The sequence below is a fragment of the Capra hircus genome, chromosome 4 (assembly GCF_001704415.2).
Source record: "Capra hircus breed San Clemente chromosome 4, ASM170441v1, whole genome shotgun sequence".
In the NCBI taxonomy this organism is placed as follows: domain Eukaryota; kingdom Metazoa; phylum Chordata; class Mammalia; order Artiodactyla; family Bovidae; genus Capra; species Capra hircus.
The window spans coordinates 89,414,719-89,703,076 of record NC_030811.1 but is presented as its reverse complement, the minus strand read 5'-3'; the positions used below and the strand labels follow the sequence as shown (position 1 = coordinate 89,703,076).

The window sequence follows — 288,358 nt, the reverse complement described above, 5'->3', positions numbered from 1 at the left end:
CTGGAATAATGTGTCATTTACAATAGGTATAAGGTGATGCTTGCTGCTTAGAGTACAGAATCTGAAACTTTCCACTAAGACAGTTATCTGATACATAGTAACTGCCTAAGGATGCAACTCAGACATTAAAACCCCATACAAATTAGTTTGGAAAAGACAAAAAATCCAGGGAAAAAAAAGGGGCAAGAGGAAAGGAATGGATTATTTAGAAAGAGATTACTTGAAGTACCAATAAACATCTGAGAGAAAACCCAGCCTCACTAGTAATCAGGGTAATGAAAATAAAACCACTATGATAGTAAATTTTAAAAGTTTGATTATATAAAATATGAGATGGGGCAGGGGAAAATGAAAATTGTCAGGTCCTGCATTACGCACGCATATTGTCCAGCCACGCAGGAGAGGATACAGTAATGGTCAGGGAGGCTGACGGTGTACTTGACATACAGCCCAACATTTTTTCCCTAAGTCTACATCCTTGAGAAGGTCTTGCAGATGTACACAAGACACTATTTACAAGGATGCTCATCAAACGTTGTCTGTAATGGTAGAAAGGCAAACATTCTAAATATTTATCAATAGGAAAAAGAGAAATAAACCACAGTATATACTCATGTAATGAAAGAGTCCACAGCATTTAAAATGAATGATGTACAGGTACCTGTCTCAATAAAGATAATTCCTGAAAACATAAGGAAACACAATTTATTTAGATTTTAAAAGCACACAAATAGCACGACTATGTACACTATTTCTAAACCCACGCCTATGTAGTCAAAGTATGAAAACAGAAGGAAAAATGTTGACGTTGACACGGTGGTCACCTCTGGAGACAGTAGGAGAGATGGGGAGGCTGAAGACTGCAGTGGAAGCTTCAACTGCATCCAAAAGGCTTTACGTTCAAAAATGAAACAACATAGCAAGATATCTGTGTTTATTAAATATAGGTGGGTATAGATATGGGTGCTTTTTGTGTATCTAAAATATTTCTGTTTTTAAAAATCATTATTATAAAAACTTCCATTTAAATCATTAAATTATTTCATTCCATTAAATAATTCTTCCACTTAAAGAATAAACATTTAACCTCTTGATATGGTGAATAAAGGGCTTCCCAGGTGGTGCTAATGGTAAAGAATCTGCCTGTCAATACAGCAGACACAAGAGACTTCGGTTTGATCCCTGAGTTTGGAAGATGCCCTGGAGGAGGAAATGGCAACCCATTCCAGTATTCTTTCCTGGGGAATCCCATGGACAGAGAAGCCTGGCAGGCTACGGTCCATGGGGGCACAGAGAGTCAGACACGACTGAGTGACTGAGCGCATGATGGATAACCCGAACAACTAAACTGAGTTTCTTCTTTTGGCTCTCGGGCCCCCTTCTCCAGGGCTTTTCCATGAAGCACAGGAATAGAACCCAAAGTCATACAATGGACAAGCTGCATGCAGAGGGGACTTTGGACCAGCAAACTCCTGAGGGTGAGGGCTACAAGTGCTGAGGAGCCCTTCCAGAAAGCTCTTTTTGTTTCCTTTTCCTTTAAATGCAGAAGAAACAAAAGGAGATGCCCCCCATAGCTTTAAGTCAAACCCTTAATTTTATTTGAATATAGTTTTTGTCATTTAATTACTGCCATTTTTCTTTTTTTTTTTTTAAGCTTCTAGATTGCTGTGTAATTTTTGTATCGATGCCGATTAGACCGAGAGTCCAGGAAGACCCAGCCACATAATTAGGGCCAGAACAGAATCTTCCACTTTACATCCATCTTCCTCAATTTAAAAAATGACATTTTCCGTTCTCTAATCACGCACTGTTGGCTTCCAGTTTTTCACTGTAGACAAATATTTTCTGCTCAAGCCTGCTGTAATAAATTTGCAGCCTCTCAAGTAAACATGAATTTGCATTGACAGATCTCAAGAATTCACCAGTATTTTTGTTTGGGGTCCAATTCTAGGAAGTAACAATGGGACCACATGAGAAATTTCTCCCTCAGTCAGAGTCCTTCCTTGAGAACCTTTGTAGACCCTCAAATTAGAACTTGTCATAGATTTGGAAAGATGTCCTTGCTACACCTGGAGAAGGAAATGCCAAACTCCAGTATTCTTGCCTGGAAAATCCCATGGACAGGGGAGCCTAGCGGGCTACACACAGTCCATGTGGTTGCAAAGAGTCGGAAATGACCAAGCGACTTCACTTTCTTTCTTTCATGGCTATACCTGATGCCTTCTGTTGTCTCATAGGCCTTAGAGGCTAAATTACTTTTAGAGATGTAGACACAGCAACAGTGGGTTATCAGTCAATATCTAGTCAAGAGGTAGCATACCTAAATTGGGGGATTTTAGGAAAGTCTGATAGAGGGACTATTTACAAAGATGTCATCAAGGTAAAGGAGACCATAAGCCTAGTGGTCCTAGGGCTGTTACCACTCCTAGGCTTCAACACACGAGGAGGAGGGAGAGGTAGTCTACAGCCAGAGAGGTATGCAGAAAGGAAACTGCACACCCCCCGGAGCTGTGGCAAAGGCACCAGCGCAGGAAGGAGGCCAGAAAGTGATACCCCAATCGCTTCCCGCCCGCCCTCCCCGTACTCTCTCACTGGTGCTTCTCCCTGGCCAAACACGACTAGAACCAGAAGGTTAAGAAACTCGCTGATTCAGGTCAGCCTTCCTGAGCAGAGAGTAAGGCTAGCAGCTGAAGTGGGCATCTGGCACACCAGCCAATCCAGAAAAGGTCTATAAATATACCCAGGTGTCCACATGCTGAACATTCCCCACAGGCTGAAAAGCATTCGCAGTGATTCCAAGGAGAAGGTATTCTCCATTTCAGCGGTGGGGGCAGTCAAATTCCTCGGGCAATCTACACATCCTTTGGAGATGCTCTGATTTCCAAACTGCTCCACTAGTGACACTCAATAACCACCCAGCTCATTATTACGCTTTGAGTGTATAAATAAGGACGGTTCATCCCAGGAAGGGACAACACGTTTTGCACAGATCAACAACGTAATAAGAACAAATGCAAGTAGATATACTAATGGCTGATTTCTGGCATCAAGAAGAGTCCTTGTTTTGTACTTTTGTGTTTTGGAAAGCATTGACAGTGCCCTTCCTGTTGACAGAGAACATGTCTCAGTCAAAGAAAAAGTGTATCATGCTCTCTCTAATGCTAAGATTCAGTAAAACTTATATATGAGTTTTATGGGCTTCCCTGGTGGCTCAGACAGTAAAGAATCTGCCTGCAATCAGGAGACCTGGGTTCCATCCCTTGGTTGCAAAGATCTCCTAGAGAAAGGAATGGCAACCCACTCCAGTATTCTTGCCTAGAGAATTCCATGGACAGAGAAGCTTGGCAAGCTACAGTCCATAGTGTCACAAAGAGTCAGACACAACTGAGTGACTAACACACACACATACACACGGGTTTCTAATTAGATTTCAAATTATTATTTTTGAAAAAAATTGAAATCGAAAAAATAATTTAAAAAATTATTTCTATACTAGAAGTATTACTAAAATGAGGAAAGGCACAATTCCTGTGAAGACAAAAACAAATGGTCCTATTCTGCTATCTAGGAAAATAACATCCTAGACACAGGTAGAGACATAACCACAGCCATATCCTACCCCCTTGCTGACCCTGTCTGAATCCTTTGCCACTTAAACCTTCTTCTTGCTACAGTTAAATAACTTCTGTGCTTATCAGCATCTTGGCACATAGTAAGTGTTCAATAAATGCCAGTAGCAATAGCAGTAGTAAAAGTTATTTTTTAATATCAATAAAATTCATACAGCATTCAGAAGAAGGAAGCTCATTGTAGTTAGAAAATCCAAAAAATATATTAAGAAATTAAAATTTGAGATGGCCTTAAAGAATGGGTAGATTCTCATAAATGAAAAAGAGAGTAACACTGCAAAGAGTATAGGGTCATATACCTGAATAGCATTTGCAAAGGTACTAATGTTGGTCATAAATGAGATTCAGGTACATCTACCACAGTCTTGGGGAACAGATTTTGAAATTAATTACGTTAAAATTGGAGAACTATTGAAGGAATTTGGAGGGGATGGCACTAATGATAATAAAAATGACTAACACTTACTAAATAAGTACTTCCAGACCCTAAGTCCTATACATGTGTTCATTCACTCATCCTTACAAACATCCTATGAAACAGTTTGTTTTAACCACTACACTGGGTTAGGTGCTACAGGTGATTTTAAGATTACAGATGATCTCTGAATTCATTTACACACTTGCTTAGAGGGGAGGGAAGAGGGAGTGTTTTCACAGAATTTTAGAATGTTAGTTTGGGAATTGCCTTAAAGTTATCAGTTCACTTACTCTTTAAAAAATCTTTATTGAATGTTACAATATCGCCTCTATTTTATGTCTTGGTATTCTGGCCCCAAGACATGTGGGATCTCAGCTCCCTGACCAGGGACCAAACCCACACCCGCTGCATTGGAAGGCCAAGTCCTAACCACTAGACCACCAGGGAAGTCCCAATTCACTTACTCTTCACAACAGTCCCATGAGGTAGATCTTACTCTATCAATTTACAGACAGAAAACTGTGGCAGAGGTTCAAGTAACTTGCCTGGATTCACACAACCAGCAAGTAGTACTGAAGTATTTGATTTCAGGTAGATTAGCTCCAGAGTCCATACTCGTGACCCCCACTCTATGGTACTCTCTCACACTTAAACACCTGGTTACACTTTATACAGCTGTCAGCTATCCATAGGAAGTGGCTCTTGTGATCAAGGAATTTGGCATTTCATGGAAAGGAGTCATAGCCACAGACAATTACAGTGATCAGAACCAAAGCCATGGTGGAGGCCCTCACCAGGGGACAGAGGAACTCAGAATTGGGAGCTCACTCTCTAGAAGGTTAAAGGAGGCTTCCCATGGAAGGTGAACAATAGCTAGGTCAGGAAGACTGTGCAATGCTCTGACAAGAATCAGAACTCATCTGGCAGAGAGGCAACATTTGCAAACACAGAGAGACATGGGAGGACACGGGGGGAGTCACAAAAAGGTGGGGTTGATTATGGAGACGAGGAACAGCTCAGAGAGGAGATTCAGAAGGTCTCAGAACTGGGCTGGTTGGAGGGGTGAGTAAGCAGCAGGATGGCAGGATTCTGGTCTGATGCAGTGGGGGAGAAAGTTGGGTGAGCCAGAGGGATAAGGATGGGAAACATAAAGGTTTAGAAGGAAATTCAGAGGGAAAGCCAGTGAGGAGAGTTTCAGACAGGTTTATCTGAGTAGGCGTGGAGGAGGTGCAGGCAGTAGACAACTGGAACTAAGGATCAAAAGGTAAGAAAACTGACACCTATCATGATTTCCGGGGTCTGTAATAGTCACCTGGAAGATATCATAGAATATAATCATCATGAAAAGTAAATAGTTCCACACCGAGAAGATGGTTTGGGATGTCAAAGTGGAAAAAAAAAAAAAAAAGCCTCTAGAACTCCATGATGGTGTTTTCTCAGAAACAGAACAAGAATTTTTAAACTCAAGGAGGAACTTGCATTAGGGAATGGGGGAAGCAAATTACTCAGGATAAAATAATTTTTTTTTAAGCAACTGTACCTCTAAAGGGAAGAAAATAGTTTAATTATGGCTTGGTGCTGGCTCTGAAGGCAGTTTAGAAAGACAACTCTTATTTCCTTAAAGTGGTATTCACTAAACAGGATTCCCAAAAGGGGGCAATGACAGGGAGGCTTAGATGGAGAAGAGAAAATACGTCAATGGTTTCATATCCAGGGCAATCAAACGCAAGTTTCTGTTAAGAGCAAACGATCTCAGGCCCAGGATGAGGGTGAGGCAAGAAAGGCACGAAGGACCTGTGCTCCAGAGGCCTCACTCCCACCGACCTGGTCCCGCCCCTGGTAACATGGTTGAATCATCCAGAGGCCAGTGAAGCAGTGGGTAGCATCGAGTTCAACCTGGGGGTGGGGAAGAGAGAGGGCAGACCAAGCCGGCCCCCACACAGGTACTCCTAAGCCCCGGGGTCACAGGACGAGGACCGTGCCAGTGGTTCTCAACACTGCCTGAACGCTGGAGAACTCATGAAGAGACCAGTGCCTGTTGTCCCCTCCACAGGTTCTGATTTCACTAGAGTGGGACTCAGACACTGGGTATTTTTCAACTCTTCCAGAAGATTTTAATGTTCAGATAGGGTTGTGACAGGCTTACCTAGAAACGATGACAACTACAGGCAGGGGGCTAAAGGAAAACATCAGCTCCAGAAAAATGCCAAGTATACGGCTGGAACCATCCAAATCTTTAGTTACTGGCAGTCACTGTAACATATCAGTAACATCCCAGTAATCCCCTCATAAGGCAATAATACCTGCCTTGTCCACCAACATAACTATCCGGGATCGGGGGGCTTGGCTTAAATACAAAAGTTATGTGCATGAAAAACACAAAGCTATAAATTGCCCCTTAAGAAAGATAGAGAGGGCTGGATTAAATAAAACCAATTTCACAAAACTGAAGAATCTTGGTGAAGACTCTTGAATATGCATTCTGTCAGCAGTGGCTTGGACAGGAAGGGATTAACACCACTGAAATGTAGATAAAAGTAGATTGGAAAATGCTTATTAGGAACATGTGGGCAACCTTCAAAAAAATCATCCAGCTATTTCCATGAATCCAGCTCTTGGCTGTAAATTACAGAACCAGGGAGTTCAAAAGCAGAGAATTCCTACCCAAAACAAAAAGGAGAAACCCACCCTTCCTTTACTTTCCATCTTCACGGAAAGTTTTGTTCTGTGGGGATTTTTGCCCCGTTCCTTCTCTGCTTGTCTCTTGACACCCTGTAATTAGCGCTCTCATCTCTGCCTCTGGCACCCAGGCTTGCTGTAGGTGGCTGGCATGACATCGGATGCCTGCCCCTGCAGTGCGATTAGGCACCCTGCGGTGCACAAACAAAAACCCCCAGAAAGCCTGACCCAACCATTTTCCTATGAATAGAACGTGCTTTCTTTATGGAGATAAAAGGTGTTTGTGTGTGTCTGTTTGTATAGAGATGTGCTACACATATAAGCATAAATACAGGGGCCTCTGTGCATGTATATTGCATGTGAGTTACTTAATCTATTTAAAAGGTTCAGGGTCAGAAATATTTTGGTGTGTCCTCAAATAGGACTGGAAATTCCTGAAAGGCTAAACATTTGTCCTTCATGTAGGAAAAATGAAGAGAAACAGAGTCAGTTTCTAAGAAGCAAGCCAGAGTTGAAACTTTTTATTTATTTTTAAATTGAAGGATAATTGTTTTACAGAATTTTGTTGTTTTCTGTCAAACCTCAACATGATTCAGCCATAGGTATACATATGCCCCCTCCCCTTTGAAACTCCCTCCCATCTCCCTCTCCATCCCACCCCTCTAGGTTGATACAGAGCCCCTGCTAGTTTCCTGAGCCAAAGAGCGAATTCCCATTGGCTATCTATTTCACATATGGAAATGTAAGTTTTCATGTTACTCTCAACCTGCATCTTACCCTCTCCTCCCCTCTCCCCACGTCCATAAGCCTATTCTCTATGTCTGTTTCTCCATTGCTGCCCTAATAAATAAATTCTTCAGAACCATTTTTCTAGATTCCGTATATACATGTTAGTATACAATACTTATCCTTCTCTTTCTGACTTACTTCACTCTGTATAATAGGCTCTCGGTGACTCAAATGTGTTCCTTTTTATGGCTGACTAATATTCCATTGTGTATATGTACCACAGCTTTCTTACCCATTCGTCTGCTGATGGACATCTAGGTTGCTTCCACGTTCTAGCTATTGTAAATAGTGCTGTAGTGAACAACGGGATACATGTGTCTTTTTCAATTTTGGTTTCCTCAGGGTACATGCCTAGGAGTGGGATTGCTGGGTCATTTGGTGGTTTTATTCCTAGTTTTTTAAGGAATCCATACCGTCTTTCATAGTGGCTGTATCCATTTACATTCCCGCCAACAGTGCAGGGGTGTTCCCTTTTCTCCACACCCTCTCCAGCATTTACTGTTTGTGGACTTTTTGATGATGGCCATTCTGACTGGTGTGATGATATCTCATTGTAGTTTTGATTTACATTTCTCTAATAACGAGCGATGTTGAGCATCTTTTCATGTGTTTTTAGCCATCTGTATGTCTTCTTTGGAGAAATGTCTGTTTAGGTCTTTTCCCCTCTTTTTGATTGGGTTGTTTGTTTTCCTGGTATTGAGTTCTATGAGCTGCTCGTATATTTTGGAAGTTAATCCTTTGTCAGTTGTTTCATTTGCTATTATTTTCTCCCATTCTGAGGGTTGTCTTTTCACCTTGCTTATAGTTTCCTTGCTGTGCAAAACTTTTAAGTTTAATCAGGTCCCACTTGTTTGTTTTTATTTCCATTACTCTAGGAGGAGGGTCATAGAGGATCTTGCTTTGATTTATATCATCAAGTGCTCTGCTTATGTTTTCCTCTAAGAGTTTTATAGTTTCAGGCCTTACATTTAGGCCTTTAATCCATTCTGAGTTTATCTTTGTGTATGGTGTTAGGAAGTGTTCTAATTTCATTCTTTTACATGCAGCTGTCCAGTTTTCCCAGCACCATTTATTGAAGAGGCTGGTCTTTGCCCCCTTTGTATATTCTTGCCTCCTTTGTCAAAAATAAGGTACCTATAGGTGCATGGGTTTATTTCTGGGCTTTCTACCTTGTTCCATTGGTCTATATTTCTGTTTTTGTGCCAGTACCACACTATCTTGATGACTGTACCTTTGTAGCATAATCTGAAGTCAGGAAGGTTGATTCCTCCACAGCTCCATTCTTATTTCTCAAGACCGCTTTGGCTATTTGTAGTCTTTTGTGTTTCCATATGAATTGTGAAGTTTTTTGTTCCAGTTCTGTGAAAAATGCCATTGGTAATTTGATAGGGATTACATTGAATCTGTAGATTGCATTTGGTAGTATAGTCATTTTCACAATATTGATTCTTTCTAGCCAGGAACATGGAATATCTCTCCATCTGTTTATGTCATTTTTTATTTCTTTCCTCAGTGTCTTATAGTTTTCTGTGTACAGTTCTTTTTTCTCTTTCAGTTCAGCTCAGTCGCTCAGTCGTGTCCGACTCTTTGTGACCCCATGAATCGCAGCACACCAGGCCTCCCTGTCCATCACCAACTCCCAGAGTTTTCTCCTTAGGTAAGTTTATTCCTAGACATTTATTTTTTGTTGCAATGGTAAATGGGATTGATTCCTTAATTTCTTTCTGATTTTTCATTGTTAGTATACAGAAATGCAACTGATATCTGTTTTCTAGGTACAATATTATGTCATCTGCAAACAATAAGAGCTTTACTTCTTTTCCAATCTAGATTCCTTTTATTTCTTTTTCTTCTCTGATTGCCATAGCTAGGACTTCCAAAACTATGCTGAATAACAGTGGCGAAAGTGGACACCCTTGTCTTGTTCCTGATCTTAGGCTTTCAGTTTTTCACCATTGAGAATAATGTTTGCAGTAGGTTTATCATACATGGCCTTTACTATGTTGAGGTAAGTTCCTTCTATGCCCATTTTTTGAAGAGTTTTAATCATAAATGGGTGCTGAATTTGTCAAAGGCTTTTTCTGCATCTATTGAGATGATCATATGGCTTTTATCTTTTAACTTGTTAATATGGTGTATCACACTGATTGACTTGTGTATATTGAAGAATCCTTGCATCCCTGGAATAAACCCAATTTGATCATGGTGTATGAGCTTTCTAATGTGTTGCTGAATTCTGTTTCCTAAAATTTTGCTGAGAATTTTTGCATCTATGTTCATCAGTGATATTGGCCTGTAGTTTTCTTTTTGTGTGTTGTCTTTGTCTGGTTTTGGTATCAGGGTGATGGTGGCCGTGTAGAATGGGTTTGAAGTGTCCCTTCCTCTGCAATTTTCTGAAAGAGTTTCAGAAGGATAGGCATTAGTTCTCCTCTGAATGTCTGATAGAATTCTCCTGTGAAGCCATCTGGTCCTGGGCTTTTGTTTTTTTGGGAAATTTTTGATCACAGCTTCAATTTCAGTGCTTGTAATTGGGTTGTTCATAATTTCTATTTCTTCCTGGTTCAGTCTTGGAAGATTGAACTTTTCTAAGAATCTGCTCATTTCTTCCAGGTTATCCATTTTATTGCCATATAGTTGTTCATAACAGTCTCTTATAATCCTTTGTATTTCTGCACTGTCTGTTGTAACTGCTCCTTTTTCATTTCTAATTTTGTTGATTCTTCTCTTTTTTTCTTGATGAGTCTGGCTAAAGGTTTGTCAATTTTGTTTATCTCAAAGAAACAACTGTTAGTTTTATTCATCTTTACTACTGGTTCTTTCATTTCTTGTTTCTTTGTTTCTGCTTGGATATTTATGATTGCTTTCCTTCCGTTAATTTGGGGGTTTTTTGTTCTTTTTCCAGTTATTTTAGGTATAAAGTTAGGTTGTCTATTCTATGTTTTTCTTGTTTCTTGAGGTAAGACTGTATTGTTGTAAAATTCCCTCTTAGAACTGCTTTTGCTGCATCCCATAGGTTTCGAGTTGTCGTGTTTTCATTGTCATTTGTTTCTGGAAACTTTTTTTCATTCGCTTTTGATTTCTTCAGTAACCCGTTGGTTATTTAGAAACATATTGTTTAATTTCCATGTATTTGCGTTTCTTATAGTTTATTTCTTGTAACTGATATCTAGTCTCACAGCATTGTTTGTGGTCAGAAAAGATGCTTAATAAGATTTCAATTTTTTAAAACTTACTGAGGTTTGATTTGTGACCCAAGATGTGGTCTATCCTGGAGAATGTTCCATGTGCATTTGAGAAGGTGTATTCTTCTGCATTTGGATGGAAAGTCCTGCAGATATCAATGAGATCCATCTCATCTAATGCATCATTTAAGACTTGTGTTTCCTTATAATTTTCTGTTTTGATGCTCTGTCCATTGCTGTGAGTGGGGTGTTAAAGTCTCCTACTATTATTGTGTTACTGTCAATTTCTCCTTTTATGTCTGTTAGTGTTTGTCTTATGTAATGAGGTGCTATGTTCGGTGCACAGATGTTTACAATTGCTATGTCTTCCTCTTGGATTGATCCCTTGATCATTATGTAGTGTCCTCCCTTATCTCTTGTAATAACATTCAGTTCTTTATTTTAATGTTTATATACTATTTTCTACTGGTCAGGTACTCCTGTCCACGCTCAGCTGGTGTTCTGCATGCACTTCTGTGTCTGAAGGTGAATTCTTGATCTATCTATGGAGAGAGATGTACTCCACGTCCACCTACTCCTCTTCCATCTTGTTCTCCAGTAAGTGAAACTTTCTTGATCGTGAGATTAAAGAAGGTCCCAAGAAACAGTTAACTCTCTACTTCTCCCAACTTCTTTAATGACATCTTAAGGTGGAACAACTTCCTCTGCCTTGGGAGACAGAAATCTGTGTCCCTACACTCCAGTCCTCTCCCACCTCCAGGGTAAGATGGAAAGAAATAATTTTCCACAGCCAGGTAGTCAATTAGTATTTATCAAGTGATCACCAAGGGCTGAACATTCCGCTTCTTTGATCAAAGGGCACTTGAGATCTCCCTGAGGTTTATCTTCTAGAGAGCTGTAAGACCACCCCACTGTGAGTGCTGTGACACTGAAAGGTGATGAAGACAGATGGTAATAATCAATGATGAAAATAGTGCTTCAGAGGAGGATCAGCAAGGGGACAGCCTTCACTGGATGTGGTGACGTATTTTGGAAATTTCCAAGACTAATGCTAAAGGAATAGTGTGAGGGCCAGGGTAGTCAAAACATGGTGACTAGTTAGACCACTCAACTTTCTCAGCTTTAATGATGGGCACACTCTGCTACAGTCCTTACTGATGACCCAAACCTGGAGGTAGGTTGTCCCCGTACACCCAGGGTCTGTCAGACACTAGAGCTGGGGACTCTTTCATAAGGGCACTAATTTCTATCATGACGGCTCCACTTCCATGAACCAATGACCTCCCAAAGGCCCCATCTCCTAATACCACACCTTTAGGGTTAGGATTTCAACAAATGAATTTTGAGGGGACACAAACATTCAGACTATAGCAGAAGGTATCAGCTCTAGTGACTGGAGCAGAGAAGAGCAGTCAATTAATAAATGCTGCGCAAGTAAATGAGTGGGTGTATCAACTACCCTAAGTGTGTTGTGAGTTCAGAGGAGGAGAAATTGACAAGAATTAGAATAGAATAAATTGCTTTAAGGTGGAGATGGAAACCCTCATGGAAGAATGAGTTGGACTGACTAGACAGAGGATTTACAGGGTGGGGCTGGGGAGAAGCATTCCGTTTGAAAAGGACACCATGAGGGTAGTAGTCCAAATAGTGCCACAAGCTGACAGTTGTAAGAATAAGAGCTTACTAAAAAGCAGATGCACAGACTCATTTCCCCTGTAACCACCATATATAATTTTGCCAACAGAAAGAAGACCAACTTTACTTTCCAATGTAAGGGAATGGAGTGGCACAGTGAGTTTTAGGAACATCTCAGCTATTGTTAGCCATGTAAGCCACTGCCATTTTGAACTCACAATCTCATGTGAGCTGACTTCCCACGAAAGGCCTGACATTTTCGTTAGAGTTCTGAACACATACAAAGCATCCGAATTCTTTCAGGTAAGAGAAGAGAGTTTATTCTGACAATTCTAGATGAATAAGAGGTACCAATGCCAAGCACAGACATGCTAAAAGCCGGGGCACACAAACTCCAATGCCTTCTGGGGCCAGGCAGGGAAGGTGTGAGAGCAGCTGATGAAGTGGGAACAGTAAGAAATGGTACAGGCATGTGTCTTTTGGAGGGTACACAGCTTTTAAAGTACTCAAACTAACTTAAAAAAAATCCACTTAGCTAACCTCAGAAATCATCTGTGAGCTGAACAGAATCTCTGGTTACCAGTTTGCAAATCACAGACCAACAAAATACCTATATGGTATTGATACATCCAAACAGCCTAGCATGCTTGAAAGTTTAACAGAATAAAAAGATCTGTGAGACAAGGGATCTCTGTTCCCTGATGTATCCCAACTGCCTGGACCAGATGCTGGTATATGACACATATTGAATAAATGTTTGTTGAGTGAATGATGAGTCAATGTCCCAGAGACATTTCATGTCTATCAACAGAAAATCATTCAGTGACCATTAAGTTAGGTGTCTGGATAGATAAAAGGAATGTTGTTTCGTTTTTCTCATGCTTCAGTTTTAGCTGGGGCATTATTGGTTGAGAACCTTAGAAACTTTGGTTATTAAACAGATTCCAGGCTTCTGTTTCGGTGGGGGGAAACTGCCGGGACCTGTGCATTTGGACAGCCTCCCTTTGTGCTACGCTCATAGTGTGTGCATGCTAAGGTGCTTTAGTTGTGTCCAACCCTGTGATGCAATGACTAGTCAGCAAGGCTCCTCTGTCAATGGGATTCTCCAGGCAAGAATACTGGAGTGGATTGCCATGCCCTTCTCCAGCGGATCTTCCTGACACGGGGATTAAACCTGTGTCTTGTATGTTTCCCGAATTGGCAGATGAGTTCTTTACCACTAGCGCCATCTGGGAAGCCCAGTGGTGTCTGACTCTTTGTGACCCCATGGACTATTCAGTCCATGGAATTCTCTAGGCCAGAATACTAGAGTGGGTGGCCTTTCCCTTCTCCAGGGGATCTTCCCAACCCAGGGATTGAACCCAGGACTCCTCCATTGCAGGTGGATTCTTTACCAGCTGAGCCACAAGGGAAGCCCACATTCACAGCAGATGTTCTCAAAACAAGTAAGACTCTGCAGGGAGATATAAAGAGCCTTTAAAACCACACCAACTCAAAAATCTATGCTTTTATAACCCAAAAGGTGAGATCAAATACTTAAAACCAAGGCTTACTAAACCTTTTAAATATAATTTCTACATAAGAATTATTGTGGTTCACAGGAAACTGGTATATGGCAATTGTTTCCATATATTCTTAAATGCACTGACATCACAGTAAGAATGGCGGGTGGCAGCTATATCTCAGACTTAAGTCATGTTGTTTGCATGTGATTAAAAGACTGAACAATCAACTAAGGATTCTAATCCTAAGTCCACTACCAATTCTATGTCCAAAACTTGAGCAAATTGGTTTATCTTCAAAAAAAGTAAAGACCATACCCTGAGACTGATCTCTGAAACACAGCTTACATATAAGAATGAATCAATTTGCAAATTACTCCACCTTAGATGTAAAAAATGCTAAGACTTCTAACAACAGAAATCAGTACAGTTACACTGTTTCATTAATGAAATGAACAAGGAAAAACATGTATATTGAGGCATTTACTGGGCATACTATCAACATCACAAAAAGAATCTGTTAAGACTCTGCATGAAAAGACAGACTACTAGCTCCCCTATCAAAACTGCATTCCACTCCAGTCTTCTGTGTTTAACAATGTCCTTTCTATCATTTTCAGTGTTACTTCTGGGCTATGTATTTGATAATTTTTTAGTCTAATGCAACTCAACTTTATGGACCTCATCAAAAGAAAGAAAATGAAGTAAAGAAAGTGAGGTGTGCTCTAATAAAAACTATTTATTTACTAATTTTTAAAAGAAACATTTCTCCTGAAGCTAAAAAGTTCTCAATAAACTTGTGTGTGATTCTGGATAATATAGGGAAGCACCAATCCCTGTACCTGGAATATGAAAGTAATCTCATGGTAGCCATGGGACACTATCATATTATAAAATAAGTATTGTGTATGGCTTTGTGTTTTTTTTTTTTCAAGACAGGCCAAATATACTGCACTGGACAGTTATCAAATGCAACTAGGCATGAAAAGGATCTGGTGAGCATGTTTAAAATACAGATCCTCATGTCCCACTAAGCCAGATTATCCAGGGGAACTACAACCCCTGAATCTGTATTTTTAAAAAATCTTCCCAGGTTATTCTTAGGCAGATGGTCCACGGACTCACACAAGGGAAGTGCTGCTCTAGATTCTTACTAAAGATTTGAAATTTTAAGAATCCATTACATTTTATCAGAAAGAAAAAATATATATAAGTACGTATACATACATATACCTGTGTGTATTTGTGTATAGATACATATGCGTGTGTATGTATTAACAAAGATGCTTTTGCTTGACCAAACTTTAGTCAGGCTCCTGAATCTCCTAGGCTCATCTATGAACTTCCTTATAAAATCTAATTCCAAGAAAAATGAAGTCAATTCAGTGAGTCTTTCCTCCTCCATATCTGAGCAGGTTCCTCAGCTCCCACCATCTCCCAGGTGACATCTGATCCTCCTGGACTGTCTTCAGCAAGAATCTTGTTTGGCCAAAAATCCCCATTCCCCTGATATTTTCTCTTAGTAATTTCCATCCACTGACCCCCATCCTGCTCCTTGGCTATAAATCTCCACTTGCCCACACTATATTTGAATTGAGCTTTGGTTCTATACTGAGGTCTCTTTCCTCCTCTTACAATAGCCCTGAATAAAATCTGTTTTTTCCTCTTCAACTACTGTCCAGCTTGGTTGTTCTTTGGCATGTACTTGTGTGTATGTGTTTACGCATGTATGCCCATAGAGCCACACTTAATTTCTAATGACTGTTTCTCAGGGAAAAAGACCTTTGCCTTATGAGCATTTAATAATCACCATCCTGAACTAAAATGAGTGACGGAAGCCAATAAACCTCTCAAAAACTTTAGCAGGAATCATCTAAACATGGGCAATTTTAATCTCAACACTTAAATGCATTCACTGACTTCTGTTATGAAAAATATCTAACTCATTTTTGAAAAACCAATCTGAAAATGTCCCTTTGTGCTTAAAGAAAGAGAGAGAAAAACTTAGAAAATATTGCTGAGAAGTGAGAAAGTTTTTGAAATTTCCCAGGATGAATCACAAAGTCTTTATATGCCTCCTACTTTCTTCCTTTTGAGCCTTCCCCGCTGGGAACATAGTAGGTACTCAGAGCTTGACTGTATACAAATGCTTAGACCATTTCATTAAGGGTTGGAGAGAAGCCTGGGCACAAAGAGAAACAGGGAGATCCCCTCTGTGGCTGGGGCGGCCACATGAGTCAGTGGGAAGTTGACTGAGGCTGGGGGACTTGCTACATCGTGGGAGAGACATTTCTATTGATGCTGCAGTTTGATCTGTACCACTATTCTTAAATTTAAATAATTGAGAGGAAAAATACTTCTCTTTCATTCTCTCCTCTGAGTCCCCATCTGCAGCGATGTTCTAGTAGGAAAGCTGAGACTTTTGGTGCTGAGCAGATGCTGAAACAATTCCAGTCCATGTGAGCAAGGATAAAAATGGTGACATTCATTCATTCTCTCTCTCTTTTAACCATAAAAAGAGATGAACCAGCTGGGCCTGCTAACATTTTCCTGGACTCATAGCTTTAAAGGGCAAGCCCCAAAGTCTATTCCTAAGTTTATGACAGAATCAAGGGATACTTGCTTCTTTCTAAAATCTGATAGGTGAAGGCGATGGTAATTTTCAGAATTCATGGGTGTCTCCCTGGTGGCTCAGATGGTAAAGCATCTGCCTACAATGCAGGAGATTCAGGTTCAATCCCTGGGTTGGGAAGATCCTCTGGAGAAGGAAATGGCACCCCACTCCAGTACTCTTGCCTGGAAAATCCCATGGACGGAGGAGCCTGGTAGGCTACAGTCCATGGGGTAGCAAAGAGTCGGACATGACTGAGCGACTTCACTCACTTTCCACCACGGATGAGCTACATAAGGATGATTGTAGTTTTATTGTTAAGTAGCAAATGGACAGTGATTCTTATCTGACTTAGAGAATAACATGATTGTTATTAACAATCCACATCAGAAGACAACTGAACACAATTTTACAGACAAGATGGGTAAAGAAAACATCTTGGAGGAGTTTTGTGACTAGTGAAGCAAGCAGATATAAAATTGGGTAAGACTATATCTTCCCTGGTGGCTCAGATGGTAAAGCGTCTGCCTACAATGTGGGAGACCTGGGTTCAATTCCTGTGTCAGGAAGATCTCCTAGAGAAGGAAATGGCACCCCACTCCAGTACTCTTGCCTGGAAAAACCATGGACGGAGGAGCCTGGTAGGCTACAGTCCATGGGGTCGCAAAGAGTCGGACACAACTGAGTGACTTCACTATCCTGTTCCAAGAAAGTGCCTGCCCCAGCATGGTGGCCTGGCATATAGGTGCCATAAAAATTGACCAAACAAATGATGTGAGAGACAGAAAATGCACTGGGGAAAAAATACTGGAAGGAACGCGCCTGTGTGTTAGGTGTTTGCCTCTCTCTTTTGACTTTCTATATTCTTTGTATACTTTTTTACAATAAGCATGGATTACTTACATAATTGGAAAAAACAAATGCAGAAACGAGGTTTTTTTGTTCACTAATTCCTCAGTTTCTCCCATTTGAAAGCTCTGAGGTCTGTTTTCCTACTGTTGGCAATTACTTTTTTATTGATCCCCAAAAGTAATACTTTTTCCAATATTGAAAATACAATTCTAAGGGGGAAAAGATGCCCTTTTGCTAGGAAAGCTTAAGACCAACTAAACAAATTAAGATAGAATGTAACAGAAAACTACAACTGGGCTTGATAACAACCTAATAGGAAGAAGTAAGTAGCTCAGGAAAAATCTATCCACAGGGTAGGAAATGACAATATTTCACCAGGTTAGTGCACTCCTCTGCTATTTACTTCATTAGCACTGCAGAGTGAAAGCTGAGAGAACTGATGAAAACTTCACAGGCTGGCTGAGGCTTTCTGAGCGTTACCTCCATCACTCCTGTTATACCACATGCTTGTCAACCACAGTGCCTTTGTATGAGCTGGTTGAGGTTCAGGTCAATCCTGTGACAAACAGAAGACTCCTGATGTTCTTTCCGTCTTAAAAGACTTTGCAAATTTGACTTTTACTTATGTGAAAGAATCTCCTCAATGACAAAACCTAAGGCATTCAACACCAGGGCTCAGGATGAGCTGAAATGCCCATGGGGAGACCACAAATGGCAGCTTCAGTGGGGTCTGGGGACAGAGATCCCAGTAACGAGAGGTGCTGGGGGAGAGAATCATTCATTTGTATAATATGCTCTATTTACATTTGTACAGGAAATTTCAAAATCCTTTCACAGCATTAATCATAATCTCTGTAACTACCCTTTCAAGTAAATACAGCAGGTGCATCCTCCTCCTTTCACTGGCAGGTGGATTGAGGATCCCAGGGAGGGAGTCGCTTAAGACTGTTTGCTGGGAGGCTACTGAAGCAGGCCTGGAACTGGGTTCAACTCCCCTTCAACACGCCTCACTGCCTTTATATGCCCTGCAGGAACTGAAAGAGTGGAAATGCTCACACCTATGGCACTGAGATACTCTCAATGTCATTGGCATCAGGCGAGTAGTCTCCAGTAACCGATCCAATTTGATGTGTACATGGGCAAGTAATTTTCTGTTAGACATCATCATCATTAGCATTCAACAATTAAAATCCTCATCCCTTCAGCCTAGAAAAGCCGGCAGAGAAGCTGTTCAGGTAGTTCTGATCCAAATTTCCCAGGTCCGAGAGGCTTGGTTTTTCCCCATCTCAGGTTCAGTAAGGCATGCAAGTAATTGGCCGTGGAGTGGCACTGGACGGCTGACCCTTCTGAGGCTTGCCGGCCACTACGAGCTGTTCTGTTCCGACTGTCATCTGGCGGCCGCAGCTTTCAAGCAATTACCCGTGGCCACTTAGTGACGGTATTAGGAAAGTTAAGTTGGGACTGTTCCCAGCTCCTAATTTACCACTCGGTAAAAATGGAAAGTTAAAAAGAAAACTAGCTTGGCGGCAGCCTCTAAGTGTTTCTGAAAGACCTGGCTGGGGCAGAGGGTTGTGAAGGAAGGCAACTGACGGAGAACTTGGCTTAGCTGGAGATGCTGGGGGAGGACTTGGAGAGTCCCAGGAGCCTTTTTCAGGGGGCAAAGGAGCTGGGAGTTTTGCGAGGAGGAAGAGGACAATTTGTGCTTATCTGGCAGGCGCTTCTCTTTTATGGATGCTCAGACAAGACCCTATGATCTCTGCCCTTTTCAAGCCTGTTTTCTTTCTTCTTCTTTGATAGTGCATCTTAGACCTGCTGCCATCAATGTAAACACGTAGGACTCTAGTCTGTAATGTTAAGGAATTCTTACTGTTATATATAACCATTTCAGACCCCTAACTATAAGAAAGTCAACTTTATCTTAATTTTGAATCCTGTAAGTTTCTTTTTTGTTTGAAAAATTATCTTGACTCCAAGAACTATAATCAAAAGGAAGTGGGGGGAGAAACCACCCAGTGGGCTACCACCCCACTGTTCACTTTTCCTCTAATACATTCATTTCAGGGAATTTTTTAAAAGAAGTTTCCCACTACAGACACTGCACATTTCATGGGGCCTGGGCTTCAGCACTACCACTGGGATAGAGTGCGGGCTTTGGGAGGGTGACTATCGTTTTAAACAGGGGTGAATCCCAGGAGGATCTGGAAGTCCTCAGCTGGCACACGTGTAGCCACGTCCCCACCCGACAGCACTGTTATGTTCTTCCACCTCCCATGGCTCTGTTCCAAGAAATCTTGACACTGGAAATTAGCTTAGCTCCTTATAATTTAAGCAAGACTTAATTTAAACAAATGGTTCAGTAACCATCTGGGAAAGGCCTGGCAAAGAGCTGGGAAAAAAACTTGTGAAATGTTTAGTCTGCTTTACTCTACATTCTCCTAATATTTTGCTTTATGTATCTCTTTCTAGTTAGCAGCTATTGCTGGGTCTTCATCTTTCTCCTTCCCACTCTCAGCTGTTTGGCTTGAATTTCTGTACACCTTCCTTCTCTCTCCAGTTTCGCCTGTTTTGATTTTTTCTTCCCTCCCTTTCTGATGGGTGGCGAGTGGAGCATACAGCAGCGGCACATCCTCACAGGCTTATAGAAAGATTCCTGCAGGAGGTGTTCCTTCTGTTTCTGTCCATCCCGGACAGCAGCACCCTAACCGGTAGGCAGGAGGGGGACACAAGCGATGGCTTTGGTTGTGATTTCATTTCCCATCCTATTTCTAATTTTTAAAAGCTGAGAGACGCCAAAAGCAATAGTAAAAGAAGCGAAAAATTAACAACTGAGAGTACTACAAACTAAAAAGCTCTGCACAACAAAGACAATCATCAACAAAATGAAAAGGCAACCTACCATGTGGGAGAAAATACTTGGAAATCATATATCTGATAAGGGGTTAGTAGTCAAAATATATGAATAACTCATACAACTCAACAGCCAAAAAAAAAAAAAAACCCCACCACACGATTTGATCAAAAACCCGGCAGAGGATGTGAGTAGACATTTTTCCAAAGAAGACATGCAGATGGCCGGTAGGTATGTGAAAACGTACTCACCGCCACTCACCTCCAGTGACATGCAAATCTAAACCACAGTGAGGCGTCACTTCACATCTGTCAGAATGGTTTTCATCAAAGAGACAGAAACAGTAAATGCTGGGGAGAATAGAGAGAAAAGGGAACCCTTGTGTTCTGTTGGTGGGAACATAAATTGGTACAGCCACTGAGGAAAAGCATAAAGAGGTTCCTCAAAAAATTAAAAATGAAACTATTATAGGATCCGGCAATCCGGCAAATTCTGGGTATTTTTTTCTTAAAGAAAATTAAAAAACTAACGGAAAAAGATACCTGCATTCACACGTTCACCACAGCATTACTGACGAGAGCCAAGACAGAGAAACAAGCTAAGTGTCCACTGATGGATGAATGGATAAAGAAACAGATGCATACAGTGGAATACTATTCAGCCATAAAAAGGGGAACCTTGCCATTTGATACATCACAGATGGACCTTGAGGGCACTATGCTAAGTGAAATAAGTCAGAGGAAAACAATACCATATGATCTCACTCAGAGCTAGAATCTAATAGAGAACAAACTCACAGGTACAAAGAAGAGATTGACGGCTGCCAGAAGGAGGGCTTGGGGACAGGTGAAACAGGTAAAGGGGGTCAAAAGGCACAAAATTCCAGTTATAAGACAAACAGGTCCAGGCATGAAATGTATAGCATGTGACTGTAGTTAACAATACTGTATGGTTTATTTGAAAGTAGCTGAGAGAGTAGATCCTAAAAGTTCTCATCACAAGGAAATGTGTAATTATGTGATGAATGTTAACTAGGTGTGTTGAGATCATCTCACAATATATACAAATATCAAATCATTATGTTGTAAACTTGAAACCAATATAATGTTATTTGTCAACTATATCTCAATAAAAACCAAAAGCTCACAAATATCACAAAATTCAGACAGAGCATTAAAGAATGCTTTACATTATGTAAATAATGTAATTTATGATATATAATTATAATATAAATAATATGTTTATATAAATATTTATATATATAATAAATAATAAATATTAGTTGACTCATTATTTTTCCTATATTTTTGGTGGTGCACTTTTTACATAAAAATGATTCTTGTAGTATCAAATAGAAGAAAGCAACTCGCTAGTAGTAATGCCATAAGTTCAGGATTATTGTTAAATTTAGGGAAACTTCTATTAAGTTTTTGTCTCAGAAGTAATTCGAGATTTTAAGGTAATGCTGCTGCTGCTGCTAAGTCACTTTAGTCGTGTCCAACTCTGTGCAACCCCATAGATGGCAGCCCACCAGGCTCCCCCGTCCCTGGGATTCTCCAGGCAAGAACACTGGAGTGGGGTGCCATTGACTTCTCCTTTTAAGGTAATAATTACTTTAAATACTGTAAACTGAAGTAAGTTACCTATCTATCTATCTGTCATAGATGTCATAGACATAGATATCATAAACATCTATCCATCATAGATTGTCCCTGTTGTGGTGGCCCATTATGAGTTTTAATTCATCTCTGACGGGATGAACCTCCACTCTGGCCCAGCAGCAATAAGAACTAAACTTTCTCATGCTCGTGCTTGGTTGCTCAGCTGTGCCTGACTCTTTGCAACCCCGTGGACTGTAGCCCACCAGGCTCCTCTGTCCACGGGATTCTCCAGGCAAGAATCCTGCAGTGGGTTGCCATTTCCTCCTCCAGGTGATCTTCCTGATCCAGGAATCAAACCTTAGTCTCCTGCGTCTCCTTCATTGGCAGGCAGATTCTTTACCACTGCACCACCGGTGACTCCTCCTAAATCTTCTACTTACAATATTAAAGATCTGATCATTGTACAAATTGTACACAGACTAGCTTCTGGGTGTGTACATTTCAAACCTGTTTCTCCTCCTTTACAGATTTTGGTTTTAGGCCCTTCTGTTTTACAATGTCAGGTGAAGAAGCATGGTAGACCATAGGGATATTCATAAAAGCCACACTGGACAACGTAACTTAGCATGACTTATTTCTACAGGAAAAGACTGGAATCCCACGTATGTGCAATCCAACTCTCCCTCTGTTGGACCCCAAAGTGATGGCTGCCACCTCTAACGCCACCAGGTGCAAGAAGTCGACAGACGGCAAGCTGAAGCAGAAAAAGCGTTTTTGATGGATTTCTTCCCTGGTGGCTCAGATGCTAAAGAATCTGCCTGCAATGCAGGAGACCCAGGTTCGATCCCTGAGTCAGGAAGATCCCCTGGAGAAGGGAATGGCAACCCACTCCAGCATTCTTGCCTGACTAATTCCATGGACAAAGGAGCCTGGTGGGCTATAGTCCTTGGGGTCACAGAGAGTTGCACACAACTGAGCCACTAACACTTTCACTTTCACGTTGACAGTTAATATAGCTTATTTTCTCCAATGTTACAAGAACATGTGACATGTGAACACATTCCTAGTCACGCCCAGGACATTGGAAGAAGCCAGACAAAGACATAACTGAATCTGCAGCTTTACAGGCTGACCATGAATCTGCCTCCATGACAGAAAAAGTTCAACTTAGGCTTTTTTAAAGATAGAAAGTAGCTCTAAGGACAACGGAAAACTTTTTCTCTAATGAGAACTAAATTCAGCTGCTTTTATATATTTCAACAGATAAAAATCATAACTTTTGTACAGAGGCAGTCTGTACAGATGCAGCCACTGAGTAAAATTTCAGATCCACAGACTATGAGAGGCACACGGTGACAGGGAAGGGAAGGGTGGCTTGCTGGATCAAGGAGGGCATGAGGCGGAGCAGAGCAAGTGGGAGTCACTTCAATCCAGACTCCAGGCAATTCCGGCCTTGCTTCAGAGTCCCCAAATTACCCAACATGTTGAGATGATCACCGGCGCATCTTTGGCAAGCAACCTCTTTCGAAACCAAAGCAAACCACAATGAAAACATCAATCTTTCTCCCTGTTCTGCCTCACCCCAAAACCTTATCCTTTCCTTGCCAAATCCTTAACCCAGCGGACAGGAGAAGAGTTATTTTTGTTGCTGTTTGCTGGATGGGAAAGCACCTTAACTTCTGCTTTGGGACTCACTTTTGTGAGACACTTCCCTCTACAGTGGGCTCTGATGTCCATCTTCTGAGTTTCCACACTAAGAAACCAGTGAAAACTCTTCCCCAGCAGGTTGGGGACCCTAGGCTAATCCAAGATGGATATGAACAGTGGTAGAGGGGATCTGCGTTCCTTTCCTCAATGGGTATGCACTTTCCTTTTAGAAACTGTGCTCTTTGTATGTCCCTAGAGCGAAGAAGGAAGAACCTCAAACCCTAGTGATGTGGAGGAGTGAAATACAACATCACCGAGCTGTTTTCCCACAGCTACCTCCCACTCTAATTTCTCTAATGAAACAATGTCCGTGAATTAAAAAACCACAATTCACTAACAAAAATTCATTCAGTTATTTGTCGAATGCCAGCATTGAAGATATAACAGCTGACAGGGCAAAGTTGTTGTCCTCATGGTCATGACATTCCAATGAGTGAGGCCCTAAGCTGGGAACAAGAGAAGAGATAGCTAAGCGGGCAGTGTGTGTGTGTTGGGGGGCTGTTGCAAGATGAGGAGGGAGAGGTACCCTGGGTCACAGCCACCGGAGCTTCAAGGGCCACAGTTAGGGCTTTGGGTTTTATTCTAATCTATTGGAAGGTTTGTGACACCATCTGGTTATTTTAAAAAGGCCTACTTTGGCTGCTGTGTTGAGAACAGACTGTAGGGGTGCACTGAGGCAGGAAGCTCTGTATACAGGTGGTTGGAATAAATCCAAGTGACCACTGAAGGGGGCTTGGTCTAGCAAAGTCACCATGAATTTGCTTTTGTGCACTGGACGAATAACTGAGCGCTCATTAGTACACAGCAATGACCAATGTTTGACCAAATCTGGACCCAAAACCCATGCTGTATTTGTAAAGGTCTCCAAGTTAAATCTCCCACACATTTTCTGCACCTAATTCTGATCTGCAGTCTGCAGAACTTGCATATCATCATCTTAAGGGTCAGACTGACAGACCAAGTACCCACAGTTTCCTTATTCACTTGTACAAACTGCACAGAAGATGACAAAGCTTTTGGGAAAAGACAGACCTGGGGTGGAGTCCATACTCCGTGGAAAGCAGAGCCAACTCTGGGCAAGTTCTTAACCTCAGAGCCTCCGTTTACCAGTGGGTAGAAATGGAGAGTCTCCCATCAAGTCGTGGGAGAACAAATTAGAATTATGTAAGTAAGGGTTTAGCAGATCACAGGCATTTGGTAGAAATCAGATCCAAAATACAGCCGCATCAGTGTGAAAACGGCCACTTTCTGCCCTTTGGAAGTAAAATTACTTCTGCAATTTTCTAATTACCCGGTATAACAGCTTTTGAAATAGTACCCAGATTCCTGGCAAGAAATTGATTTAATCTGATTCTCTTAACTATCGTATTTCCAAGTAGGGACTGCACTAATTATGACACCAGAGATGCTTGTAAAGAAGTGCAGATTCCTGGGCAGCATCCCATCAGTTCCAAACAAAAAACTCCAGGGTAGGGGCCAGGAGTGCACTGAAATATCCTCAACAGTCAACGAAACGAAGAGTTGGAGACAGGTCTTAGGCCTGCTTTGCAAAAAAGAAAAAAAGCCCCTCTGTCTCCTCTGTGGCGGCTGCAGGAGGCGCAGCCGCTAACGGGAACACTTTTTCATACTGAGGAACATTTCAGTCCCTTTTGGAGGCGGTAATTTACCTCTCGTTTTAGTGTCCCGCTCCGCAACACCCCACCTCCTATCAAACCGGGCAGCGCACAGCCTTCACGTCTCCTGCAAGATTTCTTTCCTGACCACAGCGACACCCGCGGAGGAAACGCGGTATGTGCACGTGCGACGCGGCGACAGTGCCGCCGGCGAAGCATCTCGGCGGCCACACGGGGCAGGGAGACCACGCCGGGCGAGGGACGCAGGCCAGTCGCCTGGCTGAGGATAGGCCCAGCTGCTGCCCAAGAGGGCCCTGGCGGAATTTCGGAGTGGCACCCCGCTAGCCCAGGTGATCTTTTTGGAGGACCAGCTGTCTCTTAGCAAATAGAGGAACCGGCGCCCTCCAGTGCCTGCGAGGGAATTAGCACTTCAGTTAGTTATTAACGAGCCTCCCAGAAAGAGAAACATAGGCGCCTATGATCCAAGAAGGAAAAAAGAAAAACGCTGCAATCCTCTTGCCAGCCAGGCCCTGAGGCCACGGCTCCTGCTACCCCTCGGCCTTGTTCACGTGTGACTTTGTGCCCAGCTCATCACCATTCCCCAAGCCGTAACTCCACAGCAGAACGTAAAAATTTAGAGTGGGAAGTTTCCCAGGGAACAACTGCAGGGAGGCAGAAAAAGAGGGGACAGAGAAAAAAGGGAGAGAAATGAAGAGAGCTTTCTTAGAAAGATGTAATCAGACAGGAGGAAGGCAGCAGCAGTGTGTGGGATCTTAGCAACCCCTCTTCCTCCGAACCTGCCACAGCCACTTCATCCTTCTCTCCTTATTCCTAAGGGGTGGCCCGTGAGCCACTGTCCGCACAGGACTTGATTTTGAAGTTTCCCTCGTTCGGCTATCTTAGCTTGGGCTGCTGTATTACAACAGTCACTGGGTGACTGAGACATGTATCTCACAGTTCTGGGGCTGAGAGGTCAGAGATGAAGGTGCCCATGTGATCAGGTTCTGGTTCAGACCCTCTTCCTGGTTTGCAGACTGAGGTCTTCTTGCAGGGTCCTCACATGGTGGACAGCAGAGGGAAGAAGCAAGCTCTCACTGTTTTAAAAAAGATTTTTTTTGGATGCAGACCATTTCTACAGTCTTTCCTGAACTTGTTACAATATTGCTTCTGTTTTAGGTTTTGGTTTTCTGGCCATTAGACATGTAGGATCTCAGCACCCTCTGCACTGGAAGGCAAAGTCTTAATCACTGGACCACCAGGGAGTCCCTCTTATCTCTTCTTATGAAAAGACCTAATCTCATTCACAGGACTTCACCCTCATGATCTAACTGCCTTCCAAAGGCCAAATACTATCACTTTGGGGATTAGGACTTCTGGAATTTGGTGGTGGGAAAAAGCAGTTCATTAAGAAGGGTCCCTGAGGACATCTTGGGGATTCGACAACAGTGATTTAGTACTGTCACATTAGATATTATCAGCTTCTGCTCCTTCCATTATCAGCTCTGAGATACAGGACTTTGTGGACCTTGTTGTACCCCTGTGCCTGGCATATGGTAGCTGCTTAATACATCCCTGTTCAGTGAAAAATTCTAAAACACTAATTTGGAATTTACTCTGTGCCAGGCAGTGTTATAAGATCGTCACCCACAGTAACCCTTTACTCCCCACTACAACTGTAGGAAGTAAGGTTTTCAGATAAGGAAAGCCGGTCACCCCATAAATAATATATACAGGTTCACACTTTCAGCAAGTGCAGAAGCTGGAATCAGGCCTGGGCTTCCTGGCCTTCTCACAGCTCCCCAGGGCACCACACCACCTCTTATGAATGAATGCAGAGAGAACAATGTTGGTTCTTTGGGAAAAGATACAGGCTTTCTGGCTGCAAAAGGCGTGAGTAATGAGGAAGACCCTTCTGACTTAATGCTGAGGGAGAATGGAGCCCCCAGGTCCCTAGGCTCTTAGATAAATGTCTGGAACCTCAGTCATAGTAACCAACCCCTAGGGGATCTTTTCCAGCTTTCGGCTGTGGTTCTCAACCTGGACTGTGCTATTAGAGTCACCTGCAAGACAATTTTTAAAAACCCTGAATTTTAAAAAACCCTGAATTTTAAAAAATTTAGGCCTTCCCCCAATACTAACTGCATCAGAATCTTTAAGGGTGAGTCCCAGCCACGGATTCAGCGCTTCTGAAAGTTTCCCACGCGACTGCAATGTGCAGGCGAAGTGGAAGGACCCTGGCAGTCAACCGGGAAACAGGAAGCTGGTGCTTTCTCAAAGGGGGCCACTGAGCACCGATTCAGAGTCACTGGGTTTACCTGTCACCAGTACAGATGTCTGGGCCCCATCCAGGTTTATCCCATCAGAATCTCCTGGAGTGGGTCACAGGAACTGCTCAGAAGAAGAAACAGACGCTCCCAGTGATGTGAATGCAAAAGGGGGTCTGAGCGCCGCCGCCAGGGCAGCTGTTTTTAAAGATGGTCCCAGGCAAGCGGCGGCGCACCTGGCACCCGTCAGAAACGCAAGGCAGCAGCCCCGCGCGAGGCCTCCCGCACCACAGACTGTGCGGTGGGGCCCAGCCGTCCGGCCCAGTGAGGCTCCGGGTGGCCTTGGTGCCGCCAGCCTGCAAACCATGTCTCTGAATAAAGGGCTTCCAGGTCAAATCCCAGCTCGGTCATTCACTAGCCAGGTGACCTTGAGGTGGTGGTGGCGGTTTAGTCGCCCAGTTGTGTCTGACTCTTGCAACGCCATGAACTGTAGCCCGCCAGGCTCCTCTGTCCATGGGATTCTCCAGGCAAGAATACTGGAGTGGGCTGCCGTTTCCTTCTTCATGTGACCCTGAGAAGCTTATTTAACTCCTCTATGCTTCAGTTTCTTCATTTGTCAGTTGGGTAGGTGGGGGGAGGGGTGGTGTTATTGGTTGAATTACGTCCCTCCAAATGTATATGTTGAAGCCCTCACTCTCAACACCTCAAAATGTGACCTTTTTCAGATAAAGGGTCATTGCCAATGGAATTAAGATGAGGTCTTACCGGAGAAGGGTGAGCCCTGATCTGACTGGTCCCCTTATGAAATGAGGAAATGTGGAGACAGGCCCACAGGGAGAATGGCCTGTGGAGAATGGGTCATGCCCACAAGTCAAGGAGCTACCAGAAGCTAGAGAGACGTGGAGCAAATCTTTACCTAGCGCTGTAGAGGGAGCAGGGCTCTGCCTACCCCTAGACTTGGGACTCCTGGGAAGTGACACACTTCTGTGTAAGCTACTGTCTGTGGTGCTGCGTGATGGCAGCGCCTGCAAACTAACCTGGGGACGGTCGGTATGAGACGCAGCACAACACGTGCTAACAGTGGCTTCCCAATAAATGTTCAGTTCAGTTGCTCAGTCGTGTCCGACTCTTTGCGACCCCATGAATCGCAGCACACCAGGCCTCCCTGTCCATCACCATCTCCCGGAGTTCACTCAGACTCACGTCCATCGAGTCAGTGATGCCATCCAGCCATCTCATCCTGGGTCGTCCCCTTCTCCTCCTGCCCCCAATCCCTCCCAGCATCAGAGTCTTTTCCAATGAGTCAACTCTTCACATGAGGTGGCCAAAGTACTGGAGCTTCAGCTTTAGCATCATTCCTTCCAAAGAAATCCCAGGGTTGATCTCCTTGACTTTGTTATTTAAAAAGGGAGGAAAAGTGACCCTCTACACTGTCTTCTTAAGTAGGCATTAAACCTGAGAAGGAGGAAAAGGAACCAAGCAGGAAATTCCATCCAGTGGACGGAGGCTGGAGTGGACGGTGGCCACGGTGTGTGCCAAGCCGCCCTGGCTGGAGGCTAAGAAACAGTGGACAGATGGTCACCATTTTTGGTCACTTCTGACCTGGAAAAGAGCCAAATGAGGGATCCAGAGGCAATGGTGTGTTCAGCTCTGATTTAGCTCTCATCTCCAAGTTCTCTGGGGAGGCCTCAGACCTTCCATGAACTGTCCCAGCCCTTCCTGGTCAAAAGCGTCTCTGCCCGGGGACCAGAATCTATAACCAGCTCCTGTTCTATTCAGACCCTCCAGAAGTGTATGTGGGGGGAGGTGGGGGGAGAGCGAGAGAGGGGTTCACAGAATCACCTGAAATGAGTATTAATGGAGCAGGATACAAGTTCCCTTCATCACCCTCAACAGCACAGTGACCTGGCTGCTCGTTAGACAGTGCCCACCCCCTCTATAACAGTTTCCCAGGTGGCTCAGTGGTGAAGAACCTGCCTGCAATGCAGGGGACACAGGAGACGAGGGTTCGATCCCTGGGTCGGGAAGATCCCCTGGAGGAGGAAATGGCAGCCCACTACAATGTTCCTGCCTGGAAAATCCCATGGACAGAGGAGCCTGGTGGGCTACAGTCCATGGGGTCACAAAGAATCGGACACGACTGAGCGACTAACACTTTCATTTCTTTCCCCGGACATCCCACCCAGTTCTGGAATACCCTCCTCTTCCCCCAGGCAGTAAAGGAAGTAAGGGGGCACTAGTTTGTGAGGAAAAGACTCTGCTGTGTGAGCCTGTGCAACTATGCAACCCCTCTGAATTTCAGGGGTTTGGTTTTCTCCTTTAAAATGGAGTTATTAATATATCTTTGGCTTTTCTCATTTGGTTGTTAAAAGTCAAGGAGATTGCATGTGTTCAGCATAAAGAGTGATACAGGTGTAAGCACTGCACAGTAGGGAAACTGACCATGATGTTGTAAACACATCCTGCTTGTAGGTGGGGGTCACTGACCTGGATATGAGGGTTTTGCATATGTCCTTAATGAATGCAGGTGAAATTCAACAGAAAAGGAGCACACTAAATAAGGGCAAAGTGAAGAGAACTAACATCTATGGGCATTATCTCATTTAATTCATTCAAAAATCTAGTGAAAGAGCAGTTGTAACTGAGTAGCACCCTTTGGGGCCTTTCCAGGACAGATGCCCACATGTCCTCCGCTTGCCTCTTGTTTGTAGAAAAACTTGAGCCTCCTAGGCATTCCCCAAGCTCTAAAGAGTAAATTTAATCAGAGAACTGAGAAAATGCAGAAAGAAAAGAAATCAGTCAAGCAAAATAGTAGTTTCGCCATTAAACAAAGTCAAGGACCTTTAGTTCCTCTTCAAGGGCCACAGGTAATATTCTGAGCCACATCCTTTGAGCCGTTTTGCAGATACCGAAACCTCCACCAGGTGGAAGAAGGTAACTGCATGCTGCCCACAAGCACGTAGCGCCCAGACCGGTTGGAACCAGAAGGTTGATTAACTTCCAATTACTTCGCCAGGAGACAATCAGGCACTCCACAACCCTCCTCCCTCGTCATGTCTTTAAAAACTTTCCCTGAGAGCCAGTGGGGAGTTTGCGTCTTTTAAGCACTAGCTGCCTGGACTCTTTGCTTGGTGCCCTGAGATAAACCTGCACTTACCTTCGGTGCAACCCAGTGCCAGAAGACTGGCTTTACTTTGCACGGGGTGACCGGACCTGTTTGGTTTGGTTACAAAGCAATTAACCAAATGGTAAACCAGAGGTTCCCAAACTTCCTCAGTTCGTGGTCCTCCTAGTGTGTCAGCACCCCAGGAAAGGAAATAGCTAACAGTTCAAACAATTTCATCCACACTGACAGCCTCAGGTTCAAACAATTTAATCCACACTGACAGTCTAACAGTTTAGCACCTGTTGGGCTCTATACGCTTCTCAGATTTTGCATTCAGACACAACTGCCAACTCATTTCTCATTCCCCATTGCCTTTCACACAGCTGTAGTACCTGATCACAGCTGAAGTTTTCCCTAGTCATCCATAAGACAGCAACAGAAGGAACACAGTGGTCCAAGGTGGGAAACAGACTAAAGCTAGAGGCACACGTGACAGCGGACAAAGGTTCGTGTTTCCCAAGATGTGTGTTAAATGAAGGTGTCCCAGAGAGCTCCCTGTGAGTTCACTGTGGTACCGCCGGGTGCCTCAGTCAACAGTTTGGGAACGAAGGTAACAAACTCATGTTCGAAAGTGTGTCGTAACTCATAGTCAGAACTTTGCAAACGCTAACCTGCACAGGGATCCCCTGGGGGGTCTCCTTACATTGTGGGTCTGGAATGGGGCCCCCGAGAGGCTGCTTTTCTACAAGCTCTGAGTTCAGGGTACACAGCCAGTTCGCAGACAGCGCTCAGGTAGTGAGGCTTCCAGTGAAGCAGCCAGGAGAGGTGGGGCGGCTGGTGCCCAGTCCAGGCCTCAAAGCCTCCCCGCTTCTTTCCCACAACCTTACTGCCGGCCACAGCATTACAACGGTAGGAGCATTTAACAGTACTTGAGTTCGAGTTTCTAGCTCTGCCCGTAAGGAAGTTTAGAAGTTCTCTCTCCCACCCACACAGAGACCAAAAGAAAGCTGAACAAACCAAAAAATCAACAACTCTCTCAGATCCATCAGAGACCTGCAGCCATAGGACAAGCCACTGCCCCACAGACTGCAGAGACCTCCAGGCAGATGCAGTCACAGCTCACCAGGGCCGAGTCACAGCTCACCCGGGCAGAGTCACAGCTCACCAGATGCAGAGTCACAGCTCACCAGGGCAGAGTCACAGCTCACCCGGGCAGAGTCACAGCTCACCAGATGCAGAGTCACAGCTCACCAGGGCCGAGTCACAGCTCACCCGGGCAGAGTCACAGCTCACCAGGGCCGAGTCACAGCTCACCAGGGCCGAGTCACAGCTCACCAGAGCAGTCACAGCTCACCAGGGCAGAGTCACAGCTCACCCGGGCAGAGTCACAGCTCACCAGATGCAGAGTCACAGCTCACCCGGGCCGAGTCACAGCTCACCCGGGCAGAGTCACAGCTCACCCGGGCAGAGTCACAGCTCACCCGGGCAGAGTCACAGCTCACCAGATGCAGAGTCACAGCTCACCCGGGCAGAGTCACAGCTCACCAGGGCCGAGTCACAGCTCACCAGAGCAGTCACAGCTCACCAGGGCAGAGTCACAGCTCACCAGATGCAGAGTCACAGCTCACCCGGGCCGAGTCACAGCTCACCCGGGCAGAGTCACAGCTCACCACGGCAGAGTCACAGCTCACCAGATGCAGAGTCACAGCTCACCAGGGCAGAGTCACAGCTCACCAGGGCAGAGTCACAGCTCACCAGGGCCGAGTCACATCTCACCCGGGCAGAGTCACAGCTCACCAGGGCCGAGTCACAGCTCACCAGAGCAGTCACAGCTCACCAGGGCAGAGTCACAGCTCACCAAGGCAGAGTCACAGCTCACCAGAGCAGAAGCCAGTCCGTGGGAACCGGCGCCTGTGCGGGGAGAGCTGAAGTGTGATGGGTGAGGTGCGGGAGGCCAGGTGGGCTAAGCTCCAGGGAGGCTCCCACACTTCTGGGAGTGCAGCCTGCTGAGTCCTGCAGGTTCTCACAGGAAAGATGGAGAAGCAGCCCTTCCTATGTCTGTGCGGGGGAGGGGAAAACGGCCTTTCTTAAATACACCCAGACATTTCCATTCTTCCTAACAAGGCCTGCCCTCAAGAGAAAGTAATTTACTGAGTAATTTACTAACCTGCTGAGGTTTTATCAGACCCTAACCAGGACGTGAGTCTGAGTGAACTCCGGGAGTTGGTGATGGACAGGGAGGCCTGGTGTGCTGCGATTCATGGGGTCACAAAGAGTCGGACATGACTGAGCGACTGAACTGAACTGAACCAACCTGGGGGAATGGATATAGCCATCTCGACCTTCCCCAGCCTCCCTGTCTCACCAGTGAGGGACAAACAAAACAAAGGAAATGGAGAAGCTCTTATGAAGGTCAGCTCACTAAACGCCTGTCAGTTGTAGGACCACAGATGCTCTCCCTCCACATCACCTTCCAGAGCCCCCCTGGGCTCTGGTATGACAGCTGCGGAATACACCCCCGAGAACTGTGCCTCTCGGAAGATTCAAGAAGCCTCTGGGGAAATCCAAGGACCACAGGGGAGGCAAAAACAGGGACACGGAGCAAGTTTAGCCTCTAACACCTGATAGCTACAGCAAACAGAAAACACAGCCCAAGCCGGAGCCAGATAAACACAGAACCTTTCACTAATGGCCTGTTTCCCTCAGTTCCTTGTACTCTATTCCACATCTGTCTCGAACAAAAAAGCATAAGACACGCTAAGACACTTTGAAGAGCCTCCAAATACCTGGCCCATGCTTCACTGTCCCAGCAGACTTCACTAACAAAACACAAATTCAAAACTCAAATTATTCAGAATTTCAGGACAGAAGCCACAGAGCGTTACAGGCCAAGCAGACCACGCATCTGTGAAGCTGCATGTCAGCCACGGTCTGGCCAGCATGCGTGACTCTGGTCATTAACAGCTGAGCTCTCTGTGCTTCAGATGCGTCCAGGAACTAAGTTCTGGAAAGGATGGAGTTCTGAGCAGTTGGTTTTAGTCTGGCAGCTCTGTTTTCCTTCAAATGACAGTACATGCAGACCTCAGAGAAACTAGGTTCAGTTTCAGACCACCCCACAGAGTGAATGTCATAACAAAGCAAGTCACAAATCTTCTGGTTTCCCAGTGCACATAAAAGTTATGTTTCCACTACGCTGGACTGGTTCAAAATTGCGAAAGGAGTACGACAAGGCTAGGCTGCATATTATCACACTGCGTATTTAACTTAGACGTAGACTGCGTGTTTGCTAAGTTTCTTCAGTCACGTCTGACTCTTTGTGACCTGATGGACCATAGCCTGCCAGGCTCCTATGTCCATGGGATTCTCCAGGCAAGAATACCAGAGTGGGTTGCCATTTCCTCCTCCAGGGGATCTTCCCGATCCAGGGATTGAACCCATGTCTCTTATGTCTTCTGACTGGGAGGCAGATTCCTTACCACTAGGCCCACCTGGAAAGCCCAGGTATGTAGAGTACATCATGTGAGATTCTGGGCTGGATGGATCATAAGCTGGAAAGACGATTTCTGGGAGAAATATCAACAACCTCAGATATGCACATGATACCACTCTAATGGCAAAAAGTGAACAGGAACTAAAAGAGCCTCCTGATAAGGGTGAAAGAGAAGAGCGAAAAAGCTGGCTTAAAACTCAACGTTCAAAAACATTCATGGCATCCAGTCCCATCACTTCATGGCAAATAGATGAGGAAAAAGTGGAAACAGTGACAGATTTTATTTTCTTGCACTCCAAAATCACTGCGGACAGTGACTGCAGCCATGAAATTAAGAGACGCTTGCTCTTTGGAAAGAAAGCTAAGACTTACCTAGACAGCATATTAAAAAGCAGAGACATCATTCTGCCAACAAAGGTCCATATGGTCAAAGCTATGGTTCTTCCAATAGTCATGTATGGATGTGAGAGCTAGACCATAAAGAAGGTTGAGCACCAAAGAATTGATGCTTTTGAATTGTGCTGTTGGAGAAGACTCTTGAGAGTCCCTTGGACTGCAAGGAGATCAAACCAGTCAATCCTAAAGGAAATCAACCCTGAATATTCATTGGAAAGATGGACGCTGGAGCTTAAGCTCCAATACTTTGGCCACCTGATGTGAAGAGCCAACTCACTGGAAAAGACCCGATGCTCAGAAAGATTGAGAGTAGGAGGAGAAGAGGGCAACAGAGGAAGAAACGTCTGGATGGCATCATCGACACAATGGACATGAATTTGAGAAAATGCCAGGAGATAGTGAAGGACAGGGAAGCCTGGCATGCTGCAGTCCATGGGGTTGCAAAGTCAGACAGGACTGAGTGACTGAACAAGTGGGAGATGCTGGAAAAAAGGTTCATATTGATGCCATACCATTGAGATGCCTTAGTGAAGCTAGCCTTCACACAAATGTTCTTTCTGCAAAGGACAGTCATTTTCAACCCAGACTGCACTTTAGAATCACCTAAGGCACATGGGCCTTATCTCCAGGGATTCTGTTTTAATTAGGGTGGTCTAGAGGCTTGACATTACTATTAAAAAAAAAACAAAAACAATTAGCCCTATTGAGAAATAGTTTACAAATAATAAAATTACCAATTTTAAATGTACAATTTGTTGAGCTTTAAGAAATATATATATTAAAAACTCTGTCCTAATTATGATGTAGAATATTTCAATCTCCCCAAAATGTATCTTTTTTTGTCCACTTACGCTGCTGTAACAAAATACCACAGGTTGGGTAGCTTTTAAAGGACATATGTTAAGTTCCCCCAGTTCTGGAGGCTGGCAAGTCGAAGATCAAAGTGCCAGTATGGTCAAGTTCTGACGAAGGCCTGTGTCCAGGTCCACAGTTGGCACCTTCCCTCTGTAAACTTGCAGAGACGAAGGGACTAGGGATCTCTCTAGAGCTCCTTTTCCCACTCCCAAGGGCTCTGCCCTCATGACCTAATCACCTCCCAAAGGCCCTGTCTCCTATGACCATCAATTTTGGGGGTTAGGATTCAACCTATTCAAGACCTGTTCTAATGTATGTAGACACTGTAACGTGTTTATCCATTTACCAGTTGGTAAATGGTGGGTGGTTTCAGTTTGGGGCTCTTATGACTAAGTCAGTTATAAACTTTTAAGGACACGTCTTTGTCTCGACACATCTTTTCACTTCTCGTAAGTAAATATCTATGAGCGGCAGTGCTGAATTGAATGGTAAGGATCCGTGACAGTTTACAGGAAACTACCAAACTGTTTTCCAAACTGGCTATACCGTGTTGAATTCCCACCAACAATGTATGGAGTTCCAGTTACTCCACATCCTTGCCAGCACTGGTTTTATCTTGTATCAACAGGTCCTATTTTATCAGAGTTTGATGATTCTTCATTGTAAACTTTCCCTGTTTACCTCCTGTGTGGCCTAAGCTCCAGACTGGATGCAGGCAAATTGATATAGACTTTAAACTATGAATTCAGTTGCTTCCTTTGATATACAAGTATTGGGCTACTGGTAAAGAATCCGCTCACAATGCAGAGACCCTGGTTTGATTCCTGGGTTGGGAAGATCTGCTGGAGAAGGGATAGGCTACCTATTCCAGTATTCTTGGGTTTCCCTTGTGGCTCAGCTAGTAAAGAATCCACCTGCAATGTGGGAGACCTGGGTTTGATCCCTGGGTTGGGAAGATCCCCTGGAGAAGGAAAAGGGTACTCACTCCAGTTTTCTGGCCTGGAGAATCCCATGGACTGTAGAGTCCACAAGGTCACAAAGAGTCAGACATGACTGAGCGACTTTCACACTATTGGGCTATTTATTTCTTGAGTAAACTTTATGAGTTTATATCTTTAAAGATATCTGTTGGAAAGTGACATCATCAAAATGGCAAAAATAGAAGCTTTCTATCATCTTCTCCTACAAGAATCACCAATTAGACAATCACCCACAGATCAGAGAGACTGTAAAAGTCCGAGTCCAGCAGAGGTTCCAGCACGTGACTGGGGCAACAAGGACAAAAATCTGCAAATGAACACATCAGAGAGGGTAAGAGGAACATCTGACTTTACCTACACCATGTCTCTCCTGGGTAGCTCAGCTGAAGGGACAAGAGAACCTTTCTCAGCCTGTGATGTCTCCTGCACGGGAAGGTGAGAGTGTGAGAGGAAGTGCCTGGACTCTCCAGCTGTGTGAACACTGCCGAAGAGGCTTGTTTCTCTCTTGCCCCATCCAGAGTTCTAAGTCAGGAGCCGCACACATGGGCAAGCCTTTGGCTGGCTAACTAAGGGAAAAAAGAGAAGACTCAAATAAAATCAGAAACGAAAGAGGAGATAGTACAATTTGCCACAGAAATACAAAAGATCATGAGATAGCAGTGAATAATTATATGCCAACAAGTTTGATAACCTAGAAGAAATGAGTCAATTCCTAGAAATTTACAACCTACGCAGACTGAATTACGAAGTAGAAGATATGAACAGACCAATAATGAGTAAGGAGACTGAATCAGTAATCAAAAACTTCCAAACAAAGAAAAGTTTAGGACAAGGTGATTTCACTAGTGAACTCTACCAAATGTTTAAAGAAGAATTAACAGTACTCAAACTCTTTCAAAAAACTGAAAAAGAGGGAACATTTCCAGGTTCATTTTACAAGGCCAGTAATACTCTGGGAAGATAAGGACACTACAATTTAAGAAAATTATAGGCCAATATCCCTGATGAATATAGATGCAAAATTTTCACTAAGAGAAACCCAATAAGATATTAGCAAGCCTAATTCAAAAGCAAATTAAAAAGATCATATAGGAATTTCCCTGGTGGTTCAGTGGTGAAGACTCCAGGTTTTCACTGCCATGGGCCTGGGTTCAATGCTTGGTCAGGGAATCTAAGATACTTCAAGGAATGTAACATGGCCAAGAAAAAGAAAAAAAAAAAAAAAGTCTGGCCTCTTATCAAATACTGGATAACTGCCTTGCAGACACAGAAGGAATCCGAGTGGAGAAGAAAATAAGAAATACTGAGAGAATACTGCAAAACTGATTTTTTTTATTTTTTAAAACTTGCTTTCCTAAACTGGTGTCCACTTATACCCCCAATTCAGTGTATTGCCTCAAGCCCCAAAATGCTGAAAACCACTGCATTAAATAACCTGTTAGATGAAAAGATTAATCTTCGGCTCTTAGCTGATCTGGGGGCTCTACTGTGCCCTTCTTGCACTCTTGAGGCTTCATTTTGTCTGCCTGCCAATCAGTCTCAAAACCCAGCATCCAGGGCAGTCTGGAGATGAGTCAAGCAGCCATAAGACAGACTGGGTCTGATCCAGGATGCTGAGTCAAAGTTTTACAGATAAGCAGATCGGCTGCGTTGCAGACATGTGAGCCACTAGATGGTGCTCCATGCTCATGCATAACCTGCCAGAATGCCACACCCCCGGAGTCTGACAGGCTTCCAGGACTGACTTATCCTTTGGGCATCACAGGCACGGTGCCTAAGGTGCGCCATACCTTTAGAAACCCATGCGAGGATTTTACTTTCTTCTAAAATCAAGAGAAAAACGGAATATAATATTAATACTACTTTATTATATTCCTCTCTATACAGTTCATTCAGATGCTTTCCTATATATATATACTTACTTACAAATATGTATTTTTATTATTATTTTTAATGGAGAAAGGGGCTCATTGAAGGCAAAGTGTCTAAGGCCCATGAAACTCATAATACAGCTCTGACTTCCCTTGCATCACATCTGGAGTGTGGATCAAAAATGTCACTGAAATTGAGTGTAGCTCCAGGGCGTACCTCTATGTGAGGGCATCTTTCAAGAGGCATGCATGCATGCACTTATTTAACTCGACAGATCCATCCTTAGTCAAGTGTCCTCCTGCTTTTACCTCCTAAATCCCTCCCCAATCTGTTGTCTTCCCTGTACACCTATGCTGCCACCTGAGTGTGGGCCACTGATAGCTCCTCTTGGACTCTGACAACAGTCTCCTACTGGCTTCTTTGCCTCCGTGCCCTTCTTTAAGCACCCAGGGTCACCTGCTGAAAATCAAACCTGATCAGGTGAAGTTTTTTTGCTTTCATCTAAAGCCTGCCATGATTCTCCACCACCAAGAGAAGTGATCTCTCAAATGGGGCGTGTATACTTGAGGAAGCAGACAAAATAAATCACTGGAGAACAGAAAGGAAACGGAACTTCTACTTATATTTGCCTTTCATCTGCTTCTTTAAACATTTCTGGGGTTTTCTGTATGCTTTATTTCCTTACACATTACATATGCATTATTTATACATAAATAAGGAAATGGCAACCCACTCCAGTATTCTTGCCTGGAGAATCACATGGACAGAGCAGCCCGGTGGGCTACATACAGTCCACGGGGTCGCAAAGAGTCGGACACGACTGAGCGACTTCACTCACTCACTCACTCATACATGTATCTGGAAGGGTGTCAGTTTTCACCTTTTTTTCACCAGAAGGATGCATCATCAAAAGTGTTTGGACACTTTCAAAATGACAGCCAAATCTTTTAGAATCATACATAGGGCCTTTACAATATGAATCAAACCTACCTTTAGGATCTTCCCTGCTTGTTCTAACCACACCGAACACCCCTTAAGAGCCCGAAGCTGTTAAACTTTCAAGCATTTACAAGTATTTCAGGCACAGGCTGCATCTCCCTAGGCAGGACCCTCGCTTAACCCGCCCACCCAGGCACCGCCCCCTGCAGCCTCTCCTGGCTTCTCTCGGCAGTCCTTCTCTCCCAGAGCTGCCTCAGCTATGGCAGATTTATTTGCTTACATTTTTTCTCCCCTTTATCCTGTAATGAGGTGCGTGGGTGGGGGTGTCTGGCTGTGTGGGCATATACCCAAAGAAGAGCTGTATTGATAAAGCAGCTAGCAGATGCTGGGCACTGGGCTTGAAAATTGAAAGTGAAAGTGAAGTTGCTCAGTCGTGTCCGTCTCTTTGCGACCCCATGGACTGCAGCCTACCAGGTTCCACCGTCCATGGGATTTTCCAGGCAAGGATACTGGAGCGGGTTGCCATTCCCTTCTCCAGGAGATCTTCCCAACCCAGGGATTGAACCCAGGTCTCCCGCATCGTAGGCAGACGCTTTAGCGTCTGAGCCACCAGGGAAGGCCCTGGGCTTAGGTCCTATCTATGTGTCATTTCAATTCATCTCTCACACAGGTGACCAACTCCTACCAGTTTGTCTGGAACCTTTTAGGTTTTAGTTCCAAGAGTCCTGTGTCCTAAGAAACTCTTCAGTCTCAGACAAATCAGATGGTTGGTCACCCTATGCAATAACCCCATTACACTAGTAAGCAGATTAGAGCTCAGAGAAGTCATCACAACTTAGCTGAGCTCTCACAGCTAATCAGCAGTGGGACCTGGCTGCGTCCCTCAGAAAATCAGCACTCTCCACCATGCCTGTTCATCAGTGGGGAACCACGTCTTCGTCAACTCTGCATCCTCATGTCTGTCATGATCTCGACATATATTAAATAGTTGATGAACAAATGAGTGAATGAATGAACTCTCCAAGAGAGAATCAAAACAGCCGTTACATGGTGACATAGTGAACTAACCAAGCCCTCCTCCCTCCCTGTGATTCTACATCATCTCAGAATGTAAGACAACGGTCTCAGTGAGGATAAATGACTTGCCCAAGGCCACAGTTCCTAGAAGAACGTGGGGCAGGCACCAGAATTCACGTTTCCCTGATTCATACTCCAAGAATCTTTCTACTGGAACACTGAGTGAAATAAACCAAAGGGCAAAGAAAATAGTGGGAGAAAACCCAGCTGTCCTTTAACACCTATCCAAAGACACTAAGCAACTCTGAACTGCCAGAATTTGAATAATTTTAAAAACCCTAAGATTGGGAACTTTTCTTAAAGGAAAAGTAACTCTGTCAAAAAACAGTGTTTCCAGGGACTCCCCTCGTGGTAGAGGGGATAAGAATCCACCTGCTATTGAAGGGAACATGGGTTCAATCCCTGGTCCTGAAAGAGTCCACCTGCCACACAGCAACTAAGCCCGTGTGCCACAACTACTGAGTCTGCGCTCTAGAGTCTGAAAAACGTAACCACTGAAGCCTGGGTACCTGGAGCCCGTAGTTTGCAACACGACAAGCCACCATGAAGAGTAGTAGCAGCCCTGGCTCCCACAATTAGGGAGAAAGACCACGAGCAGCAACTAAGATCCGGCATAGTCAAGGTAAATAAATTTTTTTTTTTTAAAGATTAAATGGTAAATGAAAAGACTGCTTCCAAAAGAACATATCTATGAAACAGAAACAGACTCAGACATAGACTTGTGGTTGCCAAGGGGTGGTGGGTGGGGAAGGGATGGACTGGGAGTTTGGGATTAGCATATGCAAACTATTATATAGAGAAGGGAGAAACAACAGGTCTTACTGTAGAGCATAGGGAACTATATTCAATGCCCTGTGATAAACCATAACGGAAAAGAATATGAGAAAGAATCTGTATATGTTTGTGCGTGTGTGCGTGTGTGTATATATATATAAAACACTGAAAATCACATTGCTGTATAGCAGAAATTAACACAAGATTGTAAATCAACTCTACTTCAGTAAAATAAACTTAAACAAAAAGAGTGTCTCCCCATGGGGAGGGCTGAGTACCAGAATATGAAACATACAAACTGCCGTATTTATCATCCAGAGGCCGTTTGTGATCCAGTCAATCCTCCCCACTCCGACCCCAAAACAGTCAAGCCTTGGGTCCAAAACAAGCTGGCATCTCCAAAACGGAAGGACTGTTTGGAGACCCAGTGGCCAGGCACTGCCAGTCAGAGAAGAGGCAGCGTCCCACGCCCTGCCCTGTGCTGCTCTGAAATGCCTGTTTATCTCCGTCTGTACCGTGTCTTCTGGCTTCCAGCCTGAGTCTGTGCTTTGTCCCCTGCCTTTACTGACCTCTTTGATTCTGCAGGGTAAGCTCAGCCCCAGGCCAATGGGAATTTCAATGCATAATGTGAAACACAGGTTCCAGGAGGGCCGCTGGCTGCTCCCCACATCTTGACTCTGGACTCTCCAGAGAATCTGTGGCCCCAACCCCGTTGGTGTCGAAGAACAAAAGGAGCCCAGCGGTGACCACTGGGGCCACTGCGTGTGACTGAGGGGACCTGTCCTTCTTTTCCATCTGAATCTGCCGTCAAGGCTCTTTCATGGGAAAGAAGAGGAAGGAAGGAAACCGAGCTTTATACCTTCATTCCATCCCCCTCCACCCCAATTTGGGGCACCAGGCTAGTCACACCTGGGAATGTTCAGCAGCTTACACATGGCTGGGGCAACAAGGGCGCTCAGCCATTGTGAGAGTCAGGCCAATTCTTAGCCCTCGTGGGATCTGGGAGTGGCCAAAGTTTAGCCCTGGCAGGACTGTTGGGGAGACGAGGTGGGGTGGAGCGGAGGACAAGGGTTCTCTGCGCCCCTAGCAGTGAGAGGGTCATTTCTGAGCAGGCCTCAGCTAATGCCTCCGGAGGTCTCCTCTGAACTGCGGACAGCGTTCAGGGCCTCGAGGAAGAACGTGAGCGTGGTGGCCCTGGGACCTCTGGACTGCTGGCACAGGCCTCAGGTGTGGCCTAGCTGGTACCTGCTCTGGGAAAGGGGACTTGGATTCACCCCGGCTATACGCATTCAGGAATGTGCTGGAATCGCTTCCAGCTCCTCGGACATCACAACACTGGGAAGGGGCTGAAGCGACCTCTAATCCACAGCCCCCGGAGCTCTTCAGCCACCTCCCGTCACCCGCGGGGTCCTGGAGCGGGCAGCGCTGGCCCCGCAAGGCTGCGAATCCCGCCGACGCTGCAGCATCGCTGGGCCGTGAACTGTGCCCTTCACTTGCGCCTGGGACACCTACCTGAGGGCTAAACCTGGGCCGGCTGAGACAGCCAGTGGGGAGGAAATCCACGCAGGCCTGAGGGCCCGGGCCAGCCTCCCCCGCGGCGCTGAGGCTGGAGCGTCCCTTAGAGGGGCGGCGAGTAGCTGCCCTGCCAGCAGCGGCCTCACCCGGGGCAGGTGCGCGCGTGCAGGGCGGATCGTGCGTCTCGTTCACGTTCACGGCCGTAGCCCCGCGAGAGCACAGCACCGCCTAATGCCGGAGTGCCGGCTGGGTAATGGGGATGGTGGAATGGAGAGTCCTCTGGCTTGCGGGCTTGCCTGAAAGGTTGAGCTTGGCTGAAGTGAAGCGAGGAGAAGGTAATGGCACCCCACTCCAATACTCTTGCCTGGAGAATCCCATGGACGGAGGAGCCTGGTGGGCTGCGGTCCATGGGGTCGCTGAGAGTCGGACACGACTGAGCGACTTCACTTTCACTTTTCACGTTCATGCATTGGAGAAGGAAACGGCAACCCACTCCAGTGTTCTTGCCTTGAGAGACCCAGAGATGGGGGAGCCTGGTGGGCTGCCGTCTATGGGGTCGCACAGAGTCGGACAGGACTGAAGCGACTTAGCAGCAGCAGCAGCAGCAGTGAAGCGAACGTGTGTCTCTTGGGGAGTGTGGTGGGGTGGGGAGCAGTACCCAGAGGACAGGCTGGGGAACCAAGCAGGGCTCAGATCAGGTGCTTTGTAGGTTTGGGACTTTTCACTTGATGGTCAAAAGGAGGGAGTGTGGAGGAACTTGCCTGATCCATTCCAGCCTGGCTCTCACTCTCATCCCCTTGAAAGAAAGTTCATTCAGTCACGTCCAACACTTTGTGACCCCATGAACTGTAGCCCACCAGGCTCCTCTGTCCGTGGAATTCCCCAGGCAAGAATACTGGAGCGGGCAGTCATGCACTCCTCCAGAGGATGTTCTTGACCCAGGGATCAAACCTGGGTCTCCTGCATTGCAGGCACATTCTGTATCAGCTGATCCACCAGGGAAGCCTCATCCCCTTCGGGGACAGCAGATGACAGACAGTGCCTGCCTGACCCTTTCAAGTGTCAATGTTCTCCAGCTTGGCTCCTTTCTCATTCCCTTGATTTCTGTATTTTTTTTTTTTAAGACTCTGCATTGTGTTGCAAAAACAAAACAAGAACCCACTGGACCGTGGCCCAGTAAAGCAGAGCAGCCAAGCCTCTCACTCACAACAGTGCCTCATTGTGTCCTTTGATTTAACCAGGACCTCAAGAACAGGAATCTACAACTGCGACCTAAACGCTGAGCAGGATCAGCACATGCCCACCAGATGGCCTGAATGTCTCACATTTTGGTCCCCACAGCAGTGGAGGCCCTTAGTCCACAAACTGTCATTAAGTATCAAATGTGATTCCCAGGTGGCTCAGTAGTAAAGAATCCACCTGCCAAGCAGGAGATGCAGGTTTGATTCCTGGGTTGGGAAGTTCTCCTGAAGGAACTGGCAGCCCACTCCAGTATTCTTGCCTGGAGAATTCCACGGACAGAGGAGCCTGGCAGGCTACAGTCCATGGTGTTGCAAAAGAGTTGGATACGACTGAGCGACTAACACTTTCACTTCTCATAAGAATGTGGGTCCTACTAGACGGCTTATACCATAAGGACTTCAAATTAACTTCATAATGTTCGTAAAGGCCCTGTCTCCCGATAAAGTCACATTCTGAGATCCTAGGGGTTAGGACCGTAACACATGAGTTTTGAGGGGCCCTGATTCAACTCATATAACAAAGGCCTGTCCTGGCACTTTGACCCTCTCCCTGGCACTCTCCAATCCCCTTCCCTGCTTTAGCGTTTTTTTCTTTAGGAACCTCGTTTCATCTGATGTACTACTATATATTTTCATCTTATTTCTCATACCACTTTGTGAGGGAGAAGGCATATGAACTCCCATTTTCTGAGGTGCAGAAACAGCAGCTAAGATGGCGGTGGAAACTTTTGCTGGTTCTCCCAACTCTTCAATGCCTGAGTCTGATTCGACCTGGCAGTCTAACCTGTGAGGTTGGTCCTTTTCCTCACCTTCGAGGCAGCCCACACAAGATGGGTGGTGAGACCATGAAGGGTGGTTCCCCAAAGAGTTGTGGGTGGGACCTGCTCTAGGAACTGAGACAGTGATAAGGGGGTTCAGTGCAGGATGGGTCACCCAAGAGGATCTGGGAGTGGACGAGCCTTACTTGGGGGGAGTGGGGCTAGGTGCAGAAGGGTCCCGGGCACAGCATGTTGGGGTGGGGAGGAGAAGAGTCCAGCCAGACTTGCGTGCTGGCTCCAGTCGGGGTCTGGGCAAGAAGGCAGAGTGAGGCCAGGTGGCAGCAGCCAGGAATATAATGACAGCCGAAAGGACGAGCTTCACCCTCACTGTGGACCCTCCTTACCCCTGGGGAGGCAGCAGCTGGCTCTGTGCTGGAAGCAGACCCTGCTGTGTTGATTCCAGGGCTTTATTCATCTGTTTATTGCAGGCCTTCATGTCTGCTAGGACTGTACTGTGGAGTCAGCAGGGGCACCGGGCCGGGAAGGGTGAGGCGCCCTTCCGCTCTTGGCCCACTGCCATTCCCTCCCAGCTGAGGCCCAGCCCAGGTCAACGGGACACAAAGGACCATGAACAGTTCTTGTTTCCCACATCAGCCTAGTCACTTCCTGAAACAAAACAAAACCAATTATCTCTAGCAATTGCAGATCTGCACCAATTCTCTTAACAGCCAGGGGCTGAAAGTGATCTTAGAGATCTTCTCCCAGATCGCTCATCTGATGACTGAATTGCTGGCTGGTTTTAGGTCTGTTGGAACTTCTCTGGTAGGGAAGAGCTCATCTCTGATAGCGAAGGCCATTCTGCCCGCCTGGGCAAATCCTAGTAGAGCCCCCGCCCCCCTCCCTCCAACCCTAGCGAGCTCTGTACCCTCAGTGTGGCTTCAAGATTCCACACCTTTGAAAGAAGCAAGTCTCACATTACTTATTTAGCAAATGTCTGTTGCATATTATTTTCATCTGGCATTCTTATTAGTAAGAATCAATGAATCTCCCTATGTAGAATAGCAGTTTAAAGGGGGATACCAAATTATTTATCTTTTCAAAACCCCTAGATGGATAAGTAAGAGGCCAGAATGTGAAGAACTTGTATGCTATTGAGGTTTACTTCTATAGCTTGGGAGGTACTGCTGAAGGATTTTGAGCTAGGATCTATATTTTAGCAAAAAGAAAAAAAAGAGAGAGAGAAGAGCAAAAAAAATCAGTTTTGAAAGGGAATATTTAGATGAGAGAGAGATAAGAGAAAAAAATCAGTTTTGAAAGGGAATATTTAGATGAAAGAGAGGAAGCCTAAATAGGTCACTGTAATGGCTGAAGTAATGGGTAGTGAGGGCCTGGCCTCATGCAGGAACGTGGGGGCACAGCAGCTGGTGGGGAGCTAGATGAGCAAGGGCTGTTGCATGTGAGCAATCAAGATAGCTCCCGTAGTTTGAACCTGGCCGTCCATCCCCATACACGGTTCTCTAGGAGAAACAGACTTACCAGATACGAGACACCACAGAGCCACGGCAGCTGTAGAACCTGGGAAAGGCCTTGCCGCTGCCTTAACTCTCCCCTGTGTCCTAGAGACTGTATTAGCCAGCTGTGGTGAAGTGCTGCCCAGGTAATACCAGGCCGCCCACCCCACCCCTCCATTCAGTCTCAGTAGCTTCTAATGAGGGTGTTTTCTCTCTTCCTCAGGTGACACATCCTCCACAAGCTGGAGAGTCCAGTGGATGGAGACACCTCTACCTGGGCACTGCGGGTCTCACAGCAGAGGAGACATGGTGGCCACAGGCTACCTCAAAGCTTCCGTCTCCAGGCCACACAGGTCACTCCTTGCCTTTTTCACTGCACAGAGGATGACATTTGGCCAGTACTCAATTCAACATAACCCTCCTGCAGGGAAGGATCAGCACACGCCAGAGGCCAAGCTTGACACCAATGGGCAGGGTCCTCTCAGAGGAAGGGCTAGAGAAGAGTTGGTGTGACAGTCTAATGTCTTTCCGGCCTGTGGAGCATCATCGCCACCCCTCTGCTTCAGCAACGCACCCTGGCTCTTGTGCTGCCGCTGGCCCAGGCCTCGAGCATCCCCACAAGGGCCTGGGGCTTCCCTCCATGTCTGGGCTAGGGAGAGTACCCCATTCCACTTGAGTGTGGTAAGGTGCTGGTGAGGGTTGTCGGACTCTGCACATGCCATCATGTTGGACGTGATTTCCAGCACAGCATGTTTAGGTTCTGCAATAACTGCATAAATGATTTTGGCTTCCACAGGCCACCTAAGAATCTCTTCACCTACCTGTAGCGCACTCTGGGTAAACGATTCCTGAGTTTCAATCTGAGCGTAATACGGTACCAGAACACTGGCTATTGAGTCCCCAAACAGCACAAAGCAAGACGTTCTGAGGCGTGAATAGTGTATCTTTAACATAATCTTGTATTTGGAAAAGCAGTTTTTAAAAAAAACACTTGAAAATACAAGGTAACAGTAACTTATGTAAGTTTTCACCTTATATTGCTTGGCCATTTTTACATATAAATTATTGCTTACTAGCTTTGATAAATACACAGCACAGTCATATGTACAGAAGCAGAAAGCATGAGATATGAGAAAGAAAATACTGTTAATGGCAATTCTGGTAACTCCACAAGTGTTTCATATTTACCAGCTCTTCTAATGGTGGAAAACTACGAAGTGTAGTCCCTGAGAAGTTAGGTAGGCGCCCTGATTGCAGGTTTTCTATCTTCTAACTGTTAATGCAAGCTGACAAGGTCACAGCAGTCAAGAGTCCTTGCTTCTGGTTGACTTCATCCCAGTCTTTAATAACAGTGTAATACGAATACAATAAATAGGCTATGCAAATAAATAGTACTCTGCTAAAAAATGTTTAGTATATATACAGCTTTGCTTTATATAGTACATTTTCATTTAACTTTTTGGCAATTTTAAAAAACATTTTTCCAGCACTGGTTCTAAGCACAATGGCTCACTGGTTAATAAGCAGGCTGAAATTTTAAGGACACGTCTTTGAAGCATTTAAAAGAAACTCCGCATTAGACCGCATATAAAAGAAACTCCACGTTAGACCACCACAGTGGATCTGATCTGCCCCTAGTTTCTGAGAAGTTCGGAGTCCCTGTGCCACCCAGGGACACTTGGGATCTGTGGTGAGTGATGCCCACAACAAAACCGCAGGGCGGGGATCAGGGCAGGCGTCAAGGCCAAGCTCCAGGGATTGAAAGCCACCAACACCTTCTCTTTCACACTACTGTTTCTCCCTACGTAAAGGTGAGTACACCTCTCCCCACAAATTGAGAGGGGTGGGCTTTTACTTTGTCCTCATGCCTCGGAATTTCAGGTATGCTCTACCCAACTTGCTTGTGGATAGGGATCTAAGACAATAAATTTATTCTGAAATATCAGGATAAAGTAAATGCAGGTGATAATAAGTATCACTACAACCATTCAGCAATGGTACAGATTGTAACAGAGTGAATTTTAAAAACTGGTCTTTAGAGCATCTGCAAATGTGTATGAAAAAATTTCATATTTTTGGAATGGTTATGATTTTGCCTATTGGGAACTGTTGCTGGGGCTTCCCTGGTGGCTCAGATGGTAAAGAATCTGCCTGCAATGCACAAGACCTGGGTTCAGCCCCTGGTTTGGGAAGATCCCCTAGAGAAGGGAATGGCGCTACCCAGTCCAGTATTCTTGCCTGGAGAATCGCATGGTCAGAGGAGCCTGGTGGGCTACAGTTCATGGAGCCACAAAGAATCAGACACAACTGATCAACGAGCACACTGTCCTATGCTAACTTCTAAAGAGGGCTGGTTTGCTGGAATGCTGACAAATCCAAAGACACACAGGACTGTCTGAAAGTTGTGCTGTAGCAAAAAGAACCCTTTTAGAAGGGCCCACGCACTCCTCGCTGGTGAAGGTTGCAGATACGTGAGATGTTTCAGAGTGAACGGAGATTTTGTGCAACTGTGAAAATCTAATATAGTTGGAAAGGAGCTTATACATCTTCCCGGTGCGGGAATATGACCTACCCCTGTTAACAGGGACCCGGCTTCAATTCCGAGCAGCCTGTCCACTGGGACAACTCCAGCCTTGTTAGAAAGAGTCTCATGTTAAGCTTGATCTGGTCCCCATGATCCTGCCTTGAATCCTTCAGTTCCAGATTCAGGCCTTCTCAGTGCTTCTGAAATTTCTGAGACCTGCTGCCAGAGAAACCTCTAGAGACTGTTGTTAAATTTCAGGAAGATTTGGAGATTATGACTTTCAGAAGATGGGGATGGAAAAGCACATCTAAACAGAACAAAATCCTCCTTTCCTTTTGCTGCCCCGAGAGCCACGTGCGCGCCATGACTGGGGGAGACCCCGAGAGCCAGTGAGCCCCATGACTGGGGGAAACAGCAGGCAAGCGCCGTTCTCTCCCCAGTCTGTTTCCACTCATACCACATGGGGGTAAACTGAATACACCCTCAGAATCTGTTTGGGCCTGACGTACACGTGGATTTGTTTGGCCAGGCACATATCTGAGCTGAGGTCCAAGCAGCAGGTGCCGCGCTGAAATAGTTCTCCACTGGGGCAACTGCAGCAGTCCTAGACAGAGCAGTATAAATCTAATGCAAATAATCACTCAAACTCTAAAACACAGAGATGATGCCAAAACAGCCTCACAGGATCAGAATGGCTAAATGCTACTCCCTAAGAACAGAGAAAAGACCAAAACACGCACTGGTGCTGACAGCCCACACCGTCACCAGTAATCGCCAAGGGGAGCACCTCACTGTTTGATCAGCCTCGAGAGAAATTGCTTTTCCCTGGTTCTGATCTCTTCCAGTGAGTCTCATTCCATTCCCAGCTGCCTGGGGCATTTCTCTGAGTGGACCAACCCAGGATGGTGCCTTTCTGTCAAGCCCTGTTCATTGTCAGGACTGAAGGACGCAATGGGACAGACTCGCTCTCAAAGTCCTCCCCAAATTTGCTCCATGTGGTTCTTTCGAGTGATCTCTCCAGGTCAGCGTGGTTGCCAAGCCCAGGGAACAGCGCTGCTACGAAGGTGTCAGAAAGCCCTGGACGCATCTCAGTGCTGAAGTGCTGATGAGAGGCGAGGAAGCAGTTCTGTACAGGCACCGAGGAGAGGAGCTGCCAGGGCTGGCGAGAGGGGCGCCAGGGTCACACGTGTGGAAATGAATGGACCTAATATGGGAAGCAGGAACTTTGTATTTAAGCAGAGTGACAAGGATCTGGCTGACAGGAATGGATTTCAATATTGTTTCCCACAGGTTTTTTTTGTTCATTTGAAGGTTGCAGCAAACCAGTTCGTGAGAACAGCCAGAGGTCTTATTTATCGTAGGAGCCCCAATCTCTAAAAATGGAAATAAAAAGAGATCTAAAAGACTCTGAGGCTTTGAGAAGAAAAAAGAGGCAAATTATAGAAAGGCCCCCTGCCTTGGTTGGGAGGTGGGCTACAGGACTTCTAAGTGTCCAACATAAATCAGATATTTGGATCTCTGGGGGCTCTTTTCATCTGCTGAAAGACAGGCCATTGCCACTGTTTTATATCCCTTCTTCTGCTCCAGGGAGCACTAAGCGCTCCACACATCAAATCCCACGTAGACCCCCTGTACTGGCGGTCCTCATTCCAGAGTGTAGGCACGAGGTGGCCGTAGCGTGAGAACACGAGGGCACTGCCAGGAGCAAGAAGATGGACTTTTGTGACTGTCACCCCCAGAAACAGTTACAGAGTGCCTGCGACGTGGCAGGCACTGTGCTTTTGTCAAAAATTGTACTGTATTTGAGGAGAGATGAGAGCCTGTCTGCACAGGTAAAGAAAATCCCCAGAAAGTAAACAGTGAGTCAGTTTCTTAAAGATGACTATTTTTCGGTATTGGCAAAGCAACTTAGTCTAACTCACTTACAGTTGTAAATCAAGTTGTGCAGAGATGAATTTTACCCACAAGCATACAGCACTAAGTGACTGAGCTGCTAAGAAATGCATGCCTCGACATTTCTCTTCTGGAGATTAGAGCAGGGGTGGCAGCTGCCAGTGCTCACTGCCTCCTTAGACACAAGTAGCTTTTGGTGATGTCCTAGTTTGTAACGATGGAAACCAGTCCATCTCCATAGAAACCAAGAGATGCCATCACTGCCTTTGAGTGTTCAAACGAGCTCCTACTTTGACAGCCTATAAACAGCCATCTACTGCCAGGCCAAGTAAAGCTCCCCGCTGTGCACTCTAACCGAGCTGTCTGGTCACCGTAGGACAAGGGGCAGCCTCCTGCCTTGACGCTGGCACATCGCAAAGTGAACAATGGATTGGCTCGACATGGTGATCCTAAAAAGCCAGACTTCTCATTTCGGGAAAGTTTCTGCCTCCTCTTCTGCCGTCTCCTTTCGATAGCAGCCTCTCCCCAACTCAGGTGGCTGACATCACTTCCTGAGTACGCTCTGGCTGGCTTTGCTGTGTGCATCTTATTGTGATACGCTGATAAAACTCAGCAACTTTTCTTGCAGGAACATAACACGCTTGGCGCTGCGGTTCCGGGGGAGGCGAGGCAGTGTGTGGTGGGGCTCATACCCGCGGCTCAATCCTGTGCGAGAGCTCGAACAGGGCTTGCTGGCTGTCAATGACGTACAGGTGATGCACGTAGGACTTTAACTCCGGGTGCTCTTTTGGAGACATGTCGCCTCCTGTGTTGGGCAAGGGGGAGAAGGTCAATCTTACGAGAGCAGTAAGCTATTTTTAAATACCAGTAAAACCCTGCATGGAGATACAGTGTAACTCCAGAAGGCTGACCCTCATTTGTCATAAGCCCACAAGAGATGTCTGTTTGCTATTCACGCAGATGCTTTCTGGGTCAGACTAGATTCCTCAGGTGAGGTGATTAGACTGGCAAGATATATGTTTTACCAACACTGAGAGAGCGATGTCTCCTCACGTGGTCTGGTGTTTAGTGGTTGTTATGACCCCCAAACAGGAAACTGCAGACGCGGCAGGTGAGTGGCCGAGCAGGACTGGAGCCCAGGCCACGAGGCCCCAGGTCCACGGCCTTGGCCCCCACTAAATGGCCTTCACAGGCTCTTGTATCGTAGGCTGGAACTGTCAGAATCACTGCTAATCTGGTGACTGCATGGACACAGTAGTTCTTTTCTTTTTTAAGTATTTCATACAATTGTTTGGTGTCCTTTTTTTTGGGGGGGGGGGCGCGTGCAGGATGTAAGGGAGCAACTGAGTGAACAAACATTGCTGAAGTGAACTGAAAGTCTGGTTATCAGGCAAAGCAGGTTCAGGAAGTGTGTGGATGGGGTGACACTCGCCCAGCAAAAGACAAGGCAAGGGGGTTCCTACTCCCAAATGCCCCGCAGACCAAGGGCCGCAAGAGGCTCTGGCGCCCTGTGAACCCTGCGGGCCATGCTGCTGGCAGCTGTGACGAGGAGCCAGAGATAAAGTAGCCTGGACAGCGGGCCAGGCCCACTTCCCGTAGTCAAAAACGAGCAAACAGAAAGCCCCCTCATGCCCTGTGGAGATGGGCTGAGCTACATTCCAGAGACACAAGTAACTGTGAGCCTCCACGATCCATGGGGTTTCAGATGGAGAAACAAGGGGTGAGTTCAGCTTGAGCAGAAGGAAAAGGCCCTCAGGAAGCTGAGCATTCTAATGCAGAAATTTTTTTCTCTTGGGGAAAACCTATTTTTCCCCTCCTCTGTGACAGATATGTTTTCTAAGGAAATAACTTAAGGTGTGTATATTAGGGATGGCTTGTAGTCCTTAGGTTTAATAGAAACAAGGCTTTCTGGTTCAGCAAGTAAAAGCACCAAGAGTTAAAAGGTTTTACCATCCTCCTTGTTTGCTTTAGAAAACATGATGCTCCCAAGATAATTTTGTTGTAAACTTTCCAGTCTTAAAAAGATAGCAAGAGGAATGCTTCCAGCCATGATGCATGACCCTTGCAGGGCACTCTGTAATTCAAAGTGGCTTTCCAAGTGCTGACGTTGGTTAGCCCTGCCCATATAAACTGTCAAAATGAATTTAGGTAATTCAGTTCTAAACTTGATTTTTAAAGATAGGTAAATACAAAACACCAAATGGCCTGACGGTCTTTTAAATTTCTCCTTTGCTTTGTGCCTTGCAGACTTATCCTCTGGCGATGGGAGGTGGACTGCAAGGTCAAGGCCAGCCACACTGCTCTACCCTTCTTGCCCACACGTGCAGTGTATATAGACCAGAAGCCCTTGGCAAGTAAGACCGAGGTCCCAGAATTTGCTGAGAACCCATAAATGCGTGGGAAGCAAAGGAGGGTGAAAGAAATACAAATCCTTTACTCATCAGCAATATTATGCTTACACATTTGAATGAATCTCCATGACAATGTTCTTAACTATTTCTATTAAAACTGCATTATACTTGAGTAGTTGATGGAGAATTATAAAAGCATGTATCAAGTAGTATTTGCTGATGTGAACATTTAGAAGATTAGGTCCTGTATTTATAATTCTCTCTTTCAAGTAGAAATTTCGTAATTCACTCAGAAGTTCACTCCAACCGCTTTGTTGGAGGACAATAAAGCTACTCAAGACTGGAAACGGAAAGAAAATTCTTAAGAGTATGTAACGGAAAGAAAATTCTTAAGGAATATGTACCAAAGTGTTAGCAATATTTTCCTTAGGAAGTAGGACTTTGATCATTCTACTTTATAGTTCTGTATTGTTGAAAAACATTGGTTTACAATGAGTATGTATTACTTAAAGTTAGGTTTTACTTAGTGGTCACTTCTGATTGATTTATAATTATGAACTCTGTCTTTAAAAAAAAAAAAAAAAAACCTGCCTTTTTATCTCTAAAGTTTGTGCAAGGTGAAGGAAAGGGTACCAGCCAGGCGGTCTGAGGAACGGCCGAGTGAGTCAGCCTCTCAGAGCTGGGGTCTTCTGTTCTGCATCCACAGAGTCAATAACCTCCATTCACTAGCCCTGGGGTCAGGATTCCACTGCCCATGTGAAAGCTCCCTGAACTCAATACATTTCAATTTCCTTCCTCCCTGCAATGTCTTAACATCATTTAAACATAATGTAAATTATTCCTGAAACTTAAAAAGAAACAAATATTCTTACATACATTAGTCTTAGTGGGGAGTCTACAAAAGTGCTCAGAAAAACGCTTTTTCAGTGAAAGTAAGCTCCAGACAGGAAGTTTTCGCTGGAGAGGAGAAAAGATTCTGGAAGACTACTTTGGGCACTTTTACAAACTATATTCCTATTCCAGGAAGGCTCCAGGCAAGGAGGTGAAGGACAGGGTCACCCCTGATAAACCCACAGGCGATTCTGAGCCAGAGGACAAGCAAACAAGACTTTCGGGGGTGGGAGGTGGAGTGGGAGCTCCTGAGAGTTGTAAGTCACACTGTACAGTGAAAACCCGCTGCTGGGGCAGGGTGAAGAGCTGCCATTTCTTATCTTCCTCTCCATCCCAAACATGCAGTGATGAGACGGAGAAATACAATATATGCACATGATGTGAATATTATATTTTACCACCTGTTTAAATTTTCTATCACCAAATACTTGTGAAATGGCCATAGTCTGTACCAACGTATACTAAATGAACATGCCGTAACCAGCTTCAATGACTCACCAAACTGGTTAGTCCTGCAGTGTCTCAGGGTTCGGACAGTGTCGGCGATCATATGCTGAAAGGCAGGAGAGGAAACACATCAGTGGAAGGGTCATTTCAGGTGTCGCTGAAGTAGCAGTGCTGCAGGGCTGAATAGTCTTATCCCATTGGATGTAAACAGAAGAGCTGTATTTGGTGCTAGACCTAGCTTTAATTGAGTGTATTAAGTTTGGATTACAAAAGAATATCCAGACCTTGTGTGCAGAAATAGTGGCTCTCAATCCCAGTTGCAGAGATTCTAATCAAGACTTGTAAAAACATACTGTAAAGAACACAGCACAAAACAACCTACTTAACACGAGAAAATACCTGTAAATACTATGACTGATAAGGAGTTAATATGCCAAATATATAAAGAGCTCATATAACTCAACATCAAGAAAACAGACAACCCAATTACAAAATGAGCAGACGACCTGAACAGACAGTTTTCCAAGGATGACATACAGATGGCTGACAGCATACGAAAAGATGTTCCAACACTGTTAATCATCAGAGAAATGCAAATCAAACCCGCAAGGAGATACTGCCTCGCACCTGTCAGAATGGCCAACATAAAGGCCACACACGTTGCTGAGGACATGAAAAAAGGGGGCCCTTGCACACTGCTGGTGGGAACGTAAATTGGGGCAGCCGCTATGGAAAGCATTATGGAGGTTCCTCAAAAAACAAAACAGAACCATCATATCCAGCAGTTTCACTCCTGGGTCTGTATCTGAAGCAAATGAATACTAATTCAAAAGACATATGCACCCCATCGTTCACAGCAGCATTATTCACAGTTGCCTAGATAAGGAAACAACCTAAGTGTCCATCAGCTGGTCGGCGGATAAAGACGCCGTGACATATATACATACATACGATGGAATACGACTCAGACAGTGAAAAGAATGCAATTTTGCCATCTGCAACAGTATGGGTGGACTTGGAGGGAGAAAGACAAACACTATATGATATCACTTATACGTGGAGTCTGAAAAATAAACTAGAGAGTATAACAAAGTAGAACAGATTCACAGAAATAGAGTGGTTGGTCACCAGTTGGGAGGGGAAGGAGGGAGAGGCAAGATGGGGGAAGGGGATTGAGGAGTACAAACTATTACACATAACATAAACGAACTACAACACAGAGAACATGGCCAATATTTTATAACAGCTATAAATGGGGTAGAACCTTTAAAAATTATGAATCACAAAGTTGTACACCTATGACTTAAATACTATTGTATACCAACTATACCTCAAATAAAAGAAAAAAATGAATATTTAAAAGATAATATATTAAAAAAAATGCAGCATGTCCAACTCAACCTACCTGTCCACATTTGCTTATGCTTCACTTCAGAAGTTCACCTCCTCCCCAGGAGGTCTTTCTGAGGTCTCCCTTCTGGACTCGGGAGGCTCCATTCTCAACCTCCCCAATGGTCTGTGTACAGTGTTTACTGGGCTTGTGGTGGTGTGATCAGGGTGGGACTTTCCTCCTCCTCTAGACCAGCTACCACAAGAGGGCCTTTGCAGACCCAGCACCTACCATATAGCACGTACGTAGCCTCACACACACCTGCTGAATGGATGCAGGCATTTTGCGGAATCAAAGACTCAAGAAACTCAAATGGTGATAGGAAAGGGGATGTTTATGAAAGATGAACATCTTCTAAAACATCAGTATCTTTACAGAGACTGTTCCCTGCTTATTATTTGCATTCCCTTTCCTAGTCTTCAGTCTTCTGCTTTAATTTCTAAAGTTCTCTAAAGTTCTTTTCATCTGCAGGAAACGGTTTCTTACGCAGCTCCTTCCTGTTGACAAGACCCCTCCTCTCATACTCGTGTGCCTGCACTGTCTTCCAGCTTGCTCTACCATAGTCAATTTTCCATGGCAAAGGGAAGATGGCATTTAGCTCAAGACCAATCTCCACTACACTTCCTCCTGTGCAGCTGGCAGAATAACCTCCAAGCATCTGTCATCCTGTTCCAGCGCTCTGCGAGTCTGCAGTGACCCCAGCCTCTGTTTCATACGAAATCCAAACATCACCCTATCATTTCAGAATCAACAGTATTCCTAATCTGGTCCTCCAGACCTTCCTAAACGGGTATCATCTTTTTCTTACTGATTGAAATATAGTGATTTACAGTAGTATAATAGTTTCAGGTATGCAACACAGTGATTCAAAATTTTTATAGATTATATTCCATCTAAAGTTATTATAAAATATTGGCTATATTCATCTGTGTTGTACAATACATCTGTATATAGTATTTACTCTATACACAGCAGTTGGGACCTTGGGCCATCATTTTTCATGTCCTGCCCACACACACTGAACACAGGGTAATCTATAGGCAGCAAACCCTCAACAAATTATGGCTAACATAATAATGTCGACACTAAAACAATTACTTAAAATTCAGCAGACCTCCAGAAACATTATTTGAATATGACCCACTCATTAGATTGTTCTCATGGGCTGCATTTCTATTGTATTTATACTCAGTAGTGAAAACATTAAATGGGACAGTGATTACAGCGGCAGCCCGAGTTGCAACTGTAAAGGAAATGAGACCTGACTCACGTCTGTGAATGTATTGTTGAATTTCCTTCCCCCAATTTTCCCACTACTCCCAGGACTGCTCTTTCGCTGTTTTAAGGTATGGCGTCACCTTGATCTCTATCACGTGCCATGCGCACAGCTGATGCAAGGCTGGTACTCAGGGCAGCACTGCAACCTGAGCCCAGATCTCATCTTCAGGTTTTCCAAAGCGGGAGGGAGGAGCTACGATGAAGGATGATGTCTTAACATTGAGGGATAAAGAGAAATATAGACGAATGCATTTTTTTTTCTTTATTATTTAATGGTTTGAGGCTGATACGTTTGAAGCTGCTGAGGCACCGATGGGAACAATAGAACACTTATTACATCCAGTGAAGCACTTCTGAGCCTTCTCTGTTCTCTGACCTAATGTGTTGGCCGGGATCAGCCTGATAAAGATAATACACTGAATTATCTGCTCGCTGGCTAATATCCATCATGAGGAATTGGCTTCCCACAAGTTAATCCAGTTAGGATCTACTGGTTCATTATTGTGAAAGATGATGCTATTTTAGCTTAAGTGAAACCCTGTCTTTTGCTAAGAAACATGCTGGAACTACTGACTCTAGTAGGAAATTCAGTTGCACTCTCTGGCATCCCAGTATAACATAGGGCTTTAAACAATGTAAAATAGAGTTTTGTCCTTCCAGAAAAAAATTCTGACTTCACCCTGAATTCTCTGTGCAAGGAGGGGGTCAGCACGGGGCATGCTGTTTCTTAAGTGCCATCTGCTTTGAGGTCCAGGAACTTAGTGACGCTACAAAATCTGCTCCCTTTAGAAATGACGTGCTAGCCGAGTACGTGACGGGTGTGTACGTGGTGCTGTGTGCCAAGGGCCTGCCACACACATGTATAACTGCACTTATCTTCTAGCCATCTTTTCAGTAAGAGTTCTCTTCAAGAATTTAAAATTTAAAACGAAAGATTACCTGTTTATACCTTGTTATTTCATTAAGCTTTATTAAAATATTAAGGGTACATACAGTTACTGACCCTAAGAGAAGTCCTGTTAGTCAGACTTCATTTCAGTTCTTACGGCCAGCCTGAAGTCTTGTCTCTGTGAAAGCAAGGCCCTATGTTGGTTGGCATTAAAAGGCTTCTACTGGAAAAAGCCGGGGAATACCAGAGACGCTGGGCAGAATGAAATAGAGAGGGTGCAGGAAGCTTTCCACTGCTCTTTCCAATCTGTGCATTTTTCAAATTGCTCCCTCACTTGGATAGCTCCATCTGAGAGGAAATGACACAATGAACTTGAGTCACTGGTTCCCTTTGGGAAGAAGGTAAACCACCAGTCTACCTTTCACAACAGATGACACTCAGCGTATACCAAGCGCCTCCTGCTCTCCCGCGTTCCCTATGGGTTACTCAGGGTGAAGGGCACAGACCCTCAGAGGAAACTCCTCTTGGTGTTTCTCAGCCCGGCCCTCCTCTTCACACACGTTCACCAAAGCTTATCTGGCGTTCTTAAGCAGAGGCATTGGCCAAGATTTGAAATAAATATTGACCAGTGGCTTCATACTCCTCTGGTCATTTCGTTAATATCAAACACTGGAGACAACCTACCAACAGGCTAGCGTGTTGCTGCCTGCAGTCTAAGGCCACATATAGGCCCTGGGATCTTCAGAACATTACTGGGTGACACAGAACAAATCTCTAAAAAATAATATTTTTAATACAGAATAATATTTTTAATACAAGAAGACTCAATATTTTAAATATCTATTTCAGGCTGCGTTGGTTTGACTAAGTATCTAAAAAAACTGAGCTCAATTCCAAAGCACATAGTGCCGGGAGAGACTTGAAAAGTTATGGACGTGTCCACTTAAAAACTAACTACCCAGAAAGCGATCATCCTCAAATTATTAGAACAGAGCTGTGGCAAGATACCCTAAGAGGTCAGTCTTCCAGATCCCAGCTGCTTGGGTTTTCAGGTTGTACAAGAGCTGCCTGCATTGACACCGTGCCATCTCCTCCGGTGTGAGTGAGTTAGCCTCCCAGTTAGAGTGGGGCACCTAGGGGGCAAAGGTCAGAGGCTAAACCTTGTTGGGACTCATCAGTTGGTACTGGTCTTTGGTTATGGTCTATGGCCTCCCAACTCACTCAACCTTCTCTCAAATGCCTGACCTGGTCTCACAGGGAACCAGGGGCCGGTTCCTGAAAGAGTTCACACGAATCCATTACCATTACTAAAAAGGTCACTCAAAGGTCAGGGTCTATGGACGGGGGTCACTGATATCATCTTTAATCATGCATGGCAGGCTCATCTCTGACACGAAAGTTCATCTGTCAAACAAATCCATTCTTGTAGTCAACAGGGTCTCCTTGGAGCAGTCCTATTTCACAGTTGCTCAGCCCGTACAGGCAACGCCGCCTCTGGCCTCAGCCGAAAGGCTAGGAGGAGCCTAGTGCGAGACAGAGCGCCCAGGACTGTCCGGGAAGCGGCACTTCAGGAGTGTGTAAGAAGGGGCGGGCTGGGGGCCCCTTCTCACGGCTCACGTTCTCACTTCGCATGAGGTGGTCTCACATAGTGGTAGCACCTGCCCACAGGCTGATAAATGGGTGGTCCTTCCTCTCCCAGGCAGACCCAACCAATTCCACATTCAGATCTTCCACCTTCACACCCACGAAGGACACACCTCCCCAGGGGGAGGGGCAGTGCTTGCCAAGACACCGGGAGACGCCCTTAAAGCCACAGGGCTCAACCGCACGAGTGTGAATCCCTGCCGACAGGAACCTTACCACTTTGGTTCTAGTTCAGATACATACACTCCACCACTGATGTTAATCTAATGAAGTTCCATTTTCAAAAATAAAAAGCAGATGTCCATACTTGGCTCTCAGAACCTTGGCAGCACGCTTCACTTCTTTTTAATTGGGATGCATTCTATTGACAGTGCATAACATGCAGCAAATAAATCACCACCAGTTCAGCAGAGAATGTGGTCTCCCAGAGCAAGGAAAGTGCGCATTTCCCTTACAGCGGGTAAAAAGAGAAACAGTGAAATTTTACATACCAGTTTTTCAAAGTTGACAAGATTATCCAGAAATGTTTTATTTCCCTCATGAATAAATGTTACATCTGAAAATTAAAAACAAGAAGATGCAAGTACCATTAGGAACAGGTCATGAGTCAGGACTGGAGACATGCAGATGCAGTGCGGCTTATTAATTTTTCTTAAACATTACGGCTTATTTCACGCACTAGACCAGGCAACTTGGAGCTGGATCTGTACAGGATGCAATGTGAGAGGGCACAGCTTATGTGTGTGGGGAGGGAACATTCTAGCATTCGTACAAGTGTGTGTCTTGCTCTTACACTGCAGGCTTTGACTTCAACTCCCTTAACACGAGCTAACACTCCTCTACACCTTAACTGGCCCATTCTGTGTTTAGGCCAGAACAGTGAACAGAAAAGAACTGAATACCCAGCAACAAAAAATATTTTAATATTTATGCGTTTGCTTTTTAACAATCCCTGGTAAAGTGAACGCGGTCTGCGTTCCTTAAAACGTCAAGGTTTAGATGTGGATGTTCAAACTTAGATTTCTGGTTCTGAACCCAGGGCTGGCGTGGTTATCCAGAGTGAGTGAGGAAAGGGCCAGGTCAGAAGTGGCGAGGTTTCTGGGTCTATTCAACCATGGGAAAGCCAGCGTCACTGATGAAAACAACGTAAGGAAGGCAGGGTGAAGGTGCCTCGTCGGAGGGAGGGAGCGTGACATTCGATTTGTGCCTCGCTGCATTTGAAGTGACAGGAGACTTCCGAATAAAAATCTCCCTTTGGTTGCAAAAATCACAGGAATGCTTCTTCAAAAAGATGGAGACTAGCAACAATGACAGCAGCTAAAGCTCCAAAAGGGGGATGACTTATAAAAACCCAAACCATAGGGTGAGTGACTGAACATTAGGGAATCCTCACAGACAAGAATCAAAGTAAGAAATATACTACAATTTAAAGAATGTGCAAATAGTCCTGTTATATCACAGACATGGAGGGCAAACCAAATGAAAACCATTTTCAAAAATCTTCTTAAAATAACATGATATAAAGGAGAGAAGTGAACAGATTAAATTCCTCTAAATAGAAAGGGAAAGTATTTGCATTTAGTCAAGACTTGGATTCTGCTGGTCCCTGTGGAGGGCTTCCCTGGGGGCTCAGAGGGTAAAGCGTCTGCCTGCAATGCAGGAGACCTGGGTTCAATCCCTGGGTCAGGAAGATCCCCTGGAGAAGGAAACGGCAACCCACTCCAGTACTCTTGCCTGGAAAATCCCATGGACAGAGAAGCCTGGTAGACTACAGTCCATGGGATGGCAAAGAGTCGGATACGACTGAGCAACTTCACTTCACTATGAGGTAATTACGAGGCAGCTGCTTGGGAAATTGGCCTGCAACACACTTAGCTGCTGAGCTTTAACTGGCCACCAGAGGGCGAGACCAATCACACAACACACTGATAACCCTTTTCTCAAGGCATCCTTTATACACAGCTTCCACCCCACCGGACTGCAAGGTTTTCCTAAGCTTTTTTCTTTCTTTTTTTAAACTGATGTCTGAGCAAGAGAACAACTCACCATTACACAGTCATCTGACGAGCTCTCTGGTTATTTTATTATCTTTCACTGTTTTGCTTTCAGAATAGAATTGCAAGCTTTTTATCTCTGACACAATATTTAGAGAAAGAGCAGCCAACACAGCTAACTTGTGTTCTTTCTGTATAGCAAGCAAAGCACTGTGTGCACACTGTTAACCTTAAACACCACCTAGGAGCCTGGTATCACCTCACTCCCAGAGAATTCAGGTTACAAATGCCCTGTCCGAGTTCTTGGACCACTTCCCCGGTGTTCCAAGGCTTGTCATCCCCACCCTATGTTCCCAAAGATGAGGATCATAACACAGCTTATATTTATCATCAGGGTCAGACATGGCACTAACTTATTTAATACTCACAAAAGAGTATAAGGTAAAGTTAAGCAGGAAAGAATGTGAAGAAACAACAGTTCAAAGGCGGACGGAGCACAGCTGGCTCACGACCACAGCTCTGCGTCTCGGGGCCAGGACGCGAGCCTGGGTGGCCCGCTTCCTCTCACCACGGTGCCTCTCTGGTACCCGGAAGGAGTTAGACATTTCTTATCATCTATTCCAGTCAATTTGCTGAATTCACTGGATGTGAGGGCCTCTGCAAATTTTACTGTTTCCTTTGTCGCTCATTCTGTCTCTTTCCTCTCCTCTGCCTGGGCGGTCTTGCTTATCCCAAGCTCTCAAGGACTTGTCAAGGTCAGCACACGAGGAAGTAGGCTCTCCTGAGGGTGGGGGCTGGCAGGCTGATGCTGGCATGAGGATGAGGCAGGGAAGGTATGCCTGGCCAGGTAGGGAGAAAAGAGGGGTTGCTGCCCAGGAGAAAGGGGGTCAAAATGGCTGCAGGTTTTGATCCAGGTGACTGACAAGTGTGTGATTAGGAAGGTGTGAGAGAGATAAACCAAAAGGTGGTTGAACTCAAAAACTGGAGTCTCACAACCTAAGTCATGGGTGGGCTGTGAAGCAGTTGAGGGTACCCACCAAGTGCAGTGCCAGAAATGAGTACCTGCCAGACCTCTTTATTGGAAACACCCAGACACATTCCTAACATTTTAGAGAACAGGACTGGGGATGAAATAACTCCATCTGAAGAGATGGCAGGTGAAAAAGAAGGAATAAACATGGAAGCACCTCAGTCTTCCTTTTATTTACACAGCTCCACAAATCCGCAATAACAATCTGCCCTTGAAGATACAGATACAACCTCAGTTTAACTTCAGACACCGGTTGACTATTCACTCTACTGGAAGGATTACCATCTCCCCAAACACCATGACACAGATTACTCAACTGCTTTTGACCTTTAGCTCAGCTGGAACCTTTCTCTTCAACACTTACTCAGGGTTTCCTGTTCACTACTTTCTGAGCTGGACTCTACAGTAGGGGGAAAGTAAATCAGAAGTGAGAAATTCACAGGCAAATAGAAAGCTGATAGCTGGAAGCATTTTTAGGTTATGTGCTTACTTTGATAACCTGCATGTTATTGGGAACTGACTATCTCAAAAAATGAAATATGGGAGCCAAAATCCTTCCTAATACCCAAGGAGTTTAATCTGGTCTCTTTCTCTAAACAAAAGCAATCCAAAGCAAGAGGCACAAGAGAAGAGGGCTGGGAAATTTTCATGAAAAAGTTGCTTGTTCTAAAGTAGTTTACTGCAAATTTTAAATTTTTAATTTTGCAGTTACTAAAGCTAAGAATTAATGTTGCATATATTTTCCAAAATGTCTTACCACAGATGTGATACATGCATATTTAAAAGTGTCATCCTATTTTTCCTTTTGAAATTATTTCAGACAAAAATAGTAACTTTAAATGCCATAGAGTGCCAATATTATTTATTTTTATAATGACAAAAATAAAGATAAAGGAAAAACAAGTGAGCTTGTTTTTAAAACTCAAGAGCTTCCAGTGGAAAAAAAAGAGGGGGCAAAAGTTTAATTTGCTAGAATGAATGAGACAATGTATTTTCAGTAGAAAAAAGAGAAATTTGTTTTGCTGCCAACAAAGAGGTGTAGATAAACTCAGCAGAGCAGAAAATTGCATCCAAGCTAAGACGTAAGTGTGAGGCACCTGACTGCATTAAATATTTTGGGGGAAAACCCACTACTATATAGCAGAAGGCTCAGCTCACATCTAAATTAAAGGGACAATGTTGACTATTTTTTCATCACCTTAAAAACATCTATTGTTTCAAAATTCTGTCTTTCTAAAATCAGCTCCTTTCCCAGATCTGTCTTCCTTTCCTATTTTTCCTATTTGTGTCTACATGATTCTAAGTTTTACTTCCCACATGCCACCACTCCCACTCTCCAGCTGGTATTTTATTTTAAATAAAAATCACAAGCCTGAACAAACTTATCTTAGAAATAAAAATGAAGAATCAAACGAACTTTTTAAAGTTGTTGTTCTGGCTTTACACTCTTTCCTTGTTTCACCCATTTACAGTTCTCAGAATGCTTTGAGCTCGAGTGAAGCAGTCCCTGTGCGTCATCGTCCTGAATGTCCTAATATACTAATGCTTCACAGAAATTCTTGCTTTATACCAGATGAAGACTAGATAAACAGCTGTAAGAATGCACAGCAACTCAAAAGCTCTCCAAGTGCTGGCTGTTCTCAGGAGAAGCTGAAAAGGTGTGTTTTCAGCTTTATTGCCAGTGGGACGGGCGATGAGGACACAGCCCGGCCAGGCAGTTCCCAGGTACTTCATTTTCCAGGCAATTCCACCACACCGATGAGTGTAGGTGCTAGGGCCTGACCCGGCAGAAGGTATAAGCCTCTGAAGGGTGTAAGCAATATAAAAGAGTACTCCTATAAAAATCCCTTGAAAAGAATCAAAATAAGACCAAGAGAAAAGACCAAATCCCTTGTCCTAGAAAGCAGACAGGTGGGATGTATACTAAATGTCAGAAGCATGGGCCAGATGAAAACAAACTTCCCTTTCACTAATCCCCTTAGTTTGAAAGAGACCATCAAGATCTCATTCATAAGTTTAACTAACATGTTTCATGATGACTGATCTGCTGCTCTACAGAAGAGAAGTTAGTCGACTAACTTGCAGCTATCACATACTATCCCAACTGGATCCACTCCTGGAAAGAAGAAAGTACATTCTCTACCAAAACTTTTTACACATGACACTGTTTGTGTTGACCAAAGGTTTTTCTCACACAGCAGCAGGCCATGGGCTGAATCTCTGAAATTTAGGTTGCAAACAAAGAACATAACTGATCACCACTTGGATTCTTCATGCCAGCATTATTCTTGGTTGAGTTAAGTGGACTGTAGACTCAAATAAGACATGGCTTAGCAGCAGAATAAAGCAAAAACATAAACAGTTCCAGTGCCAAGTTTTGTGAGTCAAGTGAAAATACTCTGATGTCTGCTTAAGAACAATTAAGCATTTCAGGTGTCTCAGAAAGAAGCAAACGTGTGAAAACCAGTCACAAGCCAACAGTTAGGTTGGAATGACAAAAATACTTTAAAGAAATAAACTGAGATTCCTTTCCTTGCCTTCCGTAGTCAGAGTGATAAATTTCTGGAAGATGGAATTACACAGCATAAAAGACAGCTAATTGTTACCTTTAAGCAATAGCGGCATGAAGGGGATTTTGGGTGGCTTCATTTTCTTGAATGCGTCTCTGTAGGCTTTGTGATTCAGGGAAGGATCCTGCCGAACCAAGCAGATTACAAAGAGAGAGAAAAATCAATGTGCTATAGAAACAATTCTACATCTACTTTCGCTGTTACAATTCGAACATGCTTTAGATATAAAGCGGTTCTTCCTAAGAACAAAGTAGATAAAGGTTTCCTAGGAGAATAAACTCACTAAATTAGGGCAGGAAATCTAGGCAATGAATGAAAGTCAAGTTACTGGTTGACAATAATGGGAAATGACTGCAGAAGAGAGACACCTTTTGATTGCCCTATTATTTTCCCTCCAATAGGTTCCTTAAGTACAGTTTCCTCTCCATAATTTCTATCATGAGGTAACCCCAAAGTCCTTTGTTAGGCACACAGCAAAGAAAAACTGCCCTCATAATGCACAGATAATGCAGAGAAAACAAAAGAACGTTTTTATTGTGTCCTGAAAAGAAACTGCACCCTTTGTTATCTCAAAGATGTAAGGAATGATAAAAAGGAGAAACGGTAAAAAAGAAAAAAAGAATAATGTATAAGAACTGCACGGCAAATTTAAACTAGCTAATTTCATAGGCTTTGAAATGGACTGTACTGGAAAACATGCCTTCTGAATATCATACCAAAAGGACCATTCTCGCTACCTTTTTCCATGGAGAGGAAGAAGCAGTAACCGTTACCCTCCTTCACTCCATTAAGAAGCAAAGCTACCTGTTCATATACAGGCACACTAGTTTAAGCTGCCTGACATGGCAGAGTGGAGATACTGACCACTGAAATCTAGGAAGAAATCTGAGGCTAACCATCAGTTTGGAGAGTAAGTCCACTATGCTCAACTACTTACTGTTAAACTTTCAAGTTCAGAGAAAAGTTTCTTAAACTTCCCAGGGATTTTCTAAAAGCAAACACACAGAAAAAGAAAAGGTCAAAAGATGTCAGTTATTTTGAGAGGAATGTTCATTGAGTTGCACTATATACTCCACATTTCCAAACATACATCCCTCTATCAACTGGTTCTACCCTGATTGCTTCTCATTACGCAATTTTCATCATCCTTAATGTGACGTTCCTTGGGAATGTTGCTAGAGACAGTTTAAAATGAATAGCAGCCACAGGACTCAGGAATCCAACTGAAGGCATTCTACACACTGGTGATCTTTTAATGAAAGCTTGGATTTCAGTTCTGTATCCTACCCTTGACAAACGCTCTCACCTTCTTAAACGGTCTTGTTGAGTAGGAAGTAATAATGTTGACTGATATTTTTTGTATAAATGATATAATTATGTTTCACAGCAGAGGTTTAAATAGCGAAAGGCCATGAAAACTCTCAGTGATGAAGCCTGTACTTTAGTGGGTAGAATCACCAAACTGGAAAGATCACCCATGCGAACAGTGGCATGAAGACTGACAGGGGATGGAAACATACACCGTCCTCTCAAATAAGAATTTGGGCCTAAGGAAGAAGGGCCTGGGATCTGCCAGCCTGTCCTTACTATGGTGAAGTGGGAAAGCCAGGTGTCTCGGTAGTCAGTCAGAGTTTGAATTCTGACTCTGCCCTCTTTCTAGCTGTGTGACTGCAGCGTCTCCACGTTCTCTGATTGAAATGGAGACTACTCATAGGTAATGTACAGTCCACAGTTGGTGCTCGGCAAATTCCAGCAAGCAACACTTACGAGTGTTCTAGAAAGTGTGTGGGATTTTCTGTTCGCAAAACAAATCAAAACAATGAGGTAAACCCCTACAATAACTACACTTTTAAATATCAATTTGATAATTCTGAATATGGACTCAACAACACAGGTTATTCAACCTGTTTGGAAACTACTGTTATACACACCAACACATATGTATTAAGAAATGGATGATAAATGCGAAAAGATAAAATGCAGACACCTGCAACTATTCTTCTGAGCTGCATACCTTACCTAGTCTTTTGGATATTCCACAAAAATGTCTCAGTTGCACGTCAAATTCAACGCATCTAGGGCCAAACTGATCTACTCAAGGGGCCAGCCATGGGCCAAATCTGACCCTGTGCTTTTGTAAATAAAGTTTTATTGCAGCATGGGCGTGCTCATCATTTACAAACTAACCAGGGCTTGCACTTCAATAGGAGACTTGAGTCATGCCAATGGAAACCACATGCCAAAAAAAAAATTCACTATCTGGCCCTCTACCCAAAATGATTGCTGACCTCTCTTCTAGTTCCTCAAACCAACGTCTTTCCCTCTATTGCCTACTTAGGCCAGTGTGACCATTTTCCAGGCCTGGAAACGCTGACGTCATCAGCTCAAGTGGGCTTCTCCCTCCGAGAACCCAATGGCCTTGACCATACAACAGTGACAGGCAGAACCAGGATCTGGGAGACCTGGAACATATAACATTTTGTGGGCCCTCTTTTTCAGGAAAAAAAGAATATAAAACTACTTTTGTAAATTTTTCAAAGATATCTGCCATCCATGTGAACATACTGCCAGGAGTACTGCAAATGAGAGGCCTGGTAGCTTAAATTCATAAGCATCTCAGCAAATCTGCCTCTGGACAAATGGAGCTTTTGAAAGGACCAACATGGAACTGTAACCATGCCATCACGGGAGAAAAACAGAAAACTAATTCAAGTTAGGAAGCATTTTTCAATTTTTGTTTCTTTCATATATATTATAGAACCATTTTGAAGACCACTTGATAGTTCCTAATACCTTTTAAATATAGCAGTGTGTACATGCCTATCTCAAACTCCCAAACTATGCCCCTGCTCCACACCCCCGCAACCAACCATAAGCTAAAATGGATAACCAATAATGTATAGCAAATAGAACTCTGCTCAACTGCGGCAGCCTGGATGGGAGGGGAGTTTGGGGGAGAACGGACACATGGATATGTATAACTGAGTCCCTTTACTGCTCACCTGAAACTATCACAGCATTGTTTGTTAATCAGCTGTACCCCAATACAATATAAAAAAATTAAAAGAAAAAACAGTTCCTAAGGACTCGAGACACTAATTTATAACATTTGTTTCTAGTGGTACTTCTCTCATTTAAACCATTTAAATAAATTTACTTTAAATAAGGACTTTTCGGTGGAACATTTCCCATTCAGTGTTATTTGTCCTCTCCCCTGCACTCCATCCCTCCCGTGGACCCCAAAGGCTCACCTCCCAGGTCTGAGACAGCCGGCTCACAGAAGCAGTGTTGAGACCCATCACGATAGCAAAGAAGGAGTTCAGGTTTCTCTGGGCTTTGCAGCTATGGATTAAAGAAAGCAGAAGGCATTGTTACGCAACATCCTTTTGCCAGATGAGCACAAAAGATAAAGCTGCCAGGACTCTCCTAGGCCACAGGGTTCAACCTCTAGGGTGGGGCTGAACTCTGCTCCTTGACCCATGTGCCCCTCAGAGAGGAATGGTATCTGCTGAACAAAAACAAATTCAAATACTTCCGCTCATCATTGCCTTTAGGAAAAGATCTGTGCTTTTTAAAAAAATTAATTTATTTATTTGGAGGGCAATTACAACATTCCAATGGCCTCTGCCATACATCAACATGAAAGGGCCTTAGGCACATGTGGGTCCCCTCCCTCCTGAATCCCCCTCCCACGTCCCTCCTCACCCCATCCCTCAAGGCTGTCGCAGAGCATTGGCTTTGGGTGCCCTGCATCACACACCAAACTCCTACTGGCCGTCTATTCTATACGGTAAAGTACATGTTTCAGTGCTATTCTCTCAAATCACCTCACCCTCTCCTTCTTCCACTGTGTCCAAAAGTCTGTCCTTTATGTCTGTGTCTCCTTTGAAGCCCTGCATGTAGGAGCATCGGCACTCTCTTTCTAGATTTCATATATATGCATTAATACACAATATGTCCTTCTCTTTCTGACTTACTTCACTCTGCATAATAGGCTCCAGGCTCATCCATCTCATCAGAACTGACTCAAATGTGGTCCTTTGTATAGCTGCATAATACTCCATGGTATATATGTACCACAACTTCCTTATCCATTCATCTGCTGATGGACACCTAGGTTGCTTCCATGTCCTAGATATTGTAACTAGTGCTGCAATAAACACCAGGGTACAGGTATCTGTTTCAATTCTGGTTTCCTCAGGGTACATGTCCAGCAGTGGGGTTGCGGGATCATTTGGGGCTTCCCTCACAGCTCAGCTGGTGAAGAGTCTGCCTGCAGTGCCGGAAATGTGGGTTTCATTCCTGGGTTGGGAAGATCCCCTGGAGAAGGAAATGACAACCCATTCCAGTATTCTTGCCTGGAGAATCCCATGGACAGAGGAGCCTGGTGGGCTACAGTTTATGGGGTGGCAAGAGTCGGACAGGACTGAGTGACTAAGCATGCATGGTAGTTTTATTCTTGTTTTTTTACGGAATTTCTATACTGTTATCCATAGTGGTTGTATCAGTTTGCATTCCCACCAACAGTGTAAGAGGGTTAGCCAAAGCGATCTTGAGAAAGAAGAATAGAACTGGAGAAATCAACCTTCCTGACTTCAGACTATACTATACAGCTACAGTCATCAAGAAGTATGGTACTGGCACAAAACCAAAGCTAGACCAATGGAATAAGATGTAAAGCCCAGGGATAAATCCACACACCTATGGGGACTTTATCTTTGACAAAGGGGGCAAGATATATATAATGGAGAAAAGACAGTGTCTTCAACAAGTGGTGCTGGGAAAATTGGTCAACTATGTGTAAAAGAATGAAATTAGAACACTTCCTAATGCCATATGCAAAAATAAACTGAAAGTGGATTAAAGACTTAAAACACCAGAGCAGCAACTATAAAACTCCTAGAGGAAAACATAGGCAAAACACTCTCTGACATAAATCATAGCAAGATCCTCTATGACTCACCTCCTAAAGAAATGGAAATGAATACAAAAATAAACAAATGGGCCCTAATTAAACTTCAAAGCTTTAGTACAATGAAGAAAACTGTAAGGTGAAAAGACAACCTTCAGAATGGGAGAAAATAACAGCAAACAAGGCAACTGACAAGGAATTAATTTCCAAAATATACAAGCAGCTCAATACCAGAAAACCAAACAACCCAATCAAAAGTGGACATAAGACCTAAAGAGACATTTCTCCAAAGATGTGTGCTCTTGACACCCTCTGGACACTTCAAGATTCCTTCTTTTAAAAAATCTGTTTTGGATGCATTTACAATTTCAACTGAAAGCTCTAACGTTCTTGTTTCTTTATAGATCCCAGACTCTCATTATAACAGCTCCTGGGGTCTCTTTAATCTGTATGTTGCCGTTCTTTTTCTGACAACTCCCTTTTATCTCATACGTTTAAGCTCCCCTCCTATTACATTTAGACATTATTTCCTTTTCTCTCAACAAAATAGCTAGTATGTTATGCATATACTTATATATTTAAAGTATGGCATATATTATGTGGACACTGTCCCATATTTCTAATTTGAGGAAAAAAGGAATATGATGCAAAACAAGACCATGTCAAGCTCCAATCACTCTGGAAAGTTATCTGCTCTGTAGAATGTCAATCATGCCCTTCAACTTAGTTGGTCAAAAATCCACTTATTTTCAAAGCCAGCTGACGGGGTTTGATCCAGCAGAGGGAGGATGGGCTTCCAGGTCAGCCATCCCAAACACTCCTTAGTCTGGAATGAATTAGAAAACAACTTCTCTGAGGCAAGTTTTTAAAATTAAAAAATTATCCTAATTAAATATGAAAGAAATATGAAAGTGCTTAGCAGCAATAAAAAGTACTAAGAAATTAAAAGACGCTTGCTCCTTGGAAGAAAAGTTATGATCAACCTAGATAGCATATTCAAAAGCAGAGACATTACTTTGCCAACTAAGGTCCGTCTAGTCAAGGCTATGGTTTTTCCAGTAGTCATGTATGGATGTGAGAGTTGGACTGTGAGGAAGGCTGAGCGCTGAAGAATTGATGCGTTTGCACTGTGGTGTTGGAGAAGACTCTTGAGTCCCTTGGACTGCAAGGAGATCCAACCAGTCCATTCTGAAGGACATCAGCCCTGGGATTTCTCTGGAAGGAATGATGCTAAAGCTGAAGCTCCAGTACTGTGGCCACCTCATGCGAAGAGTTGACTCATTGGAAAAGACTCTGATGCTGGGAGGGATTGGGGGCAGGAGAAGAAGGGGACGACAGAGGATGAGATGGCTGGATGGCATCACTGACTCGATAGATGTGAGTCTGAGTGAACTCTGGGAGATGGTGATGGACAGGGAGGCCTGGCGTGCTGCGATTCATGGGGTCGCAAAGAGTCGGACATGACTGAGCGACTGAACTGAACTGAACTGAATGTGTATTGACTGAGCTGTCCTCAGATGTCATTTCTTCCATGACATCTCCACCAATGGCTCAGATGGAATTTAGCAACAGTGTATATACAACTCTGTATCCTGCTTTTTCAGGTATACACTGTTATACATTATGGGTTCTTGACCGTTATCATTAACGGCTATAGAACACTTCATCAAAAACATATTTAAATAAAATTTTAAATTTATTCCCTTATTGTTGATATTTAAATTATTTTCAATTCAACACAATTCAATACAGAACACTACAATAAATATCTTTTGCAGATTTTTTTATACTTGAAAAAATGATTGATCAAAGCAATCATGACTTTAAGATTCTTGAACATATTGATAACTTCTGTTTCCCAAAACTATACTGATTTCCAGTTGCACAGGTGTGTGTACGGGAGCAGGGTTCTGGAGTTCAGGACCAGGAAACGATTTTGGGCTCTGAAGTGGTAATACACATAGCTGGCTATGCCCTGACTGGTCCCGCCGAAACCTGTCTGCTCCTGGAGCCAGTTTTATGCTGCGCCCAGGAGAGCTGCGCCTGGGCAGCAAGGCAGTGGGGGTCACCCACTAGGAGCATTTCGGAAATTTCAGCCTCCTTGATAGGGGAAGCTGGGAAGGCACCACTGCCTGTACACCTACTGTCCAAAGTAACTGCATGAACACAGCGCTGCAAGCCCCTCGCTGCTGGGTCTGCAGTGAGCACGGTCTGTCCCTTTCATAGTCTTTCTGTCCAACTTTGGACTCTGCCTATAGTTTCCTGGTAGGCACGAGGACCTGATATTCAGTCTAACTGGCCCTTCATCTGGTTTCTGCCAGCGTTCTCCCAGGTGGAGCCTGCTTGGAATTATCCATGAATAAACAAACAGGACACTTTCCTGTCCTATGGTTTAAAAGTCCACCTGTTTCTAAGAGAAAAAGGAGCCTAAAGGTATCAATACTGCAACTCTGCTTTCCTTCTGCCCTTTCTTCCCTCATTCCACCCCTCCTGTCTCATCTCACCCTGGCAAGTTCATGCCAGCCAGGGCAGACTCGAGTCAGCTCCATCTCTTCATGTGAGGATGCTGGGTGCCTCTGCTGAGGGCCCTGTGGTCAGAACAGCCCCATCCCTGTGCCAGAAGCATCTCAACTGGATGCTCTCCCTTTCTCCCCCTCCTCCCACCGTAGTGCATGACGGGAGCCCCACTGGCTCTGTCATTTCCAACTAGACATTTTTATACTCTGTCCAACCCTCAAATGCACAGTATACAGCAAAACTTTCAGACAGCATCTGTTGGGGTTGAAAAGAAGACCCTGGGGGCAAATCATTTTATTATTATTCACTATAAATAGTATACTATCTGCTTTTATATTCGAAAATCATCTAGCTACAAAAAAATCTGTAGATGTAATTCTCATCTTTTTATCTTTTATCTCCCCATAAACAATTTTCCTGGTTCAGATTTTTCAATCATACTTAAAATTTAAAAAATCCACAAACAATAAATATCTGAATGTAAAAAAAAAAAAAAAATGAATATAGGGATGACTTACTTCTCTATAAGACAAATTGATACAGCACAAATATGGGTCACCAGTCCCATCTGGAGTCCTCTTTAGCCAAGGTTCATTCATTGCAAGGTAAGAACAGACTGACACTGAAACATTTCAGTTTAGCAAACACTCCTTTGTCTGAAGAAATAAAATCCACTCAATCCACAGAGGTGGGGGATGGGATTGGCAAGAAGGAAGGAAACATGAATATGCAAATAGGATGCCTTAGGCAGGGAAGACACTGCATGATCATGGAAATTAACTGTTTTCCCTGGGCTATCTGTACCAGTGTGATTATGAAGAATTTAACTTTATGTTTCTGTTGGAACTCTGTTCTATGGGCCAGGAATAGAGGCCAGCACAGCAAATAATTCAAGAGCATGGGGCCATATGGAGAAGATGTGAATATACATACTTCATTTCCCTGAGGACAGCTATGATCTTACACTGGGAACTAAGCTATGTGGTGTCATTTTACTCCTTGGGATATTAGTGTCCCATTTCACCAAGTAGTTGGCTTTTATAAGAATGTTCTGGACCACAAAAAGCCTCATCTTTAGGAAGTTCATAGGTATTATAGAAAATGTACTGACTGAATTTAAAAAAAAAAGAGCATTCATTATTAAAGTAGTCTAAGATTTAGGTATATAAAGAATCCTCGTGCCTTTCAATTCAGTCTAAACTCTTCAACCTGAATTCAATATCTTTTACAGTTTGGCCCCATCTTCCCTTTAAGCTTGGTCTCCCACAGCTTCCTCATAAATACCTTCCACTCAGGCCTAACTGGATGAGGTTCCTTCTCCTGACAACATGCTCTCTGCCTCCCATCAACTTCTCTGTTTCACTCTTGTGAGTTTGAACTCCATGGAGAGTGTACTCCTGAATTTTTACCTAGAATTCAAAATGCTACTTTCTTCCCAATCTTTTTCTAATCCTCCTGTCCCATTCCCTTAGCACAGAAGCTTCCCATCCTCTAAAGCCCCTGAAAGAACTTCATCTCATGGTAGGGGACCTTCGGGTTCTATTTTGCAATGAGCCATTGGAGTTATAGAAAGTATTCCCCTGCCCAGCAGATCGCAGAGTTCTCAAAGGCAGGTACTGGGTGTAGCTGCATTCTGATTCCCCCATAATACCCTGCACAGATGTGCAAACATAGAGTGATCAATACAGATTTCCTAAATATATTACACTGACATGGACCCAAAAACTGTCTGATATAAAAACTACTTTAAAAGACAAAGCAGAAAAAAAATGGAAAGATTGGAAGGTAGGAGGAACTGGGAAAGATCTGGACTCCTGTTGCCTATTTGTGTTGGAAAGCTGTCCCAAGAGTGGTCTCAGGACATTAATCTGGTATTTTAACGGAAACTCCCAGGAGGTTACTAAAATGTCATCCAACCAACTACTGAGTCACTGCTATTTACCAACTTCGGTACCAGGTACCCTAGGTCCAATGTTTGAGTAGAAATGGTCCCTGTCCTCTGGAAGCTAACATAGCCCAGCGAAGGAATTTCTATATACAAAAGTAAGTTTAATCAATGAAAGTTCATATTCTGGGTATCAAGGAGCCAGGAGCAGAACCTTGAAACACATCTGACTTTCAACAGTTCTCACCCCTTCTCATGAACTCCCCCCATGTTCCTAACCTACTGTAACTCACCTGGCCACTGTGTAATTTAGCTGCACAATGGGGCACGTGTGCACTGCCTGCTTTTTCCTTCAGCACAGAGAGCTATGGTCTGGTATTGTGACATTTGCTTTAAGATATAAATATTTCAAAGGTGAAGACAGAAATATTCAGAACAGACCTTTCCAATCATTTGGTCACTTAACCCACTATTACCCTTTTGTATCCCATCTCTTCACATCCAATCCCATCCCATTACAGCAAAAAAAACAGATTCCCTCTCAGGAAGAGGAATAGAATTGCATTTTTTACTACTAGACACTCACTGAGCAGCAATTTTGATGAATTTTTTCACCAGCTGCACTCGCTTGCCCAGTGGGCTGCAGAGCAGAATCTCCGTGGCCACCCAGAGCTGGACCTCATTGCATCTCTGGAGCAGCAGGCTGAGGTTCACTGTGTGCTCCCCGCTTCCTTGTCTGCTGAATGTGAAGTAGATCAGCTCTTGCTGAAAGACAATGCATTCATGCCAGCATTTACTGTTACAGCACAGGGTCAAGTTGATACAAAATACAATCCATTTTTTAAAATTCATTTTTAATTGGAGGATAATTGGTTTACGATGTTGTATTGTGTTTCTGCCATACAACAGTGTGAATCAGCCGTAAGCATACATATGTCCCCTCCCTCCTGAACCTCCCTCCCATCCCACCCCTCTAGGTGGTCACAGAGCACTGAGCTAAGCTTCCTGTGTCATGCAGCAACTTCCCATTAGCTAGCTGTTTTACACATGGTAATGTATGTTTCAATGCTACTCTCTTAACTCGCACCACCCCTCCTTCCCTCCCTGGGTCCACAAGTCTGTTCTCTATATGTGTCTCTATTCCTGCCCTGCAGGTAGGTTTTTAAGAACTATTTCAGATAGCCACTGTCATAATATGTTAGATATAACAAATAACAATATATTAAATTCAAGACAATTCATGTTGACTTTCAGAAGTGCCTCATGAAATGATGTTCACATAAAAGACTTACATAAATCTACTTTTTTAGAATGCAAAGATGATGCTTTTCATGAAAACCTAAGACACTCTTACATCACAGGCTGAATTAAATCCAAACTTCCCAAACTTGTTCTATAGGCAACTTCAAGCACAAATGACATCATTTGTTCAGATGTACATTAGACCCTCACAGGTAGATTCTCTAGACAAGGGTTTTCACATTTCAGGGTCAATCTGAATCAGCTGGAGGTCTGTTAAAGCACAGACTGCTGTGCCCCACCCCCTCAAATTTTCTGAGTCAGCAGGTCTGTGATCTGGCCAAAAATCTGCATTTCTACTAAATTCCTGGGTATACTAATGATGCTGGTCTGGGTACCCACTCTTTGAGAACCACTGAAATGAGACACTGTCAAATCATAGGAAGAGAGTAAGATTAGAATAAGGTACAAAACTGACACTAACTAGTGACTAGACTGATCATATGTAAGCAATGGAAGAGATTTGCTTCTAACCAGAAAGCTGTGTGTGTGTGTGTTTTACATGAGAAATTCACATCCCCCCACTGCATAAGCACATAAGCAGGGATACATCCCACTCTACCAACACTTCCAAAGTTACAAGTCATTTAGCTTGAATGAGTTCACTACTTGCTCAAATTTAGATCGTTATATTGGAATGTTTTCCGCGAGAAAATATGGGGACATTTAAAAGATGTTCCAAAATGAAAGAGAACCTTGGGGGTCCCTTGATCAGGCATGAGTTCCCTCTTCAGCAGGAGAGGCCTTTTTGTAATGAAACATTTCACTACCCGGCAAAGCAAATGCGACACAGTGTACCTCATTTTTCATCTACTGATTCCCGTGTGCCTTTCCACTGGCTACATTTATTCATCAATTGTCAGTAGCACTCTGCCCCTCATCCCATGTTTTATACACGCTTAAGCTGTCCTCAAGGGAGAGACTGATGGACATAAAAATTTGAAATATATCTCAAAATGTCCAAGAGAGTGCTTGAAGTCCTGCAGCATAGTCTAAATGTATAGAATGTTCTTAGGAAAGTGTGTGTGTGCATGTAGGAACAGATATAAATGTGATTTTTATATAAGTACTGTAAAGCCACGGAAAAATTAAACTGTCAGTATCAAAGGTATCAAACATAAAACACCTTAATCCCATTCAACCTTCATATATATATATATATATATATACACACACACACATATATGAATACATGTTTTCAAACATTAAAAATATAGCATATTTATACATTACACAAATATCCGATTGTATTAGGTGCAAATAAAGCATGACCATGTATTCTAATTTTCCTAGGTTTGGATCAGTCTTTCAATATATTTAAAAGTATCTTTGTGGGCCATGGTATCCCAAAGCATAACTATATCAACCAGAAAATGGATCATCTTAAAACCTAATCACACAGGAATACTCTTCAAGAAGAATTCCTAGTTAAAATGGCACTAGCATTTATTTGATTATTTCCCCCTTACTTACCTCATGAATTGAATTGAAAAGGCTCCAATCAAAATTCATTAATTCCAGAGCAAGATCCCAAGTGTTCATTCCCAAAATCCTGATCGACCTTTGCTGTGATTCCTCATTTTCTGCAAATGGATTCTAAAGTGACAGACAGAAGCAAAAGAATCCTCAGTAAATTCCCAGATGTTTGGCACTGAATTGGCTGGCCACAGAAAGGCACTAGAGGCCCACATTAGAAAATAATCTTGTCTGAGTGCACTTAATAGTTTCCCTGGTCTGTTCACCTTCAGTGAGTTACAGCCAATTCAGGAAACAGCCTCAGAAGCTGCAGAATGTGATCAATGATACTTCACTGAGTTGTCCCTCCCTCCCCACAGGCAAGCATGCACAAGTGCACACACGCGCGCGCACACACACACACACACGCACCCACGCACAAATCTGATTATAAAACACTGCCCCAGCAGACAGCATAATGAAAGGAAAAGCCCTGAAGTCACTTTGGTTTCTGGTAAGAATTAATGTGCCAGCAGGGTTAGGATAAAAACAAACAAAAGAAATGTCACAGTGCACTTCAATAAAGACAGACACGGCTTTTACAGGAAATATGTTTAACGAGTCTCATCCCAGACATGCATTTACAAATTTTACTAAAATACCCGCGGAAAGCAAAAAAAAAAAAAAAAACACAGGAAATAAAAAATAAAAGTTAATTCATTTATACCCCATGGTGTATCATTATTTTAAATTATCAATTGCTTTCCCTAGATAAATGGGTATGAAGAGTTTGGTAATAACAGTATTTCTTTAAAATCTGACATAAAATTATTAAATGCCACCACAATTTTAAATCTGCCATCACTGTTAAATTTATTTAAAATTATTTGGCATCTTTTCAAAACATGATATTTTTTAATTAAGGTAATAGATTTTCTCATTTGACTTGAACAGTTAATGACGTTAAAACAGTTAATGTCTTGGAGGGAAAAAAAAAAGAGGACTTTTCAAAAATAAATGCCATAGAAGAGTAGAGGGAACACTTCAGAATCCAAATATTAGTCTTTATTTTTTTTTGAACTGCAAAATAAATTATTAGCATTTTTGAATGTTTATATTTATGAAAAGGTTTCCTAACTGAAACCATGACAAAAGACCTCCACAAGCCATTCCACAGACTCGAGTCCCTTCAGAGTAGGGCTAGGTACAAACTGGCCCTGTTCCTCCAGCATGGGCACAGGGTGGGGCTCAGCAGGGGCGGGACGAATGATGTACGTGCAGACACTGAGGTGCTGAGGTGGGGAAAGCCCAGGTTTCTCAGGGCCCAGTCGGCCTAGATGGGGACACGCAGATGCCAGGCTACACTGCAGACATTCACAGAGCCACGAGGTGGGAAGAAACACAGATCTCTGCTTATGAATTGGGAGCTGTAAGGACATTGTCAATCGGCTTTTTATCCCTCCTGCTTTCTCCCTAAACGTGCCCTTACCCTGGCCCTGCCGTCTGGTTATTCAAGGTAGTCCACCACCCTCTCCAGGAAACACTTTCTATTTCTCTATTCCAATCATTCAGGGCTACGATTCCTGCTTTCCAAGAAGACTGACCCATGCCCAAGCACAGGGGATATGAGTGGTTTCCCCTGCTAGCCTTCCCTTACAATGCTCCGTTTCAACGGAGATCTTTTGGCGCCGAAATTACCAGAACTACGATTCCAATGGGGAAATTTTAGGTGGGGGAAGCATTCACATGCAGGGTGGCATCTGGCTCAACTCACAGCACCTATTTATCCCACAAGACCTGCCCCAGGCCTGCCCTCTGTTATTCTGAGCCCTGGACTGCGGCAGCAGAGCTCTGGGAACTCACATGTGAGGGAGTCACAGGAAACATCTGTGTGTGCCTAGGGGTGGAAGGGCAGGACAATGGGAGATGACTAGTGCCTCCATCACCAGAAACAGTAACCTGCATGTTAGCGCCTCCTCCTTTAAGAGGCGGGGGGTGACTAATGTTATTATGGCAATTTGAGATCTTGTAGATAATTTTACATGAGATATTTTTATTATAAGCAGTGTTGGTTAACCTACATGGTATACAGACTCGTCCATTATATACATAGAAGGAGCCTAGCTGGAAAGACCCATTCCTGTGATGACTGCATGGCACAGACCAGGACCCTGACTCGGGATGATACGATCATGATCTGGTAGAGCCCACTTTCTTTGGGTGATGGCTCTGAGGCCTGATTCTACCATCCAGAAAGCGACCACAAGACTGAGGTTTTTAGGAACAACAACAACAAATCATGTAGTTAAGTATAAAGGTTCTAAAACTTAAAACTGAAAATAACATACAGTGGGGGTTTCTCCATTTCTTCGTATGCTTACTCTTCAGTGGCATCTGATGTTGCCCGTTTACACAGGGAATGCTGACCATGTGCCTTCTCTTCAAGGGAATGGCACGCTCAAAGGGCACCCAGGGGACAGAAGAACAGAACCTCTTTCCCTTTAAATGAACACAGGATGGATTCCTCAGCCTGATCTCCATATATCCACCAGGAAAGAAGAAATGGAATTAAGGTTCTGTTGGAGAAAGTGTCCCATCTCTCAAATCCCTTGTTCCAGAGAGGCTTAGAGAGAAACAGTGCGAAGGATTTTCAGTTCCTAAAGACAGGCTTGCCTTTGATTAGCAAACGTACTGCTGTTTGACAAGTGTACTGTTGGCTACAGAAGGAAACAGCTTGATGTATTTTTCTAACGTTCATTTTAAAACACACAAATACATGTTCTCAGCCTGACATTTGTGCCCGTGTGCTTCAAGCACAAGGCTAAAGGTAACTCACCAAAGTGTCAGCCAGGTCTTTCCGGTAGACATATATCCGACCAGAGGCATCAAGGGATTTGGAGATGGCCAAGTTGTTTGGCTGAAGCTCATGCTTTTCTTTATTTACAGAAAAGAATAATTAAAAACACAAGAAGGGCTAGTATGCATTCACAGTACTGCTAAAGAATGAAATCTGCCAAAGAAAAACACTTAAAAGTAAATGGGACGTGAAGTAGATGTGATTCAGTTCTGCATATGCTATACAATGACACCAGATAATCAAAGCCCATTATCCACGAAGAGGTACCCTCTTAGGATTCATTCTTATATTTAGTCATTTTTTACACAGAACAGCTTGGGGAAGAAGGTAAAACTCACTCTTCACTTCATATCTCTAAAGTAACCATATGAAGACTTCCCTAGTGGTTGAGACTCTGTGCTTCCACTGCAGGGTGCGTTACAGGGATTCGACCCCTGGCTGGGGAACTAAGATCACACATGCCATGAGGCAGGGCCCAAAAAAAAAAAAAAAAAAAAAACAGAAAAAAAAGAAAGTAACCATACAACAGTAATACTGGTAACAGCTGGGTATATCTCTGTCCTCATATTTATGCAAATACATATGTGCACACATGTACATATAGTCACAGCTATTCATATGTATACATTAATAATCATAGATACATATATATTTGTAGTAATTCCTTATGTGGTTTTATATTCTGATTTTATTGTAAGTACTTATCCTCTTGTCAAAATTATTTATATATGCCATGTGTAATTGGTTATATAACAGTCTATTATACCATCATTTAATCTTTCCTCTATTGTTGAACATTTGATGGTTTTCAATTTTTTTGTCATATAAATTAGACAGCAAGATACGTGCTAAATACCAGCAAGGGGCCTGACATATAACAGGGATTTGATAAATGGGATCTATTATTACAGCAGCCATAATATATATTGCTGAAGTCAACATCCTTCTGCATAAATCTTTGGCTCCTTATAGATGATTTTTCTTAAGACAGATTCTCAGCAGTAGAATTACTAGGTCAAAGGGAATGAACATCTGTAAAGGTTTTGATACAAGCTGCAAACTGCTTTCCAATTCTTATGTCTACCAATACTCATCATTACTTTGAATAAGTTTATTGATTTGCTAAAATCAAAAATAGATTATTGGTATATTTTATATTTCTTGGCAACTAGTAAAGTGAATATCTTTCGTCTATTCTTCTTCTATTTTATTTACCTATTGTTCCTACCCTTTGGCCATTTTTCTACCATAGCTGGACTCGTGTCACAATATGCTTCTCAAAGAAAAATGTCCTCCTCTCACCTGCAAAACACAGAGGGGAACTGACCAAAGTGATATTCAAGTTTATTCCACTGTAACACAATCAGTGTCCCCTAAGGCAGCCCTTTATTTATCCAGCATGGCTGGAAAACCAATATATCGCATCTCTTTTTCTAGATAACATAATCAGTTCAAATGCCAGATTTTGTTTTGAACATTTCCACTTGATATGGAGGACAAAAATGATACTCAAATACATCCTTTACCGCCCAGCACTGCAAAGATCAGTAGTTCTGTCATGTCAGGCTGTCGACGTCTGCTGTAAATGGTCCCACACGGCTGGGCTCTGATATTCTTCTCTATCTTCCCTCCTTGTTTAAGCTACAGCTTCTTGCAACCCTCTGTATATTCATAAATACCTTAGATATGAATTTATAGGAGCCATTCTGCATTTGCTATGAAATAAAATGGCATGGTTTTCTGACAGCCATTTTTCCATTTGCTAAGAATTATTTTTCTTACTGTCAAGTTTGTCACTATGCCATAAACAATGACAAGTGAGAGAATTTTAAGCTCTGAGTAACTGGTAGGATTCTGTTACTACATACATATACTTCCCCTGGGCACAAAACAGCTTGAAGCCTACTGAAAGCTATGGGAACAATAGTATTAGTCCTTTCAGGGAAACCATCAACATGGCCAATGTGTATTTTCTTTTGAGAATGAGAAAATAACAGTAGATCTCACTATCATTTCATTTTGACACAATATTGAAAACATTATTTATTAAAAATTATGTAACTAGAGCAAGGAATACATTAGGTTCTGTGGGCTTTTTTTTTTTCCTTCATAAGAACATTATTGTTTGGGGGATATGAAACTGTAGGCAGAAAGGTTCTTAACAGACAAAACTATTAACTGATGAAAAATGATGGCATATTTCCAAATCTGTGAGGTAACTCAAGAGATAAGCTCATATTGCTAGTGATGATTAGCTATGAGTATATGCACATCAGAACTCCAGATGAATCTAATTTAATAAAGTGTAAAAATGGTATTTCACAGCCACCACAAATAGTGGGTAAAACGAGCCGTTCATTAATTCCCAGATGCGTGTGTGGCCCTGGGCCGACACTGGGTCAGCTGCCAAAGCGGGTGGGCCTCCACTGTGCCACCAGGCCCTCTCAGGGTCCTTCTTTCTCCAGCACCTTTTGTCTGCATGGGGACCCAATAATTACTTTCTGTAACAGTACTGCCTTGAGAGGTGAATGCTCATTTTGATGAAGCTTACTATTGTCTGGAATCATTTAATCTTTTTGGTCACTTAAAATTAATATACAAATATCGTATTATCTGGAGTATTTCCTAATATATTTTATCAGACATTCAACTACTCTCTGAACTCCCTTAAAATTCATGTAAGTCCATATGTTCCTGAAACATTTGCTCTTTCCCTTTAGAGAACGTTTTGCTAGGAGGCCTGACGCCCAGGGAGAGGAAGGAAAGAAGCACTGGGACTGGGGAGATGGGCTGTATTTGTTTGACTATGTAAACGATTAGCTTGTAGGGCCATTTTATCTGCCTCTGAGTAACAAAGCGGAAGAGACCATATTCCCTCACATAATGCTTTAACATCAAGTACATTCTGATCTTCTCCTGACTCTAGAGTGATAACAAAAGGTAAACAGAAATGCCCTTTATCTGCTCCCCCTCCCCCCACACATCATCTTTGGTTGATTAGGTTACGCTGTCCTCCCATTTTTCAACTACTGAGGCTCAGTCAGTTTCTTTCTGTTTTTTTTCAGGGTTAATGAGATATTAAATAAAGATCGTAAGGCAAAAATGGGAGGCCAGCGACACAGAGATCTGACAGGCTCCAGTGGTCGCGTAGGGTTCTGTTCAGGTCACAAGATCAATAGGGTCAGCTTGTAATCTGTGTGATCTTATTCAAAACACACAATAAACCATTCTCAGAGGATAAATAAGGCCCAACAGAAGACTATAACCAGAGCTCACTCCTCATGTCTACGTGAAAGAACACTGCCCGTGAGCTTTCGGCTTAATGTACAGTGTTTGTTTCCTTCAATAGGGAGGCTTTAAGTATTAACTTGTCAACCGGTAAAATGACTAGTTCAAGGCTGTCTTTTCTTTTTGCTTCCAAAAGTAATTTCATCCTTTAGCAATTTCCCAAGTTAATTTAAACATGAAAACAGAAGGCTTATCTAGAGTACAAACTATGTAAAGCTTTATAATACATTTCAAAACACTGGCATGCCTCTCTGTTTGGTTCTTGGGGAGGAAATTCAGTATCCAATAGTACCCAACTGTTGTCATGGAAACACCTCTGGTAGGCAGCTTCTCATTGTTAGGGTGATCACCCAGCTGCGGACCCAGAAGGGACGCACTGCACGTTTATTCCCTAAAATGTCAACTCTCTCCCTTTGGAGGCAAGCCAGTGAATGATTAAACATTCAAAGACAGAATATAACTTACCCCCAGAGAAGGTGACGGCTACCAGAGCCAGATCCTCTTCTGCATGTTGGATCTTTTCTGCTACAACCCTCAGGATCTCTTGGGCTGTACTGGAAACAGTGGCCTTCACGCTGACATAGGAGTGCTCCGTTATGTACACGTGGCAAAAAACTACATGAGGTGAAAGAATTGTGAGTAAACAGAGAACTGTGGCCACAAGGTACAGACCTTTCCAAATCAAGGCACCCACCACACTATGCTCTTTAGTACAGGACAGACACAGCTAGATTTACACGTGCACATGGGCGCCCGAGGGCATAAGAACGGAGCCCCGTGCTTACACACACATGAGATGGAGGCATTATAAAGCAGGTGGGCAAGCCGCAGTAGTCCTTGGGCGTCCCAGAGCGTAATGAGAGACCCGTGTCACGCCAAAGCTCGTTGTGTGTTCCTGGTAGGAGGCAGCCTACCCACAACACAGTGCAGTCTGTGCAACACGGACTGGACTTCACAGACCCTTCCGTGAGGGTCACCGAGATCTCCCAAAGCAGCCTACAAAAATGTCTAACTCATACATTTTCACTTTACACTTCTCCTCTCGACAGCCAGTGGCTCAATAAAGACCACCACGCTTTGTTATTTGAATTCGCATAAGCTGGCGTGCTGCAGTCCATGGGGTTGCAGATGGGACATGACTGAGCGACTGAACTGAACTGAACTGAAGCTTTATTTAAAAAAATCTGTCGCTTGCTATGGTTTTTGGCTTCAAGCCTTCTTGATCTTTTAAGAAAGAATCTCCGCCCCCTGCCTATATCAAGGTGGTAGTGAGCTTAATTTTCAAATGGAGGTCACATTTCCAGCCTTTTTAATTTCCTTTTTCTTGTCTGTGGTACTACTCATTATTACAAGGGCATTATCACTGTCATGGTGAACAGGCCCAGGAAAAATATTCCTTTATGATTTGACAGCAGAAGCTGCCTTAATAGCGATGGAAATAACTGACATGTTATTTGCCTCTTAGATGAGCCATTGTGAATGTATAAACCACTAGCTTCTTTAGAAAAGACAGGACAATAATATACTTAAGTATTCTTCTTTCTTAGATTGAAGAAAAGAAGTAGAGTGTAGCTCCTAGAGAAGTTTCCTATGCAATTTAAATGGCACCACAGAAATAAATGCAAATGAAGCAAAAGACAAACTATGGGTTTACTAGCATAAACCTCAAAGCAAACACACTTTGACAGAGGCACTGACAATATTTTGTTTCAGGTTTGGTAGGGTGTGTCATTAAAACTCTAGAATCCAACAAACAGCTGTTTTATGTGTTGTCAACAGACTTGTGAGAGAGGAAAAAGGCTTTTTTCCTTCCATAGAAAGATGGAGTTTTGAAGCAAGGCAAAGATGCAGTCTACAAAATGCTAAATGTGAGGAAAGTTTACACTGGGCTTAGTAAAATGATGAACAAAAACAGTCTGAGGCACCTTGAAATAACCCTCTGAAACTCGGCATGGAAAATTCAACAGCTAATTGTAAGACCAATGGGAAAGGAAGCTTAGCAACTGAGAGAGGAGGGGGTGAGGTTTTCTGTTCCTCCACTTGGTACAGATGATGTGACCCAACAAGCGCCCTCATGAGCAGCTTGTTACACACAAAGGATGGAACGGAAGAGGAATCTGTGACATTTGGGTGCTCAAGGCTTCGAGAAGTTGAGCAAATATTCAATATCTATACTTAGAATTTTGGCACTGTTGGGGCAGGCGAGTTTTAAAGTCTCCAGTCCTAATAGCATGGGCATCTGAATGGCTATCTCCCAGCTCTGCACTTGACTCAACCTTTACCCTAACAGGAGGAAACCATTTCCTGTTCTGCTATACAACAGTAAAGCAGAGAAGCGCGTCAGCGCCGTCAGCGTGCTGCAGAGGCGCTTCCCCTGCCCTGACCTAGGGGCCCTCTTCGGAAGGCGGGGGCGGGGGGGAGGGCGTGGGATGTCACGAGCCCTTTTGGCACGAACACTGAGGACGCCCTGCATGTGTGGCACTGCCCGGCATGGCCTTGCCTAGGAGGGGTTTCACATCCTTCCTTTCATTATTCCCGCCAAGATTTTCTCCTCTAAATCTCCAGGACTGACTCAGTCCAAGCCCTGAACAGTGCTTTCAGCGGACTTTCCAGTGAGTCACGGGCAACGGACCGACAACAGGGGAGAAGGCAGCTAAGGGTGCCTTTCCAGTCCTCTGCACCGCTCCCCAAGAATGCAGTGGACTCTGTGGAGTCTCCTTCCCTTACTTCCTGAAGTAAAGGTGTCCTGGCTCCGGGGACAGTATTCAATGATGAAATTGTACCATGGCAAGAGAAGAAAAACTTTCCTTGTGGATGCTAATGTGCTTGTGGTGGTGGGGGTGTGGCAGCTGGAAACAGCTACAGGCAGGCGGAGGTGTCAAAGTTGCGTTGTTGTGTTAAAGTCCTCCACCTGCCCCCAACCCCTGTTCAAATCATACTCACTTTCCTCACTTTCTGTCACAGTTCCTCTGTGCTGCAGCCAGTTCTCCTTCAGACTGAATTGGTGGAAAAGGGCTTTATTCTGCAAGAAGGGAGAACAAGAACAATGAACAAATGTATTGCTGCCCTTTGGAAAACCACAGCTGTTTGCAACATGTTCCAAAAGAGTGTGCCAATTTTTTTTTGAATATGAAATCCATCCGTCTAATCTTAGAGGAATAAACTGGGAGTTGCCTCAATTAATACAAGTGGAGGTGGAGAGTCTGAGCAACAGGATAGACCTTGGCTAAGGTCAGTGGCAGGGACAAAGCCCCAAATTGATTCTTTACAACATGCTGGAGAATACAGGTGTGATTTTTAACCTCTGGCCACTACAAAAGTCCACAGCTGCTTCTCCTGAGAAAGATATGGTTTCCCCACCCCAACATCAACCTTACATTCGGATAAGGCCACTCCGACATAGTGTCATACTTCTGCTGTAGAGCAGTGACTTGCTTAGGGGAAACAGGTACATAATTCATTATGATTATCCGTCACCTGACATATTGGCTCCTACAAAACTTGTGCCTGACATGTTATTTTGCATTTCCCCCTGATGCTGAACAGGAAACACATTTATCCCGGCTATGATCTCTCTCTCTCAGTTGGGTTGAAGAGTGCAAACCTTTTTCTTACAAGACTTTCTTACTAAATGTCTTGCATAGATGACTTTTTATTTTTACATCAACGATTAACAATCAAGTTTATGTCATTCAGGGGACATTGGGAAAACTCCAAGGTTACAAAATACACCACAAAAAATGCAGAAATGTCATAAAGTCAAGGGCACCTGGCTGAAACTGGATCCAAACCAGGACAGGGAAAGCTAAGTGAGGCAGGAGCAGGGAGGCAGCTGAAGCCCCCAGCTCCTTGCCTGAGCCCACCTGAGTGGGGGCAGCATTCATGTTAATTATGAAGAAATGCCAAGAGGGGCAAGGCAAGGTCCCTAACTCAGATCACCCAGTTTCAGAGAGCAGGGTCTGCCTCACCTTCCTTTGCGGTGAGTATTCATCCACAGTGCTGAAAGGGAAACAACAAGAGGTCAGTCTTGTCTCAAACCCAGGAAAACGTAGCCACTGTCAACAGACACTACTTTTCAGGCACAGTGCGGAGATTTCCGTGTTTCAAAACGGTAAAATGCACAGTATGCATTCATTTACTATGTAAAACACACCTGATGTTAGGATTTCAAGTGAACCAGGAAGAAAAGCTGTTTATTCAATAGGTATACTTTGCTTTCTACTCATAGAAAGTGAGCATTGGGGAAATAACTGGATTTACTCAGTCCACAGAAATTCTAAGTTTATTCACATTTCACTAAACCTTAGGTGAAATTACTGTTCTTCAGACAGCTAAATAAGCTAGCTAAGGCTGCTCTTTTCCAGGATGTTTCAACATGTGGTAGGACTTGTGGGGCCTTCAGCAGGTCAAATAGTATTCCAGCATCTAAAAGATATTTCATTATCTCGTACCAAAGAGGCAGGAATCATGACTTAGATCATGTTCTTACTTATATCTATTACTTCCCATTTTTATGTAAGTTTTCAAGTGGAATGTATTAAATTACATTAATGCAGTTAATGTACTTAAATTTGTATTAAACCAGAATTAAATTTTCCCAATTGTAAGACCTGCCTTACAGCATAGATCTATTTCCAAGTAGGGTATTACTTTGATGTAAATATTTCTTTCTTTTTCATTTTTGCTTCATTTGCTTGTTCATATTTTCATATTAGTCTTAGGCGATAGAAATTTTTTACAGTATAGAATGTGATGATAAAAGAAGACCACCAAAATTCATCACATTCATTATTAACAACCTGTAGCTCATTTCTGAACTTCTAAATGTGTGATTTTCATGACTGGAACAAAGGTTTACACATGATTTGTTTACACCCTAAAATTATTTATATAGCCTTCACTGCACAGGATCTTGCTTTACTAAATGCAAGTCAGGCTTGAAGTCTCTGACAGTGTGAAAGGCTTGAATTAACATTTTCTATGAGAAGCACCATTTGTGACTGCTGAAATCTTACTATAAGTTTGTCACAACTTGACAACAGATGTGTTTTATGGTTAAAAAGTAGAAACTACATTGCAAATCAGAGAACAATATTTCCCTTCAGATTACCTTTGCAGGTATATCTGAAAACTGAACAATGACTCAATGTTTTCATTTACCAAAATTATGAAGAAGAGTTAGTGGTAAATCAGAGTAAAATCAGCTATTAGCAATTTGAAAGACTAATGATAGACACCTCAGTGATACCTGGACATGACAAAAGTCAGAGTAAGTACTTCCCTTCAATTTTTCTAAATTGATAAAGAAACCTCAGGCAATCCATAAAATGAACTTTAAACATGTGCCATGGTTTGCTGGGACTTGTTTATAAAACGTTTTTTCCTATCCTATTAGAGAGAGCTATGAACCCTGAAATGACAAGTTAAATATTTACACTTATAAAAATAAATAATAATTCATTAAATAATTGTTCTTATGCACCCAGACTATCATGGCTCAACTGGTTCCTATCATATTGAACAGGATTTTTTAAAAAATAGCCAATAAGCTTGATTTAGTGTTCACTCATCTTGAGACATAAAAACAAAATACTTATTTACTACTAGGAAACCTAATGAATCAAGATAAATCCCAGATCTGAAATGTTCAAAAGGATCTTTCTGAGACACCTCCAATTCTGTCATATGTGTTGCTGCTTTCTCTTACTATATGTGATGAGGAAAAGGAAACACTTACTGACGACGGTGCATTCCAAGTATCTTCTGAAATTCTTTCAGCTCTTTTTCAAGGATTGGGTATTCATAGACATCATCCAGCACATTCCTGTAGATGGTCTGGGGTGGGGGTGGGGGGCAGAAAATGGCAGGTGAATTGGTCTGGTGTCTATTTTGTAAGGATTAAGACTCAAACAGTGGGTAACCTGATCAGAGAGATAACTGGAATCCAGAACAATGCAAGGGGTTAAACCAGGCACCAAAGAGCTCCTGAGTGGGGGTTCTACCTTAGGGCCCCTTGCTCAACTGTGTGGCTCTCTGGGGCCACAAAACTCTTAGGGGCTATGGGTAGGTAGGAGCTACTCAAAATTCCCAGGCCTGTTCTACAATGTATTTTTAGAAATAAAAGCCACATAATCATTTGGGTTGGAGAAGGCAATGGCACCCCACTCCAGTACTCTTGCCTGGAAAATCCCACGGATGGAGGAGCCTGGGGGCTGCAGTCCATGGGGTCACTAAGAGTCGGACATGACTGAGCGACTTCACTTTCACTTTTCATTTTCATGCACTGGAGAAGGAAATGGCAACCCACTCCAGTGTTCTTGCCTGGAGAATCCCAGGGACAGGGGAGCCTGGTGGGCTGCAGTCTATGGGGTCGCACAGAGTTGGACATGACTGAAGTGACTTAGCAGCAATCATTTGGGAAGGAAAAAGAAATCTGTTGAATTAAACTAACCAGTTGTTTTGAAAATAACAATAGTTAGTCAGAGACTTGGTTTAAACCAGTTTTTAACTGGATGTCTAAAGATATTTTAATTTTGAAATCAAAATGACTTCTTTCATGAAGACAAAGTCAGTTTAGACACTTGCCTCTTCTGAAATAGAACTCTTCCCCGCACGGATTCCACTGCACCCCTTATCTGAATTGACCTGCACAGCTAACATGCTTTTGGTGGCTAAAAGAGTCCAGCTGTCTACAAACTGTCTCCAGAGAATCATCTGTGTTGAAAAGACACTGCAGCCTACTCATGATTAGAAACACGTATCAGCTTACCTAATTTAAAATGTAAATCTAGGTTTAGCATCAATTTTATAAGTTATGATTGTTTTAAATGTCTCAAAATACACCAGGTCCTGAAAAAGTTTCATAATGTATACATTGTCAATATATATGTTCTTATATGACAAAAATGATGTTTTATCTCACTATTGTAGATATGGGACTGGTTAGTTTAAACCTATAATACATCTCAACATATTAGGCAGTATCAAATTTTAAAGTATGTTTTATTTAACCTCCCTTAATTATTTCATTTGCAATCAAAATTCTCATGACATGTAAAATAAATAACCTTAAATGACTTTAAAACTTGCCTTCTACATTTATTCACATAGAATTATTTAAAGTTAAAAATTTCTAACTATGTAAATAATATTTGGCTTCAGAAGTCAAAACAAACAAATACTTTGAATCATAACTTCAATATTACAAACAAGTTAGAGGACTGTAACATACAAATGAGATTACTGAAACGCACAACTGAAAATAAAATCAGTCATTCAGCATCAAAGAGTAACTGAATAACTGGAAGTTTTACATTACCTTTAAAAACATTTTTGAATGTTCATCTTCATGTAACCAGTCTTTGTACAGAGCAATCCACTGGGAAACAAGATGCAAGACCTTCCGTTTCCGACAAGGAACATCTGAATTTTCTCCTTTGCCTTGATACTTCTTAGCAGAATAGGTGCAAATAGTTAAGAAAGAATACTGCATTGTTGCAAGTAAAAATATGAAGAGATCCATTTATTATTTTCACAAAATATGTTAAAGCACGATTTTGAAAAAAATCTACAAGTTTCTGTATACGTAGGAAGAAAAGAACATGTGTAGGGAAAGTAACAGGTGTGCACTGAAAAAAGCAAAAGGGAACCCAGAAAAGTGATTTACATGCACTTGGTGGCAGGCCATGAGGATAAGGACTGGATGGTCAAACTGACAAATGTATCACACAGTTCCACAAGCAGTGCGGGTTAATGCCACTTTGAAGAGATACCAGATGAGCCATTAATCACAAGGGTGGCTTCAAGAAATCTGGCCTCACTACATAGGTGGACACTGTTTCCATCAAGATGACATCAGAAGTAGGCCACGTACACTTTGATCCTCAGAAATATACATTCTACTTTAGTGCCAAATGAGCATAGATTTCTGGAGCATAATTTGTGGTGTGATTCAACTGTCCACCCCCAGGAATTTACATGGAAAAAAAAAAGAAATGGATAAGTGTACAACTGTAAGTAAAAAGGGCTGCCAATTTAATTTTCCCTGAGATAAAAAAATATTAAATAGGTGTAACTTAAAGGCTTCAACCACTGAAAACAGTTAAATAAATTACTGCATATCCATTTAAAGGACTCTCTTGTAGCCATAAGGCTGATGGTCCAGCACTCTATTTGCTGACACAGGGCATCCACAATATACTGTTAATTAGGAAAGCAAGTAAGAAAAGAGTATGTGAGGATCATCCATTTCTATTAACTATGTTTATTTACATGGTCATTGCCTGGAAAGATATATACTGATAGTTAACAGTGGCTTCTTAAAGTAATGAGATTTCAGAGAACATGAATTATTTTTATTATACTTACAAGCATTCCCCAATTTGTATACAATGACAATGTGTTAACTAACTATGCTGTTAAAATTAAATAAAAATAACAACCTCAAAGGCAACATGCTTAAAACCTTAGGAATAAGACAGAAGCCTGGCACTTCCCAAAACAGCCTAGTGTTTTTGCCTCCCAACTTATCATTTCTGAGTATCTAGGACGCATTAAAAAATTAACTAGAAATAGAAAATGCTATGACACCAAAGACAGGTAGGCTTTAGGGTTAGTGGACAGGATTCTATATTCTTTAATGCCAATATATAATAGCAAAACAGGGATAATTCTATATCAGACTTTGTAACATTTTTTATAATCTGCTCATTTAAAAGAAGTATTTATTTGGGTCTTAACAGCAGGATGTAGGAACTAGTTCCCCGACTAGGGATCGAACCTGGCCCCCTGCATTGGGAAAGCAGTGTCTAAGCCACTGGATCACCAGAGAGGTCCCCTTTGTAGCTATTTTAAAACATAATTCAGCCACTGTCTCCCCAACCCACAAAAGTACATCAAGGACTGAATGGATAAAAAGATGTGGCATTTATACACAGTGGAATACTATATATAAGATCATGGCATCCGGCCCCATCACTTCATGGCAAATAGATGGGGAAACAGTGGAAACGGTGAGACTGTATTTTTTTGATCTTCAAAATCACTGCAGATGGTGACTGCAGACGTGAAATTAAAAGACACTTGCTTCTTGGAAGAAAAGTTATGACCAATCTAGACAGCTTATTAAAAAGTAGACATTACTTTGCCAATAAAGGTCTGTCTAGTCAAGGCTATGGTTTTTCCATTTGTCATGTATGGATGTGAGAGTTAGACTATAAAGAAAGCTGAACAGCAAAGAACTGATGCTTTTGAACTGTGGTGTTGGAGAAGACTCTTGAGAGTCCCTTGGACTGCAAGGAGATCCAACCAGTCCATCCTAAAGGAAATCAGTCCTGAATATTCATTGGAAGGACTGATGACGAAGTTGAAACTCTAGTACTTCGGCCATCTGATGTGAAGAACAGACTCATTGGAAAAGACCCTGATGCTGGGAAAGATTGAAGGTGAGAGGAGAAGGGGACAGAGGATGAGATGGTTGGATAGCATCACCGACGCGATGGACAGGAGTTTGAGTAGGCTCTGGGAGGTGGTGATAGATAGACAGGGAAGCCTGGCGTGCTGCAGTCCATGGGGTCGCAAAGAGTCGACATGACTGAGCGACTGAACTGAATAGTATTTATATATATATATATATACACACACATAGAATAGTATTTATATTATATTGAACAGTGTGTGTGTGTATATATATATATATAAATGGTACCACTTTACCATACAGTAGAAATTAACATATTATAAATCAAATATAATTCAATAAAAAATTTAAAAATAGAGGAGAAAAGTTATAGATAACACTGAATATTTTAGAATGGATACAGCTGGGGGGGGGGGGGCGGCGGGCAGGAAATACTTAAAATCCTTGTTATTTCACCATGAAATTAAAGCAACTAATTCAGAAAACTAACTCAGAAAAAAAAAAAAAAGTACATCAAGGACATCTGATTTCTTTGATGTCTACCTGTGAAACAAACTCAGGCAAACACAAAGAATTTGTTAAAGTATGCATTTCTTCTACTTTTTCTCTTGAAAGGCATAATATAAGGATTTATCTTGCATTATTTCTACTTATGCAAATGCTCTTTTTGTCTTTTCCTGTGACCTTCATGGCTTGACTTCTGATAAAGAAAACACTCTTTCTTAAACATTGCAAGGCAAGACACTCATTGGGAAACTGCAGGCGTTTCCATGGCATGGCTTCCTGGCCTTTGATCTGTTGCATCTCTTCTAGTCAGTGTATGCAATTCTAAAGCCTCCTTAACTGGTCATTAACCCTCTAATCACATCCATCATCCTAAGACAGCGTGCCCTGACAAAGCTCTGAAATGATGACAGCTGACTGGGGGTGGGAGTGGGGGGTCAGACCTCCCAAGTGGGAAATCCTTGTCTTCCCTAGGACACTTGCCCAGAAAAACACTATCACACGCATGCTTCCCCACCCATGTGGGCTGGCACTAACTGATTGATTGTCTTGTAAGTTCAGTTACTGCCAATCCACTCAACCTCTTGACTCTGGGGTTTACCCAGTAGGCCAAATTCATCTCTAGATTCTAAAGCCTTGTGACACAGGTTTGAAGAAAACATAGCATCAACACACCATGTACCCACGACACAGAATGTGAAAACAGCAGCTCTGCATCTCTGGTCCCCCCTGCATACTCTGTCTCATTTCATCTTTCACCTTGGCTACCATGATATTAATATTTAACACAGCCACACTCTACTGAGGGCTTGACTAAACGAAGAAAGGCAGTTAATTCCTAATGTGAGACATCTGTCTGAGAGGAAGCCGACACAGCATCCTGAAGCTAATGAAGGATATTGCCTCAACAGCGCCTGGCACAAGTCGTCAGTTGTCATGAAGACTGTGTACGTGAGAAGGAAGTCATCAAGGAGAGTCTCTGCAAAGAAAGGAAAAACAAACACAAGGTGAGCAAATCGGAGATAAGAGGGGAAAGCTGCTTGGCCAGGCTCTGGAAGAGTGTGCACAGCAGAAACATGATAAATGGCGGTGGCAGTGGGAGGGGTAAGGTTAGCAGAATTTTAGCACAAAATACATTTATTACAGTTACTTTTAAAAACTCTATACAGAATGCCTCAAGCGATGAGATTTCTTTTCTATTACAAGGCTCTCTAAACATATAATTTTGTCATCTGTTTTTTCCTTTCCTAAAACCTCATCTATATCTGTGGGTACAGATGTTATGGAAAACCAATGTATTAAAAAAATGTGCCTTAAAAAATAAATTTTATATGATTTCTGAAGTATGTACTCCAGAACTACAGGAAATGACACCAATAAGTTCTAATCCCTGGAGGCTCAGATGGTAAAGAATCTGCCTGTAATGCAGGAGACCTAGGTTTGAACCCTAGATTAGGAAGATCCTTCGGAGAGGGCATGGCATCCCACTTCAGTATTCTTGCCTAGAGAATCCTCATGGAGAGAGGAGCCTGGTGGGCTACAGTTCATGGGGTCGCAGAGTTGGACACAACTGAGCGAGTAAGCACAGCACAAAAGCCATTTACCTAAGTCTAGGGTAAGAACAATGGATAATAAAAGCCAGAGGATCCACGGCAATTTCCAAGGCCATTCACTTTTATCTCTTGAAAGCATCTGTAAGAAGTTGGGAAAGTGAAGAGTGATTTTCTTCTTGCTGTGAAGAGACAGGGCTGAGTCCAGTTAAAAATGGAGAGCAGATAAAAAGGATGATGACATACTCCTTCCTAATTCCTTTTCTACCTCTTCAATACAAACAGGTCCCATTTTTATTGCCTCTTTGGCTTAGTGCTCTTTACAAAGTCCAGCTTATGTATAATATGGAACTGCTAAACAGGCAAACTCCAATAAACTTCAAAAATGATAGAAAGACTTATGTTCAGAATGCAAAGCAGACATTTTGCCATAGTAGTCTTTATTTACTCTCCATATCTCAGAATTCATTTTACTCTATTATTTAGTTTTCATGTTGTTTACATTCTGGATACCAAAATTTTAGCTATCTGAAATACTACTAAATTCTATGAATAGTGAGCTTGTGTACTTAATAGCATTGATGCTCTTTCATACTACAAATGTGAAAGCAGAAAGAATTGTCCAGAACAGAACTCTATAGCTCCATTTAAAGACTGGAAAAATTCCATACTTTTAGAAATAACCAGCAACTCTCCTTTAAAAGTTATCAGTGCAAAACAGACTGTTTTGAAGAATATAAAATTCTGATAAAAAGAGGCTGTGAACGACACCTACAGCCCTCTATCAGCTGCAGGGGTTAACTTATTTCCATGGTTTGTTTATGCTATAAAATAGCAAGATACTCTTGATCTACATAGAGTAGTAAAGTGGTTGCAAATGGTACTGGGTTACCAAAACGTCTTGCTTTCTAGAAGCTCTTTATGAAAATGAATCAGAGGTGTTCATGAAGAGGATTAGGGACTTTTTTTTCAAAGGTATTTATTTTTTTCAGATAAGCAACAGTGAAAAAGTGAAAAAGTCAAAATGTTAGTCACTCAGTTGTGTCTGACTTTTGGCAATCCCAGGGACTATCGCCCACCAGGCTCTTCTGTCCATGGAATTCTCCAGGTAAGAATACTGGAGAAGGTTGCCATTCCCTTCTCCAGGGGATCTTCCCAACCCAGGGATCGAATCTGGTCTCCTGTGCTGCAGGCAGATTCTTTACTGTCTGAGCCACCAGGGAAGCCCAAGCAACAGGATTCCTCACTAAAAATAAAATAAAATTTGAAAAACGCCACCTAAAATGTAAAATAAGCCTAAGCTTACACATACTGCATCACATGCAGTATGTGAAGAGTCACTATTACTGTTAGTCTGTGGAAACAGCAAGTTCTCAGATGTGCCGAGGCCTTGCTGGACATATATTAAGGCCAGCACAGGAAAGCTGCGGGACTGTGGCTGGCTGCACAACCGAGTGCAAGTGGACTCATGCAGCCTAAGTTCATAGCAGAATATTAATAAGTTCTCTACTTAGGTCCTTGCTCACAAAAGTTTCCAATCCATGCACAAAAAGGCAGAAGAAATTTTATTCTAAGGTCTATCCCCAAGCTAATTAACCCACAGCGCAAGCTAGTCACTGGCCTCCTAGTGAAAACTTTGGAATGTACATTAGAAATGTTTGCATCTCTTTCATTACAGGGTTTTAAATAGATGAAGTTAAAATCCAACAATGGTGTGACGTCTGAACCCCTAGGCTATCTGGGAAACTAACTTGCAAACTATCACTCTGGGATGCTGCTGAACAATAATGTTCACAAATTAGGACATTTCTCTGTACTAAATATGGTTGATGAGAATCCTCAGCTTCTGTGGTCTGATTAGAAGTTAAGTCTTTTTTGCATTAAATATTAGATACAGGCAGTAAGGACCTCAGAGAAGCCTAGAATTACTTTAGGCTTTCTAATGGGCCCTTACAGATTGGAGCAAATAATACACAGAAGCCAGTGGGTGACATCACTGAGTACCTCATACAAGTCAGCATACAAAGTTTTTGGTGTGACACTCAGGTTCAGATGCTTTGGAATGTTCTTATGTGTGCGCTCAGTTGCTCGACTGTGTCCTTGTGATCCCAAGGACTGTAGCCTACCAGGCTCTTCTGTCCATGGAACTGTCCAGGCAAGAATACTAGAATGAATTGCCATTTCCTCCTCCAGGGTATCCTCCTGATCAAGGGATCAAACCTGCATCTCTTGCGTCTTCTGCATTGGCAGACGGGTTCTTTAACACCAAGCCACCTAGGAAGCCCCTTGGAATGTTCTTACACTTAGCTAATTTAATGGGGTTGGGAATATTCTCTAATCAAGTTTTACTCCATGAAAAAGTCACATAAAAAAGAACACCATACTGGAAATACCTATAAATAATATATACAGTATTTCATGCAATAAAGACCTGTATTAGTAAAATAAAAAGAACACCATTAACTTTGACATAAGCAGCCATTCCACTCCAAAACAGTCTTAGATGATGAACTGAGTGACTCTGAGAGTTTGGCTGGATGGTGGCAAAACCATTTGGCACTCAATTCCATTAACCAGCTCATACAAGATAATATTTTGTTGAGGGCTTTGACCCAGAAATGTTTATTTTCCTTGAAGCTACTAGCATATTTAATATTCAACAGCATTTACCTAATTATCTCCCTGCCATAGAAATAATAATTAAAGTAAAAACAATGAGGCTATATAGAAACATCTCCAGTTAAAAATCTAACAAAAAGAACAGCTAAAATTCCTTATGAATAGAACAGATTCCCAACACTCCTAATTCAAATCTTTATATAACTACCATTTTGTTCTGAAAATTTTCTACATAAAAAGAGCTTTCCTTTATTCTTTTCAGTACTGGTATTTTTTTTTTTTTTTGCCGCATATGAAAGTAATTGAGTGATTTAATCAAAAAGACACACTTGAAATAGAAGTGCATTTTAATAGCCATGCTTCAAAAAAAAGGCTGTCCCATTGGTATTTAGACATATTTTTAGAAGCACAATGGCTATATAAATGATCCCCTGAAGACTATTAGCCAACAATGGCCATTTAGAAAGACTAGCAAATCCACTGGCAACCATATTAAAACACTATAATTATATATTATATTATATACTGCTTAATTAATGGTAATTTAAGACTCTAGGTAGAAAAGCACTTTTGTGTATAAAAATATCTTTCACTTAAACACATTCATAGTTGCCACACAGACTCACATTCTGAATAAAAAGATGCATTCATTTATTTCTAGCTTAATGAATACCTAGGTATTAATATACAAAAAACCTGTCTTTGAAATTCTATCCATTAAATAAAATCACTAAATCTAATCTCAAGTTCTTGGCTCATCACTGACAAAAATACTCAGCTAACCTTTTTGGGCATACCCCCTCTTCCCACAAATAATACAAAATTTTGTAGTGGATTTTTAATTACAAGAATTACTTTTTGCAGTATAAAAGCAATATGCTAAGAACAATCAAAACTGGAAGGTAAATATTACAGTTTTAAGACTACGTAACTTGAAATAAAATATATTAATATGCTGTAAAAATCTAAAGAATAGCTCTAAAATTTGTGTCTATAATTAGCCATGATGTTAATTAATACAGAACTTTTCCCGATCATCTGCTACTTTTTAAACTTAAAGGCATAAGAAAAGAACTGTCTATTTTTATTTGATTTTACTTGAATGTATTTTTCTTTTATGCATAAATTAAAATTTTTTCTATCATTTTTAGTGTATAAAGCACTAAAACTTTCCATTTTAATTCTACAAAGCACAAAGGTTTCTAGAACATCCCCAAGTTATGTCAAGGTGAAATGGTAATTGGCTTGGTATAGATCCATTTATAGAGTTCTGATATGAAAGGAAATGGTCTAAATGCTTCCAAAAATTCTAAGCTTAATGCCTTTTTCTTTTTTCAGATATATAAAAAAAAGAAAAAACAAAACAAAACTCTGAAGTCCAGAAATCATGAGTATAGGGTGACTTAGGAGCAATTAGAAAAATCTACTTCAGTTTTATTTTCCAACACTCGCCAACAAAATGCACTGCAATAATGAAACCACTCACCAGTTAAAGTAAATTACCAAGAAAGCGAATGAACGGGATTTTGACAGACAATGGCTTATTAGAGCCATTTGATCTATGTAAGGTAATGTGAATATTCAACATTTCTGTACTAACTCATATTACCTAAAGTACTGTTGGTAGTTTTGTTTCACATGTATTTCTACGTCAGATGCAATGAAATTTAAGGTGCTCTAAAATATGCTTGACTTAACCTTTATTCCAAAGAACCAAGAAAAGCTTTGTACTTGAAAGGGCCTATTTCTGGCCCTGGAATGTAACAACTTACCATTATTTTTTAAGAAGCAGTGCCAAAATGTACCATGTCATCTGATTAAGCACAAACAAAATAATTTCATGTTCATGCTTGAATCATAGGCTCAAGTGCTAGGCCTCTGATAGGAGTTGTACCTCTTGCTCAGTGTATTTCACATTTCAAAAAGCAGTATTCGTGATGTCAAATGCAGCTGTTTACTACAGCTTTTAAATTCAGTTGATTCCTGCAGAATTTTACAATTTCACCACAGTACTGCTTAGCCATTTTAAAACTGCCAAATCCTGAGATATAGTTTTATTTTTAGATATCGATTACACAAGAAATGCTTATTCATTTAATGCTGTTTCTACATTAAACTTGAAAAGTCATCCCTTTAATGACTATAGATAGGGATGGCGTGGCACTCTTCCAATGATATAATCCGTTTTCATTTTAACTCGGAAAATTTGGTTTTAGAATCCCACCGCATTTCTTTAGGACAGAATGACTTGAGTGCCGCAGGTTTTATGCTCTTGGCTACATTTAATTCCACATGCTGCCTTTTAAAAATGTCACAAGAAGGAGCGTGGAATATTAACAGTGGTGCTTTTATCTTCTCCGCACAGAGAAAGGGTCACGTTTGCAGGTCGCTCTGTCGTCACAGAGGGGCCGGCCCGGTGAGCTCCTGCTGTCCCAGCCCCCATTAGCTGCTGCGTTCAGGCACAATTCATGGATCTGCCATGTCTGCTGGGAAGCTCAGAAGACATGTAGAGTGTGCAGAGAGAGTCAGAGAGCCTGCTTCCCACCTGGGGAGCCTTGAGCAGAGTACCTCACCCCCTGGGCCTTAGCACAATCACCTAAATCCACACCTAGCGGAGCTGTAGTTCAGTCAGATGGAACAGGATAGCTAAGGCATCTGGCAAAGAATCTGGTACACACAGATTCACAATAGATTCAAGAATCACAAGAATCACAGAATCACAACAGATTCAAGCACACAATAAATGCGTTCTGCTCTCTGCATGCATGCTAAGTCGCTTTAGTCGTGTTCAACTCTCTGTGACCCCATGACCTGTAGCTAGCCAGGCTCTTCTGTCCGTGGTGCTCTCCAGGCAAGAATATTGGAGTGAGTTGCCATGCCCTCCTTCAGGGGGATCTTCCTGACCCAGGGATTGAACCCGCATCTCCTACATTACAAGTAGATTCTTTACCACTGAGCCACGGGGGGAAGCTCATCTGTTCTTTAGTTTCCTAAACTAAAATTACTTATGTCTGTCCTTACCCGTTTCTCCAAGTGCTACCAGTCAACCAACCAAAACTGTGTACTGTGTGCAGAGGGAGGGTGAACTATACATAAGGCATTTGTTGAGGCACCAGGGGTTGATACAGGGAAGCACAGTGGCTGGTCCATGGCATGATCTAAGTTAGGTAACACTCCACCAAGCAGTACCAACATGGATGTCATAGGGGATGAAGGAGAGACTCCCGTATGCCAAGGAAGGTTTCACCAAACAGGTGGCATGTGACATGACCCCTGAACTTCTGAGAAGAACTGGAGGAGAAAGAAATTAAGTGTGTAAGCAAAGGAGTGGGTATGGGTGTGTGTCTGTGGCTGAGTCATAGGCCAGTGGTCTTTGAGACTTGATTCTTCCTAAAGATGTTTTGCGCTAGACAATATTTAAAACTCAGAAATCTGGCAACACCAGGTCCACAGTTCAGTTGGCAACCATGGTTTAGAGCTGATTGCACTTTTTATGCAGAGGGGCCTCCCAGTTTAGCACAGTTCTACTCTGCTTGGCTTCTGTTGTTCACCTGAACTGGCTGTGGACATGTGAGTTTGCCAGTCTTAGTCTATGGTATAGTTATGAAACAGTAATGGAAGGGTCATATGGTAAAACAGAAACCCTAAAAACGCACGTTGGAGCCAACTCCCAGGGTCTCTGAGCTCTAGACTAAGGTATCTGGGGCTCATTCTATATGAAAAGGAAAGTGAGTAGAGACTTTTGAGGTCAGAAGTGATGAAAGATACAGATTACACTTGCCACATCCCAAAAGTAACTGGGGATAAAGGACAAATGAGGGGAGGGAATGGCAACCCACTCCAGTGTTCTTGCCTGGAGAATCCCAGGGACAGGGGAGCCTGGTGGGCTGCTGTCTTTGGGGTTGCACAGAGTCGGACACGACTGAAGTGACTTAGCAGCAAGGGGAGGGAGGATGAGTTTATTTTTAAATGCACTGAGCCTGGATTCCCTAGGTTACTTTAAGTGAAACTACTGAGCAATATATCAAAGACCAGAGTTTGCTAACGAAGGCTAGATGAAGATGGAAGCTACTGTATAAAGAGACAGGTTGGGAACAACGTGAATTTTCAGCAACAGTCCTAAGAAGACGTAAGTAGAGGGCTGAGGGTTGAGCTGGGGTGGAAGTTCACATTCGGGTGATGGCAAGAGAAAGATGAACTAAAAAAAAAAAAAAAAAAGAGGAGAAAAAAGAAACTGGAGAACTGGGAGACAGAAATGTAATAGAAACGAACAAGAAAGGACTGGAAAAGAGAGCAGATTGAAAGTCTCCAAAGTTGCTGGAGGGAGGTCCGAGAGACAGAGCATCCAAAGGTCACTGGATGTGGCGTGTGATGGTCTCTGGTCTGAGACCAGACCAGAGATACGCCCCTTGGTAAGTCTCAGGCGCACACTCTAGTTGGACTGAAAAAAACTACAGATGTTCTGACAACCAGCTCTCACACCATCTAGCATACTGTTTCTCCCCAAAGACTCTCTTTGCAATTGTGCAGCTCATTGATCAGCAACAGCAGGTGCTCTCACGAATGAGCCAGGAGGTCAAATTTCTTCATGATCAATGCAAATATTGTTTTACTTAACAGTATATATGAGAGTATGGCAATTATCACAACTATGATGCTTAAAATACCAATCTGCCAGCATCTACCAACAAAAATTAATATCAAAGATTCGCTCAGTCTAACATAACTGAACTGAGTTGTTGAATCTTGTACAATCAACACCACACAATGATTTCTTAAGATACAAACTGTGTTCCTAAATACCTGGCAAATGTTCTAAAATTTCATGAAACAAAAGAAAGTTAATTTATACATTAAATCTTAAATCAGAAGTCTCAGGTCTGGATGTTGTGGTTCAGTCACTAAGTCATATCTGACTCTTTGCGACCACATGGATTGCAGGCCTGGTTATTTTAAGCAGTAACTCTAATCCTTGAATAAACTGCAAACAAGGTATGACATTTTTATCTCCTAAGCACTAAGCAGAATCTCTATTATCAGCTTTCTTTCAAAACTTGAAATATATCACCATTCTGAGTATTAATTATCCCCCCTTGGTCAGTGTCAATCACTAGCGCTGAATTTCAGACAAGTAAAACTTTATTTACTAACTTACTTTTGTTTCTGGTTAAAAAAATTTTTTTTAGGTACACTAGAAAAGCTACTTTAAACAAAGTTTAGCAATGGATACTCAACTGCCTATTTTAAAGTTAAGAACTGGCATGATAGCTAGATATATTAAAGATAAAAAGATATTCTACAAACTTACTCATTTAAAGTAAACACAACTAAGGCTCTTTCTAAGCAATTCTGCACAAGACCTTAGGCAAACTGAACGCTTCCAATACAAGAAAACTTACTTTAACATATTGCTTCTGTTTGAAAACATTTCTAGGATAAATATTTTAACCAGTGACTGACAGCAGACATGCCTTTGTGTCTGGTTTCCAGAACAGTCACTAGAGTTCTTTCCAATATCGCACGACTGCTTTCTTTCTTACACAGGTAAACGGAAGGCTTGCGGTTTAGAGTCACAAAGAAAGAATTGGTCACAACTGACAACTAAACTCCTATTACTTCAGGTTGAAGACAAAGTTGCAGGATAAAGTGTCAACCTTTGCAAAGATATGGAATTTGACTGGTGAGGTCACTAAAGAACTGCAAAGGGCAGTCTACAAGCTCCAGACTGATGACTATTCCGTCCATGTGAATATCTAAGCAAATCTCCACACCTACCACCACTACCCAGCACACGTATTTTAGCCTCAGTTCAGTTCAGTCCAGTCACTCAGTCGTGTCTGACTCTTTGCGAATCCATGGACTGCAGCACGCCAGGCCTCCCTCTGCATCACTAACTCCCAGAGTTTATTCAAACTCATGTCCATTGAGTCAGTGATGCCATCCAACCATCTCATCCTCTGTCATCCCCTTCTCCTCCCACCTTCCAGCTTTCCCAGCACCAGGGTCTTTTCAAATGAGTCAGTTCTTCCCATCAGGTGGCCAAAGTATTGGAGTTTCAGCTTCAACATCAGTCCTTCCAATAAATATTCAAGACTGATTTCCTTCAGGATGGACTGGTCAGATCTCCCTATAGTCCAAGGGACTCTCAAGAGTCTTCTATACCAGAGTTCAAAAGCATCAATTCTTTGGTGCTCAGCTTTCTTTATAGTCTAACTCTCACATCCATACATGACAAATGGAAAAACCATAGCCTTGACTAGACAGACCTTTGTGGACAAATAACTCTGCTTTTGAATATGCTATCTAGGTTGGTCATAACTTTTCTTCCAAGGAGTAAGCGTCTTTTAATTTCATGGTTGCAGTCACTATCTGCAGTGATTTTGGAGTTCAAAAAAAAAAAGTCTGCCACTGTTTCCCCCTCTATTTGCCATGAAGTGATGGGACCAGATGCCATGATCTTAGTTTACTGAATGTTGAGCTTTAAGCCAACTTTTTCACTGTCCTCTTTCACTTTCATCAAGAGGCTCTCTTCTTCACTTTCTGCCATAAGGGTGGTGTCATCTGCATATCTGAGGTTATTTCTCCCAGTAATCTTGATTCCAGCCTGTACTTCTTCCAGCCCAGCGTTTCTCATGATGTACTCTGCATAGAAGCTAAATAAGCAGAGTGACAACATACAGCCTTGATGTACTCCTTTTCCTATTTGGAACCAGTCTGTTTTTCCATGTCTAGTTCTAACTGTTGCTTCCTGACCTGCATACAGATTTCTCAAGAGGCAGATCAGGTGGTCTGGTAGAATTCTGAAGAATTTTCCACAAGTTGTTGTGATTCACACAGTCAAAGGCTTTGTCCTAGTTAATAAAGCAGATTATATGTTTCTCTGGAACTCTCTTGCTTTTTCTATGATCCAACCAATGTTGGCAATTTGATCTCTGGTTGCTCTGCCTTTTCTAAAACCAGCTTGAACATCTGGAAGTTCACGGTTTACGTAATGCTGAAGCCTGACTTGGAGAATTTTGAGTATTACTTTACCAGAATGTGAGATCGGAGAAGGCAATGGCACCCCACTCCAGTACTCTTGCTTGGAAAATCCCATGGACAGAAGAGCCTGGTAGGCTACAGTTCATGGGGTCGCGAAGAGTTGGACATGACTGAGTGACTTCACTTTCACTTTTCACTTTATGCACTGGAGAAGGAAATGGAAACCCACTCCAGTGTTCTTGCCTGGAGAATCCCAGGGACAGGGGAGCCTGGTGGGCTGCCATCTATAGGGTAGCACAGAGTCGGACACGACTGAAGCGACTTAGCAGCAGCAGCAGAGTGTGAGATGAGTGCAATTATGCAGTAGTTTGAGCATTCTTTGGCATTGCCTTTCTTTGGGATTGGAATGAAAACTGACCTTTTCCAGTCCTGTGGCCACTGCTGAGGTTTCCAGATTTGCTGGCATACTGAGTGCAGGAAAAAAGCTCAACTGGAATTCCATCACTTCCACTAGCTTTGTTCATAGTGATGCTTCCTAAGGCCCACTTGACTTCTCATTCCAGGACATCTGGCTCTAGGTGAGTTATCGTAATACCATCATGCATATCTGGGTCGTGAAGATCTTTTTTGTACAGTTCTTCTGTCTATTCTTCCACCTCTTCTTAATATCTTCTGCTTCTGTTAGGTCCAGACCATTTCTGTCCTTTATTGAGCCCATCTTTGCATGAAATGTTCCCTTAGTATCTCTAATTTTCTTGAAGAGATCTCTAGTCTTTTCCATTCTATTGTTTTCCTCTGTTTCTTTGCATTGATCACTGAGGAAGGCTTTCTTATCTCTTCTTGCTATTCTTTGGAATTCTGCATTCAAATGCATTTATCTTTCCTTTTCTCCTTTGCTTTTCACTTCTCTTCCTTTCACAGTTATTTGTAAGGCCTCCTCAGACAGCCATTTTGCTTTTTTGCATTTCTTTTTCTTGGGGATGGTCTTGATCCCTGTCTCCTGTACAATGTCACGAACCTCCATCCATTGTTCATCAGGCACTGATCTAATCCCTTGAATATATTTCTCACTTCTACTGTATAATCATAAGGGATTTGATTTAGGTCACACCTGAATCGTCTAGTGGTTTTCCCTACTTTCTTCAATTTAAATCTGAATTTGGCAGTAAGGAGTTCATGATGTAAGCCACAGTCAGCTCCCAGTCTTGTTTTTGCTGACCGGTCTTGTTTTTGTTTTGTTTTAGCCTGAGAGAGACTCAAATTTGCTTTGAACTACGCCTATTCCTTACCATGCCCCAGAAAGCTAGTGGTGGTTTTGGTGGGTGATAGGGAAACACTGGAAGGGAAAACAGTGCTAGTCTGTATGGGGAAAAAAAACAGCCACTCTTTATGGACCACATACTGTCAGCTGTATCGTGAGCTTCACCCAGCTGGTCTCTGCTCCTCACAGCCACCCTAGGAGGTAGGTAGGGCTTATATCTTTGCAGGATGGTGACACCAAGACTGAGATAAGTAAGGAAAACCACCACCATGTTAATGCAAGTTAATGTCAGAAGGGGCTCAGGTCCTAAGCTGGGCTGAGCCTCAGCAATGTCTCTAACTGCGTGATGCTCTCCTGAGGGTATAAAGCCAAACTGTCCATGTCACGGATAGGGGGAAAGGAAATGCAGGAAAGCCACAAAATTCTGGGTTGAGATAGGGGAAAGCACCATAGATAAAGGAACCTAGTCATTTTACGGGCCTTGAATGGCCAGAGATGCCCCTGTGAAGTTGTTTTTCATCTGTGTGCCAGCATGCTGGAGCTCCTTTACCCCTACTCAAATACTACTTTGTTTTCATTTTCTAGCAAACACCTGGCAATAGCACACAGCTATAAGAGATCAACCAATTTACTTTTCCAAAGGTAGAAATGATAATCACATAGAAGGATTAAGACAGTCCACAAATTCACAGTGCTTTAAGATATTTTAATGATCACTGCTGCTGCTGCTGCTAAGCTGCTTCAGTCACGTCCGACTCTGTGCGACCCCACAGACAGCAGCCCACCAGGCTCCCCTGTCCCTAGGATTCTCCAGGCAAGAACACTGACTGGAGTGGGTTGCCATTTCCTTCTCTAATGCCTGAAACTGAAAAGTGAAAGTGAAAGTGAAGTTGTGTCCGACTCTTAGTGACCCCATGGACTGCAGCCCACCAGGCTACTCCGCCCATGGGATTTTTCAGGGAAGCACTTATTCATATTTTTAAAAATTGAAATGTAAAGACAGAAAGGAAAACAATTTTTTTTAAAAGGTCAAATCATAAAACTCCTTTTCTTCTACATAAACTTCTCTGTATTAGACATTATAAATAGTGGAGATCATTCAGTTCAGTCCGGTCACTCAGTCGTGTCCGACTCTTTGCGACCCCATGAATCGCAGCACGCCAGGCCTCCCGGTCCATCACCATCTCCCAGAGTTCACTCAGACTCATGTCCATCGAGTCAGTGATGCCATCCAGCCATCTCATCCTCAGTCATCCCCTTCTCCTCCTGCCCCCAATCCCTCCCAGCATCAGAGTCTTTTCCAATGAGTCAACTCTTCTCATGAGGTGACCAAAGTACTGGAGCTTCAGCTTTAGCATCATTCCTTGCAAAGAAATCCCAGAGTCGATCTCTTTGCAGTCCAAGGGACTCTCAAGAGTCTTCTCCAACACCACAGTTCAAAAGCATCAATTCTTCGGTGCTCAGCCTTCTTCACAGTCCAACTCTCACATCCATACATGACCACTGGAAAAACCATAGCCTTGACTAGACGGACCTTTGTTGGCAAAGTAATGTCTCTGCTTTTGAATATGCTATCTAGGTTGGTCATAACTTTTCTTCCAAGGAGTAAGCGTCTTTTAATTTCATGGCTGCAGTCACCATCTGCCGTGATTTTGGAGCCCCCCAAAATAAAGTCTGACACTGTCTCTACTGTTTCCCCATCTATTTCCCATGAAGTGATGGGACCTGATGCCATGATCTTCGTTTTCTGACTGCAAATCATTGGTCATGTTAAATCATGTTCACTCTTTCCTAAAGCAAAAGAACTGACTTGCATGTCAATGTCTTAGCTGTCCCTCACCTCAGTTATCACCTATCAGTCCAACGTCTGGGTAAACAGGCCATTAAACATGTATCAACTGTCACTGGGCAAGGTATTTTTGTCTTTTGGCTAAAGGAACTCATACATATTCCTTGTCTCAAATGGTTCTAATAATAAGTCAGTTTTGTTTTGTTTTAAAGTAAATGTACTACTCATAAGCCTAAGAACATTCTGAAGTTTTTCTGTTAGCATGATTCACGGTGGTTTGATCCACACAGATATGCAATGGGTACATATGAGTTCTGAAATATCACCAAAAATACAATAATATATAAAATGGTATACTATAGCCTACTCTGAGAAGAATAATTTTAATTTGTGCTATTGTTTAAAAAACTTCTTCAAAGCCTTATGACATGAACTACTTCTTTGTATATGTTAAGTTTATTTACGAAAAATATTTCTCACAACTAGTAGGGAGAAAATTTTGGAGTGAAGAATTCTCAATCATAAAGTCAGTGGTTCAAATTACACAAGAGAAAGGTACTTACAGCTGAATAAGCCCTGAGAACTAAGAATATATGAGATTATGATTAATGCATAGCAGAGGAAACTATATTCAATATATGTGATAAACTACAATGGAAAAGAATGTAAAAAAATAATGTCTATGTATATAATTGAATCACTTTGCTGTATAGCAGAAATTGGCACAACATTATAACTCCACTATACTTCAATTTAAAAAAAAAAGAATACATGAGATTAGTGTAAATACTCACCTATAGAGAAAAATATAAGACTTAATCTTTATACGCTTTAAAAAAGTGTTTACATGGCACTTTAAATTATAATATGTTTATATTATTTTGACAGGACAGAAACATATAGGGACACTGGAGCAAAGAGCTGGAAGGAATCACACCTCTAGCTGATTTCAGATGGGCCTTACCAGCTCTAGAGTGCATTTCTTTATTTCTATTTTCACATGAGAGAGAAGTATATGGATATTTGTGTACATCACTGTTCGAGATTTTCTGATATATGCAGCCATGCCTAATCACAAAAAATATATACGCACAGAAAATTGTCAGGAACTCAAATATAGTATCAATAATGTGGTCTCGTTCTCAAGTTTCTCAACTATCATAAGCAGGAAAAGTACATTTAAAGAGAGATGAGTGTTGTGAATTTACCCTAATCTCACTATTGTGTATTTCTAGAATGTGCTGATAAAGAAATATTTGCCTTGCATGTTTTTTATTTCCTTTAAAAAGAACCAACAACCTCCCCCAGAATATGGTCAAATAGTGTAAACTGTCATAATAATTCTGAGATATGCACTCACAATATGCCAATCAGCAACGGCAGAATTTGAGCCTAATGAAATCTTTCTATAAAAGTCATCAGTGGTGAATGAAAATGGCTTTGCAATGCCTTCAAATTCAGACCAAACCGAACTAAGACACAGGAGGTCACATTTTACATGTTCAACTCCAGGGACAAGAGCTAAAATTAGGATGAAAATATCTCCACCCTATTCTCTCTGTTCTTTCTTTTTTTCCTTAACAAAACACGTGACACTGGATTTACAATATCCATAAGCCTGCTACACAAAAACAAAATACGTGCTATCAAGCAAAACAGAAGAAAATTCTGTGTGTGTGTTGGGAGGGGGGACTAACTTGCTCTAAGTACTATGTAAATCTTTCTTCATAACAAGACTATTTAGGGCACAGAAAGGGATGTAGAAGGAAAATACCAGATGCTTTAATATTAAAACTACTATCTATCACCAGTGCTGATATAAAGACCACTCACCTAAACTCCTGTTCATTTTTAGACTGAGCATTTGAGTAGAAACATCCTACCAGGCATGAGATGGGCAATTTTAACTTCTGCTTTTCATCTTCACACTAAGTGAAGCTCATTTATAGGATTAAAAGATTTAAAAATTAGAAGGTTCATCAAGTATCCTGTATGCTGAAAACAGACAAGAAGGATAAGTGTGAAGCAGAAAAGGGTTTAGCATTGCTCTGAAAGTAATTTTCTGCCACTATTTAGATTACAACAAGATATTCTGGGTATTACAACAAGACATTTTAGTTTTCCACACTTTCTGTTCACCCATACCTACCAATTCTGTCTCATTTCATATTTATTTCTGGGATTTGGGGGAAGGACTGACAGCCAAACAGCAGCCTTAAGTACAAGGCAAAAAAGCAGCCAACAGAATGAAAAGAATGGTTTCGATTGTCGAGCAAGAAAGCCCCAAGGGCAGAAAATGAGGATAATGGGAAATGGGAGGGGAAGGTTATAATGAGAAAGACTGCAGAGAGAAATGAGGAAAAGCTCAGTTATAGGTGTGTTAAAGACAAAAATTCTCTCACTTGAAGAGTATCCCTCTTAGACATGTGCTTGTCAATTACAACAATTCTGTGGCTTTGTACACTTTACCTAAAGCCGTAATTTGATGGAAACACACTGTGAGAGACTTTAACATGCGGTGATTATAATCAACAGACTGCCATTCACTAGCATTCCTTCTTGACACTTATAAGACTATCTGAAACACACACTCTTGTGCAGAAAAATCACTTCTTCCTCCATTTTCCGACAGGACCCTAAGATTTCTGACTGAGGACAATGTCACGGCATTTAAAAATATGGACAAGATCATTTGATGATCTCACATTAATTCCATCAAGAGTAAAGATGACACACAAGATCTCTGAGGGAGAGAAGGGAACAGAGGGAGAGAGAAGAGAGTTGTTTTTAATCCACTGAATTGCTTTAAACACAGTCTCGAGTAATTTCATTTGCTGATGTTAACATTAAAACTATGGTTCTGCTAAAATTAAACACATTTTTGAGACAGTATCACATCTCCAGAAATTTCAGAATCTGCTGCTGCAAAAATACCTGACTCATATCACACATTTAAACAAGTTTCTGGAAATACAGCTGGACGCTCACAAAATCACAAGTGTTTCTACTAAAGTACAATATTAAGTGTGCCAATATACCCCAAATTCACTGAGAAAATACGGTCATTTTTAAAACTTTAAGACTTGAGAAAAGCATTTTCTTTTTAAGGAAATAAAAATTCATTTTCCTTTTAAAAAGAACTCCCCCCCCCAAAAGTTTATTAAGAACAAAAATCAGCGCAAATTAACTGAGAAACTGTGCTACAGAGATTATAGATTATAGAACTATAAATAGAAAAACAGAAGTAGCAGCTTTTGTTTTTAAAAGATATATATTAGGGAGACAAAATATAAAGGGAAATCTAAACAAAGCTTTTCTCAAACGCATCTTTATAAGAAAAACTACAAGTAATACTGGATTTGTGTTTAAAAAGCAACTTTCACCCTATGTCAAAGAGACTATACAGATATAAGTTAATATCTTATTCACATGATAATAAAACCAAAGATATTCTATGTACTTTGTGACTTAGAGAGGGCCTTTATGCTTTATATTTTAAAATAGATGGTAATTTTATATATTTTGACTCTTTGAAATTTGGTAATTTATGCACATATGTATGGCAACTCTCAGTGTACCAGAGTATTTTATTATTTGTAATAATTTATCCACTAGCCATTCTAGGAAATTAGAATTTACTGAACTACAAAGAAGAAATACCTAAGGTTCCCCACAGCTGTCTATTGAAAGATATGAGGACCAAATTGAGCATCTGAGGCAGAGGGAAAGCAAAGAAAATGGAAATAAGGGGAATAAAACAAACAAAATGTGCAAAGGTGAATCAAGGAGGAACTCCATTCATTTCTAAGTCTTTTGCTCTGGCTACAGTCTACAAAGGGAAGCCCTGGTGGTTTGGGGGGTTGAGGACACGCCACCAGGACAGACTTCACAGAAACAAGCAGTCACATGTGTATTTAGTTTAGAACATGCAAAGGAAACTTTCAAAGACCCTCTACCTCACTTCCTGTGTCCAGGACCTAGCCTTCACGCTAACCCATCATAAAGTTATTGATATTTTCCTTAAAATATCAAAGAAGTATTCAAAGAAGAAAGTCCAAAAACTCTTATGAAGATGCCCAAGGTTTTCAAAATCCTGATAGTCAGGAGACTAAAGGTCTACTTTCTAAGGAAATTCTTGCCCCTTGTGTACTTCATTTCCCATTTCCTATCTTCAGATCCTCCTGAAATTAACTTCCCACAGCCCGACAATCATGTAGCTTGTTTCTATGTGCTCTAGACTTATACTTGTCCTGGAAGAGGTCATGTGGTACAAACACAAAAATGATGCCGTTTTTAAAAATGTATTCCACTGATCCAATGTGTTCTAAACAGGAATAGCTTCCCTGAAAAGTAGGCTGTATTTCTGCTTATATCCTTTTCCAAGAAACATCTCCTTTTCCCATTGCTCATGCTGTGGAAAACTTCCACATTTCCATTATTAATCAGCCTACATTAATGACCTTATGCTTCAGCTCTGTTTCACTTCATTTCACCTTGCTTCATTACCAACAGGAGTATTAATTAACCCACAATCTACTGGCAGTGTAAAAGCATCAATTCCCTTGTTATTATTCATAATATCACTTGTTCAAAGGTGGTGTGAATAGATGAATTCAGAAGATGAACACCTCAAACAAAATTCAGTTAAAATCTGATTTTTAACCATTTCTCATGTGAGTGGTCTCATGCAGCATCAGCTGATAATTAGGACCTCTTCCCTCACACCCTCTGTCTTGTGTTACCTTCTGGAAACAGTCAGCCAATGCGGTGGCCACTTTGCTCACAGGTGGAGACCAAGAAGCAAGTCTTTGTGTTGGAGAATAGTTCTCCCTAAAGTGACTACTAAAATGCTTGATTTGAGGTTTATAGCTAGAGGTGAATGGTAGATTTTTTTCCTTCAATTCTGCCTTTTATCCATGATCCTAGTAACTAGACAGAAAAGATGTCTGAGATAAAGCTACAAACACAGCTGGGTTCATTTCCAGATTCAAATGATCCCGCTGTCTCTGAAGCACCTTAGTCAACTTCTTCTGCCTTAGTGTCTCTGTCCATTAGCTGGAGGTAATCATCCTATACAAGCATCATTCTAGGGAGCAGACATTTGGATGAATGGAGTGGTGTCAAAACCTGGCTCTCAAAATTGGAGGGGGCCTCAGACGTCACGTGATCTAAGTTCTTTGCTTTCATAAACGAGGCAACCGAGAAAGAAATTTCTACACAATTCTAATTATCTCGTCACTTTGTCAATATTAACTTACAAAGTCTTCTAATACTTCGACTGCAATCAGCAAAAACAATACGTTCTCCATATTAGCAATGAGGAGAGAAGCGAAGGGAACTGCCAAGAAACCAAACCAAATGCACAAAGATTACAGAGCAGAACGGAAGCCAGACGCTTATATGAGCACTTTCATTCCTAGTGCTCTCTCAACGGCACTTTCGGGATTTTCACTGTCACTGTGGATTGCTGTTTCAAGCCTGCACTTTATTTGGAAAAACAAGCCTTTGCTGAACAGTGGGTCTCTCATCTGCATCTGAGGCACACCCAGGGCAGCTGGAGTCAGGGCTAATGAATTTCTTCAGTCTTTCGTTGATTTTTTTCATTAGCATGTATGCAAACAGAATTAACCTAATATTTAAAATTGACAGCTCCATAAAGCTGAAAAAGACCTCAAGTGGCAACCTAGTCCAGTTATGAGTCTCTGAGACAGTTATTTGCACAGGTCAGGAAGGTAAACGGCTGATACCAAGCAACTACAGGGATACAAAGCCTACAACTTCTAGCTGAAGCAAGTACCATCAGGGGACATCCATGCCTACTTCAAATTCCTTTTCTGTCTTGTATATATTTATTTTTTCAACTATTTCCTTCGGTTCTGAACTTTACTGAATAGGACCAGAAGCTTCATGTTAATTCTCCATACTACTTTAGATATGCTAAAATATACCTTTTTTATCTTTAATGAAATATAGATACAGTTCTCCCACACTAGTGCCTGTAATGAGATTGGTTATTTAGCACCCATTCATTTCACATCCACTGGTTCCCGCTTTGGTTTTGGCTGACTCCCCCCATTAAAATGTAAGCCCCACCGAGGAGGTGGGGTATTCTGTTTATAGCTGTGTCCCCATGGCTACAACAGTGCCTACATAATAGTAGAGGCCAAAGATAATCGTGGAAGGAAGGAATTAAAATTTTCTTTGGCATTCATCACATGTATATCGGCTTCCCTCATAGCTCAGTTGGTAAAGACTCTGCCTGCAATGCAGGAGACCCCAGTTCTATTCCTCGGTTGGGAAGATCTGCTGTAGAAGGGATAGGCTATCCACTCCAAAATTCTTGGGCTTCCCTTGTGGCTCAGCTGGTAAAGAATCTGCCTGCAATGCAGGAGACCTGGGTTCGATCCCTGGGTTGGAAAGATCCCCTGGAGAAGGGAAAGGCTACCCACTCCAGTATTCTGGCCTGGAGAACTCCATGGACTGTACAGTCCACGGGGTCACAAAGAGTCAGACACGACTGAGCGACTTTCACTTTCACATGTATATATAAACTGGACACTCAAAAAATACGCTGTTGTATTTTATTACAGGAGCAGTGTGTAAAGTTAAAAGTAGAGGGATTACAGAGGGAGTGCTAATCTGAGAGCCAGGATGCAGCACATTTCATCACTGGGGGGAAAACCCACTGCTTTTCTCTGGCAAAAGACTGTTTCTGAATAACCCAAAATGGCCTGGTAATGAAACTCTCTGCAAATGTATTTTACTAGTTGGTGATAAATCAAAGCTGTTCTTTGTAAACGTTATAACATAATTTCTGAAAGGAACTTAAGTTTCCCACTGGACCAGGTTCTACACAAATATGCTTAAATCATCACCAGATAGGGCCACCGAGCCTTAAATTCCAAGTCTGTTACCCCTCAACATTCTAACTGCTCTCTGAGTGAGGATGAAGAAATACAGCAGGAAGACAAGAGCAACAAGAAGTCAGGCCAAATGACCTAAGTCCTTGCGCACACCTAAGTGATGGTGAGGTAAGCATAAAATGACTGTGAGGTTCTGGCAGGTGTCTACATGAACACTAGGGGCTCCAAATCTAGAATTCTACGGTTCTGTGACATATTTAAAGGAAAGGGTTGATATAAATCTCTTTGGACCAAAGCATTTTAGTGATGAAAGACACTTCAGAAATCACTTCATGTATAACTAACTGCTCAAGGTCTCAGGCTGGTTTACTAATCAAGTCCAGAACCAGGAACCAACACTTCGAATCTCATCTGAGTATCCCTTCTACTCTGCTGGCTGCATATTCTTCCTCAGAACGTCGCTTCTTACAGAAGTAAATGTTCTCGGCTGTAAGACTGAAGGACCACCCAGAGATCCGTGGGGCATGACAGGACCCTGGCAAAAATCCAAATGGGTTTTGCTCCCTATACCATCACCTCCTCATTCCAAGAATTGAGAGCAAAGAGCTGTGTGACCAGCAAGCCTGTTTCCCTGGATTATCTCCTCTTTTCAAAACTGTTTTAGAGGCTGGACCAACAATGCAGGTTTGTGATTCTGAACTTCTCAGGCTGCAGAGGTTCTGGGGCAGCAAACAGTGGATATGAGACCAGATATGAACCCAGGAGAGGGAGAGGGGAGGGTGGTGGAGGAAAGTGGAAATGACCCCCTCTAGCTCCCAGGGGCAAATATACAACTATTTGATGCTTGGAATTTGTCTTTGAAGAAAGTGGGGAGACAAAGTCATCATCCTAGCTCTGTGGCTCTCAGACCTGATACGCACAGCATCACCTGTGGAGCTTTCAAAGACCATAAGGCCTAGGTCTCAACTTAGGTCAACTGAATCAGCATCTCTGGGGTGGGATTCAGATATAGGTATTTTGAAAAAATGCCCCATGTGCTGCTAATGAGGCAGCCACAGATAAGATCTATAATTGGTCTATGACGTGTCACATGATACCACAAAAATAAAAAGACAAATCCAAGATAATGTTACACACAAGTTAACTGCATAAAACCATGGGGAGCCTCCCAACCATCTAAAAGCTCTGTGCCAGCCCCCAAAGTTCTAGTCCTGCACAGCCATGCAGGCACAGGCTTAAAAAGATCTTGTCACCTGCAGAAGAAAGCCTGGAACAGAAGGACCAAACAGCTTTTCAGAAATCCTAATACATAGTGAAATTAAGGAAGAAGTTCACCTAAACTGTCTTCTGCATTTCCAATGATCAGGAAAAAAGGCATTCTTAATTTTCCTTCGAAAAAAGTATGTATCATGTATTCAGGACAGGCTTGCTGTTGGCAGGGGGAAGAAGGTAAAAAGTGAAAAACTGTCATGCCTGTTCTAGCTCCACTCAAGGTCCCATCAACGCAGTGCTCCAAAAACACTACTAAGCTGGAGATGGAGAGCAGCTGTGGCACCCCATCAATTAAGTGAGTCACTCCTGTGATATAACCCAGGTGTCAACTTTCAGAGGTGGTGGCCTCGCTACACAGGTAAGGGACTCACTTTCTCCATGACGTAAGGAGCCTCATAGATGCTACTGAAAGCACACCCACTCGCACAGACTCAACTGTGGTCAGCACACATTGAGTACATGATATCCTGAATGGTAACCTCATGAAGTAGGAACAGCCATACCTGGAAGAAAGCAGGTCAAGCCTGGTAAGCATTGGCTGATAGGCTTTACCTGTTTCCACTATCCTAGTCTCTGTTTTTCTTGAAAACCTGTTATCACAAGCATATTTGCTTTGAAAAGATGAAAAAAAAAAAAAACTTAAGACACAGAAGAAACAGGGCAGCAAATAATGTCCTTTGCTCATGTTTCCCCTAAAGTAGACTCATCATAATGCAGATGTAGGAAAAAAAGAAATCAGTAAGAAGGATTTTCTCTGTGTAATCCATCTGATACACAGCGTGTCGCCCCCATCTGCCCCACTTTGAAACAGAAATCATTATTCCTAACAGAAGCATCTTGCATGCTTTCCAGAGAGGGGAAGGGGTTAAATAGGAGCAGGCACCACTGCGGACCAGGGCAGTGGTACAGACTTAGACCTCCGTCCCCCCAGCTCCTCCACACACAACAAACTGGTTTTCTTGCTTCTTGCCTTCATGTAGTTCTCCTGGGCTAGAAATGCCCAGTGATATCTGTCCTATTTCTGGGAAGATGGAAGATAGAGCTGCTTGATTTTCCTCTAACATTCCAAATGCTTCAAGTCAGAACCTGACCCTTGAAAGAAAAGGAAATCTTTGCAAACAGCTTCAGTCTTTGCATGTTCACCAACAGATATCCAGTTACCAGACTCAAACAGTTTTTCAATTTTAAACAATGAAGGATTATGCATTCATTCATTCATTCCAGAGATAATCAAAGGATGGGTTTTTGTGCCTGGTGCTACCAGAGAGGAAAGGTAGGCACACAGAAGATTATGATACGAAAATAAGCATACTAAGTGTCGTGTGGGTCAAATCATTTAGGAAAATCATTAGTAGGTTGCTTGTAAGCATCTCCAATATTTTTGCTTTTAAAACTCAGTTTGATATGGTGATAGAATACTATATGAATTGTTGTTTTCTATTCTATTCTTAATTCAGGTAATAACAAAAATACACGATCTCATATTTCTATTCCACTCATTTAAGTAAACTTTTTTTCCTGCTTGCATTTAATATCAATTAGTAATCACTTGAACCTGTCCTTTCTGAGTACAGGTCTCTTCTATTGGGCTGTGCATCTGTACTTTAACAATGAAGTGACTTTTGTGGCAAAGAGATGGGGAATAACTTGCATCTCTTGCTTGGTTAACTTCCCCAGCCTCTGGCAGGTATAGGAATGTAAGAATCAAGATCAGCTCATCCCAACCCGAACCATTTATTTCCTCCCATGTACCTTTCTCCCTCACTGCCACTGGGGCCATGTGGATGACCACCATATGGCTCCACCCGGCTCCATATGGCTCCAGCTCCCTAAAAGGGGCGCTCAAGAGCATAAAAACGCTGCGGTATACTTTTATTGCAGCCCCTTCTCATTTTCCTCCATCTGTCTTCCATATGTTTACGAGACTCTATTAGACCCCTGAATACATAGGCCTTTTATAATGAGGGTTGCCAGCCTGAACAAGATAAAGAACTGAAATTCACCTCTATCAGTGACAAGGGGCCTCAGCTACTTTAAAATATGTGATTCATTTGGTATTCAAACTAGAACAAACTCATAATCACGTTTCTTCCATTTTTACATGAAACTGATCTTATATTTATGAGATTTCTTTTAGTTTTATCAACAAAAGCCATATACGGGTCTTTCTGTTGTATTTTCTCCAAGTGCTGTTCATGATGTTTGGAAGAACTGTGTGTGACTTCTACTTAGGTGTCTCTATGATATTACACATCCATCTCTCTCCAAAGTTGATTTTTTTCATGTTCATAGAACTATCCTTTAATCAGAAGAAGTATTGTTACCATTTTCCCCTCAGGTGTCTCTGCAAACACATGTGTTTGTGTCCCCTGCAAATGCTAAGGAAATGAGTAGGAGTGAGGAGAGGCTGACCCAGCAGGACTGAGGCCACCCCACTGAGTCCTGGTCCTCTCTGCTTTGCTCAGCACCTGGCAGGAGTGACACATGAGACCCCAGTGCTGGTATAATCTAAACAACAACCTGGGACTAACAGTCACAACACACCAGCAACAACACCATTTCCCAACAGGAGGCGACTGCTGGCATTACTAAGAGGGATCAGGGTGATTTTTCATTCCCAATATTAAGTATGGGAGCTTGTTAGTAGGCACTAGGACTTCCCCAGAGGCTCAGTGATAAAGGATCTGTCTGCCAATCCAATAGACACTGGTTCAATCCCTGCATCAGCAAGATGCCCCGCAGGAGGAAATGCAACCCACTCCAATATTCTTGCCTGGGAAATCCCATGGACAGCGGAGCCTAGCAGGCTACAGTCCATGGGTTTCCAAGAGTCAGACAAGACTGGGCAACTAAACAACAACAAGAAGGCACAAAAAACTAATGACAGTGAGAACAAAAGAAAAAAACAAACCAAGTAGGCCCAGTACTGACTTCGGTAATCTCTACTCTTATTTATACAACTTAGACATAAAGTCCTGTGCTATAGAATAGAACTGTAGTGCTATTAAGAACAAGCCACTGAATCTCCCAACCTGGTACCCATGTTCAAAGGTATCTTCAAGGCAGATAACCTGTCTGTAATCAAGTTCAAACCACCTGTGTAAAGCGGTCTGGTAATCGGTACACAGAAAATTATGGCCAGTTCCACAATGACCACCTCTGATGAAGCAGAAGTTGCAAACATTACTCAAATGTGCAAAATATTAATAGGCAGACAAGCAAAAACCACCCAGCAAATGCCACAAGAATACATTTTTCTTTTCGCCTGTCTGTGTATAAACGACTACCGCTATTTTTTTCCCCAAACATACATAAGGCAAAGTAAAGTTTTTATTTGAATTGTGAGATCAAACAATAACACTATCGGTAGGATGCGTGATGGAGTCATTTTGCCTTTTTAAAAACTCGATTGCATATTTCACATATCTTTGTTCCTCTTAATGTCCTTCATAATGCAGCATCAGTTAAGTTCAGACAAAACTGCTAGGACCCAAGGAAATCCTTGTTCTCACCTGAGCTATCCTCTCAAAATCTTTCTTGCATGAGAAAAACTTGAGGAGTTATCAGTACAAAGTATTGTACCAACACAACTGCCAAGTGCCTTTTATTGATGCAGCCCATGTATTGGAAACTGTGGTCATGACAGGCGCTATGGTGGCAGCAAAAAGTGCATTTTAGTCAGGGGATCAAGTCACAGAATTCAGGCTAAAGTCAGAGGCCTATTCATTGGGATAACTGCTCCAGGCTGAAACAAATTACAACCCTGGTTAAAAGAATCTAGCACTGCCCTGTGTGATGAAGGAAGTTTAGGTAGATCACGCAGCGATAGCATTTCCAGAAGTGCAAGGGTGAGAAAGCTAAGCAGGTATTTTGCCTGCGGATTAAATAGAAGGACAAGGAACCTGACCAAGAAGACTTCAGTGAATTATCATTTCTAGTCTGAGAAGCTATGAGTCTCATATTCTGCACAGTAGGGCTTGCTCTGAGCAGTTTGTGAAACACTTGGAAAAATGCAGAAGTTGCCGCTAAGCTTCTAGTTGCTGAATAGTTGCATTAATTGTTGACATTTTGGCAGGGAGGCTCCTCCTGCCAGCTCAGTGCTTCCAACGGGCTAGGTAAATGCTTGCTGGTAACCCCCATCTCCCTGGTAATCCTTCCCACTGAACACTGGCTACTGGATGCTGGCCTCTTGTCAACTGCCTTTAGGTGAGATTTGGTAAAAAAAAATTGCCAGGAAAACAAGAATACGTGCCTTCCTATCATTTTCTTTGTACAGACACTTACCAGGCGGCTGCTGGGATCTCCATGCGTCCATTTACTGGATTTAAACAAAACGGCAGGAGGCTAAGGGGGAGGCACACGAAGGTCTGCAGGCTCAGCACCCCCGCCTCCCCCCGCAGCCACCCCCCACCCCCGCTCTGCTGCTTTGGCTAGGGAGGGAGCCTTGCCCCTTGGGAAACTGATAACCGGCGCTGCAGCCGGGAGTCTGGAAGAAGCAGGAGACACTCCCGTGCCTTACCTGTTTCTTTGTCCTGGACTTCTTCCAGGTGCAAGTCATTCAAAAGGTGCTCCAAGATCTTCTCCGGGGTCCCGGACACGACCACGTATCTGTCAGAGAGCAGAGAGTCCACCGAGTCCTCCTCAGTGGAGGACTGTGAGCGGCTGCTCCACTCCTCGTCCTCATCCTCCTCATCAATGTATTTGAAATAAGGCACATCAAAGGTGGGCAGGGGCAGCTCTCGGTCTGCCAGTGCGGCAGCGGCGGGATCCTTTCTTTCTAAGTGAGGGTCAAAGACCCTCAGCCGGGAGCTGCCCATTGTGCACGACCACTAACAAAGGCATCCCCTAGACGCTCAGAGATCTTGCCACCTCTGTCCTTTCGCTGGGAACCGAGTCCATCTGGCTGCTAGGAGCTCTGCAGTCAGCTAGAACGCTAGCTAGCTCGCTCGAGAGAGGCGGAGAAAAAAAGGGAGGGAGGGAGGGAAGAGGAGGCAGAGAGAGCGAGTGAGATGGAGCGGGAGAAAGGGAGGCAGGCAGGGAAAGGAAACAGAAGCGAGGGGCTCGGTGAAAACTCTCACCTCCAATCGCTCTCGGCGCTCCCCGCCTGGGGGGCTGGGCCGCAGCTCTGCACTTTCTTCAGCACCAGGACATTCTGGTCCTGCTCCTTCACCTCAACCGTCCACACTTCATCATCCTGCTTTAATTGCCGACAAGAGTGATGGATGGAAGAAGGAAAAAGGGAGAGAAGATTAAAAGGCAAAAAAAGCTAACAAAAGCTGCAATCTCTCAAGTTGCTTTCCCACCTAATTTCTTTGTAGATTCAGAACAAATTAGGAATCTGGTCAAGAATCTCCGTCTAATGGTAATGGGTCCAGGATCAAGTTCTATGGACACATAAACCATTAGAAAGACATGCATACTTTAAAGGAAACGGAAAACACAGCGAGGATGGGAGTCAGAGTTCATTTTTAAAACTACTTGAATGATCTGAATAAAGAAATCCAAAGTTCAAAGTCTCAGAAACACAAAACACTAATTGCATGTGTACTATTCTTTTACCTGGTTAATGCTTCCTAAACAGTCACTATATTAAAATTGGAAAACCAGACAAAACACTGAAACAATGAGCAAGCCATATTAAGTAGATGCAATGGCTATGTACTGTCATTTACATCACGGTCTTACTTTAAAAGGTGGGCAAAAAACTACTCATTCTATTATTCAGTTCATCCCCCTGCCCATGCAAATTTGAGATGGCCTTCACATTTATCACGTACTTGTTTTGCCAGGATATGAGCAATAAATGGATCCTCTAGTTAGAATCTCATTCTAACTAGAATTCGGGTGTCATGGGTGAGTGCACTGACTTTCTTCACCTCGATCACTTTTAACGCGGACAGAAGGCCAAACAATCACTCATTTCTGCACACACAGCTTCCACAGCCAGAGCCCAGCATGGCCCGCTGACGAGGCTCTGTTGGAGTCAGGCTCACTGCTGACCCAGCAGTATGGAGCCGCCCCAGCAGTGTGGAGCCGCCCCGAGTGATGAACACTTTCAGAGTGTGGAGTGTGAAATTCTGATTGGCAACATCCAGCCAGAGGAAATTGTGGTGGGGGAGGGGGGCAAGGGGTGTGTGAGAGACACACATGAGAAAATTTAACTTCTGTATCTCCGAGGAGAGAGCAAAAGATTGATGCAAGAAGCTGAGAGCCAACAAGCAACACCTTAAAAATGGTGCTACTTCCTTACAAAGGGAAACAGGTCCTAGGTTTCCTGGCATGTTGCTATGTTCCTGGCTCCTGGCAGAAAACCTACATAAATTAGGTATAAACACATAAAAAGAACATTTTCCCCCAAGCAGATAAAAAGTACTATGTCTCCATGCCTTATTAATCACTTTTCCACTGATTAACTGAAGATGCCAATGTATTTTATTCACCTTCCATAAGAATAGGAAGGCACTATTCTTGTAATTGCCAACCAAGTCAGTGGGAATACTAAGATTTCAACTCTCATTTCTAAGAAAATGTAGCAACCTACTCATTCGAGTCCTCCAAGATCTTCTTAAAAATAAAAACTACTAGTCATTCCAAACAGCAATATAACTTTATGATCATGCCTTTTTAATCTCTTAGTAGCAAATAATTTTACTATGTAAAACTGATGTATTACATTTCAGCAAGGTCAGACACGCAGTTACTGTGGCAATTAATGCTGGATATTCATTGTTAAAGTCCCCGAGGATGGCCGTGACTCCTGTAACATGAATACCAATGTGTAATTGCTATCTTTCATTTCTCCAAGGAGGTTCTTTTGTTATCCATGTGGCTGAAGTGAAATAAGGTGGCTGGAAAGATGAGCATAATATTGACCAGAAAAAAGGTGGGGGGGGGGTGGCAAAATGGAGTCTGGGATACTGAGACACAGAAGCAGATAATTCAGTAAAGAGCAGGTCTGAAAGGACAAAAAGCTTCCTCTGGCTTTCCTCTTGTCGTAAGCCAATATTCGTTTTATATGAGCCTGCTGTCATTTTGAAGTACATTTTATATTCTACGTGCATGTGATATATGGCATTATTAACTTCCGCAGGCCATGTGCATACATATGGATGGGAAGGGCTTCTCTAATGTCTGTGTAACTAATATGTATTACAGGGCTGTGTACGGAGCAGCTACACTCTGCTGGGCAGGGGACTAGCTGAACCATATTGATGTACTATCAATAGCATCTTATGTCACAGTGGTAGTTTCCATTTTGAAAACCTGTTAAAAAATAAAGAAGTGAAAAAGCAGAAAAATCAATGTATAAAGGGAGATGGAAGTTATCTAAAATTGCCTTGAAAACAAAATAACCCTATGTATTATATCTGCTCTCAAGAAGGAAGGTGAAATTAATGCCTCGCGTCCAATCCATGCCAAACTGCTCTTCCTGAAAAAGAGCAGAAGTACCAGAGTTGAGGCTCTGGTCATGAAGCTTCATTCTGGTGCTTGCTCAGCTAAGAGTAAAGGTATTCAGTGAACTAATGACAAGAAATGCGTTCAATGACAAACAGTTTGTGAAATGCAAGTAAAGCATTAAAATGCTTAACTTACAGACAAGCCTTCCACAGACAGTGGAGGGGGGGCGGGTTTCCTGTGGGGAAGGTGTTGTGCCAGCCACTAAGGGGCAAGCAAAGGTGAGTAAGACTGGTGCCCTGCCCTTAGATGACAAGGCAATAGCTCCATAACGCAAGTCTAAAGTGGTGAGCTCCCTAAGATGGGGCCACATGCAAGAGACAAAAGCAAAGGTAGAACCCACGGGATTTGATTGTCAGAGATGACAGACTGAATCCCAGATCCGTGGGTGACAGAGAATGGAAGTGCCATTAAATGGGGCAAAAAACGGGTTCTGCTGAGACTGATGGATCTGGTTTCAGACAACTGATGTTTCAGGACTGACCATACATCATGCTGTAGACGTTCAGCAAGCAGTTAGAAATAAAGAACAAGGCCTCTGTGCGAAGGCCAAGGACAGAGACAAATCTGTGAATTATTCCAGTTAGGGAGTGGGTGAGACTGTTAAAGGGAAGAGGAGAGAAAGGGGATTATGAAGATGGATAAAGGAAGAGAAAACATAGGAAGCAGAGAGGAAAAGAGGGGATAAGAGTCATGAGGAAACCTACTAAAGAGATGATGAAGGAGTGAAACCAAGACGAGCCAGGAGCAGGCGGAGGGCTACGAAAAGCTTATCTGATGTTGTCAAGTTTACGAAGATGAAGAGCCTACGAGAAAGTGATGACAAGACCATGGTTAAGTCTAGGGAAGGGGAGTGTTGAGGTGTGAGTGGACGTGGAGGAAGTGCACAGACGCGGAAGACCACCTCAGAATTTCACTAGGAAGGGAAGGAGTCTGGCTGAAGAGGCTGCCTGGCTGGGGAAGTGGTGGCGGCGGCGGGGGGGGGGGGGGGGGGGGGGGGGAGGGGGGGGGCGGGGGTGATGGAGAAGAGGCGAGACAGGTCAGGAACAGGTGTGGAGGGGTGAGGCTACCACAGGACCAAGAGTTCCTCCTTTCAGAGAGTATCAGGGCAAGGAAGACAATGGAGGTTTGGGGAAAAAAAAAAAAAAAAGACAGGGAAAAGAAGAAAGCTGAGGTAGAACAGATGAGGTGGTTTCCATCATCTTTGCAGAGTGTGAGCTGAGACCCTCTTCTGGGAGGAGGGGATTCACTGGTGTCCCAAAGAGAAAACTGTTGGAAAAACGGCTTTAGGGGGTGCAACAGGGAATAAATTAGTTAAGGAAAAAGCAATTGCCAGACAGCTTTGTGCTGCTGAGGGCAGAGAACACGTGTATGGTTTTAGGCCTTCCTGCCATGGTGTTCAGAAACCTGAGAGGGGAACAGTGATCGATGCCCCCCACCCCCCGGGGAAGTGATCAGCAATGGAGACGGGAGGCAGGAGAGGAGCTCAGGGCCACGTCAGCACACACGCACACAGCTCATCGCCACATGGCGTCTGTCTGGTGAGTGGAAGAACAGCTGATAAACCAGGGCAGCATGGAGGGGCTGAGGACAAGCCTTCACAGGAGTGAAGGGGACAGGTAGGCACGCGAGCAGGTGGAGGCTCTGATCAAGGAGGCTGATCTCTGAAGCAGGGCAATTCAGAGCAGTGAGGACGGGAAGGAGGAGAAGCAGCCCAGACACCTGGAGCCGGCCTGGCACTCGGGCCCAGCCCCACGTTCTCCTGTTAAATGTCAAAGATTCTGCAAAAAGTCAACACTAGAGAAGGTCACTCTGTGCTGTGGTGGGACAAGACAAAAACATGGCCTCTCGGAACAAGATACAGCATAAATGTTGGCCACAGAAGAAAGTAGCAGGAAGCCCAGCTAACTAGTGATGGCTGTTTCTTTCCCAGTGACAGCCTTAGCTTTGCTGCTCCTCCTAGAGATAAGATTTAAGATATCTCACAGTTACCCAGCTGCTTGATCAAAAACAAGGTCCCGCTACTTTAAATCCTCCCCAGAGTAACCAAACACAAACCCAAGTCCTGTGAATCCTACTAACACCTTCTTGCACTGAGCTGTTGCACAGCTCCCCACAGGACAAGTGCTCCATCCCCAAGCTAAGCAGCAAACCCCACTTGCTCAACTACCACTGAGTTCCCAGTGGTCTCTGGCCAGAGGGCACTGACCATGGACGAGGGTCATTCAGATGCTGCCCTGCCATTAGCACGGTGCAGACTGGAGGTGATCACTATTGGAGTTAAGAATAAAATGCATTTATTTCCTTGCCAGCGGGATGAGAGTCACACCCAGGAATGTTCCCAAAAGTGATTACAGGCAACAGGGCTCAGAAGATGGGTGGGCTAGGAAGAACACCTGAACAAGAGGCACAGACCTCAGGAGAGAAAGGGCTCTGCAGGTGCAACACTGAAGAGGAGGGTACAGTGGGGAGCAGGGTGTATTCCCAGGAGGTGTATTCCCACCCCGTCCCCTGCTTTGGCTCGTGATGCTCAGCAAGAATCCTCTCCTCTCCCTGATACACACTTTAGCTCTCAGGCTCGCAGAAACTAGTTCTTTGCCCTACTCTCTTGAAGGGATGTTGGGAAGAACAATGAACTCCAAGGACTGGGCCACATAGATTCTTCACAGCTTTGCCCTTGGGATGTAGTCTGGGATGCAGTCTGGGATGAGCGGGTAGGTGCGGCAGGAGAGGAAGTGCGAAAATAAACAGGTATCCTCAGCTGAAAGTGGGAGGGGGGTGAGCGCGGAGGGAAAGCTGTGTGATCACAGACTCACGTGACCTTCTCAACAGAGTCCATGAGGGATACAAAAACAATGGAAGGTTTTCAGATGTTCCCTGCTCCTCATCTTTGTTCCATTCTTTGGGCAACTAGCTATGATTTCTTTTCCTTTTATGGCTACACTGCTCTCCTGCCTGTGAATTCTCAATGAATGACAGAACCCATATCTTTGACTTACTTTAGATTAAATTCCAAGACCAAGATCAGCGTTTACACTTACAAATCCAACTCTTCTTCTTTCATTTATTCACATGAAAGACATTTATTTTTAAGATGAAATACATAGAGGGTAATAAAAATATAAAGTCAAGAACTGATGTTCACAGTTTAGCCGGTCTAGGCAGTCCAAAACCAAATCTCTGACTGCATTTATATTTTCACTTATCACTGGCACTAGCAAGAAAAAGTGATTACTAAGGGATTTCTCAGGCCTGCTGAAACTGTCACAAATACTTGGTTGATATTCTCTTATCTCTGATGGGAAACGTTCTTCTCCCAAGTGCTCCCAGGAAGCAGCCACTGATACTCTCCATGGCATCGTGTCCCCGCTATTCTGTGAGCATAACCTTAGCTGGGGGCTCACGGATGGGTTTCAGGGACTCAGAGAACCCTCTGAAAGCATACAAGATTTTTTATGTGTAGGCACAGTTTTCCAGAGTCCAGAATTCTAGGTCTCACTGGAGTCTATGAACCCCAAAAGATACAAATCATTCCATGCAATGAAACTCGTATTATCACATCTAAGGAAGCTTCTTTGACAAATCTCCTGCCAGCAATACTGTCTGTCCAGATGAGATGCTCAAAGAACTCTGTCATGACCTCCATCACACTGACCTCTGATTATCGGCTCTTTCTGTGGTCTCCGTGAAATGATGACATCTTGAGGGCAGGGACTGTGACTTCTATTTCTCTTCCTAACACACAGCTCAAGGCCTGGCAAATGACATTAACTTCATAATGGTTTACTGAGCTTGCAAGTTCATGAGCAAGGGAGACAGTGAGCACGTGGATTACCTTTAAAACACAGATTCAATCTCAACAGCCACTCTCCTCCGAGGCTGCCTTGACTCTCTCTCCTCAGTTACCCTTCTATTATAACACTCATCACATGAGATAACTATGCTTTGAACTTGAGTGTTATATTTGTTCCATCTGTCAAAATTCTATTAGACTAAGCTCCCATGCAATGGACATATAAGAGACCCCGTAACTAACGCAACCCTGGGAAAGCCTGCACTACACGGTACTGTCCCCCAGTCTAGGGCACAAGGACAGTATGGTGTGGGTAGGAACAGGTCACCCTGGGGGCCCACCTGGGGAAGATGTGGATTTTGCACCCTCTCAGCTCCCCTCCGGCCCCAGGCAGGATCCTCAACACTCCTCCCGTGACCCAGGCTGGCTTCATCATCAGACCTGTGTAAAGCAGGCAGCACAGAGACTGTCCTATGAAGGATGCACAGAGCCATCCAGCTTGACGCCATGGCATCCAAGAAGTCACACGAGTAGTACAAGATGCAACACTGTTTTCCCTCAAGTCTGTGAACACAGTAGCTGACTATGCTAATTTATTCATAGGAAGGCACTTGCTATGGACCAAAGAGTCCTCTCTCCAAAAATTCTATGTTGAAACCTAATCCCCAGCGTGATGGTGTCTGGAGGCAGAGCTTTTAGGTGATTAGGTCCTGAGGGAGGAGACCTCTTGAATGGGATAAGCACCCTTATAAAAGAGGCCCCTGAAAGATCCCTTGACCCTTTGCTGCCCTGTGAGGACACAGCAAAATGAGAGCTGTCTATGAACCAGAAAGTGGACCCTCATCATACACTGAATCTTCTGGTGCCCTGATCTTGGATTTCTCAGCCTCCAGAACTGTGAGAAATAAATTTCTCCTGTTGACAAGCCACCCGGTTTGTGGTGTTTTATTACAGCCTGAAAGGACTGTGATGCATTGAGAGCCAGTAGCTTATTATGACTCCCTCCATTCCCCACCCTTCTTGGTCGGACTTTCATTCACCTTACAATGTGCACTTCAAGAATCATATCCTCCAGGTTTTCTGCCCCCTCTACCTCCAGTCTGATGTGGCGGGCCCTCTCTGGGACCCCACGGTGACACGTGAATCCTTCAGACTCAGTATTTCAAAAAGCACACACTGATGACCTTTTTTGTCTCCCTTCTAAAGCATAAGTTCATGTGTGGGCAGGCACTATATCGTCTTCAACACTGACCTCCCAACAAACAGGTCTTAGCACTTCATAGATATTCGAACATTAGTCAAATGAATCAGTGACTGAACAGGAAGAGGAAAGGATAAAAGCGCAATTTTGAGAGGAGGTTTACAGAAGGACAGCATAAGTCTCACAGGCTACATCTCAAGTAGTGGATTCTGATGGTGCTAACAGAGTGGACAGTCTGCTGAGAGGGGCTCTTCCTAAGGAAGGGTCACCCAACCACTCGGGCAGTGGATGACACTGGCCCGCCCTCTTCTGCATCCCCATCAGCAGCTGGAAGTCTGGGACACTCAAACAGATACAGGTGACCTGAAAAGAAGAGGTGCGTGCTCGTCACACTGCATAGTGATATAGACAGGCAAGAAGTTATGAGATCACAACAACTTGCTCTAATTCTGGATCTTGCTCTGAGAGTCATTAATGTGAAAATCACTAAGGCAGCCCCCAGAGTTGGCCCGTACTTAAGAGGATGGTTGATCGGTTGGTTTAGTTGGTAAGTCATGTCTGACTCTTGTGAGCCCATGGACTGTTGCCTGCCAGGGTCCTCTGCCCATGGGATTCTCCAGGCAAGAACACTGGAGTGGGTTGCCATTTCCTTCTCCAATTTAAGAGGATACATGGAAGTACACATGGTGAAGTAGAAAGCATCATGTAATCATTAGTTACCAGACCATTAAAGAGAGCTAACATAATTTTTATCTCACAATGGTAGAAGTTACAGCTGGAGAACTCAGGAGACAGCACTGCCATATGGGAGGGATCAAGTCAAGACCAGGCAGATAAATTGATGACATTTATTGAGGGCTCACCGTATACCAGCAAAGCTAGGAGATGAGCTTCCATTATCTTATCTGTTAGTTGCTCAGTCATGTCCAACTCTTTGTGATCCCATGGACTGTAGCCCACGAGGCTCCTCTGTCCATGGAATTCTCCAGGCAAGAATACTGGAGTGGGTTGCCATTTCCTTTTCTAGGGGATCTTCCCAACCCAGAGATTGAACCCAGGTCTCCCACACTGCAGGCAGATTCTTTACCGTCTGAGCCACCTTCTTACCCAACCATTACAACAATTCTGGCTTCCCTGGTGGCTCAGATGGTAAAGAATTAGCCTGCAATGCGGGAGACCTGGGTTTGATCCCTGGGTTGGGAAGATCCCCTGGAGGAGGGCATGGCAACCCACTCCAGTATTTTTGCCTGGAGAATCCCCATGGACAAAGGAGACTGGTGGGCTACAGTCCATGTGGTTGCAAAGAGTCAGACATGACCAAGCGACTAAGCACAGCACAGTCCACATGGGGTAAATACTGTTAAATCTCTCATTTTGACAAAGTAACTTGGCCAGGCAAGATCCCAGGGTTAGGGTGTGTGTGCTAAAGCTGAGATTGAGCCCAGGAAGACCCAACAACCGAGCTCTTAACCAGGACCACACACATCCCTGGAAAATGGTCACCAGTACATGTTAGAGACTACAGCTATGGCAGGGACCAGTTTACCCTGGTGCTGGCAACCAAAGCAAGCCAATCTGCTCAGTGGGTAAGGCAACAGAGGTGTCTATATCATCCTGAGTTCCAAGAGGAGAAGAGGGTTGACAAGGACTGAACGTGGTCTCAGGACTACAACTACACCAGCTCAGCAAGAGCAAAGTTCAAGACCCAGCAGAGGGGAAATGAAATGCTGGCAAGAACAGAGTTAAACATGGCAGGGATCGGTTCAATCTGATGCCCACAGAACTTGGGCATCAAAAGACCTGAAGACTAAGGTTGGCAGGGCTTCCAGCGCATAAGCTGCCTTGGGCCTGACGGGCTCAAGCACTGGGCAGACATGGAACTGTACACTTTAAAATGGTTACTTTTATGCTATGTGAATCTTATCTCTAACAAAACAAAACAGGGCTGTGAGTCTGTGGGCAGAGGAGTCTGCTGATCAAAGCACATGGGACTCTGCTCCAAGGAGCTACAAGAGGGTCTGGGAAACATGCCCTTTGAGGTAGTGTTCAGGTAGTTGGAATGTCTAAGAAAAAAAAGATGGAGACAATGAAACCACTGCAGGAGATTTTCACTTTCTGAGCTACGCTGCCTTGTAGAACAGGATTATTGGTGATGTAGAAAAGTAACCTTCCGTTAATGGATCGTGAGTTGGAGGCAGACTCAAGGTCAATTTTAGGAAATACAGAGACAAAACGACCTCTTTTTCAAACTGGAGCAGAGTCTGGCAGCAACATTATTGACAAGTGAAGGTGCTTCTTCAGTGAGTAAAGCTGGAGATGATGACCTTCACATTTTCCCCAAATCCTCAGATCCTACAAAATTCGGTTGTCTTGACTTCACTTTTTCCCCAGAAGCCCGAAGTGCTGGTTCCCTACAGAGGAAAGCTGCGTGTGATTTAGTGTTTAGGGAATCTCTCCTCATCTTGCACTATGGAAATTCACACACAGCTGAGCAAACCAAACCATCAGTGCCCGCATCTATTCTTGTACTGTAAATGTGGGTACCGCAGAACTGGAATACTTATCTGAAAAAAAAATATGTCCTCTGGCCAAAAACAATTTTGTGTAAGAACAACCTTCACAGAATTTGCTGACAATGTATCTCATGATTCTATTTTCTTACAGAAAAAAAAAAAAGGATATCGCTGGCAAGATAGACCTGATTAACAGAGCAGCTAAGGGAAAGATAAAGTAAGCAGATGTATGTCAAGGTGAGCAGTGGTTTAAATTTACCAGATTCCAAGGTTCTTGCCTAGCAAACACATCCTGGCAGAAAGAGAGTATCTGAGTTAATGATCATTAGTTCTTTTAAAAAATCCTAAGAATAATATGATTAATAATTCAAACTAAAGCCTAAATAGGACTAATAGGGCTCATCATCCCCAGACTTAGAGAATCTAGGTCAAGTCTGACTTCCATAGTGTGAAAGCAAACACAAAGTTGTTATGGAACGTGGTCAGACTCCCAGAGAAAACCAGTAAATGTGACAAGATAGAAAGTTCTGGCTGCTAGAGAAGAACCATACTTATTGAATTTTATTTCCTCTAATAATTATTATCACGTAAAGTAAGTTTTCTGAGAACCCTACAATTAGAGCAAGGCTAGGACTCTGATCTGGGCCAACTTCAATCTAATTCCTGCACATTTTATTTTCCTAACACTCTTTCTGATCTAATATCAGTTCACTACAATTCAGATCCTCTTCTTTGCTTCATACAAGACACTCCTCATGTGACCCTTGAGAGTTATTAAATCACACAGGTGTTTTTTGTTGTTCTATTTTTAACATAAAATCTTAAATTTTTTTAAATCTTTCTCAGCAAGTCCTCTAGTTCCAATACACTAGTTCTTGGTTACGGGGAAGGAGAGGAGAGAAGGGCAAGGAGAAATGACAGGACAAGTTCTACCCTGATATTTGTTTCATGAGAACACGGACTTGGTCTGTCTTACTCTCTGTGCTGCCCCTCCATCCAGAACAGCACTGCCTGTAAAACGAATGAACGGCCTGGTGAGCGACAGATGAGCAGACAGACACTAGACATCAGAGTGGCCCAAGGGCAAGGACCGAAAGGTTGGCAAAGGCCGGGAGGAGGAGGTTCAGCACAAAGAGATAGTCCAGAGAGCAGGCTAGGGTAGAAAGGAGAAATTTCAGGAGTTAGTTAAGGCCTAATGAGACCCTCGTTTGGGATGGCGTTGCTGATTACTTGCAAGGGGGCAGTCACCATCCTTTAGCATCAGCATGTCTGAAGCATAAACAAGATAAAACACCTGCAGCCACAAACAAGGCGTGATGTCAGCCACGGTCGTGGGGTGAGGCTGCTGCACTCCATCACTTCTGCAGCCTCGTAGTCCCAGATATGGTGGCTATTTCATTCCGCTAAGACTTATGAGTTACATACACTCACCCTGGTTATTGAGTCCATGGGAATGTGCAAAGGCTTGGCTGGGTTGGGAAGTCACTAAGACTTACCCTTTGGCTTCAAGAAGTTTAGGTCAAAGGGCAACTGAGGGTACTGCCTTGTGCATATATGATCTGACAGAAGCCTATTAGAAGGTAATTCAGAAGAAATGGGGATGCCTTCAAATTCTAAATTAGGTCATTAAGTATCTCCTAACATGACTGAGTTCACTGGAGAAAAACTGTATTTATCAATACTTTGGATATGAGTTCCATCAATCCACAGCATCCTTGGAGAGGGTTTGCACAATATGGTCACAACAGACTCTTACTTTGCAAAAAACTGAGATGACTTAGTGCTGGGAACGGTGCTAATTTCCACTTCTCATTATTGGTATATCTCGATGGCCCTCAAAATCCAAAACATATGTTGCCTGAGATTTAAAACAACTAAAAAATCTGAAATCTTGTTTGCTAGGCAATTTTACTGAAATGGCAAATACAAATTGTAGAAATACGTTCTTGTTCCTAAGAATTTTCATATCATTTTGTGTGTGTGACACACACAGGCAAAGTTATTCTAAAGGGAAAATATCAGTATTGACACTTTCCCCAAGCAACCTAAAGATGAGATGAAAACCTATGGTAAATTATGACTCAGACAAAATTTCTACTAGTTGCAGATATGCTTGTCACCTGGGGTTTGAATAATTCACAGTAGCAGTTTTACAGAATCTTTTGAAAATCTAAGTAAAAAGAGGATGCTGTGGATTTTTACAGCAGCACTTGATAACCCCTCTCAACTGGTTCCTATGGCACTGGTTTCTCTTCCCAAGTTCCTCTTGCAGGAAGTGTAGTTGTGTCTGGAAATGCCTCCTGAATAAGTAAAGATCTAATTTATAGATGGAAATTATTTGAGAAAGCAAGCTCTTAACTGTGACCAGACCCAGGAAAAGTATTTTTCAATTTAAAAAGCACTGGATCCATGAAATTTGCTGAGTAGATATTAAGTGTTCTCACCACACACACATATACACACAATTGAACATAATCTCGTGATGTATAGATATGTTAATTAGCTTGTGATAATCCTACAATGTATGCATACATCAAAACATTATCTTATAACCTTAAATATATACAATTTTTGTAAATTATACCTCAGTAAAGCTGGGAAAAGTTCTAAATAAAAAATAAATATAGTATAAAGTAAATACATTTAGAAAATGGGAAGGCTTCAAGTCAAGGGACTCTATAACTTTTTCCAAATGTCTGCTGTGTGTATATAAATGTGACTTTACAAGTGTATGCCCGTGAACATGCGTGTGTGTGTGTGTGTGTATGCACGTGAGTGCACGCATAACTTCAGAGAGGGCAGAGCAGTAATAAAAAGGTCAGCCTCAGTCCTTATGCAAGTTATGGAATGAAAAATTCCTAGTTACCGTGGCAACTGCAAGATCACATGGCGTGGGAGCAAGGGGATACAAAGCATCTTAAGCAAACACTCTTGTTTTTCCATGTTTTGCACATTCCTTGGTGTTTTAAGAGAGACACACCTAGGTCTCAGCAACAACCACCGCAGAAACCTTATTTCACAGCGTGAAACAAGACTATGAGACAAGCAGGACTGCATCACTCTTGGTTTATTGTGCAGTCATAGAAAAAGTTGGCATTAAAACAGGTTAAGAAAATTTAAACTGCAATGAAATACTACTACAATTGTTTGAAAGATAAAATTAGGAGAAAAAAGGAAGACAAGGTTAAAATAAGAAAGAAAGAAATTTGGTTACACAGGAGTAGGTGTTTCTCCCTTTTTCTGGAGTGAAGGATGGGTGTGGAGAAAGAGAAAAATGGATTGAAAAGAAATGGAATTTCTTGAGTGATAATACAAACCAAAAAAAATCATCTATTTTCCTGAATGTTAACGTGCACTTAGTGTACCAAACAGGACTGAAATCTTCAATATACAAACCTGCCCAGGTAAGATCCTTGCTCCATGAACTGGGACTCACTGAAACTTGAAAATTTGTTTCTACCCGTTACGAAGTATGCGTTCTCCTAAAGACATGTCTGCAGTTACCAACTGAAGATTGGTGAGGAACCTCCTTGTCCTTTCTGCCTGTCATTTCCAGGCTAATCCTCCCTGGTACAAAATCTTTAATTTAAAATTTTAAATCTCCAATGAACTGGAATCCTGGAGCAGGCATAACTTTGGATTTGCACAGATTTGGATTGAGTCCTTGAACTTCAGAAACATTTCAAATCACTCACATTTGCCTTCTCTACAGAAATCAGGTCCACAAATACCAATTGAAAGCCTCATGCTAGATGCTGGGGATAAAAGCTCAAATAAAACATAGAGCTTATCCTCAGAGAAGAAATATTCTTTTTGAGAGACAGGGGAGAGATAAAAATTTGCATTAAAAAAACAACAACAACAAACAAACAGTGGTTTGGAGCAAGGCTGTGGACAGTGGTTAATGAACTGAGCTACTATAAATAGACTAATTTCTTCTTATTTCTAGAAGTTCAAGACAGTAGGATCTAGAAGGTTTTTTTTTAGTTTGTCATTATCTGAGAGTTTTATATCTCAATCCTCCTCAGGACATTGTAGACTCAGGAAAACAATTACAAATATTTAATGACATGGCTTGAGATGTGGCTTCAACACCCTGGTAGCAGAGCTACTTCTAGCTGGATGCTAGATCACCATCTGTCCCATACCAACTGCATTTCACAAAGAGAAGATTTTTCAGAAATTCTATCCACAGGAGTATTTTCAGAACATAAAAGAACAGAACGATTTTTGGCATTGATAAGCATAGTCAATCAGAGTAAAAAATGGCTAGTCAGGGCCTCCTGAGTAATCGATTGGCATCCATTTTAAAATGGCAACATTTTCCCCCAAAGTATTTAACACTCAAAAGTATGAATGCTGCTAAACTGGGGTGGGGGATGTCATCTTCAATTTAAGACAGGAATTTCACAACCAGAAGAAATCTTACACCTCTACTCTCCTACTTTTATAGATGAGAAAACTGAAGCTCAGAGAGGTAATATTACTCACTAAGTTTATATTTGGTATATTTAATTTGGAGGAAGTCTATTAACAGTTTCAATTTCTCAAGAATACAATGGATTTTTTTTTTTTTAATGCTGGCAATCATTAAAAAAAATCTGAAAACATGAAAAATTCTGCATGTGATAGCTGATGGAGAAATCTTACTTTTATATTATAAAAATAAATTCCAGCTATATTAAATACCTGAATAAGAAGTGTAACTCTAGAATAGAAAAAAAAAAAAATTAAGTATCTAGCTACAGAAGTGGGAAGAGCTTTCTAATTCTAAAGGCAATTTTTAAAGTTCAAAAACATGAATCAATACTTTGGCTCATATGTGCATAAAAACAAAAAAGAAGAAGCCTGGAAAAACTACATGTAACAAATACGACAAAGATTTATGTCCCTAATGTATAAAGTACTTATTCAAATTAGTGAGAAAAATCACAATAGAAAAAATGGGCAAAGGAGGTGAACAGATTAATTACAGAAGAAATATGGATGGATTGATATTAACTGGAAGTATTCAACCTCACTAGAAAAGAAATGTAAATCTGAATAAGATAATACTTTTCCTTCCTATCAACCCGACAAGAAAGCTTAGCTTCTCCTTCTAAGAATCATAATAATCAATATTGGTGAAAGAAAGAAAGAAAGAGAAGTCGCCCAGTCATGTCCAACTCTTTGCAACCCCATGGACTGTAGCTGACCAGGCTCCTCCGTTCATGGGATTTTCCAGGTAAGAATACTGGAGTGGGTTGCCATTTCCTTCTTCAGGGGATCTTCCCGACCCAGGCAGGGACTGAACCCAGGTCTCCCGCACTGCAGGCAGATGCTTTACCCTCTGAGCCACCAGGGATGCTCCAATATGGGTGAGGGTGTCACAAAACAAATACTTTAATGGAGTGTTGATGTTTATGAAAACTGCAACAAGCTTTATGAAGAACAGTCGAGCATAAAGCATAAAAGATTAAGGCAGTTCATACCTGTGAGTAGTAATTACTCAGCTAGGAATTTACCCTTAAGAAATATAAACTTAGATAAAGATTTTGCTAGACATGTGCATCCCAGATTATTATAACTGGAAAAATTTGAAACCCTATTTGCCCCCAAATGGGAAGCATAGATAAGTGAAGTCTGTTATAGAAACATAAAGAAAGCCTCATAATGCATGTGCTGATATGCTGGAGACGGTGAGGAGAAATCCTGGTTAGTTCTCACTAAATTTTTCTTTCCTTCCTTGTAGCTTTCTATTATTTCTAAATTGTCTGTAAAAACGTGTGTATTACTTTACAGTTAGTAGAACAAATGTAAACAAAAAAGTCTCTAACAGAAAGAAATGTGCTATAAATTCTAGCAAGTTGCCTGATGCCTTGTTCTTGACTGTTAAACATCCATAAATCTCCAGAATAAAGCTTGTTTTCAAAAAAAAATTCAATTATTAAACAGGTCAAGAACAATATACAATATACTAATTTTAAAAATATTTTGTAGCTAGAAAATGGGGAGAGAGGAAAATGGTCAATGCCATTTTCCAACAATATCTAATTCTCCTTAGATACAAGACTTATGATGTCTGCCATTTATGATGTGTGTTCTTACCTGGTCACAATGCCAGGAAGTAAAAGAGATGATGTTTAATTTAGCAAATGCCTCACAAGAAGGTGAAGAAACAATTTTCTAGAAACAGACACCTTATTCAAAGTACACCCCTTCTTTTCTTCGGTCTGCATATTCAGTTCAGTTCAGTTCAGTTCATTTCAGTCGCTCAGTCGTGTCCGACTCTCTGCGACCCCATGAATCGCAGCACGCCAGGCCTCCCTGTCTGCATATTACCCTTCTTTAACGCCCTTGTCTTTGTTTTCAATCCTCCTCCCTCATAAGCGGTGACGAGCTTGGGGGCTCAAATCCAATCTTGCTCACTTATGTCTCTGTTCTATCCTGTGTGATGCCTGGTTCATCAGGGCTTAACAAATGCTTTTCTCAATGAATATAGGCAAGAATAAATTAATGCTGGCCAAGCATTTAAAAAATTTGCTCTATATTTGAAAAGGAGAAAGTTCTACCGAAATTAAAAATCATTTAGGCCCTCAGCAAAGTGAACTTTATGTGTCACAGCTGAATGCCCACTGTTGGTAGCAGCAAGCAAAACAGTTATCTGGCTGTCTCCAACCTAGTAGGATTTTTCCTAATCATTCCTACAAGTTCAAACAGGGGAATCTGAAATAAGCTGCTAATGGTAGAGAAGCTAAGCATCTGACTGATGTGAGATGCTAGCATCGGTCTGAAGACCTCGAGGCAGTCAAGTAAGTGGCTGAATCCCCCAGAATTGCTGGGTCATGGCATCTGGCTAAGGAGCACACACTGAATTCCCTCTGGGGCTTCTGTAGGCCTGTGCTACCCAACTCCTCCTTCTAGGGTTCCCCAGACTGGGAAGTCTGCAGCCTGCCATCCTCTACCACTTGGAAGGAAAAGACAGCATTCCTGACTTTTCTCCTGGAATGACATGATCTTAAAACTTAGGTTTGGGTCAAAATGGGCCCAACAAAACTCTCACTGCCCTCTTCTCCGAAGGTTCTGGCATGGCAAGATGTGGTACCTAAAAGCAGAAGTCAGAGCCAAGATGCCAAAATGGCAAAGCACACAGGGTAGGGCCCAGAGGGATCAGCAGCTACAGATGTTGACTCTACCTAGGGCCACCTGGATCTTCACGAGGAAGGATTTCTCCAGGGTGTGGCAGACTTGCCCCAGGTCTCTGCAGATCTCCTCCATATGCCAAAATCATGAGTAATACCAAAGGACAAGAATTTGAGATTTACTAACTTCAGATAGAAGTGGGATCTACTTAAAATTAGGATACAGGTCAGACACGATTGCTAACTTACAATGGAAACGGCACTTAACAGCTCAGCAAGTCTTGAGAGGCATCTGCCCACAAGCATCTAGCATTCAAGTATATTCCTTAAAAGACAATCAAAATAAAATTGGCTCTCTGCTTTGTTCCAAACTTTCTTCTCTCAGATTTTAAGGGTTAGTTAGAATTTGGCCTCACTGGGATATAGATGGGGAAACAGTGGAAACAGTGCCAGACTTTATATTTGGGGGGCTCCAACATCACTGCAGATGGTGACTGCAGCCAGGAAATTAAAAGACGCTTACTCCTTGGAAGGAAAGTTATGACCAACCTAAATTGCATATTCAAAAGCAGAGACATTACTTTGCCAACAAAGTTGTCTAGTCAAGGCTATGGTTTTTCCAGTGGTCATGTATGGATGTGAGGGTTGGACTGTGAAGAAAGCTAAGCGCCAAAGAATTGATGCTTTTGAACTGTGGTGTTGGAGAAGACTCTTGAGAGTAGTCCACTGTAAAGGAGATCAGTCCTGGGTGTTCACTGGAAGGACTGATGCTAAAGCTGAAGCTCCAGTACTTTGGCCACCTCATGTGGAGAGCTGACTCATTGGAAAAGACTCTGATGCTGGGAGGGATTGGGGGCAGGCGGAGAAGGGGACGACAGAGGATGAGATGGCTGGATGGCATCACTGACTCGATGGACATGAGTTTGGGTGAACTCCGGGAGTTGGTGATGGACAGGGAGGCCTGGCGTGCTACAGTTCATGGGGTCACAAAGAGTTGGACATGACTGAGCGACTGAACTGAAGTTCAAAAGCTCCCCTTCTCCACCTGGCTGGTATATCCCTTAACCTCAAACCTGTAGGTACAATCCAGCACTAACTCAGCCACGCATGCTTCTGTCTCTATCACTGTATATTCCAGTCATATGCACTGGGAGAGGAGACAGTATTATCCCCATGGCTTCAATTAACCTCTCAGTTCCCATGATTTTAGAGTTATATCAAAGTGTTGTTTTTCACAGAGGTAATTTTCAGTTCTGTGCTTCCTTCTGGATATTTAATAAGCACTGAATGGCCCGGTAACTTTTTGTTGGCAAAACTGTTTGTGCCTGCTTTTAGGACTTGCTGTGTCAGTTTTCTGATGGGGTAACTGCTTCTCTGGTGGCTCAGTGGTAAAGAAACCGCTTACCAGTGCAGGAGATGAGGGTTCACTGTCTGGGTCAGGAAGATGCCCTGGAGAAGGAAACAGCAACCCACGCCAGTATTCTTGCCTGGGAAATCCCAAGGACAGAGGAGCCTAGCAGGCTATAGCCCATGGGGTCACAGAGAGCAACAACTGCTGACAAGTAGAGGAGAAGCAGTTCAACAGGAATGCTTACTGGAGCAAGGGGCACTTCAATCAGGCTAGCCTCTGTTAGAGCCCCACAAAATATAACTCCAGAAACACAGAGCGATGAAAGCACAGAGACCAAATTACACCTTTCTCTAACAAACCTGAAGGCTTGCCGATAATGACTATTTTAATTAATGATCTTTTGCTTCTGATACCAGAGGCTAAAAAGGTATACATCTTACTAGGAGGACTATATCAGAATATTTCAACATCTTTTTGTGATTAATGAACTTTAGACAGAATTAATGGACTATGAAGTACTTACTGCCCATTTTAGAGGATACTCTTTATAATCCTATTTAGCAGTTGCCAGTTTTTGAGTGAAACTTTTTCTTATCAAGATACATCATATCAAAAAAGTTCTTATCAAAGCCTATGCTTCTCAGAGGAAAACTCCAGGATACTCAGATTGATTGCAAAAAACACCACATTATCAGAATCCCCCCAAGTTATAACAACAGTAAGGTCACTGAGCTGGGAGAAAGTGACAGCTTCTATCAACCATAAAATTCAGTTTGGGATTTTATTAGGTACTGCACCATCTGGGGATCATTAGAATTCTTTATTCACAAGAGTACCAATAGGAAGCTTGTTTTACCTCTATAAATCCTAACCAAGGCAAGATCAAGAAAGGTTTAACAAATCATCCGTATGATTTTGATTGCACAGTGTCAAAATTTTAACTGGACACCTTCTACCTCACCCCAACCTGGGAGGTCACTAAGATGTGCTTCTGGGACTCACTGAGTTTTCATGAGCTTCCTTGGAAATCCCTACCCCAGGGCCACTTCCTGCCCTCTTAATTATCTTATTATCACCATTGTTCACTCCCTCTCTGTATTTCTTGGATCTAAAAGAGCCCCTTTACTCTGACTCAGCTCACCTCGATCATGCCCAGTCATTCCTGGAACCTGAACAAAGAGGACATTTACAAAGTTTTGTTAGAATTGTTGAGCCTTGTTCACCTAATTACGGACAAATGTACAATAAATGAAGAGACATGCTATATCTTCTTCATTTTTTTCCCCTTAATACAAGGAGGGAGAGATTGGAAAAGGAAAGAAAACCCTGCAAAAACCTATTCCAGGTAGATCTAATGAGACAGCATTAACTTCAAGACATCCAAACAATTCTTTTGTTCTTCAGTAATGGAGTGGGTAATTTTTTTTAAATTAAAGACAAATTTGTATGTACTGACAAACAAGAACATGGTCATGTTTTAAGTAAAATATGGGTATTTAACATGAGTTATTAGAAAAATATGTACTGTACATTTGCCCACAGTCTGCTATGTTCTGTTATGATATTTTCAGCCATCTTCTATTTTTGCTCTCTTAAAACAACATTTAGGGCTGCAGTATGCCAGATGGAATTTTTCCTTTCCACCCACTTCCCACTGCAAAAGAAAAAAAAAAAAGGTTCTTTGCATCCCACATGAAAATCTTTTATAAATTTCTTTTCCTCATCTTTATCAACTGAAGTATCTGAATCACTCAGAAATCACCAAACTCTGGCTGAATCAATATGCAGCAAATATTATGCAGCAAAGTAAGTACATTTAACGTGAACATACGTGCCTGCCGGGTGTTAATTAACAGAAAGTATTCATATTACACGCAAGTTCAAAATTCATTCTATGAAACAGGAATGAATCAAAGTCAATTTTTTAAAGAAAAATGATGAGGTGGTACATTTTAGAGTCAAGCTATTTAGTTAAGAGCTGAGCTATAATTGGACATTCTGTCTTCACAGCAAAGCTTTGACATTTATGCTGGTTACTGTTTTACGTAAAATCAAGAGAGGTCTGTGAGGGAAGGCGAGTCAGAAAGCTTTCAAAGGAGTGAGTGTGACCCATTCTCGGCTGGCAAACCCATTCCCACACTGCAGCAGAGGAATCTCAAAAATTCAGATCTAATCATCTTCCTCTCTTGTTTAAAGTCTCCACAAGGGCTCTGTATCACTCTGAGCACCCCGTCTTTGACTCAGCCTGCGGGTAAGGCCTTGCCTCCTCTACCCCCTTGCCCTCCCCAGGCCCCAGCCGCTTGGCTCCGTCCGCAGAGCTGCAGCGCCCTCTCTGCACCAGCCCTTCCTGTCCTCACGCGGGTTTCTCCTCTGCCTGGAATGCCTGCCCTGCCTCACTTCTTCTGGAACTCTTCTGACTCTTCAGATCCTGTCTCTTCCTCGGGGACACAGGCATGTCTCCCTGGACCAGGTGAGTGCCCTGTGACAAGCTCCCATAGCATCTTGGAGCTTAGCATGCAGGTAACTGGGAACTCAGGGCTTCCCAGGTGGCTCAGTGATAAAGAATCCACTGCCTGCCAATGCAGGAGACGCAAGAGATCCCTGGATCAGGAAGATCTCCTGGAGGAGGGCATGGTAGCCCACGCCAGTATTCTTGCCTGGAGAATCCCATGGACAGAGTCTGGTGGGCTACAGTCCGTGGGGTCACAGAAGAGTTGGACAGGACTTGGCAGCTAGATAATAGTACCTGTGAACTCAGCCTCTAAATTTCTTGCAGTGTTGCCTCCCCCAAAGCACTGATGTATCAGGACAGTCTCTGGGGGAATCAAGACACCGTGTACATGAGTACCTGTGTCTCCATGTCTTATTTCTCCAGGCCTCAGTGGTACACAGTTGTCATGAAGTACAGTCCATCTCTCTATGAAGGGCTGTCCCTCTGTCCATGCATCTTTTCTTTATCCTTTCGTCTTAAACCATTCATTATACATTCAAATGAAACCAAACCACCAAAGATCTCCAGTGTTAATTCATCAGATGACAACCTACAAAGTATTAATACTGTTATATTCATGCAGATCACGCCTTGATATGGGGTAAAGAAAAAAGAATATAAGGTTGCCAGGGGTCTGGAGTGAGGTATACCACTGAGAGGACCAAAAGTTGAGAAAAATACTTTATTTTTCAGTATTTCAATGCTTCACCATATTTAGTATGATTTCTCCCCCTGGAGGAGGGCATGGCAACCCACTCCAGTATTCTTGCCTGGAGAATCCCCATGGACAGAGGAGCCTGGCGGGCTACAGTCCATGGCGTCACAGAGTCAGACACGACTGAGCGGCACAACACAGTAGTAGGATTTCTCAAACATACTAAAGATAATATGACTATTTTAATATTACAAGTAGAAGAACTTGATAACCTGGTGAGTAGCACCTGTACCATAGGGAATCCAACATCTGCTAAGAATATGAATTTGATAAACCAAACTAACTGAGCCAGGATCCATTTTCTTAACTGGGCATTTTTAAAAATAAATGAGTATCTTCAGAAAAATAAACAAATACAATAACGACAAGTTCCTCTCTGCTTAAACTGTTAAAAACTGAAGATAATATTTTTTAAATGTTGAGACTTGCAACAGGCTTCTTGTGAGACCTAAAAACCCCAGCTAGTGGGCAGATGGCTCTGACAGACAGTGGGAGCTCAACCACTGAAGTCCCTTGGCTGCCTGGCTGCCGATTTTATGACAGGAAAAAACAAACAAACAAACAAAATAAAAGCAGGATTTAAAATGAACCAAACCTCCAAACCTTGCTTTTGAAAAAGGAAAAGAGCTTCTCTATGGATTGCTGCAACTGTGAAAAAGTTTACCAGAGGGACGTCCCTCTCCCTGAACGTCTGTGAAATTATTTAAACACTTCGTTTAACAGTGTCTTGAATGGTGCACTGGTTTTCCACGTGTGAATTTTATCTCCAGCCAGACTGTAAACTTCTTGGAGGTAAGACTTATCTTCTCTATCACTTTCGTGATTACTCTGATTAAAATTAATCCTGATTAAAGATGAACTGAAACAACTCACTCGAGGAAGCCTATTTCCTCTAAAAAGGTATGTATGTAAGTGCCAAACCAACACAAAGTTGGGATTTTTCTCATTAAGAAAAACAACATGGTTTCTGCATAGAATTTCTCAGTAGTGGGCCACTTAATATGTTATGACTTGCCTATTGCATTTGAATTCTGGCTTTTGAAACTAAGCAATGATGTGATAACACTGCACTTGTCTTTAAGTAGTTCTTGGTTAAACTAAATTACTGGCAAACTTCAAATAATGCCATGATTGCTCTTTAATTTTACTCACCTCGATGTATAAAGCAAGTCTGATTTCCATAGAGCATAAGGAGGGTTTTCATTTTATATAAAGTTTTTTTTTTTTTTTAAAGTAAGAGACTAAATGAAAATTGGGGAAATGCAGAGACCAACTTTTAGAGTGTGACATAAAGAGTGGCAGGAGCCAGAATACTCCAGCCCACTTCTGCCCCAGGGACACACGGGCAGCAAGCCCTTGGACGCCCAGTTGAGCCCTTTGACGCAAGCAGGGCTCCAGGATGAGGCTGCAGGAAACAGGGGAGAGGAAATTCCGGTTTAAGTTAAGAGATAGGGACCCCAGCCTGGCAGCAGATCCTGCCAAGATTCGGTTTCAGAATGTGTAAAACCTCCTTCCCACCCATATTTCATGAGTGAATTGGAAAAGGGGAAGGAAGTAGGGTGGGTCCCAGACTCAACAAAGGGACTAAAGAAAGCGGCTTGGGGAGGGGGCGGGACACAGACAGGGCTCCTGTGGAGAGCAAGCATTGCTAGGCACGGCTTTCATGCATGTTTTATAGACTTTCTGCAGTGCGGAAATTGGGAGGTCGAGTTTAGGAGCTGCATGTTGCTACTCCTCTTCTACAAGATAATACACCATGAAGCATAAACGACATTTCAGGAAAAGCTGAGTTTCAGTCTTCCGGTAAACAGTGCAAAGATATGGCAGAACACAGCAGCCACGTCTAGAGCTGTTCTTCAATCCAGCTGCTTCATAGACACTAAATGTGAACTGTCTATACACTTTAGAAAGTTAAGCTAGAACTCAAAAGAAGCCTGTACCTAAGCATCCCTTTTCTTTCTTCCTCCCCATACTTCACCACCACCATCCTTTCGATACAGACTCATCCTGTCTTTCCCCCAGGGCTGTGGTGGCAGCTGCCCTTTCTCAGGACCGTCCTGCCATCTCGGCTTCAGGCGCCCTGCGGGGTTGATGGCTGAGCGAGCAGGTGGCCGGGGCAGTCGGACTGGAGTTCCCACCTGGCCCAGCTCTGCTTGGCCACTCACCAGCCTCAGCTTTCTGACCCATCACACTGAAATAACATCATTTCCCTCACAGAAGGGCCCCCTCATCCTTCTTTTTTATGAAAACTAACAAAACAAGTCAACGGCTCATCATTATTTGTAGAATGAAGTAAAACGTGTCAGCCCTCGAAATCCTCCACAGCCTGGCCCCGATCTCGTTCCTCACTAACTTTCCCTTCTCCTAAATCTTTGCCTCCATCTCCCTCAACCCCACTCTTGGTGCTCTGGTGACACAGAGTGGTTTCAATTTCAAGGGAAAAAAACACCTCGTGTATTTTCTAATGCTCTTCTCTCTGCCAGGAATGCTCTTCTTCAGTTTGGATTGTTTAGTTCCAACTTCAAACCTACTTCAAGGTCCACATCAAACTCTGCCTCTGCCGTGAGAAAGAATCCTGCTGGCCCAGGTGAAAATCCCTGCTGTGACTCCCACGTACCTCTCTGGGGGTTATTACCACTGTCTCCTCTTACGCATCTTACGTTAGATGCGTCTGTATCTCCTCTCCACACGTGACTACACTCCTTCAGGGAGGACCCAGCATAGTTATTCTGGATCCACTACAACATTAGCTTTGATAAAGACGCACTGAATGAATAAAAGACCAAGGATACTGTAGAATAGCAGTATAGAAACACCAGCTCAGACTAAGTGGATCAGGAGAACACCTCTAAAATCACGCTTAGTTCTGAAGGAGGTACACACACCACTGCAGCCAGTGCCAAAGCGATGGCCAAATAATTCAGCTCACTTTGAGGTTGCCAGAGATTCTCTATGCTTAAGCTGTCGTCCAAGTACCTGGGTTTCAGAAGCAGCCGTCTCCTTACTGTTAGCCAAAAACCCATCTGACGATTTGCTAATGAGATGAACACTGTGTGTTGTAGCATCTATCTCAGATACCTGGAACAACAGCAGGACTACAAGGCAAGGTAAACGGCTACAGAGCTTTTTGGGGGAAATGACCAACCATTCCGGTGATAAAAGACAACTTTCTCGTGTCTATACCAGGAAACTGTAGTACAAACCTCAAAACTGCTTAGTATAAATTAGCACACAGCCTCCCATCACCAGTCTTCAAATGCTGCCAAGTTTATCATCTAAATGACTCATCATCTGTGACCTTCTAGTTTCCCAGAGTTGCCACCCTGTTTAGACTTACACCTCTCACCTGACTCACAACAATATCTTTCTAAGGGTTCTCTCCAGCGTTTCCCTCTCCCTCACTCAATTTTTCCTCTAAACCAATGCCAGAGGGATCTTACAAAGACCACATCTGATTATGCCGCTTCCCTTCTTTGATGGCTTTCCTTGGCCAGAAAAGCAAGTCTAAACTGCTTAGAGCGGGTTGCCAGGTCTTTCACAACTGAATTCTACCCTCCCTCACAGCCCAGCCCCCACCAACTCCTTTCCCAGGAACTGCCCAGGCTCAACTCACACACCTTCTTGACGGTCCCTCTGTCTTAAATGCTCTTCCCTGCCCTGCCCTTCTATGACCTTAGTCATCCTTCCAGGTCAAGCTCAAAAGTTCCCATTTGGTAAATATGCCCCTTCCTCTATGGATATAATCATACAACTAAGACCAGAAAATTTGCCTACAAAAGAGGCAATTTCTTTAAAGAATTAATGACCAAATATTAAGCTCACTCTAATGTTTATAAGAAAGAGCCCTTTCTGTCCCCTTCTTAAAGTTCTCACATAATTTTCAACACTTAGGAATGCGTGCTGGCTAATATTGCCTACAGCCTGTTAATACAAAATAGGAAAAGTAAGTGCTTCCTGAGAAACTTGTGATAATTATACATTTAACTTTTTTTAAACTTCAGAAATATCCTGGCAAAAGCAACAGAGTGAAGCATTTCTCTAATTTCATCCATTTTTAATCATGGCATTTACCAGTTTAAGAAGATATTAGATATGCCTACTCAGAAATCTCAAAGCCCCTTCAATTTGTAACAAGATGCACCAGCAACAAAAGCCTTATTCTATCAAATTCATGTCTATCTCTGGGCTTCTGCTGCTGCTGCTAAGTCGCTTCAGTCATGTCTGACTCTGTGTGACCCCAGAGACAGCAGCCCACCAGGCTCCCCCGCCCCTGGGATTCTCCAGGCAAGAACACTGGAGTGGGTTGCCATTTCCTTCTCCAATGCATGAAAGTGAAAAGTGAAAGGGAAGTCTCTCAGTCGTGTCCGACTCTTCACGACCCCATGGACTGCAGCCTACCAGGCCCCTCTGTCCATGGGATTTTCCAGGCAAGAGTACTGGAGTGGGGTGCCATTGCCTTCTCTGCTATCTCTAGGCAGTAGTACCTTAAAGTAGCTTTCTCTTTTGAATGCTTATGTACAAAGAGGGACATGGTTTACTGGCACTGGAGAAGCAAAGTCGTTCACTAAAAAGAATGACTCAACAGGCATCAGAGATTCTAAACTCATATTTTACCACTGTCCACTTAAATAATTTTGGCTCAGGAATGGTAGATGAGGTAGTTGAAGCATTTGAGAATCACAAAAGAAAGGAAATTCGTATGTAACTCTAGGGTTTGGTCATAATTGTTATTGTTTTAAGAGTAGGAAACTGCAGAACTAGGTTTACATTAAGTAAACTGCAGTTTCCTCTGTATATTCTGTGTGTTTTCATGGACAAGAACAGATGACTGACGCTGACAAGAAAGTGAGGGCAGGAAAAATGAAAATGCTGCAACCAGCTCATGGACACTGAATTCAATGGGCAAGCAAAGGGATTGCTAATTCGAGTGCTTAAGACAAGAGTGAAATAATCCAGCAGATGGTTTTTATTCTTAACAAACAACTGTAAAAGGTGCAGGAAGCATCCAGTGTCAAAGGTTCCATCTGGTGGCGCACTGTGGGAGTCTTAGCCTTGAGAGCTGATCAGTTCAGCTGATGTCAGCTTGAAGGAGGGAGACCACAGAATGACTAAGTTCATATTTATCCTGAAGGAAGAAAGATCCTTCATATTCACCTTTCCTGACTGTCAGCTTCAGCAGGAAAAGTCTAAAGAGAAAAGGCCCTCATTCCACTGTTTATTTATACACCATCTTTCCCCTCAGAAGGACACACTCTTCAGAGCTGTTAATGCATCCTTATTACGACATTCACGCAAGAAGTAAAAAACTATAGTGTTCTTTTTTACCATCTTAAAATGAAGGTTTAAAGAGAACAGTGAGTACACAAACATAAGCAGAGTTGCAAACCTTCTACCACTAAATTTCCATCTCATGGTCAAAGTCCTTAACAGCAGCAATTTCAGATTTGTTACTGTGTATTTGGAGGGTGTTATATTCTCATTAACTGTAACTATAATATTCTGGATTAAACTAATAAGGCAAAGGCAACACCAGGTACCTTTTCATTAAGCACAAAGCTGTCTATGGCCTAAGGCTGGTGATTTCTGACCTTGGGGAAGGGGGAAGGGTTACTCCATTGGTTTGATTTTAAAAGATCTCTCCCTCCCCTCGGGTTGTCGCTGATCCACTGAGTCGAATATATAATCCATTGCATAGTGTGCTCAGTCGCTCAGTTTTGTCTGACTCTGCAACCCTATGAACTGTCCCAGGCTCCTCTGTCCATGGGATTTTCCAGGTAAGAAGACTGGAGTGGGCTGCCGTTTCCTTCTCCATTGCATAATACGTCATCCTTCTTAAGGACCACTAGGGAAGAGAAATGCTCCCAATTAACCTAGGGCATGTTTTCATAACATCAACTGTTAAGACTCATCCTGATTTCAGAAATGCTAAGATGTGTGTGGAGGGAGGGGGCGAGTGCACCCTGAAATCGATTAAATATAGCATATGAAAACGACTACTCTTCTAACTAAGATGAATCAAAAGGAACATTGTTTTGAGAAATTTAAGACATGTGCCGGGATAGTCTATGGATGCAGAAGAGGTTTAGGAGTCAGTCTTCCATATAGTTAACATTTGGAGTGTTTTTAACAACACAAGAAAGTTCCTTAAGTAGTACCCACTGAGGTGAAGGCTCCTGAGACGTCCACTCAAACTTAAAGCCAACAGTCACCTCTAAGACAACTGCGACTGCAGGCTCTGAAACTGCCTAATTATCCTCCCCCTTGAGACACTGATAGCTAATGACTCAATGCCGCCATGCTATAGGTGTGTTGTGTGATCAAATGTGACAGCCTGCCATCCTGGGACCTCTCACCTCCTCTTCCGCTCTGTCAGTCCCTGGTGTGTGTACTGATGGTCTTGGAGCGGAACGAGCATGAACCAATTCTGCTCCCTTTCAAAGGGTTGAAAACAAAATTTCAGCAAAGATTAAAAGTCAGAGAAAAGACACGTTCCTAAACTGGGGAATTTTCCTCTTCATGAGCAGTTCTGGAGGTCTCAGCATGGAGGGTGAGGCCTTACAAACAACACCACGAAGTCAACAGACAACAGTGTAGAGCAGAAGTGAGTGGTCCCATTGTCTCCCCAGCATGACCGCAGCGTTCTTGGTTCTAAGGCTCAGTCTGAATAACTGCTTTCAGGACAACGGAGCAAAGCGTCCCTTCCCTCCAGTCTAACTGCATCTAAACAATATAACTCTTGTTGGAACACAAACGTTCATGAAATACTGGGAAAACGCCCTTCTGACTCTGCCGCTTGGTCTCAGCATCTAGAATCTGTTCCTCTGTTCTCACCTATTTCTTGAGTTAGGACTTACTTGCCTGATAACTAGATCTACCCCCTGGGCTCAACATAAAAGTACATCAGAATGTTCTTTTAGAATTCATACTCCACAGAGTTTCTGATGGGGTGAAACTCCCCAAGTCAAGCCTGGAAGCTATCAAACAGACATGCATTCATGCGCTCCTCTGCATTCTTATATTTCTCCATGATCTACTTCTGTGAAGAGACTGCTTCTAAATCCAGTGTCATAAACCACTGGCCTAGAAAATTAGAGCAGTTGTCATTCTCTTTTACTAAGAAGCATGCTTTTGGAGGGAAAAAAAAAAAAAAAACCCAAGCCCAAAGAATTTAAAATAAAATATTCTTCTCTTCAAACATACAACCAGGCAGAAACACTTTCCACCCCTTCAAACCTGCATCCCCAAGAGGAAAAGTGCTTACGTGTTCAGATTTCTCCTGTTCTTTTTTGTCCGCCTGCAAAAACTGACAGCTTTCTCTTGCCAGCTTCTGGACCAGTTCAATTCTCCTGATATCATCTCTCTCCTGAAGTTTGCACATCATGCCGGCCTTAAGAGTTGGAGAAAAAGCGAAGATATACTTAAATCCACAGTCCCAGGACATGACACCGCTCACTGAATAGTTCACCTTATAATACACTCATCTTCTCGTGTCGCCTGGATTGAAGCATGGCCTTGGTAAAAATATTTTGCCTCTCCAAAACTGAAACTTAACCTAGGAATGCCGCACCGAAAGACTTAAGTTGAGATCGTTTATCAGTCTACTTTGAGAGAGGGAAAGGCAGAGCACACTGAATCACTTGCTGCTAAGGGTGCTCCTGATATGCCACTATTTGTTCCTGACAGCCTGTTTCCTGTTACATAAGCCCAGCAAGAGGTTAAAAACGCATGGGAAAGTTAGCCAGGAACTACTCCGGCCATCAGGGTGAAGTGATAGAGAACTAAAAATAACAGTACACAACCTCCTAATTCCTTAGCTCCACCAGCTCATTCCATGTACAAACACACAGTTCACAAGAAGAGCACAAGAAATTCTTTTCTTTCAAAACTGAAAAGTTACTGTGGGGCAATATGAGTAAAATAACTCCAATGTTGCATGAAATGTGGTGGAAAGTTATTAAAAATCAACTGCAAAAAGAAAGCTTCAAATTTACTCAGAGTTTAGAAATGGTCCACAAAGCACCATATTTTCATTATACCCAAGTACCAAGTAGTAATTATACCCAATTGATAATATGAAAAAGAATCTAGGATTTTGATAAGAAAAAATGTTCATTGTTAACACACACTCTAAACAGTTTCTACTCAAATTCTTTCAAAAATGGTTCACGCTGATATATGAGGAAATGACCCAAAAAGAAATCTGAAGTTATTCCTGGCAGGAACAGCCACAACTATCAAATTCTCATTTTACCCTATACAATCTACAGGATTTGAATGGACCCAGCAATGTGACCAAATATGGAGAAATGGGCAGCAAGTGATCACAACTTTAGGGTCTTAATAGTTTGTATTGAAGACACATATTTTGTTGAGTAGGCATCAGAAAAATGGAACCGTCCATGCAAAGCAGTGACTAAGTAGTTACTCCTAGGGCAAGGACAGCTCCTTATCTAGCATTTTCTCCAACAAATAGGAGAAAAAAAAAAAATCAGAAGTGGCCCAAATCAAGATTCCCCTGGAACAGCAAGTGGAATTTCTCCACCAAAGTCAGGGATTTATTTTTACAGCATGCTTCACAAGTGGTCTTCCAGTTCGTCTCCAGGGTTTCCTTAGACAAGGATCTCAGTTTATCTTAAGGTAGGCTGTGCAGTGCTGGAGAGCCAGAAGTACTGGAAAGCCCCTTATCGTGCTAGACAAAATTCTGAAACCACTAAACTTCAATCCATGAGTACTAGCACTGCCCTTTAAAGCAACTGAAAGTATGTCTACTTTTTATCCAATATGACAACCTTCTAAATATTTAAATACCAACATCTATGATGTCCTCCTTTATGCATTCCTCATGTATATTCCCCTAGTTTCCTATTTTATTCATTCATTCACTCACTCAGTCACTCACTCAACTGATTTTATTGGAACAACCATACCCCAAGATCTATTACTGGTTCTAAGAAGACAGTGGTGAATAACAATAAAGACCAAGTCACATGTCACGTAGCTTACATTAAACAGGAGATGTGGGTTACATTAAATACAGATACAGAATATCAGATGGAGGTATATGATAAGAAGGAAAATACAGTAGGGTAAGGGACAGAGGGTTTGTTGGCTGACATCTGAGAGGAGACCTGAGGGGAGTGAAGGACGTGCCAGGCAGAGGAACAGAAGTTCAAGGGCCCCGAGGTCTGGGAGTGTTCGGCGTGTTCCAGGATGAGGGAAGAGCACAGCAGGGCTGCAGCAGAGCTGGTGAGGGGAGACCTGTGGGACAGTTCAGAGAGCTGATGCTGGACCAGGACGTGTAGCTTCTGTACAGGACGTGCAAGAGGTTTACATTCTTTTTCTGAACAAGATGGAAAAATACTTTGACATGTTTTGAAGATAGGACTGGAATAATCCAACTTATCTTTTTTTTTTTTTTTCCCCAACTTATCTTTTAAAAGGATCATTCCATCTTCTGGGTTGAGAAAACACTGTTAAGTGAGGAAAAGCAGTTGAAGCTAGAAGGCCAATTAAGACTGCTCTTCAGACAAGAACTGGTTTAGAAAAAGAAATGGCAGCAGTAGAGATGGTCGGAAGTGGTTAGATTCTGGATCTATTTCAAAGGTAGGGTCAGCAGAAATGGTTGTCTCCAAGATACTTGACCTGAGTGACTAGAACGGTAGGGGCTCTCAGTTCCTGAGATTGGGAGACTTTGTGGGGGGTCGTCTGGTATGGGATATGCCTATTAAGACACCCATGTGGAGCTGCCAGGTTGGCTGCCAGGAGATCCAGAGAAGACTAAGCTGGGGATGGGAGTCATCATAGGATAGATTGTATTTAAACCAGAGGAAAGACTAAGGTTACTAATGGGGTAATGCAAACAAAGAAGAGAAGAAAGCCATGAACTGAGTCTAATATTTAGATACTGGGAAGGTGAAGAGTGGGGCTTCCCTGGTGGATCAGTGGTAAAGAATCCAGAGACTCAGTTTTGATCCCTGGAAAGATCCCCTGAGAAGGAAATGGTAACCCACTGCAGTATTCTTGCCTGGAGAATCCCACAGACACAGAAGCCTGGTAGGCTACAGTCCATGGGGCTGCAAAGAGTTGGACACGACTTAGCAACTAAACAACAAAGATGACTAATCTGGAGTGGAGAATGAGGAGGGCTCTAGCAGGATAACCTGGTGAGTAGTGAACTTGGTGTTTTCAAGGAGGAGGGAGCGAAAAGCTGCATCCAGTGTAGCTGAAACATCAAATAAGAGGAGCTCAAACAACTTGACATTGAATTTAACAAAAGTAATTGGTGACTTTGAGTATAACCTTTTTGGGAGAAAAAAAAGTGGTGGGGGGACAAGTTTTATTCTCATGGGCTTCACAGAGAATGAGACAACTCTTTTGAGGAGTTTTATTTCAAGAATGCGGCACTAGTTAAAGAGTGACGCTGCAGGGAGCTCTGGTTGCTCGTTTAAGGCGAGGGATATTCCAGCACATTTATCTTTATTAGAAATCATCCCATGTAGAGAGAAATTTGATGGTGTGGGCCAAAGAGATGGCATTTTTAGGAGACATGTGCTTGAGTAGGAAAGAGAGCATAAAGATCTACTCTCAGAAACACGCATGTGAATACCTCCCTCACTGTACTAGGAGGGGAGGATACAGGGGGTGAACTGCAGGTAGGCTGGCATGTCTGGTGATAAGAACATGGAAATTCTGTTTTGAAGACCTCTATTTCAGAAACAACAATTCAGGTAATTAGCTGAGAGTAAGGACCCTGAGAAGATAATGGAAGCATAACAAAAGAGAGCATGTAACAGTCATTTCAGTTCCAAGGCTTAGCAAACCTTTTTCTGTAAAGGGCCAGAGTGTAAATATTCTAGGCTCAGTGGGCTGTGTGGTTCTGGTGCAAGGACCCAAAGTGGAAGAGTGAAAGTGTTAGTTGTTCAGTTGTGTCTGACTCTCTGCAACTCCACAGACTATAACCCACCAGGCTGCTCTGTCCATGGGATTCTCCAGAAAGAAAGAATACTGGAATGGGTTGCCATTCCCTTCTCTAGGGGAATCTTCCTGACCCAGGGATTGAACCTGGGTCTCCTGCATTGCAGGCCGATTCTTTACCATCTGAGCCACTGTGCAGTTTTAACACAAACAGAGCAAGAGACAGTATGTAAGTGAATGAGCACAGCTGTGTTCCAATAACACTTTATTTACAAAACAGGCAGGAGGCTGTGGTTTCTCAACTTCTGACCTGAGAGAACAGGAAACTGGACAACAAAAATAGAATCAGACTGCCAAGCATTAGTAAGGACCCACTTGATTTTATTTTTAGATCCTTTTACCATTCTAGCCATCCTCCTTAGGACATACTGGTTTATGAGGATTTTAATGGAGTTCATAACCTGAGCTAATGCTAAACAAATGGGCCAATCTTGAAGATGCTCTTTTAATCACTGCCACAGAGTAAAAAGAGCACCAGTGGAATTAAGGATCTTCCTTTAAAACTAAGAACACAAAGAAATTATTCCGGGAAATTTCTAGACAAAAATGATCAACATTCTTTAAACGTTTTGATAGTTAAAGGACTGTATCTCTGTTATCCAGAAAATCCATTTATGCCGACCATCTAGGATTTCTTCTCTCTCCATCCGTGTCATTCTCCCAATGTGTAATACACTGTCTTGCTAGAGGAGAGAGGGTGTTAATGACCCTGTAAGCTCTGGACCTGCTGTGCGGTTGCCTACTCAGCAGTGTGATGGATTGGTCCCCATCTCTGCCTGCTCCCTGGGGTGGCAGCCTTGGGTAACAGAGGCCATGAGTGGGATGGGCCAGGCTGGGATGGTACACAGGAGGAGAGCACCTCGAGCTAACTGACCTGGCGAGTGAGAATGAGCCTGCTACCTCTTCTTACCAGCACTGGCTCCAAAGCACCTGGGCCAATCTTCCATAGATGCCAGTTTGGACAGAGTCTTTACTTCTGTCTGTGGGTTCCAGACGTATCCTTAGAATATAACTGATAATATCATCAGCAACAAAACGATAGGACTGAGGAGAGGAAATTTAAGAGACCATAACTATTTCTTTGGCTTCTATGTGAACATGAGCTTCTTGCTTAGGATCCTAAATAGAAACTTTTCTTTCTTGAGGAAATACATTTTTATCAGTACCACATACTTGGGTTTACAAATTATGTATTTTAAACACAAAATGCTATTATTTTTAAAAATGGGTTTTCAGATGGGCTTAATTTTTTCATGTTTATAATTAAATCATCTTATAATTTTAAAAGGAATATTGTGATCTAGATTTTCTGGTCTCTTGCATAATTTCCAGGTGCATTTCACAAGATAATCAATTTGATAGCTGCTGCTACTGCTAAGTCACTTCAGTCGTGTCCAACTCTATGCAACCCCATAGACGGCAGCCCACCAGGCTCCCCCATCCCTGGGATTCTCCAGGCAAGAATACTGGAGTGGGTTGCCATTTCCTTCTCCAGTGCATGAAAGTGAAAAGTGAAAGTGAAGTCGCTCAGTCGTGTCTGACTCCCAGCGACCCCATGGACCCGCAGCCTATCAGGCTCCTCCATCCATGGGATTTTCCAGGCAAGAGTGCTGGAGTGGGGTGCCATTGCCTTCTCCAATTTGATAGCACTCATATATAACTATCAAAAAAGGCTTTCAAGGAGGGTTATGAAAGCTTCTTCACTCCCTAGAGAACTTTAAGCCTGGAGAGATGCCCGTATATCCTAGATAGTTTTATAAGACAGTCCTCTTTGGAAATACCATGCTCAACCAGATGTTCTCCAGGGGGTTCCTTTCACAGTTCTGTAATTTAGTGATTTAATTCAAAAAAGCCATGAATTTATTAATATATTTTGAGAGCTTTGTTTTGGCAAGAGAGGCAAGATAACTAACAGCCCTTGATCTAGACTTTCACATGACAGAAGTACTTAATTTATCTATGTGAAATTAATTATAAACTGTTTACCTAACTCTCTAGACCAAAAAAAAAAATAAAAGATTAATGTGTAACAGTCAGAAGAGTTATTTAAGAGCCTTATTTCAAGGTCTGCTTTGGAGGAAAAACAAACTCTCTAATGCATAATTAAAGCTATTCATATGATTTTCAGTATTTGAGAAATGTTATGAATGTAAATGAAAAGTCTGTTTCCTTTATAAATGGAGTCATAATGTTTGGTCCATTCTTTCAGGGATAAAATGAAAGTTAGACAGAATTCCCTTAGGAAAAGCTACAAGGATGATAACAACCTTTATGACATAAGGTGAAAGAGCAGTTCTATATAAGGAAGCATTTTCTGCATTATCATAACCTTAAAAATCAGCTTTTCTATAACACCTAGAAAAAGCATCATGCCAAAACTGCTATTCAAGGGGAAGGAAAACCAGGATGAAAAAGTCTACCTTTCATGAAAGCACTTCTGTAATAACAATGCTCTTCAACATAAATTCAGGGTATGTGGGTAAATTAGAATTGACTACTATATAATAGATTCATTTCTTCAAAAATTAAATCTTGACTAGAAATACATTAAAAAAAAATTTTTTTTTTTTTTTGCTACTTTAAACAGAAAGCCCAAACGACAGAATAAAACACTGATCGGCTGGGATGCTATATTACATTACTAAATGGCACATACCTATTTCCAATAGAGAAAACAGTAAGAATTCTTTTCAGGAAAACTCAAAAGTTAATTCATAATAAATTAAAAATATTAATAAAGAATACTTTCATTTTTATTATTCATTTTCTCAAATTTCTTCAGAGAAAAAAAATGATGACAAATATTTTACTAGATGGACTAGAAAAATGCATACTTTGATAACTGGGGAGAGATTCAAGAAGCAGTTACAGTGAAAAGTAAATGTGATAGAAAGTGTGATGGGAAAGGCAGGTTTACTAATGCCCAGGGCATCACAAGGACAGGCCTCAACACCACGCTGGGGCATCACAGCGCCTGCGAACGCATTCAGTGACTTTTGGTCCCTCACAGTGCAAGTTCAGGGAGATTTGTTCCTCCGGTCTTCCTCCCTTGTGGAATCGCCTGTGTTAATATACCACGCTGGTTAGTCAGACCCATCCTCTACCAACAATTTGTGATACTGTGTTGTGCCAAACTGTACCCAGAACACAGAAGGGGGCAGAAACCAGAGCTACATGGAATGTGTGACTGCTACTTCCCTCAAACACTTTTCTTCCTCTATTATATTGCATAACTATCTCTTCTGATGAAGCTACATACATCACAGATTTAATGTAATCGATGAAGTAAGGGGTTCATTCATTACATATATTTAATTCTTTGAACTTTCAGACTAGAATAGAGAAGTCACCGTATTTTACCTTGCTTTGACCTGAGAGAAATTACAGCTTAGGTCTTATGCTTTATTGACCATCTGATATGCAGACACCACAGGGGTAGACAGAGTTAACACTGTAGCCCAGCCCTGACAGATACCACAGATCCTCAAACCAAAACATAAGGCAACAGACGATCACAGGAACACCAGGAGGCTAACTGTTGCTGAGAACTTACTGTATGCCAGGCACTGTTCTAACTGCTTCACATACACTCATTTAATCTTCAGAACAATTATCTCCATTTCATAGATGTTAGGAAGGCTGTTTAGCACAGTGGTTACAAGCAAGAATATTAGAACCATACTACACTTTGCTTGGATTCCCATCCCCATCACTTAGCAGTGAATCCTAGCAGGGTCCTTTGGGGCTCCCTAGGCAAGGGGGACAGGCCTTTTTGTCCCCTGTTGTTTGGGGGCAAGATGCCAGCCTCCAGGAGCTTCCCTAAGTTCCAAAGAGCAGATTCAGTTGCTAATCAAGGTAAGGAGAACCAAGAAACCACCAGAGGCAAGAGCCAGAGCCAGAGCAGCTCATCAAGATTAGGAGACCCTAGCACACCCTTCCTGGTGGCTCAGCTGGGAAAGAATCCACCTGCAATGCAGGAGACCTGGTTCAATTCCTGGGTCAGGAAGTTCCCCTGGATAAGAGATAGGCTACCCACTCCAACATTCTTGGGCTTCCTTGGTGGCTCAGATGCTAAAGAATCCACCTGCAATGTGGGAGACCTGGGTTTGATCCCTGAGTTGGGAAGATCTCCCAGAGGAGGGCATGGCAACTTGCTCCAGTATTCTTGCCTGGAGGATCCCCATGGACAGAATAGCCTGGCAGGCTACAGTCCATGGGGTCGCAAAGTCAGACATGACTGAGTGACCAGCACAGCACATCCCCCCAATCTTGTCAGCGAACTCACCCTTGGGAAGTATTGTTATAAAACTCTTCATTTTCAAGGCAGGAGCCCACTGTGCCCCCCTTTGTCTGGCAAAGTAAAAAAGTTATCCTTTTCTACTTCATCCAAAATTCTGTCTCTGAGATGCAATTCAGCTGTACACCGGTGTACAGAGAAGCTTGAGCTTTTGGCATCAGCAGTTCATCTGTAAAGCGGTGGTAATTATATTATCAGCTTCATAGGGTTTGTTGTGAGGCTTTAAAATACGTTAATAAAAACAAAGAGCTTAGGAGAGTGCATTTGAAGTGTTATCTAAGTGTTAATTCTCGACACTCTAAAGAAAAGCATCATGGGACACCAGAGAGCAGAGTAGCTTGCCCAGGGTGCTGGAACAGAGCCCAGCCCCGAGCCCTGGAGGCCTGGCCCAGGAGGCAGCGCTCTTAACCTCATGGGTGTGGCCTGACATTCACAGGGCAACTCTTTCACGTGCCAAAATGGCAGGCATTTGTTATGTTGCTTCATTTCAGCTTCGTAACATCTCCACTTTACAAAGATGAAAACCAAGCATGCTAGTCACTGCCCAGCATAGTGGGGATACTTTGGACACTCTGGTGACAAAGGATGCCACCCTAAAGGAACACACAAGTTTAGAGCCACTACAGAACTTGCCTACAGGCACCAACTGTGAGGAAGAAGGGCTGCGATGTGAACCAGGCTACGTGCTCCCTTCACTGTGCACACACATCACTGCATGGAAACAGGAAGTTTCTCAGGCAGAAAACCAGCATACGAGGAGAGAACTGGTTTACTGAGAAAGGTTTCTGAGAAATCTTTGTACAACAAGGCCCAGTCTCTCCAGAATTAGTAACGGGCTTAACCCTTTGTACGCCTAAAGTTTTCAAGAGCCACAGGAAGTTTTTCCTGTAGTGACACATTTCATCCCACACAGGGAAGGAATGCGAAACCAGTTTGCATTTAACTTGTTTAAAACATGCTCTGGAGTGAGGACTGAGAAACACTATAAGAGCCTGGCATATAGGTGCTTGATTAATTTTTACATACATACACACACACACACCACAAATACCAAATGAATAAATTTTTGTGGAAAGCGCACACGTTTATGCCCATGAGCACACACATACATCTATTTCTAAATCTGTCTAGATATGTGACGGAGAAACTCTGGATGTTTTCTTTAAGCTTGCCTTACGCAACCTGAACCCCTGGTGAGTCCACTCAGCGCATTTGAATAGATGGACCTGCAGGATTAAGCCATTAAAAGCGGCCCCTCTCATTGTGGGAGCAGATCAGACCCCCGATCAGACCTCCTCAGACACGTCAGTGGAGGTGACAGCTGTCCAGGCCTCTAACACTCACAGTCAGGCACCCCACTGAATTAAGTCATGACTCCCCAACTTAAAAAGAATCTGTTCCTGATCTAATTATGGATTCACCGGTTTCAGGCCATCATTCCTCTGTACATTCTACAGATGCTCAGAGATGTCACCGTTGCTGAAGAAAAATCACAAAATCTTGTCGAGCAAGCTCTGCACATCCACTTGAGATACACAAAGGAATAGAACTGCGTTAACACAGACTTTTGCCCACAGAATAAGTCCAAAATAAACTAAAACTAAGAAGTTGAAATTGAGTAACTAAATAATCAATAAAATGTCCCACTAATAATTTGATGCTTTAAGAAACCTTTGAGAAAGCAATCCCTGCCCAGGTTTACTTGGAAGCTTGAAATGTAATTGCAGTACAAGCCTGTGGATTGCAACATTCTGAGTATGACCATAGCAAAACAATTCCGAACAAGTCCTTATATGAACTTATTAGGCCATGAAAGCCTATGCAATCCTGCCTAACAAAGTTTATGTGATTATTCTAACCAGAATCCACAGATTTACAACTTTAAAGGTGGAGTGCAAGGCGTCAACCAAACTAAGCATCTTTTCTTCACCAGGCCTATTGAGGTATATTTGATATACAGCAAGTCACATACATTTAACGTACCCATTTTGATGAGTCTGGACCCACTTGATACCAGGATACCATCATCACAATCCTGAGAGGGCATCTCCTCTGCAGGTCTAGCAAGGAGAACCCAGCAACACCCTCCACTTAGTAAGGGCTCAAACGGGCTTGTCTGTTTCATTTTTCTCCTCCTTCACCCTGAGTGTACAGTCTGTCCGACTCTTCTCCCTGGGTAGATCAGTCAATCCCACCACTCTGTACACAACACGATTTCCAAGTAGTGGACTCCCCTGAACCCACTCTTTTCTCTTTCTTGTGTATAATAAAATCCCATGGCTTTCTTATTCAACACACTTCTCTTTTTAATCCTCACAACTTCTCTATCAGGTAGGTTTAAAGATGAGTCATCTAACCCTTCAAAAGGGTTAAGAAACTGCTTTAATGCAGCTAGGTATTTAGCCATATCATATAACGCTATAGCTGGTTGTCGAGGCAGTGGAAGTCTGAGGAGTAGAGCTGAATTGCTGGGGACTTTGCAAAATAAAGTCCTTACGTCATCTGTTCCGTTTCTCTCCCTTCTGTTCCCACAAAGAAACTTTCAATGCTCTGCATTCACATAAAGTTTACAACCGTAGGGTGTCCAGTTTTTATGCTGCCATACTATTTGAGGTCAGCTGCTACTAAACGTATGTTCGTGCCACAAGGTAAATGCTGGGGGTGGGTACAGAAACTCTGCCAGGGGAGGCACCACACTGATCTGTTGGGCTCTGGCCCGGCTGACTCTCCTCTGCCGTCTCCAGGGGGCGGATGGCCCCAGGGTGGTCTCCCCTGGTTCTTCACTTACTTGGCTTGCTTCCTCTGGGAAGTGGGGGCTGTCTCCATACCTGTCCTTCTCCCATGAATCAAATTATAAAGATAATGAGCAATTTCAGCCCTTTCTGGTAGAATATCTCCTAATCAAAAATAAGTGCTCCATTCCCATAATTTCACAGAACACAGAAGGTGAGACCTGGATCCCCTGCCTACACCTGCGCTCTCCCACCACTCTCACCACAGAAGAAGGGTGTAGGGAGGGGCCTCACAGAGCTTGGCACACCTGAGGATCTGCAGCAGCTTCAGCCTCTGTCACAGTCACGTGTTTGTCACTGTTTTCTTCATCTTGTGCAAGTGCTTAAGTCAAAAAAAAAAGAAAGAAAGAAAGAAAAAGAACAATATTAAGCAAACGTAGCATCATAAGAAAATTGCTTCAGGTCATTTTCTTCTCAGATGGCAATCTGGCAGGAAAAAAGGATGTTAGGTAGAGACCCAAAATGTAAGTATCAGTACTATTTTTTACAGTAAATTATTTGGATGAATAGTTTCGCTAACAGCACTGGGCATTTTTCACATCCATTATCTCATTTGTTAACAGCATTGGAGATATCTGATCTCAATTTTCTTTGTCACCTCAGCCCATCCAGACATCATCATGCCAGTTTTGTGCTTTACCAAAAGGGAGCTGGGGTAGAGATAAAGACTTCTACCAGTTCATGTGAGAATATCATATTTTTAATGTGATTTTTGGGGCTAATAGTTTAGTGTTATCCCAGATGGCTCAGATGGTAAAGAACCTGCCTGCAATGCCAGGGACCTGCGTTCAATCCCTGAGTCGGGAAGATCCCCTGGAGAACGGAATGGCAACCCACTCCAGTATTCTTGCCTGGGAAATCCATGGAGAGAGGAGCCTGGAGGGCTATAGTCCATGGGGTCACAAAAGAGTCAGACGTGACTGAGCAACTAACACATATTATGAAGGAAGCATCATTTTTCTTAAAATTAGAGTAAAATTCACAATGTTGTCTTAGTTGCAAGTATATAGTAAAGTGATTCAGTTGTATATGTGTATATTCCTTTTCAGATTCTTTTCCATTATACGTTATTACAAGATATTGAATATAGCTGCCTGTACTAAACAGTAGGACCTTGTTCTTTATCTGTTTTACATACAGTACTGTTTATCTGCTAATCTCAAGCTTGTAATTTTTCCATGCCCCAACTTCCCCTTATGGTAACAATACATTTGTTTTCTAAGTCTGTGAATCTGTCTCTGTTTTATAAATAAGTTCACATGTATCATTTTTGAGATTCCACATGTAAGTGCTATTATATGACAGTTGTCTTTCTCTCTCTGCCTTACTTCAATTACTATGATAACCTCTAGGTCCATCCATGTTGCTACAAATGGCATTGCTTCATTCGTTTCAATGACTGACTAAAATCCCATTGCATATCTGTACCGCATCTTCTTTCCCCATTCCTCTGGCAATGTACATTCTGGTGCTTCCATGTCTTGGCTTTTGTAAACATTGCTGCAGTGAGCATTGGGGTGCATGGATCTTTTTGAATTAAGAGTTTTCTCTGGATATATGCCCAGGAGTGGGAATGCTGGAAGAAGCCTGATTATTTTATATGTGGACTGCATGGAGCATTGTTACCACAAAATTCTAAACTATGGAGTCTTGAATCGGCCTCTTCTCCCGTATTTCCCCAGCACCTCCCTATCAAAGTCCTTGTCAGCCGTTCTGCACTAGTGCAATAACCTCCTACCACGAAGCCCCTGATTCCAGCCTCTCCTTACTGAAACCTAGCTTGAGCAGAACTGTTAGTAATTAGTCTCAGAAAATATAACAATAAGTACACTGCTCTGGCCTCTGTATCGCCTATCTCATTAACTCTGAACACTGTTCATCACAGAAGGTCTTCCTTGAACTCTCTGGCTTCCTCATCTCTGACCTCACTCTGACATTCAATGTCAGAATGTAGTGTACCCAGCTCTGATCCAAACTCCATGACTTCACCATTTCTTTCCTTATACAGCTTGCTCTGTCATTTTAACAAACATGTACTTGGTACCTGCTAGATGCCTGGCACTGGGATTATGCCTGTGAACAAGGCAGACCTCATGAAGCACACACACTACCTGGGGGATAGCTAACCGCTACTGCTGCAACTAGTAACAATCACAATTATCAGAACAATAATCTTTAAAAATGAGAGAGGAGTAAAGATCATAATAAATAGGGAAATGAAAACCACCTAAGGGAGGTCACTGTGGAGAACAGGCCAGGCGCACTGCTTCTTAGAAGAAGCGACACTTGTGCTGAGACCGGCGGGTGAGAGTGATGCAAGACAGGCCTGGAGAAAGCATGGAACACGATGCGGATGCTAGTCTGAGAACACGGGGTTGGGGGGGCAGGGGGGCACTCGTTCAGTTTAGTTCAGTCGCTCAGTCGCGTCCGACTCTTTGCGACCCCATGAACCGCAGCACGCCAGGCCTCCCTGTCCATGACCAACTCCCGGAGTCCACCCAAAACCATGTTCATTGTGTCGGTGATGCTATCCAACCATTTTATCCTCTGTCGTCCCCTTCTCCTCCCGCCTTCAATCTTTCCCAGCATCAGGGTCTTTTCAAATAAGTCAGCTCTCCGCATCAGGCAGCCAAAGTATTGGAGTTTCACCTTCAACATCAGTCCCTACAATGAACACCTAGGACTGATCTCCTTTAGGATAGACTGGTTGGATCTCCTTGCAGTCCAAGGGACTCTCAAGAGTCTTCTCCAACACCACAGTTCAAAAGCATCAGTTCTTCGGCACTCAGCTTTCATTATAGTCCAACTCTCACATCCATACATGACCACTGGAAAAATCATAGCCTTGACTAGACGGACCTTTGTTGGCAAAGTAACGTCTCTGCTTTTTAATATGCTGTCTAGATTGGTCATAACTTTTCTTCCAAGGAGCAAGCATCTTTCAATTTCATGGCTGCAATCACCATCCCCAGTGATTCTGGAGCACAAAAAAATAAAGTCTGACACCTTTTCCACTGTTTCCCCATCTATTTGCCATGAAGTGATGGGACCGGATGTCATGATCTTCGTTTTCTGAATGTTGAGCTTTAAGCCCACTTTTTCACTCTCCTCTTTCACTTTCATCAAGAGGCTCTTTAGTTCCTCTTCACTTTCTGCCATAAGGGTGGTATTATCTGCATATCTGAGGTTATTGATATTTCTCCCAGCAATCTTGATTCCAGCTTATGCTTCTTCCAGCCCAGCGTTTCTCATGATATACTCTGCATATAAGTTAAATAAACAGGGTGACAATATACAGCCTTGACGTACTCCTTTTCCTATTTGGAACCAGTCTGTTGTTCCATGTCCAGTTCTAACTGTTGCTTCCTGACCTGTATACAGGTTTCTCAACAGGCAGGTCAGGTGGTCTGGTATTCCCATCTCTTTCAGAGTTTTCCACAGTTTATTGTGATCCACACAGTCAAAGGCTTTGGCATAGTCAATAAAGCAGAAATAGATGTTTTTTTCTAGAACTCTCTTGCTTTTTCCATGATCCAGCGGATGTTGGCAATTTGATCTCTGGTTCCTCTGCCTTTTCTAAAACCAGCTTGAACATCTGGAAGTTCACGGTTCATGTATTGCTGACGCCTGGCTATGGAATTTTAAATTGGGAACTGCATGACGTGATGTCTATTTTCAAAAGTTCTGTTTACCTGCTTTGAGGAGACCAGACTTAGGAGAAGCAAGACAGGAAGCAGGGAGCCCAGTTAGGTGATCATGGCTTACCATCTGGGCTAGAAATGACCATAGCACAGACCAGGGTGGGGGGAGGGAGGGGCAGATGAGCTGAAGCAACAGGGAGAATCTGAGCTGTGTTTCTGAGACATAATTTGCCAATGAACTGAATAGGAGAGTCAAGGAACTGCATGGGAGTGGGGGCGGGGGGCGGGTGGCAGGGAGATTAGTGAGAAAAGGTAATCCAGAATGATACCTAAGTAGAATAAGTCATTGCTTGTGCCCACTGTACCACTTATTCTTTTTGCCTTCTCCACCAACAGCAGGCCCCAAACATAGCAACCTACCGAAAGCAAGGCCATCCACTGAATATAATTTCATGTACCTTTTGCTTTTATGTGTCTCTTATGCCCACTGTGTGGCTCTCACCATGGCGCCCACCTAAAATGCTGCACACACAGTGTGAGTGCTGTAAAAACTAACTGAGATGAACAATTTCTCCCCAAGTGAGCAAAAAGGTACAAATTGACTATACCTACATACATAAGCTATGTCTTTCATAACCATTTACGAAAAAAGAAGGGAGGGAAAGTCTTCTCTTAAACTCCATGGAAAACCAGGATAACTCCGACCAGCTGAGCAGTAAAAAGCAAGGCAGGAACAACAGAAGTTGACAGAAGCTTTTCTTCTGCTTTCAGCAAAAAGTTCCATTCATGCTTGTTCAAAGGGGGCCCTCTGTTGCTACTGCTCCCCAATTAGGGGGAAATTTAAGAATAAAGAAAAACACTAATATTCTCTCTGAAAAACGAGACATAAATGAAAAGGGAAAAATAAAATACAAAACAACATCTACAATTCCACTTAAAAATGCAGTGGGTTGTAGAAATAAGTAATCTATCTGAAATACTGTAAGAAGCCTTTCTTCATCCTGTAATGAGGAACAGTGTTCCTGGAGGGCAAGTCAATAATATGCCAACAGGGAACAACTATGCCTGCATTAAGTACTCACTATACCTTGGCACTTAATTTATGTTTTATTTGAATTTTTGCTCTTTGAAGTTTTAGTTTTGATGAAAATTTTAAAAAAATTAAATATTGGAGTATTTTGGCCCATTACATGCTTGTTTTTGTTTTTAAAACAACAGTGTTCTGATTTCTGTGCATTTCTTTTTTTCATCGTATTAACTGCATCATACAACATGCAGGATCAGTCAGTCAGTTCAGTCGCTTAGTCATGTCCAACTCTTTGTGACCCCATGAACTGCAGCACACCAGGCCTCCCTGTCCATCACCAACTCCCAGAGCTTACTCTAACTCACATCCATCAAGTCGGTGATGCCATCCAGCCATCTCATTCTCTGTCATGCCCTTCTTGTCCTGCCTTCAATCTTTCCCAGCATCAGGGTCTTCTTTTCCAGTGAGTCAGTTCTTTCCATCAGGTGGCCAAAGGATTCGAATTTCAGCTTCAGCACCAGTCCTTCCAATGAATGTTCAGGCCTGATTTCCTTTAGGATGGACTGGTTGGATCTCCTTGCTATCCAAGGGACTCTTAAGAGCTTTCTCCAACACCACAGTTCAAAAGCATCAATTCTTCGGCGCTTAGCTTTCTTTATAGTCCATCTCTCACATCCATCCATACATGACTACTGGAAAAACCATAGGTTTGACTAGATGGATGTTTGCTGGCAAAATAATGTCTCTGCTTTTTAATATGGTATCTAGGCTGGTCATGACTTTTCTTCCAAGGAGCAAGCGTCTTTTAATTTCATGGCTGCAGTCACCATCTGCAGTGATTTTGGAGCCCCCAAAAATAAAGTCTGACACCTTTTCCACTGTTTCCCCATCTATTTGCCACCAAGTGATGGGACCAGATGCCATGATCTTCGTTTTCTGAATGTTGAGTTTTAAGCCAACTTTTTCACTCTCCTCTTTCATTTTCTTAAATTGAAGAAAGTAGGGAAAACTACTAGACCATACAGGTATGACCTAAATCAAATCCCTTAGGATTATACAGTAGAACTGACAAATAGATTCAAGGAATTAGATCTGATAGACAGAGTACCCAAAGGACTATGGCCAGAGGTTCATGACATTGTACAGGAAGCAGTGATCAAGACTATCCCCAAGAAAATGCAATGCAAAAAGGCAAAATGGTTGTCTAAGGAGGCCTTACAAATAGCCGAGAAAAGAAGAGAAGCTAAAGGCAAAGGAGAAAAGGAAAGATATACCCATTTGAATATAGAGTTCCAAAGAACAGCAAGGAGAGATAAAGCCTTCCTCAGTGATCAATATAAAGACATAAAGGAAAACAATAGAATGGGAAAGTCTAGAGATCTCTTCAAGAAAATTAGAGATAATAAGGGAACATTTTACACAAAGATGAGCACAATAAAAAACAGAAATGGTGTGGACCTAACAGAAGCAGAAGATATTAGGAAGAGGTGGCAAGAATACATAGAACTATACAAAAAAGATCTTCATGACCCAGATAACCACAATGGTGTGATTGACCACCTAGAACCAGACATCCTGGAATGCGAAGTCAAGTGGGCCTTAGGAAGCATCACTATGAACAAAGATAGTGAAGGTGATGGAATTCCAGTTGAGCTTTTTCAAATACTAAAAGATGATGCTGTGAAAGTGAGGCACTCAATATGCCAGCAAGTTTGGAAACCTCAGCAGTGGCCACAGGACTGGAAAAGGACAGTTTTCATTCCAATCCCAAAGAAAGGCAATGCCAAAGCATGCGCAAACTAATGCACAATTGCACTCATCTCACACGCTACTAAAGTGATGCTCAAAATTCTCCAAGCCAGGCTTCAACAGCACATGAACCATGAACTTCCAGATGTTCAAGCTGGATTTAGAAAAGGCAGAGGAATGAGAGTTCAAACTGCCAACATCTGTTGGATCATTGAAAAAGCAACAGAGTTCCAGAAAAACATCTACTTTTGCTTTATTGACTATGCCAAAGCCTTTGACTGTGTGGACCACAATAAACTCTGGAAAATCCTTAAAGAGATGGGAAGTCTGGTAGACCACCTGTCCTGCCTCTTGAAAAATCTGTATGCAGGTCGGGAAGCAACAGTTAGAACTGGACATGGAACAACAGACTGGTTCCAAACTGGGAAAGGAGTACATCAAGGCTGTATATTGTCACCCTATTTATTTAACTTATATGCAGAGTACATCATGAGAAACGCTGGGCTGGAAGAAGCACAAGCTGGAATCAAGATTGCTGGGAGAAATATCAATAACCTCAGATATGCAGATGATACCACCCTTATGGCAGAAAGTGAAGAACTAAAGAGCCTCTTGATGAACGTGAAAGAGGACAGTGAAAAAGTTGGCTTAAAACTCAACATTCAGACAACACGCAGGATGGCGAATTACAATTTCATGATTGAGAGTTCACACTATTTTTTGAAATTTAGACATAATTCTTAGTACATACAACTAGAACAAAACAAAGAGAAGATAACCAAAAAACGCATACTTGGGATAAGAATTCAGTCCTGTATTTCTAGCTTTTCCTCAACAACAATGTGACATTTCTTATCACATATTGAAGATCTCAAAATGTGTTGCCCAGGGTTACATGTTGGTTAACAGAGAGAGAATTAGAAACACAAGCACTAAAGGTATGTCACAAAGGTAACTTAGTAACTGGTCGCAACACGGGTAAAGAAGAGACACTCAAAATACTACTGGACTCAACCTCAGCACCCTGATAATGATGGAAAGAGTGTGGTCCCTTACTATACGCAACAACTTTGTTGGAAACACTGAAAAAATATGATTCTAAGAATGCATTTTTAGCTAGCGGCTCATGTATACCACTTGGGGGGGGGAAAAAACCACCCTATTTATCATGGCCTTCTGAGAATTTATAATCACCCCATGAAGTCTCATGGACGACACCTAAAAGAGAATGCCTTATTGATGCTTTAATGTGAAGATCAATGTCTACAACCACGTATGGGGGCACTTTCTCTCTCCATGCCTCCTCAGAGTGCGGCTCATCTGGCAGAACGAGGAGGAAGCAGTTGCTTGGATTTTAAGCTGAATTCGTCTATCTCATCATAATAAGAATCTGCTGGAGGAAATTTTCCTCTGCAAATATTGATTCTGGACGGTTCCCTCCCATGGCACAAAGACACAGGAATGACAGCTTCTGGGACCAAGGGAGGCTTGAAGCCTTGCTCTCTGCCAACACAAACCATCCCCTTATCTCTCAACACACAGAGTCCAAGAGCCAGAAAAGGCCTTTGAAAATAACTTACCACAACAAAAGTCACAGTACAAGACCCGAAGCGTACACTTCAAATGGCAAACAGAGAGCCTACAAGAGAACTAAGAATATATGTGGATTAATTAGCACTGACCCACACAAGAGTTATGTGAGTTTAATTGTATCTCTTTGTAAATTCAGTTCAGTTCAGTTGCTCAGTCTTGTCCGACTCTTTGTGACCCCATGAATTGCAGCACACCAGGCCTCCCAGTCCATCACCAACTCCTGGAGTTCACCCAAACTGATGTCCATTGAGTCGGTGATGCCATCCAACCGTCTCATTCTCTGTTGTCCCGTTCTCCTGCCCTCAGTCTTTCCCAGCATAAGGGTCTTTTCAAATGAGTCAGCTCTTCACATCAGGTGACCAAAGTATTGGAGTTTCAGCTTCAACACCAGTCCTTCCAATGAACACCCAGGATTGACCTCCTTTAGGATGGACTGGTTGGATCTCCTTGCAGTTCAAGGGACTCTCAAGAGTCTTCTCCAACACCACGGCTCAAAAGCATCAATTCTTCAGTGCTCAGCTTTCTTTATACTCTCTCATCCATACATGACTACTGGAAAAACCATATCCCTGACTAGACGGACCTTTGTTGACAAGGCAATGTCTCTGCTTTTGATGCTGTCTAGGTTGGTCATAACTTTCCTTCCAAGGAGTAAGTGTCTTTTAATTTCATGGCTGCAGTCACCATCTGCAGTGATTTTGGAGCCCCCCAAAATAAAGCCAACCCCTGTTTCCACTGTTTCCCCATCTATTTGCCATGAAGTGATGGGACCAGATGCCATGATCTACGTTTTCTGAATGTTGAGCTTTAAGCCAACTTTTTCACTCTCCTCTTTCACTTTCATCAAGAGGCTCTTTAGTTCTTCTTCACTTTCTGCCATAAGGTTGGTGTCATCTGCATATCTGAGGTTAGCCAAGAGCAATTCAAGAGGGGTTACTGGTAAACTGCCTCTGAGGATGCCAGGGTTCTCCTGACTGTTACCATCTTGCTGCCTTGGGGACAAGAGGTTCTCTCTCCCCACGACTTAACTGGGATGGTTGCTAAGAAAACTCTCCTTTATTAAAACTCTGTTAAAACTGTTATTGAAACACAAAGGGGACTGATGCTCTTTCAGAATGACGTTTACTTAATTCCTAATCAATGTTGCAAAAGTCAAAGCCAAACCAACAGGTCATTAAATACAGTGACTGTAATGAATCCCAGGGACAGGGGAGCCTGGTGGGCTGCTGTCTATGGGGTCGCACAGAGTCGGACACGACTGAAGCGATTTAGCAGCAGCAGCAGCAGCAGTAATGTATTAAATGACTATAGTTGAGAGAACTCCTTAAAAATCAACCAGACTATTTTTTTTTAATTTACAAATCAACCAAAAATTGTATCACAGACAGAAATTTACTGTTTCAATGTGAGAAATCAGCAAATGGAGTTAAGAAAAGTAATTCACTGAGTACTTTGCCAAGAATTAAAATTTTGGCAAAAATGTCACCCTTCACCTGTACAGTACTTTTACAGAGGGAAAGCTCTTTCATAAAGGGTCTTATCTGATGTTCAAAAAACCTACAGAGTTGGGCAGGTAAAAACATTCTCATTTTATAGAATCCTCCCATATAAAATGCTGCTGCATCTGTGGCAGTTCAAGTCACCCTCAGTCAAGGTCAGAGCAGTAACAGCTGGGCAAACTGCAAATTCATTCATGTGGATCCCGACCAGGACTTCTTTCCATTTCTTTTTTAATGAAATAGAACAGAATACAGTGGAAAGAATAGGAAAAAAATTAAAAGTCAATATGTACTGCAACTAGTCAAGTTCAGTATTTCTCGCAAACCTGGAATTAGAGGTGTGCCAGGTCAGGCTCCTCTGTGTGTCCTGTGGGTTGTGGACATAAATATGTTAGGAAAACACAGAAGGTATTCCCAGCCACGGGAGGCAGAACCCCGTTTCTCATTATCCAAATAACCAGCTATGTTTTTGGCGCCATTTCCTGGGAAAAGGTCGTAGTATTTATTTTAGAAGCCTCCTCAACAAGACTCTATCCACATCCAACAAGGAGAGCAGCCCTGTGAGAAGGCATGGAAATGAGCTACCAGCAAGACACGCTGACAGAGCATATTCATTCAGTCACTCAGTCCTGTCCAACTCTTTGCGATCCCATGGGCTGTGACCTGCTTGGCTTCTCTGTCCATGGGATGTCCCAGACAAGAATACTGGGGTGGGCTGCCATTCCCTTCTCCAGGGGATCTTCTCGACCCAGGGACTGAACCAAGGTCTCCTGGATTGCAGGCGGACTGTTTACTATCTGAGCCACCAGTGAAGGCCATGTTATCTGCATATATCCCACAAGTGCTCCCAAATGCTCAGATCTTTACTAATCTTTAAAAAGTAAGGGGAAAAGCAGTTACAAGCCTTACCTCGTCACTATATATGTTTTTAGTAGTGAAATTTGAAAAATAGTGGTCAGCATTCACCATTGAGTCATGTCATATAGTATTTTTAAATATGCTTTTAACTCTTTAAAGTTTTATGTATTCTTTTTTCCAGTTTTATTAAATAATAAACTTATACATCACTGGATAAGTTTAACATGTACAGAAGTGATCACTACAGTCGGTTCAGCTCAAGTCCATCTTCCCTTACAGATACAATAATAAAAAAGAAAAAAGGAAAAAGTTTTCATTGTGATGAATATTCTTAGGATTTACTCTGTATGTACCATAAAGCAGTGCTAGCTATAGTTACTGTGTTGTACCTTACACCCCAGGTACTCATTTGTCTTCTAACCGCAAGTTTATATCTTTTGACCACCTTCCTCCATCTCCCCCTTCCCCTGCTCTGTGCCTCTGGTAACCACAAATCTCATCTCTTTTCCTATGAGTTTGGTTTTGCTATATTCATCCGTCCATCAGTGGACACTTGGGCTGCTTCCACGTCTTGGCTGCTGTAGATAACGCTGCTATGAAACGGGGGTGCAAACACCTTTTCAAGTTAGTGTTTCCATTTCTTTTGGATATATCCCCAGAGGTGGGATTGCTGGATCACACAATGGTTCCATTTTCAATTTTTTGAGGATTCACCATACTGTTTCCATAGTAACGGCACCAATGTACAATCCCACCATGCCATAATATTATAATCTGGTCCATCCAGTGCCATTCAACCTTTTCTTCGAAAGCTGATCAACAACCACTCTCTCTGTCTCAATCTATTCAGCCTGTCAGCTGAACTTGAGACTGTTTAAAACTCTCTTTTCTGGGTCCTTATCAGTGTGAAACCCTCTAAAAAAATGCAAGTTTCCTGCAGGCTCTCTTTCCTCTCTTCTCAGTGATATTATCTGTTCCTATGGTTTCAACTTTCCCCATTATGCGGGTTATTCCCAAATCTGTGTCTCCATCTCTGCCCTCTTCCCTGAGTGCCAGGCCCACATCTCCGGTTACATGCTGAGGATGCACATTTCAGAGACCATCACATGTCTGCTCCATACAAGCCGCTAGGGCATGTGGAGTGGCCACACCTCTGCCCTCAAGAAAGAGCATCAATTTAATACAATGGGAGGACATGGAGTCTGAAATCGCATGCATCACACACAGTATGTCTTACAGGCCTTTCCCTCCTCCTGGGGTCTGTACTTTAGTTCAGATCACCACCAGGAGCCGTCATGTTCTTCTTTCCCCTTAGCCCTCATATCCATCTCTCTCACTAGATCCTGTCATTTTTACCTCTGAAACATTTCTGTCCCTCTTGCTCCCTGCCACTGTCATAGCTTATGACCATGCCACCTCTCACCTTTCTGCCACTATTGCCACAGCCTCGGAGCCAGCCCCTCCCTCCATCCACTCTCCACTCAGCTGCTCCACTTCCAGATCGCCAGCCTGGTCCTGTCACGCTGCCAACCCTGAAGACTCCTGCCTCTTGCCACTTACAGAATGCAACAGCACACAAGGAGCTCAATCCTGATGTTTCACTTTTACCAACATGTGACTGCTGGTGTGCTGATAAGTGGGGATTCACAGCACTCGGGCAACATAATAAATCTACAGTTCGGAGGCTAAAACCAGAGGAGGTGAAAACCTGTCATCTCCTTCATCAGATACTCCACACTCCACACAATTGCCTGGAGACGGCTCAAGCCACCGAGAGACGGACTCTGGCTGTTTCCCTGTCTCCTGACTGATGGTGTGATTTATCCCTGCCCCCAGGCAGAGAGGACTCCATTGCAACTCTTTTGCCTTTGCCTTGTAGTGGACTCGACCCTCCAAACGTTCTTTCCTCCACTTCTTAACAGGTTTTTACCTATTAGGTGTTTTCTTTAGAGTCACATTTAATACTCTAATGTTCAGCCAATGGAAAAGTTACTCAACAGAGAAAAATGGTAATGTCACCAGAGCAAAGTGTATCCTCTAATTACAGCATAAATATTTGCTCCATTGGTGAAAGTAATAAAGAATTCATCAGTACCTGAGCCCAGCAGCCTGTTTGGTTATCCTTCTTGTGAAGAAATGTACTAGAAATAAACAAGTTTCCTTTTAATGCAAAGACGGATTGTATACAATCCAACTAAAATAAAACCTCCATGAAAAACAGTTGAGTTAACCTTAGCAACATTTTTCTTTACCATTTTTCTTGGGAGACAGAAGGGCTTTCATTTTTAAACACCTTGCAAGAATTGTGTTCTGGGGACAGGACAGGTTCAGGCTAATCCTGTGACAAAAGATTTGAGCAGCAGTGATGCTCAGACACCTTAAGATGTTCATTCATTTAAAAAGACCCCACTCCTCTGTATAGTTTCACCAAAGAATTATAAAGTGTTTTAAATATTTATCTCAGGGAGGAAAACAAAATGATATCTGGGACTTCCCTGATGGTCCAGAGGTTAAGACTCCGCACTTACACTGCAGGCGACGCAGGTTTGATTCCTGGTTGGGGAGCTAGTTCCCATGTGCCGCAAGGTGCAGCCAAAAATAAGAGAAAAAGAGAGAAGATTACTTCTAAGCCTAACTACATGCCAGCTTCATGCTTTATGCTACCTAACTCTCTCCTACCTCCAGAAGCCTCAGAGGCATATGCCTTTTGCTCCATTTCACAGAATAAGAAAACAAATGTCTGGGAGCCATTACTTCACAATAAGGGACTAAGCCAGAACTGAACCTGAGTCTCTTAAATTGCTTTTCACAGCTACGAAATTTTGCCTCAAGGACTGTAAACCAGAAAACAAAACAGGTCAGATCTACACAGAGAGTCTTATTAACTAAGGTTTTATAGTAGGCAAGGAGTCTACGTTCCAAAAATTATGTTTATTTACATTAAAATACTTCTCACATGATGTGATTTTTCTGTTGCCGTTGTTTCTGAATTGTCAGCAATTATACTGCTGAATCTTCCCTTGACATTACAGTGAAATTCTAAAACATGCAGAGGAACCGCCAAGAATCCCCTCAAAGTCCTTGTGTTTGTAAATACTAATACAAGCAAAGACAGCAAATGGTCCAATCACTCAATCATTGTGAGGATGGGAGGGAGCAGATAGGCCAAGAGGAGGCTAGGAAATACCTGAAAACTTTCCTTAATCTTCAATTAACTCTATCCCACTGAATTTTTTTAAATGTCCTTTTATTACACATATGGGAGAAAATATGGCACGACTTCTACACTATTTCTAGTATAGGACCTTTGTCAAGTCACATCAACTCACCAATCTTAAACTTCATTATCTGCAGAAGGGGATGATCAGAACCACAACCCCACAGGGTAGGTGTGTGGAAAAAAGAATGGCAGTCAAGTGCTTAATCAAGGGTAATTAAGCTACAAAGCATGTAACGTGCTTTTTTCTTTTCCATTTTCATCTCTGGATGGAATCTTCTCCCTAATCAGACCCTCATACAGCCTGGGAAGCACAGAAGATAAGGAGCATAAAGACGAAGCCAATCCTGACACCCAAAGAATTTTGCAGCAAGACAACAGGCTTCAAAGGGCAAACACGGTAGAGAATGTCATTCTCCTTTGCACGTCAAGAACCCACTCTAACAGTCTTAGATTGCAGAGCTCTCTCTCCCGGGATAGCTAAGCCACAGGTCTGTCCCCCTTGGGAGACAGGCAGGAAGTAATGGGTGAGCACAGGTCAAGGCCATCCCTGTGTTGCTACAGTGGATCATGGGACGGGGCAGCAGAAAGAGGAAGCAGGAACAGGTCAGAACAGTGGGCCTGAGCTCCCCAGCGGGCTTGGCCCTGAGGCTGGGGTGGGTGGATGACTGAGGGGACACTGAGGATGGGAGTGCTGGTTAGCACACCCACATGGGGGGAGACGGCCTCGAACCCTACCCCAGGCCCACCTGGGGCCAGCACACTCACAGGCGATCATCTGTGAGCACCGTACGGCTTGGAGCAGACAAGGGCTACCCCTTGGTTACTTTTCTGAGCTGCTCTTCCTTCCCTGGCTGGGAAGTCTGAAAGGACTCAGAAGTACCTCCGTGGCCTGGGAAGAGGGGCTGGCGGTAGAACTGCCCTCATCCGGGGGCTGGCTGGAGCCTGTAGCAGGGAAGCAGTGGGGTTACAGCTCCAGCAAGAGGCAATATGGGGCCAGAGGCCCACGGAAGGTCCAGACACAGAGCCAGCTGCCACGGGCCCCTAACTGCCGCTGCAGATAGCACAGCAAGCAGATGCCCCCTGCAGATCCACCAAGCCTGCAGCACTGGCAGGGGCGCTGCTCCAGAGACCAGAGGAGCCCCCGCCACCACAGGAGCCTCTCATGCGCAAGAAGGGGGATTTAGACCAGACTCAGGCGGGACCGACATCCTGAACAGACCACTCACCACAAAGAAAGTCTGAACCAGAAACAGGTAAGATCTAGAAGCTCACTGGCACTAGGCAACACCACACAGCACGGTTGCTGAAAACGAAGAAGAAAGCATTTCCCGTCTACATTTTACCACAGTGAATAATTCTGACAATCTGTTGCCATCTTTGAGTATTAGTGCTCTAATGGTTCGTAAACTAAAATGATCTCATAAGATTACCAGATAAGAAAACCTAGCCAAGATATATGTGGAAAGAAAAAAGTTTTGATACAGCACTAGCACTGGCTGGTAGCCAGACTACTTTCCACATCCACGCTGACAGCACTCAGCCAGCCATCTCTCCTCTCAAATCAAAGTCTATGTTTTTTGCTTTGTCATATACAATTGATAGAAACTACAGGCTGTTCTATTCGTCTGACTTTCTTCTTGAAGTATCGAGGTAATGAAAAACTGCACTAAAGCAGGCCCCAGGAAAATTCCCTTGGAAGGACCTGGACCACTCATATAAATGTAATGTTTTGATGAAACTGTCCACTTGATTCCAAGATTAACCCTGAAATTAGTTGACTTAAGTAGGCCTCATGGTACTAGCAAAATGAAGCAGCTTCAACAACTTGGATTCAGGTACAAACGATAAGCCTGAATTCCACACCAGTAATTAGTTTCAGTGAGGACTCTGAGATGACTGAAGGGTCCAAGGTGCCCAGTGGCCTAACAGCATGAGAGCAGAGCATGAAATTCGCTCCTCCCCTGACCAGACAAGGTGGACAGACATTCCCTCGGGCCAGCAGGCTGCTGGGACAACACCCTCACCCTCCTCCACTGTAGCAAGAGAGGTTTCCAGCCAGGGCCTATGGATGACCTCTAATCCCTGCTAATTCCCCCTACCTGAAGGTGGAAATTTGTTTTCTTACTGCTATTTGATAAATTTGTGTTTGCTCTATAAGGCCTCCCTCAGGCAGAAGAAAAGAACCTTTACCTCACTCTACCTTCAGAACTAGGATATGGAAATGGGCCTTTTAAACAAATGAAAACAAAACTAAAAATCGAAATGAAGGAAATAGAAACATAAGAATAAGATGGCATTGTATCCGTCATGCTCTTCTGTTTCAGCTAGAGTGGAAGAAAAGCGGGCACCATTTCTAAAAGCTTCGTCTGTTTCTAATGGTATAAAGATGACCTCAATCTCAAATTTCTCACAGCCATTTTTCTACCAGAAAACAATAATACAATAAGATATAAACTTTCTCCATTAATTTTAATAGGTCTTAAAGCAAATGCTCTGTTTCTATTCTGTATCTGCATTTTCAACACACAGAAGTTGGCCCCCTTTTGGCAAAAGGAGAACCAGACAATCCCTTTAGTCCTGTCAACTTGGGGTCCTGCCCACAACTTATCAGGATATGGCTGCGGATCACGTGCACTCACTTAAAGCCAAGGTTAAATTCACTTCCTCTTTAAACTAGTGGGCCCTCCCTCCCCAACCCAAAGGTCTTCCTGGTAAGTTTAGTAGAGAAACTTCAGTAGGAATATTTGCTTATTCCTGAGTCTGCCCACTAAATAAAGCTTGGTAGTACTTCTCTTCATTTACAAAGGCTTTCCTGCCAATGCCAAGAGAGCTTTTAATTCTGTTACCACTCACATGACAAAATCTCCGCTCAGGTCAGGAAACACTATAACGTTGGGCAGTTGTCCAACTAAACTTGAGGAACTTTACAAAATCAAAATATTTAGTTAAGTAGGAATTCTGATGCAACCATTCAGAAGGAAACCTAAAATTATTTTTTAAAATAATCTATCCATCTGTTTCCTCATCTCCAACCAAAAAGACTTATGTCAAAATGTAAGGCTGAAGTTGTAAATATAAGTCTTCATTGTCTCCAAAATCTTTATCATCAATCTCATTCCAAAAACAGATACCACTGCAGTATTAAAATGCAATATTTTTATAACTATCTGAAAATTGCAAGTGGCTAGAACCACAATTTGTCTAGCTACTTGCAAAGACAATGTCTGATTAAGAAATTGTCAAATGCTAAGTACTTATGTGTCACGTTAAGTAGAAAGAACCGTATGTGACATAAATTTCCCTTTTATCATAACTGGCTCACTTTTTCTAGGTATAATTCAGTTGAATCTAATTGTGTACTTGGCATTACATACTACGGCACATTATTTAACTTATATTTACACACACTGTGCCTATGTCATTTTCAGTTTTACTGAGAACAGCTCCATTTTCACGGCTGTTTATACAGTTAGACTTTTAATGTGACGAATGATGGGCAATAGCTGGGTCATGTGGCCAAGACAAAGATTTCCCTCGAGTGAGCTTACTTGTCAATACAAATGATAGCAGAAAACGTTCCCTGAAAAGGGTGGGGGAGGGGCCCGTCTGTAGATCTTCACTAAGGAAAAAAAGAAAAAATGTTTGGAAAAGATACTAAATTATCAGCAGTTATTATTCTTACATTCTGCCTAAACAGACAGCAAAGAATACCACCTAATACTTGGCACTGAGGGCATGACCTGCAGACTCAGCATGGCCCTCCGGCATCAACCAAGCCCAGCCTCTTCCTTTTATTAAAAAAAAAAAAAAAGAAAGAACCTAAGGCTTAGGGGAGCCAGTGACTTGCCAGAGTGGACACAGCCCAGATTTTCTGACTGCATCCCCAAGACTGCCAGATTCTGGTAGCAGACTGTGTTCACCAGACCACAGAATTTCATAACTTTGTAAAAACAGCATACAACAAGGATTCCTCTACTTAAGGAATATTTTAGTTCATAAGACACCATTTGAGCCATTAATATACCTTCCCGTTTAATTATCCCATCATCTTGTTCTTGTAATATTTCCTTAACTATTCTAATATTTTAAAATACCTACCAACTGCTTTTATTTTGTAGCTTGGCCGTATACAGAGAAGCAATCATAGCATTTTTAACTGTAAAAATGGATCACAGGTCACTCTCCCCACCCCCTTACCCATGCACCTCGACCCCCTCCACGAAAAACTTCATTCAAGCACGCAGAATTAGTCAGATACAGGGTTTTAAGTGGATGCTCGTCCTTCTGGGGCACTTGGTAATTAGCATACTAGCCTCCTGGGCTGGCCTCCAGACTCAGGGTGGCATATATCTTATGTTCTCCTGGGAAGCAGTTCCCAAACCCCAGAAGACCAAGAACAAAGGAGCCGGCAGGCTCTAGAGAAGCCACCCCATCAACAGTGTATTAAAGACACCCATTAGTTGCCTCAATCAGCTAATTAACTCAACAAATGCAAAACCTAAATCATTAAAGAAAGTGGTTCTGATTGCATTGCTGGGCTCTAATTTGGTGTTGCTAACCCAGCAGGGTGGGAACAGGGCTGCTCCACAGAAAACAAAAAAACGGTCCACACTGGGAAGCCGGCATGGGATGGGACTGAATTTTTTATGAAAGTTGAGCCCTACCAGGAAGTTTCACTGGTGAAAAAAAGGGTACCAGGGAGACCTCTGTGTTTATGCTTTGAAATTTAAATCAATTTAAATATAAATTGCTATCCTTTTTAGTCATTACGAGAAAGAAATAAAATGTGGGTTTCAGATCTCTGGTGTGCAAATGGTCATTAACTTTCATTTGACCTTGTGTGTAGAATGAATATTGAATTTATGCACTCGGTACACTCATTACACTCATCTAGTTTGCTCAAAGAAAACACGTTCCCAGGAGCTGCAGTGCTGGCAGCCAGCCTTCCATGCTCAAACAGAAAACTGTGGAGTCTCCGCTTTATGTCTCTGTCCCACCTTCCACCCAACTCTCTGCTCCAAACCGCAGGAAACTGTTTCCCAAGGTTTGGCCACGTTTATAAGACACAGGCAATAACAGCTAAGAATCTGAATGCCGTAAAATCATTGTCCCAGACCACACGAGACCAGAGAGCATCAGTGCTCAGTTCTCCCTTCTGGTATCTGGTTCCCTAAAACAAGAACAAGCTCCTATTGAGAGCGACAAATACCTTTGTCTACTGAGCCTTATAAACATTACCTTCCTTCACTGAAGAGTTCCTGCAGTGCATTTTTTAAATCAACGGCCTCTAAACCTTGCACTCTCACGTACACTCTGCTGTGGGTATTACCATTCTTCACCTCCTTGGCAAATCAGTTCCATTTACTCTCTTAATGGACACGACCATGTAGAAGGAGGAAAAAGAAAATCATCTTGCCTTTCTTTCTAATTTCCTAAATTTTAGGTAACCCTCAGGGTTAAAAAGAGCCCAACTTCCATGCTGGTTGCTCTCAGATACCTTGCTATTCAGGAGAAAACCGGGCAAAGGGCTATTTTCTTTTATGGTATGTCACTGAATGGTTATTTATCATTTTGACTTAATAGCTCTAATTACAAAAGACAGTGTCATGGGATTCTTTTTTTAAAGGCAATTTTCTTCATATCCCAGTGGGAGAGTTAGAAAAAATTTACAAAGCATCTGCCTCATGCATTTTCAATTGTTCCTGGGTTTTATCGAAGCTATTATTTTCTTGATAGGAAGATTTTTACATTTTCAAGTAAGTTTTAACTTTGCACTGCATTGACAATGACTGTTTCAAGAGTCTTATTATGGTTTCATGCCATTAAATAAAAAAGAAAGATACAACTTGTCAACCACTGAATTGATCGCTGTTTAGTAAGAACATGCACTGGTGGAGACGGGATGTGAATGTACAAAATCCGTCAGCTGGCAGAAGAGCCTCTGGAAATGTTAGAACAAGGAGTTATTATAGCACCGAGAAGGGGGAGATTTTTACCAACTTCAACAATCAGCATGGTGTTAGGCAAAGCTCTCTCTTCTCAGGAAAACATCCTAGGTCCTCAATCAATCAGGAAGACCAGAATGTTGTGCTGATGATTTGGGGGGGAAACACATGCTACTTCTTTCCTCTTGGTTGACAAATGCTAAATAGCACATTTGTTAGCGGGGCTAACAAGACAATTGGTGTGGGTCTGTGCTGACCACGAACGAGAGCTATGGCCGTGCCAGCTCAGCATCCAGGAGGCGGCAAAGGAGACACAACACAAACCACGTGAAAACGCCAGCTCCAAGAGGAGAAGGGGCGCCCTATGAGGACAGGCTGAGGAAGACTTTAAATTTTTAAGGGGTTGAAAATATCACTAAAAATAAAGCATAATATCTCAACTGCTTAAAATACAGCCAATAGACCTCTGTCGTTATAAACTAGTATTTCCTAGCTTGAACAGTCATTATTAGCCCACTCAGAGATTAGATGGAAAAAAACTATTCAAGACAGGATTACTACAGCTTTTATTAATACTTTCAAAAGCATTTAAATTTTTTCAATAGCAAGTTAATCACAAGAAACCAGGAAGGGGTTTGAGATAGCAATAATTGTACCAGCACGTTAAGGCTGTCTTTGTTGGTCCTTAATTTTATTATTACCATCCACTCTAAAATCCCATTTTACTGTGCATTCTCCTTTATGAGCAATGTGTTCATGAGAGAGTAAAGTCAAACACTGTGCTACATTAAAATAAAAAGTAAAAAAGAGGATCATAAAAGTAGAAGCAATTCCATTGGCTTAATGGTTATTTTTTCTTTTTCTAAATGTGCAGAAGGGAGAAACCTTTCTCTACTGTTAAAAATAATCAGTCCATCTATTTCATTTTTCATGACAAAGCAATGGGGATGTCTTCCCTTTGGGAAGCTTCTGCCCTGAAGGAGAACATGTCCCTTCAATTGTGTCAGACCTCAAACCTCTCTGCAGAGCTTCCTGTCAACACTGACTCCCTGCCAATCTCACAAAGCGCCTTAAAACTGCTTAAGTTCCTATAACGAGTCATTGGTGACCAGTGACTGTTACCAGCAGTAGATCTTCAAAGCTAGGAATTTAGCCAGGTAATAAAAGGCCCTCAACTTGTCTGATGGGTTCACCCAGATTACCAGATCCCCGCGGTCACCTGTTGATGTTTTACAAACACGCAGTTCAGTGTACAGCAAATATTAATAACCAAGCTGGAGAAATCACATACCCATTCAAATGCCTATTTAAGCTTGAGTATAGGAATCAAAGATGATTGAACAAACAAGAGGATTTCTGAGGCTAGGAGAAACAATTTAACACGAATGTAAAACTTGGGCTTCCTTCTCATCCTTTGCGGCCTATTAAAAATAATGTTTCTAAAAGCTAAAACTAAACACAGTAGGTAAAACCATTTTATACAATTTTATGTTTTATATATATATTTAACATCCCAAAGAAATAATAAAATATCTTGGTACAAAAATAACACATTAACCTGAATCCCTGGCTAATTTATTTGAAAACGAGGGGGGAAATTGCTGCTATTTACTGCTTGAAAAATGTAAGTTTTCACTAGATTCTTTTCCATTTCCAGAAACACAAGTAGAAAACGTGAATGCCTTTCCATAAACCAAATCTTTACTCCCCATAACAACACGGGAGGGGGCACAACGTAGCTAGAAAACTAGAGACTGGATGTTGGAAAGCCTGGGTTTGCAATGGCTGCAGCCTTAACCTGTGTACTCTCAGGCACATTTCCCTCGAAACCCTCTCTGAATCACGAGATTCAGACAATACGAGTAATTCCTCCTGTGGTGAGCACTCGGCCCCATTAGCCATCCCTCTTCTGCTGGTTTCCTCTGGGGAGCCACACCTGCCCCAGCCTCAGTTCGTGGGACTTAACCTCTGTATTCTGCCCGCCATCCAAGCTTCCACTGCTCCAGAGATGGGCATTCCATCCTCCCAGCGAAGTCCGCACCAAGACTTCCGTGGGCCTTACCAGGAAAGAGGTTCTCTCCTGCTGAGACTGATTAGCTCCACAGATACCCTGAGCCGATAAAGTCCCCTTGTGGTTTTCAGTTTATTTTTCTCTCACTTGTCTCTAAGAGTCCTGAATAAAACATTCCCAAGGTTGTGACTCCATTAAGGATAATGAAAGAAATTAATGAAAATACTCACTATTATAATTAAATACTGGACCTGGAAGGAATCACGAAGGTTCCTACATTCTATACCCACCCCGTCATGATACAATACAAATTGGAATCCCTTTACCAAAGTCACAAAGACATTTAATGGTACAAACAGAGTCTAGAACCTCTTCTGTGTTTTCCAAACATTAATATCCTTGATACTTAGTTTTAAAACACTTAACTAGGTATGGACTAGGAGAGAGAGTGAAATATAAAAACTGCCAAAGAGGTTTACCAATATGAGATTTCTGGCTTTCCAGAAATAAAAGCCCACCACGGCACAAATTTCATCTAATCTAAAGATACTGAGAGCTAAACATGCTTTGTCTGTGGATTCCCTTGAAAGGGGGAAGAAAATGTCTCCTAAGACTCTAACTGTCTAACAGTTAGCAGTAGAATTAGCAATTCAACAAAAAAGAAACAAGTGCAAGGATATCTGTGTTAACATCTTAAAACTATGTGAAGCCTTAAAATGCTATTCATATTCACTAAGGTTAGCATTCAGAGGAGAAAACTGTTTAAAGCCACATCCTAATGGCTTCTTAGAAAATTACAACAAAATAGATTTTTTACAAAGCTAGATCCTTGAATCATCTATATAATCTATCAATTGGCAATTACTTTTATTTCTGTTTGTATGGAGAGCTGAAACCAAAAAAACTCTTTCTTTATACTAATTCTTATTTTAACAACCCTTCACAGAGAGACATAAATCTGGCATGACCACCTGAGCCCTAATTAACAGTTCTGCTGCAAGACAGATATTAAGGGAATCAATTCCTTTTGTCAAGCCCCAGATGTGCCAACTATTATTTCAATACTTTTTTTATTAGAAGTATACCAGTTTCTTTTTATTTTACCTTAAAAAAATCAAAATAGTTTTTTTTAAAAAAATGAGCATACAGAATGCACCATTGTGCAGCTAAAAGTCTGTTTAAGGCTGTGTTTAATAGTTCATTTTATCACCTCCTAACTACACAGTAATACATTATCCTTTTTCAGACAGCCATTGACTTACTCACGTTTATTTATCTCTGAAATAAACATTGTGATTTTAAAATAGCAGGGAGCTGCATTTGTCCTTGCTTACCACTGTACCATCAATGCCCTAGAGTAGGTGCTCGGTGAGAATCTGATAAAGGAATAAAAGCCATACTTATGAGTTAGGTTCTCATACTTTGCCGCTATTATTTTTCATCTGCTCTCAATGCCAAATCAAGCAGCAGCAGTGTGGGACGAATCAGGTGGGTGCCTCCTGCAGGCCATGCTTGGATTCTTTGAATATTCAAATTCTTTGAATTTGAAAATGTTGGTTATATTTGCCCCTAGACTGCTCCCCAAATTTGTTGTGGTTTGGGGAATGTGGCACAGAAAAGTCTGTTTTCCTCTAAAAATGATCTTCTTTGCTTACCCTATTTTTCTAGCCAGAAAACTTTAACTTTGTCAGGGACAAAGTAAGAATGCAACTATCTTTTTTATTATTCAATTTATATATCATAAGACCCTAGCATGAGGGGAAAATAGGGGAGTTACTTGGGTTGGAAAGACAGAGATTAAAATAGTCATAATTGATAGACACTATATTTGTCTATAAAGAAAACCCAAGGTAATTTTAAAACTAGCTATTAGAATTTATTTAACACTTTTGAGAGGCACAAAAACAGAGTTCTCATGCAGGAAAAATAAACAATTAGGAAAGATAACAGATGTGGATCAACAAACTGATTCAAAGTATATATGGAGAGGGAAAAGACCCAGAGTAGCCAAAACAATGTTGAAGGAGAAAAAGCTGGAAGGCTGACAGTTCCCTACCAACACTTACTGTAAAGTTACAGTAATCCAAACAGTGTGGTATTGGCGAAAGCACAGACAAGTAGGTCAATGGAAAAGAACAGGGAGCCCAGACATAAACCCACACAAATACAGTCAAACGACCTTTGGCAAAGGAGGGAAGGCAATAAAATGGAAGGAGGATACTGTTTTCAACAAATGCTGCTGGAACAACTAGACATACACACACACATAAAAGAACCCAAATGCAGACCTAACACTCTTCATAAAAATGAACTCAAAATGGATCACAGACTTAAACGTAAAGCAAAACTATCGCATTTCTAGGATGTAAGAAAACCTAGATGATCTTGTGTGTGATATGACTTTTTAGCTATAACACCAAACGCAGGATCCAAAAGAGAAGAAAGATAAGCTTGACTTTATTAAAATTAAAACGATGTGAAGAGAAAGAGAATACAAGCCAGAGACTGGGAGAAAACACCTGCAAACTATATCCGAAAAAGGACAATCATCAAAAATACATACAGAACTCCTAAGACTCAACAAGAAAACAAGCAAGCTGACTGAAGAATGGATCAAAGACTTTAACAGACACTCATCAAAGAAGATATAGAGATAACAAGTAAGCACATGGAAAGATATTCCGGATCACATGCCGTCAGGAAAATGCAAACTAAAACAACCAGATCTGGAACACTGACAACAAATGCTGGTGAAGATACAGAGCAACAGGAGCTCTCGTCCACTGCTGGTGGGAACGCAGAGTACAGCCACTCGGGAAGGGAGTTACCGGGAGCAGCTTTTTACAAAACTCAACATACTCTTCTTACCACGCGCTCCAGAAATCACACTCTTTGCTACTCACCCAAAGCAGCTGAAAACTGTGTGTGCATGATGTGTCTGTAGATGAAAACTGTATACAAACATACACACAGATGTTTACAGGTTTGTTTGTAACATCTGTAACTGCCAAAACCTGGAAGCAATCAAGATGGCCTTTGGCAGGTGAACGGACACATAAACTGTGGTACATCCAGACAATGGAACGTTATTCTGAGCTAGGAAGAAATGAGTTATCAAGTCGTTAGTAGAGGACATGGATGGACTCTGGATGCCTATTAATGACCGAACAAAGCCAATCTGAAAAGACTATCTATGATTCCAACCATGTGACGTTCTGGAACAGGCAAAACTATGGGCACAATAACATAGGTGACTGTCAGAAAACGGGGGAGGGGAGGGGGGCATAAATAGGTAGAGCAGAAGGGCAGTGAAGTGATTCTGTGTGATACTGTAATGATAAACACATGTTACTAGACATCAGTCCAAGCCCATAAGATGGGCAGTACCAAGAGTGAACCCTAAACTATGGACGGTGGGTGACAACGATGTGTCAACACAGGCTATCGATTAGAACAAATATACCCCTCTGAGATGCTGGCATAAGGGAGCAGGGCATGTGGGGGCACAGGGCATATGGGAACTGTGTACTCTCTGCTCAGTTTTTCTGTGAATTGAAACTACTCTAAAAGGTAAAGTTTACTTCAAGAAAAAGTGGCATGAAAGACAAAGACAGAAACCTTCACTTAAAAAAAAAGCTAAAAATACCAGTAGCCAAAAAGTAACAGTAACCAAAGGCACCAAAGAATACAGTAAGCAAAGAAATGTACAAAGCTTTAAGGAGACATTGTTAAGACAGTACTGAAGATATGAAAAAGTGGAATGAAACCCTAGATTCATGAATGGAAATGCTTATCTCCAAAGTGCCAATTTATCTAATGACCTATAAATTCAATACAGTTTAAAAATTACCAATAGGGGTTTTCATGGAACCTGACAAAATGAAACTATAAATTTATGTCCCCACCCTTGATATATTTGTGCTTCACTCTGTCCCTGAGAAGTTCCCAATGTTGTCTTGACATTCCAAGCTCCACAGATGAAATAAGTAAGGAAAATAGAGATGTTAACCTCCTGGCATAACAGCCAACTTCATACCAGTCTTTGACTCTGCACAGTCCACTGTGTGTGCGTCTTGCTTACGCTTCCTCATTTCTCTTCACCTCCAGAGAGTTCAAACTTCTTAGCCTGACATCTGGAATCTACCTCTTTCTGCCTTGTTCACTTTGCTCCAGCCACTTCCACTTCCTTGCTATTCTCTACACATATTTTGCACACCTCTGTCCAATGCTCTGCCTGGACGTCCACGGGGCTCACCCCTCAGTGACTTCAGGTCTTTGCTCAAGGGGCCTGCCCAGCCCACACTGTGTAAATTAGCAACCACCTCCTTCTCCAGCCCCATCTCTATTTACTTGCTCTGTTTTGTTCTAGCAGTGACAGAGTATATGTATTTTATTATTTTCCCAACTTTTTCTAAAACTTAAAAAATAAACCTATCTTCCAAGGCACTATCATCCCAACTCATACAGACTGTAAATTTTGTCTCCTTACGGTTGTAGGAAACTACATCAGCTCTAGCACAATTTATTTCTAAGACTCCCCACCTACAACCTGTATACTGGTGCCCCTTCTCCCTCTTGGCCTCCACCTATGCAAATATCCACGATCTAATGCCATTCCCACTGCCTGGGCTCTGCGGATCCACATCGCTGTGCCTCGCATTTCTTCTCCACCAACTTTATAGTGTCCAGTCTCTGCATCTTCTACAATAGCCAAATCAACAAAGACATAGTACAAACACAACAAGGTGCCTTTGATCCCAAAAGTCACCGAGAGAAAAGCAAAGTTTTCGTTTCTAGTTAGAAAAAGGAAGATGTAAAATGTATGACTTCTGTTCTGAAGACATCTCTGTTCCAGGCATTTCTTCAAACCTTGGCAACTCTCTGATTTTGTCATAGTGCTTTCACCTGAAAAGTCTTACCCTAGTTTAACATTCTCCATGAAGCACCTCCCCTCTGTTTGCCATTCCATTCAGCACGGCCTCCTCTGAACAGCGAGGGTCCTCCTGCTACTCTTCTTTTCAAAGTAAGTGTTCTCCACCTCACTGAGCGTCTGTTTCATACTGAATTTCAGCAAAACATGGCTTTCTCTCCTCAAGATGTAGCTGAGAGCTTCCTTTTCCTTTCCACTTATTATATTCCCAGATTGCTTCCTAAGGTATTAGGAATTGGATCCATACCATCAGTTCCTATGAAACATGCTTGCTATGAAATGTTATTAGACAATTCAATTATTTTTTTAAGAAGCCACTTTGAGATGAGAAATATAAAACAGAGACCACCATTACATTATCTATTTTCTTCTGTCATTATGACAAGTAAGGTAAAGTGGTTTGCTTTCTTTTGCTGGGTACCTAGACCCATGCTTGCAGTGGGCTACAAACACATTTTTAATTTTGAATTTCTTTTTTCCTTGAAGCATGAAATAAAGCCAGGCAGTGAAATTTGAAAAAACTGTATATATGACTGTGCTATTTTGACAGCAGAATAAATACTTTTTAAAACAAATGGAGACATGCTTTCTGGACCAAGTCTTCCCAGGATACATTCAACTGCTCACAACCACATGACATGTGAAACATCTCCAAAGAACCAGAATCTTCTTCCAGCCCCAAGAAAGACTACTCACCAGACTTCCTTGCTTTCAAAGCAATAACAGCTGCTAGCTCTCTCTGCACCTAAGAAAATATTAGGGGGAAAACATCAAATTAGAATAAGAAAAACATAGGTATTTGCAAAGTTAAGAGCTGTTGAGATAAGAGTTAAGTTTGCTGCCATATTTTTGTTTGTTTTTAATAATATGGAAAAACTTCTGCATAGGAATTTTAGGGTGAAAACCTCAAAGTATCTAATTGACTTCTTTTAAAAAGAAATTATAAACAGTTGCCAGAATGTACACATTGGAAAACATTGTTACTTATGACGCTTTGATGGGAAGTACCTCAAAAACATAACTGTGTAACATTCAGAAATAATGCAAATAAATTATTAAAACAGGCACAATACTGTGGCAAAGATTGCAAATATTTTTTCTCTCTCAAAGATTCTAGTTTATACAGAAATTCTGGAAAAACTGAGGTAGGTGACCCTAGTTTAATTGGACTTCTCTCTGAATACAATGAACGATCACTTGAGGCCTGACAGGTTTAACAGCAACCGTTTCAGATAACACGCTGCATAAAAGCAAATGCTATCAACACACAGGGCAGGTGAAATGGGAACAGGCAGGATGAACTTTAATATCCCAAGTGCCTTCAACCTCACTTATTGTCCAGATTTTTGCTTATTCACTCATTCTCTCTCTCTTCCCTGAACATATATGCTTAAATCCTTCCTCAAAAAGGAACATAAAACAGAGACCAAGAAAGATAACCACAGTCACTTGCAAAGATAATGTGGGGAAAAAAAGATAACATGAGGATAATATCTGGGAAACTTTTGGTGGTAGTGAGTTTGGAAGGGCCCTGCAGCTTAATGTGTTACACGAGTGACATTTTAAAGGTAGAGTGTGAAAGTTCAAGGTTAAAGAAGATTTGCTATGGAAATTAATCTAATTTACGCTGAGGTATGTGAAGACAAAGCAGCTCAGTGAGACACTGCGACTCTGCCTGGGATCCATACCACAAGGATCAACGTACCGTCATCCCCGAAGAAAGCACTGCCCCTCCCGCACACTGCTGTATTGTCACGCTTCCCTGGCTGGCCAGTATGAATGCCAGTCCAAAGGGTACATATACTCTCGGTTCAACTGATCCTTGGCTTTCTTGGGACTTCCTCAGGAAAATTATACTGTCATGAGAAGATAATCAGCCCCTCACTAACTAATGGTGGGGGTCTGAAATCCAAAAACACTCGTGGGGGAATGGATAAAGACGTGGAACACACATACAAGGGGGCATCACTGAGTCATTAAGAAGAATGAAATGATGCCATCTGCAGCAACACAGATGGACCCAGAGACTGTCACAGTGAGTGGAGTAAGTCAGACAGAGGAGGAGAAGTATCATACGACACCCCTTTTATCTGGAATCTAAAAAGAAATGATACAAATGAACTTGCAGAACAGAAAGAGACTAAAGACTCAGATAACATCTGATGGTTGCTCAGAGGAGGACGGGGAGAAGGGGCAGTTAGGGAATTTGGGACTGACACGTACACACTGCTGTACTGATAATGGATAACAAACAAAAGACCTATTGTATAGCACGTGGATCTCTGCTCAATGTTATGTGGCATCCTGGATGGGAAAGGAGTTTGGGGCCGAAGGGATATATGTATATGTGTGGCTGAGTTCCTTCACTATTCACCGGAAACAACATTGTCAGTCAGCTCTGTGTGTGTATGTGTGTGTGCGCGTGCATGCGTGCATGCTCAGCCACTTCTACTCCAATACAAAATTAAAAGTTAAAAAAAAAATAAAAATGCTCACAGACATAAAAATTTAGTTGAAGAACTTATGCAGAAAAAGAGAGTTGGGAGAGATAGAAGTGATGATTAATCAGAGGAAAGCCTTTACAAAATACTTGCATGTGTAGTAATAAAAAAGCAAAAAAATAAAACACAAATTAGTGCCTGTTTTATATATTTGAAATTGTGTGTAAGGTTTATCGTAGTAACAGCCTCTCTCTTCAGAATTCTCTCCTGTTACAGGGGAGAATATTTGGAGGTAGACAAAGATACAGATTAGAAAGGCTCCCTGGGACCCTGTCAATGGCTTCCTAATGTTATGGGCGCCCAGGGAAGTCTCTTCTTGGCTCAGACATAGGAAGACAGCAGAGACAGGAAAAGGTGCAGAAGGCGGCTCACTTAAAGCTGTCTTCTCCATTCTCCTCCTTCAGTTTTCCATATCTGATACTCTCTTCATGAGAGCTTCAGTTTTTCTTTCTCGATTTAGAAATAAGACTCAAAACAGAAGTAGCTCAGAAAAGGAAAATGTTATATTCCCAACACTATATAAAACATCTCTGCAAAGATTTGGTGGAGAAAGAAAGGGAGAAAAAGGATAAGAAAGAAACCTATAGAGCACTTTTTGGGAAGCCAAGAAGATTGAAAAAAAAAAAAAAAAACGGATAGTGAGAAAGACAAGAACTTCACAGTTAAAAATGAACCTAAGCTTTTTCTTTTTTCCATAAAATAAATGAGAATACTCTACTGTACCACACCACATCCCCTGAACATCTGCAGTCAGGGAGGACATACAAAAAGTTACGTGCGGTGGCGCGTAAAATAGTTTCCACATTTATGCCCCTGAGGGAAAACATTTTTGAGCAAAACCCCAAGGATAGTTTATTCTTCCTCCAAAATACAAAGGGGAAAGCATTGAGCAAACAAATCACAGACTGGGTGAGATCCTGTCAGAGTCTCCTATAGATGGCTGGAAGGCATCACTGACTCAATGGACATGAGGAAACTCAGGGAGACAGTGAAGGACAGGGAAGGCTGGCGTGCTGCAGTCTATGGGGTTGCAAGAGACGGACACAACTTAGTGACAGAACAACAAGTATCCTCTTAGCACTTTTTAAAGACACACCAGCAATCATTATTTCATTATTTTCAATTGTGACTAATGCCTGTCTTCTGGGCAAAGCTCCACTGAGGCAACCATCTTTTCAGCACCGTGACTCAGGGCCATCAACACGCTTGCACTGACCCATAGGAGGTGGATGAAGAGGCAACTTTAAGGGAACAGAGACAGAACCCAGGGGACGGGGCAAAAAAAGAAAAGGCTGCCTGAGGGAGGACAAGGAAAATCCAAAGAGAAGGCACTCCAATAAGAAGGGACTTGCAGCAGAAATCTTCAGAACAAATTAGGACTCCAAGCCTCCTTTAGCAAATCCTTGTTAGGTTTATTCTGAACTGCAGACACAGAGACTAGACTTTTCTTTGTAAGCACTAATAAGGGACTTGTCGGCACTGAAAAAGAAACGTAACACCCCAGCAACGCTCAAGTTTCCAGATGTCTGAAATCCTGGCCCACATTTTGATAGCAACTTTCTGGGAACCCTGAGCAAAAACTAACCAGTTAAGATGCTCCTGAATTCCTAACATTCAGGGACTGATGAAGATACTAAATATGTGGCGACTCTCTCTGAGTTCGTCTGTGTGTGTCTATCCACACATACCCTTTTTCCTAATAAACACTTAACCTGTTTCACTTAAAAAAAAAAGAAGGTACAGTAAATATGTGCTGTTTTAAACCATTAACTTGGGGGAAGAGTCTGTTACACTGAAAAGTCTTTTACAGACAATTATTTTTCTACTTGATCTCCTTAATGTAAGCCTCTCTCATCACGACACAAATGGAACCCTCTTCATAGATCAGTATCAAAAAACATATCCATATAAATGTATATTTAAAAGTGGCCAAGAGCCATGCTCTGATATTCACCACTGTTTTTATTTATTATGAGGGCGCTAAACCACTGCCTAGAAAATTAGAAGAAATGCCCTGCTGTAGGTCTGACAGGAAGTACATTCTTACGGTGGTCTGTCACAAGCCTCTGCTGTTCAGTTGCTCAGTCATGTCCGACTCTTTGCGACCCCAAGGACTGCAGGACGCCAGGCTCCCCTTTCCTTCATCATCTCCCGGAGTGTGCTCAAACTCATGTTCATCGAATTGGTGACTGAACATTTTATGTAGTTCAGAAGTGTTCCCTATCTATGTCACACCCTCAGGGAAGTCTTATAATAAGAAATCAGACACACTAATATTCCTGTAATGAAATATATGGTTATTCATACCAAATGGGATAAAGACAAACTAGGAGGAGTCTCAGGATTTTCTACTAAATATGTTCAGTTTAGGTTAGATTTTGGCACCAGGTGGCAGAATGGTAAAGAATCCACCTGCAGGAGACTCCGGAGATGCGAGTTCAATCCCTACATCGAGAAGATCTCCCGGAGGAGGAAATGGCAACCCCTTTCAGTTTTCTTGTCTGGGAAATTCCACGGACAGAGGAGCCTAGCAGGCTGCAGACCATGGGGTCACAAAAGAGTTGGACATCACTTAGCAACTAAGCACACAAACACACAAATTATGAAAACCTTTTGTTTTTTAGGGCTTTTATATTTGAGATTTGTGAATAATGGATGGTTCAAATAGGAAAAGCAGTACGTTAAGGCTGTATATTGTCACCCTGCTTATGTAATTTCTATGCAGAGTACATCATGAGAAACGCTGGACTGGAAGAAACACAAGCTGGAATCAAGATTGCCGAGAGAAATATCAATAACCTCAGATATGCAGATGACACCACCCTTATGGCAGAAAGTGAAGAGGAACTAAAAACCCTCTTGATGAAAGTGAAAGAGAGTGAAAAAGTTGGCTTCAAGCTCAACACTCAGAAAATGAAGATCATGGCATCCGGTCCCATCACTTCATGGGAAATAGATGGGGAAACAGTGGAAACAGTGTCTGACTTTATCTTTGGGGGCTCCAAAATTACTGCAGATGGTGACTGCAGCCATGAAATTAAAAGACGCTTACTCCTTGGAAGAAAAGTTATGACCAACCTAGATAGCATATTCAAAACCAGAGACATTACTTTGCCGACTAAGTTCCATCTAGTCAAGGCTATGGTTTTTCCAGTGGTCATGTATGGATGTGAGAGTTGGACTGTGAAGAAGGCTGAGCGCTGAAGAATTGATGCTTTGGAAGTGTGGTGTTGGAGAAGACTCTTGAGAGTCCCTTGGACTGCAAGGAGATCCAACCAGTCCATTCTGAAGGACATCAGCCCTGGGATTTCTTTGGAAGGAATGATGCTAAAGCTGAAACTCCAGTACTTTGGCCACCTCCTGAGAAGAGTTGACTCACTGGAAAAGACTCTGATGCTGGGAGGGATTGGGGGCAGGAGGAGAAGGGGACGACCAAGGATGAGATGGCTGGATGGCATCACTGACTCGATGGACATGAGTCTGAGTGAACTCCGGGAGATGGTGATGGACAGGGAGGCCTGGCGTGCTGCGATTCATGGGGTCACAAAGAGTCAGACACGACTGAGCGACTGAAATGAACTGAACTGAAGGGACTGATAAAACACATGTCAAAACTTCCTTTCTCCTCTGGGTACCCATCAGCAATTTTAAAGTGTTTTTAAATGTTGAAGTATTTTGGCTTTCTATGTTTAAAAACCAGCAGGGCTACTCACAAAATAGCCCTGAAATTCAAAAAGAATCAGGGTTAGTCTCAGTTCCAGCATTTTGTCTGTTTTTCTCTGGCTTTATAAGGCTTTCAGACTCAATGAGTCTTGCATCAGCGCAAGATTCAAGAGGCAACAGAAAGTGTCAAATACAAGCCCCGAGTGCCAGAGATCGTAGCCATGGAGAGGTCAACTGAGAAGACGTGGTGGCCTTCCTGGAGGAAGAGGCCCCTGAAAACCAAGCAAGAAGCTGGAGAAAGCCAGTGAAGGTCACTGTGGGGGACAGACCAACAGCGACAGATGCCACCAAAGGGCCATCCTTACAAACTAATTTTACAGAAAATCATGAATTCACAAATTTCCTAAAGCTTTTTAGTAAACATATTAATCTTACAAATCTTTAAATGTTGATAATATAATCAAAATGTTTCTAAAACACAGAACACATTTTCTCAATTTCCTAAATTGAATGTAAGAAGAAACATAATTCAATACACTTTCCTGTTTTATTCCCAAATATACTTGCTTCCAAAACAGGGTTAAAAATTCTAGATAAATAAATAAATATGCTTATTAAAGCCATCATCATATTTTTGGATAAGATATAAACTGAGTAGTGATAGTGGCTAGACTTCTGTCCCATGAAGAAATAGCCACATAGTGAGTGACAATTTTCTTTGTTCCTCAGTGGCCCATTTTCCTACTTCCAAATTCACTGTTCTGTTCTAAATAGTTAATATTGCCACAGGACTGACACATGAGTAATCCTGTGATTACCTGCTAATGTCAACCCATAATTAGAAAATTAAGAAAGTTATTTGTCTAGACAATACTGCTCTCCACCTAATAGTTTATTTAATAAATAGTTGTTTTCCTAATAACTGCTCTCACCGTATCAAAGATGTGTTTGATAAGCATGCTACGACGATAAAACATGCTTATTCTTATTTCAAGGATATTAGGGATATTTAAAAAAAAATCTCATAAAGACTTTGTGGACTAAATACAGATACGTCTATTTATTTTAACTTAGATAATCACTGGCCAAAGACTAATACATACATAAGTGACCTGAAACTGACTAGTGAAATAAAGTCCTACATGTAAGTTCTTTTTCTGTTTTCTTTTTTTTTAACATTTATTCACTTGGCTGTGCCAGGTCTTAGTTTCAACATGTGAGCTTTCAGGTTCACACGCGGCAAGTGGCACCTAGCTCCCTGCCCAGGGACTGAACCCAGGCCCCTGCACTGGAAGCACGGAGTCTCTAGCCACTGCCCCACCGGGGAAGTCCCTATATGCGAGTTCGCTTCTTAAGTCCGTTATTTAGGTCTGCTGCTTGCACATGTATCTACCATGCACGAGGTTCACATTAAAAAGACGTGATAAGTTTTAGTTGATCATAAGCACGGTATAAGTTAACAATGGAAATGAGATTATTTAGAATTGCATAACAATGGTTTTGGAATAGTACGAGGATGACATTCAGGTCACCAAGAAATGATGGACTCCAGAGAGAGCAACACCTGGACTGTACTCAGTTTGAAGTACCATCTGTTTAGGTTCTGAGGAGGTGACAGGATTCACAGGACAACCCCGAGGTGGTCACTCGTCGCAGTCGATGTGACGTAGCAGCCTTCATTTATCTTGTCCTCAACTGCAGGGTCTGGCACGTTACCCATCCTCTTGCTCTTAGCCACTAGGATTCCATGACACCACACCCTCCAGGCTTTTCACTTTTGTCTCTGGCTGCCACTTCTCTTCCCTCAAGGATTCGCTTTCCCTTATCTTTATGTTTTGATGACCCTCAGTGGTTTGTTCTTAGCCCTCTCAACCTTCTCTTTCTATTCGTCCTCCCTAGGCAACCTCACTTACTCACAGGATTTCAATCTATCCGCATTTCCAGGGTCCAAAAGTCTCATCCCCATCTACCTCCAGGACCTAAATGCCCCATGAGCAACTCAAACTCAACACTTCCAAATGTGAAGTCGCTTTCTTACCACTTCCCTCCTCTCTCTAATCTGCAGCATGGCCCATATACCCAGGCAGTGAATGGTACCACCATGTACCCAGGGTCTCAAGCCAAGAAGTGAGCTGTTCTTGTTTTAATGCAGCTCACCATCTCCTCCCAACTCAGACTGCTGCCTCTCATTTACCTCTCTTCAAACCACATCATACTCAATAGAAAATATATATCTTGTATTACATCTCTTGCTAAAAAACTCTTCAAAGACTTCCCATGACACCATGACAGAGTCCAATGTCCAATATTTCATATATAATATTCTTTTCATCTGGTCTTCAGTATCACCTATTTCCACATCTCCTTTTTTTGGGTGAGGGAGTTCTTCATTGGTGTGCTTGGGTTTTCTCTAGTTGTGGCAAGCAGGGGCTACTCTTTGTTGTGATGTGTGGGCTTTTCATTGCAGTGGCTTCTCTTCTGGCAAAAAGGCATGTTTTAGCTCTACAAACTTTCAAATACTCAGAGCTATCCACAGTGGACATGGTCTACTATGTGAAGTTCAGTAGAAGATGCTTCATATGGGAAGGCAAATTTCAGAAGTACCCAGACCAAGGACTTATTCTAAAGATTTGTTTTATGAATGCCTCCTACCCAAATTATCCACTGTCATCAAAAGAGAACAAGCATAAACCTCCTGGGAGTCGCCTGTCAGTCTGCAGTAGAACAGTTGGGGATATTATTGCCATTTCATCTAGCTAACAGAGACGGGGTAGGGAGGGGGTCCAAATCTCAACAAACAGATGAAAAAGAACAGTTGGAGGCCATTCCTTACTGTGGAAATCTCTTCAATTTCATGGCACAAAGAACAGGAGAGGCTACAGATGTACCGGCCAAATGTAATCTGAAAAGAGCAAGCAAATGACACTGACATCTTTTCAAAAGAGCAGGGGAATCTGCTCCTTCAGTCTTCAAAGCTGCTCTCACAATTCTTGATCTAGTCATTTCCCCAAAGCTCTAACTGCTCATCCACGTGAATTTCTTGACGAACATTTTATATATATGAAATGTTATAAGGAAACACGTACACATTGGACACCCTGGGTTTTGCTATGACAATGAAATAAAACATTAATTATGCTTACATCAATACATTTTTTTATATACATTTTATATCTCAAGTTACTTTTTTCCATTTTCTGGTAAGACCAGAGTATTTTCAATCTGTGTCACATTTAATGATTCTTCAATAGATTTATATGATATGGTTTATTTAACAAAGTATCTTTAAAGACATAATTTGCAAACTTATGCCTTTAGCATACCTTTTATTTCATATTACGTGTCATTTCTTACATGCCCTTTCTTAATTAGTGTGCTTTTTGGAAGCAAGTTTCTAAACTGCAGCAGGAGTATAACCTATAGCTCTAGACATTCCAAGGATCTACAGTGAGGATCTCCCATCAGAAGGGATAGGTCCTACAGAAGTTGAAAGATTGAAGAGAAGACGAGAAGGGGTCAACAGAGGATGAGATGGTTGAATGGCATCACTGACTCAATGGACACGAGTTTGAGCAAACTCAGAGACTTAGTTAAGGACAAGGAAGGCTAGCGTGCTGCAGTTCATGGGGTCACAAAGAGTCAGACACGACTGAGCAACTGAACAACAAGGGCCGTTACACGTCCTGCACTGGCATGAATCCAGATCATCTAAGACCCCTTCCAACCAGGAAGTCTATCTATAAAAACTGCGAATGTGGGAGGACATCCTGGAAGAACAAGACACAGAACACAAGATCCAAAAGCCTGTAACAGGAACAGGAAATCTCCGTCTAGTTTATGCCAACCTTGAGGGAGACCTGGGAATCTGGTTGTTGGGGCAGAGTCACAGCCCTCCACCCCACAGCACGGGACTGCTATGGGCATGAAGTGAGTTAACACCTATAAAGCATCCAGGAATGGTGACTGCAATAGTGAGTGCTACTTTGCATGTTAGCTACCATTACCATCATCATCATCGCATTACTATAAGTAATACAGCTGAGCTTAACAACAAATTATAATAGAAGGACATTTCAGTCCCTAGTTGCTTTACTATTCATTTGTTTAAGCCCTTCTTCCCATCTAAATTATTAAAACTCCTTGACAATCAGTATTGCTTCTGCTTATCATATGCCTCCTACACGGCCCCCACATTGCCAGTAGCATAAAAGTGACTGACAGGCTTCACTGAAAAGTTATAACAATGCCTACAAGGCAGGTATTTCTAGAGTTTATATTTTTTAAAAAATACGCTTTTAGATTTCTACAGAATTCTGAAGCTTTTACAAATGCATGTAAGACAGACCTCAGATTTAGAAATTCACTTTGAAACTTCAGGGGGATCAACCAACGAGCTGTGGCCTGGCAGCTTTTGGCATCCGAGAGATAACTGCTGTTGAATGAATCAAGGGATTGCAGCTGTATTCAACAAGGAGTGTGTCTTGCTTTTGTATTTCTGCCCTAGCAAATCATGACCCACTGAGAAGCTTAAGAGAACACCCACTGATCATCTCACACTGCCATAGGTTAGGAGTGCAGAGGAAGCGTGGCTCAGCTGGATCCTCTGCTTAGAGACTTATGAGGCCAAAAATGAAGGTACAGGCAGAGCTGTGTTCCCTGTGGAGACCCTGGGAGAGAAGATGCTTCCAAGTGCATCCAGGTTGTTGGCAGAGTCTGGTTCCTGCGTCTATGTGACTAGGGGACCCTTTCCCTTGCTGGTGTCACCTGGAACCTGCCCTGAGCTCCTCGAAGCCTCTCTCTGGTCCTTGCACAGGGAGACCCACTTCTCAGAGCCAGCAGCAACACACTGAATCCTCACGCTTGGGATCTTTCCGTATTCTCTCTTCTGCCATTTCTCTTTGATGCTCACCAGAGCAAGGTTCACAGGATTAGACTGGGTACTTGCAGATGATCCAGATCTGTACACTAATTACATCAGCAAGGTACCTTTTACCACATAGTGAGTATTTACAGGTGCCAAATAGTGCATTCATCTTTGGGGTCATTCAACCTACTAAGGTACAGCAACTCAGATCCTCAGAGCCCTCTTGGAAAACTAGCCTTGAACCCCATTTTAGGATTTTATAGTAACATGCTAATAAGTCTAGTCCTGGGTCATGATTTACCTGCTGTAACATCTTTACCAGAGCATACCTCTGAGTTCACACAATGAATCCCATGACTTGAGAGCCAGTCTGAATAAATATCTGAATTGCTAAACCATGCAGTCATGTTTCCAGTATCTCATGATCCCTAACAGGCTAAAAGTTAAAATGCTGTTCAATAACATTCCATAGGTTTCATTTTATACAATTCTTCAAATAAGAAGACTCTATAATCAAATCCCAAACCCCACCTGTTGAGACCTGTTCAGTAACTATGAAGTATCCTAAGTGAAGATAATGTAGAGAATTGCTTTTTGAACCCTAAATTGCTATTTTTCATTACTATAGCAATTACTGTACAATAGCAAAAATTGCTATTTTTAATTACTCAATATTTCCTGTCTCAAATGCTTCACCTCTGCAATGCAAATAACAACCCTCTGTGCTGCGCAAGGCTGAAATGTGATGTTGCATAAGAAACAGAAGCAGGACGCTTGCACAAGGTAAGAACTCAACAAAAATCACCCAGTCTCAGCCTTTTACCCAGATCTCATCTGGTCTTCATAACTCAGCAACAGGCTAATACATTTATATCTGCAAACAAGTTTCTTTAATAATTTCCCCATATAGAAGTTCATCTGTGCTGTTTCTAATACAGAAAAATGGAAAACAACCATAATGGTCAGGGGATGATAAATCCATGGTATAGGGTGCTATGAACCACAACCAATGTCACAGGAGGTACTGTTGGTGCTGAAAATACATTAAGGGAAAAGTATGGACCTCAAAATAAGAGTCATTTTTTTTTTACATATTTTACAAAATATACACACACAAGAAATATAACCTAGAAAGTAATAAACACTAAAGTGTCAATAGTGAGTCATTTCTAAGCAGTTTCACTATGGGCAACTTTTTTATTCCGGAAATTTTTTTTTTAATTATTGTCTTTATATTCAAGCTAAATAACCCAAGTGTCAGATAAATTTTTAAAATTTGCAAAGCATAATCCATAGTAACAACTATCATCATTTTGACACAGAATTCACCCGAGTTCTAACCACCTAGTATGCACATAAAATTTCCTTATATTCTGATTTATATTAATACAACAGCATAAAATAACAAATTAATTTAAAATTTACCTTATTCCATCACCACCAAAAACTCAAGTAGTTTTCTCTTTTTTACATGCCTCCTGGTCCTGCTTCACAAATGGACATAATACTAAAGCTGTACCATTGACCATTTAACTATGTAAAATTAAATTTCATCTAAGCAGCTATAAGAAGTTCCATTTTAAACAAATGCACAAAAGAAGCAACCCAATATGAAATATTCATGGATCATCCTTTGAAAGCTCCTTCCACTTGCCTTAGATAGGATTTCACAGTAACACTCCACAAACCTGTGACTATTAATGTACAAACTGATGGCTAAATAAATGGTCTATCTGTTCGGTTCAGTTGCTTAGTCGTCTCCAACTCTTTGCAACCCCATGGACTGTAGCACACCAGGCCTCCCTGTCCATCACCAACTCCCGGAGTTTACTCAAACTCATGTCCATTGAGTCAGTGATGCCATCCAACCATCTCATCCTCTGTTGTCCCCTTCTCCTCCCGCCTTCAATCTTTCCCAGCATCAGGATCTTTTCAAATGAGTCAGTTCTTCACATCAGGTGGCCAATGTATTCGAGCTTCAGCTTCAGCATCAGTCTCTCCAATGAATATTCAAGGTTGGTTTCCTTTAGGATGGACTGGTTGGATCTCTTTGCAGTCCAAGGGACTCTCAAGAGTCTTCTCCAACACCACAGTTCAAAAGCATCAATTCTTTGGCCCTAAAAATTCTCCAAGCCAGTTTTCAACAATACGTGAACCATGAAATTCCAGATGTTCAAGCTGGTTTTAGAAAAGGCAGAGGAACCAGAGAGCAAATTGCCAGCGTGCACTGGATCATCAAAAAAGCAGGAGAGTTCCAGAAAAGCATCTATTTCTGCTTTATTGACTATGCCAAAGCCTTTGACTGTGTAGATCACAAAAAACTGTGGAAAATTCTGAAAGAGATGGGAATACCAGACCAACTGACCTGCCTCTTGAGAAATCTGTATGCAGGTCTGGAACCAACAGTTAGAACTGGACATGGAACAACAGACTGGTTCCAAATAGGAAAAGGAGTAAGTCAAGGCTGTATATTGTCACCCTGCTTATTTAACTTATATGCAGAGTACATCATGAGAAACGCTGGGCTAGATGAAGCACAAGCTGGAATCAAGATTGCCAGGAAAAACATCAATAACCTCAGATATGCAGATGACACCACCCTTATGGCAGAAAGTGAAGAGGAACTAAAGAGCCTCTTGATGAAAGTGAAAGAGGAGAGTGACAAAGTTGGCTTAAAGCTCAACATTTAGAAAATGAAGATCATGGCATCTGGTCCCATTACTTCATGGGAAATAGATGGGAAACAGTGGAAACAGTGGCAGACTATTTTCTTGGGCTCCAAAATCACTGCAGGTGGTGACTGCAGCCATGAAATAAAAAGACACTTACTCCTTGGAGAAAAAGTTATGACCAACCTAGACAGCATATTAAAAAGCAGAGACATTACTTTGTCCACAAAGGTCTGTCTAGTCAAGGCTATGGTTTTTCCCATAGTCATGTGTGGATGTTAGAGTTGGGATTGTAAAGAAAGCTGAGCACCAAAGAATTGATGCTTTTGAACTATAGTCTATCTGTATATCCTGTCAATTAAAAAGGTCTGTTTTGCATATATATTACAGAGAAAAATTATTATCTTCTTTTTCAGAACTGATACCCAAAGATCATAATATATTGTATACACACACACACTTCTTCCCTTATTGACAAGGGATTCTTCAAGTCACATTTTATTCTTGAATGGGTTCTGCACACAGACATCTTTCTGAAATGATGCTTTTAAGTTAATGTCCCCACACTGTGCTCATCTCAGTAGGCAAAACACCATGTACTATGCTATTCACCAAAAACCAAAACATATTTCACAAGACTAGAGTTAAATTAGGTTACCACAAGATCTGAGCAGGTACAGATGGTTTCTTTGAAAAGTGAAGTCGCTCAGTCATGTCCAGCTCTTTGCGACCCCACGGACTATAGCCTACCACACTCCTCTGTCCATGGGATTTTCCAGGCAAGACTAATGGAATGGGTTGCCATTTCCTTCTCCAGACAACCTTCCAAACTCAGGGACTGAACCCGGGTCTCCAGCACTGTAGGCAGATGCTTTACTGTCTCAGTCACCAGGCAAGTCCTGGTTTCTTTGAAAGTAGAGACAATAAGTTCGTATTTAGTTTTAAAAAGTCATGTGTGTGTACATCTGTATCTTTTGCTATTTAGGGAGGTATTCCCAAGATGAAGAGAATCAACTTGATGAGTGGTAGATGTAGACTATATTAAGCCTGTTTGATTTATAAAGGAGAGAAAAATACCACTGAGTTACGTGTTCACATTGATAATCGTGGGCTTTGTGATGTGTTACCGTGAGATCCTACCTGAGAGAAACTGAAGGAGCTGTAACCAGCTCTCCACATGGTCCTAGAGACTTAAAAACCCACAGCCAAAGGTGCCTTGAACACTGTGACAGCTGATCAGGGTAGCTCTACAGCACAACGAGGAAAGGTACTAATCAACCCCACAACTCCTGAGAAATATCAAGAACAAGCAAAACTACACCAAGACTGCGCTACAAGTGCTCCGGGGCTTTCTTGATGCTTCCTGAAACCAGATCTGTCTTCCTGGGCCTCATCTGACACTTCCTCTCAAATCTCAATCCACCTGACCTTCCCCAAATCACGTAGCAGCTCTGAAGCCCCTGGAAGGGCTGGAACCAGGCTACAGTTCCAAGTGGGAATTGTACATTCCCCACAGATGAGAAATACAAGGTGGCAAGGTGTTCAAGATCTTGCAGTACCCAGACACAAGGAAACTCATTCCCTGGGGGAGTCACTTATTTTTATTCTCTGAACAAACATGCTCACTCAAGTCTGTGACAGACTCAGAAAATGGAGATTAACTCCACTCCCTCTGTTCCCCGGAAAGGAAGAGGCAGCTAGCCCAGAAAAAGAGTGAGTGGAGATCAGCACTTTAGCATTAAAAAAGCCGTATTTCTAAATGCAGCAAAATTTATCACTGGACGGTGTGCACTGCGTACTCAGTGTGACAGATTCTCCCCTCTTCCCCTAACCTAAGATTATTTCTAGACCTTACTAACTCTACGTATCCTCTATCTTAAATAAGTCTCCCAAGTTCTAACTTTTTAAACATTCGGCAAAACTCAAATCCCATGCTATTTCTTCTTCCTGAACTGGTACCAATGTGAACAATTCCAATCAAAAAAGCTGTCACCATTCTCTTTAGGGAAGCCCCAGGGATAGTGGACTGGGCAGCCATTCCTTTCTCCACGGGATCTTTCTGACCAAGGGATGGAACCTGGGTCTCCCATACTGCAGGCAAATTCTTTACCATCTGAGCCACCAGGGAAGCCCTCTCTTCGGACACGACTGCCCAAACAGGAATTTCTCCACCGTATCAAATCCAACTCATAGATTAATCCAGAAGGATGAACTAAAGGAATCCTAGCCACTTTATATGCTTCCAGACCCAGAAAGGATGTAGCACATTCTTGTGAAAGAGAAGCCTTAACGAAAACAAGGGAAGGTTCAGGAGAAAGACTACCCATGGCAAAGGAGAGGAGTTCTAAATGAGGGAGAGGAGTGAGACCGCTGACACACAGCCTTGAGGAGCTGGGGTCTTCGAGTTTCCTAGTGTCGTGCTTTTGGTGATACAGGACAACTGGTTGTTCATTAAGACTCAGTTCCTGGTGCCTCCCTGAAAAGTATTTCCCAAGAGATTCTATCTGAGGAAAAGATGACGTGGGAGAACAGTCACAGGCCCAGGTTAAGTGCAGGTCCTAGTTAATGAGCAGAAAATCAGGTCCTTTTTACCTGTAAAGCAGGATTCCAGAGAGGGAAAATATGAGATGACGTTTACTAGAAAGAATGCTAGGAAGCATGAGAGAACAAGCTCACGGCTGATGGAAAAACTGATGGAGTTCATGTCACAACTTCTGGACATTAAGCAGGGAAAGACTTTGCTGTGAAGTTGACAATGTGCTGCAGTTATAACCACCTCTTCTGTTGTTTTTTGTCTTTTTTTCCTAGAGAGTTGCAAAAAGAAATCCCATCTCAAATCTCTTCTTCTCTAACACTTGCACCAAAAGTTATGTGTCCTGTTGACTTCTTGGGGTTTCCTCTGCTTCAAGATCGTGTAGGACTTACAGCAGTAACCTTCATTTGTAATTTGGGTTAGTTTTTTTTTTTTTTTTAAGGTCAAAGGTAATTAGTTCTCAGAGGAGTGATAATGTACCCTACAAGAAGGAATTTGGAAAATACTGCTAAGGACATCAAACGCAGAGGGGTTCTAAACTAAAATTGGATGAGCTGAAGAAAATGAGCAACAGGATAGAGCAGAGACATACCAAGAGAGAAATCTACACTGATGAAAATTATCACCTACATCAGCTTTGAGAAAGAACATGAGGGTGCCAGAAATACCACTGGCAAGATGGTGGAGCAGAAGGAGGTGCACTCATCTTCTCCGTGAGAACTCCAAAACTACAACTCTTTGCTGAACAGCCATTGACAGGGGAATGTTGGATCCCACGAAAAAAAGATATTCCACATCCAGGGGAAAAGGAGAAGCCCCAACAAGACAGTAAGAGGGGTGAGATCACATTTAGAACCAAACCCCATACCCACCAGAGACACTTGGAGAGCTCAAACAAAACCTTGAGCGCACCAGGACCCAGAGACCCCACAGAGACCGAGCCAGACCTGTGTTTGAGTCTCCTGCAGAGGTATGGGTCAGACGTGGCCTGCCACAGGGGCAGGGGCTCTGGGTGCAGCTACCTGAGTCACAAAACCTCTGCTATAAGCCCTCCTGGAGGAGGTCGCCATTAAGCCCACCACAGAGCCACTGAGGAGACAACCCAGAAACTGCAGAACAATTATATCAAAGAAATTCTCACACTGTTAAGAAAGCTCTAGGACCCACAACAGATTTCCCAAACTGGGGATCTGGCAAAGGGACTGAGAACCCCCAGAGAACTTGACTTTGGAGGGCAGTGGGATTTGATTACAGAACTTACACAGGACTGGGGAAACAGATTCTTGGAGGGCACAAACAAAACCTTGTGCAACCAGGACCCAGGAGAAAGGAGCAATGACCCCAAAAGAGACTGACCCAGACTTGCCTGTGAGTGTCCAGGGGTCCCTAGCGGAGGGGTCCCCAGTGGGTCGGCGGTGGCTGCTGCAGGGTTGGGGGCACTGAGTGCAGCGTGTGTGCATGGGACCTTTTGAAGGAGGCCGCCATCATCTTCAGTACCTCCACCATAGTTTGGTCTCAGGTGAAACAACAGGGAGGGAACACAGCCCCACCCATCAACAGAAAACTGGATTAAAGATCAACTGAGCCTGGCCCCACCCATCAGAACTAGAACCAGTTTCTCCCACAGTCTCTCCCATCAGGAAGTTTCCATAAGCCTCTTATCCTTCTCCATCAGAGGGCAGACAGAATAAAAACCAAAATCACAGAAAACTAATCAAACTAATCACATGGACCACAGCCTTGTCTAACTCAAAGAAACTATGAGCCACGCCCCATAGGACCACCCAAGACAGACAGGTCATGGTGGAGAGTTCTGACAAAATACGGTCCACTGGAGAAAGGAATGGCAAACCACTTCAGTATTCTTGCCTTGAGAACCCCATGAACAGTATGAAAAGGCAAAAAGACAGGATGCTGAATGATGAACTCCCCAGGTCGGTAGGTGCCCGATATGCTACTGGAGATTACTAGAGAAATAACTCCAGAAAGAATGAAGGGATGGAGCCAAAATGAAAACAATGCCAGGCTGTGGATGTGACTGGTGATAGAAGCAAGGTCCAATGCTGTAAACGGCAATATTGCATAGGAACCTGGAATGTTAGGTCCATGAATCAAGGTAAATTAGAAGTGGTCAAACAGGAGATGGCAAGAGTGAACATTGACACTTTAGGAATCAGTGAACTAAAATGGATTGGAATGAGAAAATTTAATTCAGGTGACCATTATATTTACTACTGCGGGCAGGAATCCCGTAGAAGAAATGGAGGAGCCATCATAGTCAACAAAAGGGTCTGAAATGCAATACTTCGGTGCAATCTCAAAAACGACAGAATGATCTCTCTGTTCATTTCCAAGGCAAACCATTCAGTATCACCGTAATCCAAGTCTATGTCCCCACCAGTAAAGCTGAAGAAGCTGAAGTTGAGCAGTTCTATGAAGACCTAAAAGACTTTCTAGAACTAACACCCAAGAAAGATGTCCTTTTCATTATAGGGGAGTGGAATGCAAAAGGAGGAAGTCAAGAGATACCTGGAGTAACAGGCAAATTTGGCCTTGGAGTACAAAATGAAGCAAGGCAAAGGCTAACAGACTTTTGCCAAGAGAATGTACTGGTCATAGCAAACACCCTCTTCCAACAACACAAGAGAAGACTCTACACGTGGACATCACCAGACAGTCAATACAGAAATCTGACTGATTATGTTCTTGGCACCCAAAGATGGAGAAGCTCTAAACAGTCATCAAAAACAAGACATGGAGCTGACTGTGGCTCAGATCATGAACTCCTTATTGCCAAATTCAGACTTAAATTGAAGAAAGGTAGGGAAAACCACTAGACCATTCAGGTATGACCTAAACCAAATCTTTTAGGATCATACAGTAGAAGTAACAAATAGATTCAAGAGATTAGATCTGATAGAGTACCTGAGGAACTATGGCCAGAGGCTTGTGACATTGTACAGGAGGCAGGGAACAAGACTACCCCCAAGAAAATAAAAGGCAAAATGGCTGTCTAAGGAGGCCTTACAAATAGCTGTGAAAAGGAGAGAAGCTAAAGGCAAAGGAGAAAAGGAAAGATACACCCATTTGAATGCAGAGTTCCAAAGAACAGCAAGGAGATATAAGAAAGCCTTCCTCAGTGATCAATGTAAAGAAATAGAGGAAAACAATAGAATGGGGAAGACTAGAGATCTCTTCAAGAAAATTAGAAATACCAAGGGAACATTTCATGCCAAGATGGGCACAATAAAAAACAGAAATGGTATGGACCTAACAGAAGCAGAAGATATTAAGAGGAGGTAGCAAGAATACGCAGAAGAACTGTACAAAAAAAGATCTTCATGACCCAGATAACCACAACTGTGTGATCACTCGCCTAGAACCAGACATCCTGGAATACAAAGTCAAGTGGGCCTTAGGAAGCATCACTATGAACAAAGCTAGTGGAGGTGATGGAATTCCAGTTGAGCTTTTTCAAATACTAAAAGATGATGCTGTGAAAGTGAGACACTCAATATGCCAGCAAGTTTGGAAAACTCAGCAGTGGCCACAGGACTGGAAAAGGTCAGTTTTCATTCCAATCCCAAAGAAAGGCAATGTCAACGAATGCTCACACCGCGGCACAATTGCACTCATCTCACACGCTAGCAAATTAATGCTCAAAATTCTCCAAGCCAGGCTTCAATAGTACATGAACCATGAACTTCAGATGTTCAAGCTGGATTTAGAAAAGGCAGGGCAACCAGAGATCAAATTGCCAATATCACAGAAAAAGCAACAGAATTTCACAAAAACATTTACTTTTGTTTTATCGATCACATTAAAGCCTTTGACTGTGTGGACCACAACAAACTGTGGAAAATTCAAGAGATGGTAATACCAGACCACCTGACCTGCCTCTGAGAGATCTGTATGCAGGGCAAGAAGCAACAGTTAGAACAGGACATGAAACAACAGACTGGTTCCAAAATGGGAAAGGAGTACATCAAGGCTGTATATTGTCACCCTGCTTATTTAACTTACATGCAGAGTACATCATGTAAAATGCCAAGCTGGATGAAGCACAAGCTTCAATCAAGATTGCTGGGAGAAATATCAATAACCTCAGACATGCAGATGATACCACCCTTATGGCAGAAAGTGAAGAGGAACTAAAGAGCCTCTTGATGGAAGTGAAAGAAGAGAGTGAAAAAGCTGGCTTAAAACTCAACATTCAAAAAAAGACGATTATGGCATCCAGTCCCATCTCTTCATGACAAATAGATGGGGAAATAATGGAAACATTGACAGACTTTATTTTTGGTGGGGGGGGGGGGCTTCAAAATCACTGCAGATTGTGACTGCAGCCATGTAATTAAAAGACGCTTGGTCCTTGGAAGAAAAGTTATGACCAACTTAGCATATTAAAAAGCAGAGACATTACTTTGCCAACAAAGGTCTGTCTAGTCAAAGCTATGGTTTTTCCAGGAGTCATGTATGGATGCAAGACTTGGACTATAAAGAAATCTGAGCACCAAAGTATTAACACTTTCGATCTGCGGTGTTGGAGAAGACTCTTGAGAGTCCCTTGGCCTGAAAGATCCAACCAGTCCATCCTAAAGGAAATCAGTCCTGAATATTCAGTGGAAGGACTGATGCTGAAACTCCAATATTTTGGCCACCTGATGTGAAGAACTGACTCATTGGAAAAGACCCTGACGCTGGGAATGTATCAGGGAGGACAAAGGCATGACAGAAGATGAGATGGTTGGATGGCATCACCAACTCAATGGGTATGAGTTTGAGCAAGCTCCAGGAGTTGGTGATGGACAGGGAAGCCTGGCATGCTGCAGTCCATGGGATCACAAAGAGTTGGACACAACTGAGCGACTGAACTGATGAGGGTGTACAAGTGCCTATTTAAATGGTCCCCGGGTATTAGATTCTGTTCTCATCCAATTCTGACTGCTCTTCCTAAATTCTGTACACTATATTTTTCATTTGAATTCATCTCTCAAGACAGCCACAAACTCTTCACCATTACTATCACCAGGTCAGTGCGGACACTCGGCCCAGTTCTCTTTTACCGTCTGAGTGATGGCTGACTTCACTGGACAAGCAGCACAGATGACCACATCACAGCTCCCCCCACAACCCTTTCATAAATTCCACACATATAGCCATGTCATCAAACATGCATCTAACACGTTAGATTCACAACTCAGCCTTGCTCACATCACCTCAGCAGTTCAACAACTGGACCATGTGAATGAAAATCACCAGACTTTACTAGGATGTTTGTTTTTTTATTTCTACAACTTACATCAAGAAAATTTAGCCTGAAGTAACAGAAATAACCCAACATGGTTTGTTTAGGATGTTGATTTTCCGGCAGCATGATCTGAAGTCCAGAATCAGTTTTTATCTCCTCTTTAATCATGTCCACGTTGCCACTTTCTGTCTTTGGATAATGCCCAAGTTACTTCTCAGTTCTTGAAAATGCCTCAAAGTTTAGCTTATTTCCTAAATTTACATCCTAAGAACTATGACTTGAAATCAGCATTTTACTGACTAAAAACTCTTCTCTATATCTAGTTTATTCTGGATTGGAAAACAAATATATAAAAGCTGTATCATCGATTCTGAACACTCTTTTTGTCAGGTACCCTGGGAGAATTCATGTTTAAAGATAAAATAATGCTCAAAACTTCCAGGGTAGGAAGCGGCAGACTGTCATCCATGGGCTCCTTCTAGTCTGCCGGCTGTATCTGACTAACAGAGACTCAGAGGAAATGAAGAGAAGGTTTAAAGCTAACAAAATGTGTTCAGTCAGAAGATATGAGAAAGGTGGCTAAGGTGTTAACGCAGAAACCCTATGTACACAGGGAAAGCCAAAGTACTTTCAGATAATGATGCCCAGTGTGTGACAGTGGAGTTCATATAATGGGAGAAGTCGTGCCCTTTTTCCTTACGCTCAAACCTTCTTACAAGGTTTTCTTCTTTAGGTGTTTGGATGTCAGGCACTTAGGAAGGTGGCTCTTTCTTGAAACTCACTAGAAACGTAGATGAAACATTTTTACTGTTTATGTTTGTGCAAATCTAGCAGCTGTAAATCTGACCGAATTATTAAGGCATTTTATTTCTATATACACTACCTTCTCCTGTTACTTTAATATGAAAACTCACTTGTGTTTTCTTCCAGGGTAGAATTTTACATATTATTTTTTAGATGAAAGGACGTTTTTCCTGATGAACCTAAGCTGAGACTAAGAGATAAACTATTTAACAAGGAGGACTTTTTTTTAAAAAAAGAATGCTTATTTATAAAACGCCCAAAATTGAGGAAAAAGAGATGAATACACAGCACAGTCAACTCTATTGCGGGAAACTGTTCTCCCCCTTCCAGTGACCCCTAATTACACAAAAGCTCTGAAGAGCACTTTAACAACTCCGCTTTACAGATGTCACTTCTGCCTTCCCTTAATGCACTTCAGGGTCATGCTAGATGCCAACTGCCACTTGAGTGATGTATGCAAACATCTCCCATCCTATGCGGTGTTAACAGCTGGGTAGCAAAGCTTTCAGACCACTGCCAATAGGAATAACTACACTGTGAAGTGGGGAAGCAAAACAGTCCCTTCATAAGCGCTTACACAAGGAACCAAGGAATTTTAGAACTTAGATACTGTCTAGTCGACCACTCAATTTGGCCAAGGTCATACTGTTTGAAAGAATTAAGAATTAAGGTCTACATTCTCAGTTCAAAGATAGTTTCATTATTCCAGGCTGGTCAGCTATCAGTTGAAGACATGAATTTTTCTCCTATTGACAGTCAATTCCTAGGCAGGTTGATGAGAAGTCCAGGGGTCCCCAAGGAGAGAGGGGTCTGGAATTCTCAAGGAGGAAGAAAGGACAAACTTTTTTCCCTCTACATTCCTTAGGATTATATAACAATAATGCATCCTGCTTGAGGACAGTTTCTGGAAAAAACCTTCTGGCTAATCCTGTTATCTTAAAATGTGAATTATGGGAATGGGTCTAGTAAGGTCTTTACAACCTCCAGACATTCTTTTGATTCACTGTAATCAGTAATTTAAGAGTAATGATGCTAAAGCTGAAACTCCAGTACTTTGGCCACCTCATACAAAGAGTTGACTCCTTGGAAAAGACTTTGATGCTGGGAGGGATTGGGGGCAGGAGAAGAAGGGGACGACAGAGGATGAGATGGCTGGATGGCATCACTGACTCGATGGACGCGTGTCTGAGTGAACTCTGGGAGATGGTGATGGACAGGGAGGCCTGGCGTGCTGCGATTCACAGGGTCGCAAAGAGTTGGACACGACTGAGTGACTGAACTGAACTGAACTGAACTCCATTGCTAACACTAACGAGGGGGCACTCTTTCTGCCCCTTTCTGATATCCATGTCAGAAGCCTTCTCTCTCTCTTTTATACTTTAATAAAACTATTACACAAAAGCTCTGAGTGATCAAGCCTCATCTCTGGCCCTGGACTGAATTCTTCTCCTCCGGAAGCCAAGAATCCCGACATCTTTCGTGGTCCAGCAGCAACCTTTCACTATGCCCTTTATTCTCATTTCTACTCTGGCACCTTACCTCAATTTATTCAGTCTTTTAGCTTGGAGATTTTTTCCAATAAGATTACCTCAACCAAATATACAACCATCACTCTGCTGTCCACCCCTCCTTTCCAGAGGGTCTCTTGAATCTTACTTTCATGGTATAAACTTCTACTTCCAATAAGTATATCCACTTCTTACCACAGTCTCCTTATCTCCCTTCGTTGTTACTGTAAAGTTGCTAAGTTGTGTCTCTGTGACCCCATGAACTGCAGCACACCAGGGTTCCCTGTCCTTCACTGTCTCCCAGAGTTTGCTCAAACTCATGTTCATTGAGTTGGTGATGCCATTCAACCATCCCCTTCTCCTCCTGCCCTCAATCTTTCCCAGCATCAGGGTCTTTTCCGGTGAGTCAGCTCTTTGCAACAGTTGGCCAAAGTACTGGAGCTTCAGCTTCAGCATCAGTCCTTCCAATGAATATTCAGGATTGCTTTTCTTTAGGATTGACTGGTTTGATCTCCTTGCTGTCCAAGGGACTCTCAGGAGTCTTGTCCAGCACCACAGTTTGAAAGGATCAATTCTTCGGTGCTCAGTGTTCTTTATGGTCCAACTCTCACATCTGTACATAAGCACTGGAAAAACAATAGCTTTGACTAGACGGTCCTTTGTTAGAAAGTGATGTCTCTACTTTTTCATACGCTATCTAGGTTTTTCATAGCTTTTCTTCCGAGGAGCAAGTGTCTTTTAATTTCATGGCTGCAGTCACTGTCCGCAGTGATTTTGAAGCACAAGAAAATAAAATCTGTCACTGTTTCCATTTTTTCCCCATCTATTTGCCATGAAGTGATGGGACTAAATGCCATGATTTCAGTTTTTAAAATGTTGAGTTTTAAGCCTCATCTCCCTCCCTCCCTCTTATCTTATGCTGCCCAAGACTGCATCTTCCACTCTGCTCCTCAATCAACAACCTGGACTGGTTCCATAACTCCAGGCCTGACCTTTCTGAGTTCCAGATTCGCGTCTCCAGGTGCTTCCCGAATATTTTTACACCCTCATGTCCTCAAACTCAGCATGTCCAAAATTATGTCATCTCTCCTTCCATATATTTCACTCGACTTCCTAAGAGTTTCATCACTTTTCCATTAAGTTCACAGCTTTGGTTACTTGACTCCTCCTCTACATTTACCTAGTCCTACTGATTTTTAGACAATTTTTTATGCTCCTTTTTCTTGTGGTTTCCCAAAAAACCACCAGAAACTAGGTTTTCATCAGCCTCTCAAACTACATTTTCATCCAACTCATCTTCTTTCTTAAATGTCTACTACTAAGTACTACTAAGTCACTTCAGTCGTGTCTGACTCTGTGCGACCCCAGATGGCAGCCCACCAGACTCTCCCATCCCTGGGATTCTCAAGGCAAGAACGCCGGAGTGGGTTGCCATTTCCTTTTCCAATGCATGAAAGTGAAAAGCGAAAGTGAAGTCGCTCAGTAGTGTCCGACCCTCAGCGATCCCATGGACTGCAGCCTACCAGGCTCCTCTGTCCATGGGATTTTCCAGGCAAAAGTACTGGAGTGGGGTGCCATTGCCTTCTCCAGTCTTAAATGTCTACATCATGTTAATCTGTTGTTTAAAAAGTATTTTACTTTTCTTTATTAAATCCCACAGCTAGAGTACACATCCTGCACCTGCTCACAGCCTGACCGCTTTCAATGCTGATCCAAGTCCAGTCTCTTCAACCAAGCTCTCTGTCACTGTTCTTGGATTTACTATCATACACTATGATTGCTGGTGCTCAGCTATCAGTTGTTTTATAAGCTAGCTTTTTAATGTGCCTGTCTTCCTGGTATGGCTGTAAGAACATCTTACATATTCACTGCTTCTGAAACCTACCTACTATATTACATTATTTTAAAAATGAGGCCCAGTGATTAGGAGAATATGACTAAGAAGCAGAAAATTCTGAGTTTAGATCCTGGCTCTGATCATTTTTAGATGGGTGACCTTGAGCAAGTTACTTAACCTCTAGCAGCTTTCATGTCTATAAAACAGAGATAACGCCACCTATTTCACAAGGCTGTAGTGAAGTGTAATGTATACACACACATACAAACACACAATGTTTAACACAGTATTTGGTACATAGTGAGTGGGTTTTTTTAAACAGATGGCTATTAATGACTTTGCAACCCACAGGTACTCCTCTTTGGTCAATGTTTTAAACTGCAAGTGAAGTGAAGTGTTAGCCACTCAGTTGTGTCCCATTCTTTGCAACCTCACGGCCTGTAGCCTGCCAGGCTTCTCTGTCCATGGGATTTCTCAGGCAAGAATACTGGAGTGCATTGCCATTCCCTTCTCCTGGGGATCTTCCCGACCCAGGGATCAAACCCTGGTCTCCTCATTACTGGCAGATTCTTTACTATCTGAGCCACTAGGGAAGCCCTTTAAATTGCAAAGGTCATGTTAAATATATATTATTAACATGCTGTCAAGATTCCATTGCATGTGAAGTTTTATACTACTCATCACTATATTTAGCCAAAAATTACTTTTCTAAGCTACCTTCTAAATGACATTCTAAGCTACCTTCTAGAAGAGTAGGAAAGACAACTTTTAACTTTCAAGCTGTGCCCAAATGCCAAAACTTGGGGTGTGAAACTATACAAGATCAGTTTCATTTCACATACATAACCCAATCCAGCATGATTTTCAGCAAGCACCATTTTTTCAATACAGTTAAAGAAGCACTCAAGAAGCTTTGGGAAGGCTAGATTTTGTGAGATAGGATTGCTACAGCCTGTCAACAACCAGAGTTTAATGATTAGCAATCATGGCCAGCTTCTTTTGGGAAGAAGGGGAGAAGCTTTCCCTCAACCAGCAGGTTAATTACTAACTCTAATTAATGGCTTTAAAAGACATAATAAAAATGCTGTAATCCAGTACATTAAAAACTGAAGAACTGATCTTCTGTTGGCTGAGGTGATCTTTTTTTTCCTAATGAAACATACAGTCCTTTCTCCATCGTGCAGTAGGTCACAGCTTCCCCTAGGTTAAGTTATACAGTATTTTTTTTTAAAGTCCTTCTTTAAGGTTCCAGGAACTTTCCATCAACGGTATCTGTAATCTTGCAGAGAGGCTGCCTGAGAGCAGAGCAAGTTAATGCCACTGTCTCCTTTCGCCCTGACTTGGGCCTCCCACAGTGATGAGCAGCCACAGGGCAAGCGTCTCTCTACATCACTACCCACAGTGCCTCCCTTCCAAGACCCCTCATTATTTCTGCACTCCTGGGCAGGGAAATCGCATGGCCTTACCGCAGATGTTAGACGGGCAAGAATTTCATCACTGCTCTCTTCTGAGTCTTCAATTTTCTGATGAGATCTTTGAAAAACAAAGAATAAATTACACTTTAGCTTTGGCTGCTCAAATCTATTCACTGAGTTATGGGGAATACAGGGTAAAGAACAGCATTATTGCTTCATACGTTAGTGAAAGTAACCTACGTGAGCAACATGGTGACAATAATACCGTAGGAACACAACTTGAGGCAGCCCAACGATTCCTTCAAAATCAATCAGCAAGAACCTCTTTCCCACACATCAATTAAACCTTGAGGACTGTTAATGCTCTCCAAATGAATCGAAGAATAATCCTGACATGCTAAATTCACTAACATGGGTATGAACAGAGAATAAGCAGAGGGCGAATAGAATGGGGTAAGTGTTGAAATTCCTGGTCAGTCTAAATCAAATCCAGATTCTGAAAATATGAAACATGAATTTTCTACTATATCTGAGTTCTAGCCGACAAACAAATTTATTAGGAAATAGTCTGTTATAAGCCTTGTCCTGTGACAGGAATTATATGGATCCCAATAGCAGGAGCACTTTGCTCTTTTTTATGAGACCACAGCCCAGTTGAGAAGAAAATTATGCATATGTTAAATAACTAAGGAGACAAACAACATTTACACAGTGTGATATCAGTTTGTTTATAAAAATCACCTTTCTAATGTAATTCATGAAATATTTTTCACCACACAAATGTACATTGCTAACACATAAAACCTACTTCAAACAAACCTTATAAAAATTACATTTCTTTCTCCTGACCTGGTCAAAGGGAAAAACACTGACTAACGCCAACTGAATGTATGTAATTGTCTCCCAGATCTATTTCCACAAGCAATTCCTTTCAGCACCTTCTGTGGACTGGGAGGGGGTTGGTGGTAATTGCTCTGCAGAGTAGCACCATAGCCCTGCAGTCCACTAATGGATTTCAATCTCAGAAACTGCAGTGGGCCAGCATGAGCACAAGCCTTGCGGGGCAGAAGGGTTTCTCCTGGCTCCTAAGAGAACTAGGAAGAGGCTCTTGGAGAAAGGAAAAGGAGTCGGATCAGTGCTGGCACTGGCTTCCAGTTTCTGTAAAAGTTACAAACCCTTTCAAAGGAAAAAGTTCCACCCTTCAGGTCAGAGGAATGAATTACAAACTACCACCTTTACAAGAATGGCATGTCACAGGTATGGAGCAGAGCAGGCCTGTTGCCCAAAAACTTAATTCTTGGTGCAGCACAGTCTCTGAAACATGACCTTGATAATGAACATTTCAAACAATAAGCTTTATTATTAAAACGATCTACTTACAAGGTTTCCATACACATGAAGTTACACTGAGAAGAGACTGGAACCCCTTATAGCCTAAGCCACCAAAGCAGGTTTATAAGATTATGCTGGGGTGGCAGAACAGATCTGAGAGGAAATTAGGAGCTGAGAACGTTAGACACAAGAGCACCACCAAGGATTTCAAGGCCCCATCGGTGTCTGCAGTGCAGAGCAGCTGGTGGTGCCACCTCTTGCTCAGCCCTCAGCAGACACCTGAAGCATGAGTTCATGTGCATGACGTATTCCCCATTGACACAGATTCTGTTGTGAATGCATTTTCAACAAACTGCCGAAAGGAACTCAAAACTCCAAGGGAAGCTCTAGCGCATGTGACTGATGGGGGCTGTGCAATGAGCAACAGCCAAGCTGTTGCCAAGTTCAGTGACAAATAATTTCATCTCTGTTCAAGCAAAACTATATTTCATCATGCTTCCAGCACAAAACATACCCCTGGCAGAAACGTTTCCCAAGGAAGCACATCTGAGAGAGACAGAGTGACGGTCTCCTGAGTGCCGTCCTCCAGCTCATGCCCCGTTTTTATCCCCTCAATCACCACAATCTACACCCAGAGCTCTCAAGGCTTTCTCTAGCCCTTGAATCTTCCCTGAGCTCACCCTGTGCTTCCAGCTGCCTTCAGCATGGCTCAGGGGGCAATCTCAGAACACTGTTTTCACTCACATGGGATCTTACGAGGCCCTCAGACTCGACATAACTTCCAGTGACCTTCTCCTGTCTCCTGCCCTCAGCGGTACTCCAGCGCCCCTCACCACTCGGCTTCACGTCACCCTATGGGCGTTCCTCCTCTTTCCATCACCACATCCTCCTCCGCTCTGCTTTCCTGCTTTCTTCCCCACAAGCCTTTCTGGGAGGCTCTCACCTCCATAACATACTTTAATCAGCTTCTAACCAGCTTGTCTCTGCTTCTCCTCCAGTATCTGATCTGTCGATGCCAGGGTTCTCCTTCTACAACTCCGATCTGGTCCTGCTCTTCTCCAGACCCACAGCTTTAGGGACTCTCCCACTGCCTACCTGAGAATTTTGAAGACTTCCTGTCTGCTAAGGAGCCCCAGGTCCACCCTGCTGGCACCTGGTGCAGAGGAGTGACATGGGAGGCAGGCAAACAGTGGGGAGCATAAGAGGGGGGGACAAAAGAGAGAAGGACGATGCTCCCCCACTCAGCTTCCCTCCTCACCACTAGCATCCCTGCCCAGCTCGATGCCAAAAGGCCCAGAAACACCAGACTCCTTTTCCCTCGTAAGTGTATTTTTGTAAAATAAGATAAAATCTGATTATTTTATGATGTAAATACCCATTTGTGCAACCCAGTGATGATAAAGTTCTCACATATCAGATCAAAACAGATGACAAAACAGAAGCGGTATGGGAGATTAAAGAAAGAACCACCTGTAACACATAGCACACCATTTTATACATGCAACTCAGGCATCCATGGATTGTAATATCCATGGAGGTCCCGGGAGCAGTCCCCCACAGATACAGAGGGAAGGCTGTCCTTGCATCTTCAGGGGGCTGTGCTGCTCAGTAAGCAAGGGAGGAAGAGAGACACTCTGGAGAGAACGGGCAACAGAGAAACCCTGGTTGGACTCAGCAGTAATGGCAGTAGCGAGGTGATGAAAGAAAGAGAAAAGGAAGTGACCCCGGGAAGGAAGACCCATCCCTGAGGATCTGTGCCAGCAGGAAGCTCTGGCCCAACTGGAGTGCCTTTTATGATTTCCTAAGGCCATTTGTCAAGGCCTCTGTCTGGCAACAGTGCAAGCCTGACCCCATGATCCTCCAAGGGAAGTGCTGAGTCTTAGTGCTCTGGGCACTGCAACACAATGGGAAAGACCAGCGATCTCTTCAAGAAAACTGGAGATATCAAGGGAACATTACATGCAAGGATGAGCACGATAAAGGACCTAACAGAAGCCGAAGAGATTAACAAGAGGTAGCAAGAGGACACGGAAGCAACCTAGATGGCCAGTGACAGATGAACAGATTAAGTTGTTGCAGTACATATATACAATGGAAATCAACCCTGAATATTCACTGAAGGACTGAGGCTAAAGCTGAAGCTCCAATACTTTGGCTATCTGATGTGAAAAGCTGACTCACTGAAAAAGACGCTGCTGCTGGGAAAGACTGGAGGGAACAAAGGGAGCAGCAGAGGAAGAGACGGTTAGGTGGCAACACTGACTCAATGGACATGAGCGTGAGCAAACTGCAGGAGATAGTGAAAACGGGGAAGCCTGGTATGCTGCAGTCCATGGCATTGCAAAGACTCGAACGTGACTTAGTGACTACAACTACAGTGCTCTGGGCAGATGTCTCTGTAAGTCTGAGAGGTCTGCAATGTCTAAGGATGCTGTCGTAAGGACACAGGAATGGCAAAAGCCAGTGCACCTCTACCCTTGTCCCTCCAACCATCAAACAGGACACGTTATCATTCCACTCAATCTGCACTAAAAACAAAACAAACCCCTACCTCTCTACAGGCTTCTCCACCTTAATTACAGACAACTCCACCCTTCTAGTTAGAAGTCACCTTTGATCCCCGCCCCCCTTCCTTATGGTCTCTTCACTGTATCCATCCCCAAATCCTATCAGCTCCGCCTTCGAGGCATCTCTCACTTTGGAACACTTCTCACCACCTCTGCTCCGACCACCGCTGCCCTGGCCACAAGATCGCTCACCTAGAGCCAGAGTGGTCTTGCTGACATGGAAGTCAGATCATGGTCTTCCTCTGCTCAAAATCCTCAAATGACTCCCCATCATCCTCGGAATAAAGCCAAAGTCTCTAGAGCGCTGCCGTCTTTTGCTCTCTTTACTCTATTTTGGTCTCTCTGGCCCTGCCTTCAGTGTTCTTGTCCTGGGCCTTGCCCTGACTGTCCCCAGCCCTACAACACTTCCACCCACACTGCACATTGCCTCTTCCCTCACATCAACCTCTTGGAGAGGCCTTTTCCTGACCCATCACTCTATCGCTCACTTCCTACTTTATCTGTGTAAAGTCTTCCACTGTTAACTGAAATCAATCTGTTTACTTATGAAATTGTACTTCCCTCCTGGACATGGGAATAGATATTTCTGCCTGTTTTGTTCCTGGTTACAGACCTCCAAAGAATATCAAGGGAAGATAAGAAAGCCTTCCTCAGTGGACAATGCAAAGAAATAGAGGAAAATAAGACAATGGGAAAGACTAGAGATCTCTTCAAGAAAATTAGAGATACCAAGGGAACATTTCATGCAAAGATGGGCCCAATAAAAGACAGAAACCTTTAGGTTTCTGTTAGGTAATGGACCTAACAGGGGAGAAGATATTAAGAAGAGGTGGCAAGAATACACAGAAGAACTATACAAAAAAGACCTTAATGACCCAGATAACCATGATGATGTGATCACTCACCTAGAGCCAGACATTTTGGAGTGCTAAGTCAAGTGGGCCTTAGGAACCATCACTACAAACAAAGCTAGTGGAGGTGATGGAATTCCAGCTAAGCTATTTCAAATCCTAAAAGATGATGCTATGAAAGTGCTGCACTCAATATGCCAGAAAATATGGAAAACTCAGCAGTGGCCACAGAACTGGAAAAGGTCAATTTTTATTCCAATCCCAAAGAAAGGCAATGCCAAAGTGCCAAACTACCACATTACTGCGTGCTACCACACGCTAGCAAGGTAATGCTCAAAATCTTTCAAGCTAGGCTTCAACAGTATGTGAACCAAGAAGTTCCAGCTGGATTTAGTAAAGGCAGAGGAACCAGAGATCAAATGGCCAACATCTGTTGGATCATAGAAAAAGCAACAGAATTCCAGAAAAACATCTACTCTGTTTCATTGACTACACTAAAGCCTTTGACTGTGTGGATCATAACAAAGAGTGGAAAATTGTTAAAGAGATGGGAATACCAGACCACCTGACCTGTCTCTTGAGAAACCTATATGCAGGTCAGGAAGCAACAGTTAGAACTCGACATGGAACAACAGACTGGTTCCAAATAGGAAAAGGAGTACGTCAAGGCTGTATATTGTCACCCTGCTTATATGCAGAGTACATCATGTGAAATGCCGAGCTGGATGAAACACAAGCTGGAATCAAGACTGCTGGGAGAAATATCAATAACCTCAGATATGCAGATGACACCACCCTTAAGGAAGAAAGCAAAGATGAACTAAAGAACTTCTTGATAAAAGTGAAAGAGGTGGGTGAAAAACCTAGCTTAAATCTCAACATTCAAAAAATGAAGATCATGGCATCCAGTCCCATCAGTTCATGGCAAATAGATGGGGAAACAGATAATCTAGCTTGGGACTTAATGAAGGTGGGGAACACATCTGTCTCCAAGTCAGAGTTCTGTCAGGAAGAGGGTGTGTTCCTGGGGAATTGGGGCAGGCCTGTCCCTGCCTCCCACCCCGAGCCAAGCTGCTGCTGCCCCACCCTGTTTGGAAGGAACTGACAAAAAGCCAGTTTTTAGCATGAATCTCAGGCAACCCCAGCGAGAGGCTGGTGAAATTCCAGGGCATGGAACAAACCAGAACCAAGACAAACTATACAGGACTCTTTCAAACATGATCCCATAACAAACAGAAGATGCACGGCACACACATATATGAAAAAAAAAAACAACCTACAAACTATTTACTGGGCTTAGAAACATCCATCTTTGAAATATTCTGCCAACACAAGCAACAGTCACTTAGCCTGATCTGTGATTCAGAGGTGTCTTGGGAGAAGTGATATCCCAGGTGAGGTTCTGATGGAAAAGGAGTGGCCCTGGAACCTGGCAGAATGACCAGCACAGGGAAGTGGGAAACGGCAAGAGGCAAAGCCAAGGCCAAGACAGTCAGGGCACGTCCAGGACGGAAGCAAAAGTAAGGAGAACACCAACAGACGGGGAGGAACTGAGCAAGCGGGAATTGAGACCCGCAGTCCAGGCAGCAAAGAGGGTCTGGAGCAGAAGGGACTTGTCTCCAGCACTTCAGGAAGAAATGACAGGTCAGGTGACAACGCCAGAATCGACCTTCCCCTGGACAAGCCGGAGTCCACTCCATCCTTAGTGAGTGTCAGGCAAGGAAAAGCGTTAGGGACCTGTTCCCTCCCCCCCAGAAATGTTTCCTGGGCCAGATTTAAAGTTGTTTCCCTAAGAAACCATTGCCACTAAGTCCTCGACACCACAACAGAAACTTCTTCAAGGGGCACAGAGTCAATCTCTACCACATCCGACACCTACAGACCCCAAGAGGATATCTGACACTCAGGTACTTCCCGCCTAGGCCTTCCCATAACACCTATAACCAGATACGCTTATTTTGCTTAACAAAGCAAATTCCTATGACAAAAAGAAAAAGCGGGTAGGAGGTATATGAGAATTGGATTTTATTTTTTTGAGATCACTAATATCATGAATAAAAATACCTGTTCAAACTTCTTAAGAGAAGGTGACTTCTCACAGTATCAGGCTACTAGTTATGCTTATAGAGGAAATTTACCAAACAGGAGAAAGTTGTGAATGCGACAGCTTTCATTATGGGTCCAGGGTATATAGTTACACATTCATTTAAAACTGAATAAAATATTACTGATATCTCTTTTTCACATTTCACATTGAAGATTTGAGAACTAATGGTTACTATTTAATTAAACAGCTACATTTCAAATGCTGGCCCAAGCAAGCCTAAAAGTTTAATTTTTGTTAAAATTCCTGTACTATTCCTAAACTGATGTACTCAGATAGAGATAAGCAGTCTGTTTACACACCTGGAGTAAGCCTTATCTGTAAACAATGGAAATTTTGGAGGACTTAGTATTTCCTTAGGAGAGGGAGTGATGAGTAATAACAAAAACTGAGACCAGCTGATTTCACAGCATTTTTTATACAAACAACTTAGTGATAAATGGAAATTTTTCTTCACCTATGACCCTAATACAAACCTTATGTCAAGTTTCATCATGAAAAATTTTTTGAGAGGTACTCAAAAAAGGTTTGTTTACTCATCCAGTATTTCGTCCTCTCCAAGGATAATAAAATGAGCACCTAATCAGGAAAAGTCAAGGATACAAAGTGAAGTTTTGGGATGCAGGAATGGCAGACTTGAAGTTGATCTTTCCAGTTAGAAGGTGTTAATCTAGCACCATCTCAGAAATTAAGGATGCCAATGAATTTCTCATGGTGCTTAAACATGTCAAAAAAGGTCAAGTTAGGCAGGATAAGGAGAATAAAGGGGGCAGAGGTGATGCAGAAGTTGGTGGTGTTATTATTATTGTATAATAAAGTTCTCAGAGAAGACAAGGATCTGAATTATGGAAGTCATCACTGTGGAGCTGATGTTAAAAATATGACTAAGTGACGGTGCATCCGGAGAGACAGCAAAAAAAAGAAGACTGAGCTCCAGACACTCCATGTTTAGAGGTCAATGATTCCAAACATGGGTTTTATATTATGCAGGTATAGTGAGGGCAACAGGTCAGGAGATGATGGCCGAAGTGATTAGTCAATATGGGGAGAAGTAATATCTAAACAATATTGAATTTTCCAATCCATGAACATGAATAGATCCTCTACTTATTTAATTCCTGATTTTTTACAATCAGGCTTATGAAGTGTGTGATATACACCACTTGCACACTCCTAGACTTGCACCTAATCATTTCACAGGTTCTTTTTTTGTGCCAGTACAGAGAAATGTCATTCTGTACATTGATCTTATAGCCTGTGATCTTGCTAAACCATTTATTAGGTCTAGTGGGTTTCTTGTGGATTCCTTAGAATCTTCTATATATATAATTTATGTTTATAATTAGGTCATCTGCAAAGAAAGATGGCTTTACTTTTTTCCTTCTAATCCATATACTTTTTCCTTCTTTGTCTGGCCTTATTGCACTGGCTCATGTTGGAAACAGTGATAAGAGGCAATACATCAGCCTTGTTCCCAATCTGAGTGGAGAAGGATTCAGTCTTTTACTGTTAAGTATGACATGAGCTATATGTTTTATGTAAGGTTACACCAGATTGAAGAAATTCCCTTACATTCTTAGTTTTCTGAAAATTTTTATCGTGAATGTTGAATTTTTAAAAATGCTTTCATGCATCTGCAGAGTTTGTCACGTATTTTCAGCTTTCTTTTTTGGACTGGATCCGGTGGATTACATTGATTGATTTTTAGATGTTGAATCACCCTCATATTCCTGGGATAAATATCATTTTATGATGCATTATCATTTTTATATATTGCCAGTAATATTTGTTATAGTTTTTATGTTTACACTCAGTTTCCTTTTCTTAACTTTGTCATAATAACACTGGTCTCATAAACGGCCTTCCATTACCTACCTATATGTAGTCACATATCTTATAAGGCTTTGGCACAGTTATTAACACAAACCTGATGGTCAGTAAATGTTGTTAAGTAAGCCACTCAGTGGAGAGTGTTTGTGACAAGGGGGTGTCTTTTCTGAGACTATTTCCTGTCCCTTTTCCTTACCTGAAAACTAAGAGAAGCAAATTCAGTTATCCAGAAAATCCCTTTCCAGATATAAATGTCTATGAAGCTAAATTTACAGAATTTCAGAAGTGTCAGCCAAGCATGACAGGTATGATGCTCAATAAAATCTTTATGTCCTGATAAAATTAATCTGGCTTCTTTATGTAGTATTTTGAGACTGTGATTTAATTAACCTTCACATTCCCTATCACTTGACGGAGCTCTTTCTGTAGGACCAACATCATAGAACAGCAGATTTCAACCTCAGTGTGCCTCAGCCTCTTGTTGAAAAAAAATACTGATACCTGTGTCTTATCTCTCTATCCCAACCTTGATTCAGTAGTCTCAGGTTATAACCGTTTAATTTTTAAGGTATTATGGTTGCAAACCGTGGTTCACTTTCTGCCTTCAGTTCACGTTGCTGCTACCAAGTACAGATGCCTGCCCTCTCAAGTTACACGATATTAATAGTTCCTCATCTGTAAAATCAGAACAGCTCCAAACTACTGTTGTCAGCATTAAATGAATCACGTGTAAAATGCTCAGAATGTGGTAAGTGCATTTAAGTGTTAACTATTACTGCTATTTTATTATTATTGCCACTGCTAGGGTAGGGTAGGCCAAGCCATTTGTTTTCCATTTTTAAGTAGTTGTGTACTCAGTTGCTCAGTTGTGTCTGACTGTTTGTGACCCCATGGACTATAGCTCACCAGACTCCTCTGTCCGTGGCATTCTCCAGGCAAGAATGCTGGACTGGGTTGCCATTCCCTTCTTCAGGGGATCTTTTTGACCCAGGGGTCGAACTGACATCTCCTGTGGCTCCTGCACGGTAGGCAGATTCTTTACCACTGAACCACCTGGGAAGCCCATTTCACTAGAATGGGGGGTCCCCTTTAACAGAGAAATAGATCAAAGACACATAACTTCTGCTGAGCAAATATATGACCAAAATGTTACTGTGAATTCAAGTAAATTGTACTTATTTCAGCAGCACCTATACACAGTTAAGTCATTCTCTTTATTCAATACAAAGATAATGCTTGGCTTCCCTGTATATTTTCAGACCCCTGTAACCAATCTGAGCCTGCTCCCCACCCCTCTAAGGTTCTGAGTTCCACTGGTTTTGACCTACTGCTCTAGACGAACCAGCTGCCTTGTATTGTCTCAACATGCCACCCATCTTCTTGACTTCCCACCCGTCTGCTTTCCTATTTAAAGCATGGAGTCATGAATGTCAACAAAATCCTCTTACCCCACTGGGCTGAGCTTTCCTTACAGGCAGTTAGTGAGGAACCAAAGGTGCCATCCAGTTAAGTGCTCTGCTCTTTAACAGGAACAACAATGAACAGGCATCATTTTTTAACAGGAGAGAGGAAGATCAGGGAGAGAGAGCAGAGGGCAGGTGAATGAATGCAGGTCTGCGGGCCTCAGCAGCACCAGAATGCCAGCACACATCCAGGAGGGCACGTTGGCCAGGACCACGGGGCGCGGATCAAGCCCAGAGAGATGGACCCAATGATGCCAGGCCCTGGCTCCACAGTAACAGCTCACCCCAGTTACACTCCAGGGTCACTAGGAAAGATCAGTGGGCATGGGAAAGGGCCACCCTGACAAGAGAGCCCAGGGTCAGGGGCCCACACCACCCACCATGTCCCGAAAGGCTATCTTGCTGAAGAGCAAGGAGAGGGCACAGAGGGACAACCATTTTAGCAAGCTATGGTCAGGAGCTAACCAAAGAAATTTTTAAATTCCCTTACTAGAAAATTTTACTCGATGAGGCTAAAATAATGGGGCTTTTCTTTTCCTTCTTTCTGGTGATCCAGCAGGACAGGACTCATGTGGACAGCCAACAACGGACCGCTTGCTGCTGCTGCTGCTAAGTCACTTCAGTTGTGTCCGACTCTGTGCGACCCCATAGACGGCAGCCCACCAGGCTCCCCCGTCTCTGGGATTCTCCAGGCAAGAACACTGGAGTGGGTTGCCATTTCCTTCTCCAATGCATGAAAGTGAAAAGCGAAAGTGAAGTCACTCAGTCATGTCCGACTCTTGGTGACCCCATGGACTGCAGCCTACCAGGCTCCTCCATCCATGGGATTTTCCAGGCAAGAGTACTGGAGTGGGGTGCCATTGCCGCTTAGAGAAAAATAAAGTTACATTTACATTTTTCTTTACCTGACTGAGTGCAGCATGAGTTAAATTTTAGCAATCCTCTATGGCTCTTTTAACAGCAGCGTAAATGTTAACTGCCCTGTAATTGGCAGAATACAGTTTTATGTATCAAGGTTCACAGACTCAGTTATTCAGAGCACCACCACTCCCACCCCTGGGCAAGCTGGGAGGGCTGTAACACAGGTGGTTGAATGAAGACAGCCAAGTTCCCACACAGCCTAAATCATCCGAGTCAGTGTTAAGAGAGAAACATGTCTTACTCGTCCTGAAGGAATTATTAGGCTGCCTTTCCCCGCACTGCAAGTTCAGTATTCCTGACCCCGTACCCCCCACTTCTCCTCCTCCCACACCAAGGAAAAAGAGTTAGAAAAAAACACATTCTGGATGACTTGATTTGGCTTTCAGTTTGAATGCTGCTGCTGCTGCTGCTGCTAGGTCGCTTCAGTCGTGTCCGACTCTGTGCGAGCCCATAGACGACAGCCCACCGGGCTCCTTCATCCCTGGGAATCTCCAGGCAAGAACACTGGAGTGGGCTGCCATTTCCTTCTCCAATGCATGGAAGTGGAAAGTGAAAGTGAAGTTGCTCAGTCATGTCCAACTCATAGCGACTCCACGGACTGCAGCCCCCAGGCTCCTCTGTCCAAGGGATTTCCCAGGCAAGAGTACTTGAGTGGGGTGCCATTGCCTCCTCCGTCATTTTGAATAAGTTACCACAATTGTTCCTTCTTCCTCCAGAGATTACCCTTAACGACCAATGCACTCACTTCTTTCAAATGATCTACTCAGCTTAGATGTAAAAATTATTTTGTATAGAAGATGAATTTTGTTTCTTCACATTCGCCTAAGAACCTGCAATAGTTCCATTTTCCTTCCAGATTTAAACATTTTATTTTAAATGGAAAAAAAATCTATTTCTTTTTTTTTTTCTTAAACGCATCCTTAAAGAAAAGAATTGTATTTACATAGGGACAGGAGGCAGTTTCCTCACAGTGTTAAAGGGATTAAAGAGAAGACAGCAAATACAGGAACCCCAGTGTGGAACTGTACAGGCAGAACTTTGCAGCCTTCAGATATCGAAAAGGTTATTAAAAGAACCATACAACTGGGTTTTCAGCTTGCAAACAGACAGTGTAAGTTAATGAGTCAAGAGGACTTTAGAGGGCATTTCATTAGAATGGGTAAAAATGCATGGATAATATAGTGGAATGGATACCATAGGACTAAGAATGACATAGAGGAATGGAAAAAAAATTTTTCATACAAACAGCAAGAGCAGTAAATTACTAAAAGTGAGGGCTTCCCTGTTGGCTCAGATGGTAACAATGAATGAATGAATCTGCTTACAATGTGGGAGACTCAGCTTCGATCCCTGGGTCGAGAAGACCCCCTGGAGAAGGGCATGGCAACCCACTCCAGTATTCCTGCCTGGAGAATTCCAGAGCGGGCATGGTGGGCCACAGTCCATGGAGTCGCAGAGAGTCGGACACGACCGAGCGACTGACACACACACTGCACTCCACAGGCTGCCACAGACTGCAGACATCACGGAAGCTCTGCAGTCAAGGCAGGACTTGGGCTCCCCCTTGAGGGGTGGGAAGAACCCAACCAGACAAGGAAAGAGCAGACCTTCACAAGGACACGAGGGAATAAACAGCTGTGGGATTCAGGCTACGGTGAATGGAGATCACCACACTGGAGCAGAAGTTATGATGGGATCATATGCACTGGACCTTAGGAAGGGCTGTGGCAACCTAACTGGAAGAGGATGATGTCCCCTGGACACCTTCCTTTTCTCTGACCACAGTTGATTCCAAGTCTGGATAACCTAATTTTTGATTAGATTAAAAAATCTGGCCCAAAACATTTTACCAGAGCTTAGAAGTTTGCTTATAACTCAAGTACAGAGAAACAAACAAAGAAAAAGATATATTCTCTCCAGAAGAGACTTGCAGTAGGTTTAGCAATTTTATCTTTTCATAGTTTGTACTTATAATATGGGATTAAACAGGTCTATAGCTCCCCGCTGCCGATTTTCCCAGAGGAACTACCACTCCCAAATGTACTCGATCACATCAAGGGGAAAAGAATGTGCTGGCAGGGCACGCTACGGCGACTGTCAGCTCCACGGGCATGGCACTGCGCACGGCGACTGGAGCGACAGGAGACTGCAAGTAATATGCAGTTAATATCAGGAACCAGACTTTTTCAAATAGGCTCATTTTTAGAACCTGCAGCAGACTTAGGGTTTCCCTGTAACAAGGTCCTCTCACTGGCATTCCAATCTGCCTCCTCAGTAGGGGAGAAAGGAGTGGAGCTAGCCATGAGGACTGCTTGCAAGTTGACTGCAGACCCCCTCATGCCCCCATCACTCTGGGCACACCCATCAGGACTGCACACACTTCCAAGTTCAGGACAGGAAATGGTTAAGCAGAGCTGCCAGAGAATGCCAGTCTATGGAGTCACAGGAAGTCACAGCCACCTCTAGCTTAATGCGACTCTTTCTTAGAAAGCTTTTTAAAATTTATTGAAATGCTCCTTGACTTTTCCTGGGAAACTTCTGGCCTATGTTAAAAGCATATTACATTAAGGAACTTTTTCCGTACTTAGTCGAATGATGCGTTCTATTTGAATTTGCTTTACCATGGCAAGGTCCTCTATGAACAGTGGTGGTGCCAGGGGCACTGAATTCATAACCATTTCAGAGTCAGTCTAACATGTTTATAGCTTCTGATTATCACATCTCAGAAGGGAAGCAAGGATGACCCCCATAACTCCTAGGCACACACTCTAGCAGGTGTTAAAAGCACAGGTGTGAGAGCCAGACAGACATGGGACACGCCACACACCACGTGTGTGACCTTAGATAGGTTACCTGATCTGTATGCCTCAGTTTCCTCACTTTAAAATAATAGAAACTGTTTTACACAACTCATCTGAAGATGAAATAACAAACATAAAGCATGTAGCAAAGGGCATTCTCTACAGTCAACCTACTAGTGTCTTCTTCTGACACTTCTCTCTTTTCTAAAAGCCTGTATTAACTGTTCAATACTGTGTTTTTTTAAACTAGAGTAATTCATCTTTGCTATGAACCTATTTATCTTACCCATGAAGCAAGGATAATACCACTTGCCCTCTAATCTCAATGTATTCTAGAAACAGAATATACAAAAGTTACTAACTAAAAATTTTAATCTGCAATTGATTATACTAAAATAAGCTTGTCACGAATGCTGTGCATAAACAAAGGCATGTCAGATTCATCATATCATGACTCAAGTCCTGTGCCCAAACCTCTTCTAATGAATTCATTTTAATTCATTTTAATCATATAGTGACTCGGCGTCTTCATGTGATAATGACTCATGGGTTTTAATTTGCCAAATGTTGCTTCTGGATTATTTGCAGAAATGTCTGTTGAGCTTTTTCTTAGGAAAGTCATGACTTAGCTAGAGAATTAGATGCCGGTTATTATTTTATTCCAAGTTCAGCTAAATCAAGTTTATTCCCAATTTGGATCATCTACTCATATAGTGATTAAATTAGAAGCAGTATGGTGCAGCTGGTGGGGCGTGGACTTCTGGGGTTTGAACACCAGTTCAGTCATGTATTAGCTGGACTGAATTTTCAGCATTTTACCTTTCTGAACCTACATCTGAGAAATGGGAAGAAAACAGTTACTTTTTAAAGGAGATGGTCTTAAAAAGCAGAGCACCGTCCCCAGACACAGGGATGGTTCTCGAAGCGAGAATACTTTTGCCACGGAACAAAACCGCATCCACTTACAGTTCACAGACGCCAGCTCGACTGGGAACGAGAGGCACGAGCTGCAGTAAGAGTCTGACACCGTTCTGCCACTCCTCTTCTCTCTCAAACTCACAGTACAAGTAGCTACACTCGTCAGATGAGAACTGGTAGAAAGCACAGGTGTCCTGAAAGTACAAATGCTGGTCCACTGTTGGAAACAAACAAGGTGTGGATCAGTTCTGTAGAGTATGTTATTTAGAGAGTCAGCATACAAGTAATGGAGAAGGCACTGGCACCCCGCTCCAGTACTCTCGCCTGGAAAATCCCAGGGACGGAGGAGCCTGGTGGGCTGCCGTCAATGGGGTCGCACAGAGTCGGACACGACTGAAGCGACTTAGCAGCAGCAGCAGCAGCAGCAAGCCAAGTAATAAATCGAAAGACCTAGGAATTACTAGGGAGAAGCTAGGGATAGAACCATAATTAAGTCACGATGCTCACGATCGCATTGAATGAAAAAGGACTTACTGACCAACCTATTTTTATTATTTGAAACTTTGGCCAGCACATTCACGTGGATTTTACAACTCTTCTGCTTCAAAGGACAGGTGAAATCAATAGCAATTCCAAGGGAGTAGAAGAAATTTCTTTCTTTTTTTTTAATGTCCCAAAGCAGTTCATTTAATTACTTTAATGGTACACAAATACAAAACTACGCCAAGTTTTAGATCAGCAGTTCTCAGCCAGGGGCAACGGTTCCCCACCCTGAGGACATTTAACAACGCTGGTGACATTCTGAGTTGCCACAACTAGGGGGTGCTAGGGATGCTACTAACCATCCTATCTTTTACAAGACAGCCCCTGACAACTAAGAATCATCTGGCAGAAAATACCAATACTACCAAGGCTGGGAAACCCTACTTTAAAAGAAATCAAGAAGCGGAGACATTTCCTAAAAATATTAACGTAAAATGTTTTGCAAACCAGAAACCTGAACCTCACGAGCAAGCTGATAATTATAATCCTTAAAGGCAGTTAACTGCTTTTCTAAACAAGAGCTGCTGCTGCTAAGGTGCTTCAGTCGTGTCTGACTCTGTGCGACCCCAGAGACGGCAGCCCACCAGGCTCCTCTGTCCCTGGGATTCTCCAGGCAAGAACACTGGACTGGGTTGCCATTTCCTTCTCCAATGCATGAAAGTGAAAAGTGAAAGTGAAGTCGCTCAGTCATGTCCAACCCTCAGGGACCCCATGGACTGCAGCCCACCAGGCTCCTCGGTCCATGGGATTTTCCAGGCAAGAGTACTGGAGTGGGTTGCCATTGCCTTCTCTGCTAAATAAGAGAATCAGGTGCTAAGTGTGACCAACTAAGATGACACCCACATCCCCACCTGTACCACTTTCCCACAGTGGGACTTGGGTATGCCTTTCTGAACCTTATTTTGTTCTCTGACCTTCAATATTTATAACCTAGAGAAGAAAAGAGCTTCCCAGTGACCCAGCACCCGTGTGGCAGAGCTAAATAAAGAATCCAAGCTGCTTGATTTATAATTCTTCAATTCCCTGGGACTCAACAAAGAAAAGAGATATTCACCATCTATTTTAGTGTCTGTGCTAAGTCGCTTCAGTGGCATCTGACTCTTTGTGACCCCATGGACTGTAGACCGCCAGGCTCCTCTGTCCATGAGATTCTGCAGACAAGAATACTGGAGTGGGCTGCCATTTCCTTCTCCAATTTTAGTGTCTAGTTAACATCAATTTTCTAGTTAACATCACCTGTTCTAGTTAAACTGTGTATTTTCATAGATCATATTTCATAGATCAATTTTCATAAACCGTGTTTGATTCCTTATACAATTAAAATGGCAAACACCTTCTATTCATACAGTCAGTTTCTGATGATTATTCTAAGTACAAGACAAATCACACATTTAGAGCAACTAAATATGTCCATTGATCTTTTTTAAAAATTGTAAGCATCATTTTGATTAGATAAGAGATGAGGTAAGGGAAAGATTCTTACAGGTTGTAGTCAATAAATCAGCAAATACCAAAAGGCATGAGAAATAACAAAAGATGACCTGTCACTTTCATTTATAAGAGAACATAAATATTTACCAGCAAAAACAACTTCCATCTAGATTATAATATCATCTAGAAAATCAAACACATTTTGGTCGAGCAGCTTAACAGCTTCAGGATTCTGTGCCTTCAGAGCACGCAATACTAACCTGATGACAGAATCCCCATGTCCAGCAGGAGCTGCCAGACCCCTATGGCCATAGATCTGCACTGGACGAAAGGACAGTGTTCTAGAAGCCAGTCGACCAGTTCTGACCCGACGCAGCTTCTCCTAGACAAAAGCAAAGCCATTCACAGTAAGACATGGTTGCCACCCATTTGCCAAAAAAAAAAAAAAAAAATTTAATTTAATACCATCCCTTTCACGTTCTTTTTAGACAAGCAACTCAAGAATAAATGACATGCACTTCTTATTCATGTTTCAGATTTCAGCTCAAATATCACTTCCTTACAGAAGCTTAGAATCATATCCTCTTATACTCTTTCTTTACATCCCCTAACATTTACCAATTATACATCTTTCCAAATGAGTAATACCTGCTTTCTTCCCTTGAGAATTATTTTCAGTAGAACAGGGACTATGTGTATGTAACTCCTGACTAAACCCCAACATCAGAACAGTCCAGGAACACAGCAAATCCTCTGAATACATACATTTGAATAAACGAAGGAATATATTTAGCAGTCCTTTACTGAAAGACAATGTTTCTGCCTTGATAAGATAAGTGGTGATCAACTTTGGTGCAACCATTTACACATTTTTATCTCGTCTCTTTGAGAACAAGATAATTCTAAGATTAGACAAAGTTACACCACAGTGAGGGGTATAATGTTTTGTTTTCTACTTTTCAAACAGAGATTAAACCTAATATTTGTCTCAAAGAACAATAAATTTGACTGTTAATATAGTCTAAGCAATCCACCAAGCAGCCTGGATCATAAACCCACAAACCTGGATGACGGATTCTGCTAACCACCTGAAGAAATACTTTCTATAATCCGTCTTAAAATACACAGCTGTATTCAAAGAATGCCCTAATCTGGGTATTACAAGCAGTATTTTCATGCCTACCTTTCCCTGTTTATCAGCCTCAGATGAAAAACCCAATAAAGAAAACTTTCTGAAATAAGGTTAATTATGCAGAAATTTCATTGAAACCCACTCTCCCATATGAAAAAAGTCACACCAAAATGTTCTTTTCAAACACCTGCATCATGAAAATGACTATCTTTCTCCTATATTTTTTAAGGATCAAAAAATGCCAACATATATTTGTATTTCTAGAACAGAAAAATATTGCGTTTTATGACTGGCATAATCACAAATACCTAGAAATCACCCAGTAGCCAACAGAATGAAGAAATGCCCTGAGACACTTTATTTTCTTGGATGATGGAAAAATAAGGTAGTAAACATTTCTGCTAAGATATCCGAAGAACCATTCTAGCTTTAGTTAAAATATCACTTTCTTGGGTAACGATGTGAAAGATACTCTGAGATCATTAAGGCAATTCTAAGTTGCACCAACTGTACAAATCCAGTTGCAGGTCAGCAGTAAGACAAAAGAAAGATTAATGGTCAAATGGATTTTTTTTAAACAATACAAGAAAACAGATTGCAACAAAACAGGCAATTAGACCAAACCGTCAATATTAACTTCTAATTCTACAGGACACCTTTCATTAGTAAATGCTCAAAGTGTTAATTCCTCAACACCTCTATCAATTAGCCAGCATCTTTGGGCTTGTAAAGCACTTTTATCATCTTAATCTTCATTCTCAGAACAATACATATGGCTCCTCAGCCTGTTCTCTGTTTGACACCACCTGGAACGTGGCAGGATACAACAAAACATTTACTAAACAAACTAAACTTTCAAATTGCAAACGGTGACTAGACAGACGTACTGGCTTGTTTCCTCCCAGGTGATCAGGAAGACGTTTCTCAGAGCAGGGCTTCCCATGACTGTGTTGAGTGGGCGTCATCTGGGAGACCTTGTTAACATGAGGATTCCAGTGCAGTGTGGCTGGCTACAGTCTCAGAGACCTCACGTCTAATGGGCTGCCAGGCGAGGCCAGTGACCCAGCCCTACCTTCTCAACGGGAAAGACTTGCTCTGTCTCGAAGGCGGGGAGGAGAGCATGGTGGACAGGACTGAGTCGATGTGCTCAAACATGGTATAGCCATGACTACAGTCATGTGTAGGTATTACTTAATAATCAAGCTCCCACTCTCAGAGTAAGCTACTGTTTCAGTTGCCCACAATCTCCTTCTACCCCCACCTGCAATTTATCATATTGTGTTTCAAATCGCTTTCGAAAATCCATTTGTACCAGGGAAAACATCATTGGGATAAAGATAAACACTATCACTAATACCACCAATTCACCAACTCAATGGACATGAGTTTGTGCAAACTCTGGGAGATAGTGAAGGACAGGGAAGGCTGATGTGCTGCCATCCACAGGGCCACAGAGTCACACCTGACTTGGCAACTGAACAGTATCACCAAAGCAAACAAAATGAGGTGAGCGGCCACAGCAGTTCACCAACAACCTCCTTGACTTGCGGCCCAGGTCAGCAACGATCCACTTTAAATCCCTGAATTGACAGGACTGGAAGGAGGGTGGTGGAGAAATCAGAGATGCCTGGAAGGGAGGAGTATGAACACCCACAGCAGTTCTTCTCCCCACGTATCTTCAGTCTTGTACTGAATCCAGAAGTTGTTCTGAGTACACAGAGATCTCACCAATGCAGCAATGCTAGATAGGAACATTATGATATGGAGGCGATGGCTCCAAGGTCAATGTGATTGCCACAGCAAAATAAGAATTTTACTAATCTCTGAAGGTGAACACTTGGTTTTTCCTGGCCGCTTTCCGTCTCCAGTTACAGCTTTAGTCATCAGTTCATAGCAGTACAGGCAGACCCTCATCTCATTCAATGGGACAGTGGTATTTAGAGACTTACATGAAGGCTCAAAAACGTAGTATGATTTTTCCTACAGTACCAAATGAATGGAAAACATATCAAAACTGTGAAAGTAATTCTCATGTGGTACTCTGCCTCAATTTCCTACCAGACAAATGAAAATGGCTCAGCCTAGGCTATCATATTAGCACTTTGTCTCTAAACCCAGAGCATTAGTCAGTCCTTAGACTATAGACCCACACTCTCGCCACATTCTACTCTCAATAAACTCAAAGTATGCTCTTGCTTGGATGGATGGTTCTTTTCCATGAACCTGATTAATGTACATCTTCCAATTCTTTTTCAGTCTATATCCAATCAGGAACAAAACTGAGAGCAAGGACCAGTCCTATACACAGCCTTATACAGGAGCGAAAATGAATCCTATGAGTCTGCTCACAACTAGGCCCAAAGACTGACATAGGCAGACCTCGTTTTATTGCACTTTCCTTTGCTGTACTTCACAGATATTATGTTTACAGACTGAAGGCTTGCGGCAAGCTGAATGTAGCAGGTCTATCAGCGCCACTTTTGCAATGGCATTGGCTCACTTTGTGTGTCTGTTTTTGGTACTTCTCTCAACATTTCAAACCCTTCACTAACAAAAAGATGATGACTTGCTGAAGACTCAAATGATGGTTAGCAAGTTTTAACAATAAAGTATTTTTTAACTTAAGGGGCGAATATTATTTTTAGATGTAACGCAATTGCACACTTAATAGACTACAGTATAATAACTGTTACATGCATGGGGAAACACAATAATCCATGTGACCCACTTTATTGTGCTACTCATTGCCCTGGGGTAGTCTGGAACCAAACCCACAGTATCTCTGAGGTATGCTTGCACAGGCAGTTTTCGTTTTTAAGAAAAAACAAAATTAGACTTGTCTACAGTTGATACTATCATCTATCAAAGAAAAAAATAGAGATTTTACATGAAGTAATGCAACGATACTCATAGCTCCTATCCCAGCCTGTTGCAACTACTTGACCTGGGCCCTAAGCTAGTGATTTTCAGACTTAGGGGCTTGAATTCGTTATGGGAGGAAGTGGGTAGAGTGATCTTGGAGCTTTTTAAAGAGATTCACAATTCCATATACACAAAAGCACTGTTTCTCAACAGAATAAATCATGTCTAACCTATGTGGAAGGTGTCAAAACCTACATAAATACTAGTAAGATTAATTAAACATGGGATTTTGAAGTGCTAATTCATTGTAGTTCTCTCATCTCCATATGTAGTTGCTCAGTGGTGCCTAAGATTACAGATCCCGCCAAGTTTTTGATTAGAAACAAGTGATCTAGAGAGATGTTATGGGGAGGGAGGTGGGAGGAGGGTTCATGTTTGGGAACGCACGTATACCCGTGGTGGATTTATGTCAATGTATGGCAAAACCAATACAGTATTGTAAAGTAAAATAAAGTAAAAAAAAAAAAAAAGAAAGAAACAAGTTGTCAGCGTGGGACAGTTACTGATAGGGATGGGACACGAAGACATCATCTGGGGTGTGAAAACCTCCTAGATCTTGCTGTAGGTAACAGTCATATAGGTATGTGTAATAATTAAACATTCATCCAGCTGTACCCTTAGATTTGTGCATTTTACTGTATGTAAACTATGCCTCAATAGAAAATGGGGGATCTTCTTACTCAAACAAGTTAGGAAGCACTCTCCCCCCAAATCTAGGCCATGATGAAATTTTTCCCATCTGTGGCAAGTGGAAAAAAAAGAAAATACCATAAGGAGATGGTGATAAAGCTAAACTTAGTTAACTCAAAGAAACGTCTTTATTCTGAGAATCTTTCCTAGTTTTTTTTGGCATCATTTGTTCTGAGTATTCTTTCCTATTCTTCATGGTATTGTAATCTCATTTCTGTAAGAACAAATAAGGATAATAAACGATAGTGGTTCTTTCTCTGTTTATTTTTGTAGTTTTAGTATTGTTTGCTGTGGTTTAATACCTTTACTTGGAAAAATATTCACAAAAAGCTGGGCATTCACTTTTGTTATTTCTTTAAATGGCTCCATGAAATGAAGACATGTGCCCTGAACTTTCTCCATGACCATCTTCTTGACCCAGATGTACTTTAAGCGGACCATATGCCCATCCGTTTACTCTAACACCTCCACCCTTATTCACCTGCCAAGGCAAAGAAGTGCCATCCCTGCGCCCACCTGTCCCTCCCCACCCCGAAGCTCCTGAAGGGGCAGCTCACTCGCACCTAGAGAGTCAAGAGTAGTGGCCCTCTCCCCCAGGGACCTCCAAAGGACCCTCACATAGCTCTGATAGAAGGGACCTGTATTTACAGGAGGCCCAACACAGCACACGCCCAATAAAAACATTATATAACATCACGTCTTTGAGGAAGCAGAGCAGACTCTCAGGAGCCCGTGCACACCTGCAGCTGAGCATTCCTCGCCTGCTCTTCAGACCAGGAGTCCAGCTGTCCAACACGCGGCTCGTTAATTAAGAGAGAAGTCACCGCCAATCTCCCAAGCAGACACTTCAAACCCAGCAACCCTCCTACTCCTCATAATAGCCCGTCTGTCTGTGATCAAGGTTATGACTTTAACACATTTTCAATTTTTTTTTTTTTTTTTCCCTCAAGGAGAATTTCTGACAGGGTGTTAGGAAACTGTGTTACCTATAAAACCCCTTGAGGTTCGCTCTGTCCTTTATCAGGTCAGCTGCCTGAACGATGATAATATTCCGCAACGCTCTTCCTGCACAAGAAGAATTCTCCCCATAAATCTATATAGAAAAGACAAAAGATTCACTGAGAATGCAGAACAATAAAGTGACAATTTATGAGCTGCCGATGACACACTACACAGAACAATTATGGCCAAGTCCCTAAGCTTAAAACACTTGTATCTTACCATACATAGCTAAGATAATAGCTATGTAACTACCTATTCTAGTTGTTTTTGCTATTGGACCATTTAGGCTATTAGGCTATAATAACTACTTTCCAAATGCTAAATTGCTTTAACTGTAAATAATTTCCTTTTACACAAAATTTCCAGGGCAAAATACCCGTTTGTTTTTTTTTCTTTATATACAGTGTTTCTATCAATACAGCAAACATATAAACATCTTGGAAGATGGGAAAATTAAGTTTTCTCCTATCTAGTGAGCGTCTCGCACCATGATATAATTTGATAGCAGGCTGCTGTCTGCTTTGCTTTTAAGCCTCACTCAACTGCAGAGTTCATAGTTAATTCCAAGCATCCTGGGTTCATCTACTTCATGACTGCATCTAGCAGATAAAATTTTCATATAACTTCTTTTTTTAGTCTTCTGATTTGCCTGTATGCATCTCTGATTCTTGGAGGATAAAGGAGGGTATCCCTTAGATCTGGAGAGGTCTATGTCCCACTTTATAAACTACCTCCTTTCTCTGTAACTGGCTACTTCATCCACAGGGCAATGTTGCCTCACAAAGGAAATGAAACGAACTCTCTTCCTGAGTAAAGGCTCATGAAAAGGAAGATATATTGAGGGTGCATGCTTACATCTGCTCACTTGTTTCTTGCTGAACTCTTTTTGCACCCACACAGTTTTGACAGAATATTTTTATCTTTTCCCAAGGCAAACAAATGATAATATATTGACTATAACTTAATCCTGAACACTTTAATCCCATCCTTATACTCCCTTAATTTTCATAGTATCACCTCCTAAACACAACCTAATGAGAAGATGAGAAAGACAGGAAATGATTTTATTTTTAACACGCTAAACCCATTAAAAAGAAAACAACACTTAAGCCAGACAACAGAAAGTACTACCTGAGTAGTCCTGACTAGTTCATTCACTCAGTCATTCAAAAACACGGAGCAGCGATCAGCCCCACTCTGGGTGCTGGGGACACAGCAGTGGACAAGACCAAAGGTTCTATCCTCACAAAGCTCACAGTCTCCTGTCTTTCTAAAATACACAACCCTGTCAGCTGATTTTTTAACAACACAATGAAGGCAGCCCCACCTTGTCTCAGTGAGTATCGGGGGATATTCTACTATTAGATACCTATAAATAATCCCCCTTTTCACACAGTTTTCAGAGTAAAACATCCCCTGTTTTTTAAATACAGCATTTCTATCATTCAGCAAATAGAAAATATTTCTATTATATACGAACTCTACCATATTCATAACACATTCATGTAAAGGACTTGGAAAATGGGGGAATTTTTTTTTAATTATTTAGTGAACATCTTTCTGCATGACAGTTATCAGAACATTCCAAACACCTTTGGCCATGTCATTCCACGTGAAGGAGACAGCGTGATCAGGAGCAAAGGGCAGATTTCTAACTAGCAAGTACTACACCAGGATTTGTGAACTACTGTCTCACAAATGCAGTAAGGCAGAAAAGAATCATACCTGGGATGGAGTATGTTCGAGGTATGGATTGGAAATTCTTCTTGATAGAGTCTATTTGGAAGGAAAGAAAAGGGAAAAATTAGAACCAGTTTTTTGGTACCACTGTACCATTAAGGACACAATACATGCAACCGTGGGAACTCCAGCAATTGTCCGAGCCAAAAAATGTCAATGGCCACAGAGGATTAACATCCTTATTCTCATTCGAGGTAAGTATCTGGTCAACATTCACTCCAATGGGACAGGATATTCTATCGGAATGGCTTCCACAGCTTTAAAAACTGCAACAGAACAACGGATGTTTGTGTCTATGTCGCTTTATTCTCAACATGATTTTGATACCACTTCTCCTTTCCCTTCCATTTCGCCTTTCATCTAATTTCAGCTCTCATCCGTGCACCCCTGGACTGCTGTTTCAGCCTCTCAATGGATTTCCCCAGGCTCCCGTCACACCCTCTCAGGCCATCCTGCAAACCTCAAGTGGACAAAAGTCCCTGTGTAGCCCCCTCAACTGAGGGTGGGTCTCTCCTTGCTTATAGGAGTCAATGAAAAACCCCTGCCTGCCCTTCTGGGCCCACCAGAGTTGGCCTCCAGCAGACTTCTAGTATTCTCCCTCTACCTCCTCACGTGGCTTCTGTGATTCAACATGAAATCCACTTATCAGGAAAACCTACAACACATACCTGCCTCTGCTCATACCCTTCTCCACATCAGAAAGCCCTCACCTTCCCTGACACGGCCCTGAACCCCAGTGAAGCCCAGGTCTGTGCAGTCACCTGCTGGGTGAGGCTCTGTCCCCCTCCACTGGGATTTGTCCCTCTTTGGAGCTCCTTGTTTCTGACTAGTTCTGGGGCAGCTCCCGGGTGCTCTGCCTTACTGTCTGTCCTTCCACACGCGCATTGGCCCAACTAATCCATAAGCTCCTTGAGGGAGAGCTGGCAGCTTATCCGCCTTTGCTTTCACAGGCTTTAGCACACAGCTGTGCACAAAAGTGTTGAATTTTTCTATTATTACAGATTATTTATATCTCTGTATCAATTGAGTATTTGCTGAATGATTTGAATTGTAGGAGCTAATTTTTCCTACCTAACAATCCAGTAAGCGGCACCATCACCCACATGTGTTTAAGCACAATAGAAAACTATTATGTTTTCCTGTTGCGGTTTAGGAAAAAGAACAGAGAAACGAACATTTACTGAGCTTCCAACCCTATGTTTAAAAGTTCTTTACACTTCTATTCTGAAGCTTGCTATCTTTTGAGATCCCATAGTTTTTTGTCTGCCGCCTCCACTTCTTAGACTCACTTACAAAACATTCCCTGCCACTCAGGGCCTTCCAGCCTCTGAACCTTCTATCAGACTTTGTGGCAGAATTTCCATTTTCCCTCTGGCCCACGCCACACAGCTCCCATATTACTTATCTTCTAATTAAACTGAAATAAATATATGGACTCTATATCCAGAAGTGTCAGCTGGTACTCTGCCAAAGACTTGCAATGGCTCCCCACCCTCCACCTTAGAAATCGTTTCAGTCAGTTCAGTTCAGTGGCTTAGACATGTCCGACTCTCTGCGACCCCATGGACTGCAGCCCACCAGGGTTCCCTGTCCATCACCAGTTCCTGGAGATTGCTCAAACTCATGTCCATCGAGTGGGTGCTGCCCAACAATCCAGAAATTGTTTAAGATAGGCCATTTTTAATTTTTTAAAGAATGATTTATTTATTTTGGGCCGTGCTCGTTCTTCATTGTTGTGAGGGTTTTTCTCTAGCTGCAGCAAGCGGGGGCTACTGTTTAGTTGTGTGCGTGGGTTTCTCATTTCAGTGGCTTCTCTTGTTGCAGAACGGAAGCTCTAGGGTGTGCACGGTTCAGTAGTTGCGGCTCCCGGGCTCTAGAGCACAGGCTTAGTTGCTTCGGGGTATATGGGATCTTCCCGCATACCAGGGATCAAACCTGTGTCTTCTGCATTAGTAAGTGGATTCTTTAGCACTGAACCACTCAGGGAAGCCCCAGACAGGCCATTTTTAATTATCGTGTATTAAAATATCCACTCACCCCTTCTGGTCTAGTCTATACACATTCTCAACAGGCCCTTCCTAGGCCTTTTGTCATCTGAGCCTAGGCATTTGTACTCACTTACTGAAATACTGAACAGTGTAAAACTTGCATCTACACCAGATTTATAATTTGAAGATGAATCATCATGATAAGTGATTTTTTCCCCCTAAACAGCCTTTTAAAAGTCAATATGGCAGGCCATAACTGACGATCTTTATTACTCATCTAATTGCCTAAACTAGCTCAGAAAAGCAACTACGTCACATAATCCAGTTAGAAAGAAGGCTTCCAGGTAGAAACAAGCTCTGAAGAATTAGGTGGGGGCACTTTCACAAAAGAAAGCAAACGGCTTCCTCTCTCTCTGCTGCCAGCCCCAATCTGGCTGTATTGACACTAGTGTTATACTTGCACAATTCCATTTCACAGAAACTTCCCCTGTGGGTGGCTTGTTACAAATGATTGGTAAGGTGAGTCAATAAAGCCATGGGATCCTTCCATGCCAACTAGACAGCAGTGTTAGATGAGCTCCCAGCCCACAGGGAATCGATCAGGAACTGCCTTTGACAGCACACAATACCTAGATTTGTTGTCAGAAGCGCCTCAGAAGCCTGCTCTCGACTCGTCCCCAGGGAGCTGTTTCCTAAACGCTCCAGACAGCAGCTCTCAAACAGTGCCAGAAAGGACTGATTTGTTCAACTAAAAATAACTACCATAAGCCTGTCCTTTTTTTTCGTTTGTTTTGAGACCACTTTATGACTAAAAATTGCAAGTGCCAAAGACTTATTAAAAAAGAACATGGAGGAACTGACCATCCATCAGCCCATTTTTCACAGACCTTGAGAGAGGACTGTCATGGAATTTAACTGGGAGAATGCCAGGGGCCAACTTACAGGACTCTGAGAATCACTGCTGTAAAGCACCTCACAAACTTTCCCCCCTCAGCCCTTCCCTGGAAGAGCAGCGCAAGCAACACTGACGATGCGCCTTCTCCGCTCAACCCTCTTTCCATGATATCCAGTACTCAGCTGTTTCCATTCCATCCTGGACTCCCTCCGTTTTGTTTCTCCTCTCAGCATTTCTGAGCTTCATCTCACCACTCCTGTGGCGACTAACTTTCCTTACACTCCTTATGAAGCACCTATTGAGCTCCTATTCTGGCAACATGGGAGCTCCAGAAACAGACATGTGAATAAGATACCATCCTCTAACTTAGAAATCAATTTACTGAAAGACAGGATCTAAAGAACACTTTAAACCCATAAGAGGTCTCTTTCTTCTTTTCCCAATTTCCCATCAATTTTCTCTATAATCTTGGGTGGCTGGTCCAATTGATGAAGTGTCCTCTTCTCAGTGGTTCTCACCATGATATCGCAAATAGAATGCCCAGGTGAGATGATTCTTTTCTCCCCTTTATCTCCAATTTCCTAGAATTACTTAAGCTACATGAAATGAGTCTTTTACACAGGACTTTATACAGACCATAGAGAGAAGACTATAACAATACAAATGAAATTAGACTTTAATTCAAATTCTTCTCCTTTCCAATTTAATGAACCATAGAAAATTATTCCCTAAATGATTCCATGTAAATCTCATATTTTAGACATGTGTTAGAAAATTGCAACCCTCTAATATTCACAAATGAACTTCCAGGGGAAAAAATGGCATAACTCAGAAGGATAACTGGAAATCAATCATGTATTATTTCCATTTTTTTAAAAGTGCTCACTAAAGTTAAACTACAATAGTCTATGAGGCTGGGTCTAAATTAAACATTTTAGCATCACTGGACTTAATGAAAATTTTTTAATCAGCTCTTAAAGGACATGTCTTAATGTTCTTCTTGGATTGAATTAAAAAACTTAGGCTACAAGGGGAGAGAGAAATGAAAAGAAAAAGACTGAATCACTTCAACCACCACAGAAGTATGACCTGCTCTATTAAAAACAGGAATCAACAAGAACTACCAAAGGTGTTGATAAGTTAAGACTTCAGCTCACAACACAACTTCTGTCATCTTCAGCCACTGTCCTCTACCCATTCTGGCTGACAAAGTAGAAATGAAGATGTTAAAACGGGTAAGTATACTTAGAAGTCAAAAGTTCCATAAGCAACTAGAGGGTGCATGAGTTAGGAGACTAGAGACTACAATAACAGAGGCTGTGCATAGAGTTCCAATACCTGGGGTGGGGGTCCTTTTAAGTCCCAGCATACCCTTGCATCTCAAGCAAAGCTTCATTAAGGTAAATAAGGACAGAATCCCCCCAGGCTGGATGCTGGCTTAAGAAGGACAAGGCCATCACAAGTTCAGCATAATGCAAGCTGGAGACACGAGCCAAGTACTGACATGGAAGTGCAGGGCAGGGCACCCCAACTCTATCTGCAGACTCTGGTCCCAGTTCAGGCCCAACCAGCCCTCAGGGGTCCAAGGGTCATGCTCCCAAAGTCAGTTACAGCCACAAAGGCCATTTTTAACAGCATCTTCTCCACACAGGCTAGCCAAACCAAAGTCAATGATGTCCTCAAAATTAGATTTTTCCACTGCCTTGTGATATAATAAGAACACAGACAGAGAGGGAAGGTGGCAGAAGTACTTACTGAGCACCACCTTTGTGCTTAAGCCCTTTCCCACACTAGGAACTGTACCCACCTGTTCATACATCTATAGACAAGAGCCCTGAGGGTCAGAGAAATTAGGGAACTCACTTAAGGTCCCAGAACTGGAAAGTTATACAGCCAGGGCTGGAAGAAAATTTTGACTGATGCCAAAGTCACCATTCTACTGTAACAGCTGCATGTTACTAAACAATAAATGTGTTTGTATTGTGTGCTAGAGATTGTACTAATTATTTTACATGCAACACACTGCTTAACTTTGGAAAAACTATGAGGTGTTATTAATCTCATTTTGTAGATGATAAAGCTGGACTTGAAGAGCTTAAGAAGTTCACCCAAGTTCACCCAAGTCAAGCCTGTCTGTCGTTATTTTCCCATACATTTATAACGCAGAATATGCCAATTTAAGAATCACGTGACAAGCAAGCACATATGGCTGCATGAAGATGTCAGAGATAGATGTCTCTGCTAGATCCAGAGGCACTTAACCCTGGATGCAAATTAGAACCATCAGGGAACCTGAAGAAATAATCAGGAGCTCAGGGCCACAGAATTAGAATCTATAGGAGCGCAGCCTGAATGGGTGTTTCCCAAGCTCCTCAGGGTAGCTTGAATGCACTCTGGTTTGAGAAAAACTAAAATAAACAGCAGTTGAACTCGGTGATATGCAGCTCTCATCACCCACCTCCACTATGAAGCTCGGTGCACTCCTCAACCATCTTCTGCCTCACATGCCCACCGGAGATCTAAACACAGCAGAGGTGCAGGCCGTCCAAACAACAGCCCTGGGGTCTGTGTCTGAGCTTCTGACTCTGGTTTGTGTAGAACAAAGAGTCAGTGTTTCCGTAAATCGCACCCTGCACCTGTTCTTGCGGTGTGTGTTTTCTATCCGCCCCATCCCAGACACAGCCCTAAGCCAAGGTGCCTCACGCCTGCAGAGCGGCACCCTACCTACACACCTTCTGAAAGGACATCCCCCTTTAATGGCATCCGTAGCACTAGACTTAATTTACATTTCCCACTATTGAAGGATTCTCTTCTAGTATAAACATGTTTGCCCCGCTTAAAAGCCAAAGGAGAAAATTAAAGTGGGGCTTAGGAATACTTATAAATATTTCACAATCTTGCCTGCCTAGGGAGATAAATCGGCAGGAACCAGCAGCTTCTGGGAAAATATATACAATAGGTATCATGGAAACAAACCCCAGAATGTCATCAACTTGATTTTTTTCATTCCTTGGGAAGGTATCTTTCTTTTCATTGCATGTACAAACAACAGCATAACTGCCTACAGGGTGGGCTTCCTTGGTTAATACAAGCTTTGAAAAGCCTTTAGAGTTTAGGAAGCAGGTCACTAAAGATTTGGGGTCAGCAGTTAAATTGGCAGCTTACTTATCTCCACTGGCCACTGATTTCCCTACCTGCAGTAACACCAACCCCCCAGTCACACCTGGACTCCAAAATGAACCCCTTTCTCAGCAGCCAGTGTGAAGAAGCTCCCACCTGCCCTATCTAGGACTCGAGCACAAAACAATGGAAGTATTATTCTACCAGTAGGATAAATACCCAGGAGTCCAGACTGATCTGAATCACTGAATAAACAAACATGGGGCAGAGGGCACAGTGGGGAAACAGCTCTTCCTTACAGAATTCTTTCAATTACTAAATGCAACGAGAAGAGGCAAAGAATATCACAAGCAGGCAAAGAACACAGTACTAAGTGTTGCAGGCAAGAATCATTAATGGGTGCCAAAATGAGAGACACTAGTATGACTGAGATGTAGGGCATCTGCACAGTTTCAAAGTGTTTCCCCACAAGCTATTAAGGAATAGAGGAAAGAATAGTAACTTTTCAGGGGAGCTTAGCAGATCCATCTTAACTAAGTGATAAAAATGATCTCCAATCATGAGACTTGACATCACTTGCCTGCTATTAATAATATGATACCCTGAGAAAGGCACTTTCAGGGTATTTTTTGTCAAAATGCATACCATAATTTAATGAGAAAGCATCACACAACTCCAAGCTGAGGGATATTCTTCAATATAACTAGCTTGTACTCTGCAAAAATTGTCAAGGTAAGGAAAGACCAAGAAAAACAGAGCATCTATCCTGGATTGGAGGAGAACAAAGGAAACTGACAAGGAAAGACAATCCGATCCTGAGTGCCAGCCTGGAACAAGGATAAGGCCCTTAGCAGGTCAGCTGGCAGGAAGTGAATGAGGTCTATATTTGAGCTACTTGAGTGTCAATGATGGTATTGACAAGCACACTGTGGTTCCATAAAATGTTAACATTTGGGGAAGCTGGGTAATGGTTACAAGGCTTGGTCTGTAATATTTATATGTTTGAGTCTGAAATTATTCCAAAGTGAAATAAAAAACGTTTAAGTAATAGCCTCTTTCCTCCCCACAAACAAAGCCTCAAAAACCATTCAAATATTTAAAATACAGCCTCTATTTCTGTACTAAAAGTTGCTCTCTCCATAACATCATCATCCTGGGCTGCCCAACAGAATGACCCTCCTTGCCCCCTGACCACTCCAGCCTCTGGCACCTTCACACAGATCAGATTAGCCTCCCTAAAACGTCTCCTTACATACTACTTCGTTATTAAAAAGTAAAGCTGATTTTAAAACAGTTTATGCTCTTTATGCACTCACAGACAATATTCTAAGACTTTACCCAAGTGGCCAGTCTCTCAATGTCCACATAATCCTGGCTGCATGTCTCTTCTGCAAACTCCCCACTCTAGCCAGACAGCTGGTCTGATTTTTACTTTGCCAACAGTGTGCAATCTTACCTCCATGCCCAAGCCCTTGCCATGACCTCTGACCTCTGTATATCTTTTTATTTCTACATTCTGCCCTTCCTCCAATCCACACAAATTCTGTGTAAAGCTCACCCAAGCCTTGAGCCTCCTGTGACCAATCTCTTTCACTAAACACTCTCAGTATTTGTCACTGATGTGTCTCCTGGCTCTATCTGCATATGTAGCTCCTATCTCCTCAACCAGCTTTGCAGACCCCCAGAGGGACTTCCACCTTCTGTCAATCTAGGACCTTCTACAGAGTACAGCAGAGGCCGGACAGCCAGTGATGACTTCCTCCTACTGCCATATAACCCAGTGACCCAGACTCCCAGGCCAAAGAATAAGGCAGGATGTCACCCCCTCAAAACCTATGAAACCCACCATCTCTGCCATCCTTCCCAGCTTGCTTTCTCAAGTTGCTCAACTCTGTTGTAAGTGGTAGCATATGAAACACACACACACACAAACACACACACATATATGAAACATATAAACATATACAGAGCATATTTTTAAACACCGAATAATAAATGTGCTTGCTTTAAAACTTAAAGATCCACTTGAATGCCAATTATTTCTTTGCCGTGGAAAAGACTTCAATAAGTTACTTTGTGTGGAGTCTTCAAGAGGTCATTTTTTTTTTCACTTTTCCTTTCCTATACTACTGCCAAGTCAGAACTGTGCAAAAGAAACACACCTTACAATAGGTATCTTCTCTTTGTTAGCTCTGGAAATAAGCCAGTCTCTTTAATGTTCCTTGTTAATTTGTACAAAAGTTTTTGAAAGCTGCAAGAAACAATAAAGGTGACAAGATACAGTCCTCTGGCAAAAGGAAGACTTAGAAACTAGATCGAGTTTTTATTTTTCAATTACTCACCCAAGCCATACAGAGCACCTCAGAAATACAGCGCCAGAAAGGACACAGGCAGGTCTCCAGGCTCCATTCGCAGCCTTCGTCTCAGTGATCCGAGGCAGGAGGGACCAGGGGCCGCGGGCCAAACCCAGCTGCCAGGCTCGGCTCACGGCCTTACCGGGACACAGCTGTGTCCCACGTTCACATCCAGCCTCTGGCCATTTTTCTGACGAAAATATTTTTTACCTGGCCTTCTACAGGAAAAGTTTACCAATCCTGGTCTAAATTATCAAATTTTACAGAATAGGAGGAGCTCTGTAATCTCCCTAGCAATATATTCCAGTAACCAGTTATCAGTAGGAATTCTTTTCATTTTGAACCAAATAATCTTTTGCTGCCATTTAAGATTATTTCCTTCAAAATTGTTTAAGACACATTTCCACCTTCACTGACATATTACATGAACACAAGAAATAGGTCAAAACAATTATTGGCTCTCAAGACTAAAACAAACAAAAGAAAGCAATTAGTTTCACTAACTACTTTTAACTAGGAATTACCAATCTATATGGTAATACAGAATACACCTTGTTTCAAACATTTGAATCTTGCACACAATATCCTCTATGCCTGGAATCCCTTTCTTCTCATCTAAGTTTCCATACAGTTTATGCTGTTTCCATACAGTTTATGGTTGTCTGAGGAGGCCTTATAAAGAGCTGAGAAAAGAAGAGAAGCGAAAGGCAAAGGAGAAAAGGAAAGATATAAGCATCTGAATGCAGAGTTCCAAAGAATAGCAAGGAGAGGCAAGAAAGCCTTCCTAAGTGAACAATGCAAAGAAATAGAGGAAAACAATAGAATGGGGAAGACTAGAGATGTCTTCAAGAAAATTAGAGATATCAAGGGAACATCTCATGCAAAGACAGGCACAATAAAGGACAGAAATGGTATGGACCTAACAGAGGCAGAAGATACTAAGAAGAGGTGGTAAGAATACACAGAAGAACTATCCAAAAAGATCTTCATGACCCAGATAACCACAACTGTGTGATCACTCACCTAGAGCCAGACATTTTTGAGCGCAAAGTCAAGGGGACCATAGGAAGCATCCTTACGAACAAAGCTAGTGGAGCTCTCACTAGCTTATGGAATTCCAGCTGAGCTGTTTCAAATCCTAAAAGAGGATGCTGTCAAAGTGCTGCACTCAATATGTCAGCAAATTTGGAAAGCTCAGCAGTGGCCATAGGACTGGAAAAGGTCAGTTTTCATTCCAATCCCAAAAAAGGCAGTGCCAAGGAATGTTCAAACTACTGTACCATTGCACTCTTTTCACATGCTAACAAAGTAATGCTCAAAATTCTCCAAGCTAGGCTTCAACAGTACATGAACAGAGAACTCTCAGATTCAAGCTGGATTTAGAAAAGGCAGAGGAACCAGAGATCAAATTGCCAACATCCACTGGACCATAGAAAAAGCAAGAGAGTTCCAGAAAAACATCTGCTTCATTGATTATGCTAAAGCCTTTCACTGTGTGGATCACAACAAACGTGGAAAATTCTTCAAGAGATGGGAATACCAGACCACCTTACCTGCCTTCCAAGAAACCTGTATGCATGTTAAGAAGTAACAGATAGAACCAGACATGGAACAACAGACTGGTTCCAAATTGGGAAAGGAGTACATCAAGGCTGCATACTGTCACCTAGCTTATTTAACTTATATGCAGAGTACATCAGGCAAAATGCCAGTCTGGATGAATCACAAGCTGGAATCAAGATTGCTGGGAAAAATATCAATAACCTCAGATAAGCAGAGGACACCACCAAGAACTAAAGAGCCTCTTGATGAAGGTGAAAGAGGAGAGAGAAGAAGCTGGCTTAAAAACTCAACATTCAAAAAACAAAGATCATGGCATCCAGTCCCATCACTTCATGGCAAATAGATGGAGAAACAAGGGAAACAGTGACAGACTTTATTTTCTTGGGCTCCAAAATCACCGCAGATGATGACTGTAGCCATGAAATTAAAAGACGCTTTCTCCTTGGAAGAAAAACTATGATAACCCTAGACTGTATATTAAAAAGCAAAAACATTACATTATTGACAAAGGTCTGTTTAGTCAAAGCTATGGTTTTTCCAGTAGTCATGTATGGAGAGAGCAGGATCATAAAGAGGGCTGAACAATGAAAAATTGATGCTTTTGAACTATGGTGTTGGAGAAAACTCTTGAGAGTCCCTTGGACTGCAAGGACATCAAACTAGTCAATCCTAAAGGAAATCAATTCTGAATATTCACTGGAAGGACTGATGCTGAAGCTCCAATACTTTAGCCACAAGCTAAGAGCCTGAAAAGAACTTGATGCTGGGAAAGACTGAAGGCAAGAGGAGAAGTGGATGACAGAGGACGAGTTGGTTGGATGGCATCACCAACTCAATGGACATGAGTTTGAGCAAACTCAAGGAGATGGTGAAGGACAGGGAAAGCCTAGCATGCTGTAGTCCATGGGGTCACAAAGAGTCAGACAGGACTGAGGGACTGAACAACAGTTTATGTTAAAATGTATTTCCATGCTCAAATCCTCAACCCCTGCCCCGTAAAAATGTCTTGGTTACTTCAAAGCACTTTAGATTCCTGATACTTACATTTGGATTGTCCCTAATTCATTGTAAGGTAAGGTAAAGGTAAAGTAAAGTCGCTCAGTCGTGTCAGACTCTTTGCGACCCCATGGGCTGTAGCCTACCAGGCTCCTCTGTCCATGGGATTTTCCAGGCAATAGTACTGGAGTGGATTGCCATTTCCTTCTCCAGGGGATCTTCCCGACCCAGGGATCGAACCCAGGTCTCCCACATTGTAGACAGACGCTTAACCATCTGAGTCACCAGGGAAGTCCAAGAATCTTAAAATAGAGTCTATGTTCCACTCATATTTACACATGTCAACAGTGTTTAAAATAATTCATTGCATACAATTAATTCTCATTAAATGTCAACAAACAAAGAAACAAAAAAAATCTGGTCTTACTGCTTTAAATCTTTTCCCCTTTTGGAGTTTACGGCTCCTTCTTCTGTGTATTGCTCCTTATTTTCTTAGGATGCTGCCTTGCCTGATGGTTAGGAGCAGAGCTCTGAATTCGCATTGTTTAGATTCAAAGCCCATCTGTACCACTTAAAAGTTCTACATCCGTGGACAAATCATTTAACTTCTTTGTGCCTCTGTTTCCATCTCTTTAAATGGGAGAAATAAAATCTGTTCATAAGGTTGTTGTAAGGATTAAATGGCTTAAAATAGTGGTTGTCAAATTGCTTGCATCAGAATCACCTTATTAAACCAGACTGGTGGGCTCCATTCTAGAGGTTTTGTCTGTCTTAGGTCTGGGGTGAGGTTCTGAATCTGCGTTTCTAACAGATTCCCAGAGGATGATGCTGATAGACTGACTATACTCTGAGAACCACTGATTTATAATATTAAAGAGCTTACAGAGGTGCTCTTCAAGTAATACGTGCTCAACAAGCATTCACTAATTTTTTTTTAAGAGGGAAACTAATGTTTTGTTTTGTTTTTCCTGCACTGGGTGGCCCGCGGGATCGAAACTGAACGCCTTGCGGTGGAAGCACTGGCAGTGAGGAGTCTTCATCCTGGGTCCCCAGGGAAGTCCCAGGAAGCATTCGTTATTACTCTGGGGGCGCTCTGCAAGTGTGATTATCATTATCATGTACATGAATGTGGGTCTCCCTCTCCTCAGTGGTAAACTCACCCAGGGACAGGACTGTATCCTTTCCATCCACAATTCCTAGGACGTGACAGAGTGCCCGTGACAAAGCCCGGCCAGGGCAGCTCTGAGAGAGTTCTCTGCCTCTCGCCCAGGTCCCTCATGGTCAGAAGAGAAAGTCTGTGGGGAGGGAAACTCTCCTACAGGCCAATGCCCAGGCTTGCCACAGCAAGCACCTTTAGGACAAAGGCTGTCTCGTTCATCCACCTGACCCATGTAGGGGAGGTCCTGTTTCTCATACTTGGGAGTCTGGAGGAGTAACTCAGAATCAGTCGACTTTTCTCATGTTCTTGGGACCATGGTCCCTTCCCAAACGGGTACAGAATTTCCGCCGGCTTCTGTCAATGACAACGATGTGCCACCGCCACTGTTCATCTGTGAATGAACTATACCTAGAGTTTTCAAGAGAAGTCTGATCTGGACATTGCGAAGTGAAAATCTAGTAACTCACTTTCAACTTATTGCGTCTCCGGTCACTATGACTGATCTCCCTTAGCGTTCCCAAACCTCTGTTAATAACTCACTTTAGGACTTGAGAGGATTCATATTAACCTTGACGATTTACAGTGTCACATGCACAACTTATAAAATTCACGACATCTGCATTAATGGCAGGGCAATGACTTAGATCCTCCACAATCTGGCAAATCATACAGACTGTGGTGCTGTGATCCTACGTGCGGACTTTCAGAATCACACAAGGTCACTGTTCTGGCTCCCAGAAGGGACTTGAAGCAGCTGGGCACTCCACTGCCTCCTATCTCGTGCAGTTCCAGTTTGAAATATCATTCTCTTGATGGAGATAAGAACAGAAAAAAAAAAAAGAACAGAGACATCTCATCTTGCCATTCGCCACGAGGAGCAGGCCTGTGCCTTCCTCCTCGCCTGGTTCCGATTGCACACAGAACTGTGAGCTTTGTGGCCTTCACCTACTTTGCAAGCCCTTAAAGAGCTGGCACTGGAGTCCCACAGGCTTGTGAAACTTACTTCATCCTGAGTCACGTGTCCTCCCTTCCTCTGGTTCACTTGTCTTCTTTACATCTGTTTGTGCTCTTAGTTGCTTAGTTGTGTCTGACTCTTTGTGACCCCATGGACTAGAGCCCACCAGGCTCCTCTGTCCATGGAATTTCCCAGGCAAGAATACTGGAGTGGGTCACCATGGCCTACACGAGGGGATCTTCCCAACCCAGGGATCGAACCCATGTACCCTGCGTCCCCTGCATGGGCAAGCGGGTTCTTTACCACTGTGCCATCGGGGAAGCCCTCTTTACATCTGAGGGCTACTGAAAGCCCACTTCACAGCCACTTCAGGGTCCGTCACTTCCTCTCCTCTCCCAAAATGTTCTAACAGCCACACTACGGAATCGGAACTTGGTTCCAGTGATGACGCGCTTACCATCAATTCTCTGAGTGTGCTGACACAGCAGATTCCACCACATGCAGGTTCAAAACATGGTCATTTGCTCCCCAGGTTCCCTGTGCATAATGAGCGGAGTCTAATGGGCCTTGCACTGCATCAGCACTGACGAGTTTCCTGCCCTGACTGTACGCTTACTCTTTCAATTCCCTGATGCTCTCCCTCCACTGTGGTGAAGGCAACGGCACCCCACTCCAGTACTCTTGCCTGGAAACTCCCCTGGACGGAGGAGCCTGGTGGGCTGCAGTCCATGCAGTCTCAAAGAGTCAGACACGACTGAGCGACTTTACTTTCACTTTTCACGTTCATGCATTGGAGAAGGAAATGGCAACCCACTCCAGCGCTCTTGCCTGGAGAATCCCAAGGACGGGGGAGCCTGGTGGGCTGCCACATATGGGGTCGCACAGAGTCAGACACGATTGAAGTGACTTAGGAGCAGCAACAGCAGCTCCCTCCACTGAATCCCCTCCTTTCTAGTCTTCCCGCCAAATTATTTCATCTAACCTGTCTGGACATCCTTTCTTCTCTCTAACAAATCATCAGAGTATTTCCTCAAATGGTTTCCCTCCTCTCCCACAACATTCGACTCTAACACAAAGGCCCGTGAGAGTCCCAGTGAACAGAACCGGTGATCCCTTCAGCCAGAAAGAGACACAGAGCACACACCCCACAGCTCACTCGGCAGTCCTGGAGTTCAAGGAGAGCTGGTTCTCTAGTTTTCTTCTAGAAATCCCCCTTTCAGCACAAGAGGCATCAGCAACTTCTAATCAGTTCACTTGGCTCAGAAGGGAACCTTCTAGAAGGCTACTAAAACCACCTGGCAAGTATTTGTCTTTCTCGGGCCCCAGCTCAGCGGCTACTAATCCGAAGTTAACTAGCTCCTTCCTCCACATGGTCTGTGCAGCAGCAGCGGCGGCATCACCCGGGTGCTCCTGGGAGATGCAGAGTCTCAGGGGCCATCCGAGATGCACCCAGTTAGATGAAGCTTAATGAGACCACCAGGTGAATCACATCAAGGTCAAGTCTGAAAAGCATTCATCCACACCACCTAGATACAAAATCCTGCTTCTGTTACAAGTGTTTTCAGACCAAGACATCAACAGTGAAAGTCACTCAGTCGTGTCCGACTCTTTGTGACCCCATGGACTGTATAGTCCATGGAATTCTCTAGACCAGAATACTGGAGTGGGTAGCCTTTCCCTTCTCCAGGGGATCTTCCCAACCCAGGGATCAAACCCAGGTCTCCCACATTGCAGGAGGATTCTTTACCAGCTGAGCCACCAGGGAAGCCCAGACACTAACAGAGGTCCTCCTAAAAAAAGGACTAAATGGGCAAAAAGAGTTTTGAAGACGTCGCTTACTTTATTCTCCCTTCTTAAAGCTGAAAAGTGTCCCTAAGCAAATTAAAAATGTTCAAGAATTCCTGGAGAGCTTCCCTGGTGGCTCAGCGGTAAATGCCGCTCACCACCCAATTCAGGAGACACAGGTTCAATCCCTGATGTGAAAAGATCCCACATATCACACAGCAACTAAGCCCATGCGCTCCAGCTACTGAGCTCCTGTTTCAAGAGTCTGGGAGCCACAGCTACGGAAGCCCGCATGCCCTGGAGCCTGTGCTCTGCAACATTAGAAGGCACAGCGTGAGAAGCCCGAGTTCAGCAGCAAGTGCCCCTGCTTGCCGCAACTAAACAAAAGCCCTCACGCGATGAAGACCTGGCACAGCCAGTAAAAACAAATTTAAAAAGAAAAATTCCTGCAGTAAATAAATTCCATTTCTCAAACACATCTGACCAAGGAATTTTTTCAATTTATCTATTTTTATAGGTATCTGTTGCCATCTAAAGCACATTTATTGGTGTTAACAGAAAACAGTAAATTGAGAAGCCTGTCCCAGAGCTTAAGCACTTCCTCTTAAAGCGCTGCAGTGACTTCTCCAAGCCTCTCCTGCTGGCCCGCTGACTTTTAAGTGCATCTATTAATCAAGGTCAGAAGTGATGTCGCTGCCTACTCTCTTGGCAGGGGAGGTCAAGCAGACAGCAGCCTTGGCCCCAAAGGCGGGACATTATAAGGCCAAGATGAACAAAAGAAAAAGGCCAAATACCAGAGCTACCTAACCATCACCATTCCAAACTTTCTGGACACATCTTGACTCCTCTCTTTACTATTTTTTCACGAAGAGGAAGACATTCAAAAACTGATTTACATGTGCTCTGCTATGTAACATCCAAAACAACTCCAATTTTTTGTGTTCACCCCTCTTCTTGAAGCGTAATTACTGTGAGAGGTGAGAGTACCTCATGAGGGGTTTCATTTTTAGAACTTTCTCAATTTTTAGTTTTAATTAAGTTCATTTTTTTAAACTTCATTTTAAACACCTACAACTGGACTCTTCATACCTGGATAAAATCAGGTAACAAACAATATCTTCTCTAACTTGACAGAGCTGAGATAGTCAATCACAACCCTAACTTTTTAAGAGGCTCCTTTCAAAGTACGTTAACATTGATCAACTGTTTCTAGATGAAAGTTAATAAAGTGCCCCACATTCCAGAAGTAGGTGACTGCAGTTAACTGACATATATGAATGACAAAGGAGGAGACATTTTGTTAGGGTATTTTTTACTACTTGAAAGGGTTTTACAATCCTTGGTTATCTAAAAACTCAACATGCTCTGTGACTCCTCGACCTACACCCCAACAACCCAGGAACCCAGCAAAACATTCTGAAGTCATTAAAAGTATTGTAAAGAACTTGTAATACAGTGAAGTATTTTGGTGAAAAGTTTTTTTAAAAAAGCAAGTAAAACTAAAGAGACATACAAGTTTAACAGCACTTATAAAAAACAAATAGAAAAAAATATATCAAAATGCCAATAGTAATGGTCTTCGTGGGACTGGCTACTGGTAGATTTGTTCTTATCTTTTCAAAATTTCAATTTTTCTGTATTAAATATATTCCTTTTATAATTAAAAAATATAAAACCTCTACTTATATCACCATCCTCCACCTCTAACCCTAAAACAGAAAGGTTACAGAGATGTAAACAGTGATTCTTTACACATACAGGATTAAGAAAATGTCTATGGTCAGAAAGAAATCCAAGCTTAAATTAGCTCTAATATATAGTGTGTTTGGGTTCACGAGAGGGAGATAAATCTCTAGGTAAAGAGCCAAGAAGATATGACAGATTAAAGATTCTACAAGGAGAGATGTTTTCATTTGTTTCCCCTCTTTCTTCTCCATGGAGTCCACTTCACAATCTCCCTGCCTTCCCTGAAGAGACAGGAGGCTGAACAAGACCCATGAAGAGAAAAAACAACAGAAGACAATGAGGTTGCAGTGGGGAGACTGAAACCCACAGAGAGAAGAGACGGGGCAGCCCTTCCATTTCGAAATGACCCTTGGTGGTACAGGATGTAGACCAGGCTCTGCCCAGAGTTCCTATTCTAATAATATCAGTGCTTGGTCAGTGTCTGTTTTGTGGTCAGTTTCCTGAAGTGTTTAGGATCACTTTCTCATGCCATCAACCTCTGAATACTCAGAGCTAACAACATCTACAGGAAATGATGCAAGAAGTAAATACCCCAAAGTCAAATGCCAATAATTTTGAGGTTCACAGTGTTTGAATTTAATTGTCTACACACAGCCAGGTGGCTCAGAGGTTAAAGTGTCTGCCTGCAATGCGGGAGACCTGGGTTCGATCCCTGGGTCGGGAAGATCCCCTGGAGAAGGAAACGGCAACCCACTCCAGGAGAATCCCATGGACGAAGGAACCTGGTGGGCTACAGTCCATGGGGTCGCTAAGAGTCAGACAAGACTGAGTGACCTCACTTTCACTTTTCACTTTCATGCACTGGAGAAGGAAATGGCAACCCACTCCAGTATTCTTGCCTGGAGAATCCCAGGGACGGGAGCCTGGTGGGCTGCCGTCTATGGGGTCGCACAGAGTTGGACACTGATGTGACTTAGCAGTAGCAGTAGCAGCATGAAGCTACATGGTCAATGCAATTTCTAGTAAAATCTAGCTTCCTCCTCTGTCCCAGAGAACAGACACTGTGTTCACTCCTCTCAGGTATGCAAACTGCACATCAATTTTTTAATGAATTGTGATCCTCATGTACAGTACATTGGCTTCATCAGAGACATCAGCAAGAATGTGAGTTTTGGTCCTGACCTCATGGGCTTCCGAGCTCATCACACCCCTTCCTGAGTCCTGGACAACAACTCAACTCTCTTGTTCAATCCAAAACAATGTCAGTACCCAGTCCTCAACATGCGGGCTGGGATGAAATCCTCAACCAGCAAGAGGAAAAGGAGTTCTAAAAGCCTTTACATACATGTTCCATTAACAACTTCCATGCAGAGCTTTCACGGAAGGCAAGGTTAAATCACCAAGAGAGCAGTTTGTAAAGCAGTTGCTAAGACAGAATGAAAACTATCTTACAACTCATATATGGATGGCACATAAAACTGAATTAGACCAAAATCTTTGCAAAAGAACACAAGATTGAAACCTTTCCATTTTTCCTAAGAGATATGCCCCTCTCCAGGGAATGAGTCCCACAGAAGAAAGTATTACTATTTCCACACCATTTTGAGTCTGAAATTTCGCATGTCTCTTGAAATAAAAGGTCATGCGTGCTTTTGGGCTAAGTTGCTTCAGTTGTGTCCATCTCTTTATGACCCTCAGGACTGTGGCCCACCAGGCTCCTCTGTCCATGGGATTCTCCAAGCAAGAATACTGGACTGGGTTGCCCTGCCTCCTCCAAGGGATCTTCTCAACTCAGGGATCGAATGTATGTCTCTTAAGACTCCTGCATTAGCAGGCAGGTTCTTTACTACTAGCGCCACCTGGGAAGCCTAAAATAAAAGATCAAGACTCCTTAAAAAACAATTACAAGAGAAACTGAGTTGACCAAGAACTTTCAAGAAAGGAGTACATTCGGAGAGGGGATAGCAGTGAGCAAGTAACCAAGGATTTCCTTCTATTTCTATTATATATTTCAGAAGCATGAATTAGAAAACACGGGTTGAAGAACAGAAAAACTCAGAATACTAAAACATCATTAAAATCCTAGAGTAAAAGCAGACTTATATTAAAGCTCTTATACCATTCTGACTTCAAACCCATGTATGATTCTGGAGTTTTGATGCATAGTAATGTGAGTGTGCTTAACACTATAGAAATGTCTATTTAAAAGTGGTTAAGATGGGCTTCCCAGATGGCTCAGTGGTATAGAGTCTGCCTGCCAATGCAGGAGACATGGGTTAGATCTTTGACCCGGGAAGATCCCACATCCTGCAGAGCAACTAAGCCCGCCTGTGTGTACTCAGTCGCTCAGTCATGTCTGACTCTGTAGCCCTGTGGACTGTAGGCTGCTAGGCTCCTCTGTCTGCGAAATTTTCCAGGCAAGAATACTGGAGTGGGCTACCGTTTCTTTCTCCAGGGGATCTTCTCAACCCAGGGATGGAACCTGCAGCTCTTGTGACTCCTGCATTGGCACGGGGATTCTTTATCATTGAGCCACCTGGGAAGCCACATGCCTCAACTACTGAGGCCGTGCTCTAGAGCCCAGGAGCCACAGCTCCTGCAGCCCGCTCACCTAGAGCCTGTGCTCCACAACAGAAGCCACCGCAGTGAGAAGCCTGCCCCCACAGCTAGAGAGAGGCCCCCGCTCGCCACAACCAGAGGAAGCCTGTGCAGCAATGGAGACCCAGCACGGCCAAAAATAAATAAAGAAAATTATAGAAACTAAAATGAAACAACAGTTCAGATGGTAAATTTCATATTTCATGTATTTTACGACAGTGTAAAACAAATTTTTTTGAGGGCTTGCCTGGGGGCTCAGTGGTAAAGAACCTGCCTGCCAACGCAGAGGATGCAGGTTTGATCCCTCTCGCGGGAAGACGCCACATGCCAGTGGAGCGACTCAGCCTGAGCCCGTGTTCCAGAGCCTGAGCCCGTGTTCCAGAGCCTGGGCCCGTGTTCCAGAGCCTGGGCCCGTGTTCCAGAGCCTGGGCCCTGCAACAAGAGAAGCGTGCATGCAGAGTAGCACCGGCCCACCGCAACCAGAGAGAAGCCTGCGCAGCAACGAAGACTCAGCACAGTCAAAAACAAACAAAATTTTTTTAAATTTATTTTTAAACCACATTCGATAGGTTTTGAAATTCTAAATTTACTTAAAAATGATCGCCTCCAAAACTAAGTGAATAAACATACAACTAAAGTCATACAAAGCAGCTGAAGGCTCTTCTTGGGCTCTAACTTCGCCTGTAAATTGCCTTGAGCTTGTCAAACCCTTCTTAATTTTAATGAGGTTTTAAATGGCAACATTAGAAATGTAATCGCAAGCAAATGAAGCTTCAGAACTTAATTACCACAACTGTGTGCCCTTATAAATGTATTTCAGTGCATGGGAGAGTCGTCAGGGTTCCAAACAGGAGAAGGGGTATGTCAAGGCTGAATATTGTCACCTTGCTTATTTAACTAATATGCAGAGTACATCATGAGAAACATTGGGCTGGAAGAAGCACAAGCTGGAATCAAGATTGCTGGGAGAAATATCAATAACCTCAGATATGCAGATGACACCACCCTTATGGCAGAGAGTGAAGAAGAACTAAAGAGCCTCTTGATGAAAGTGAAAGAGGAGAGTGAAAAAAGTTGGCTTAAAGTTCAACATTCAGAAAATTAAGATCATGGCATCCAGTCCCATCACTTCACAGCAAATAGATGGGGAAACAATGGAAACAGTGGCTGATTTTATTTTCTTGGGCTCCAAAATCACTGCAGATGGTGACTGAAGCCATGAAATAAAAAAAAAGACGCTTACTGCTTGGAAGTAAAGTTATGATCAACCTAGACAGCATATTAAAAAGCAGAGATATTACTTTGCCAACAAAGGTCTGTCTAGTCAAGGCTATGGTTTTTTCAGTAGTCATGTATGGATGTGAGAGTTGGACTATAAAGAAAGCTGAGCACTGAAGAACTGATGCTTTTGAACTGTGGTGTTGGAAAAGGCTCTTGAGAGTCCCTTGGACTGCAAGGAGATCCAACCAGTCCATCCTAAGGAGATCAGTCCTGGGTGTTCATTGGAAGGACTGATGCTGAAGCTGAAACTCCAATATTTTGGCCACCTGATGCGAAGAGCTGACTCATTTGAAAAGACCCTGATGCTGGGAAAGCTTAAGGGCAGGAGGAGAAGGGGACGACAGAGGATGAGATGGCTGGATGGCATCACCGACTCAATGGACATGAGTTTGGGTAAACTCCGGGAGTTGGTGCTGGACAGGGAGGCCTGGCGTGCTGCAGTTCATGGGGTCGCAAAGAGTCGGACACGACTGAGTGACTGAACTGAACTAAACTTGGGACCCAAAACAGCAAATTCAACACATGGACTACACCAAGTCATTGACTTTTTGCTTTTAAGTAAAGCTTCCCTATAAATGGACTAAGCCCTGGCTTGCCAAACCAACCAACACTCTTAATAATCTTAAAGGAAAGATTCTTTCCATAAAAGAATAGATATAATTGTCTTTGAACAAAATCAAAGAGGGAAAAGAATAAGTATTACAGAAACCTACTTTTAAAAAATATTTAATATGAATAATAAATAACACTAATAAGCACTTATGTTAATTATTAATATGTTTAAATATTAATGCTACACTTAGAAATGGGAGAGGACTGCTAAACCCTTCTCAGAGGTAAGATGGTTTATCGTCTATGACAATATCCATTTTGGCTGTTTCTCTCAGAACAGAATAACAGGCGGAAAGAGTAAAGGGGATGTTAGTAATGACCATGAAAATATAATATTAAAAAAAAAAAAAAAAAAAAAGACAAGAAGTGGCAGAAAAAAGTTGACTACACTATCGCTCAGGGTGGCCACGTAAAACTAAAGCCCCAAATGCACAGACCCTGATTTTTATGTGCTTCTGTTGTTAATAATGTCCCAGAATTAATGGTTCTGAGGGAACCACAAAGAACTGAAACAACGTCCTTGAACAAACGTTTGGCCTTTAGCGATAAGGGAGAAACTAGTTCCAGCAAAGCAGCAGCTGGGGGCACAGAAGCAAAGCCTGCAGCCCAGAGAGTAATTATACTTACCAGCTCAAAGCCAAAATATATGTATAGGCAAGCACAACCTCAACTAGAGATGCATACTCATCAAACACTGAGATACTGTTTATTATTTGCCAGTCACTGTTTAAGTGCTTCTTCCAAATATGAATGCAATTCTTACTGATAACTATCTTGGGAAGCATAGAATGGTTAAGAGATGTGTCCAGAGTTGTTCAGCTGGCAAGTGACAGAGAGACCCAAGCTGGCTGTTCTCAACATTCACACCTATTTTAAGACTTTTTTCATGTGGACCATTTGCAAAGTCTTTCTTAAATTTGTTAGAATGACGGTTTTATGTTTTGGTTTTTTGGCCACAAGGCTTGTGAGATCTTAGCTCTCAGACTGGGGATCAAACCCGTATCCCCTGCATTGGAAGGTGAAGTCTTAACCACTGGACCACTAGGGAAGTCCCCATTCAGGCTCTTGATTGTTTACATTCTACGGTTTCCTCTCTGGAAACATCCTTGGTTCTCACCCTGTCGGAAGCCTACCTCTTCAGGCTTCCAATAATTCTGTAAGATGACCTACAACACCTTCTAGTAATTTCAGAGTTGGTTTCTCTTGTTTGCAATCAAATCCCCGATTGACTCGGTCCCCAATCCAATTAGAGAGCCAAGTATAAGTGAACACAAAAGGCTCCTCTGAACTCTGGCCCAGCAGCAACTCAATTACCTGAGGACCGAGGTGAGAGGGAGGTAGGCGTGGAGGCCAGGTACACATATTTATGGGGCTCACATAAATGAGTCAAATTCTCATCCTACAGGGTGAGAAGCAGGAGCTGTCAGGAAATTGATGAAAGAAGAGAGGTGTCTGTTTTTCTCAACATCAAGCAGAAGGCAGGTGGATTTTGAGAGGTAAGCCTTGAAAACATTTACAATTTTCTACCTGAGTCTACTGAGACAAGCAGCTATGGGTATCTTGGGGCCACAATTCCCTGGACTTCACAGAGAAATTTAAGAATTGAAAAAAAGCCGGATTAAAGGATACATTCTCCTTTCTACTTTTACCTTCCTCCGCCTGACCCGAGGTGGGGTTGGAGGGCACTGAAGGTGGAGACCTGGTGATGAGCAGATGTAGCCTGAGGTCAAGGCTGGGAGGGAGGGGCAGGGAGGGGCAGGCAGGGAGGCATCTGCCCAAGGTCACAGGCAGGAGCAACCCTGAGAGACTCAGCAGAATGGGAGCAGACTGCCCTTCAGCTCTTCTGCCCCAACCAAGAAGTGGAAATTTCAAACTATGTCCTAAAAACAACTACCACTTAGTCATTTTAAAAGAATCCCCTTTTTTTCATCACAAAAGCTGACTTACACTCAATTTTTCATTCAAACACACACATACATTCTCATAATTTCTAAGAGACCTTCTGTATAGAATAGATACCACGTCTGGTCATGCTTCTGATGGTTATATTCCTTTCAACACAAGAAATTTATTCTGAGTCCTTGCTAATTTTTAGCTCCCCATGAAAACTAAGAGGAAATCACTGAATCCTAGCATCCTGACCTTCTCCCACCCTTAGACCTCTCACTCCCAACACCTCCATCTCACACCAGGCCCTCGACTCCTGTTACCTGGACAACAGCTCCCAACAGATTCTGCTGCCTTCAGCCTCTCCTTTCTCCATTCTGCACCCCATACACCTAGACTAAATTTATGAAATGTTTTTGTCAACAGACGGGACTACAACCTTAACTGTCAGATCCTATCCACATATAGTCTCAACATTATTCTATCCCCAAACCAATATGTGTACTGCATGGAGTGGTTCTCAACCCAAAACAGGATGCCTGGCACATCTCATCAAGGGAATGGCCTTTGTACAAAGACTTGAAGTAGCTGAATAGGTATCTGGAGAAAGAAGACTTTAGTCAAAGAAAACAACAGGTGCAGAAGCCCTGAGGTGGGAGAATGCCCACTGTGATGGACGACCAGCAACAAGGCCAGTGGGGCTAGAGCAGTGAAAGAGGGTAAGGATGTGGCTTTATCAGATCTGAGGACAAGCCTGTCTCCCTCTGTCTATAAAGCAAATTCTTTGCACTGTCAACACACCACCCACATTTATATCTAATGTAAAATGTGTCAGAATCTCTGGGCAAATCAAAGTACAGTACACGCAACCTTTGCTGCCTAATAACTAACCTTGATTGTTATTTTACACCTGCTTTGCTCTTTCCCTCCTGTAACAGCAAGTTTAATTTTTGAGATCAAAGAACTGTCAGGAGCATAACAGCTTAGGAGTAGTAGAACAGTGCCTGCAAACCTCTGTTAGAAGGATACTGTGTGTCACCTTTCATGGGAACGGGCAGATCTTTCCTCTTGCTGACAGCCTGCTTTCACTTTTTTCTTGAGGTCTTAAAGAAAAGAAAAGCTTACTTCTTGGAGCTGTATTCCAAAAGTTAGTTTCACTGGGATGCAGCACATAAATAAGGCCGGGTACCACTCTCACCAAGGTAAGGAGACCTCAAGCTGGCGAGCAAAGCCCAGCCCTGACGCCACTGCCACTGGAGGGTTCTCCCCCGTCTGCAGGCCAGGGAGGTGGGCGCCCCGCTCTTCTCTGTGCTCTCAGATGCCTTCTGTTCTATCACGGTCACTACCGTGCTAATTTGTAATTTGTGCAATTTTATAAGACTATATTGTAATACTATGAACCTGTTTACCTCTCCAGCCGGACTGAAAGACTGGGATTATGCCTTTATTAATTTCTGAATTCTCAGTTTCTGGAGCCTGGGGTAGACATTCCTAATATCTGTGCCTCCTTTCTCCTTCAAAGCTCCTGGGAAGAGGACACGTTCCCCGTGCCTTGAAGTGAATGAGGTCATGTGACTTGCGCCAGTCAATCTGATGTCAGCAAAACACCCTTCAGAGAGGTGTATGTAAACACCCTTGTGGAGTTCTCCATTCTTTCTTCACATTTTGCAGTCATAGCGGAAGGTGATGATGATGCAGAAATGTCCTACGATGGAAGCAGAGCCACCACATGGAGGACAGCTCCCAGCGGTGAGCACCCAGACACAAACTTCAGTGAATAAGAAATAAATGTCTGTGGTGCTAAGCCGCAAAGATTTTGCGGTAGTTTTGTTATTGCTGCAAAACCTAGACTATCCTGACAAATCAGATGATAGGTACCCTACACAGATTTTTTAGAAGGAAGAAAAGATATCAGGAAATGCAAAAGTGAGGATGACTCACTGGACAGCAGTCTGGGATGGGAGGGGTAAGTGCTATATTATTATGAAGCTGCCTGTGGTGAAAGAACTGATTAACAAAATCATTAATCCACTTTATTTTGTCATCTGTCTAGCCTTGTACTCCCAAAGCTAACTGCTTAAATGAAGGTTCTACATTTATTACTGCCATTAAGGAACGAAACTGATTTTGCATTTCACAGCCTTAGTTCTCACCAGAGCAACACCTTCTTGTACACATCTTTGGGGCCAAGGTAGAAGTCTCTATTTAAAGGAGGTAGTTTTGAAAATGAAAACTAATTAGAAAACAATGTTTGTAAACTCTGCATCCCCCAGTGCAGACCAGTGAGACAGTGGTTATCCAAGCCCATGCAAAAGTTCTTCTCCTGGGAAGTTAAGGAAGAGAGGTAGATACAACTGCCGTAAGAGCTTAAATCACCTAAAAAAGAGGGAACTTTTAACATGTAAAAGTGGGTTTGAATCACCCAGATTTCAAAAAGGGGCTTGTGGCATCCCCGTTTATATGAAACAGCCCTCAGCTGGGGCCAGGTAAATGTAAAAAGGTGAATAAACAGCAGGGCTGTGCAGGGAAACAAGGAGAGCAGGCAGTAGGGAGAGCTGATTCACAGAAGATGAGCTGGGAACACAGCCCACCAGAACAGCCTTAGGGAACAAAGCTGGGGGAGGAGGAGGGAAAAACAGGCACGGCGGAGCCAAAGGAAACCAAACCGATATGGAGATGACTAGCTCATCCCAAGGAAAGTAAGGAGATGAGTCCTCAAAATACCCGAGAAGGCTCCCAGAGATTTCCTGGGGCCAAACCAGAGATGGAGATACCAGCCAGAGAAAGGCTCTCTCCCCAGGGAGGGGCATAAGGAGGACCCCGACCCTAGGAGGTGGGAACAAAGCAGATCAGCAAGAACCATCCTCATCCCACGATGCAGGACTGGAAAAGAAGCCTATGATGGGCCCCTCCTACCATGCCGGGCTCCTCCTCGTTCCCTGGACAGGATATGGCCTCTCTGAGCATCATCTGCACTAGGAACCCCCTTATTCCCTCCGGTCAATTTCCACTAACAGTTGACGCTCACATATCACCATGTCAAGGCAGCCTCCATTCAGGAAGACACCATGGCCTTCCTGGTGGACTTGAGATCCTCTCCTCTGTGGCTTGTCTTCTCAGGGTGTCGAGCCACCAGGCCCTCAGGTTAAATAACTAGAAAGGAGGGAAAATTAAGGAGAAATAAAGGGCTCATGTACTTGAAATCTGTGCCACAGTAACATCAGATGATTCACCATGATTTGCCTCAACTGTATAAGGTCACACTCCCAACTCCCTCACAAAGTTGTGTTTTCTGACACAAAGGTATATGAAAACACAGAAAGAAGAGGGAAAAAATTCCAGAATTCATTTTTCCTTGAGAACTTTTCTTCTTCCTAAACAATTGTAACAACAGAAAATCTGAGATCAAAGACCTGTTTTATCTTTAAACCATTTAAGACAAAGTATTAAGACAAACTCTACTACCCACCCCTACCAAAAAAATCCCTAAAAGCTGTTGAACAGTTTCAACCTGGGCATAACATTTCAATATAAAACAACCGATAAACACACAGAATTGGTACAAGTCTGTGCTGTGGTCCTGCTTCACGGCAAGGGTACTGCAGAGGGTGATGTAGCTGAGTACCGAAACCATGAACAGCATTTTTCATCTTGTTGATATGCCCATCACTGGAACCCATGGGCAAAGGAACTGAAGGCGTGATTATTCTATTCAACTAGTTGTTACTTTGTGAATGTAGTTCTGGCAGGCACTTCAGAATATGTTCAATATACCGTGACAAAATGGAGCAAGATCTAAGTGCCGAAAAAAGACCTTATGACTCCTGTGTAGAGGCTAACAACACTAAGGGGTATCTGGGGAAACAGCAGGAGCAGGAAAGAAAAAAACAAACTGTTAGGCAATTGTCGAAGAGGAATGTACATTCTTCATAAAAAAAAGCTCCTCTGAACCCTCGCCGTGCAAGTTTACGCTTAGGGGTGACACTGGGGTCACATTCTAGCAGTTGTAGCTTCTCACCCAGGGCCCTCTCAGGACCTTCTGTGATTAATCCAGAATCAATTTAAAGGCCAGACCCCTTTCCTGCACTCCTCACCTCTTACTGTCTTACTCAGTCACCAAGTCATGCCCAGCTCTTTGCGACCCCATGGACTGCAGCACGCCAGGTTTCCCGGTCCTTTACTATGTCCCAAAGTTTACACAAATTTATGTTCATTGAGTCAGTGATGCCATCCAATGATCTCATCCTCTGACATTCCCTTCTCTTGCCGTCAATATTTCCCAGCATCAGGGGCTTTTCCAATGAGTCAGCTCTTCACATCACATGGCCAAAGTATTGGAGCTTCAGCTTCAGCATCAATCTTTCTAATGAATATTAGGGGTTGATTTCTTTTACAATTGACTGGTTTGACCTTCCTGCAGTCCAAGGGACTCTCCAGAGCCTTCTCCAGCACCACAATTCGAAAGCATCAATTCTTCAGCGCTCAGCCTTCTTTATGGTCCAACTCTCATGTCCGTACATGGCTACTGGAAAAACCATAGCTTTGACTATTTGGACCTTTGTTGGCAAAGTAATGTCTCTGCTTTTTAATACACTGTCTAGGTTTGTCATAGCTTTCCTTCCAAGGAGCAAGTGTCTTTTCATTTCATGGCTGCAGTCACCATAGGGAGTGATTTTGGAGCCCCTTGCATAAATTTCACCACCAATTGCCCACTCGACTCATGATGTTCTTTTCATCCAAGGCTACACCTTCTACCATCACTCTTCCCATCTTTTGGGAGCTCTTCCTTCCACTCCAGTATCAATCAAGGGTCCTCTCAAAAGACAGCCTATCAAAGGTGTGTGGGCGAGGTTCCAAGACCCAGCAGGAGAGGCTGCAGAACACAGTGGTTAGGAATGACAAGCCTTTAACAGCCACAGGCAGGAGGGAGCAGGGAAGACACAGCTCTACTGGAGACGGGAGAGAGCCAAGGTGATGGAGGAGAGGCTGTCCTGCTGAAGCTGGTAACAGACGGTCACAGGCACTGCCGGTGCCACACAGAAAAGGAGCAGCGGCAGAAGGCACAGACACCCACCCCTGACTCCGCTCCTCCCCTGGCCTTCCCCTGACTCAACCCAAACCAAAGCCACATGGCAGGAGCCCCAGTGATGACTATCCAGAGGGCAGGCTCCGAGGTGTAGACCAGAACGAAATGGAGAGGACAGGGGATGGTCAGAGAATCAGTAGGCCAGCTGCCATGGGCCCCTTGTGTTTCAAATGCTCACGACTTTTCCAACTGCCAGTTACTTTGTGAAAGCCAATCAGGGGGAGTTTCCAGTATTATTCATTCTAATTAAGTTCTTATGGTCATGGTCTTCCATCTTGGCTTGTCCTTCCATCATGAAGGGGGCAAACAGAACAGCAGGTAGACTCCTGGCCTCAGAAATTTCCTGGCACTGAAGGGAATCAGACTTGTACGGCCCTTTTGACTGGTGTAAGTGTGGTCCACGTCCCAGTAGCATCAGCATCACCCGGAACTGCACAGAAATGCAGATTCGTGAGCCCCATCCATGACCTATGCAATCAAAGTCTCTAAGACTGGGGCCCGGGAATCTGTGTTTTAAAAAGCTCTCAGGGATTCTCATGTATGCATATGCTACTGTTTGAGGAGTCCTCCTTTAGACCCCATCTTTGACATTTTAGGAAGGACAGACCATGGATATCCTATCAGAGACACTTCAGGTATAAGGAGCCCTTGACCCTGAACTTCCTCACTACAACCTTTAGCAAGATACCAATGTCTGAGCGTCCGTTTTCTTACTTAGTTGTGGTCACTATAGCCAATAAAATCTATTTCAGCTTTTCAAAGGGCTTGATCTTGAAATCCCTCAGGTTTGTCATTTCAGGAGACAATGATGATGGCAGCGATGAACACAGCAGCAGCTCACACTAAGCCTTCTCCACACAACCAGTTTCGTCTGAAAGTGCTGTGCATTTTAACCTGCTTCTTCTCCTTCCCTGTGAGGTGGGCACTATCTTTGCTTCACAGATGTGGCCTATGGAAAAATTCAGTAACTTGTTTTGTCTGTATAAGAAAGGAATACCTACTCCAGAGCTATGAAAACAGTATGAGAAAGGATTCTGCAAATATAAAACCTTATATAAATGACAGCAGTGTGAACAGCCAACTACTGATGAACTGACACTGTGGAGTTTCATTAAGCTCTAACTTCGTGGGATATTCGAGGTAGATTAGAACAGGACTAGCAGGCTTCTTCTTTTAAAAAAAAAAAAAGTCATGTGCCAATAAGAGCAGAAATTTCAGTGTTTCAACGGGTGCTATTTGAAGATTTTTCATAACTTTGAAACAGTAGAGGAAAACAAATATTGATGCTAATCCGAATCTAAAAAATAGCTTTCCTTGATGACAAGAAACAGCAACAAACCTCTCATCTAAAAGAAGATAAAACCACCTGGTAAGCTCTCCCCAGATACAAAGGGCTGATGACACAAGTTCTCTTCTGACTTCTCTCCCAGAATTCTGTTTATGGCCAAACAAATGATTTAATCTTCTAGAAACAAAATTCATAAGTAACATCATTTTTACTCTTTTGATAGGACGGATTCTCGATTTAATCAGAATCTTCCTCCTTCAAATGCTCTTTCTATTAAATCATTATCTTCCTTCTCTAACTCCAGAGATGAGGTGAATATTAAGACCCATCTTTCCCTCTGCCTAAAACATGCCTCCAGAGTGTACTGGGGGTTGAGCTGGCATCTCAATGGAGAAATGGCTGTACAGACAAGAGCCAAGAAATGAAAACTGGTCCCCTCTCCCACCATCAACTGCATGATAGAATACTAGCATTCCATTTTAACTCAGAAAGGTTATCTGACTTATTCACATAGCTGGTAAATGACAAAACATAGAAAAAAATGTCTTTTCTACTATAACAAAGCCAAATTCTATTTCAATGGATTGAAACAGGCATCATACTTCCCCTCCTCTCTAAAAGCAACATCACACAGTTTCTTTTTGTTCCCTACAAAAGACTTCATACCTATATATAAATTCACAACACGGTAAGATGGAGTGTACCATTTGCAGTGTTTGTTCTTTACAGTCAACATTTAGAGTGTTAGACCAAGCAGAAGTGATAAGCTGTTCACTTCCCTCAATAGTAGCAGGAGAGAGCAAACCAAATTTACAGTCAGCAGCAGAGGCACAAGTGTTAGGCAGCCACAAGTACCTGCATGTACACCTCCTAACAGCTGCAGGTAAACGATCTGACAAGGCCAGATTCGATGGAAGAGCATAAGCACCAACAGGGCTGGAGTGAGCTGCTAGACCAGTTAGAAAAAAATACAGGAAGACAACCAGCTAGACTGCAGAAGCCCTGGTTTTCTGGACTCTTAACTTTAGAAAGGTTTGTTTTGCCTTTATTAAGAAATTCTGAATTATGTTTTGTCTACAGATAACACAAATGGTACAAAAAGCAAAGAAAAGCACTTTACAAGGGAGAAGCCAAAGCCTCATGAAAAAAGCAGATAAAACATAAAAAAGATTAACTGAGTCCCAGAAGGTAAGCTCTGCCAACTTCCCATACAATGTACAGTGACTCAAAGACAAAGTCTCACTCTATTGGCATTTGTGTATATTCCTGGCTGTTAGTTTCAAAAAAATAAGAAATTCATATGGGAAGTTTACCTTTTAAATTTTATGGAAAAAAAAACTGAAGGGAACCAATAATAAACTTTCTATGTATATGTAATTTCACCTTCAACATTAGTTTAAAAATAATCATATTTTTTGTAGGAAAAAATTTATATGTATTCTCCTCTGTCATGTAAATCATTACCTAAGCAATTATCAGTGCTCAGATAAATTGTTAATATACTCTTCACTCAATTTTTCACACTTTACAAATAGATATGGATTTTGTTTGTATTGGGATTCCCTGGTGGCTCAGATGTTAAAGAATCTGCCTGCAATGTGGAAGATCCGGGTTCGAGGGAATGGCTACCTGTTACCGTATGCTCACCTGGAAAATTCCACAGACAGAGGAGCCTGGAGGGCTACAGTCTACGGGGTCACAAAGAGTCAGACACAACTGAGTAACGAACACTTTGATCATACGCATCATTTTACTTTATTTATTTTTTTAACAGGAGAAAATCAAACAAAAGTTTAGTAACACGTATACATGGGAAAGATCCAGAAGTGAGTGACCTGCATGCACGATTTTAAAGCTGTGATTTACTTTGATATTTTGACAGATAAACTATGCAGCTACATTTAAAAAGTAAAACGTGGCTTATTGTAACTGTTTAAGACATCAAGATTTCAAGATGGCATGCATGCTAACTCTTGTCCAACTCTATGCAACCCTATGGACTGTAGTCCTGCAGGCTCCTCTGTCCATGGGATTCTCCAGGCAAGAACTGGAGTGGGTTGCCATGCCCTCCTCTAGAGAATCTTCCTGACCCAAGGATCGAACCTGAGTCTCTTACATCTCCTGCATTGGCAGGCAGGTTCTTTACCACTATCACAACCTGGGAAGCAAATTTTAACATATACTATCAATTTAATAATAGCTTTGAAATGAAAAAAGTTATATTCCATTAAATGATCATATTAATTTAACAGACATCCCTATTTCAAAAGTAATAAAATGAAAAAGAGAAAGAGATTGTAATCAAGAAAATACATTTTCTTATTTGGAGAAAAGATACAGCAGAATAGGTAAACCTTGTAATACAGAGCCAGATTTCCTGGGTTCAAACCCTGGCTCCTCCACTTACTAGGTGATCTCAGGCAATCTAGCCAGCCTCTGTGAACCTCATTCTCCACTTCAGACAAGAAGACGACAAAGAGAACATTAGTCATGCAAGGCTCTTATGAAGATTCAGAGATTAATGTTCTTAAAGTACCTCAAACAACCCCAAGAAAGTCCCTCAAACAACCCAAGATGATGAATGCTACATGAGAATTTGTTAAATAATAACAGTTATCACCACCACGGCCACCACCTCCTCCCAGGACTCACTGAAGTTTTCGCTGCATTGAGGTGAACAAATTTCCAATTCAACCAGCCAATAAAATGCTTTAATTTGGGGAAATATTTACCGACTGAGCACCTGACACTATGCCAGATTTTTAGAAGAAGGAAGATGAAAAGTAAAATAATTACAGAACCATGGTACTGCTTCTAGAAGAAAGGCCTTATAACTAGGGTATGTGGTGACCCAGGCTTCAGAACATCCACAAGCCCTCTGAAATGAGGTGCAAAATTACACCTGCACATGCATTTTTCTAGGGTGCCACCCCAGATTCCAGAAAAGGGCTTAGGTGGGGCGGGCGGGGGGCGGGGGCGGGTGCAGTTGAGAGCTATTTGTTTCAGGTAATCACATCCATTAAAAGATAAATGGGCCAAAGCTTAATTTTAGTGAAAGACACTTGTGTATTCTCAATGACTTGATTCAATTGTAAATGGATTCTTTTACTTTGAAAGGTATGCACAGTTCCCACTTCCTAATCAGATGTTTCTTAAATATCAAACAAGTCACCATCAGAAATGTAAATCCTGGGGTATCAGAAACTCATCCTACCTCTTCTTCCAGTCTTCCAGAAAAGGAAGCTACTTGCTTTATATAAATCTCCAAGTTCACCTGCAATATGCAGCCAGTCAGTTTCCAAATTTCCAGAGCAATGGCTTCCGGAATGAGTCATCCTAAACCTTCCTGTTTCTTGAACAATGCCTGGTATTGCAGAGAGATGACAAACAGCTGCTGCTCGAGCCATCATCAAACCTTGCAAGTGGATAAAGACGAATCCTGGAAGCCATTTACTTATGACATTGGAAAGAAAATAAGCTGTGTTTTGCACTAAACTTGAAATGTCTAGGGCACCCCTCGTTTTATATACATACCACACACTAAGGGATTCTACCACTGGAGTTCCTTGGGGTACCCTTTTCAGTGCTCAACATGTCATAATTACATCCATGTCTTAGACAACAGGGTACAGTGGCTCAGTGGCAAAGAATGGGCAGAGGAGCCTGGCAAAGCTACAGTCGATGGGGTCACAAAGAGTTGGGCATGACCTGGCGACTGAACGAGGGCGCACACAGACACAAACACAGACACAGACACACACACACACACACACACACACTTAGACAACATGGTTTTGCAGAAAGGCCACAGATATTGTAATCAGATAGTCCTGGGCCCCACTCTGACTGCACTACTTCTTAGCTGGGTGATCATGGAAGGCTATTAAACCTCTCTAGATGGTAATTTTCTCACAGTTGAAAATTCCTTCTCCTTTTAGAGGACTACTGAAGTTTCAATCTGATAAAGACGTGCCAGAATCCACAATATTGTCCCTGAACTTTCCCTTTTCCATACCGACTTACAAATAAATGATTTATCATAACAATAATTAACCATGGCGGGGGCGGGGGGGAAGCCATTGATTTTAACTACTTTGCTTTCCCATAAAATCTTATAACCTCTCACAAATGACTCCTTGATAACATATTGTTACTAGAATGATCAGTATTCCTAACCAGGGTTGTTATGCAACATTGAGGCAAAAAAAAAGTCACAAGCACTCAGTCATCCCCAGTGACTTTTCTCCCACCTTTTCTTCTATTTTTAGCTTCACAAGTTACCAATTACTGCCAAGTCCATTTTAGACAGTGCAGGTGTGAACCTCAGACTGTTTTGTTATGGTACCAGTATTTAGACACTACCTAAAATATGCACTCTATGTTAGGACACCACAATCTTTAAAAACTTGCAAACTGACACTGCATACAAGAGCAAAATTTCTGAGGCCTAGATTTCCATAAATACGTCTATGTAAGTCCATCGGCTTAGAAGAAGCATACAGCTTGGGAAGAAAACATTTAAGCTGCAAGGTGCCCAAAGCTTCCCAGACACTGCCTCTGTTCTCAGAAAAACTTGACCCACAGTGTATCTCACCACAGCAGAAGAACATGAAGCTTCAAGAGCTCAGAGAATAACGTGCGAGGGTAGACAGTAGTGGCCTTGCAACTCAAAGCTCGAGCTGGCCGGAAGTCACTGTCTCTTAAATAAGACCAACACGTGCTCTCATATCTGATTTGACTCACCTTTCCTGGAAGACGCATGCCTCCCTTAATGACCTTTATCTTCTGACAGGCTACCATAAGCAGATAAGAAAAGAGCAAGGAGGATAAATTCACAAACTTTTTGGATTGATGAAGATAGGCCTGGGAGTTTTTTGCTTAGGACACACTGACTGCAAACTTTAATCTTAGTAACTATTAGTTACTATACACACCTATAACCACAGCACTTCCCCTCCCACCAAGACCCCGACCCCTCCACCTCAGTCCCAGGAGGATCACAAGCCCTTGTGTGCTCCAATGAAAGAAAAGTTAATGTGTGGCATTATCAACAGCATGTACTGACCATTCTCAAGAGGGGTAAGGTCATACCAGCAGGTACTATAAAGCCTATGGGCATTCATCGGAAAAGGTCCTGATGCTAGGAAAGACTGAAGTCAGGAGAAGGGGACAACAGAGGACGAGATGGTTGGATGGCATCACCAACTCAATGGACATGAGTTTGAGAAACTCGGGGAGATGATGAAGGACAAGGGAAGCCTGGCGTGCTGCAGTCCACGGCATCACAAAGAATTGGACACTACTGAGTGACTGAACAACAACAACAATGGATTTAGGGGAAAAAAAATAGACCCTAGGTCCTCAGTGCATTTGAAAGTCAATTCAGAACATGGACCATGGAACCAGACTGGCTGGACTCAAACCTCCCTTGTCCCGCCCACTCAGTGATCTTGGGCAAGTTACCTCTAGGTTTCAGTTTTCTCATTTGTGTGTGTGTGTGTGTGTATGTGAGTGTGGGGCTGTGTGTATGTGTGTGTGCACACAAGTGCACTCAGTTGTGTCCAACTCTTTTTGACCCCATGGACTGTTGCTCACCAGGCTCCTCAGTCCATGGGATTTTCCAGGCAAGGATACAGGAGTGGGTTGCCCTGTCCTCCTCCAGGAGAATCTTCCTGACCCAGGGACTGAACCCACGTCTCCCACATTGCATGCGGATTCATCACCACTGCACCACCACCTGAGAACCCCCTTCCTCATCTGTGGAATGCAAATAAAAGCATCTAACACAGAGGCTTGTAGTGACCATTAAAGTTTATACCAGAACCTGCAAGGCACATAATTAAGTGCTATGAAGTGTTAGCACTGATTTTAAATACAAGGAAGAAACGACATGCTTTGCCTATGAGATACGTGTATAAAATGACTATAAGTTGGCCATACTGGTATAACTTAGAGCAGAACGTGTTTCTCAATCAACGAAGTCTTATTTCCAGCAGAAGGTGGTAAGCCAGGCCTGAAGCATTCCAGCTCAGACACAGGAAATGGGCAGCCTTGTTCTTCTTTGAGAGGGAGTCAGACATGACAGAGTGACTTCACTTTCACTTTTCACTTTCATGCATTGGAGAAGGAAATGGCAACCCACTCCAGTGTTCTTGCCTGGAGAGTCCCAGGGACGGCGGAGCCTGGTGGGCTGCCATCTATAGGGTCGCACAGAGTCAGACACGACTGAAGTGACTTAGCTGCAGCACCAGGGTGGGATTCAATCTCTGGGTTGGGATGATCCCCTGGAGAAGGAAAAGGCAAATATCCACTCTGATATTCCTGCCTGGGAAATCCCATGGACAGAGGAGCCTGGTGGGTTACAGTCCATGGGGTTGCAAAGAGTTGGACATGACTGATCACACACATGTGCATCAGGGTGCAGACTGTAAATGAAAAAGAGAGAACTTCCAGTTTCTCAGGTCTGAAGAGCCACTGAGACCCTGCCTGAGTGAAGAGTGCCTGAAGGAAAGAGGTCAAGGCAGAGAAGGCTGATCCAGAGGCCGAGAATCACAGGAAGACTTGGGTGAACAGTCAAGCTAGCACAACCGGTGAATCATTGTGACTGAGGTAAATGAGACAGATTTCAAGGAGATGAAGACATGGTGGAACACTGCAGAAAATATTCCAGCAGCCAAAGCCCCAAATAAGGCAGCCCCAGCACTCCCACAGTATATATAGAAAGACAGAATGTAGCTACCAGTTATTTCATTAGAGGGAAAAAATGACAGTCTTAGAAGCAGCCTGATGAGAAGAATTTTTAATGAAACAAAAACTTAAGATGAAAGACTTAAAAAGAAGGTTAAAAAAAAACTCTACCACTATGAGAGGCAAAAGTTGAGGGACATGAATGGTTTTCAGAAGAAAAAAAATCAGAACTCCTTGGGAAAATGGCTGATTTGGAGGCTGGAGCAGGAAATGAGAAAAGATACGCTTAGAATAACTTGTGCTGAAAAGGAAGAAAGGTATCAGAGACTACTAGGGCCTTTTAAGAAGTACGCAGGAGATACTTATAAACGGAGCATCAAAAAGAATATTGCCTTCAATGGATTGAAACAAATACATTACAAATGTAATGTATTTACAAACAACAAACAAATATGAGATCTTACTGATACTTGAAAAAGAAAGAAACTCACTGGTTGTTAGGGCATTAAATCATAACTCAGAAAATTGATAAAAGGGAAAAAAAATCAAGCCTTTCCCTTGTCCTTCCTATACAATCTTTTTTTCAGAAGACCAAAGTAGTTCATGAGAGTAAATTTTGATTTTTCTTTTTGAGAGTAAATTCTTTATAGACAGAATTCCAACTGATAAATGCAAGAGGAATGTTAGATTTAGATCATCATTTTGCAACCTCTAATGAAACGGATCTAGGTTACAACTATCAAGGATGTTACAATCATTAGGTGAAAGATAGAAAGGTAAGTTGACCCCACCTGAACCCACTAATCACTCTTGTGACCTCAAACAGGGACACATTCAGGCACCACGTCTCTCGTGATGCATGCAACAGACTATGCACAGTAATACCTGACAAGAATGTCGCTCTTAAGTCTGGATCTAATCAAGCCGCTCCATCTCGCTGCCAGATTACAGCAAACACGGAAAATAAATGAACAAACTAGACAGCATCGCAAGAAGTGACCCCAGATGTGGACATTCTACTTGACAAATGACCTACTATCTCCATCGCATCAAAGGCATGAAAAGAGAAACAGGGGGAGGAGATGGTTATAAAATAAAATAGATTTGAAAACCTAACAACCAAACACAATGCAGGGACCTTAATTCCTGGTTGCAGCCAATCATAAGTGAAGACACATCTCTGAGAAAAAATTGAATACGGGAATTATGTTAAAGGAGTATTATTAAAAATTTTAGGCAAGAAAGGCACACAACTTTTTTTTTTTAAGGAACAAAGTCCTTATCAGAGATGTGAACTGAAACATTAATGAGTGAGATGACAGAAAATTTAGGATTTTGTTTTAAAATACACCAGTCCCCCACAAACGAAAAGTGGGGAAAAGAGAAGTAAGTGAAACGAAATTGGTAAAATGTTAATAGCTAAAGGTGGGAAGTAATTACATTGTTCTCTCATAATGTCCCCAACACAAAGTTAAAAAAGAAAATTAAATGGTTTTGGTGTAAAGTCAATCTGTGCCTTATCTTACCAGTGATTTTTTAGGAGGTAGCTAAGAAAAATCTAGTCATTCCACATGGCCTAAAGAGGTGCAAAGAGTCCGAACCAGCTTGCATTCTGAATTCAATATGACAATAAGTGACTGAACCAAGGAACCAGGAGTTCTATAGTAACAATCGAATGTCAGCATACATTTTCCCAGTAAGAGACAGCCTACAAGCCACCTGGGTTGGGCAACACAACTCACAAAGAGCTTATCTGATGGCAGTTGATGTCAGATTGTTAAGATCTGTGAGAGCCCAAGGCAGCATGGGCAAGGGCCACACAGATTCCTAAATCAGATCTTGGTCAATACAGAAGTTGCAAACTTTCCTACCAACTTGTGTAATACACAAAGCTACTTTCTTACCAGTGGTAATGAATCTGTGCTAACTTGTCCCTATAATCACTCAGCTGTAATCTGGAAGTACAGCTCATGACATAAAAAACTGAAGGTCCACAGAAAGAGCTTAGCCATGATTTACTTGCATTAGTATCACTGTCCTAACCAACGGGCTAACCACATGACCCCAGGTGTTTGCAAGTCACCCACTGGTTTGATACACACTGCTTGTGTTTTTCTCTTTCCTTCAAACACTTCTGTTATGGACTGAATACTTGTGTTCCCCAAAAATTAATGTTGAAGCCATAAGACCCAAGATGCTGGTATTTGGAGGGCATGTGGGCGGTACTAAGGGTGAGATAGGTCATGAGGGTGGTATCTCCATGATGGAATTAGTGGCCTTATAAGAAAAGGAGAGAGATGGAAGAATCAGAACAGAAAAAAAATTCTAAAATGTGTATGAAAACACAAAAGACTCCAAATAGTCAAAGCAGTTTTAAGAGAGAGAACAAAGCTCCAGGTATCACATACCCTGATTTCAAACAATTTATATTGCAAAGTTACAGTCATCAAAACAGTATGGTACTGGTACAAAAACATATACACAGATGCCAGTACCTGTATCAAAACAATGTGGTACTGGCACATAGAGAACTCAGAAATAATGGCACATTAATCTATGATAAACGAGGACTATACAACAGAGGAAAGACAGCCTCTTCAATAGAGTTGGGAAAGCCACAGGCAAAAGAATCAAACTGGACCACTTTCTCACATCATATACAAAAATAAACTCAAAACAGATTGAGGACTTACAAACATAAGATCTGAAACCATAAAACTCCTAGAAGAAAACATAGGCAGTACACTCTGGTATCAGTCTAGCAATACTTTTTTGGATCTGTCTCCTCAGGCAAGGGAAACAAAAGAAAAAATAAACAAAAGGGACTCCATCAAACTAAAAGGCTTTTTCACAGTGAAAGAATCCATCAACAAAACAAAAACTCCCATGCAGCTTACTGAATGGGAGTACGTAAATTAGTTGCAAACGATATACCCAACAAGGAGCTGATCTAAAATATGCAAACAACTCATACAACTCAACATCAAAAACAAAAATAACCCCACTAAAAAAGAAAATGGGCAGAGGACTGGAAGGGACATTTTCCCAAAGAAGACAAGCAGATGGCCAACAGGCATATGAAAAGATGCTCAACATCAGTAATCATCAGGGAAATGCAATCCAAAACCACAGTGAGATATCGCCTCACGCCTGTCAGAATGACTATCATCAAAAAGACAACAAACAACAAGTGCTGGTGAGGACACACAGGAAAGGGAGTCCTCCCGTACCACTGGTTACGGTTATCGTCGGCACAGTCACTATGGAAAACTGTATGGAGCTTCCTCAAAAAATTGAAATAGAAATACCATATGACCCACGAATCTCACATGTGGGTATTAATCCAAAGTAAACAAAAGCCCTAATCAGAAAAGATATATGCACCCCTATGTTCTCTGCCACGCTATTACAACAGCCAAGATATGGAAGTAAGTGAACTGTCCGCTGATGGATGAATGGATCAAGAAGATGGGGTACATACATATAACGAAAGATTACTCAGCCATTAAACAAATGAATTCTTACCATTGGTGACAACATGGATGGATCTAGAGGGTATTATGTCAAGTGAAATAAGCTAGAGAAAAACATACTGGATGATCTCACTTACATATGGAATCTAAAAACCAAAACAAAATGAAAGTAGACAAAGATACAGAGAATAAGCAAGTGACGGGGGTGGCACAAAACAGGTGAACAAGATTAAGAGGTATAAGCCTCCAGTTGTAAAATAGATAAGCCATGAGGATGTCATATACAGCATAAGGAATATGGTCAATAATACTGTAATAACTTCATATGGGAACAGATGGTAACTAGGATTACATCATTACATCATTTTCTAATGTACGCAAAGACCAATCAGTATGTGGTACACCTGAAACTAACGTCATATTATATGTCAACTATATTTCAGTTTAAAAAAAGAAAAAAGAGAAGGCGATCTCTTTTCCTCCACAGGCACCAAGGAATGGTCACATCAGGGCATAGAGGGAAGGTGGCTGCCTACTGGCCAGGAAATGTTCTCACCAGAAACTAAATATGCTGGCATCTTGATCTTGCACTTTGCAGCCTCCAAAACTGTGAGAAAATACGTTTCTGTTATGTAAGTCCCCAGTCTATGGTATTTTTTTATGGTAGCCTGAACAAACTAATACATATTTCACCTATTTTTCTCTTTCTTTCAAACACTTTCCAACTCCTTTGATGGGAAGGTTCCATGATCACAAAGGTGGTTCCAGAGCCAAAGGAGGGAAAACAGTTGAAAATTATGGGTTTCCAATGTCGGAAAACTTGACAATCTTCCCCCAGTTAAAAAAAATAAAAAACTGGCCATGCACTTATGAAATGTATTTGGCATGTCACAAGGAGAACTAATACAATATTAGAACCAAAGAAGGGCTAATAAAGTATATCTTATTGAAGTAACCACATTCAGAATAATTAATAAGAGTAAATATGTATTTTGGTAAGGTACACCACAACATCATCCCAGACAGGGGGAAATTCAAGCCTCTATGCAGATGAACACTCCAGATCTATTTACAAAGAAACCCTGGGCGATCCTCCTTAGACTGCCTGGCTGCCCTCCTGTCAGCCTGTATTCTGAGCAGTGAAAAAGTAACTGTCAAGGGTAACAAGAATACAATTTAACATACTTTCCCCTAGACTCCTGGAAAGTCTCTAACTCTGATTTTTGTGTTTATTTAGCTGTCATATCTTTGGGACACATTTCCTCACTTTCTTTGTAGGGAACCCTGTACGCCACATGGTAAGGTCATTTGCGGTAATTCCTAAAATCCCCTGGTCATTTGACCTAAAGATGTCCTATTACTGCTCAGCTAATCCTCAAAACATCCTTCTGAGGTAGATCAGGTACAGTCATCTCTATGTGGTAAGAATTCTTAGGGAAGGAGGTACACATCCTAGAAAGGCCGAAGACTCAACATTGATTCAGACCCTTTTCCTGCCCAAAGGAAGCCATACCAAACCCAGTGTTTCTCCCTAAGACTCAAGTTTCACAAAGCTATCTTTCAAGAGCTGGAAGTCCCCCAGCAAGATCTTTCAAGGCCGACAACTACGACTTCTTTTTAAATTACAGACCAAAATATCTACCTTGTGGTTCCTTCTCGGGAAAGTCTCCTTAATGACGCAAAAATTTTTAAAGCTAAGTAAAACCTCCCAAAGTTGCCCATGGCCCTGGTGAGCAGGGCCACCCGTAAGTCAGTAGTGCCTGCTGAGTGACTTAGAAGAGATCCCAGGCCGTCCCGCTTCTCTTAACCACAAAACATGTCTGACCTGCTCGGGCCATTAGATGCACTTAGAACCCAACGAGGGACACTCCTCCACCAGGAAATCCTACCGAACACACCAGCAGGAAGTCAATATTTAAGATTCTGGGGGCGTCGCCGAGACCTAAGTGCTGGAGACTGGAGAGCCCAGGAGCTAAAGATCGCCCCGGAACTTCCAACTCCGGCGTCGGTCCCTCGGCCGTGGCGGCGGCCAGAGCCAGTGTAGGTGCCCAAAGCTTGCAACGAGGCGTCCGACACCGGTGCACACGTCTCTTGCCTCCTGAAAACTGAGGTCCCGCGCTTGGGGCCTTGGGCTCGCTGTCGGGACAGGGCCGGCCGTTAGGCACCGGACACCTGCAGCTCCCCCTCTGGAGAAAGGCAAACGGCCCTTCTTCCGGCGATGCTCACGGTCCCGCTGCCAGAATCCAGGTGCGCTTGGGCTAAGTCAGGTGCACCTAGGGGAGAGGGAAACCGCCGCTCCGCGGGGGGCACCCCACGACCCCGCTTTCCCGGGGCCCTCTTCTGCCTAGTCCGGCACAAGCGCCCCACTCCCGGCACCTCCCCAACTTCCAGATGCCTTCCTCGGCCGCCCCGGAGGGTGGGCGCGGGCTCCACGTGCGCTCCTCCCACGCCCATTCCGGCCGCGCACGACCCGGCCACTCACCCGGCCCCCGGCGGCGCTGCGCTTCCTCCGCAAGGTGAGCCCGCTCCGCAGCAGCGCCGGCAGGTCCCGCAGCCGCGGCCGCGGAGCCACCGGCAGCTGCTCGCGCTCCGGCTCGCGCGCGCTGGGGCTGCGGCGCAGGGCGCCGTCCGCCGCCGCCACGGCCGCCACTGCGGCCAGAGCCGGGCTCTCGCACGGCGGCTGCATCTTGACGGAACCCACGGCCATCCTCATGCCCTGACGGCGGCTGTGGCGCCGGCGGCTCTTCCCCGCGCTCGCCTCCGCGCGCCGTCCGCGCCTTCGCCAGGCAGCAAGAGGGCGCGACTGCGGCTCCGGCGCGGGGCGCGCTGCCAGCCGCTGCCCATTGGCGCGCGCCGCGGCCCCCGCCAGGCTCAGCGCCGCGCGCCTCCCCCTCTCCGCCCAGGTGCGCCCGGCCCCGCCCCGCCCCGCCCTCCCCGCGGCACACCTCCGCCTGCGGACCCGGCCCCCGCAGCCACTCCCGGAACCTCGAGCCCCGTCTCTTCCACAGGTGCGGGATTCCCAGAATCCACCACCGAACCCACTCCACTGCCCGCCCCATCCCCCTACTCCCTTTAGGCTGAAAAGTCCCACTTCACCCCCTTTTCCTGCATGCCGGGCTCGACCTGAACTTCGACCGGAGTGAGCTAGGAAGTGGGGAACACTACCACCCCGCCCGGGCGCACAAGGTGGTTTTTTTTTTTCCCTCTTCACTGCCTGGCCCTAAATCGTAATTACTAATCCCAGAAATGGTTTTCGCCTAAGAAAATAGGGTCTGTATTCTGCTACGAGTCAAACAGCCCCCACACTGTCCTCTCCTTGGCACATTCATCATTAAAGTCTAAAACTTTTGTTCATTATGATAGGTGTTGAGCAAAACAGATGCAAGTCTGGTGACCTGGAGGTGATTCTCTGTTAACAAGTTGGAACCTGACCTTCCCTGAAAGCCTGATGCATGTGATGAATGTGCTTGGTAAAGCGTAAAGGCCTACCGTGGTGTGAATCATTGTTTACACCATTCCAGGAGGCAGGAATAGTGGAGCCCTGGCAGCAAGACTCTTCCAGCAGGGCCTTAGTCCAGATGGCTGTGAACCTTCACCTCCCAGATCAACCTGTCTTCAGCAAGGGGCAGCCAGTAGTTTTACTCCTTATCAGTAGGACACAGGGCTCCTATCTTTGCCTAAGACTTGCAAGAACTGGATAAGGTTACTCACCTTAGAAAAAATAAAGTTGACAACCAAGGATTACAAGGAATCAGGGCCCTTTGTTGGTTTATGTTGGTCTACCACTGTACTCTCAGCCCTCATATGGCAGATGCCTGGCAAACATATATGGAAACATGGCCATGCAAGGAAAAAAGAAGAATGACCTGTGAACTCTGCCCTCAAGGATCTTAAGACTTCTTGTTCAGTTGCTAAGTCGCGCCTGACTCTGTGACCCTATGGACTGCAGCACACCAGGCTTCCCTGTCCTTCACTATCTCCCAGAGTTTGCTCGAACTTAAAACTTGAGCCAGGACTAGATACACATATAAAAAAACAAAGATAGAGTGTTGTAGTCTTGGTAATTGCCAACTGAGTGTGAATAATGACCACTGCAGCTCACAGGAGCAGGGAAAATGCTTCTGGCCTGAGACAAGCAAAGAAAAGTCGATGCAGGGAGTTTGAGCTGTGCCCTCAAGCTAAGTGCGGAAGATTCAATCAGGCAGAAAAGAGGATGTGGGTCCTTCAAGCAAGAAGGAAAAACATGAGAAAAACACCAGAGGGATAGGACACAGAACCTACTGGGCCCTGAATGTGTCCTACTGGTGGGAGAGAGGAATCCTGTAATGGAGGAGGAGAAAATATCAGAATAGATGCTGGTGACATATTGGCACCTTACATCCTGTCACAGAAAGCTGTGCGTGTTTACTGGAAAGGGCACTGTAATAAACTCAGACATTACAGTTTCCAAATACCTATTATACATATTTATTCAAGGCTGAAATTCCACTTGTATGGACCATATAAGAGTGTACCAGCTTATATAATGTTCAAATACTTCTGCCCCCACAGGTAATTAGGCATTGCCTTGAGCCCCAATGTCATGAGCTTCCCTCATGGCAGTCTAAGTAAAGAATTTGCCTGCAATGCAGGAGACCCGGGTTCAGTTGCTGGGTCAGGAAGATCCCCTGGAGAAGGAAATGGCAACCCACTCCAGTACTCTTGCCTGGGAAATCCCATGGACAGAGGAGCCTGGCGGGCTACAGTCCATGGGGTCACAAGAGTCGGACACAACTTAGCAACTAAAAAAAAAACAAAAGCAAAAGCAATAACCAATGTTATACTCCATACTCCAGATTTCCTCCTGAAATACCAACTAAAAGTCCACTAGACCTTTGGTCCTGGTCCAGTAAAGGCACTCCAGGACACTTGTGGCCAACAATCTCTCTGATGAGTGGAGGCTTGTGCCATGCCACCCCTGAGAACACCCTTTGAATCACACCATGAACCTACTTTGCTCTAAAACAGAACACACATGTTCTAACTCCTGGTCCAGATCCTTGGACTTCATGCTCTTTCAGAGTTTCTCAGTGCAAGATCAGGGAGTCTGGGACTTGACCCCACAGATTCTATGGCATTGACCAAAGGTCTAAAACTTAATACCAACAAAGGCCTTTGGAAAGTTGGCTTGGGGTAAGGTGCTAAATGACAACTGCCATATAGCTACGGTATGAAACAGACAGTAGGGCATAGCGGGAATGTGTGAGCAGAAGACCAGTACCACAATGTTCCCCCCACCCTGCACAGGACCTTTGCACTTGCTGTCCCCTCTGCATGGAATACCCCACCTCTGAAATGCTGTCCAGTAGAACTCTCTGTAATGGTGGAAATGTTCTATATCTGCTTTGCAGCCACTAGCCATAGGTGACTTTTGAGCACTGGAAATGTGGCTACTGTGCCTGAAAAAATGAATTTTTAATTTTAATTAATACAAATTAGGATAGCCACATATGGTTGTGAGCTATTCTACTGGAAAGCAAAGTTCTAGAATTCCCTGTTACCCTTCCTCTACTCTTTAAGTTTTTTAACTGAAATGTCTCCATTTCAGTGAGGGCATCCATGACCACGTGATTTGAAATTGTAGCTCTTCCCAGCTGCCTCCTGCCCTATCTCCTTTCTAACCCTGCAGTGTTGCCCTCCATCAGTCTTTCTATGTTATTTATCTATTTTCCCTAATGTCTATTAAATCCCACAAGAGCCTGAAAGTTTTCCCCTTTTGTTCAGTATCTAGAACATATTAGTCAAAGAATCCAATTTTTCTACATATGAGGACCTAGTTTTTTAAAAGGAGCTTAATCCGGACCTCCTGATTTTGCAATGCTGAGAGTTAGAAAAAGCAAATCCTATATATGCTAACTTGGCACAGGTCAAACAAAACCACTGGGGATATCAGATCTGATTTTTACATAGGAGAATGACATCATTAAAGCTAAAGTTTATGCAAACACCAACGTTAAGAAAGTTTCATTGGCTATTTGCAGTGAAGGAAAGTGGGATTCCAGGAAGGTAATTCCGGCATTCACCTAACTACAAAAGGATGCAGGTTTGAATGAGTGGAGTCGGTGGAAACAGGGAGAGGTCAGATGTCAGACATTATAAAAGAATGCTCCTCAGGCCTTGGACATGTGTTAGAAGGAGTAGAAAGGTACTTCAGATGGTGATACAGATTGCATTTTACCAAAATGACCAACAGAGTATCTCCTAACCTCAAGCTCTTCTGCAATACAATCTTGCTGCTCTCCCATGAAGAGAACAGGGTTTCTTTCTCCATCTCCTTGAACCTGGGCTAGCCCTGAGACCGTTTTGCCAACATAATCCAGCAGACCTAACAGTGCCAGTTCTGTAAATTGCCCTTAATTAACCTGGTAACTTTCCCTTTCTGCTCTCTTGGGATGCTCCCACTCAGAGAGACCAGCTTCTTGTGAAAAGCCCGGTCTATACAGAGGTACTCTGGCAACTGAGCTCCCATCCAACAACCAACATAATTGCTAGCCATTTGGAAGCTGTCTGGAACCTCCAACCCAGTCAAGCCTTCCCGTGACCCCTGTACTAGCCCACCTCTGACGGTAACCACAGTGAGAAGCCAAAAGAACTACACAGTTAGTTCAGTTCAGTCAGTTCAGTCACTTAGTCATGTCCGACTCTTTGCGACACCATGAATCGCAGCACGCCAGGCCTCCCTGCCCATCACCATCTCCCAGAGTTCACTCAAACTCACGTCCATCGAGTCGGTGATGCCATCCGGCCATCTCATCCTCTGTCGTCCCCTTCTCCTCCTGCCCCCAGTCCCTCCCAGCATCAAAGTCTTTTCCAATGAGTCAACTCTTCGCATGAGGTGGCCAAAGTACTGGAGTTTCAGCTTTAGCATCATTCCTTCCAAAGAACACCCAGGGCTGATCTCCTTCAGAATGGACTGGTTGGATCTCCTTGCAGTCCAAGGGACTCTCAAGAGTCTTCTCCAACACCACAGTTCAAAAGCATCAATTCTTCGGAGCTCAGCTTTCTTCAGAGTCCAACTCTCGCATCCATACATGACCACTGGAAAAACCATAGCCTTGACTAGACAGACCTTTGTTAGCAAAGTAATGTCTCTGCTTTTGAATATGCTATCTAGGTTGGTCATAACTTTCCTTCCATGGAGTAAGCGTCTTTTAATTTCATGGCTGCAGTCACCATCTGCAGTGATTTTGGAGCCCAAAAAATAAAGTCTGACACTGTTTCCACTGTTCCCCCGTCTATTTCCCATGAAGTGATAGGACCAGATGTCATGATCTTTGTTTTCTGAATGTTGAGCTTTAAGCCAACTTTTTCACTCTCCTCTTTCAGTTGAGCCCAATCAACCCACCAAACTATGAGAGTTAGCAACAAATTGTTTTAAGTCCCTCAGTTTAGAGATATTTGTTACATACTGATGCAGGTTCGATCCCAGGGTCAGGAAGATCCCCTGGAGGAGGGCATGACAACCCATTCCAGTATTCTTGCCTGGAGAATCCCATGGACAGAAAAGCCTGACAGGCTACAGTCGATAGGATTGCAAAGAGTTGGACGAGAGACGTGACTAAGCACGCATGCACATTACATACTAGTAAATGACCAAAACACATGGTTTAGAAAACCATCAAAGATATACTCCTTTATGAATTAAAAAGAAAAAAAGGAAATTTATATTTCTCTTTGCATGTATGTGAAGAAACGTGAAGTTTCTTGCAAGTGGTTGGAATTGGCTACATGAGGAAAGGAAAGAAGGGAGATTTTTTTCAAGTATAACTTTTTTTTTTTAAACATGAAAACATACTACCTATTCAAAAAATTGTTTTAAAAAATGGCTCTGGATTTAAAAATGTTAGGAGGTAGGGGGAGCTGATTTGAGAGTTTTGTTTACACAGCAGTTAAACTCACTAAACTAGAAGCACCTCCCCCAACCCCGCCCAGTGAAAATCTGACCAGCAAGAACAAAGGATGAGCTGGAGCCCAAAAGAAAAGACAAGAGCGATGGTGATGCTGGGGTCCAAATATCTGATAGTAAAGGATGGAACTGGGCTGGAGTGCTCAGAGGACAGAGAGGGGCAGAGACAGTCCGCCCCTTGCTACACTGGGCCCTTGGATCACACACAGTATGCGACTTTCCAGTCCTCATTGTATGGAATTTGAAGCAATGACTCACCTTGGTTTTCCTCCTTTAATTTTTGTGGTCCACATGATTAGCCAGAATGCCAAGGAAAGCATGTATTAGCTGGGCTTTCCCTTGTAATTTCCCCCTCCCTGTGTACCTACTTATCTCCCCATAAATGTACACAGTGTGTCAAACTCTACACAGTCTCCTAACCCCACAGCTACCAGGACTTTGATGAGTCCTCCTTGGTGCCCATCCCTTCCCAACATCTCTTGTTTTAATTTTTTCTCCATTTAAGATGTTTTCATTTCTTTACCAGCTATTTGAAATCGAAGATCTAAATACAGTTTTGCCTCTCTATTCAAGCCTGCTAACGCTTTAATATATAATGATCAAGATGGACTGAATGGGACCTTCCCAAGAACTAAGGCTGAAGTGGGAGATCAGAGGCAGAGCTTGCACTTGAAACCCAGTACTGCCCACCCTGCCTCTGCTGAGAATGCCACACAGAAGTCTGCGCTTGATACTAATACTATTTTTATGTTTTATTATAGAATGAATATGCAAATGAGATAAAAGTCACAAAACAATGAAACATGTTTCAAACCTAAAAACGTTAAGCCTTACTCATTTTATTTTAGTTTTCAAGAATCACAGACAGGACTATCTGCCATCAGATGGTTCATGACAAACCTGTGTGATGCTGTGCTATTATTTGTGTAGTATATCATGCTCTATGCATCATGCAAATATTCCCTTCAAGGATGACACATTTTTTTTTTACACTATTTGCATTGGTGGCTCCAACCAGAGACCGGCTGATAAGGGTGGGTGCCCTTCCTTGCAAGTTTGTCTTCTATACACTCATAATCTTGAAACAAAATCTGTCCATTTATGCCTTTTCATATGCCATTGACTGTTATCATGCTGGAAATTTCCTTTTTTAAGTCAGGTGTGCACGTTTACCCAGCCCTTGAATATTTAGGACACTGGTTAAAAAAAAATTTTTCTTTGTGGTCAAATTCTCAAGAAGACACAGGAGAAGGCAATAGGAGACCTAACCTGACCAACAAACAGCAAGGAAGCTGAGCCAGGCTTGCCGCATCTCCCCGTTCTGCTTATGGAAATCTATTTGTCCTGCACAGATTTAACAGTACCGCTCCTGGAGGTCTTGTATGTTCTGCCCGCTGGGATTAATTCTTCCTCAGATAAACCTCAGAGTTTACCTACAACTATAAATCTACTTTCACCACCTCTTTCATCACAGTTAGTCTAGTATTTGAATTGCATGCATGTGCGCATGCTAAGTCACTTCAGTCGTACCCAGCTCTTTGCGATCCCATGGACTGTAGCCCACCAGGCTCTTCTGCCCATGTAATTCTCCAGGCAAGAATACTGGGGTGGGTTACCATGCCCTTCTCTAGGGGATCGTCCCAACCCAGGAATCGAACCCATGCCTCTTATGTCTCCTGCATTGGCATGCAGGGACTTTACCGCTAGAGCCACGTTTGCATGTAAGACCTAGATGAGGTTATAAAACCTTGGAGGGCAGAGGAGACTTACTTTTGTATTCCCCTCTACTGTCCATTGCAGTGCCTAGCACATCATAGATGCTATGTTTAAAAATGCATACATGAATGAATGCTGGACAGATGAACAAATGAATGAACAAAACTCTGATTAGCCAAACACTGTCATCCTAGGTTGAGGAAAGTCAGTCAGAGGTCTTAGCAGATGCAGAGTCTCGAAGGTCTCAGGAAAATACATTACCCCAAGAGTGCTGGAGGCTATAAATGGACTCCAGATGGTGGCATGTTCAGATCAGCAGGAAAGAAAGATGATTTTAGCATCAGTATGTAGAGTGCTTTAAAATAGGGAGACCCTGAAAGTTGCACAGCCAGCAAAGCAGGTTACAGAATCCCAGGCATGAAGTATTAGCGTGGTAACCCATAAAATCAGGTTAATGGAAATGTGTGTGTTTTCCTTATCCTACGCACATCTGTGCATTCTGTACATAGGCAGTGTATTAAAAAGCAGAGACATCACTTTGCAGACAAAGGTCCATCTAGTCAAAGCTATGGTTTTTCCAGTAGTCATATACAAATGTGAGAGTTGGACCATAAAGAAGGCTCAGTGCCAAAGAACTGATGCTTTTGAACTGTGGTGTTGGGGAAGACTCTTGAGAGTCCCTTGGACTGCAAGGAGATCAAACCAGTCAATCCTAAAGGAGATCAACCCTGAATATTCATTGGAAGGACTGATGCTGAAGCTGAAACTCCAATACTTTGGCCACCTGATGTGAAGAGCCTACTCATTAGAGAAGACCCTGATGGTGGGAAAGACTGAAGGTCAAAGGAGAAGCAGGTAGCAGGGGATAAGATGGTTAGATAGCATCACTGACTCAATAGACATGAGTTTGAGCAAACTCTGGGAGATGGTGAAGGACAGGGAAGCCTGGCGTGCTGCAGGCCATGGGGTTACAAAGAGTCGGACACAACTTAGCAACTGAACAACAACAACATTTTGAGCATAGTTTCCTTGCTGATTAAATGACATGATGTTTATAAAGCTGTTTGCAGATTTTAAAGCACTACACCTAGAGCACTGCCTTTCTGTAGGAGTGAAAGAGAAGGGACAGATGAGATGATGCCTTAGAGAAAGTGGAGCCTGGACCAGAATGGCAGAAGGAGTAGGAAAGAAAATAGGGCGTCAAAGATCATGCCCAACCAGAAGACAGAGACCTTTGACAATATGTTTCTCCCTGTCTGTGAATGTGAAGCATTTGTAGCCCTGATTAAAGCCAAGCACAGAGTAGGCATGAGAAAATCTGCCTGAGCGCATTCTGGCAACATTGTATCAGTTCAAATTAGCGTTTGAAGATCTGGAGGAGAATACAGAGATGTGGGGCTAGAGAACACTCAGAGCAGGGAGGTCCCCTAAGTTCTTAAACATGAAGGAGGTCTTCTGAAGAAAATGACAGCAAGGGACCAGGCTGTTGTTTTCATGTATCTGGAATATACAGAGGAGAAATTGGATTCATTCTAAACAGTTAAGACTGCAGATGGAAACTACAGAGCAAAATTTCTTCTTAGCGTAATAAAGACTTTTCT

General features: G+C 42.8%; 1 protein-coding gene across 2 annotated transcripts; it reads right to left on the bottom strand.

Moving 5' to 3' along the window:
* Positions 46,781–279,887, bottom strand: RAPGEF5 (Rap guanine nucleotide exchange factor 5). 2 transcript variants are annotated; one of them, XM_018047330.1, is made up of 26 exons: positions 279,579–279,887; positions 237,669–237,719; positions 235,928–236,034; positions 230,458–230,579; positions 228,272–228,440; positions 213,488–213,554; positions 187,088–187,136; positions 160,167–160,240; positions 149,117–149,242; positions 120,294–120,409; positions 119,735–119,823; positions 93,781–93,859; positions 90,277–90,421; positions 88,696–88,793; positions 86,927–86,957; positions 85,902–85,980; positions 83,424–83,573; positions 79,650–79,747; positions 76,832–76,954; positions 74,646–74,824; positions 67,997–68,087; positions 65,683–65,733; positions 64,782–64,869; positions 59,643–59,707; positions 54,002–54,056; positions 46,781–51,066 (listed from the first exon to the last, which is right to left on the bottom strand). In XM_018047330.1, the coding sequence occupies exons 1-26, from the start codon at positions 279,807–279,809 to the stop codon at positions 50,948–50,950; spliced, it is 2,652 nt and encodes an 883-aa protein (XP_017902819.1). In that variant the 5' UTR covers positions 279,810–279,887; the 3' UTR covers positions 46,781–50,947. The 2 variants fall into 2 exon arrangements, with proteins under 2 accessions (XP_017902819.1, XP_017902818.1); XM_018047329.1 differs by having other exon boundaries at positions 120,294–120,412; positions 279,579–279,886.

What these genes read in the sequence shown, in the direction of transcription:
- RAPGEF5 (XM_018047329.1), bottom strand. Translation starts at nt 279,809, where the DNA reads ATGAGGATGGCCGTGGGTTCCGTCAAGATGCAGCCGCCGTGCGAGAGC. An exon ending in CATGGGGATTCTGTCATCAG is followed by an intron (nt 228,441 to 230,457) that starts GTTAGTATTGCG and finishes TGTTTCCAACAG; the next exon opens with TGGACCAGCATTTGTACTTT. An exon ending in AAGACCTGGCTGACACTTTG is followed by an intron (nt 76,955 to 79,649) that starts GTGAGTTACCTT and finishes CTGTCACTTTAG; the next exon opens with AATCCATTTGCAGAAAATGA.